The sequence below is a fragment of the Gymnogyps californianus genome, chromosome Z (assembly GCF_018139145.2).
Source record: "Gymnogyps californianus isolate 813 chromosome Z, ASM1813914v2, whole genome shotgun sequence".
NCBI classification, from domain to species: Eukaryota; Metazoa; Chordata; class Aves; order Accipitriformes; family Cathartidae; genus Gymnogyps; species Gymnogyps californianus.
The window spans coordinates 7,051,975-7,295,767 of record NC_059500.1 but is presented as its reverse complement, the minus strand read 5'-3'; the positions used below and the strand labels follow the sequence as shown (position 1 = coordinate 7,295,767).

General features: G+C 39.0%; 2 protein-coding genes across 23 annotated transcripts; both read right to left on the bottom strand.

The window, feature by feature from the left end:
* Window positions 1-1,054: 1,054 nt before the first annotated feature.
* On the bottom strand, window positions 1,055-31,938 carry ACOT12 (acyl-CoA thioesterase 12). The gene is made up of 15 exons (XM_050912804.1): window positions 31,803-31,938; window positions 29,040-29,109; window positions 24,829-24,889; window positions 23,682-23,783; window positions 21,193-21,325; window positions 19,127-19,277; window positions 15,599-15,718; window positions 14,061-14,211; window positions 11,799-11,854; window positions 11,347-11,407; window positions 9,795-9,878; window positions 4,843-4,976; window positions 3,284-3,412; window positions 2,044-2,170; window positions 1,055-1,195 (listed from the first exon to the last, which is right to left on the bottom strand). The coding sequence occupies exons 1-15, from the start codon at window positions 31,936-31,938 to the stop codon at window positions 1,055-1,057; spliced, it is 1,656 nt and encodes a 551-aa protein (XP_050768761.1).
* Window positions 31,939-48,465: 16,527 nt separating this feature from the next.
* On the bottom strand, window positions 48,466-236,958 carry SSBP2 (single stranded DNA binding protein 2). Of its 22 annotated transcripts, none has more exons than XM_050912629.1 (17): window positions 236,900-236,958; window positions 192,134-192,206; window positions 186,441-186,502; window positions 184,682-184,766; window positions 106,442-106,531; window positions 88,558-88,617; window positions 85,095-85,161; window positions 84,840-84,910; window positions 80,857-80,948; window positions 74,577-74,625; window positions 72,517-72,552; window positions 66,045-66,099; window positions 62,830-62,900; window positions 61,455-61,533; window positions 58,498-58,526; window positions 53,190-53,288; window positions 48,466-50,343 (listed from the first exon to the last, which is right to left on the bottom strand). In XM_050912629.1, exons 1-17 carry the CDS (start codon window positions 236,956-236,958, stop codon window positions 50,314-50,316), a joined length of 1,107 nt encoding a protein of 368 aa, XP_050768586.1. In that variant the 3' UTR covers window positions 48,466-50,313. The 22 variants fall into 22 exon arrangements, with proteins under 22 accessions (XP_050768586.1, XP_050768588.1, XP_050768589.1 ...); XM_050912631.1 differs by having other exon boundaries at window positions 80,857-80,924; XM_050912632.1 differs by having other exon boundaries at window positions 48,466-50,332; window positions 80,857-80,924.
* Window positions 236,959-243,793: the final 6,835 nt, after the last annotated feature.

Below are 243,793 nucleotides of genomic sequence, written 5' to 3'. Positions count from 1 at the left end.
ACTGATGAAAGCTTTGATTTGGTTATAGGTTAAATTGAAGATGTGTTTAAGTGGGAACTGGACCAGACCCTAAAGCTCTTGCTCTACCAATTATGAGACTACAGTAAGATAAAAATGGCACTGCTACAGTTCACATGCTTTGATTCCCTTAACACCCCCGCTTTCATGTTACGATCTAACTGCTGATGATGATACTTGTTTTTCTGAACAAGGCTCTTTTGAGAAAAATACGAGCAGAAAACAAAGTAGACACACCACAATAAAACCTCTGAAACCATTCCCCCTTTTCATTTGTGAGGGAGTGGATCCAAGAGTCTTGCTGTTCTGCATTTATGCAACGCTAGAGAACAGTCTTGCATAGAACTTGCCAGCGGTAGGTGACGGCACTTCTGTAAGAGGCCAACAGCCCCCATCATCACTACAAAGCATTCTTTCTGGAACAACATCTGAAGCCATTCCAGAGATACTGTAATAAAATGTACGATGGATTTGTAACCTCAGAAACAATAGTTTATTGGAAGTCACAGATAAACTAGAAGTATTAACAGATAAAGTACAAACATTAGCAAACCCTAACTTACATGGGGTGTAATCAATTTATATACAATGGGTGTGCAAGAATCTGGACAACCAGGTCAGAGCACTGGATAAGCTACTTAGTAGCACCACTTCTCTGCACATTACACAGGGTGGTATTTACTGATTTAAAACTGACTAGATGCCATTACATTCAACATAACATTAAAATAGTGAAACAGTCTCATGAGCTACAGTTCTACTGGGCCAAGTTTTGCCTCCATTCATATAAAATTCATTAATGCAATCAAAAGCAGAATCTGTCCCTTAATCTTTTTAAAATTAAAAATTGAATTTAGAGCCTAAGGCCTAATCTTAATTTGATAGAAAATGCTTGTACTAGATATTCTTAGGCTCAAGCCCAATATTGGCTACATGATCCAAAGTAACTAACCTGTAGAAAAATGATCAACACACATGCGCGAATTTAAACCAGTACTGCTTGATAATCTTTAGAGGTCTATTCAGAAATCCATTTTTAACTTGAGTACTTCCTGCTTTTCAGCTCCAAGAACTTTATACATTCCAAAGCAGTGTCTTCAATGGATTTTGATGAGCCAGTAAGATTTGCAGCTAAGTAAGGCATAACACCTGATGTCACTTGATTGAAGTAACACACCTGTTTAAACAAAAATAAATGAAACAAAAAAGCCTATGGATTGCAATAGTTAGCCATTTTTTGCAGAGCCTAGATGAGTATCAAAGTTTTTATGGGTGCGAATAGAAACACATAGTGCTTCTGAAACTGAAGGCAAATTATTAGCAAAAAGAGCATGCCTTTTCTACAGTACTTTAGTGATCTCAGTGTCCTCACTACTGCCAGGTCCTCAAGCATCTGTAGGTAAATGTACACAGCAGTGCAGCAAGAAACGTTATGTGTAACCTCTTAAATATATGTGCTTTATGAACAAAGCTGTTGCCTGAGAAAAGAATCCCAGCCACCGAGAGCTGCTGAATGTTTTCAGAAATATATTTTCTTAAATGAAAAAGTTATAGCCTTCCCACAGAAAAGAACAAAAGAGGAACGTTGTCATTGGTCCAGAGATGGGATTCAGATTGCCTAATTTCTGACATACGAAAGTTAGAGTTAAGCGTTTAATTTGAACTAATTCCTTGGACTTCCTCTGTAATCAGTGAAGAGAGATGGACACCACCAGAGACCAGTTTAATGCATGCCTTCTAGAAGCGTATTTTAGGACTGAATGAATGACTGTCTGGAGGTGCCTGGCCATCTCCAGTGCTTAGTTTAGTTTTCATTCCTAACATTCGGATTGGCCAAAATTGGGCAAGACAGATTCCACTTTGTGGAATAAACAATGTCTTAATAACCACACTGGACCCTGGGGAAACAGACTCCTTTTTTTGTTGTATTGCTGTTACTGTTCTAGACTGTCAGCTCAAATGAGATTATATACACATGTAATACTACAGGAAAGGAGACAAGGTGAGCTCTGCAGAACTACTCACTGTACAGGAGCTGTTGCTGTCACTGTAGATCTGGAATCCGGCACAAAGGATTTCACTTCTGTGGTATTCTGAAGAAGGCGGCATAGATGTGAGGGTAACTGACTTCACAGCTACTACGTAGGGCTCACTGCAGGGCAAGGGGAAGAATCAAATATTTCTTCAACAAGATGTTGAAAAAGATACATGTAAATGACTACAGAGTATGCACAGCTATACCAAAGATGTCATTTTCATATGAAGACAAACAAGCTCCTGTATGTTTAAAGATATATGTTAAAAGATTCAGCTCTCTTGAATCTCATTAGGGCTTTGTCACAGACTCCAATCAACAAGCCTTCTGTGGAAAGCCACAGAACAATCACCCACATACAACACATTTTTTTTTATTTATCCTGCTCTCCACGACCCACATTTACAGAATCAGGGCCTAGGAGCAACCCTTACTAACAGGCTTTACAGTGTGGCCCCAGCAAAGGTAGACATGATTCAATTCCCATATCCAGGGGGAAAAAAGCAAGCTCAGTACAGAATACTGCCTTTTAGAAGCAATGTTCTGTTAACATGAAGAACTACTGAATATAAGAAAAGAAACTGAGAATAAAGAACTATAAGATACACCAAATGGTCCCATTTATCCATGTTTCATTATGCAAGAACAAAAGGAAATCTAATGAAAAAAAAAATCAATGTATGTTAAACTGATCAAGGGACTTTTTAAACCAAATTCAGCAGCAAAATTTACAGATACAATAAATGCGTCACACTGAGGTTTCAAGAAAGGCCAAGCACTTCCTTCAACAAGAAAATCTCCAGAATTCCATTAAATGGGATTACAAAGTCACTTAAAACAAACAGACAGACAAACTCCCAGTTATGTGCTTCAGCACATTGACAAGCCCTCTGGGACATGTTTTCTTCCAAATTGCTTGTTTGGAATTCCGGCCTATTTTCCCTCATGACAGACCACTCCCAAAGAGTCACTATCAAAGAAGCAATACTGGACTATGCTACACATTTGTGATGCTCTGAACTTACTTCATTGCACCTTCATGTTGCAAAACAAACCTGGTTGTGCAAACTCAGGCATCAACATACTGTGTTTTAAATCAGCTACTAATCTCATTTCTTAAAAAATAAAATACCATCTTTGTCACCTGACGACAGGCCCAGATGAAGGTCAACAGTAATCAAAACTGTGGCTCCAAAGTGCCCACAGTTAAACTTGAAATTGCATACTCACGTTGGCTTACAGGGTTGCCTTTGAGACACCAGAATCACGAAGTCTCTGGGTTTATGGCCAGTCATGGCTGGAGATGTAACATAATATATTTTCTCATCTTCATTCACAGCCTGTAGGACCTCACAAGTTCTGCAAATACATTTAACACACACATGCAGACCTGATGTATGCAATAGTATCTTTTACAAAAAACACAGTACAAACGTATATTCCATCCTAACATTAAGCCTACAATTTTCATGTTCAGGCAGCAAGGAAGAGAGAGAAACGCAGAGTGAAAAATTGAGATTTTCTGCAACACCTCATCTGACACCACCTCTCTGTCCCACAAAATTGTTAAAAAGTGCTGCGAGGTGCTGGAGCCATGTCTTAAAAGCATATCTTTTGCGTACTGTCGATTCCTGTTTGGAATGACATTAGCTTGCACGCCATAATACCTGCTGAATGACCAAACGTCCATCTGACACACCACAGGAAAGACAGTCAGGAAACATCTGTAAAATTTTATTCAAAGTTGTGTTCTACTCCATTCAGACAGGGCCACCTGGGTAGGACACACTCTTTCACTGTCTTGGAAGTACTGATCACTATCTCTGAGTTTTCACTACAAAAAAATGTCAGAATTCTCCTATACACTGGCAGCAATTGATTTATTTAATTTCAGCTTGTACTGCCTCAGCAATAAACACTGCTAAGCCGATATTCCATTTTGACCAGTCAATCAGGCTTCATGGTAGTCATAAGAAAGCTGATATTTTTGGCTGTAGATATGGAAAATCAACATAATATTTCTTCAGATTTCATTTGTTACAAGTCATAAATTCAGCAGAGACTGTAATTTTCAAATATCCCTAAGCTTCCACTTTCACCCTCTGATAAAATCTTTCAGGATACAATGACTAACTGAAAAAAGCTTCTCCTTTAAGGGAATATTCACCAAATCAAATTAGTATCATATCAATTCAATTGTCTCCTCTCATTACTCTACACCATACAAGGTAAATAAAAAAACACCTTTTACAGCAATTCTGAAACCCACTCCAATTCAGATACACTTTATAAGATGTTATTTTTCTTAAAACATGCATTTTGAAGAACCCCATTTCTTGATTTATCACTTTGACTGTACAATGAAGCTGAGCATCAGTGTCCCAAACAACACAAATATGAAGGAGTCCACAGCTTTGCCTTACTTCTTACTGAGAGCATGCACAATATATCCACCTCAAGTTATATGCAACTTACTCAAGTTAAACCTTTTAACATACACATGTCTAGGCACAGAATTATGTTCATTTTAGAAAAGGGTAACCTCTGTCCCAGCTCTCTCTTTTGACAGTCCAGGGCAACTGTATTTTAAAATCAGACTAAAGAGAAATTAAATTTTATTTTTAAGGTAAAAAACCCAATCCATACTTTGACTAATGAATCTTTAATGTCAACTTCTTACAGCAATTTCTTCTTAATTAGGTAGAAAAGTGTCAACATCTCAAAAAATATTTGTATCAGTTAAGGTTAGTTGTCAGTGGATTTGAACACTCTTAAAGGTAAGTTCTTACGAGAAATGTTTGTCCCATTGTTGGCGGAATGTGAAGTCAGACAAAAGGGAGAAAGCTAGATGTGGCGGTATCTTCACTTGCATTTCAACTTTGAGTGACAACACATCACCCTCCTCATGAGTCCATATTTTTATCTGAAAAAAGTGAACAACATATTAAAACCAAAGAATGATTACTATAAATATTTTAACACTTACAAATGTTACACATTTAGGACTCAAGCAGATTTTCTCAGGAGTACCTATGAAACTATATCTGACAGATGAAAGGCAGATGAGTATTCAAGATTAGTTTTACATTAAAATACAGCACAATGTAATATCAAGTACACTGACAGTGTAGTGACATCACACAGTTTTAATTACACCTGGTTAGGGATAGCTGAATTAACTTGCAAGTGGAACTGAATGAGCTAGAGGCCAGTATGACCTCTTTCTCACATTATACATATATAGTCTCTAAATACCCTTCACACTGCAGGTGCCTTGGGAAAAAATGAGTTATTTCAGTGTATTTTTCTTCTGTCAGGACCACGTAGATGTCATCGCTTTCGTAAACAACAGCAGATCCACTTGGGAATGAAGGTGAAACCTCTTCTCAGCCTTGCCATAGAAAGTCTCCTCATAGAAGGCTCAGTTCACTAACCCCAAAAGCTAATGGGGCAACCTGAGGACCTCATGCAATTCTTTTTGTGAATTTGGCATCAGTGGATGGTGGACAGGAGATTGGACTTTTTAAACCTGGGCAGCTCAGTACCAGTCCAGAATTCCAGCATTTTCTTAACCTGGCCCTTGAGCCAGGTCGAGTTACAGAAATATGGCATAAATATGGGAGAGCAAGGAAAGGCAACATACAATTTCTTAGGAAGGAATGGAAGGAACTTTATTAAGGTAGGTTTATGTAAAGTATCTAAAGGTGATGGTTACTTAAAGCTTTTCAGAAATTTGAAACTACAGAGTAGAATCCATTGGATGTGGCACCAGTGAGCAGGAGCAAGCTGGAGTGAGGCCACACTAGATGTGACAAGCATCCCTGCAGTATGTGTGAGACTTTATCAAAATAAGACAAACCAAGCAACTGCCATCCCTGCCATCTGGATTTTGGAACGTATCCAGCAATCCTGCACAACGCAGCTTTGGGGAGCTTATCTAGAGACATCCAAAGCAGACCAGATTTTCACAAAAGCACTTTCTAAGCTTTAAGAGGGATGATTTTGGATGATATACTGCAGTCCAGTAACTTGTCTTTAATTAGTAATTAGTAGAGTTCTACTACTTCAGCTCCCTTTGTCCATGCAAATCAGTCACACATTGGCCTATGCCCCCTTCCCCTAAAATGACTCAACATTTCTCTTTCCAAAGTATCTTTTTTTTTTCTCCCCTATTCTTTACCGTGAAGCAGAGCACCCGGAGTTAACGATATACTAAAAAACTATTTCAAAACATAGTTTTGCCTCTCTTGTCCCACACTTGCAGTATCTTGTCTTGATTATTTTGGGTCTATTTCTAGTCATAGGCCTAAACCCTAACACAGAGAATTCAAAAGGAACAACCTGCACATAACAATGTACACACGATCCTTGCAAAAGAAGGACTTGGCATCATCCAGAAACCCTGTATAATGGAAGAAGATGGGTACAAGAGAGTACTTAGAATTAGTGGACTTTATTCCCAAATTTTAACCTGATGTGCTAAATTGCTTCTCAAATCCTAGAAAGTTTTAACAGATTTTCATTTTTAAGTGATACAAAATCCATAAGCTTCATCATCTCTGTTGCTTTTTTTTGCTATATCAAAAATTAACAATCTTTTGGTTAACGGTGCATTTGTGCAACAACACAGATTTTGTATATTTTCGTATTTTCATGTTTTGGAATAGGAAAAAAACCCTGACATAATCCAGCAAGCATCTTGCTGAAGTAAAGTTTAGTGTAAAACAAAAGGCCTAAGAGCTTTAGCAACCAGCTACAGGATGCATGGATCAATATTGTTCTAAGGCATAGAAGAGAAATCATGTTGTCTTAGGAGTCTTCTAGATTTGAAAATCACAAAACAAAGGAGGAGGTGCAGCTGTTAAAACATCTCTCTGCTAAGTGAACATTGGCAAGGCTAGATTATTACTATAGGCCTACAAGTCTTGTGGCTCTATGTCGAAGAGCTCACAGTGCCACCTTCTACCTTCCAAAACTGCCAATCAACTTGGGGTCCTTCTAGTTCCAGGGAAAACGGAACAAATCCTCTGCATATAGAGAAGCACATGCTGCTTTGCAAAACCTAGTCACTAGAATATTTCACCCCAAAATACTGTTCAGTCTAATGTCTTTGGCAGTCTCCTTTCCCACCGTATGACTGCCTTCAGGCAGAGCACTGATCAGCACTACCACCTGATTCGTACTATTTGTTCTTTCAGCCTCTCCCCAAGACACCGTTTCATGGACACTGAAGAGATCTGTTTGACTGGAGATGCTGCTATGCGTGTCTATCAGAGAAAGCTAAGTAGTTGTTCTGTGTCTACACTGCTGTATACCCTAAGTACAAGGATCAAGACCTTGTGCATGAGCGCAGAGAACATAAGACTGGTATGATGCGCGTGTGCTGGCCTGTAGTGCTTAAGGAAAGATGATGTAATGTTCTGAGCTAGTTACAGTTTCTTAAGGGATACTCCCTTGTGCTCACGTTTGCAAAAGTGACAAAAGTGAGGCTGGCAGAAAGGCTTCCTTGGAGCTGTATCTATACCAGCATTTAGGGACTCTAGCACACATTTAAATTTGAGTGGAGGAGCTGTATAGGTAAAGTCCAAGATAGGTTCCACTCTCACTTTCTTTACCAAAGAGCAAATCTAATCCACCTAGTGCATTAATTTAGAGGTAAGCACACAGTCACATATGGTGACAAGTGCCTAACTCTGCCTACTGCTGACATCCACACTTTGTCAGCAGTCGACCTTGTGCCTGCAAGTAGATGTTAAATAAGAAAGAAGACTTACTAATGGAATAAATTGTACACAACAATTGAAGCGGCCTACAATCACAAGCATGGTTTGCTATCACTGTTCACCGTATACATCCTCCCAGAAAAAAAAGGTCGTGTGCTACCGTGGATCCCTGCCACTTCTTTAAGGAATAACTAATGATTGACAATGCCAGATTATGCAGAAATGTCCAGAACAATGGGAATGGATGGATACTCTCCATCCATTGACAGCATCAGTGTGATTTGCATCCTACATCCTGCCTGAGATTTTGCTGGATTTAAGATACCTACTTCAATTACATGAAAGAACAGCTAGAAAAAGTTACTCAAGATTTTCCACTAGATAAAGTCTAAGTGGCCTACATGCAGATCTTAGTATCAAGACTATTTTAAGATACCCAAAAAGGGGAGAAAGTTCCAGACTCCAGTACTGGAAGGTACCTGGTGGCTTCCTGAGAGAGAGAACTAACATCATGCTGTTTTAAAATGTCATCCAGAATGTGCATGGGTTTTGGTTTTTTGTATGAAGAAATTTCTTCACAACATTTGGTGCTGGTTCTATTACAGGTTTCAAGCATTTATGGTTAAGAAAGAAACTGAGATTGTGGCAGTCTCAGTGGATGCAGAAAGCAAGTTTCACATGGATAATTACACAGTCTTAGAGGCTTGAAAATAAAGCTCAATGTTTCAGTCTGATTGTTTAAGCTTGCTTTTTCTAGCATGAGTGCTCTCTGTCATTTATTTGGCGGAACATTGTTTACTGAAAGTTATTGACCACTGGAACAACCTACACATGGAAGTGGCAGATTTGCCGTCATTGGAATTCCTTATGATTTATATATACTTTTATTCAAGTAGCTTATTGACTAGATGCAAGAACCAGTGAGTGAAGTTTCATAGCCTGTGACATGAAGCAGGTCAGACTAAAAGATTGTAACAGTCTTTTCTTGTCCCAAAACATCTCTGAATCTACATAATCTTAAAGTAATCTGCCAGTCACTAACCATATTTCAGAAACCGAACCATAACAGATATGTCTCGATAGTTTGGAAAACATGCACTGCGACTAGGTTAAAACTGAGTTTTCCCACATAAATTATCTTGCTACTGGTTTTCTTAACAGCAACTTCCTGTCTTAAAACTGGCTTACACAAGATTCCTTACTGATTTTGAGCTTGTAACACTGATTGGTGAACAGAGAGGTGCTTTGCTTTCAGGCTTTTGTAATTTTATAACAGAGAAAGGGCAGAAAGAAAAATACCTGAAGAGAAAAACATGCATAGAAAAAGAGTCAAGTGGTCTTCTGAGAAGATAGAGGCTGAAAAATATGGTATATAAATTGCTGCCACCCGCCGACTGGCAGTGTCCAGTTGGAACTATCACAAGATAATGCCTGCTACTTAGAAACATCTCCCATGCTGCAAAGCTGTTAAAGGCAGTATATTACAGATTGCTGCACACATTTTGCTTGTCACAGTGACATAAGAAGTCCCACAGATCATCAACAGGCCTGCCTAAACAAAGATGTCCAAGTTTGGTGTTTTGCTGAAATCAAACAATTTGGCAAAACCACAGAAGCACATCAGTTGTGGCAAAGAAAACATCTCACAGAAATGAGATATGGGTTTGTTTGCGCTTTTACACTCTGCTGTGTGTTGCTCAACAAGCCCAGCTGACCAGTTGCTGGCAAGCCGGCCCTTCTGGGATCCCAAGTCCTATGTTCACCAGCCATTCAGACCATCTTAGAAGAACTCCATGGCACCTCCAGGTTGCATAGCACTCTGGACAATCAGAAGTTGCTTTGCAACATTTCAGGGAAACTCTGGGAGTTTGGGTTTTCAGCCCTAGCCACAGTAAAACCAAACACTGCCAAGCCAATGTATTTATTTACAAATGTAAAAGGTTGCTTTTCTCTGCCCACCTCTTATGGTGAAACATAACTAAAGTGGCTATGTAGCTATTCCACAATTATGCACTTACATCATCCAGTGTACTGGTTATTTCCCATCCTGGTTTTGCTGCTAGGTGTGTCAGTGCAGCTATATTGCTGTAACTCACATATGCCTGAAACATAAGATACATTTCTGAAAATGAAGGGGTAAAGGTACATTTCACCAAACGTTGCAGAAATGAGATGCTCTTGTTCTATCATTACCCCTCAATCACAAACAAATGTGTATTTTCCTGTAAGTGTTTTCCTTCCAGAAAACACAGTCCAGTAGTTTCTGAATTAAATACCTTCAATAGCTAGATTATGTGCTCACATGGCTGTCGGCAAAACAACCGTAATTAAACAACAACAAAACACTACTTTCGGCTTCTCCAATTATAAAGCAGTGCAGAAAAACTGTGACCACCAGAGAGATAATACAGGTAACCTTTCAGACCACTAAATTGATGGTTTTGTCCATCTTCCTCTCAGGTAATTAAAATCTACTAGAAAATTAACCTTTTCATTGCTATCAAGCTGTGGTCTATCTTGGCAATTGTTTTACGCAGCAGGCTCAGAGCAGAAAAAGTGCAAATATATCCATTATTTATGCTTGACTACAGTGGATGGAGTTCTCATTTAACCACTGTATAAACAGAATACAGCCTTAGAGTCTTTAATGACAGGTTTTAATTTAATATTCAATAAATCTTAAGTAAGCCATTTTTATCATTGTGTGCATATTTATATTTATTGTTTTGCAGAAAAGAAATGCTGCTTTAAACAGTGGAGATGCCACTGTTAACAGCAGATCACTTCCTGCATTATAATTCTCATTTATTTTTTCATGTAATGGAAAAAGATGCAGTAAAATTTCTGGGAGCCACTGAGATCTTAAATGCAATGAAAACTAAGCCACAAAAATTCAACACTGAGACAACATTTAGGGTGTCTATAAATCCAGCTAAATTCAGGTTCATCACTATTCATTTCATGACACAGGCACATTCTATGGGCTAGCATGTCCAAGCCAGAAACACGTACCACTTGATGCATAGTATCTAGGAATGAACATATGTTTTCACCTCTCTTTCCCATAGAAACAAAGTTTACGCTATTTCACTGTTCATCTGTCTGTTGGTATTGCCATGTCTCGCCCCCCCACTGTTAGCATTTACTAAATGGTCTCCTCACATTTTGAGAAAGTCAGTGGCTGGATAAAGGAAAAAAACCCAAACTAATTCCTCTACGGGAGAATTCAGCTTTTTAAAAGCTGGGGACACTGGGATATAAATCTGCAGGAGACCTTACAGCTCGGCTGCTTAAGGGACCACTTGTTAAAAGAGTCTACCTTAAAGACATTTTTTTATGTTTTCTATGAAACTTACTCTTAAATCAATAGTGAAGCATCTACTCTCTTTTCAGAAGAAAAAACCTGTTCATCTTATTACACATTTATCCATTCTTCCATGACTATCATAACACTTAAGTACAAAAGGTCCACTTTGGAAACTGATACAGCCTGTACAACTGTTTTACCCAAAAAGTGTACAAATACACCATTTTATGCAAGTAGACAGTAGGACACGACCTATAGATTACCTGGTTGCTACTCTCCCAGGGATCAGAAGGTTTGTCTTCTTTAGCAGACAGCATGCATTTTCTAAAACAAAATCCAAAAGAAAAATAACAGCATGAATTGGTTCTTTACACTTGCTTCTATATATGTTAGAAACAATCACTTTTATAGGCTGAAGTGTCTTCTAAATACTTTACAGATATTTTATCAATTTTCAGTTGCAAGACAGGTTTGCAGTAACTCCTTTTTCTTGCCAAGAAAGATGGGGAAACAAAAGGACCTAGCGAGCAAAGTATTTTTGAGATGAGTAGCCTCTAATAATTTCAATGCAACTCAGGCAAAATTATTTGGAAAGTTAAGAAACGTAACAGTTACATTTGAGGAGACTTTGACTACTTAACAAATGATCAGTTTTTTAGAGGACACATTAAAAATTAAGTTTCCAAATCAAGTTCTCCTTGTAACCCAACTATACCTGGCGAGTCGAATTCTCCTTCGGGCAATAGCTCCATGGTATCGCCTCATACCATCCTTTATAAAAAGTAAACCAGACAGTAACACATCTGATTATTTTAGGACACCCTCTAAAAAAAGACAACTAAAAACTATTTCTTACAGATGGACAAATGCCAGAGATGTATTACAAATAAATAAAGAATTGTAGTCTGTACACTGAACTTTCCCCAGATTAACCTGAGTCAGTGATTCACTTTTGACTTGACAATATTCCCTTAAGTTTGCAAAAACAATCCAGTAAAGAAGTTGTAACACAGTAGCATACTGCTAGCACTAGGTCCTAAACCAGTGGCAGCTGGGCAGTGCACCACACACATTCTATTCTTTCTAAATGTGCCACCCACCAAATAAACTATTAATCCAATTCATCATCATCAGACATTCAAAGCACAAAGGAAGCATGGAAGAATTCCTATTTTAGCACACGTGGATCTGGGACACAGAGCAAGCACTGTGCAAATGGATGTGATCTGCCCTTCAAGGTGGCAGCTCTTTCCCTTCCCTTGTTATTACTCTGCCAGGGCGGAGTTTTTTCTTGAAGCACAGAAGTGATCCAAGAGCATACACCACACCAAACTGCATTAAAGGTCAATAGGACTTATTATCTTGAAGGATATGCCACTTTGGAAAAACCTTCTTTTTCTCTGCTTTTAAGAGTTGACATGTAGCTTCTGGAATAAGAATTTCCAAATTAGTGCATCTCACCCTTCTTTAAACGAAGGACTACATAATATTTTTTGAAGACATCTCTTGCCTGTTTTGTAGAGCGCTGCCATACCAGCTGTCACTTTCAGTCAAATGACCACTGAAAGTTTAAACTACCTTGAAAACACATGAATCTTCCCAGATTTGTTTGCTTGACTCTGAAGGAATGGGTGTACATGTTCCTATCTTGACGCTTAGCTTGTGGATGCCCTTCCAGGCAGGTGTTTAAGGGAAGCACTGTTTTTCTGACAGAAGCTAAGCTGCTATGGCTTTTTTTTTTTTTTTTTTTTTTTTTAAGAGGAAGAGTCAGTTTTTCCTCTTGGAACAGTCTGTAATGGGCAGTAGTGAACCTTACTGCCTCACCTAGTGCATAAGACACTTTGATTTATTTGTCCAGTTGCCATCCTATAAAATGTAAGTTCACTGATGCTAAATAATCATTTAATTTCTGTCTGTGCTGGCTCTCTAAAAATCTCATAATTGGAGCAGTAAGGTTAATGACAGGTGTCGTGGTTTAACCTCAGCTGGCAACTAAGCACCACACAGCTGCTTGCTCGCCCTCCCCACCCAGTGGGATGGGGGAAGAGAATCGAAAAAAAGTAGAACTTGTGGGTTGAGATAAAGATGGTTTAATAGGACAGAAAGGAAGAAAATAATAATAATGATAATAATAAAAAATGACAATAATAATACTAAAAGAATTAGACTATACAAAACAAGTGATGCGCAATGCAATTGCTCACCACTCGCCGACTGATGCCCAGTCAGCTCCTGAGCCGCGATCCGCCCTCCCGCCCAACTCCCCCAGTTTATATACGGGGCATGACATCATATGGTATGGAATATCCCTTTGGCCAGTTTGGGTCAGCTGTCCTGGCTGTGTCCCCTCCCAACTTCTTGTGCCCCTCCAGCCTTCTTGCTGGCTGGGCACGAGAAGCTGAAAAATCCTTGACTTAGTGTAAACACTACTTAGCAACAACTAAAAACATCAGTGTGTTACCAACATTATTTTCCTACTAAATCCAAAACACAGCACTATACCAGCTACTAGGAAGAAAATTAACTCTGTCCTAGCCGAAACCAGGACAAAGGGTTTACAAAAATAACCATATCTACTGAACTCTTAAGAGTTTCAGTCAGTTTTTTGCTGTCCGGGCAGCTTCTAGTCAGTGAAGATTGCACAAGACAGATACAGACAGGTGCAAAAATCTGCAAAAAGCAGATTCTTCTTCGCTATCCATCAACTAACTACAAAATTTCTAGTGATCACTATTCTCCACTGCACCTCTCAGTTTTGGGTGACTGAAGTTAACAATGACAAATTTCTCACTCAAAGGCAAACATTTCATTTAGAGGTTTTCTCTTCTGCAAGAAGATGCATTTCAGTGCATCGCCCTGTTTAGTCCTTGCTTTCCCAGCAAGGTTATAGTGGCTGGCTGTGTGACATGCAGTGTGCTGGGCTGGACCACATAATCTCATGTATGCATTCATCCTACTCTTGAGAATGAGAGCTGACCTTTGTAGTGGGTTTGATTCTGGGGAAGGTGAGCAGCTCTCCTTTTTCATTTACAGTGTTAAAAATGAGAAATGCGCTGTTAATATGCCGTGCTTGGTCCTTGATCCATTCTTCACAGTTATAAGCCTCAACATGGACACCAACCTCCACACTGAAATAAAAGTTTAAATTAATTATTGAACTACTACAAGTGATGCAGAAGCAACGCTGAGACATACTAAAAAGGGCTGCTGTACACCTTCCTGTGTGCAGGAAGTCTGACTCAAATACCTTCTGTAGCATACAAAATAAATCACTCAGTCTGGACAGACACATTTCAGAAATAAAAGGTGGCATTAGCTAAATAGCATTAATAAAAAGAGTGAAAATTGAGCTAAGCAGCAAAATATGAACACCAGTAAGCACACTCTGAGAACAGACAGCAAAAGTGAACAGGATGACATCGATTTGACATTCAGCAGAAGCATAGTATGAAGGTAATTCATGCCCTGCTAGCATTCTGTGGGGACCAAATACACCTACAGAGAAAACAGTCATAGAACAGCAATGCCAGGATAACATTTGTCCTGTGTACAGAATTTGGAGGAGGAATTACTTTAGCTTCTGCCTTCTTGTAGCTTGTCTTGCTACACCTCTTGCAACTTCTGAACATGTCCTCCTGCTGCAATAGGGCTCCACATAAGCTCTGTCACACCCCTGGCATAACCAGAGGGTCTGTTGGCCCACAGCGCCATTCCTGTAGACAGGGAAACAGCCTAGCAGAGAGGTGCTATCCCTTTGCCAAAGGTCAGAGGACAGTCATTCTCTGCGAGGCAAACACAACAGTAGCCCTAAAACTGCAGAGGAGATAGGACATGCATAGAAAAGAGAAAAAGAGAATAACCATTAGCAGGCAGGAGCTGTGCAAGATTGGTCAACAGCCACACCACTAAATTCCAGGAGCAGGCGTTCAGTCTGCCAAAATCTACGTTTCACGCTTACAGTGATCATATATTTAACTAAAGATAAAATTTCAGCATGGGCTGTAGTCATTTATTCCAAACTGCAACTGGGAAAGCCCCACCTCTGTGTACACCCAAACCAACACTGGGAAGAAATAAACAAAACAAAGCATGAATTTTGCCAGTAACCAGCAATAAATAGAACCCAGATCTGTCAACAGATGCCAAGACAGGAAGATCCTGGCAGCAAGCTGTAGTGTTCTGAGGAATCAAAGATGTGGGACCAACTCATCCCTTGAAAATCCCTGAATTTCAGAGTGATAGTTATGATCTGAGTTTGCAGGATTAGCATTTGGTTACAAATGATCTTTAAACTGAGAGTGAAAGTCAGAGAATAAATTTTTAAAAACTTTCACTGAGAAAAGTAAAAAAAAAAAAGCATATACAGACAGTTATAGATATAGATATATCCCTCAAAGCCCCAGCTGAAAAATAATTCATTCAGTAACGCAAATCCTACTGATAGCTGAAACCTGAAACACGCAATTAGGCTGGTGCTGGAGAAGTCAAGGAAGACAAGCAGTTGAGGAACTTTACCTATTCTGAAATGTATTGTTCACAATTGCATTGAAGACAAGGCGGTCACCCACGATGGATGGTCCCCAGAATTTAAACATATTGACTGATTTCAAGACGGGATATGAACGACAAAGGCGGCTGAAAAAGACAGCAAGAGAGACACAGAGCAAAACATACAGTCGTGTTAAAGAACCTCCTTTGTTAGGTTTGAAGTGGGTAGTGATTAGAGCAACAAGGTTTGCACAACCTAGAAGATCACTATATTACACTAATTTATTCCATAACCCACTGAAATACAGTTAACACGTTCAGCTCCAAGAGCATATAATTAGAGCTTCAAACATAATAATACCACTTATGTCATGCTGTTTCATTTTCAACACACTTTACAAACACCAACTAATTAATTCTCGCTGCTTGATACTACCTTCTTTTGGAGCCAGACCACGAATCCCTTACCTACAGAGTAACCACTTACTTCACAGAGTTTCATTAATTTCTATATTACTGCGTGGGGAGCAGGATATTGCTCAGTACGTAAAAATGCCAGATCATAAAGCCTTTAAACAATTAAAAGAAATCTGAGCAGAAAGGTTGAGCACCAGAAACAGCGTTCAAGCAAAGCAAAGTCAGTCTATCTATTCTTTTTAATATTTGTATTTTTTTTGCTTGTTTGTCAGATGTTTTCTGCCAGTGTTATGCAAAATAAGAATAAAAATCTACTCATATAACTGCCAAATGCATAGTTGTTTTTGGTTTTTTTTTATTTGGTCTGGTTTACTAAATTATGTGCAGTTTGCCACTCGTGCTGAGCTGGGAAACTTATCTTTGCACATACAAAGGGATAGAAAGATGTTGAACTCATCACTTATCAATTCAGAAACACAGAACTGTTGGCTAAATTTCAAAAGCTGAGGGCACAATAGTATATTACAAACACACAGATCTTAGTAATTCTGTTCCCTTTGTCCTTCCAATTGCATAGTGTGTCCGCTCACCTGTCTTTCCTTATTTCAGACCTGATCCTGTACTGTGTTCAATTACATGTAGTCAGGTTCAGCTGGGTTGTCCTATTGGATCTCTTTGAACTGCTTGTGAAATAGGCTGTAGCCACTCTGGTAAAACTTTGCTGGTCTAGTACAGAAGATTGTCTGTGCCAGGTGAGTACCCTTTCCACGAGCGTACTAGCAAAGCTGCTCTTTGGACTAGCACAGTGGACAAACAGATAAACACCTGATCAAACCCAGCTACACTGCTAAAGGAAAAGTTTTGCAATGCTGTATCATCTACACTAGGGAATTCCAACAACTCATCGCTTCTCTGACCTTCACAGATATTCTAGAAAAAAATCTGCAGTACAGATACAGCTTAAGGGTTTGTGGAATTGGGATCTAGTTTGCAAGCTCTCCGGAGTGGGCAAAAATTAGGTTTCTTCAGCAGTTCTAAATGTAGTCAAAGCCCTACTCTGTACTGGGATCTCCATGCATCACATGAACAGGGAACAATATACAATAATGCCATTTATTTTTAGACTTTGAAAAAACATGCTCTGTCCTCATGCATGTGTGCAAAACTCCTCAGTAAGAATCCCATATGCACATCTGAGAATAGATTTTTCATTGTGTAGTGTTTAAACTTGAAAATACAGCTTTGTAGCGTTCCTAGCTTTTAACTCAACTGCACTCTGCAAACTAATGTACCACTATTGTTAAATGCACACAATTAGCTGTAGCTAATTAATTGACTGGTACATCTTTTTAATAGACTAATACATTCAAATGACTTTGTAATTTCATTAAGAATAATTTGCTCTTCTGATTTAAAATGCTAAATGGTGATCTTACTTACAATGTTCCCTACAAAGATGCAAACACAGTATTATTGAAAATAAGAAAGGAACAAAACTGAAATTTGGCCTAAATATTCAATTTTTCCTGGAAAACTATGCCCTGAACGCTTTCACTGCAAGTGTAAGAAATAAGAAAGTACGGATCCAGTTCAAACTAATATTACTAATATTCAAATGGCTTTATTGCTATCTGCAAGATTTTCATTTACTGTCCAGCCAAAAAAGTGCGGGGGGGGGGGGCGCAGGGGGAGAGGGGAGAAGGGAGAAGGGTGAGTAACCTTTAAAATGGCCTTAGAAATTTATTTGTCAAGAGTTAGCCCTCCTCTTCTGTTCCTCCATCAGAGTTTGTGGCCATAGCAACTCTTAACTGGCACCTTCAAAGGTCAAGTCTAATTGTGAGTGGCCTCACAAAAGGTTTGCAGCAAGACTAGCTATTTCTCAAGCATAAACTACAAAATCTCTGTTTTCAACAAGCCTCTGTCACCAGCTATTATTCCTGAAATTTTCAACATGACAAATCGTGTTTGACATTCATTAGCTCAAAGAAAATTTTTTCAGTGCTTGGTTTACTGATGTTTTCCGTCTCGTTTTAAACCTAAATGTGACTCTCACCAGGTAAAATTTATCAAATGAAAACAGGTAAATATTTTGGGTCATATTATGGCAAAAATCTGAAACAAACTCTTTGAAGCCAATGAAGTTACACACTGGGGTAAGGTCAGTGCATTCTAATGTTACTAAAACAAGCTGTTTCTCCAACCGCTACAGAAAATCTATTGTTATCAGTACAACTATTGGCTACAAATCAAAACTATATAAATAATGAATGGGGAAGTCATTTAATTATTGAAGTTAAAAAGCGAAAACATATCTAACATCCCTGCAGTGAATTAGGTCACTTGGTATGCAAGGAGAATTCAAACTGAAACTCAAGAGTTGCTTACAAAGAAGCTTTGTACAGCGTCCAAGAACAAGGAGGGAGAAAAACAATGGTTTGATTTCAGGGGAAGAGAAATTAAATGATTAAGTGTCTAGGCCATACTGACAAGCAATATTAGGCAGTGTCACAAAAATACTTCACACTTACTACCTGAAGATGTCAGAGCCCTTTAAACTGCTAAAAATATTACAACCCATAGGGTGTGGGACTCAGAGAGACTGAAAGGTTAAGTGACTTGCTGAAGATTATGCATCCATTCTGTGTGCCCACCAACAAAACAGAACCTGTTTCTTTTAATTTTTCTTCTCTGACTTATTCTTTCTTCTGGCATAAGGATCTGCAGACTAACATTTAGAAGGCTGTTCATTTTTGGATATCAATTGATACAGCGTCAGTATTGGTTTTATGCTGACTTCAAAACTAACTCTGCTTTTAAAACACTGCACCAACCACAAGGAGGACAGATTTCTATTCCTATGTCCAATGCTGACTTCCTGCAGAGATTCTCAGGAGGGTAACATAACCTCTTTTGCCTTCAGGTCTGCATGTGTACCAGAAGAAGAATAATATTTGACTCCCACAGTGGTGTGGCATGCTGTGGGAACTGTACCACATAAATAGTTCAAAGGCCTCCTGCAATCTGAAGAGGAAGAAAAGTCACAAAGTATTTTTCAGAAAATAAATCCCTGTGAAACCCTTAACATTAAAATCACATCCATTTAGAACCATATGCAAAGACTATGATGTACAAAAGTACCTTGCTGAAATACTTGCCACTGTCTCCATCCAAGCCATGATCTGGCCACCAAAAGTGTTTCCATGATGGTTTGCATGAGGAGGTTGGACAAGCTCAATACTCTGTACATGAGTAAGGTCAGTTGAAACTGCATCTTCCTCTTCAATGATATCTGAAACACAGCAGCAATGTATTAATGAATTATTTCAGCTAGTAACTCTGACAGCCAAGAAGAAAATACCCCCAGTTACTGAAGCGTGCAATTTGCTTCAGGCTCAATGGAAAGAAAAAAAGAAAGACACAGAAGACCTCTGTTCTTTGCAAGGGAAGCAAGAGGCTGAAGATTTGCTCTGTTCTTCCAAGAGATGTAAGAGGTGGGGGATGGTGCACCCCGCAGTCTGTCACAGCACAGTGATCCTTCCCAGCCCTCACTATATCCTTTAAAGAAGCTGTGTCAGAAGCAGTTACTGTGAAACTTGGCTAGCTGTGAATGCAGGCAGCCAACAGGCTCAGCATGTGCTTGTGATTATTCATGGTTGCTATGCCTGACCTCTAACGGATGTTGTCAGAGCAGTTTATCACTTATTCAAATGCCTTTCATAGACTTTGACCACCATGTATGATGGGCACCTGTGCAAATGTGTCTAATTAAGGTTAGAGTATGACATGATTATTTCATAACCTGTTACAAATCTTGTGATTACCAGAGACAATATAGAACACACGAAAAAGAGAAATACGGATCTGAATCAGTAACCACCTTCCATTATCTGAGCATTTCCAACTCCACTTTAAAATGTTTAGCCATACATCCTCACTCTAATCTTTGTTTTTTCAGTTATATTTTGCAAGAACAGATTTAGGCATGAGATGATGTCAGTCATTTTAAAAGTGCATATCTGTGTTAGAAGCTACTTGACCTGAATTGTACTTTTGATTTTTGCCATAATTAACTAACTTTATGATTATGTAAATATGTGGACACATTTGACTAACTTGCACTTTGGACCTAAGTTGTTGCATAAGAGCCACTCAGAAGACAAACTTCACTTTCTGGATATGATTTATACCTATTTTGCTACCTGGCAGCCTTTACTTGCAATATTTTCTTCTTTCTTTCCCCTATTTTGCTTGTTCTGTCTCCTTAAGGAGGTGAATTAGCGCAAATAATGATAAGATCCTTTGAGGAAGTTTCCAGGCAAGGCAGTGGAAACCAAAATCATCGACCTCTGATTTGTCTTTCATGGTATTAAGCTGTCTCCTATGAGACAGTTACCATGAAGACAAATAACTTGTTTGCTTGTAGCAAATAAGACTCTTCAGTTCTACACAGTCTTACTAAATTGTTAAGACTAGAATTTATATTTACAACAGGTTTCATCTTTCCTCAGTAAAACCACATAATTTCTGTTGTTTGTACACAGAGTTACAGCTCAGATTTTCCAAATATGAGCACATTTCTGAACTGTTGTGAGTAATTTCTTTTGCAGAGGAACACAGCAACTTTTGAGCACAGCTGTCTTTAAGAACAGAGATTACTATCAGAAACAAAGATGAACCTGTTTCCCAGCTCAATTTTTCTAATTTGGTCATAAGGAGTTTAAAATTTTTTTTACCTGTTTTGACCTCCATGTAATGAAGTTTCTCCTGCTTATTGGGAATGACCTCACAACATAAACATAGTTCTTAGTGCTTTCTTGCAAAGACAGAGCCATAAACCTGAGTGAATTTTATCCTTCTATCTACATTACAACTAGTGTCATAGGAGTTTATTACTGTATTGCAAAGTTCTGTGTGAACGGTTAGATCTTACACATATAACCTACATGAAGATCTGCATTTCACATCTATTTAATGCATGCTTGGCCTTCAATCTTGCATTTTTAAATCTGGAATCTCTGGAAGACAAAGAAATACCACCCTATTAGAATAACTGTCTTACACACCCTCACAAATCTGGCACATGCTTTTCTACATGATACTGCAACCTCAAGGAGCTCTACTCAGATGTTTTGTCTGCTTTTTTCCTCCCTTCCAGCTGCCCATAATTCATTTGTTCCATCTTCTATGCTGACCACAGTAATCACCTTCCTTATTACTCTCCTGCATTAGGTTCTGAAAGACCTGTTCATAGCCCAGTCGGATTCTTCTTCTCTCAATAGCCAGGGTGTGCTCCAGGTGGTCTTCTGTAGACAGAAGCTTTACAGGTTCTAATTGAATCTATGCAAATGGAAAAAAAAAAAAAAAAGTTATGAATGCCATAATCATAACAAAGTGCACTTTGAACTTAAAATGGCATCAGCATTTTCTACAACCTTTTGCTATCAACTGTCCAAGATGACAAGTTCTATTAATACAAAGAAGTGCAGAGTTAAAGTTCAAGAGATTCTGCATTATCCTTTCAGAATCGTTTGTTAAAACGAAGTGCTTTTAACTTTTAAATACAAACATCCATGAGATCACACACAGTTTAAGACAGTTCTCATTGGAAAGAAAAAAGAAAAAAGAAAAAAGAAAAAAGAAAAAAGAGAAAAGAGAAAAGAGAAAAGAGAGAAAAGAGAGAAAAGAGAGAAAAGAGAGAAAAGAGAGAAAAAAGAGAAGGAAGACAAAAGAAAAGAAGAAAAAAGAAAAGAAAAAAGAAGAGAGGAAAAAAGAAGAGAGGAAAAAAGAGAAAAGATCTTAATATGAAGGTTTGTGTATTGAATTTTCGTATCAGAAAAATAATCCAGTCGTATTGATCAGGGTGTAGTCTATGGGAAAGTGTACCCCAGAGTCCACTCCCACTCACTACACAAATAGCCTGTTTCCCTCTTTCACAATTCGCTCCATACTCACATAGCCTATTCCACCTATCTGAGGACCTATTTTCAAAGAAGCACTGGTTTTCTGAGGTGGAGGAGAAACACATGAACACCCAGCAGTTGGTGCAGCTTCAGATTCTATACATTTATGCCCAAAATGCTACTTGTGCCCAGACACACACCCTTCTCTTGCCAAGATCAGACATTCTTCTCCATTAACTGCAAATTCCCATGTACGTCAATTCAATGACAAACTGAATCTAAACCTGTACTGGCTTAAGCAAATTATTACCTTTAGATAAATACTGCAAAGCTGCCACTGAACAGTCACTTGTGTGATTTGTCTAGCCTCAGAAACCTTAAAATAATGCACAAGCACTGCAACACAGACAAATTCAACATTTTGTGTCCTGCAGTGGTGCTGCTAATGTTTCCCAGCCTTTGAGTCTTCAAACCCTCTTGCAGTTTCCTCGCCTCCTTTCTGGCCCTCCTCAAGAGCTTCCTAGCTTTTTCCAGATGGCCCAGCTGAAAGATTAAGATGGTGAGTGCATACTGTTGCTCTCTGCACAACTTTAGCAACAGTTGTTCAGAAAAGTGGATTTGAAAAAATGTTCTTTCATTTTCCAAGACTTTAATTTGTGATGGAATTTGAACTGAAGTCTCAAACTCCCTCTGGGGCATTCCTGTCTTAAGTCTAATCTTAGTTAATCATCACCAATTTAATCCTGAATTAACCTCCCTGGAAATCTGGGCAAAAGGTAAATGGGTTGATGCCATGGATATGACATCAAACCAATAATAAACAATCCTTACTTTATACTATTTTAGTGCTTTCAGGTTAACCAATTTAGCCATCAACCTTTCAGAGACAAGCTGGGCTTTAGTTTTGGTAAACCTGTTCCGATCTGTTTCTTCTGCAAACTGTAATATCTCACTGCAGAAAAGAAAGCAAAAATGATTGGATATACTAATTGCTCATGGGATGACTGCTGCAGTGGATGTTAAAAAGGCGGATGCACTGTCTTAACACATTAAACAAGACAGGAAATTCAGATATATGATTCTAGTCACTCATGTTCAAGAAAGTAGAATACTACATACAAAGGGAGTTTATTAAGAGGATCTGAGGAATATTTGGCCTTTCTCATATGAAAACTTTAAAAGAACTGTTCCTGTTTGGCACAGCAATGTGAAGGCCAAACAGTACTGTGACTGATTTCTAAATACCTCCGGGGAGCCAGACACTGGGGAGAAGAAACAACATTGGCATGAAAACTAATTAACATAAATGGCAAAGAATTAATTTAGATTGGGAGCTAGCTTAAAAATAATGTCTTCTGTCTGAATAGTGATGTCTGAACAACCTCCTCAAAAGGGGGAGTGAAGGATAAAGAAACCCCACCCCCAACACCCTTGCAGGTTTCAAGATGTTTATAGATCAGTTTCTGAAAAGGAGAGAGACCATGCAGACTCACAGGGATCTCTCTTCCAGTGCTTGCCTCCATCAATATTGCAGCCCTTACAAAGATGCTAGTTCTATTACTAGCAAATGTGCAAGAGAAAGTGGAAACAATAAAAAAAGCCTAACAATTTCAGAGCAGAGATGTGGGGAAAAAAATATCTCCATAATGTCTGGACTTCATGCTGTTTTCCTATTACTGATCAGAATAAACAGGTATGAAGATTTTCCTGTGTTTCACAACCAGAAAAGTTGGGTTATTTCACAGAAACTCAGTCCCAATAACTTCAAGCATAGAAGAAAACAGAAAGAATACCTTTCCAGCACCAACTGGTTTGGCTACATATGTTGCATATGCCACACTCACAATTTTTTCAACGTTAGTCAAAATGTCCTGTACTGTAACCTTGATGCCAACCTACAAGGAAGGAGGTGGTAGAGGAAAGAGACAAAAAAAGTATTTACATCATTGTCAGTTGAGCTGAGACAAAATGGTGCAGTGTTTATCAAATTAATCACGTCCAGTCTTTAAAAGAAAAAAGGTTAAAAACCTGCTCTGCTATCACTGATACATCTCTGAACACGTAAGAACATCACAATATTCTCTGAGCTCTGAAAAGCTTTTTAGTACAACAATTATGTATGTATGTTTAGCCACACCTGTAGGGTAAAATAAAAAATAGGAAAGACACTTAGATTTAATCTTATGGATATCTCCTTCCATTTACTTGTGTGCCATTCGGAGCCCCCATCTGAATCTTTCTAAGATCTATATGAACAAAAAAGTCTGTATAAATGTATAAAACACAATGAAACACTTGAACGTGAAACACTGTATTTGATCCTGTGAGACAGGCCTGCCATGCATCAAAGCTTCTGATTTTTTTCTAATTTTTAGAATCTTTTGGAATACATTCTCTGTGAGATGCATCAGTTTCATTAATATTAATGAGAACTGGACTTGGGCACAATGCAGAGAAAAGTACCCTTAAGGTTCAATTCTGATTTCAAGTAAGTGATTGGGCAATGCATTGCATACTTGTTACAATATGAAGAGTAAGAACATGCATACACCTGAGATAAATATTTTTGCATCAGAGTTTTCAAAAATACTTAGAATTCCACCTGTTCGGTGGATCCTAGCTCTGATCTAAAGACTGCTTAGAGGTCAATAGCTTTGGACTGGACCAACACCACCTATCCCATCCTGTCCATTACATCTGCCAAAGATTTTAAGTCTTGAGGGTCCAGTTTCTGTTTTGACATGGATCATTTTACAGGAAACATGCAATTATAATAGTAATCATGAAACCAGAGTTTCATTAGCTGGTGTTATTGTTTAGATACCTGCACAAAGCTCCTTCTGAAACAAGTAAGACTGGACCCATGTTGCATTTCTCTAGTCCTCCCACCTCTCTTCTATTCTTTAAATATCGTTAGGAATAAGATTGATGATCTCTTACCTCCATGCTGGTTTTGAACGCTCTGTTCACCTTTGCTTTGATGGTAATAATTTGTCCAACCCTGTTAAGATGAATAACATCTTATGGTATGTAATCATGCAGCTTAATAAGGGCTTGAACTTGCCTCTCTAGATATTCCTAATACTAGTGAAGAAAATTGCATTAATCAGTCTGTGTCTTCCATACTGTAGTGAAAATACACTGAAAAAGGTTTAGCACTGTTATTCATCAGTCAGACTTCACTCATGCTCAATAACAATTTTAGTCACTCAGAAAACTGCATAAGCTTAATACTAGCATTCCTTCTCCTTGCTGATGTCTGTATGATGTCAGGTGTGCTCCAGGCCCCATGTCCCCCAAGAAATTTTGGCCTAGATTCTGCTTTTGCTCAAAGGCACATCTTGCTGTGAGTTATACCAAATCACTGAGTATATCTAGCTGCAAAACCACACAAGATATACTTTGTGTGCATTCTCTAGCATACAGATACATGCACATGAGGAAATAATCCCAGGACAAAAAGTGCTTTTTGACATCTTTGAATGATGGGGAAAGAGTTCACCTTCCAAGTTTTGGCCAAGAACAGGGCTGCAGCATGTCCCTTCTGTCCTAACAGCACACCTCTGAACAACTACTCTTTCCCATTTACCTACATAGAACACCTAAACAGAATTACATCTTTTTACCTACGTAGAATCAAATTTAAATGAGAAAATAATTTCTTTCCTTCTGGAATTCCTGAAGTACCTGTCATGTGTTGATAACAAGAGTAACCCTTGTTTTCAAACCCCTAATATCCTAACACAAAGCAATGCTGAAAGGGTGGAAAGAAGGCAGTCTCCCCTAAAGTTGTCTTATTGAGCAGAGCAGTAAAAGGACATGATGTGCATGGTAAGTCAGAACCACAGCCAAAATAACTGGGTATCAGGCCACTGCCTTCAGGGAATTTAGACTGACTTACAACTGCTAAAGATCAGTCCCAGAGCAGGCAAAGTGCCGCTAGCTACATCCGAGACTGCAAAATGTAACTCAGACCACTTGTGAACCTATGAAATAGCATTTACAGCTAAGGATTTGGCACAGCTATGACCCCAGTTTATAAAAAAAAAAATTCTTCATCATTTCTTCCTAATTTAATGAATAAGATTTTGACATTTAAAGGTAAGGCTTTTCTTAAATTGCTTCTCTCAGTGCCAGAACTTCAAATGAATTGTTACCAAACACTACAATGGGGAATAGGAAACCTGCTCCTTCACAGTACCAGACAGGAACAACCAACTACACGGAAACTTTCTCTTTCTTGTTCACATTCAAGAACACAAGTGGAAGCCTTTGAGTAGACAGGGGGGAAAAATGGTTAGAGGAAAGAATTAAGACCATCTGCAGATACACAGCTCTCATTAGCTTTTGAAGAAAGTATTCAGAAGGAGTTTTTCCATCGTTCATTGCAAAGAAGCACAATCATTAACGTAATAGTTCTAAACTGCACAGCTAAGGGAACCACCAGCTCATTTACAAAAAGGATTATGTGTTCAGAACAATAACACAATATTTATGTTTAAGCTTGGAAAAGAAGTTAACATTACGACCTCGTAAAAAAGCTTTAGAAATCTTAGAGACAGAACTCAGTCAAGCACCCTGAAACACCTCTGAAGACTCTGTATCTGTCATAGAACTCCCAAGAGGATTACAGTAACACAGCAATGACAAGTACAAGGTGAAAAAAGACAGAATATATTCATTAGATAAACTCTGTGATTGAACACGACACATGCTGATAGTGAGTGTGAGGCTTTCCTTAAAAGAGGGAGAGTTCAGAGTCTCTACAGATGCTTGCAGAGGACGTCATGGTCCCTGTCAAGAACATCATGATGCCGGATTGTCCATGAGGTCCCAGCAGGGACTGCAGAGGTCTCAATCTCAGGCTTACTGGCAGGGCGCTATTCCTCTGTACAAAGATTGTTTATTTCACCTTTGTCAGTGACACCTCCCTGGTGACCTCTCTTCCTCTGTGCGAGAACATTGCATAAGAGAGGTTGAGAGAGGTAAGTCTGGGTCTGTCCGCCTTTGAGGAAACTGCAGGGTGGGAACAACAGAACAAAGCTGGACATGATCTCACTCAGCCTGAGACGCTAGTCCCGCAGTAAGGTGGGTTTGGACTTCACAGGCACTAGATACCCTGACTGACTGACGTCTCCCCTGGTGCTCCAAGCAGTCTATGCAGCTGGACTCACATTTCATTGTAGAAAAGTGTAGTCCTCTGGGGTCCACAGCCATATCAGAAAATAAAGATGTCAGAACTGAGATGGTCAGACAGTACGATAGGGAAATGTCTTTTCATATACTTTCGGGTGCTGCTTCAAAATGAAATGTTTTACATCATTGTATCATGTATTCTGACTTTGGACAAACTCATTTATTTAAGCCAAGAGAGCTGATCAGCCTGGGTATTTAAATAAATACGTAAGGGCAGAAGTCATAGAACACTACACTTTCACTTGTAACTGGCAGAAAGCTTTTGAAATCTATCAGAATGAGCTGAATATGATTCACATACGGAGCACTAACAAAATTTAAATAAATGTAATTTAAAATCAGATGTTCTTACTTCCACTGAACTGCTGCATATTAAAAGACAAGGAAGAGGGATTTATTTGTTATCATGACATAAAACTGAGTTTTGCAATATATAGATTTGTGGAAATCTCTGTTTCCATGTCAACTGAAAAGAAATATGCACAGAAGAGTTAATCCTTATAGAACATTTGGTAACCTGAGTTGGCTGAATGAAACCTTACAGCAGGTAATTCACTAGAGTGAGATACAAGAGCTCTCTTATTTATGCAAGATGTTTGTATAACCAACAAGATCTGGCAAAATTTAGGAAATTACACAGTGAGCTACAAACAGGATGTTAGGGATGACCTGAGGCTGAAAAATAATTACTGAAACCACTTCACAGTTACTACGCTTGTACCCTATATTTCTGTTAAAAATGAAACATTGGCACCACAAGTGGAAGGAGAACTAGAGACATACTTAGAAACAGATTTGGAAGGAAAAGTATTTTCATTATATTTTAGAAGCTCTGTTCTGCTCTCAGAAACAAGAGAGAAAATTGCTCTGAAGGTACTGAAGTCTGAAATATTATGCCTGAAAGAAAAACATTACCCTGACTTCATTTATACGACTCTCTGATTACAGTTTTCACGGACAGGATTTTTTCCTAAGGACAAAATTAAAACCACAGAACAATTACAGGCAGGACAAACATTTTAAAACTAATTTTGTAAAACAGACCAAGAAATTCTCTTGAGTTTTAGATTCAGTATGACCATGTTCACTTCTTTGTTACTGGTTCTAGTTCTCATCCTAATGGCCACTGCTCTAAAAATACGCTGTTCATAAGGGTGAGCAGATGCTTATTTTACACTTGTGTACTGCAAACAGTTTTAAATTGACATCAGCTGTACATCTGACAGCCAATGTTGCTTGGTTCACAGTCAGGACAACTGCATGTGCATTAGTCTGTGTAACCAGGTCCATCCCATCTAAGCACTCATTAATTTCCAGATTGCAAGGTGTAAAAAACCACAAAAACTACAAAGTAGTGGCTTTATGTAAAGATACGGTTTAGGAATAAATGTGCTATTTCCTCTTCCAGTGTCTTTTATCCCTTGGAAAATCATGAAAAATGCTTAAAAGAAAAATTAAGTCTTGTATTATCTTGTAGATTCAGTCAATATTCGATGATCACACATGCAAAACATTTCTGTTTTGTTAAATGAACACATTTTTTTAAAAGAGCTGAAAGAAAGAGATGGTAAGAAATAAACTGAAAGAGTACTTGCAACAATAAAAAATTCTTACAATAACTGTTATAGGTATGTATTCCTTATTTAACAGAGATAAGTAATGGCCTGCAGCATTCACTTTAACTAGAGCCAAAGATCACTGGGCTATCAGTTTCTCACCTGGCATCTAGGGTGCCAAGTCAAAGTAACTACAGCTTATTTTTGACCTGTGAAATTGATCTGTTTCTAGGTGGGTCAGGCTATCACAGATAGAAAAGAGCAATTTTGAGACTTAACCCTGTGACTCTGGGGAGTTCATTGACCTGCGATCTCAGATTTTATAATGCCTCAGTTTATCTCTGCCAAATAAGAATCTCTAGAATGAAAACATTTGACTGTTGTTAGCTGGTTTTGTACCTGGCAGCCTCTTCAAACTGTATGTCATCCATAGACGCTGTTACGCAAGACACACCAGCATGTTTCTCAGCTTCAAAAAGAGACACATGGACACACAATTACCACATTGCATTTGCAGCAAGCTATTCACCTAGATACTTGTGCATGAGACAGAGACGATACACAGTAGATCCCAGTTCTTCTTGTGATCGCCCTAATGCAAGTCTGCAGGGGACACCTTAGAAAAAAAGAAGCTAAATAAGATTAACATTAGTATTTACCATGAAATAAGGGTAAGGAGATGAGACTAGATGATGATAACAATCCTACTAAGTTTGAAAAGCTCCATTTAAGGTCTTTCTCTAAAAATGAACATTCTGGTAAGAGAGCGCTAACAAGCATACTGCAGGACAAAAAGAGTCACAAAGCATTAACAAGCCTACAGAAATCTCAGCAATATCTCCCTTAAAACAGGATGTCATGAATATCAGGTATGTTAAACCAGTGTGGAAGTTTTATGCCAGTTGAGGATTCTCAGACACAGGAGAAGGATCTACTGGCTTATTAGCACGGTCACAGCAGTGGAAAGCAGGTAAGTTCATGTCCTCAGTGCTGTACTAGAAACGCAGGAATGAAATAAAAACAAATACAAACAAGATTTAAAAAATCAAAACTAAGTATTTACCTATTGTAAAATATTTTTACCAAAATTTGAACTGTGTTCTTCATCTCCCTAGGATGCATTTGGTTATGAAAAATAATGCCCCCTAATTGTATTAACTATGAAAGTTAATGTGGAAAACGTAAACATCTTCTTTATTGTTAATATTTAATAGCCCAATAGTTATCTTTTTACAGCAACTTATTGTGATTTATTATTTATTTGACCATGGCACCTAGAGTTCCAAGTCAGAGGCTGAACCTCCACCACACTAGGAGCTGTATAAACACAGGGAACCCCTGCTCCAAAAAGTTTCCTGAGTGACAGAAGCAAAACAGAGGACTAGCAGGAAACCTAGAAAACAGCACTGCATAACAGGCAGTTCTCACTCCCAAGCAGCCCAATATTTTTAGTGAGCATCGCAAGAAAAAGCTTGGAGGAATTAGAGGATGGTGCACGAGTTACACCAGTATCTGAGGAGTTCCCTTTGAAAATATGATGGTAAAACACACGAAGGCACTTATCAGAAACACAGCAAACTGTGATGAAAGGGAAGAGGTCACTGACGACTAAGACGCTGGAGTTGCCACTGTGACAGGTAATGCAAGGTGATGAGTATGATGGCGATAGTCATAAATAGCCTTCAAAGTGAGGAAGCAGCCAGCCAGGTGGATCACATCTAAAGCAGCAGGATATGAAATGAAGAACATGCAAAGCCCAGGCACTTGCAGCTGCACCAGCTGGCACTAATGTGGGTGAAAGGCAGTAAAGCCAACAAATCCCTGCCTGGCATGTTGAGTTTGCTGTGACACAAGAAGCTAAGCAAGGTAAGGTGTTAAAAATCCTTTGTGTGTGACGGGATTAGCCCTGTGGCATGAATGACTGCTGCTGCCCTAAGCCTAACCAAATAAAAGCAATTATGAAAGTGAGCGCTGGTGGCAGATTTGCAGCTGATGAAGATCATCACAGCTTAACCAAAGTCCAGGGAGCAAGGATGAACCATTGTAGCAGGTGGGGCTCTGCCACTTCAGAGCAGGGACTCGAGTTCAGGGGCTGCTGAGATCAGTTCAGGGTGTCTCCGCAAAGAGTACTGTTAAGGGGTATGTCACTGAAGGGCTGAAATCAAATGACTGCTTCATGCTAGAATACATCTCAAAAAGAATGTGTGATCATATTGGGAAGTTGCTACATGCTAGGTAGTTTCTGGGTTATTGTGTGGGACAAGTTCTCCAGGATCCCAAGTCTTCCTATATAGGAAAAAAGGATTATGTAAAGCTACGCCGAGCGCAGCACACACCTACGCAGCGAGTGCACCACGGTCACCACGTCGCATGGAGACGCCATCCAGACATGAGTTCCCCAAATATACCCGCTATTCTCCGCAAGGCTCATTATGGACTGCTAATGTATGCAGCTGTACTTGGAAATGGAGTTCACTGACAGCAGAGATAGCAGAGCCTTGGGTTTTCTTAGCGCTTTAGATGCAGCTTTCACTTCCAGAAGTTAGCTGAGGAGATTTTAAAAGTTTTTGAAGCTGAGTTACACCAGACACAGAGTGCTCTACACGCTGGTTGGATTTGTGGTTGTTCGTTTTTTCCACACGTGCGCCAACATTCTTGAATTAGTACTTTTCTTTCTTCTAGTATTTCTCTGTTTTCCATCCCTTCTTTCCCACCACTGCTCTCTTTCTTTAATTCTTCTCATCCTAACAGCCCCTGTCGCCCCCTTCTTCGCTCTCCCCTGAGACTTGACGCTCCTCTCCAGCACCACAAGCTTTCTCGCTCCCTTGATGCCTGTTCCTAAGCTGAACCCCCAAATCTCACACACTCCCCCCGGCTGAAACCTTCCCTCAAGCCCCCCTCCACCTCCCCAGGGGCAAAATTCCGCCTCCTCCTCGCCTGCCATCGGCAAATATCGCGACGGGGCTACCGGTTTTCAGGGAAGGGGACGCTGTCCCCACAGCGCCGACGAGTTTAAGGCGCATTTCTGAGGGGAGAGGAAGGCAGCCCCCGGGGCAAACGGCGACGGGGGCGCCTCTCCCCGCCGCCCTGAGGCGACGCTTCCCCGCCCGCCGCCCCCCCCTCTGCCCCGCGGCGCCCGCCAGCCGGCTGCCGCCACTCTACCTGCGAGGCAGGCGGTGGCGTCCATCCACTTGAGGAGCTGCCCGGCGCTCAGCTCCCCGCGGTGGTTGGCGTGGGCCGGGAAGACGGTCTGGCACATGCAGACATCGCCGCCCGCCGCCGCCCCGCGCCGATCCATGGCACCGCGAGCGAGACGGGCAGCGGCGGCCGAGGCTCCCCCCGGGCACGGAGAGGCAGCGGCTGGCTCGGCCCTGCCTCTCCGCTGCCTACCGGGCTGGGGCGGGACCGGCCCGCCCCAACGCCCAGGGCTGAGGTGGAATCGCCTCCTCTGGAGGAGGCCGGGCCGGGGCCGCGCCGCTGCGGGGAGGCGGGAAGGAGCTGCCGGGCTGAGGGGAAGGGGGTGCCGGGCCGCGTACAGGGGCACCGCGGAGCAAACGCGGCCCCCTCAGGGGAGAGGAGAGTGGCAGCGGGGCTGTGGCCCGTTTTTACCGCCCTGCTGCCCGTTTCCATCCCCCGCGGCTCCTGCGCCGGCACCTCCGAGGCCGCCTCATGGCCTGGCGTCAGCCGCCACGATGGCGCGGCCGCCAAGAGCCTGTGCCCGTGCCGCTGGTGGGTTTTGGCGTGTGCATCGCCACCGAAATATTTATAATCTGGCTCAGATTTTTTTTTTTTCTTTTCTTTTTTTGAAGTCTTGCTCTCTCATGTTGTCACCAAGTTGACAGCCCGGCACATGGGCCCAGGGAAGACACATTCCCACCTCCAGACGCTGGTGAGCCCGGTAGGAAGGTACCGCGGCCTGGTGAACCACTGTCACTGCTGGTACGGACATTCTGACACTTACCTCGGTGGCCATGGCCCTGGTCACGTATTCCTGCAGGAGTTAATAACTGGAGACCTCACAGAGGGCTCCTCCTTTTACCTCCTCCTCCTCACATGGCTGGTAAGGTACTGCAGGATATTACTGCTCTTGCAAACTATGAAAATATAAGCACTGCTGAGGAATAGTGGAGCAATTGCTTTTGAATTGGTCAGGAAGGTCAACGTATATTTGACTATTGCCATGGATCCAGCATTATTAGTATTGAAGGCTCAACCACGTGAAGAGGGCAGTTTGGAGATGCGCACCGGCTGGGCTTGTCAGCTGTTAAGGCAGGGCTGGTTGGTGGAGCAGCTACATTGCTTCAACATAGCAGAGTGTGTAACCTGTAAATACTCTTTAAGGAAAGACTGCAAAGCTTATATTTGACTCTGTGCTGTTTCCTCCTCGCCCCCCCCCCCCCCCGCCCCGGTATTGTAAATAGCATGGTTTTCAATAGAGCAGCAAGACTGTTTGTTTTCTGTAGCCTTTCCTTATAGCCTTTCCTCATCTAGCTATGACTTGTTACCTACCATTCCAATGACAGGCTTCCCATGTTTATTAAAAACATACAGAAATGAATTTATACCATGAATGCTTGTTCATTTAAACATTGTTAAAGATCCAGCTTTAACCCATAACAGCTGGGAAAATTTGAATTTTAACCAACCTGCCTCACCAAGATAGAGTTTCTCAGTGCAGTAGGGATTTTCTTCCCACATGGTCTGTTACTATCATTGCACTATAGCAAGATCTCTGTTTCTTTGTCACATACTCTTTTAGCAAGCAACAGGATGGCTGTACCATCACACTAGTTACATTCCAGAGGATACTGGCTCTGAAAATCAGCATGCTGTGCTATTCCCTAGATATATTTCTATTCTGTTGCTTCAGAAAAGAAATTTGTACTGATTTCTCTTTCCTTCTTTGACTGGCTTCTGTGAAGGAAAGAAACACTCTCTTGGAAGTTGCAGTGGCATACCTCAGTCTTGCTACCTGAACAGGGTTTGCAAACAGTATGGAGCCAGTATTTTCTCCTTCCTCATCTGCTCAATCCAGATGACAAAAACTTCTCACACCATGGATCCTGGATCTCAGAAGGAAGAGTCTTTAAACAGAACTAAACATTTTTCTCTTTAAAAAAAAAAAACTTGTGTTTTGCCTGCCTAGGCCAGTAATTTGTAAATTTGTTTTCAGGTCTACCTTGTCATGCTCATTGACCAGGCCTTCTCTAACATAATGCTTATTTGTTGTTCTTTCACAGGTAGCTTTCACCTCTATTCAACATAGTCCCAGTGATCAGGTGTTTGGCCCATAATATATCTGTTGTCTGCTGTGAGATGAGGTGCTACAAAGCTGTTAGTGTAACAGAGAGGTAAATGTAAAATCTAAATTTGCTCACATCTAAAACTTTCTGAAGTATGTGGAGGAGTACATGCTTGGGGCAAGTGGTCAGCAGACCTCTCTCAGGCTGTATGGAGGAGTTTTAGAGAACCAGAAAAGGTAACTTTTCTTGTTTCTGTTGGGGTAAGGGAAAGCTGGTATTTGAAAAGCACACCTCAGAGCTGTACATACCTCTTGATTTCTCAGGGAAGGATGTAATTTGAAATATGTCTGTTGGAAGTAGGAGCTGCCCTTCAAGAACAGGAATGGCCACCCAGGATCCAAATGAGCAATGCACATGGCTTCCACTGCTTTGGACACTTGGCAGACACAGCTGGAGAGTGAGGTGAGGGAACTCACAGCCTAAAATGCCCTTTTCCCAAACAAGCCTCTGCTTTCGTAAGCTGCATTTCTCCTGCCCTCCAGCTACTCTTCTTGGACCCTGTCTGCTGAGGTAACAGACTCTGATGCCAGTCTTCCAGTTGGCTTCAGCGATTCCTTTCTCTGCAGTCCCTTACACCCCTTTAGCTTCTCACATGGTCTCCATTGCACTGTATTTGTCCTGAGAAAATACCTGCAAGGTCAGTCTTGTTCTCCTTTCACAGCTGAAAAATCAGAGAAATTAAGTTACTGGTCTGAGTTCACAGAGGAGATCTGTGCTTTTCAATGGTTTCCCAGTTGAAAAGTACCTTTTGTGGCACAGTAGCCTATACCAGCACCTCTGGCATCACCACCAGATGAAGGTAGCTGGACCAACACTACGTGGCTAAGGCAGCCTCTGGGAAGCTTCTTTGTGAACCATCAGATTTCTCTTTATTGATGCCCACTGTGGTGAGAGGAACAAATGGTCAAAGGCAGATCGAGGGTGCCTTACATCCAAACCCATACATCACTCAGTCACTGACTTTGGTGAAATTGTTCTTTTGAAATGAGAACTGGTGGTGAATTAGAGTGAGCTCAACTTTAAAAGTTTGGTTAACTGACTAAGAAATTGACTTCCTTTCAGAACTGTTGCTTGCTAATGCAGTTTTAAAAAGTTTTTGTCAAGAAATGATTCGCACTTAATGGCTTGAGGCTTCTCCTGCTGAACTGAAATAGTAAAAACAACAACAACAGGTGCAGTACTGTTTTAAATACATTTACAAAGAAAAAACAGAATGGATATTAGGTTATCATCTCCTTGTAACATGCATTTGTAATTGAAGCAACATAACTTAAAAAGCTTTGTGCAGCACAACAGCATCTCTCACGAGTGCTTTGAAGAGCAACACACAGTGCAATGCCTGCAGAAGAATTGTGCCAGAAGAGGTAAGGCATTTTGTTAATAAAAGATGAGCTCAGTATTAGATGCGAATAAATCTTCTGTAAAATAAAGCCATTAGAGCTAGCAAGAAGTACTATTCAATCATACAGCACATAGACAGCTAGCAGCCCACTCAACTAATAGCGTAATTGCTCCAGACCTGCATTTCATCCAAGTTAGAATTTATTCTGAGAAATGGTACAGAACAAGGGGGTAGCAAAGGAGGTCCGATTAAGAACCAAAATTCCACAGAAGCCTGTAATCTAGAATTGGTTTTTGGGTTTCTACCAAAATTCCTTCTATATTTAAACAGATGTATGCACGACTAGAGAGCTTCAGCGTTCCTTGGAAAATAACAGACTAATGTGATAATCGTGACATCATTAACACCTTCACAAAACTTTTCTTACCAATGGAGTCAGCAGCTGTAGGACACGCCTCCACAAAGGATCTTTTTGGTAATGTTTTAAATACAGATGTCATTTACTGCAGTGAATCAGCTACAATATATAGCTGTGCATCTTTGTAGACTGTATATTTCTATATTCTTGAAACAAAAGTATTACTGCCTGAAGTTATAAATGTTCTGGAGATTCCTGTGCTTCTTTCATAACCCTAGTTATTGGTGGAAAAAAGGTTTTTTTTTGACACAGCTTGTGAAAATACAACTACTTCTTGTAAAATGAAACTTTATTCTAAAATGTATCCAAAATTGCAAGACACAAGCACCATTAAACAGATAAATAGACATATATTTATGTACAGAGAGCATCAAAACACAATTGTTAATATAATTCTTATACCATTTTAATGAGTATCCATCAATAAAACTTTACAATTTAAAGAAGACTTTTCAGTTGCAAAACAGTTGTAAAATCATATGTATAAATTATGTTTACTACAATTCCAATAACAGAGGCAAAGTAAAATACAAAAATAATAATCAATACTGCAAATTCAAATACAAAACCCAAAGTAATGCTGCACAGGTACATATGTACACTGGATGAATTCATGCAGCTAGCCAGTGCAACAAATTAACTGCTGAGTTTAACTTATCACAAAATGGAACAACTATGTCAGCAAACAGAAGAAAATATATTTTTGTAATAAATCATAGTGCATTTTGAAGTTAGACTTTATAAAATGATTGTTGAGTGATATACTTCTAAAATTCCCCATGTGATCTGAGATTCCCCAACTCCTCTCCTGCAAAATAAAATACAAATGACAAAAGCTAAAAACCCCACTGTAGTACAGAGTCTGATGTACTGGTACCATCTTGACTTTTTTTATTCTTGGTATCAGACTTGTTTGCAAGTGTCCATGTCCACAGGGACATGCGTTACTCCTTGCTACCAAAAGTAAATCTTTCACACTCCAATGCTATCTCCATAAACTGAATCTCACACGATGCTTAGACTGCACTGGTTTAAAGAGACACAGCTGAGCCTTGAAAAAAGAACTCTTAAATCCCTACGAAGTACAGAGAGAGAGTAAAATGGAGGGTAGAGAGACCTCGTTATTCCTGAAGCTCCTATCCATAATTGCTTTAATTACATAAACACAGAATAACATAAGAGGCTTTTATGGCTTGGATGAAATTTCTGCTAATTTGCTGGGCAAGCGCAAAGCCCATGTTTCTCCACAGGGCTTGCCTTTCACAGTGCAGAAGGCTACAGACTATTTTGGTTGGTGAAAGGAAGCCTCAGGTAACTATACAGAAAAATACTTATGCGGTGAAAATGTATTAGAGATAAAGAAACAAAATCAAAACAGAACCTCTTGAAAACTGTGATTTCTTGTGTAGCTGTGATACTAAAACATGGCTGTTCACCTTTCAGTTCTGTGTTGGTCGGTATATCATGAACATGTAGATAAAACTGAGGTTCATACCTCATTGAGTGTTACTGGTTAAGTGTCAAAATTAGACGAGATACAATTACACAGACTGACACTTTTTTTTCTTAAAATATCAAGTGATAAGCACGCTCAGTGTTTTCACTAGGAAGTTACTGCTAAAATGCTACATTTCTTTGCTGAGAAGACATTAATTTACAGCAGCCTGTAAACTACTGAAGAGTCGCTCCCTGCATCCTTTGTGCTTCCAAAACCCCCCTTCAAGCCATTGCTAACTTTCAAGTTAATGGGAGTTCCGAGCAAAAAAGGGATGCTGAAAAACACCTGTATTGGGTAAACAATGTAGCAATTTATACAGCAGCATTTCTAAATTTTCAACATGCAAGCACGTGTAGCGAAAAGCTAAGAGATGGCATGCACTGCAGTGATATGTCATTGTGCTTATGTCTGGTGAGAATACTATGGCATTTTCACCCGGGAAAACATAAATGTTAGCCCCAGAAGACTCAAATAGCCAGTATTAATGAAGCCATCAGCTACTATGTAGTAAAGAACACCCCAAAAGAGGGAAGAAGTTTTGTCTGCTTGTAGCTTATAGATACTGAAGCTGAAGAGAATTACAAAGGCACAATACAAGCCTATATGTCTTGTAAATTATATATATTCATATATTTTTGCTCATACCACCTCAAGATACTGAATGGTAAAATAATAACTGAAGATACAAATGTTAATTGAAAGTTAAGCACTAAAAATAAATGATTGCTGGAGAAGATAGCTCGTTACTTGCTACATTTCTACCCTTCCTGGAAGGTGAGCTTGTCCACCTTTCCTCCATTGGCTGACAACACCCATCAAGATATTCAAGAACATGGTGATCCACTGAGAAAACTGGAAGAGTGTCAGATGACAGAAAGAACGGCTTTATGCATCTGAAAAGTTGTCGGTAAGTGGCTGCCACAGCAGTCTTTCCCATTGCAACTGTTTCACCTTTGGCCCAGAATTCACTGAGAACCCAGAAACAGTAAGTGGAAATTCATACCCATTTTCATGCAGAGATGAGGCTAAGATAATCCGTGAAGGTAACATCTTAGTTAAGTTCGGCACTCAAAATACTGAACAGCAGAGCAGGGATTGTACTAGCATATCATAAAAAACAATTCTCAATTTTTCTACTCCTAGCTACACAAGATGCACATCATTTTCAACAAATAATGACTCACAACTCGGGCAATAAAGGCAATGTATCAATACCGCTCCTGTTAAAACTCACAAAAAAATTACACCCACTTTTGTGTGATGACGTTATATGGCAACTTTGGAGGCAGCTGCTGCCTCAGGCCCAGCTGTGAGAACGTGGACACTTCATGAAGGTGAAAAGGTGCAAGTTACAACATTTTGCAAACTTCAGCTGTTCCTCAGCTCGCAACAAGAATTGGTACAACTGCTGTTATGATTTCATACCGGCAGTTAATGAAGAAAGATATCAAGTTGACCTAGAATAAGGTAGGTGTGTGGTGCAAGCCTGAGGTGGAACCTGCTATAAACGGGCTTTGCCAATCCGCAGTAATGCTGTCTGCAAAGATCTGGTCTATCTGAAACTGGATACTTTCCTCATCTCCAAACCAGTATGTGAAATCATATAAATTTACCACAAGTTTACTAAAAAAAACCCCCATAAACTGCCATTACTACCTGTATTCTCACAATGCTAAATTAGGAGCTGCTAGATTTATTCCTTAAAGCTCTCAGGAAAGGAATTTTTAGCCATCCCTAGAAAGTATAAACATTAATATCTTAGTTACAACTTCACAGCTGAATTTAAAAGCAGTATATGCTATTGCTGGTGTTGATTCCTCTATGCAATGGTTTCTTCATGTCTTGCTTTCAATGAATGAATCAGTGCAGGCAAAGAGTGAGAGAGCCCACTTAAATAAAGGTGAGGATGTCTAGGCAGGTGTAAACCTTCTAGAAATGTTCAAACAAGTTAGTTCAAGTTACACCTGCTTATAAAAAAGCAAGGAAAGATGAAGAAAATAGCAACTATGGGGCAGAAATCTTGTGTTTGAGATTGAAGGATTCAGAAACTCATCTGGAAGCCACTCAGATTCAGGTTCTTAGGAGCTGCATTATTCTTGCCCACACCAGGCTCAAATAAATACAGTTTTGTGTACAGGGATTTGAAGCTAAATATAAACCCTTGGATTCATTCCACCTAATTGTAGGCCTTTAAAAGCATGCAGCATTCATCAGTGGAGAGGGCAATTAATGCCATAATACAATCTTCCAGAGGCATCTCCTCTTCTGTCCCTCCTCCGACTTACAGAAGAGACCTAGGCTGGTAATTTTTAGGCAGCTAAAATTAGGGTAGGATGAATCAGGCCACCGTGTGGAGCAGAAACAAGTCTGATGTGGTGGTACGGTCTTACCATTACAAAACACAGTCTGTAACAGCCTCGTCTGAGGCTCCAACCCAGACACGCTTTGTGGTCAGTGACCTACACAATCCATGTCTTTGCACCTGCCCGGTCTTGCAACGAACTGTTTAAAGATAAAACAGTGAGGCTTGATTTCATGACCTCGTTCCCCTTGTGCGGTCCTTAGACAAGGCGGCTTCTCCAAACACCGTATTCCCAGAGCTGTACTACACTGGCTGTCAGAGGCACTCTCTGAGGGGAGGCTCTCTCAATATACAAACGCACACAGGGTTGTATTTTGGTACAACAGAACTAACACCACCAAACCTCTCAGCGCGTCAACAGCCGTGGAAAACAGCTGTACATTTCAAAAAGGATTTTGAAAGAAAGGAAGCCTTCAGGGGCAGGTCTGTTTTCTGACACAGTCTAAGGGCTTCAAATAAAGATGCATCCATGGTACAACTCCTTCCAAGGGCTGCAGCTGGGATAGTTACGATCCCCCAAAGCAAGACCCTAAACCATTTGGAAAGGGATCACTGTCAGGCAGCGTATTGGACCTCTCATCAACACAGACTACTGCCATTCTGAAACCATGCCAGAGGCTGCTTTTAAAAGTTACACACAAGGTACAGAGAAGTTTGCAGTTGGAGTGGTTACTCATCCTAACACAACATGCACACACGTCTGCGTATTTATGATGCTGTGGGAATTTTGTATCGCCATGCTTCTGAATTCTTTCAGTACGGCATGGATTGGCTCTTTGTGGTAGCTGTCGATAATGAAGATGAAGCACACACTGAGGAGAAATACAGCTGTTCTGAAACAAACTTTCTGAGATCCCCAATATTATCAATGCTTAAGGTCAGAGGCAGTATCAAGTTTTGCATGTATTTTCTACATTAATATTTATAGTGACAAATTTAATTCTTGCTGGTTTGGAAAACTACTGAGGTTTCCTTTACTTCCAAAGAGTGGAGTTTGAACATTAGGTTCATTTATGATGTTCAAAGTCATTCTTTGTCTAAAATACACCTGCCTAATTGTTTAAATGTGACCTACAAATACTTGGGATTATGGGATTGGGATTGCCCTGTTGTCCTCTGTAAAGCACTGAAGTAATCTGTAGAAACATTTTTTGACCTTAGAAATATAGGGAATTTATCTACAGATTGGCTTGGAAGAGTGAGGAACATTTATTATTTTACATTTATTAACATTTATTTATTAAACAAGTACTCAAAGCCTTACGTGAAGTGGTGAAGGTGCAAAGTCACTAACAAAGACTGCCTTTATTCAAAAGATTGACCTAGTCATTTAAACTATCAATAAAAACAAATAAAAGACAGTACTTAAAATAATCCAAGAAAGAATCTCCTTCAATTTTGCCAGCTTTTTCGCTTTTCCCATCACTGTCTTTCAGTCTAGACAAGACTTGAATTTCTGATATCAGTAACCAGCAAAGAGCACACACACATTTTCAGGTCTTTGTTGTATATCATAAAATACTAATAAAAAGGAATCCAGAGTCCAAGAATTCAGATTATTTTTCTATCTCGATAAACAGACAAAGAATTAAATTCTCCTTAAAACACTGCCTCACATAAAGCCTGTGGTAGCTGGGGACAAGGACACCATACAGAGGCAGTGCTTTACCCCCTGCATACCCTTAGAGACGGATTTCTGTCCTGGCACCAATGCAGCTTTTGGCAAAAAAAAAAAAAAAAATAAAAAAGAGACACCAGAGGAAAAGCTAGCGTGTCTTTGCTCACTTGGTGGAAGGAAGCCTGCAGGCTGGCGGGTCTCTCTGTGACAGTCTGCTGAGGTCCTGTAGGTGCCTTGGCTGGGGGACAGCAAGAGGAGAGGCTTTCCCTCCTGTGCAGTTCCCGGCACAGGGTCGGATCTCTCAGGCTTGCAGGCGCCTGCAGCTGGAAAGCATACGCTGCATACCCGGCACGCAGCCGCGAAATGTGCTAACCTGCAGCTGCCTGTTCTCTGCTAAAATCCAACCCCAAGCTCTCACAACCAGTATGAACTGGGTTGAATTCTCTTACGTCACATTTAATAGTCCTGCAAATGGCTTATATATCTGCTGTTTGAAATAAATTCTGAAACCACTAAGCGTGCTTAACAAAGCTTTAACGATATGTGAACAGCAAGTTTTGATGACAGAACAAGTACTGTTGTAGTATATAACACACAAGGCTGTACAACCAAAAGCCACCTCTTGCTTCAAAACAAGAATTTACAGTAGTAAGCAACAGTGACAAAGTTTCTTACACAAAACCTACAGGAATTTACAGAATATGCATGGACCACTGAGGTTATAATGCCAGCAGTAGACTACACAGTACCTTGTGCAATATGAACAAAGTTGACAATAGTTTACCAATGCTTTAAGTAATTCACATAAATATGGTAACCCACCAGCTATCAAATCCTCCTCCTTTTCCCACCAGAAACAAGTGTTTGCCAGATGTGTGTACAGCAATTTATAAAAAAATTGATTTGTTTTTGTGGTTTTAGGCAAACATGCACAAAATAGATGCACCGCAACATTTTTGCAAGGGGACACTTGCCACAAAAAAAAGTCCTCAAAATTGGTCTCTAAGCATATACAGCATTTTGATTCACACTTCTCAAATAGCCACTACAAGGCTAAAAAAGTTGATTTTATGGATGCTTTCTGTCCTAAAAAAAAAAAAAAAAAAAATAATAAAATTTTACTCGATTCTCAACTAACAGAAAGCTCCAGCTTCCACTTTACTCATGCCACTCTTCCATGTCTGTATTTCAGCCCTAGTTTAGGAACTTGTATTCTCTTCCTTAACCATTTATGTAAATCTAAATCAAATCAAACTAGGAGTTAATCAGAAAAATTAAAATAGACTGGGGAACGGCTTATACCTGCTTTTGAACATCATGTTTATAGACAACACTTCTGCAAACACTGCTTTTCTTTTCCGCTAAACTGTTGGACATGCTCTGCGCTCCTGCTAGAGATGGACTTTGACGTCCGCTGGAAGGGCATCTGCACTTTGTTCTGTGTAGCAGAAGGTGTGGCCCGTGGGTATCGCAGTCCCTGGTCCACAACCTGCCTACATCAAGAAACCCAACCTCTCTGCTGGGGTTTACAGACTCTGCAGGATGCAACTCTGCGATGCAACTCTGCATTAAAAAAAGAGTAGCTACTGAACCCTAGCTACCAGTTTTGCTGCTAAGTATGTTATCAAGTAACATGCTTCTCAAACTCTCCTAGTAAATTATAGCTTTAGTAAATTTCTACTTCAATTAAATATGCTCTATTTGGATTTTATTTTCCTCCAATCTGCATGGCAAATACGAGCTTTTCTTTCAAGCTATTTTATGTCATTGTCAGAAATCATCCCATCTAATGTGCGAGTCTGTGAGATGCTAACTTTCCTAATCTTGAACAGTAAGAGCTGTCAGGATATTGCACTGCCACTCCTTATTTGTTGTTACACTCAGTGTCTCTAATGAAATAAACTCTCTACAGTAGGGCTCTAGTTACAGATGTGAACAACTTTCTGTATGTTTATTGGGCAAATTGTTCTTATTTTTGTGCAAAGATCTGGCATGCTACATTTAACGGGAAAATCCAAACGAGAGAGAAAAACCCACGAAGATTAAATGACAAAAATAAAGCCTACAAATATCCAGTTCATCCAGTTGATAATTTGGCTCCTCAAGGATCGGAGCAGTTGTTCCATAGCAGTAATTCTTCACATCAAAAGCAATTACTGATGATTTCACTCTATAGGGACAAACATAGGTTTGGTCATGGCTATTGTTGTAATTCCCTCCTAATCTGATGAACTGTACACATCTCTGTAAGAGACCAAACTTTGAAATTGTATGGTCTATTTCCTAGTACACCCAGGGTATTGAGAAAATGCATCCCCTTTCAAAATCCCCATGTTTTGTGCTGATTCCCTATGAAAACTAGTGCTAAACTGCCAGAAGTTTCTCTTAGCAAAATTCAGCTCCTCGTCTCAGCTTTGTAAAATCTTAAGGGAGCCCGAGACCCAACTGCAAGAACTGCACAAGTTCTCAAGGGAACAGCGAGGTAGCGTATGAATACCTTGTTTCTGAGTGCACACCTGCTGGATATATTATCCAGTCCTTAATTACCAGACCCTGCGAACAAGCCTGCTTCACCACTCGGTTACTCTTCTGAGAGATACAACCACAGAACCCTGCACAGCTAAGGGGCACCCTGAATCATCCATGAGATATACAGTGAAAACACGGAACAGACAAATAAAATTACTATTTGTGAATTAGGCTTTTACAAAGTCGTACATATCACATGTTAGGCAACCCACTTTTGGGGATGTGGAAGGAGCTTTCAACATAAAGTCCAGCTGTATTATTCATAGCAGCTAGGTAGTAAATCTTGTTTTGATCTGATTTCCCCAAAACCATGTCTTTCAGCAAATATTTATGATGCTGAATACAAATAAATAAATTAAAAAAAAAGGTAATTTGTTTTCTCAATTTCTTTTGCACATTGAAATTAAATAGTGGCTAGAAAGTGACCATTTCAAATTATAACTGAAAATTGCATTTTTATTAAATGTGAAAACAGGTACCCAAGAAAACCTTTATACATTTTTATGGCAAGTTTTCCCATTACATGAGAGGCTTTCTTATACATTTTAAGCTTAAATGAAGAACAGTGACCAAACAGAATTTTGGACTAAAATTGCAAAGCTGTTAGCTATGTCAAGGGAAACTATGGCTGCACAATTGAAAACAAGATGGAAGGACAAGTTCACAAAAATAGCTCATGTAGTAGTGAACAATGCTCTAATAAAATAAGAAACAGAAGAAAGCCAAATCTGTTCTGCATATCAGTACTAGATACATAAACATGCTCCTGCATTCGTAAAATCTTTAAATAATGTCTGTTTAGGGAAGACTTAATTTAGAGCTTCTAGATTGTCCATGCTCAAGCATGGTTTTAGTGTATTAGCAGTCCCACTTTCCTGAAGGATACTACTTGTATTCTTAAATCTGTTTAAAATTAACTAGGTGCAGGCTTAATTTCAAACAAATGTGAATGTGTTTGCAGGATCAGAGTTTTAATGTGCTGAGTAGATGATCCATTTATCTTCTCTAAATTTGTTACTGTAATTTGTTTCCAAGATAACAACACTGGCAGACAATTTGCATGCATGCACTCAAAGCAGTATTTTAGATAAGGACTTTTTTCTTGTTTTTCAGGTTGAAACACCATTTTTGGTAATTTCATCAGACCCTCTGTATTTTGCTCTCTTTACTCAGTTTATATATCTGCCAAATAATGTCACACCTCAGATAAATTATATATTTTACCCAGATCAGGGTGAAATCCTACCAAAAAAAGACCTTATGTGAGTGGTTTCATCAAAGTTTGAGCAGGACAACTGGCATGAGTAGCAGCTTACAGGACTGAGCCAATAATGTCTGGAAAGCAGAGGAAGCTGCACAAACTAAAATTTAAATCTAACTCATTTATCTCTGAGTATACTGAATCTTTATAGTTGTTTCGTATCATTAAGTCCTGAATTAGATCCTTAGTGGGATCAGTTTGAGGAGAAATGAGCTGTCACTGTTGAAAGAGTTTTTTGGGTTTTATTTGAAAGATGTGCTTTGTCAGGATTCCCATCCTTAGGGCCCAACCAAACCCAAGCATGTTTGGGACAGGAGCCATGGTTATATCATCACTTACAGTGAATTAAAGAAAAATAAATTTACCTGTACTGATCTTTTTTTTTTACATCGTTGAGCTCTATTTTACATTCTCCAAATGCAAATGTGTAGGGTCAAATCTTGAAGAATCCAGTCCATATTTAGCAACCACAACAACAAAGCATCAGAGCTGACTAGGAACAGGAGATAACACTTAAAAATAATTAACTGGTCTGAGAAATAGAAACCAGTGTAACATGTATCAGCTGAAAATTCATTTTGACTGCTAAAGGGCAAAAAAGAATAAAATGTTCAACACTGAATATTGTAACAGCTGGTCCCTCATTAAATTACCCATCTAATTCCAAATCATCTTTACATGCAGTATTTCATTTACTAGCCACAGAACAGGGGAAAGTTTAAATGATTTTTAGACAGTTCAAGAAGCTGTCCTTCTGATGCATGAGCTGCTATCCCTAAAGAAGCAAGATTCTATTCACTCCTTCCTAATTTGAATTATTTAAAATAAATAATTAGCCTACGTATTTGTTGTTGCATATTTCCATTGCAAGGGAAAGCAACAGCTGGATGCCTTGGGACATGGGGCATTTAATCCTATATTAAGGGGAACAGGCTGGTAAAGTATGAAAGTTGTTACAGTCTCTGAATACATGACCCATTGGTGGTCTGGGCTCTGCAACCAGAAGGCTTCCAAATAAAAAATGGCAAACGTGGCCTCAGCCACAGGCTGATGGGCGACCCTCTGATCTGGGGACTGTCACTCTGAGATGCCTCCATGTCAAGCTGACGCACATTTATGTCACTGGGCAGCATACGGCGTGTCAAAGACTCAAGGTTATTGCCACGTTTTTCACAGGCATCAAACTCACTCTACAGTGGAGGGAGGGAACACGGAGTGCAACTGCAGTTCTTCCTCATGCTCAGGCAATTAAGAAAATAGTGCAACCCATGCATGCAAATATCCACGTATTTTTTTAATGCACGTCAGGCCACATGCTCTACATGTGATTCATACAGCTTCTTCCTTGCCCTAAACCCTGTTCTTGCCTATACAAGACTTAGACATGGAGATAAAATCTGGGTGACATGGAGATAAAATCTGGGTACGAATACTCCTTTTCACAGGTTTATGCAGCAGGTAAAATACTGGTTTCACTGTGAAATTCACAAGTGACTCCCAATTTCAGCTGATTTCTACAAGGCCAGAATATCTGCCAGAGTTCTCACAGGATGAGAGATCCATTACTCCCTATTTCTGCTACTCTAAGATTTCATCACTTCTCTTTTTAAAAAGCCTTACTTTAACCTTGCCTGAAAGACCCATTTACAGAATCACAATCTATTTATTTCTATATTAAAGAGAGAATCTATCTAAAAACCCAATGTGGAAAAACTATCCTGCACCACTTAAAATTCCTCCCAGAGCTGGACAAGTTCTGACACTATCAATAAGCTGTTACATAAGGACAGATATAAACAGCAGTTATGTTACACACCGGTATCTAGTGCATTAGAAACATAAGTGGGAGTAAAAAGTCAGTGCTTGGAAATAGTCTTTCTTTCCACATTAATACTCCAGATGTGATGAAAATCCTACAAGGATTTATAAGCAAAAGAAAGACAACAAATGAGCAAGCAAAAAGCTCTATGCATATTTAAAAAAAAACCCAAAGGGATACTTATAATTTTGAAGCTGAGTATTTAGCATGATTGTTTTCCAATAGTTCAGCTGCAGAACCTATGTGTGGTTATTATCACCTGATCTTACCAAGGCACATGTAAGTAGCTTTACTCATGTGCGTAACCATAGGGATGTAAGCATTCCCTACAGAAAACAAGATGATTAGGCTTCCTTGTATCTGATTAAAATTCTAACAGTAAGATATGCAGTGAGTATTCAAATACATCTTCCAGATCTACAATTTTGCAAGCTTGTACATCTTTTATTCCACCAGTCTGTGGGGCTACATAGGTATGAGAAGTGCTGGACATACCTAGTAAGTTGCAGCACCAGGGCACAAAATGACAGGCTAGAAGAAGCAGGGCCTGATCCTGTTCACTTTGAAGCCAGGAATGTATTTACCGAGATTAGTGCTGCAGGATCAATGCAACAATGTTTAATGATGTAAGTGTTTCGGAAAAGAAATGGAAAGGGGAAACAAAGATATGCTGGCAGTAAGAAAAATTGTATAGAAGGGAGTTTGCAAGAACTACAGAAGAAAAATTATGTGTCTGAAAGGATGTTATGCTCTTGTATATAAATTAGGATAACAGATTTTGATAATGATATTCAATATGTGTTGGCAGCTCCATTTAAGGGGTTTCTTTGCACTGGTTTAATTTAATGGTCAGACTTTCATCCTTAACAGGTGCCTATAAGCTAAAATATTGCAGATAATGCCAAATTCAGAAAGAAAAAAAAAAATCAAGTCTCTGATTAATACTAAGCCCTGATTCTGCTTAGTTTTGCCACAGCACGAAGCTTCAGCGGCGGCACGTACTCTGTCTTGTAAGAGAGCCCTCAGTGATGCCACCATGGGCAGCTGTCGCGTGGTCACTGGCCACACCGCTTGCCTGCAGGAGCCCCAGCCTGCACTGGGACAGTACAGGGGGTTCCCCTGGAGATACACAACAGACCCCAGAGGCACTCAACGGTTTAAGAGCTCACTTGAGGGCACACTTACCTGGTGCGTGAACGGGCTTTGGCACTTGATGCATAGTCCAGACATATCCATCTATCTTAGTCCAGTAGCAGTGACGTCATCTGACTGAAACTGGGCAGAAAAGAGTCCTAAAGTCCTTCTTAGAAGGCTACTAAGGATAATATAGATGTCAAATGCAGGCTGCAAGGACGCCTGGACTCTGCAGTGCTTATGGGAGAAGCTGGGGCGCACTGGGGACACAGCCACTGAAACCAGTGGTATTAGTGACAACAGTGAAGGGTCTGAGGAAATTAGATCTGATTTTGTGTTTTTATAACTCAAATCAATAGTAGGGGCCTCTAGCATCTTGAGACACCAACAAAGTGTTTTCCAAAGATAAGCAAATGAATGTCACCTCATAATCACTGGGAATAAAGTCCACAAAACCATATAATGACTATCTAGTTTATGTTTACAACTAATCAAAGTAGTTATTATTACTAAAAAGTAATGCTACCAAAATCTTTGATATTTTAACATAATTTTAAGCCTCCAAGAGTGTCATCTTTGAATAGCCCTAATGAGAGTAAGAAGTGTTACATCTTTTTATTTTCATATATTTTATATATATATTATATATATATATATAAAAATTAGTTAGGAGATTGTAGTATTCCTTACACATCCTGTTATGTGCAGCTACCATCACAATGAGCCCATTACATATGCTTCTTTATCACAAGTTCATGAAAAAAATCTCCTTGCAAGACTTCATGGACATACATCTCAGAACTGCTCCACTTCTACATGCAAAGTCCAAGGAGGGGACTTTGCTTTTTGTCTGTGGCATGAATTTTTGTTTAGCCACTTTGTGCCTGCATTGCTGATCACCAACCTTTTGATCACTACACAACTGAAAACTTTTGTTTTCTTGGGGGAGCTGGAAGTCATTAGGAACTAAATATACCATAATCTTGGTTTTAGAGCTTTGCCTGAAGAGACATGGGATTGCTTCCAGAAGCATTTCCTTTAAGACCATATGCCTTTTCTCCATTCTGTCCCCAGCTTTCATGTCTAATAGGCTGACCTCCTTATAAAATGGCCCAGACCTGTGTTCCTCTTCTGTTCATGGCAAAAGGGAAGACCCTCACAAGGCTAGTAGTCAAAAAGTTTACTCCATCATTTTGGCTCAAAAAAAAAAAAGACTGCTTACTGGAAAGTTTTGGGGGAATTAATTCTGGCAGACATGGTGAAAAATACACACCCAAGTAGCAGGGTGACCTGATATTCTGAATGGGCTTGGGAAACACTGTTTATAATTAGGACCATGGATGGTTACAATTCGGTTGAGAATCACTGAAAATGGGAACCATAATAGTAAAATGTTAGAAAAGGTTTCGGTGATAAGGACTCTACTGTATTTTCACTAACTACCACCCCTACGGAAGATCATGCTAAACAGAAAACTCATTTCCAAGGGCAGAAGAAGCCCTGACACTTTATTGCTAGATTCTATAGCAATTGGAGCTCACTTACAGTAATCTTATAGTACTCTATATAAACTGAGAAGCTTGTATCAAATTCAGGCTTCCATTTAAAATAGATATTGCAGATATTAGGCTTCAATTAAAGAAGAAAAATAACCTTCAGTGCTTCTTTTTTTAAAGGCAAAGTATAAAAAAAATCCCCAAACTAGGTGAAAATTATTAAATTTCTCCAAAAAATTAAGATGAGCTTTCTTCTATTTCTTGAGACAGTACAGTTTGTGATTCACAGGGTAACTGGTATCAAACACAAGTTAATGAAAGCTCTTATAAGCAATTTTATTCCTATCCATAATGGCAGGCATTTACAAAATCAGAAGAATTTATCATTTGAGTTCACCTTAAAAAATAACTTATAAAGCAGTGATATAAGCAACATAAAGCAGTTCAGGAGGGGAGAGGGAAAGCAAATTTTAAGAATTAAAATGTAAACGTGAAAAAAAAAAAGATGGAATAAAAGTCCCTACTTCTCATGTCTACTTAAGATGTCATGGGATAATATTTTACAATGTCCTGCGGGTCTATATATGTATGTGTGTATTTCTATATCACACACACATACATATACATTAACCCACACATGTACATACACAGATAATTGTTTGCAGTTCCATCTTGGGCAGTTCTGTTACGCCACTCTTTACAGTTGTCTCAATCATGTTTGGGACCCACTTTCTTGACAAAACGGGGGAGATGGTAGAAAAAAAAGTGGTGGGTCTGATTGTGTCTGAGATCCTTTTGTTAAACTGTACACTGGGATGAATAATTTTCTTCTGCAGTAGCTCTCTGAAGAGGGCCAACTCACTGTGGTCTTCATGGCGAGACTTGTTAACGGATCACACACTCATTGTCATGCTAGGGGAGTACTGAAAAAAGAGGAATCCACATTTTAACAACCATTTCCCCCCCCCCAGGTAACTAAAACCACTTCTGGACCACAGCAATGAGTTCAAATGTCAATAGGCTCTTTGAACTTCCTCCTAAATTTGTACTGTAGCCTGTGGTAAGGCTGTAGTTCAATTCGTGGTATCGTAACTTCTGTTATGCTTCTCTCATTATGCAAAAATAGAGCTACTGCTGATAAAGCCAACTCCTTTGAAGACTGTTTTGGTGTTACCTGGGTGGTGTGATGAACCAATACTTCACTGATGCTTTCCACACCTTTTCCTGGTCAATGTTGGCTACTGGGGGGATTTAGCTAGGCAGGTGACTAGTCTCAAGTAGACCAGCTGCATTCGTGGTTAGCTGAACCACATAAATATTTTGGAGAGCTTTTTATTACTTTATGGGAAGAAAGGAGTAAAGGTATGTATGACTGGGATTAAACTAGGCTTTTGGTCTGTATTATTCTGTATTATTGATTTTAGGAGGCAAGCTGAATCAAGGATCAATGGTCATTCTCCTTTACGTGAACCAAAAATTCAATCACCACATCATATTATTATTGTAACACAAATTGAACTGCAGCCCTTATACAAGCTATAGTTGCCCTCAAGTTAGCAGTACTTCATTACAATAATCAATGGGACACCACAATGCCTAGAAGAAGTGCACATCTATATGCCTGATTTGTTTTTAAATTGAAAATTGTGGACTGCAGAAACACTTAATTTGGCCTAAAATCTTCTAAGTAGGGGAAATGTTCAAATGCAAGAAGTATTAGCATTGTGAAAACTGATATAAGAAACAGAAAGATAAATTTGCCTTTGCAAAAACAGATATGCAATAAAAATCCTGCCAAAGCTAGAGTTTCAAGCTGGCCATTTCCAAGTGTCCAAGCATATCAGAAAAAGCATTTTGGATGGGTCTTCCCTGTCATGTAAACTACACAGAATGTACTACTTGTGTGAAGTCTATTTTCTCCCTTGTCATGTCTCTGATGGTTTCTCTGCTTTAGGGCTTACTCCCATCATGTCCTGCTGAGCGCTCCCACAGTGCGCCAGCAAAGCTAGTAAGAACACGCTTATCTTTAGCCAAAGTCAGAGACCAGCTCAAATGCTTAAAACAAAGCATCTGTTCAAGCGATTTCCTGTATCTGAGCCAAAGTACCTGGGTAATCACTTTGGACAAGGAATTGAAAGATGATCTAAAGATGTCTGTGATTTTTAACTTACTATTAGCCAAACACTGTTACCCACACCGAATGAAAACTCCTGGTGAACTGAACAGCAAATTTGTCTGAGAAAGGACTTCATAATAATGCCTATTCTAAGTAGCCAAGTAACAAAATATGAATCAGAAAGCTAGACAGTTCCCAAGGACTACAATGTGACTCGTGTTAGAGAGGAAACAACACCTAGAAGTAGATCTAGAATGCATGTGGCATGTATAATGCATGCCTTGTAGGCATACATCTCATCTAAAACCTTCAGAAAACTCACAGGCTCTTCCAGGTAGCAAAAACAACATCTAGGAGCACCTAGAATCCAGAAGTGTCTGAGAAAACTGAGTTTCTTTTGAGTACAACTGATGTCCATCTTTTCATGACATTAGTTTGGTGAACTGGCCTGCCTGCTGATCAGATTGCCTGCCCTCAGTACAAGCAACATATGTCAAATTGAGAGTCAAGGATTACCATGACCAAGGATCACATTTAATGGAGGTTCTGTGGTTACTGGTTTTTTGGCAGATATTGAAACATCAGTCTTTTTGGGTTGTACAAACCAATCTTCTCCAATACTCCACACAATCTGAACATGTGCCCTCTTTATGAAGACACCAACAGCTAACATGCAGAAATTCTTCCTTTCCACTAGTTAAAGAAGCAAACCCCAAAAAACCCCACATCGGATTCCCATGAAATTTGTCATGCAATTCGACTGTTTTGTGATCTAACAGAAATTGTTCACTCGTCATAATTTCTGAGCTGAAGTTCACCACTGGCATAGTTAATGAAGTTGCACTCACTTCTGGCAGCAGTGATTTCCAATAAGAACAGAAGTGTTGAAGTCACTCAGCACTTCTGAAAAATCAGGCCACTCCTATTTAGGAACCTAAATGTGGATTTAGAAACCCAGCTTCAGGCACATGAGTATGCAAATACTGTAGTCTTGCTTTATAATGTATTTTACACCACGTTTTGCTGCCTCAAGCATTCTCCATTTTAAAAAAGCATCATTTGTCCCAGAATGAACGCTAGAGGGAACTTTTGCTTTTTCTGGCTCTAATAGCACACTGCATCTTTGCAACATGAGATCCACTGGTGCTCTAATTACACACTTCAATGTGAATCCTGTTCTAAAAGACATTCCCTGCAAAACACATTGTTTAGGAGTCAAAGGTTGGGCAACCACACATTGAAACACTCAGATGTAAGGATCTGTCAGCTACGTGTATTTAGGCTGCTCGGATATTGCCTGACAAATGCCCGTTGTGCATTACTGAATACGTGAGGCGTAATTATTACTGCCTGACAGATCTAACTTTCATTGACAACTGACCTCTTAATCTAGAAAAAGAGTTTCTGCAGTAAATCTACACCTCCCACATTTTCCAGTTTCAGCTCAACTTCTAGCAGTCTTTTGCACAATTTTTTGTCAAATCAATACTATAATTCTGGAAGCTAGTAAAAAACATGTAAGGCATAGTACCGCATTACAAGTACACTACAAAACTGTTTGTTCTTGCTGTTATTTTTCTTTTTTTAAACAAAATGACAGACATAAAGGTTCATAAAGTAAAAAAAAAAAAGCCTGGGTAAAGAAATACTTACGCTCTCACTCTGAAAAGGGTTTAGGAAGTTTCCACCCATCTCACCGTCATCCCTGGGAGTGCCAGGCTGATTACTCATGCTCATATTACTGGGAGAGTTCTGTTAAATAAGATTTTAAAATACAGATTAAGTGTTGAAGATTTCAGTTCACTTCCCAGCTTCACCAAGTGTGCCAAAGGCACACTTTACACGATACTGTAGTGTACTAAGATGCACTGTGCAATGCACTGGGATTTTCAAAGATGAAAAATAAGCCTCTGCAGCGTTCTGCATGATTCAGTCACTAATTTTAGCCTGTAAAGTAATGTTTTCTTCCCTGAAGCAAGAATTATTTACCTGTAATTCTTGTTTTCAGGTTACAGCCAGCATCTTCTCCTACTGAAGTCAGGAAAAGCTATAAATGGCTGCAGCAGGTATACGAGGTAGCTCTGTCACTACATTAAATCATGTGGTCAAATTCAGCGAAGTTCATGAGCATGTGCCTTGACATAAGTGACTTACAAATGTGTACTTAAAGGTAGACATATGGATGGATCTGGTCTACACAGACCTTTGCAAAGGCCTGTGCCTGGGGTTTTTGTTCATAGTGTTCACAGTTTATTGAAATACAGTTTCACAAGTAGTTCACAAGTGTGGTTCGAGTGCTAAACCACTTCACTGAGCACAGCTAATACACAGCGTTTATAGATAAAAGAGTTAACAAGAGTTTTAGACAAAAGACTCCTGAGTAACAGCTGGCCACTGGACTCGGCTCACAAATGCTTTCAGGAGGAGGTGCACTTTTGCTATTTGCTTGCACAGAGCATAATGCAACAGCATTTTAATCTACCTTTTCAGTGTCTAGGTGTAACTGAAATGCTAATAAATAATAACAATATACAGGCTTCTGAAGATAAATTCCTTTTTTTTACAGAAGTGCACAACCACCTCTGCAACATTCAGAAAATGCTTTCAAGATTCAGTTACTTAAAGAAAGGGTGAAACAAGGTAATTGTCACCGAAATCATTCTGAGTCAATAGCTAATACATGATTATTGTAGACACTACAATTAGTTAGGTGTTTTTACAAAGTTGATTTGTGGTACCTCACCATTCCTGGAGCATGGGCAATTCTCCTTCCATCACTGTCGAGACTCCTACTTATAGAGGATTTGTGATGGAAAAGGAGCAGTCAGGGAAAGGGGGGAGTGAAGCCATGAACTTCATTATGAAACATTTACATCTATCACAGTTCTTCCCCTGATTTTTTTTTTAATCCAGAAAAACTGAATGCAATATTGCTGTTGAGATTTTACTTATACAAATGCAAATCTGGTATGTCACAATAAATTGAACACAAACCTAGTGCAGTCAATGGGCAAACTAACAAAATGCAACTCCAAGTAGTGACCTTGATCAAAGTGACCAAATCATAACGGCTGTAAGAATCCTAAGTGAATTTGTCCTCTTTTTCTTATGTTATTCTCAATTATAATCCTGACACAGTATGTCTGTTAGCATAGAGATTTTTTCTTAAGAAAGCCAGGTATTTTGCACTTTGAAAACACCTGCGTGCAATCTTCATTTAGTATAACTAAATCTGCAGTAAGGCAAACTTTGAATGAAAAATCCCTTAAAAAAAGAGAAAGTCCCCTTAATTTCTTGGCACTTTCCTCAGTACTACAAAGGGTATCTATCCTACCCTGGCACTTTAAAGATGTACACTGGAGTGTTCACTGAACAGAAAATGGGATGGGATAGCTATGACTGCTACTTCCCTGTCATACCATATTTTGCATGCTCCTCCTTGTAATCATGAAGTCTCATGTTGACCACGTGTCCATAATTTAAAGACTGCAACACATTCCACTGTTCCACAGATTTACCCCACCGCCCAGGAGAACAAAAAGTGTTGTTCTCAGCTTCACCAAATACCACAACTTAAATCAGTTACTTTTTGCTACTACATTAGCAGACTGGTACACCTGACTGCTGTAGATACTGTCTGCTTTGTAACGTATTTTGTATGGTTAGTGAAAGGCTGCTGTTAAGTTTTCACCATATTCCCCCAAGGGAAGATGACCATTCTCAGTCTGAACGGCCAACTATGTATATGGGTTCAGCCTGGTGTATTTATTTTCAGTTATAGATTAAACATAAAATTAATTACATAAGCAACATGCAAGCGTAACTTTTTTATTAGCAGCTGAAATGCAGCTTACAGAGTTGGGTCAAAACCCCTGCCTTAGCCCTTTTGCTTTCTTCAGTCTAGTTCACTGCTTCTGAAACTGTGATCGCCAGATCTCCAGGAATCACTGGACAACACATCCATCAAAGACAACTAAAAGACTAACTAGTTAACATCAGACAATTAAATCTGCTATTCAGTGAAGTTACTACAGCAAATATTTAGGGATCCATAGCTTAAAAAAGGTTGAAAACTATTGCTTTAGTTCAACCACAGCTACTGTACCTTAAGCAGGAATTAATTCAGGGCAGTCCTGTTGCCCGTGTTATGCAGAAGGTCATACTACACAATCGTATCAGTCCCTTCTGGCCTTAAAATGCATGAATATAAAGTTTAAAACCCACTAAGGCCTTGTCACATTTATTTTATATGATGCTCCTGCACTTTTGTTTGTTCCTGGGGGATTTACCCCTATTTTATCTTGCTCTATGTAGCACAAAGCTTTGAAATTCTGCCATGGCTACAGTACGCTAGCCCCAAAGGTTCAAATTTCTGACATAAACACTTTTATAGCAACTCCCCTGGGCTGCTTTTATGGCCAGTATGGGGTCTAGCATTGTAGTACTAGCTGAGTTTTTCCAAAGCAAGTATGTCTTTGATGCCTGCACAAATTCCATGGGCACTGCAAGAAACACTGGTTATTAATGTTTATTTAATAAGCATAATTTCAGTTAATTTACTTCCCCCATCTCAATCTACTTCATAAAAACTTCATGTTTTGCCATTCAGCCAATTAAATTAAAATCTTCTCTAGAAAATGTAGCTCTGAATTCTGTGAGCTGTACTGATTCTACCAAGACTGGATTAATTTTCTACATCTCCTGGGAACTGATAATCAGTTCCTCTAATATGCATTTTACTCCACTGCAGTCCTGTGCCTGGACTTGAGCATCACACACCCCAAACCGTGTTAACTTCAGCGAACGATCTCCATCACTGGAAATCTACTTGTGAAAAAGCCAACTGCAAGACTCGCCGGTGACGTGTGCAGGGAGGCTGTTGCCTCAGCAAGAACAATCCTGGTAACTGTACAAAACTGGAAGGCAGCCACGTAAGAATCTTGCATGCATCAACCCCAGAAATCTACTGTTCCTTGCAAGCAGAACTTTTCCATTCAAGTTTCAAAAGCATTAGGTACTACTACCTACCTGAAATTACCAATGCTACCCACACGCTTTTACTACTATCAATGAAGGCTGCATACTGGGCAGTGCTACTCAGAAAAAGATATTACAGTGTAACAGGACAACTCTGCTACTTCCGAAGTCAGCAGCATTTTTCTTTTGAAAAAGACATGCATCAGATGTGATTTCTATGAGTCATTTATTAAGGTTAACAAATTGCAAGACTTCCAGGTAAATTTTTGGATCCAAGTTTTCAGAGCTCCTGATACTTGTATTAGCACATATACTGATACTTAATACCAGTGAGTTGAATACAGACTTTTAAAAATAATCCTACGGCAAGCTAATGGAAATGTTTTGGGTTTTTTCCTTAAAAAATGCTGCAGTTTGCAATAAAAATACTGAAGAAAAAATATGGACATTGATTTAAAAAGTGCTGTACGCTTATTATCTCGTTGGAGGCTTTTATTGAATCCATCACTGCACTTCTAAGCACAGCACAACTAAGGCAACATGGTCATTTCAGTCCATCATTTTACTCTTTGCAGAGCCTGAAAATGTTACAGATCTTAAAGTGTACAAAAATATAGGATTGCTATAGACACTGCTCCCTTACAGGACACATATTGCTGAGGTCCTTCTCTCCAGGAAAGAGACACACTAAGCACACTTCACAGGCTACCCCTCTCCCATACCACACCACCAGAAGATCACAAACTGGGGAACCGCACAGGGTCCTCCTCCTCCTCCTCTTTGGATATACAAATATGTATCACTAAGTGAAGAATGATTCCTGCCTTCTGAACACTGGAAGTGTATTCTCAACAAATTCACACTACAAACTTCTGTGTTAACCCATGGGAATTTAGGTGAGCATTTTGTTCCCTACGTGTTGGCATCTCATCATAGCTCCTGAGAAGAGATCTACAGCAAGGTCCCTAGTGTGATCAGAGCACGTGCAGATCAGCTTTAGACAGATCTGAAACGGCAAAGTCTGAACTGGGAGAGATCTAGCAACAGCACCGTGGTACTTGGTGCTGGGACAACCAAAATACACCAGCAGTTGATATGCTCAGAACAAACTTATACTCCTTTCTTGGAAGATTGTTAAGAATTTTGCTACAAATGAATGAGTTGTTACAAAATTTTAACTGAAACAATCTGTCCATCAATTTCTGTATCTACAGATCAAAAGTACAAAAGTGCAGGGAGATTGTTGTAGTGATGTATTTATTAGTTTCAGTCAGTTATATCTGCAGATGCTGAGTACAAAACATAGTGTTTTGCAGGGGACAGATTTATGCCACTTTATCAATACCAAATAAGCTCATTAATTCCTAAATTAATGATGATCACATATGTAGGCGTTTTATTTTTATGGAAAAAGTGACACATTCAAGCACAACATTATTTTCATAGGTGCAAAACCCCTGCAGGTTAAACTCATATTCATTTCCAACTATACAATGGTTGCGATATCAAAATAGTGCTTCTTCTGAGACTACTTCTTAATCTAGCTTTTAGGAACTTATACTAATGATTAAGATATTAACATTGCCTTACAGAGGTGACAAAAGCAATCATGCAGTGCATAAACCTAACATCCTAATGACATTTTCCTAAATTTACATTTAACTAGAATTGATTATTAGAACTATATTCATTTGTCTTAACAGTATGGAAGATTATAACATGATCAATCAGATTATGAACTGGATATAATTAATCACATTCATTAATACAAATTATTATGCAGTAGGGAATAAGTCTACTTATACTCCCTATTGATTATATTGTTTTTAAATTTTCAATTAATACTAATTCTGTCTGCATAGCCTCCAAAGAGTTGACGAGCAGAAAATGTAGATACATAACAAAAAGCTTCATAACAGAGACAAAGAAAATATGTTTAGACTGAAACATTCTAAAAATTCCAAATATTTGAGTAGATACTCACTTTGGAAATACTGTCCATGTCTCCTGAGCCTTAAATTAAAACAGACAATTATTCAGTTAGTTTTGAGCTGAAGTTAATCTAAGAATTTTTTTTCATAGTAAATACATAGTGTAACAGCAATATTTTAAAACATCACCAACCATGCATCATCTCACTTCCTTCCCAATGTCTCTCTTAGTAAAAGTTTACCATCAGTATTGAATAATGTTAGTCCTTTCTCTGTGTACACACCCAGTGCAAAAAGTGAGAAAAGAATGAAGGACACACTTCTGATCTGTATCAGTTATTTGGATGGCATCCTTTCAGGACGAGACAGCCCAGCACAACTCAAGAAACCGTATGTCCAACCTCCCGGTTGTCTTAGCCATGGTAGGGTACAGGCAACACAATTAATTTGAGGTATATCCACCTATGGGAAATGTTGCTTCAGGAAAAACAAAGCAAAATCATGGCTAACTAGTAAAATTTGATATTCCTGGGGGGAAAAAAAGACCACTATTATCACTAAGGTCAGCTGGGAGGGTTTCATCAATGTCTTTGCTCCCAGAAGCAGAAGCCTGCTACTGAAATTGGCTGAAATGACATCAACTTTTGACGCACTAAAAATACTGATGATGACAGTATCTTTCAGAAGAAAGCAGATGATCCTGAGGACCAGAGTAACAGAAACCAAATAAAATTAAACAGAATTAGTGCAAGACTACTGGAAAGAATTTTTTTCACATGCTGTAGCTCTCACTCAGGTAAAGCCAAGAAAAAAGGAAACGTAACTTTAGGATGGATGTATCAAGAAAAGCATTTTTAGCAGCAACAGACAGTAAACAATTCTGGTCATCTATTTTCAGGAAAGACAAATTCTAGAAGAGTACTGAATACAAAACTAGAAGAGTATCAGAGAAAAACAATCAAGAAAATGGAGTTGTGGGAGGAAACTGAAATAGGTTACTATACTTAGCCAGGCAAATTAAGGCTGAGAAGGAATATGATTTCTCTCTATAAATATACCAGATACATAAATGTTATGAAGAGTTATTTTGTCATGGCCCAAAGGATAAATTTTGGTGGAAATCAGGAAAAGATTTCTTTCTAACCATCAGAGCTATGAACAGATATCCAATAGAAGGGTTGTGGTCAAAGAAGCTGAAGAAGTTCAAGATGGACCTTGACCAATTTATCCATCTGATTATGAGACACAGCTGCCTACTGCAGCATGGAAATGAATGCAGCAGATCTCTCCCAGCCCTCCTCTCCTTAAAGAACTCAGGTTCCAGTTTAGATATGAAGTTACCCCTAGAAAGCAGTCATCATTAATTTGACTAAGCACTTCATCACTTTCACTAGAGAAAATAGCTAACCAAATGCTAGGTACACGTAAAATCCTGCCATAACTGTTTCTATTTAATTTTTTCTTTTAGCTAAGAAATAATTCTCAGGCTATAGAAAGTGACAGAAAAAGATGTGATGATCTTTTACACAGTTTTTCATTTATTCGAACGTAATGTTTCCTAGATAAAAAGGTAATTCTATTAGGAGATAGATGCCTACTGCTGAATTTTAATCGTTCAGAACACGTCTGCTAAATGAGGTTTGATGGCTTAGTTTTTTTCTCATCTTGTCATAGCCTCTTTGAATTTCTCCATTCGTCTTACCTGTTTATACTTCCTGTCTCACAACCTCCAACTTTTGGGCTACGAGTGATAGATCTCCACCCACCATGGTAGTATGGACTTAAACAGTATGGAGTTTAGGTTGGTCCATGCCTGTGCTGGGAAGGTGACAGAGCTTTTCTTTGGGGATAGAAGCAAGGGGAACACTGGCAGCTTTGCTTCTGCCTGCCTGACCTGTATCTAGCTTGCTTGGGTTTCTCCCCATAAACACCCCATGCTCAACAGGGTGTTGCTGGTGCCCCTTGTGCGCATTGGGCCAGCTCCCAGATGTAAAAAAGAACCTTGCTGGTGGACCAGGGGGATAGAAAAGGAAAGAGATCTCAAGTCTTTGCAGCCTGAGGTTCCCCCCTGTTGTTGCCTGCATGACTGACTGCCCTTGGTGCAGACAGAAGTGAAGAGTACAACACAAGAACTGTATTCAGAGCTACTGGACTGGTGTTAGGGTATGAGCAGAAATAAAACCAAGGCATTTATTCACCTTGTGGGTATGGAAGAGGAAGGCATAAATGCAATTTATTAGCTGTGGCTTGTTTCTTAAATCTCTTTCAAGTGTCTATCATGCTTCCAGCAGAGAGTAAGAGCAAAGAGTTTGCTAGGACAGTCAGGAGATAAAGCAGTGTGTGTTTTGCAGAGTTGTGCAAGGCTTCTCCCCTAGATACGAGTCCTTCAAAAATCATATTGTCAGAAGTCAAGCAGTACACTGTTCCTCCTGCCTCTGCATGCCCTGACAAGAATTCATGTTCTTTTGGGCGCATTAAAATTGGCACCTGTCTGAAGCTGCTAATGGGGATGGAGTAATAATACTCACACTTAACAGACATATGGCTAAGTGTAGAACAAATGAGGATATCAAAATGTTGGGATAAAACCAGCTTAACACATACATCAAAATATGTAATAACTTACTTCCAGGGAATTAGTAAGAACGTGCATCAGCATGTCACAATGACACCTTCCCAATATTTTCAAAGAGGAAGAGAGGTAAATAAAAATGGTTCTTAAGTCTTCACCTCTACATTACTATGATGGCATGCTTTTAGACTGGTTTTCATTAACTGGATTAAAACCATACTCTCTTATATAAATAAAATACAGTATTTTTCTTGCTGAGGTGTGTGATGCATGCCAACTCAGATGCTTAAAAAGTATCTTCTTATTGATGTATATACAGCTTTTTCAGTTTTTAAAAGATTTTTACATACAGTCTTCCACATAACTCAGAGAACTAGTCATAGAAAATGGCACTAGTCATTGAAAGTTCACAATGTTCGTAATATTTACTATCATTACCTAATGATCCATTCATGTGATGTGAATCCATTCCACCCAGTCCACTCATAGGTCCATCTGACCCTGGCCCCATTGGAAACTATAAAAGGATCAGACATTAAAAACTGGTATTACTGTACAATTTTTTGTAGATAATCTAATAAAAATAAAATATTCCCCAGGAAAAAAACCAGGAAAAATGCACAGTCCCAGCTCTGAGTGTGCAAGTCAAGTGAAAGTCTTTCATGTGAAGACTGAAAAACCATCATTGCTTCTGTTCACTTTTTCCAATGCTACCTTAATGATTTTTGGAAACTCTCACCTCTGTAGGCTGGAATATAACTTAAGAATAATTTATTATTTACTTCAACACTTTCCGTATGACTTTCAAACCTGCTAGTGCTGACCAAGCTCCACTCCCATTGAAGTTACAGGGAACTTTATGATTCTCTTCAATGAGTAAGTGATTAACAGCTTTCAAATCCCACCTTATCCATACTGATAGTTGGACTACTCTGCATTACCTTTGCAGCATGAACAGTTTCTGTCCAATTTCAGATACAAACCTTAAATCTAGTTCTTCAAAAACTTAGACATTAGCATTATAGAAAAATTTCTAAAATTCACTGCATAATGATCTAAATATCTATATTTTTAAGTTCTACTGGCCTTTTTTTCAAAAGGCCCATAATATGGATCATGATTAAATGAACTTTGGTTGTAATCAGAGAAATACAATAAAACTGGAGGTGTAGAGAAAGATCAGAGAGGAAACAAGTTCTACCTAAAAATCCAGATTTTTGTCAGCAGCTATAAAACTGCTGACATTTACGCTAAAATAGTCACAAGTTAACTAGTTCATTAGGCAAATACTTAAATGTTATCAACAGGTTTCATTCTTAACATCCCATTTAGATAAACAGGGAAGTTTGTTTCTTCTCAGAGGCATTAATTCTATCCTTTTTTACAGAATGACAGGGCAACATAATACTGGTCACTTTCAGCAATTTTCTCCTCCCTTTTCAGGGGTAGCTACTTTTTTATAACAAAAGTTTGAATCCTGCAGAAACTAATGCTTCGTGGCAGCTCCTAGGATGCCGTCCTATCACACAGAAGTCTATTGCACCGCAGTGTGACAAACTAAGTCGTCCCCAAGATCCAGATGCAGAAGCTTCTAAGGTCTGTTCCATGTAGAAGAATATGCTCCACTCATTATTTTGCATGTACTGGCATGATTGATTTGGGAAACATTAAAAAGTATGCGCTGGGGGGAAGCAACTGAAGTGTCACCCATAAAAATGGAAAACTTAGTATTAATGATATGTGATGGAAATGTAGTGTTTGGATAAAAAAGGCTGTATAGTTCAGAGAAGTATATAACTAGATTCATATTTACATTAGGTCTGTTGGGTCCAGGTGGTACTGCATTCATTAAAGTGTACATGTTGTCTCCAGAGTTGGTTGAATCTGTAATAAGAGATTATTTTAAGTCCTAATATATACCTTTCAATAAAACTACTCACCTAATACATTTCCTGTCATTTTGTTCATATTATTTCTGTGCCTGAATCACTGATACACAGTGGCAATATAATGGAAGATTTCATTCCTATCTATTGCTACCACACAACAGAGCTATGAAAAGAAATAATTGCAATGGTCCCTAAGTGACTACCTCTAGACTCTAGTTTTATGCATAACTGTTAAAAGGTTTATAAATCACCAAGTAACTGTAACTATTTAATTCCATAAATCCTTTTTCCTTGAGTTCCAAATTACTTCACTCATCTTCAAAACAGGAGTTTCTTTCTTATCAATACTTCCTGTAATTTGTTTTCCATCTATAATAAATGATAAATAGCTTCTCATTATATGGAGTGCAAGTTAGTATAGCACATGAAAATTTTTTATTCTCATCCATGTCAGTCTATTTGATTTTGGATATATCTAACCATTCAGTTGAACACGGTGCAAAGATCCTCACTCTAAGGATAGCTTTAGCTGATGTATCCTCATGGTACAGTGTGGTGCAATGCTTCAAAAAAAATCCTGAGTCCAAAACCAACAAAACCATCTTGGCACAGCATGGTGCTTAAGCTATTAAGTTCTGCCAAGAGTTTCACTTGGCCTTGCTAGATGTTGACACAGCTATATTGCATCTCAGTCCTTTTCCTGCAATCAATGCACATGAATTTTCAGGTGGAGCACCTCCAGAGTTGAAATGCAGGAGTCAACCCAGGTAACTCTTCTGGTTGAACTTAAGAAACCAATGCCTAAGAACCATTAGTAGATAGAAATGATTCATTCTGATCTCCAGCTTATCCCCACTGCTAACACACACAAAGTCTTAACACCTTTCATCAATATTTGTATGAAAGAGAAGGCAAAAAATTAGGCAAAAACCTTTCCCAAGGGAACTTGACAAGAGATAGGCCATGTAATGAAAAGGTTTACTGAGAGGAGAATGACCTAAGGAAAGTCTAAATACATCCCTAAGGGGACAGCATGATTTAAAAAAAAATATTGGCAACTCTGGAAAATCAGTACCTCTATAATATCTGCAAAAAGAAAAAAGAATAGCTTAGTACTCTGTATCTAGATCCTCCAAAAGACCATTCCACCTCTTTGAGCCAGAGTTCTGGGATTAACAACACACACAAAAACCACTGCTGAGCTGTAATTCCTTTTCCAAGACAAGGTGATGGGGGAATTTTGAGTCAGAAGTAGTGAAAGTGAGAAAGCCGAGACCACTGACATGTGTCAGACCTGGGAATGCAGCCTGACCTCCCACAAGAATATATTTGTACGTACAGTAGGAAGTTAAAATCAAGGGTTTTGTCTATTCCTTAATCTTTCTGAGACAGTTTTCTAAGCATTAACTCACCTTGGTGAGTAAATAATTCCATTATATACAGAGCACTATGTATCACTAGAACATTCAAATATGCTGTTTGAGGAAGAGGGGGAACAAAAAGCTTTTAGCCTAAAGTTATCAAAGTAAAATTAGCATATAAAAAGTTATTTTTAACATTCAATGAGGTAGGCAAAAAATTCTTCAACCACTAGATCCTTTTGCAACACACATCCCTGGCTCTCCCCATGTTCTGCTGGCTCATGTAAAAATACAGAGGGGCTGGCTGGGCCACGGGAACCCTTGGAGCTGCTTCGTCTCAGAGGCAAGTAAATATCTTTGCAAAATTCTCAGGTGGCCAATTTCTAAGTGTTTTCATACTTTGGAAAACAGAGCCTCAAAACATCTTTGAGTCTCTTAACTGAAAATGGGAACAACTGTCAGCAGAAGTTTTATTTGAGCTGCACACAGACAGTCTAACATGTGCCATAACTGCAGTGCTGACTATTTTTAAAAGTGCAGGCTGCCCATAAGTTTGTTTTATGTTAAAAGAGACTCTAACTTTTAAATGCCAGCTTGCACTAATTATCTTTTTCACTAACGATACAAACAAGGAGGCCCTACGCTTTATCTTAGGTTGCATTTTTTTAAAGCCCTGGAATTGTATTTAATGAAGATATTATATTGGTGCAAGAAGTTTTGATGGCCAGTGAGGAAACTTCCCTACCCTCTTGTGCTGTAGAGGACAGCAAGAACATCTAGGACATAAGAACTGAGGATGCTGTAACATCACTGAGGTGAACGGGTCCCTCTTAGCTGGTGAAAGTGAGTTACAAAGGCAGATATTGGCCAAAAGGAGTAGCTATTGAATATTTGGTTACACAAGATGTAATTAGTTTCATTTTAGCAGATTTCTGATGATGTCCATGGGGGAGGACAGCATGCTCCACATCCTGCAGTTCCACCTTCATATCAGAATCTTTGCAGAACTTCGATGGAGGGAAACACTTACATCTAGTTGCCCATCTTTAACCCTTGAGAAGGTAGCTAGCCATCCTGAATCCTCCCATCCTCCTCCTTGTTTCCTCAAACCTTGGTAGGAATGTGGCCAATCTTTTGCATGGCCAAAATCTCTATGTGGTCCGAGTTGCAAGATACAGACCATGTTACTTAGGGAAACAATGGGGCAGTTGAAGTTCTGTGAACAGATCGCTGGTAGGACATGACGATGGCTCCCCTGGGGCCTTACTCCTCCACTGCAAGACAGAGGAGAGCAACCCATCCAGCATGACCCTGCCGTCAGTCAGATGACATAGCCGCGGGATGCAGCACATCGCTCAAGAGCCACAGGTTGGTCAGGTCTACCCCACAGGATACTACAGGGAAGTTTCACCAGATGCAGAAATCTCCTGATTTCCAAACTGGTGGAATTGTCCCAAAGAACATTAGCAAAAGCAAATAAGACTGTGTCTTCTTTCATTTTGAACTTGCTATGGCTGAAACAGTGCAAGAAAAGATCAGCTCAAAAGCCAGAGAAATTAATTGCTCCGAACTGCAGAGAAACAATGCTTTGTACCTCTGCAACACAGCAGGGAGAGAAAGAGAGTGAAAGTGCAGGAAAAAAACTGATACAGAAAGTATAAACCCAATACATTATCATTATCTGATTCTTTATCAAAATCAAAGGCTGAAAAATAATTTGTGTACTACCTAAAATCCCTTATAATTATGTTTTACTATTTCTGAGTATATTTCAGTACCTGCAGGACTAGGCATGATAGGTGTTCCTGGTGGCCCTCCACCTCCTGGAGGACCCTAGAGAGAGTAGAAAACGTCAGTTAGCATGAGAGGAAAAAAATACCGCAGTAAAAAATGAACACAGTACAAATGAAAAAAAAAAAGTATCGTGAATGTCATGAGTTACTTTGGTAAAAACATGCACATTTTCTGATAAGCTAGTGAAACAGCTCATCACAGATTAAGACAAGGTAATTGGTCAGCAAGCTCTGGCACAGACTTCTGATGTACGTAGGTATACAGACTCAAGAATATCCATTATATTCTGGTCAATATAGTCAATAACTCTCTGTCAGCTGGAGTCAGACAAGAGAAATACTTGGAGCAGGGCTTAAGACAATTACATTTAATTCCCTCAACCTACTTTTATTACTACTGTTTTTTCAGCTGGCATTTCTGTTTTGTTGTACTCTGTTTACAGTCAATGGCAGAGTAACCAATGTTTGCTAAGCACAAAACAAGGGGGTGTCCTATGGGGACAGAAGAGCCTAATCACCTTAAGAAAGCTTTCTTTTTTAGGCAGACTTGGTATCTTGATACCATAGGCATCTTAATTCTGTCTGTATAATATCCTACAATTTTTTAAAATAACGTCTGTATACAAACCTTCTTCTCAAATTAATGACAAATGGATTTAAAAAGTCAGGAGAATGCTGGGTACGGTCATATCACTTGCCTAGACTGCTAAACCAAAGATTTAGAAAACCAAAAAAACCCCATCAAGGAACATCTATTTTCTTAGTTTCAGGTATTTCTGTGTTACAAATCTGTTTATGACTAAGAATTGCACACAAACTGCTCTGGTTGTTAAACAAGCTTTTTAAGGTTCTTTAAGAATTTCTCCAAGAATTTTACTCTAAACTTCGTAATCGTTTATGTCCTGGTTTAACCCCCGTCAGCAACTCAGCACCACGCAGCCGCTTTCCCCTCCCCCCTCCCAGTGGGGTGGGGAGGAGGGAAAAAAAGAAGTAAAACTTATGAGTTAAGAACAGTTTAATAACTAAAGTAAAATAAAATACAGTACTTAATAATAATAATAATAATGATAATAATAATAATATAACAACTGTAATGAAAAGGAATCGGACATACGTCCATTGGATGATGGACGCCCGAGCAACTCCCCCTGTTTATATACTGGGCATGACATTCTATGGTATGGAATAGCCCTTTGCCTGTCCTGGCTATGGTCAGCTGCCCCGGCTGTGCTCCCTCCCAGCTTCTTGCACACCTGCTTGCTGGCAGAGCATGGGAAACTGGAAAGGCCTTGGCTTAAGATAAGCGCTCCTTAGCAACAACTAAAACATCAGAGTGTTATCAACATTATTCTCACACTAAATGCAAACCACAGCACTGTACCAGCTACTAAGAAGAGAGTTAACTCTGTCCCAGCTGAAACCAGGACAGTTTAGTAAGAACAGAACCGTAACATCTTGCTTCCCATGTTTTCAGATCCAGTAATATTTTTAAGTAACATGAAAAACTACCAACTTCCAGTTTGCTAAAAATGTCTGCGTCAATAAAAGTCAATAAATATGGACTTTCCATAATAAAAAATACACAGATTGCTAGCAACAGATGATTATTTTCATTGCCATATGACTCTTACTGTATTTTTATCTCTTTTGTTATATTTTACAATAGCAGATATACTGTTCCAGACAGTAACTTTTTTTTCAGTTGCACTGAATATAAAGGTTTGGTTGTTCCTGTCTGCTTACAAGGACACTGCTGAGATTTGCTATAATTCACTGAGATATTTTGGAAGGAGGCAGAAAAGTCTTGGATTTAAAACAATAGACACTGTTTCTCAATGACCTACTTAAAATAACATTTCTTACAAAACATTTAGCAATAATATACTAGTGTCGTGGTTTAACCCCAGCCAGCAGCTAAGCACCACGCAGCCGCTCCCTCACTCCCCCTCGCTCCCAGTGGGATGGGGAGGAGAATCGGGAAAGAAGGTAAAACTTGTGGGTTGAGATAAGAACGGTTTAATAAACAAAGTAGAATAGAATATTAACAATAATAATAATAATGAAATATAGTAATAACAATAATAATGATGATGATGAAGATGATGATGATGATGAAAAGGAATGTAACAAAAAAAAGAAGAGGGGGAAAAAAAAGAAGAAAAAAACCCAGTGATGCACAATGCAATTGCTCACCACCCGCTGACCGATGCCCGAGCAGCGATCCGCCCCTCCCGGCCAACTCCCCCCAGTTTATATACTGGGCATGACGTTCCATGGTATGGAATACCCCTTTGGCTAGTTGGGGTCAGCTGCCCCGGCCATGCTCCCTCCCAGCTTCTTGCACACCTGCTTGCTGGCAGAGCATGGGAAACTGAAAAGGCCTTGGCTTCAGATAAGTGCTACTTAGCAACAACTAAACCATCAGCATGTTATCAACATTATTCTCACACTAAATGCAAACCACAGCGCTGTACCAGCTACTAAGAAGAAAATTAACTCTATCCCAGCCAAAACCAGGACAACTAGCAAACATTATTCAGACAATCAAACTCAGTAATGTATCAGCTTTCTGACTGATACCGCTCCTCTGCAGGTTTGTACAAATAAAAGACTTGCAGGGGGAGCATCTCTGTCTGCCAGCTAGTGATCAACACACAGTTAATTGTAGATGAAACAGAAATCTTTTACCCAGAAGCAGCAGCACATCCCTGCAGTCAGTCAACATGTATATACCTCTATGCCCTTATATGTAACCCCACCTACCAGTTCTTTACCTTGTGCTTCCCTTTGCTTGTGAACTAAGCAAGGTCATTGAGTATCTTTTATAAAGTGTGCTAGAACAAAGGCTTCCTCCACCACGAAACCCACAGATCAGGTTATAAAAATCAAGGCATAATCAAAACTTCATTTCATACTGCCAGCAGCCCCATAGCTTTTTTCCCCTCCCAAATTACAATTGAATCAGAAATGAATGTGTTAGGATCAGGCTTGCCAAAACTGTCTGAAAGGCCTATTCAGCCCTCAGCAATGAGAAATTCCCCCATTGCTGCTGTGGAGCCACAGACTCCAAATTCAAAGTGACCTTTGGATCACATATATGACCCTCTAGGCATCACAGGCTATGACTTTTTATCCATGTACTTGTGCACTAAGCTCACTAACTTGATTTTTTTAGGTTTATATATATTTTTCAGCATCACATAAAGAGGTGTAGAAACCACTAACTGGTCATTTATTAGAAAAGTTACTTATCTTCACTACTAACTTTTGCATCTGATTTTAAATTTGCATTTACTCTCCTTGTTTGTATATTTTCTTCTCTTAGAAAGCCTCCTGGTATCAACTATTTTCACTCTGAGAATATATTAGTATGTAATGGAATTATTTCTCAAAAACTCTCTGATAAACTAACCAGATTAAGCTCTCAAAGTGTGTAGTTCCAGATCACAAATCCTTTGGCTAAAAAGCTGCTTTAAGAGCTTTCCAGCCCACACCTTGTCCCCAAACGCTTGCTCTCTTGGAAGCTACGGTCCCCCAGTTTTGCTTATTTAGCTGTTTGTATGGCTGGAGTTCATGCGTTCCTGTTCCAAAATACAGTGAGCCTTTCTGAAGCAAGACTACTCTCTCAGCATCAGACAAGACATGCACTGTGCAAGCATTTATACAGGCAGAAGATTTCAACCCCTGGCCCACCTCAGCTGCTTTACCACTATCCTCTGCTTGCGGCAGCCTCAGCTCTGCTTGGAGCTCCCTCCCTGAGTGTCCCTCCACCTATTTTGGGTCAACTGAAGTGCTTCAGCGAGGACCAGGTTCTTTAAATGCTTCAATCAACTTCAGTTGTTTTGGACAAAGAGGGTCACTCATCCAAGGAACTCCAGTGGCAGACTTGAAGGAGTGGTAACCTTCAGCAGAAGAGTGGGGACAAGGAATCAGGCAGCAAGCTTTCCCACTAGCACAGCTGGAGTTCACAGAGCACATATGATCAAGGCTCAGGAATTTTCAGCAATACGTCAATCTTTCGTGTGTTTCATTCTTGCATCTTTGCGTATCTTTTGATTTCCCTTCAATGTTGCCAGTTAGATGCAACATTCCAGCATCAGTCTCATCATTGTCACTGAAAGAGGTAAAATCACCTCTTTATTCTTACTCTTCCTCCATCTATACCCCGAAATATGGTGATGCCCTCTTTTGTCCAAGTCATTTATCCCGGCTGACCTTTGGCTTGATGTGAGTACACCAACAGGGTCTGCTACTACAACTTGCATTTTACTTAGGTTTGCTTCTTTAAAGTAATTGTCTATAGTATCTCCTTTTCTAGTTTCTCAGGACTTCATACTTTTGAAAAACAAGAATATGAAGTCAAATATTCCCAAAAAATCTTCAAAATCTGCAACAATAACTGATCACTAATGGCTGTGGCAAAACCAATAAAACCTCTTCACAACAAAGAGAAATTTATGAAGTTCTCCATTAAAAGAACTGGTTTCAAGATCAGCAGATTTGGACTGTATCCACTAAACATGTGGCAAAGTGAGTACTACACTTACGGACACTTACGAGAATCATAAACTTCTTCACAGCTAATTGTCTAAACAAAGGACAAAAGAAATTGCTTTTGTCTAAACAAAACAAGCTTATCCTTGAACTCATCCTTGAGCTTTAGCTCTGCAGGATCATCTCTCTTACGAAGACTGAAAGTAAGAGAAACCTATAAGGAGCACAAACAGATGAAAAAACACTAGTATATTGTCCTCGTGGTGAAGGACCTGCTATTTCCACACTGTGAAATAACTTCAAGTTTTATGGTGATTAAAGCCAATGCCCTGCAGTTGTCTAATCTTCAGGGGATAAAACATGAAATATCAAAAAAGGGAGGTCTACTGAAACCTGACCAACTAACAGAAATTTGGAATTCAACATACATATATATATATATATATAAAAAAATATATATATATAAAAAATTCTCCCTCGTTACCCTGTGAGACCAATACTAAGCATGTGATAAAAACAGATGAAACAATATGCCTTAGAAGAGTACATCAGAACTACAAATAATCCAAGTACAACAGTAATAACAACAATAAAGAGCCTAAAAGGATAAACAAAGTTAATCTCTTGGGATAGAGACAAAAACCAGCAGTATATACTCCAACAAAAAACATCCTGTTGATAGGTAAAGTGTATTTGTTAAATTCCAGAGGGTTAGCATTTTGTGTTCTTTTGAATGACAGCTCAATGCTGGGCCTATTACAAAGTTTTAACTATTTCATTCTGAAGTACAGACTAAGAAAAAACAATGATACCAACTAATCCATAATAAATTAAGACAATGTCTGTGAAATGAAGACATAACAGACCATGGAGAAAAAAAGAATTTTCAAGTCTTCAGAAGGTAATTATAAGAATAAAAATTTTCCTTAAAATGTTAGCTATCAGGACCCATTTGTATATCTTTGGGGAGATAAAAGCTTGTTCTAATTCTTCAAATGCTTTTTTTTCTAAAGTTCAGAAACTCATACACAATATTGTGTTACCGAGAAAGCTGGGGTTTTTTTGTCTTTTATTATTGAACACAATATATTGTATTGGTTATTGCCGTGGTTTAACGCCAGCCAGCAACTCAGCACCACGCAGCCGCTTCCCCCTCCCCACTCCCAGTGGGGTGGGGAGGGGGAAAAAAAAAGTAAAACTCGTGGGTTGAGATAAGAACAGTTTAATAACTAAAGTAGAATAAAATACACTACTAAGAATAATAATAATAATTGTAATGAAAAGGAATATAACAACAACAACAACACACCCCCCCTCAAAAAAAAAAAAAAAAAAAAAAAAAAAAGAAATAACACCCCAGAAAAGACAGGTGATGCCCAATGCAATTGCTCACCACCCGCTGACCGATGCCCGAGCAGCGATCCACCCCTCCCAGCCAACTCCCCCCAGTTTATACACTGGGCATGACGTTCCATGGTATGGAATAGCCCTTTGGCTAGTTGGGGTCAGCTGCCCCGGCCATGCTCCCTCCCAGCTCCTTGCACACCTGCTTGCTGGCAGAGCATGGGAAACTGAAAAGGCCTTGGCTTAAGATAAGCGCTACTTAGCAACAACTAAAACATCAGTGTGTTACCAACAGTATTCTCACACTAAATCCAAAACACAGCACTGTACCAGCTACTAAGAAGAAAATTAACTCTATCCCAGCCGAAACCAGGACAGTTATATAAATGTTTGCTGAAATAAAACAGCACTGAGGGTAATTTTGACCAGACTGATAATGATTCTGGTAATGAACATCAACATATGCACCATAGATGGCAGAAAAAAACCGAAGTGCAGATCAGATGTTCAGTTCTCAACCAATACACAAGGGTTCTTCTTAACATCTGGACAGCTACTTCTTTGCCTAAATAAAATGTAACATCTATTCTAATAAGCAAACACACGCAAGTGTACTTACTACATAGTTCCCAGGAGATGCTGAAGAATAAGGTATCTGTAATATCAATAGAAACAAAACAGTAATTTCTTCTGCAGTGAGATGGAGTCCATACGTACATTTATGTACAGCTGTACGTTAACGCCTATTTGTTTAATTTATTTCAAAGACACAGTTAAGGATTATGGAAAAATGCTATTGTTGTCAAAACAAACACCTCTTCTTTTCAATAACTTGTCGTTCTAAGTATGTTCAAGTCCAAAACTAGCAATATAGACACAAACCAAATTTAATACCCAAGATTTCAAATAAAAATATTTCCATTTAAGATTACTGTGCCCTGGTAGCCACTCTAACGAAATTAAAATGAATAACATAATTCACACATTTAAATGTCTGTAGGCTGAGGTCTGATATCTGCTCTCCATTGTTTCATAATAAGTGAGGCATGCATTTTTAATAGCCAGCATCACTTTTTTAATATACCAAGTTACAAGGTCTAGCTCCACTCCAGTTCTTGCATCTACTACAAGAGTCTTCTTATTCCTATTGCAGGAACCACAATAAGGTCTGTAAAGATCTGCAGTCTATAGTAAAAGGTTAAGCTATAAGATTATTAAGGTAATAAGCTTTATAAGGTGTATAAACTTAAGCAGCACATACTTGCATTTAAGTCAACAGGACTTCAGAGTCATCCCAAGCATGGACTGAATTTGTATGTTCTTATATATACTTAATCTTGATTAAAATCTTGACCAGAAAAGGAAAAGCAACTCTCATATCTATCACCCTAGAAAATACTAATTTTATTTCTTTGCATTATTCTTTTTTTTTTTTTAAAGGACAGTGTTCTATTTTCATTTCAAATTCAACTGTGGTATTTGTTACAGAGGATATCTGGAGAAATCCAGTTGCCTGTGAATAATCCAGTTTTCTTTTTTATGATAGCCTTTGCAATTATCCTCTCTAAAGGAGCATGGACCAAGGCTATTATAGGAGGATGGGGTAAGAATTAAGCAACTGTACTGACAAAATACAGAATTATTTTGTAGCATAAGCATCTTACATGATTGTAGACAACTTGTCAGCCAACTCATTTTTACAAATACATCTATTACTGGACTTCTCAATTGATTTAACAGAATGAAAATATTTCAACTATCAGTTGAAAAATATCCTAACATCCATTTTAGTTGAGTACATGCAAAAGAAAACTGAGGAAGAGTTTTAGCTCTTTTTTTTCTCCAACTGTCATCAGTAGAATTAAAAAATCAAAATTGAAAACAACAGAAAGAACCAGGCTAGTCTGTTAAGCCAGACCCATCTTATCCAACAGTAAGTGCCAAAAAGGGACACATTTTTATACTACTGACATATGATCACTGAATGAAAACGAAAACTTTAGCTTTGTGTTTTCTGAAGAAATACCAGACACTGTTGTTCATGTGGGATGCCTCACTGACCTCCTCTTCCTTCAAGCTGCTATTAGACTACCTCATTTTGTAGTTGTTGTAATGAAATTCACTAGTGCACTGCTTTTACAAAAAGCATATAAAAATGGCTAAAGTCTTACAAGCAATTGCTCTATGATTCCATATTCCCTAGTTAAGGGCAGCAAATGTGCTTTTGTTACGTAAAATATGTGAGCACACATTCAGCTGTATCTTAACAAGCTGTGATTTCTGTAGAGCTTGCTGGCCAGATAGTGTTGACCTAACTCATCTTACTTGCACCAAAGGAAGCTAAAATGTATTTTAAATATACACCAGGATAACCTTTGTGTTATGGAAGTGCTGTAACTGATGTAAAGATGTAGAGCTGTTCTGTGAAGTGCTCTAACTGATGTAAAGATGTAGAGCTGTTGTGTGATTATGACCAGAGCTGGATATTTGCAGGTCAATGAGCTCTCTGTTCAGATGTGCTCCTCACTGTGCCTGCTCTGCATCAGGGTTACAGGGAAAAATATAAAGCATGCAGTATTCTATTTGTTGAATGAAATGGAATTTTTTTCCTGGTGTATTAATGAGAAATACTTCCCTAAATATAAGATGATGTCTAATATATTTTAAATATATACTTACAGAATTGGCATTGGTTGGGTTTGGCCAAGGTCTACCACCCCCAGGACCCCTGTAACAGAAGATGAAAGATGAGACACAGAACAATCCTCGTCTTCTGACCAGCTCTGAGGAAGCAAATCAAAATAATCCGTTTCCAGAGTAACGAAGGATGGCTATTTTCAAATTAAAGTGTGTTTATAAACTATAACTACACCAAGTTATAATGCTACAGCAAAATTCTCACCATTGCACTACCATTATAATTTAGTCAGTTTATTAGTTGATTAAGGATAATTTATTTCCTATTACACGCCCTGCCACTCACATTTAAGAGACTTCAGTTCCTGACTCATTCTGGTACTTCTGTACTCTTCAGGACAGGACCTGCCAGAATGGCACCATAAGGAGCCCTTCCCCAGTAGCCACACTGCCAGAGGCTACAGTGGAGATGGCACAGTTTTGCATCGGTCCCAAACACTTGTGAATTTAGGAAGTGCCAGACATTCTCCTTTTATATTCTCAACGGAACAATTTGAAAGACATTGCAAATTTGTGTCTCTTGAAGTGCTTTCCTTCTGTTTATGGAGAATTTAACTCTGTGTTACATAGATGCAATGTTTTAATGTGGCACAGAAGTTATGCAAAGAGTAAAAAACAAGTTCCCTTTAAGTACTCATGAGAAGTGTTTTCCCTTGTACTCTGTTAACCTTTTTTAAAATACCTGGAGGAAGTATCACACATTCCATGAAAATCTACTTACAGTACAGACAAAGGCAGAAAGGTACTAAAATATAAGTGTAATTTCAGTCATACAAACAGTACTCTTGCCTACATAATTAAGTACCTTCCTGAAGAATTGAGGATGCATGCATTTATTGAGTATGGATCTAGAACACTGCAAGTATAGTAAGGTTTCATTAGTGAGAGTGATGCTAGTACCTTATAAATGCTTTGGGAAAAGCTATTTTTTAAAAGAACAATCCACAGAAAATATGTTGCAATAACCTGTATCTGATAAAAACAAGAACAATAACAAATCTAATTTATTAAAAATTGAAAACATGCCATTTTATACATACACTTTAAACATATGTTTAGATGTGTATCTAAAAACAGTTTGCTACTTGACTAAGGCTACATTATCTCCACAGAAGTCACAGAAACATGAAATTTATCATACAGCAGGCAAAGTGGAAATTTCAAACTTTTCAGACATTCTTGTTACACTTGGTGCAAATGGTGTACGCAAGATTAAGTGGCAGTTCCCCAGCAGGAGGGACAAGAGTGTTTCACAGGCAGAAGACCTGTTTGATAAAGCCAACTCGGACGAGAGATCAGAAGGGTACTAAAAGCAGAAGGGAATGGGGACAGGACAAAAAGGAAAAACCTTCCAGAAACAGCACGTTTTTCTCACAACTCTTGCAGTTATTTTAAGTTTCTCACTCTTAGCTGAGCTCAGAAGAATAGTTTGTCGGTTAGGCTTCGTCTTTTAACAGTCCTGAGGGAACTAAGCCATATGGGAGGCAAAATCTCCATGTTTACAGTCATAACATCTCAATAACCATAATTATTCCTGGGAGCATTAAGAACTCCTAGTTATTTATAACTATGATGAAATCACTTTTTGAAGGCCCTGACAACTGAGAGGCAGAGCAGATGACAAAACTTTTGCATTTAAAATGGCATTTTGGCCTCATTAGCTTTAGAAAAGCAACATTAGCCACCACAGCTTACCAGATATGGGAGAGTGATTTAAATATAGAGAAGAAAGCAGGCTTTATTAATGAGTTCAGGAAGTTTTCTATCTATTTTAAAGTCTTGCAGAACTAAAAACTATTAAGTAGATATGTTGCCTGAGGGATTTAATATTGAATCTTATTTTTTTTATTACATTGTTGATGAAACGATAAAGAAATTAGCTCAAACAATCAACTGAAATAAATCAAGTGAAATTGATTTATTTCGACTGATATTATTTTTGGAAGGTTGGAAAACAGCAATGTAGGTGAAGGTCTTTTCTGCCTTATTCATTGGGAGAAGGGGAGGCAAAGCAAGGAAAGGGACTCACAGTACTCATATTCCTCAGGTCAAATATTCAGCAATTTCTCCTCTGCTAACTTTTACAAGGTAAAATATTAGGTGTTCTTTCCCCCCCCCAGTTGTTCTTTTTTCTATATGTACCATATTTGGTTTATTGGATCTTCTTTTTCAGAGAAATCAAGAATATTTGTAATAACACTGGAAGTCTGTTCTCACCCCAAAACTCTGCACTTGTTTGTGTGACATTAAGTAACACAAATATATCTAGTGAAAAGCATCAAATGGAAAATAGCTGTGATGACACTGCAGATTACTCTGAACTACAGAGATGTTAAAACACCAACTCAGATACACGATTGGGTTAAGCCACAGCAACATGGAAATTTAGGCAGGCCTTACGAGGAGACTGGGAAACTCACCTTTCATGTAAAAAGCTGCTGGAATTTGCAAATTTACTGGAAGCCATGGACAGCTCTAAGTATAGACTTAGAAAACACTCTAGCAGATTCTGCTAGAAAGCCATATGGTTTTTGTGGAGCCAAATGTTGTTAGCTTATAAAACACATAAAAAAAAGCTACCTGCAATTTTTTTCAATGCAATGCAAGCAGGTTTTTTGCCCTTTATTGAATGTGTATTTTGGAAGCATCAACAGTCATAAAACATTATTATGAATGTACCAATTCCAAAATAGAGTAATTTATGAAGTATCTATCGCTATGACTAATTACAGCTGCATTTTATCCTTAAAATTAGTCCTACAGCGTTGATCCTAGTACTTGAAAAAATAAAGTCTGAAATGTCAGTTTCCCAAGGGGCAAATACATTCAATCAGGAAACTAAACATGTAGACACAAATTTGTGAGTTGAAGTTAAAAAACAAAATCACATTTTTTTTCTTTTCAGGCATGACTGAGATATTCTTAGCACTTCAGACAGCGCTGCAGGTCACACGGGCCATTAAAAAGTGCCAGTGAAATGTAACACTGCTCCCTGAAATTTGCCATTTTGTTCCAAAGAGGGCATTTTTCCACAAAGAAATAAAATCTTACTAAAAATGGTTTCACCAAGTTTCAACTTAAACCCTTATAGCTAAAATAAAGTTATTTTGTCGAAGAACATAGGGTATGTATCAGCTGTTTCAAACAGTAATCTGATAGGCAATGACAGAGCAAGCAATTATTTAGCAGTACTACATTTGCGGAGTAGTACTGGACTGAAATACTGTCTATGAGCTCTCAAGCTGGTTGTTGCCATTTTTGACAATAAAGAACACTTTTTCATCCAGAAAAATGTAAAATTATATTTGGCAGAAATTCTGCTCTTAACCAAAACAGCTTCCTTTCGTGCCTTCTGAGGAGAAAAAGCTGGATTTTAAATGGCAACTGTTTTTGTAGAGTACACATTTTTATATTTTAACGTTGCCAAAAATCCACAAACATTGAATAGAACACTGAAAAATTTTCATGTAAGAAAAAGATATGGCTATGTAAAGACACATGTATGTTACTACAAGGCAACAGCCTCATCTATAGTTATCCTGTTTCCTAGAAATGTAAGTACACTAAATGACTTACACTGTTATTTCTTAGCACTGTGTGTTAGATAAATTGTAAGGGATAATACAAAGAATGCATTTAACACAGTTGGATCCATCTATTGCCACTGCTTGCAGGTTATCCTTGTATGCACTCTGTCTGATCCTGAATGCTGGAATCGACCAGACAAGAAGTCTTCACTAAGATTTCAGTGTAAGGACAACTTTGACAGCAGTAACTTTACAGTAATAAAAAACCCTGATGTCCTAGAAATACAATTAAAAGAAACCCAGACCATAGTAACTCTGTTTTCCTTTTGATCAGTGTATGTCACTCCATTTGACAGAGGAAAAAAAATACTCAGTTTGATGGTAAAAAAATTATTCATGTAGTCAGGCATGCAATAATGGAGCCCCTTACAACGGTCTGTGATTCAGCACCTAAAACAGGTCAGGATATGCTATAGCATAATATGCCAGTACTGGCAGTTTGGACTCTCTTACGCCTTTGAAGTGCATTGTAATAAGCAAAGGGTCAGTATGAAGTCTTGTTCAAAACCAAGAAAGAGTATTCTGTTCCTGCTTTCAGCTGAGCTGGAGTAAAGATGAGTTTGTAAGAAACGTAAAGGAGTGCAGTATATGCCTGGTAAGACACGGAGACAGCTGTGGTTACCTACTTCATAGTTATTGCTTCACATCTGTTCTTCTCAGAAGATCATATACTCTATCAAAGTTCATGAATTTCCTAAGTAAAGGACAGCAATTCATGGTGTCCCCTTCAAGAGGACATAAAAGTTCAAATGAAAATGTACTTCCCACATCACTGAATTAAAAGAACACAATCTGTGTATGTTTGCTGGCTCAACTCAAGAGGAAATGTGCTTATTAAATGCTGCAATATGGAAATATTAGTATTTCAATCCATAATCACCTTCTCTCTTTCTGGCAGATCAGGAATTCTTTTTGTCATCCAGGAACTTATTTTCTTATTTTCCCTATGTAAACTCTCATTTAGGTGCATAAGTAGCCTCAAAATATCTTACTATCCTGAATTTTAATTCTACAACATTTTATTTTAGAAAGTTCATTTTCCTTTCTTATAATTAAATCTCCTCCTGAGGACAACTTCTGTAGTGCTTATATTATACTCACACTGAATTTCAAATATCTAAAGGTATTTTCTCCATCAATTTTATTTAAAAGAAGAAATGCCTACACTTGGGAAGGTTCCTAGAATTGTCTTGAGTCCAATATATGATGTCTATGATAGAGTAACACCCAACTTTAGATTTTATTTTATTTGCTTCAAAGTATGTCTGGAAATTAGAAGAAATTAAGGATATGGTAGATTAGATAGATAGTTTTTTAACGGTATTATCTATCTCAATTCCTCTTTTACTTTTTCAGGTTGGTAACTCTTCACTTGAAGTGAAAATTATCACCTCTCATTTATGTTTCCTATAAAAATAAGAGTAAAAATGGGGATCTACGCTGTAACGATAACAAGCGCATATAAATCTTGACTGTGTTTTCTGTGCTGATCTGCTGAAAACTCGTTCTTGAAAGACAAAGGTGTAAAAGAAGTAAGAAAAGATGTTCTCTGCTTTAGGTTGTAAAATCATTCTAGTGTCTTGACAGCTGGACCACCCTGCTGCCTTCTGTGACCACTCAGGGACTGCAAAATGCTGGTTATGAAAAAATGTATTAACTTCAGCAGAGGGAGGGCCAAGATAAAAGAATAACTTGATAATCTCTGGTCTGTGTTACACTAGAGGCAACTATAGCAGCCCCTTAAAATTTGTGAATCTCTTAAGAAAGAAATCTAAATAATACAAGGAGCGCCTTACTTTCTTCCAGGCTAGCTTATCATATAAGCAACTCCAAGCAAGCAAAAGATTTATCTAAAGTGCAGAAGGTTCTGCATGTTGGGCCACTTGCTATGCTAAAATCCTCAGCTTAAATCTAGTCTACTCTAGACACGGTAATTTTACATCTGGAATTTTTAGATTCTAAGCCCCACTTAGAAAAGGGGCTTGTCTACAGGTATATAAGGCATAATACACTTCCATGACTAAATCCATGCCTGGAATAAATCAGTATAGCTTAACTGAACTCAGTCTATATCAATTTTTACTAAATGACGATCCAGTCCCAGAAAACCTTACACTCGTATCTGTGATACTCTTCTATCTGTTCAGAGTGGAAATACATGTAGTTATTGAAATAAAAACAGCAACAGAGAGAGAATCATCCACACTTCTTCTTTCAAATATGTCTTTTTTTATAAATAGTTCTAGACAGTGGTTTTATTTTGCTAAAATTAAGTACTTCTTTATTTTGCAGAAAAGAACTATACTTGTACCATTCTTTACAAAATACTTACTCAGTAAAGTAAAAACATAAATGTAAATAATGTCTTTTTTAAAAAAATGCATGCAAGGATGTATCAGTGACTATACTGACAAAATATTCCCGATATTTGAACTTTGACCTGTGAAAGAAACTGAGTATTTGTACAGACTTGTAGGGACAGCAAAGGCGCCTGTAAGAGATTCACGCAGAAGAAGGAAACTGCTGTAGATCCACTTTTTAAAATTGCAGTTATTAGTCACCAAAGCATGTTACTTATCAAAGCATGTTCTCCTTATCTTAGGTATCCCACATGTTACTTCTACAATGAAATAATGATTTTTCTAAATATTATAAGATTTTATTATTGTGCTTACATGTTCATTCCAGGCATCCCCGGGCCACCTAAAGCATTCAGTGGGGGTCTCATTGCACCTCCATAGTTCTGCAATGATAACCAAGGGTCAGACTACCACAAAACAAAAAAACAAAACCAAAGAGGAGGGGGAAAGAAAGGACAGCAGGTTAATGATATCCCTACATAACTGCTGAGTGGATAGGCCAATGTAATTCATTCTTTCAGGAGTTTCCATTGTTGACTTAAAAAAATAATATTGTTAACCCCAAGGAGAAAGAATTACAAAGAATAGAAATACACTAAGAATACTTAAAATGTTAACTGTTTCAGGAGGAATTATTTACACATATAGAGGTCAAGCCAACGGCCAGCAAGGGGCAGGTTTTATAATGTATTCAACTTCTATACCAAGGGAGCTCATTCAAAATCAGAAACCTGGACTTAGATTCTAAGATTTCTACATCATGGAATTTAAACAGAATTATTTTTAATTAGATTTTGTTAGGATATCAATAAATGCTTGTATAAAATTACACCATACGTATCACTTTTATAACATACAGCATAACCATCACATTTCTCTTCTAATCAGTCAATTCTAATAAGTCTATGACAACTAACATGAAAAGTATTTAACATGATAATGAATGTCAAAGCAATGCCAACAAATGAATTGCCCGATGCATATGAAATCTGAGTTTATGCTCTGATATTATGACAAAAGTTTAACTGTACTATTTATACAAAAAACTAAATTATACCTATTTTTATTCAGAGGAATATAAGCATAACAGTCTATCTCACCTCACAATCATAATGCACTCTCTAATCTGTGTTAATCCTGCTACATTTTTCTGATATTTCAAAAGAGTGGATAATAGTAAATTCTCTAAAATGAACAGCTGTGCATTTTGGAAGGGGGACGACGACAAAGGAGTGATTTACTTTAAAAAAATTTAGGTCATTGTTGCAGTCTATTTTCCAATAATAAAACTAATACACTCTATTTCATGTGTAGTATACTACAAACTGCATAAACTATATGACTCGGGCTTATGGGTGTTCTCTATATTGGTCTGATTCACAAAACCATGTAAACCTGAAGTCATGAATACATGGGAGAAATCCAACAGTGATATTCAAAGTCTGGGTCTGGTGCTATTTATACCTTGACTGATAGGACATTTCAGTTATCTAGAACTGATCTAGAACTGATCTATAACTAGGAGAGGAGATTCTGTTGCTGCAAACAAAATCCCCAAACTTAAATTTTTTTCGTTGTTAAGAATCCTGAAAGTGTCCCATTGATAGCTGGTTTGCAAGAATACAACCAGAGGCTGCAAACAGATGTCCTCTTCCAGACCCAACAGTGCCATCTGAAGACAGTATCATCCACAGTTGCTGGTCATCAATCACTACTCATTCCTGCCTTTTTGTGTGCAGCCGGTAGACTGACTGGTGCGCATGCTCAGGCAAAACTCAGCCAGATTAACTCAAACCTCATGTTTAACATAGGTTATCCTAGATGATTTTGCCTGAGCAACTAACTCTTCTGTCAGAACTATAGGGCAGTAACGGGTGGGTCATCAAATCACCTGGGCACAGTAACATCCCCAGTTGGCACTACTGGATCTGGAAGAGAATACAGTCTGACTGTAACAAAACAGCAGTTCTGTATCAGGTTTATTTCATTTTTCCACCTTGATGTGGAGGGTTGAGCCACTCCCTATGTGGTCTGTCTGGTATCTCCCCTCTTTAGTTTAATGCCGGAATCATTTCTGTGGACCGGGGTTAAAGATCTCTATGGAATCCTGCAGGACTGGAATAATCCTAATCAAATATACTTCTAGCTCTAACTACTGCTAATTCTAATCAAATGTACTCCGTCCTAAAATAAGAGTGCTTTCATTACTGTTACCAATATACACGTTCCTTCAGCTGCAGCTATGCTCTCTGCAGAAATTAGTGCCCCAATTTGTTCCTTACAGCTTTTTACTCAAAGTCACCACCACCACTGTTTATCTGGTAGTTGAGTTGTTCGTAAAAGTGCTCCCTAACATCAGGTGGCCAAAATGAGCCAGATTGGCCAAGACTTTTTTCTTAAATATTTAAGATGACATGATTATTTTTGACTAGAAAGTATTAGGGAGCATGTGGGAGGCTCACCAGCAGATATGAAGGACGGGAAGTAGCAGTCACAGACTGGAGGTAGTACCCCATTTATCTAGCATAACTACAGCTTGAAAAAAGCCTGATCCTAATTCTTTGGAACTTTTCACAGATTCAAGCATTTACAATCATCCACTGCTTTTTCCTTCATGTTATTTAGTTTGAAACAGTCTAGAATCATAAAACACAAAACTGAGGTAAATTTTCTGTAAGTTTTCAAGCATATGCATGCTATACTTGCTATACTGGACATAAGCATTTCTGTATCAGCACATTAAGTGTTTCGCAAGTTGACTGCCTGTGCAGCAAGGTAGCAGGGCCTCCCACTATGGGCGCGCCTAAGTCAACTTTACAGCTCTGTAGCAAGAGGATGTTAAAAGTAGGTGTGAAAGATTCATCAAATTTGGTTTTAGAACTGCATTCTAAGAAGATCCTAAATGCCAGATACAAAGATAGATGATGATCCATTTATAGAAAAGATTGATTTGCGAACTTAAATTTTGTGTAGATTAGCTACATTTTCCCCCATTTTAAGAGGGCGTTCAGTACAAAGAAGAAGAACCTTACAAAAAAACTGGATTTTAAGAGAGAGTGAAAATCGAAACATTATCCTTACAAAAACTAGCATGAGATTTGCCTGCTGTGTGACTAATGGTGCTGCATAAAGCATCAGCTCAATCTCATATGGCAGCATTGTAAAGCTTCTCTTTCTACCTCCAAAAGGCAAGTGGTAAATATACTTCAATGCTACAGGAAAAAGTAACAAATGTATTTAATAATGGTTTGTTGGTCACACAGCAGATGTTGTGTAGAACTGCACAACTGGTTTCTACCAAGAAGACCCAAAATGGTAAAGATAGTTATGAACAGATTTGAAAGACAAAGCTATTTCATCTTTTAAAATTCAGTTGCTATTCCAAAGAACAAAGAAGTCACTAGAAAGATTATCTGAAATGGGGAAGTAAAAATGCAAAGTGTGGGCACAACAAGCATGCTGTAAAACAAAATAGTGGCAACATCGGTATGAAACACCACCACCTAAATTCTCTCTCACTGAGAGTGCTGACAAAACACAGAATAACCTTTTGGATTCATATTTCAGGTATGCATCAGAATTAATTTGTTTTCTACCTTACTTTACTGTTGAAATGTAATACTGGCAAATATCCACTCATATTTTCACACTTCTGAAGAGCGAGCCTATGAACAATTATGACCCGGTCAGCACCATGGAGAAGGCTGATTCTTGCAATCCAAGGTTGCTTTGCTCCTCAAAAACAGAGCTAGAGAGATGCTTGTGATTGACAAGGGGGAGAAATGGCAGCATGAACTTCTCATTTTACATTAAAATCTCTCCAGCACTCACCAAAAATCTAGAGCAATAGTGGATGAAAGAAAACTTTACAGAATTTTGGGGTGGTATTTTTGGTACAAAGAGTTTCCCTAAGTTAGAAGTATTTATCTTTTCCTCCTAAATAGCATAATCAGTTAGGTTGGGAGGATGAGGAAATACCTACTCGATCCCTAGTCTCCTTTACAAATGTCAGCCTTTGATTACAACATACACTGGCTGTAGGACAAACATAACTTTTCTGAAATAAGCAAGTTAAGGGATCTCTCTTTCAATTTCAAATCTTAATTAAAATGACTGACACTTTCATTTTAGGCTTTGTACAGCTGCAACTCAGAATTAATTTTTGTAAAGCAGAAAGTTTATTTTAAAATGGGATTAGAAGAACAAGTCCTGGCCATCTTCAAGCTACGGAAAGCCAGAGTAATATAGTATAAGTATAGGGCTATCAATAAAAATGGGTATCTATCTGTGGAAGGTACCTGTGGTCCTAACGGAACCATTCCTCTTGGAGGAGTCATTCTCTGCATTGGCCCACCCATGTTTGGATGCCCTGCAAATAAAATTATGTAACTTAAAAAACTGTGCAATACACCTTCTAAAACAACTTTTACAAATCCTTCCTTTTTAATTAACAAAAAGCTTGAAAAGCTGCAGTAAGCTTTGAAACACAAAAAGAAAGATGCAAGTTTGAGAAGACAGTACTTTTGAATGGTCCAAATAATTATTTCATTCACCTTGCTGCCGTGTTGGGTCCATCCCGCTAGGCAATAATGGCTGACTTCCTGGGACACCTCCGAGTGCCTGCAAGTATAGAAACCATATGTTAAAAGCACATAATGCTTTGATATTTCTGTTAAAGACATAATGCAGATATTTTGTTTTTAATTCCCAGATGTTTCTTCCGAGTCAAGAGTAATGTGGAAGAGTTAACTTTCCTAAATGCTCTAACTAAATGTGCTAAGTGCCTAACCAAACTGAAAGTCCTAAATGTCCTACGACCCTGACTATGGATTTGCATGGAAAACTCCTGGACTTCTGTGGAATTATATATATATAACTTCCAAAATATAATTGCCTAATTTGCTTTTTCCCCCAAAAAACTGTCTTCACTTTAGCTTATTTAACCTCCAAACACTGCCTTTTTCTTGGGTATGTTGCAATTTATCCAAAGCTTATATTGCTACAGTTTTCCCTTTTAACCATTATTTTAACACTTCCTTCCAGAGGTCAGGATGCAGACACTGATATTCTCTGAGAGTGAGCCGTAACTGAGCCAACTACACAGTATTCACAGGGTATGGTTAATTAAGGCTGTGATGTGGGGGACATATTATCTTCCACTCTGCCTTACTCTTGAAGGGCATCAATGACAAGATAAGCTTATTATTCATCTACAGGAGATAACAACAGTCACAAAACTTGCTCCTAAATCTTGCCTTCAAGCATGAAGGTACATTGTGTTGTTACTTCACCTCTGGTCCAAATCAAACGCATTGCTTTTATGTCCCCACATTTTAATCTGCCCTTTGGGTCTACAATAACTGAATTAGGTTTAAGGTTAATTTCTACAGTCTGTTACCTGTAGTTTAGTCAACTAGAAAAATGTTTTTATGAATGGATCTTTGTAACTGATCCACTAGGTGCTATTTAGCATTTCAAAACACCACCACATTTTCAGTAAAAAATGTATCCAGAATGAGTAAATCTATTATTATGAAAGTAATCTACTTGGGCAATACAGGTATTGCTTACTGTGGGAATGGATAAGTTACTCTTGACCTGGAAATACTGTAATACTTTTGGATACATACAAAGGGGAACCTATCTGCAAATATTATACGGTTTGTTTCCACAAGAGGTAGGAAATTAAAAATTAAGATGCACATTATTACCTCAAAGGTAATACAGTCAAACGGTACTGCACTGCAAAATTAATAGAATAAACAAATAATCTGAGATGACATCATTTAAATTAGAGTTTTACATGTACTTCAGTGGCTTGAAGTCTGGACAGTACGTAAGAACAATACATGAAGTGCATGGAGAAGTGTCGAACACTAGCAAAGCAGGAACGGGTCACTTCTGCCAGAGACGGCAGGTGACACGCAAGGACATGGAGGCATTTGCTGCTGTGAGCACACGTGACCGAAGACTTAACGCATGCAGTCATTACACTGCGGATCATTACATGAGGGACTGCGGTTCCTTTCTAACACGTCATACCACTTTTCAAGAAAAATGAGTGTACCTGCACAGCACAATGCACTGCCAACAGCAAACACCCTTGTAGGGCTTGATCTCATAGGACGTGATCGAGTACTGGAGGCAACTTAGGGGCACTTGTGTGGCACTCGGTAGGTACTAACTTTCCTTGCTACAAAGCCTAGATCTAGCTCATATAACCCTTACACAGCACTGGACTGCGCTGTGTACGCATGCCCTGTGTCACCCTTCCTTGCCTAAGAAACACAATCCCTACTGCAAGGCTTTAAAAAATACAGTTATAGTTACAGTGGGAATTTTAACTCTGATTTTTACTGACTTCCATCTAATCAAAATTTCAGCCTTAAAGCTGCACTACAATAGTTTATTAGTTCCACACACTGCCCATCTATACTGTAACTTAAATAATGGCAGTGTTGTCAAAAGCAGTAATTCATGAATGTGGCATAATATAAATGAATTGCAAGAGCTGTAATTCACTGAGATTATGTGATTATGTTACAGCTCTGAACTGAAAATATCACAATGTGCGGACAAACCCTCTTCCAAAACTAAAACTGCAGGTTGGCAGTGCTTTCGCAGCACTCACCACATCCAGTTTCTACCTGCCAGTATTTACAGTGTTCAGAAACATAGAAAGAGAAACAAAGGAATATGTGAAACCCAAACACTGGTGTATCTTTGGCTAAGGTATTACTGAAAGGTGCAAAAATCAGTAAGATTTTGTACTGAGTTACAGTATGTCTGTAGCAAATATTTAACTGAAGAGCTAATGACATTGCACTCATGTTGTCCCTTGATGATCGCTTCAGCAAGATTAATTAAATCACCCATTTGCCTTGTGAGAAAGTAATTATGGTACAGGTAACTTAACCTGTTCCCAGTGTTTGATGTAGAGGAATATCTGAAGAAGTCTTGCCACCTGATATATCTAGCTCACTAAAATTTAAACTTCATACTTTCTGGCAATATTGTGCCAGTGCTAAAGACAAGCTTGTTGACATTGTGTTACACAGATACAAAAAATAGCCAGAACTGAGGCTGAGGCATAAAAGGCTCCTCATCAAGCTGTGCCAAGAAGAAAGGCAGTCCTGGAAGTCTAAGTTGGACCAAAACACCTGCTCCATCTATCTATCAACCTTTCCCAATATTGTGAACGACGCAGTTTTTCTTTCAGAGCTCCACCGATATTTTTCTGTCTGCTTATCTTTAACTTTTCATCTGCTGACAACTGCTTTCCCCTCTATCTGCACTATGGAGAACTTAAAAATACAAATGCTATCTGCTTCCAGAACCGTCTTTTCACAGATGGGCCAATAAAGGTCTCTGCTGACGAACAGCAGCTCATTACTCATTCTTGTTACACAGGCATGCATATCCTTTGCCATCAAAGGATAGCAGATGAAAGAAAATTGGGAATTCAATGCTTTTATAAAGTTCTCAGAGTGTCTATAAGAGCCACAGAGCACTTTATGATATCTGTTTCTCACCAATGATCTCCGTATTTACTACGAAATAAATATACTTCATATATCCAACAAATAAAAGGGAGTAATGCATTTTACGTGGAATTAAGTAAAAAAAATTCTCAGAGCTAACTGCTTGATGTGGTTAGGAAACTTTAGAGAGTGTACCAGTTACAGGGACATTCTGCCTTCATCTCAGAGCAGGCAGTGCTGGCTGGCTGAGGTTAATGCAGCACCACACAAGGCAACTATATCCTCCCTCTGCAAACAGGCTTAACGCACAATGAATTTTGAGGTGTAGACACCAATTAAGCACAGGAAAGTGAACTGGGAGTGGCATGGCCATACCTTATCAAAATAACTAGATAACGGTCAGGCAAAATTGGGTGGAGAGGGACTGAGTGAGTTTTGTAGCCAATGAGCCACTGCTAGCCAAGACAACATTCCCTCTTCCCACCACTGTACCATCACCTTGGACCACAACGGTGCATCAGTGATAATATCTTACCTGATTCGGTATTCTTAAAGGTGGCCTTGGACCTCCAGGGTACCGAGGGGACATGAAAGGCTATGAAAAAAAAAGAAATACTGCTAAATAATTCAACTTAGCTTGTAAATACCAGATTGAGTCACTGGGTGTATGTCTTGTGCCATGCTCACACCTCAAGCATCCAGCTTAAATACTTCCACAGAGCGTTCAGTATATTATTCCACAACATTTAGCAGAACTAAATAAATTTAGAGATTCTTAGTGAATGCATCTATCAAGATATATTATTTAAAACTTTGTTACAGCAATTGTGAATGCAGAATACAAACAACTTAATGCATTAATAGTGAAGAATAATAAACTATTTAGATCATATAATCACACATCTATACTTTCACTGGAGAACGAGGAAAGATAGGAACCCTGGAATAGAAAACAAAAACGTTCTTGGGAGAGTCAAGAGGTAAGTAACAGCATAATAATTCACAAATACTTCCCATTCACTTTTTCCTAATAATACAGTAAAATGCAATACAAGGTTTAACCTGTGAGTTCACAGATTTCAAGTTTATGTCGTAAGTATTTAGAACTTTGGTGGTTCCATTAACCATATTAATACAATGTTGCACTCCTCCCATCCCTCCGTATTTAACTCCATGCTCACACAGTAAATCTCCTCTCTCAAAACCAAATTTATACCCAAATCTGTCGTACCATCTTGCACCTTGTGAGGTTCTACTGGCTCTTGGCTATTACTACACTACTTCATAGCCCACAAACAAGGTCAGTCCCTTATGATAAACAAATGGTAGTACCGGCAAATACATTTAACATCTCTACTTATTCCATCCCAAAGTGTGACAATAATCTAGAAATCTAAAAAGCCAGCCGATTAGTGGCAAGAGTGAGAGCTACAGGAAAAAGGCACAAACATCTGACTAAACAGATGATGAAGAGGATCATTTTGGCAAACAAGCGTACCTATAACTCCAGAAGAAAATGAACAGCTACAAGTATGCTTTGACTGTCAACACAGGGATAAAAGAGACTGATTCTTTATATCGTGAAAGAGGAGCTCAATTCTGTTCTTGACACTGCCACTGGAGAAAAGGCAAAGATAAAGGAAAGGAGTCTGCTGGGACTTCCCAGGGCCAATCTCTGATGACAAATGAGTTGCTGCACGTTTAAATCCACTCTTCGGGGTCTCTTTGAAAAGAAGCAAATATACCTACACAGGCATCATCTAGTCAGCTGTAGCTAAGGACCACTGGCAGGCCACTAAAATTCTATAATCAATCAACATCACTGTTTTACAAATGAATGTCATATTTCAGCTCCATCAGCAGCACTGTGTTATAAACTAAAATGCCAGTGATCATCAATGCTAGTAATGCCTGTACTAATAGTAGCAATACCTAGCAAAAGAATTATTTTACCAATAATTAGTAATGGAATTTTTCCTATGATCTTGCATTAAAAAAAATTTAATGGAACCTTTCACATCTTAGAATCAGATGAAAGCTGAAATAATGTAACCTATATAAACACGCATTCAAAATAGGTACTAGAAAGCAATTTAAAATACAGAGGGTTTAGAAACTGGAGAAGAAAGTTCAATGACAATTGTGAAAAGATTACTTCAATAAAAAAGGCATTTGAACTTATGTGCTATAGAAGAGGGGGGCTTCTTCCTACCCTCTCTCTGATGGTGAGATTCTCTGATAGGAAAGAAAGAAAAAGGTGGTGAAGGCTGTAAACGTGCAGGCCCTTGTAAAGCAGTAAAAGTGCAAGGAAATTAGAATTTCAACAACTTCCATACAGGTCAACCAAGTGCATTGTACGAAGTGCAGCACGCTATAGTGAGTATCTTGGATTTGGCTTACCTTATTCAGCAAATGAAACCTTAACCTTCTTACAGTTGTACAGCTCATAAAAGGGGAATCAGCAGTGTCTCTCAAGTCAACCATTTCTTAATGCAGAATCACACTACTAATATTAGTATGTAATGGTGTGTTATTGGCAGAACATCTGCTCCTTTCAGGCAGGATGGAAACCTGCTTGTCCCCTCTCTTCCCAGTGGGTTCACCTTTCTATGCAGTTTATAAAAATTATAGAATTGAAATGTTATTTAAAAAGCTGAAACAAATACCCATTGCACTAAGGAGAGAAAGAGGCTTACTCATACAAAGTCGCAATTTCACTTTTCAAAATACGACCCACATTGTTTCTAATGCCTGACAATTAGAGTCCGTATTTTTTGGTTTGCTGTGCCTCTGAGGTCAGTAGCTGCTTCAGATTTTTGAGAACGTCTGGCTGTAGGTAGGTCTAAAGTCTACTTAAAAGCCTCACAGAGTAAGTCTAGGATTCTTCTCTGAAATCATACATAAGTCATGATTTTTTTTTTTTTTGAGACATTGTTTCCTAAGCAGGCATCAAAGCAGACTTTAATTTGAGAGCCAGCGCATCTATTCTTAACTGACTTGTTAGTTCATTGCATGGAATAACTATAGGAGCCTCTTTGATACAACTCTGTCTTACAAGAAGGTTTATATACTGTAAATATTTATGTATTCCCCTTAAACATATTTGCGGAAGTGTTTAAACCTTCTCCTATTCTTTAAGCAACTGAACCCAAGTGGAACTGCAATGAATTACTTCATCTAGTAAATTTCAAGTATTTCTTACGGTTATTGATGATCCATGGATTTAAACACTGCACAGTTCTATAGGCAGGAAAATACATAAACAACTGGGAAGCACAACTAACGTTTTGATGAATATAAGTATCAATAAAGGTCCATACAGCATTGCAGAAAATGGTGAGATAGTGATGTTCAAGGACAATTCTAAAAAATTTTATGTTGTTTTGGACCAAGATTTAGTACTTAAATTTACCACAAAAATTCTACCATTAAAAAGAAAAACTTAAATATTCTCATTTTTGTGCCAGTTACTAAACTTCTCCCTCTCCATCACCAATGTCATGTTTGTCCACAAAAAGTTCTACCGAGACGTATTAAGACAACAAAGAAATTGTCAAACATTCAAATGAAAATAAACTAAATATGAACAACTTTTCACTACATGGGGAGCATTTTTTTCAGGTCTCACACACACACATTATTAAGCACCAGGCATTCTGAAAGACACGAACACAAGCAGTAGGCACTTTTGTCACATGTTGTTTCGCTACATCCTTTGTAATTAATAACAGCTGAAATTTAGTCTCTGATCTAGTCTTACTTTATTGTTAAGAGCTGCTGAAATTACCACGGCTTAGGGAGGAACCACTGCGGACTTAACATTTCTTATGCCTGGTAGCTCTCTTTCCTTGACTTCTTGGAAACTTTTTCTTCCTCTTCTCTTAACGATATTGCAGCACATACATCACAAAAAGTAATGGGTTCAAAATATGGGCACTAAATTAAAACCAGTGATCACAGATTTTGAATTGGTTGGTGTAGCACTTGTCTTCTGAAGACAAAAAATAAATTCTTACCATGTTGAAGACTCAGACATTTCTGCCTGCTACCTCAGCCTTGTGTCAATTCAAAATTCAGCATCTTGATAGTTGAAAACTTTTGATCAATCCCCACGTTAAATTCTCAGCAAGACAGACTCCTTATTTGTCTCAAGAGTTCAGAGGGGGGGACTGGATAGGTGCCATATCAATGAATCAAATACTTCCTTGCTTACCCCAGCTAGCAGGGAGGGAGAGGGCTGTCAGCAACACAGAGTACAAGAGCACTTCTACCTAAGGATTACAGACATATGACTCTTCGAAAATAGTCAGAGTAAAAATAGAAAGAAATAATTAAGCTGGAAAAATATGCCAAAAGATAGGTAACGTGATTTAACAATGCAGCAATAACTTCAGTTATTGGGTAGAAAGAAGACAGAGGGGCAAAAGATATTATCTTCTACAGCCCTCTCCGTGCAAAAGGATGTAGGATACTCTTCAAATAATACACCTGGCATTTCAGGGCCAGATCTTACTTAAGATGTTGCAACGCCTGTCTAAGGGAAACCAATCACTTGAAGCTGATCTGACTGAGGAAGAAGGGTATTACCAGAGTGGCTCCATCCCACAGTAATTTCCAGGGGCTCTCAAGGGTTTCCAGTCACTACTGCAGCCTTCATGTCCTTCTAATCTGCAACAGGCACATTACACCAAGTACGAGGAGGTGTAAACAACGTTATTGCGCACTACTCTAAGCTACAATTAACTTCTCAAATGGAGCTCAGGAACTGGCACATACACTAATGTATTAAGAAAAGCAAAAAAAAACCCCAAACCCCAACCAAAAAACTGAACCAGAACAACAATCAACCAAAAAAAAAACCCAAAGAAAAAAGAAACTAACATGAAGAAAACAAAGTAACAGGCAAGAATGTCATATCTAAGCCACAACTGAGATGGAGATGCCACCAGCATTTGAAAACGTGTCATGCAAGTTGCAGCAACAGCAGAAGATTCAGGTAACTGTTCTGGAGAACAGCCAACTAAACACATCTGCAAACACCAGTATATTGTAATTACTGCCTTCAGGTATAAAATTCAGTAATTTAGTATCACAAAAAGCATCTTGAAGGCTGCTGTCATGCAGCTGAGACCAAAGGAATATAAGCAGAAGCTTCTACTAAACTGGGTGAAAAAAAAGCCAGAGAAGAAAAACCTTTTGTGTAGTCACTGCAGAATATATGTATTTATCAACTCAAAGTGAAAAAAAACCCACCTAAAAGGAGAAAAATACTAAAAAAAGAATACTAAAAAAATACTAAGAGAGACTACACAAAATAAAATCAAGATGTGAAATGCTAAATTTAGTAAGCTCCCTGCTCTTTACTTACAGCATCCTATAATGTTGAATTGTTAAAAATACTCAAAAAGAAGTAAAGTTCAAGAACTTGAATGATGGTGCCACAGGTTCTACTATTTTTTGTTATCTTCCTGCTAAAGAAAGAATCCAATTGTGTACAGGGAGAGTAAAGGGTATCTTATAAACTGTGTATTTAATACAATTTTGTGAGTTGTGTGTGCATTTGTGCACATGCAATGTAAAAATCTGGTAAAGTACTATTTTTCTTAATCCCTGGGAACACAAGGGGCAAGCAGATAGTAAGTTTCTCAGTAGGGAAGTCTTTGAAGAAGCAATGTTCAAGCAAAGTAGTCTCACTGCCCACATTTTGGTTCCAGTATTCAGGAAGAATGATTTCACAACAAATAGCCACCAGGAAGCTGATGACATAAAGGCATAGAAGCTGGCACGTTTCTCTGCTAGTTGTGCAATTCTTACTCTGTCTTTTTTTAGTTGTTTGGGCAACTCTAGAATATGGTGTGTTTTAGTTTTCTTGTACCTAACACTGGTGGAATAAAAGAATTTAAAAGATAGTGTTCTACTAAGTATGACAGATTTCAATAAATCTATTCTTCTTTAAATTTACTTCCCTTCCAAAAGCTGGGAATATAATTTACTTGCTTCCACATATGGGGGGGGGAGAGGCTGCATTGACATTTTTATCCTGTTTTTACTCATAACCATTACATTTATTGACCACGTTTTGTCCCACATAAACTGCAAAATTTACAATAATCCATGGTCAAATAACTAATCTTGAATATTACTTACATTTCAATTCCTATTGAGATTGAATTCCTAATGAGATTGAATTTACCGTAAATACCCATATCTGTTCCAATACATACATATTATGTGATACCATATGGCTTGTTATACTGGATAGCACAACCTCATGTAACAAATACACGCACACCAAGAAAACAAATAAATGTAGTTCAAAAAGAATTACTGCAGTTATTGGGCATAACCAACGGAGAAGTTGCACACATCTGCTAACTGTAAAAATACCAAGAGCCAAAATGCTAGCGAACAAAGCTCGGGCTGAGGAGAATAAAATGGAATGAATATTGCTTGAACAGGAGAACCCTGTCTACATGGCACGAAAAAACCCACCTTTCTCAGTCAGGGTAGCTTAAAATAACAACGCTCATCTAGATTCACATTAATATCTTCCCAGCTAGGTGTACTAAAAGGTTTTTTTAGCTCAGGAAAAAAAGCATTTGTCTGGTCAAAGAAGGACAGAAGGCATGGTTTAAAGCACATCACCAATCTGGTTTAAACAACTACATTTAAGGCTGCTGCAGAAAGCAGCTCAGTAGCTCAACCAGTCTCATCCAGCCAAAACACACCCTTCGAGGCTGACTGGCTTGCAGCGGGGTGACTTGCTAAGCACGATGCGTGGAAGCCCCAGAAGGGATGTCCTCGATGCACTGAGCGCTCAAGCCATTGATGATGTCCCCTGCCCAGCTCGGCCCTCCTGCTGTGCCCAAGATGAGCGTTCCTACAGGACATCTCATGAAAGGGAAGGTGTTTTACATTATGTCGGGTACTTCAGCACAGCGTCAGCCGAGCCTGACCAGCCACCAGCAGGTGGGCTCATCTGGACACCTCTGCCTGCCAGGGACCTCTCCTCTGCCCCAGCCTGGGGCAGCACCACCCCGCTGCAGGAGCAGTGACGGACAGTGGGGAGAGAGGAACCTTCTCTAACAACAGCTTCATCCAGACCTGGAAGAGGATGCCCGTGCCACGCTCTTACTGCATTTTACAAGGCTTAGGAAAGCAGAGGAACGGGTTCTGCTTGCACCAGACAGTCTCTGCAGGGCTTCCCAAAACCAGCTCTAAATTCATGGTTTTAGAAGCAAAAAACCCCAAGTGATAACTGTTTTTCAGCATCCTATTTGTTTTTGACCTGCATTATCAAATTTAGAACAATATCCTTAGATTGTATGTCTCAACACCCTGAGAGGCAGATGATGCTCCTAACTGGAGAACATCTCTTAGGGGAATAACTAGAGCACACCACAGATGAAAAAATACAAGGTGAAACACAGTTTTAGCACTCAGTATAGAAAAGGGCTGAAATGGTATTAATTGGTTTGTATAATTCAGTCACCATAATCAGCATAAATTCTAAACACTACTTAACATTAGAAGCTGAAAATGGAACCGCAGACTTAATTTGTACACACAATGACAAATTATTTTAAATTAATTGTGCTGCTACTTGAAGAGCAGGTATTGTAAGAGGGTCCAAGCTGCCAGCATCAAGGCCATAAGCCAGATGGGAATTCTCATAATGATCAAATTTCTTCATGTATTCATTTAAAGTTCTAAATGATAAGAAGTGAAATAAACCAAAAATCTTTGTTCTCTCCTCCATTAAAAAATGAATTCTATTACCAAGTTACATATCCTGTCTCTGAAAAGACAATTCATATTCATCTTTTTTGGTTTTCAAACTCTATTCCTGGTTAAAAGGATTGACATCACTTAATTATTTATACTCCAAATGGTAAGAAATAAGACTGCTTGATATTTTTATTTCATTTTCTTATTATGGTAGCAGTACTGAACAATGACTAAGAAGTAATATTTTAATGTCTCCTTAAGACTCCTAGATTTTATAAAAAGGTTTAGAGGTGCTTTACAACTACCACTGGTGTGTGCGCTTCAATTCTCAATGAAATGGGGTTTTGTACTCTTGAAGAGTACCAGTGGTGAATCATAAAATATGTGTGAATTGAATTTATCCAAGTTAGTTTACAATTCATATACTTTCACTTATTTAGTTTCCACTATGGTTTTTTGTGGACAGCTCCATCAGCAATAACAGTCACCACAGTGTGTAAGACACTCTTCATTAACACATTTTAATTCTAACCAGGACTGAACTAAATTAGCTCTCAAAATGACACTCTTGTGCTGGCACAGACTGCTGATAAGCACAAACTTGCAACTTATCCTCTGCAAAGCTCGGACAGGCTATCATCAATTCTTAACAAAAAATTATTTTCCTATTCAACTGCATTTTACTGTTAATTATACAACCCTTCTTGTCCTCTTTCGCCCCCCAAATGGCTACCACAGTGTTAGAGGTCTTTGTTTTATATTCTGCTAAAGTATTTGAGAGAGGAAATTTGGGTTACGCACTACCTGTCTTGTAATCTACCAGTATAAATCGAACTAGCTGGTTTTATCTACACTATTTCACATAAAATCATGTTAGATTCTCAGCACTGAGACAGGATTTCTCTCTGCGTTGGCCTTTCCTGATGACCAAAACCTGTTTCCATAAGCAAGTTCTTCTCTGTGTTTCAGATGAAGATCCCTGAAAAAAATAATTTCCATATTTATGGTTTTCTAAGAGCAGCCTGACATGCTCCAGCAACCTATAAATAGCAACAGTAAGAGGTTTGATTTAATTTAGAGTATAGAGCAAAATTAAAATTTTTTTTAAAAAAATCGAAAAGCCTTCCACAGACATCTGTCTGTCCACATCTAAAATTCCAAAAGTTACAAGAATAATAGCATTTCAAACAAAATTAATGCTTTATCCCTGGTCAAGAAATACAGGACTCATTCCACCATATGAAAGAATACTGCAATACATACCTTGCACACTCTGCACAGAAAAACGAAGAAACAAAACCTCTTTAAAAAAAAAAACAAAAACCTTTGTCCCTAGCTAAGCATTTCTCTGTGATGCTAAAAGCAGAATCTGCCCACTCACCTGGCTACTTCTGCAGAAATTGAAGAAAGTAAATAATACTCATTTTGATGACAGATGATCTTTAGGAATTGTACTGTTATTACATCTGTCTCACTTTGTGGGAAATACCATTATCTCACTCTCAAGAAGATTTAGCAAGTGGGAGAGAAAGGGGTTAAGTTCTGCACGTGATATTTAATGGAAATTTTTAAAGAAATGCAATTTCAGAAGGGCTATTACCTACACGCATTTCAAACCAGGTTAATAGTTCTTACCTTTATTTTTATTAAATGCACGTACCACAGAAAATAGAGTATTTCAAACCTGACAAGCTAAAACTAAAACATCAAGAAGTATCACCTTTTTTAAAAAAATAAACAAACTGTGCTTTTAGAATTCAGACATCACACACAGATCACTAAGCCTGAGAAAGCATTTCCTTAAATTTAGTAAACCTTCTAGTCACCCCTGATTATGATATACGATTGATTTTTTGGAACAACTTTGACAACGACAAGCTGGAGTCTGTTATTCCTGCTGTTATATTTAATAAATATATTATTTCAAAGCTACATGTATTATCATCATCCAAGGATTTTGGCTTCAAACCCAAGCACTTGTGGCTCACGTAAAAAGCAAGAGTCAGACTATGACAGGAACTGAATTAACCTCAGCAGAAGGAAGCATCATATATAAATGACAACCCTTCCCCTACTCTTTAGTATCACTTCAACGGCAACTATAATGCCAGTTTTGGTGTATGGTCAGTACACTTAAATTTTCGAGGTTTATCTCACAAACAGAGAACTTTCATTTTCAGGATAAGATTATAAAGTTCAGAACAGATCTCCTAGGTAAATGACTTGTGCCCAAGTCCACCTCTTCCCTTTGCACCACCCCACAACTAGCAGCGGGTCTGTGGCTGCTTGAGATGTACACGTGGAAGGGGAGGCAGGGGAAGCATGAGCTCAGAGCTTATTTAGCTACTCAAGCTGAGCAGTTTTAATTTGTTCTAACAGTTACAAGCAGTAAAACCATTACCACAACTGCAGGATAGAATTATCAAAGCCAGCAGATGTCAGACACCTTTATCTTTTTAAAGTTGACTTTATTCCTGGTATTTAGAGAAAACGAACAAAAAAGAGAGGAACAAACACAAACTACTTACAGATCTTTCGAGATGCTAATCCCCTCTCACGCTAGTCTAAAAAGTCAATTTTAAAAATTAAAGTATTTTAAAATACAGCATGATACTGGCATGGACAAAAATGTACAGATTCCAATTCTGCAAAGAATTAGACATACACATGATTTTATGCACTTGAGTATTCCCAGTGGGTGTCAGTCTGCTATACTGCGGTGGACGTGTTTACAAACAATGGAGATTCCAAAAATACAATAAAATTCTTCTTACTAACATTAATTATACAAACCCAGGGGAAAAAAATCCCCTTTAAATCTATTTTCAAAGCTCTTCAAGGCCTACCAAAGCTGCTAGCTTTACTCACAAGCTGTATTTGTAGCTTTGGTGATGTTTCATTCGCTCACAGTAATGTTGTAACAGTCCATGATGCTTTTCAAGCTTCTGGGACTTCACCGTATCTGCTCTGCTCACGGCCCAATTCTTCAACTTTTCACTCCTTCACCTGCAATTACCTTATTTGCTCCACTGGAATTTAGGATCGGTGTGAACATGTAGCAAATCCAGCTAATTTTGCAGTCATTCTCCAGTTCATTTTTAATGGTTTGTACATTTTAGTTTAAAAAAAAAAAAGTACAGGCAATGCTGCCAAAGTGGGGAAAACGTGAGGATCAGCAGTGAAAGGAAAGTGACGAAGCAGGATGCTACCATGCTACCATACCAAAGTATGGCTGTTTGAAGATGGGGGATAAAAACTGGTAATATCCTGGAAAACCAGGAAACTATGTGAGTGTTAGGGGAATACAATAGTTGAAAGAGTTCAAAGGGGTTTAAAAAGAAACAAAACTTTTTGAAATTCATATAGATACACGTTATGGTCATGCAAAGACCAGTCTGAGAGATACCTGCATCTTCTAGCTTTAGTCATGTAATTTAGCAGCTGGAATTAGGAATTCTCATTCCTTGTGCAAACAACAACCCCTCAGTGGACAATTCATAGAAGCAACACAGCCACTCCAAAATGGCTTTAAAGGGACGCTGCAGGATTTCTCTCTCCACATCTTCCTTACTGCTGGATGCTTGTTCAAATAAGCAGTATCTGGGAAGATGTTCTGTGAGTGTGAAGGGGCTGAGGCAGAGGATCACGTACCCAGCACATCCCTGGCCAGTGCAACAGTTTCTGGGACACTAATACACGTGAGCTAGATTAAAGTGAGTGCAAGGACTGAGTGAAACCACAAATGGGCTGGTTTAACCTTAGCTGTTGTGGAATCAGAGGAGATGTAAAGGTGTCATCCGTATTTGTTTGCGAGACTTCGACCAATGACTTTTAAAGAGGAGCAGATATTCTATACTTCCCCTTGGAAAACAGCTCAATCATGATTTTGCTTGTTAGTTTTCTAGGGGGTATATAGCAAAGATTTAACTTTTTAAATCAAATGCTGCATTTATCAAATCCATAATACAAGCTCTATTTTTAAAAAATATATCATACCATGACTTTACTATAAATATTGTAAATATAAATTTAAATAGTGCATTATACAGATATTTTACAGCCTTACACAGAAGCTTACAATTCCATTTTATATATCAATAGTTCACTATTTCTGTTTCAAAAAGCAAGAGGTGTGTGTTGTTATTGATTTTTAATTCACTAACTTACTTTGCTTATTTTCACCATCTAAATGCTATTTAAACTCATTTTTTTATAGCAAATAGTAATGCGAGGCAGGAAGAGAAATGGAAATGTTCTTTCTGCTCACGTCTTACTGCAATGATGCTCTCATAAGGCATTAGGTCAGCTCTACTAAGGCACAACAAGGCTAAAAATAATACATTAGAAAAATATAGATTGAGCTAAAATAAGAATAAACAACTGCCACTAGATGGCATGACAGCCTTACATTACTTTGGTGGGTTGGGTTTGGTCTGTTGGTTTTTTTTCCCTTTATATAAGAGGAATATGTAACATTTGTATTTCAAACATGGTGTCGACACATTCTTCCCATGCCATTTCAAGTATATCTGATGATCACAAATGGGTGAATGAAGCAAACTACTTGACAATTCCTTTAGAATATATATGCACTATGGAAAAAAGGTTTAGTGGTAAGCTCAATTAGAAAAAATTATAACAAATTTGCTGAAAAAAAAGTAATGCATTTAAAAGAAAGAGCACTTTACTTATATGTGAAAAGGTAAAGTCTGTGGCAGATTTTAACTTTCAAAAAAATTACCACATTAAACAAGTGAACTGTCAATTATCAAACAACCTCCTTCCTCTAAATCTCAGTTGGCACTTGACGAGTTCAGCAGTGTCTCTCAGGTGAGTTAAGTACAAACCCAATGTTGTTACCTGCCCAAGTGCCTTTAAAAAGCAGACAGGTTCCTTATACAGATGCAGTCATGGCAAACTTTTGGTCAACCACGTAATAAGAGATAAAGATAACTAAGGTTAATTAAATATGCATTTAAATGTTTCTCATAATTGCAGTGCAAAAGTAAGCAACCAAGGTCAGATATTCAGCAGTGCTAGTTGCCACTAACTTGGAGAAACATGATGAATTCCACTGGATTAGAAACTAGAACTTCTGAGTAACCTGATCTAGTTGAAGATGTCCCTGCTCATTGCAGGGGGGTTGGACTAGATGACTTTTAAAGGTCCCTTCCAACCCAAACCATGGGTCTAACTCTGCATTTAGGTGTGTTAAAATCGGAGAAGTAACTAAAAGGCAAATAAAATCCTGTGAAATCAATACTTTTCATTCTGTTTAAAAATTCAAATTACTTCAATGAACACAAGCTCCAAACTTCCCTCTGGCCTCTGTTTATTTGCTTACTAAAGCTGATATTGTCCACAAAGATCAAATAAATATTTATTTGATATGCAAAAATATAAATGTAACATATCTCAAATCTTTTAGCCGATTTAAAGGTCAGTGAAGAGATGGATGGAAACGGGCCAGCACTTCAATACCTGAAGAGCAGCGGTTTACACCTGAACACAACCCTCATGCTTCACATGGGCACACTGGCGTGTGCCGTGGAACAGAAGCGTATCTGGGCTTCAAAATTTCTGTGACGACATTTCCGAATGCTCATGTTGTTATTTTCTAAATGCATACCATACCATGATGTGCAAGTATAAAACATGATTTTTTTTTCCGATCTCACTGTCCTCAAGAAGAAGGGAGTGAGGCTAATACTGAACACTTTGAAGGACTTGCTCTGCCTCTTTCTAAGAGGGCTTTCACAAGTAATAGTTCTGTACTGCACAGAACCAACCCTGGTGAAAAATGCTGGTTGTCCTCAGGCCAGAAACTGGAAGTAGGATTCAATGTGAAAATCTGAGAGTCTTTGAGTCCTATGACCTAATCCTCTTTGATCACAAGTGGATGAATTTAAGTCACCGTAAATGAGTTTATTAGAACCTTGTGTAAAGCTTTGGCTGTGTCATTATATGCATCCTCTAATGTCTAGACCCAAAGGTAAATAATTATTATAATCTTATTCAGTCCTCCAGTTGCCCTACTATTTCAGTATCAGATAGGACTCCAAAAAGAGAGATGAAGACTAGGTCACGTTGATCTCTGTGGATGGCCATACGAAGAAACTAACAACAGAGTAACTCTGATGCTAAAAAATGGCACAGAAAATGTGCTAAATTACTTTATTTTATTAACATAGGTAGCTAAGTGCCTTCCTCACACCTTAGCTTCATGTACAGGATGTGGTCTAGAGGGGAAAACTGGCAAACTGATGATGTATTTCAAGACTCAGACTGGAGTTAGATGAGCATTTCAGAAACATATACAGCCATCTTACGCTTACGCAATGTAATACAGTTTTATGACTCCTGTTGCCCAAGTAATAAATAACCTTTTAAAAGGATCATCACTTACGACATTCTGTTTTAACAGGTGGAGAAACGTGAAGAAAGAGAATTGAAATGACTTATCGTGGGTTACCCAGGAAAAACGTGGGTAACTTAGGGATGAATTGCCCATTGTTTTTTAGCGTCCAGGCTCACACTCTTGACTCCCAACCATTATCGTTCTCTGAGGCTCCGTATTTAAGAAAGCAACTTATCAGAAGCACTGACCCACCAGACATCACCCTCATTGAACCGCACTTGACCCATTACTTCAGCCTGAGACAAAATCAACCCTAAAACTTGATTGGGTTCTCCCATTGGAGTTTAAGAGTCTTGTATGACAGAACTATTGTCTTCGCTCCTCCTGTAGTCCCACACATTTAGTTTTGCTGCTAATGAACCACAAGCAGATTCAGCTACTGCATAACCCCAATTTATTTCCAGAGTATCACCTATTCCACGTACTGAAAGAAGATGAGGACAAAAAAAAATTTAGCTATGAGATTTAGAGTTGCATTAAAATACGTACACACTGGTAGATGAAATTGAGACACATCGTACCTCCACATAAACCTGTTTTCTTGACTTTTCAAATTTCATTTTTGACACTGTAAACAATTATCTTTTCAACAAAAAGTCATTTAGTTGATGGTAATAGTTGTGCACAACTCTATCACCTTCCTTTCACTGTATCATTGTAAGGTGTTGCATTTTGGACTGTCAGCACTGTAGTGATCATGATCCATCACCTGAATTGAAGTATAAAAATACAAGTACTGAGAAATACAAGGCCAATTTAACTGCTGGCTTCAGAACTCCACCTCTGTGGACCAGGCATAAAATGCCAGAGACCGCTAATTAATATCAGTGCTAGTGGCCTACGTATACATGAAAACCTCATTTTACGAAGAGCAGAGTTTTACCAGATACTGTCTGAGAAACCATACTTCTCCCATATTTATGTACCTCCATGTGCTATACTAGTGTACTACATTATTTTCTTTTATAAAAAATAAAATAAATCTATTTTCTTTTATAAAAAATAAAGGTCACAGAAATAATGCTAGTGTTCAGCAGTGCCAATAAAACTGGAACCCAGGTAACGTTTCTTGGTTCCCAGCACAGTCCCCACCTAGGTTGCCACCTTCCCCTGACCTGTCTGATAAGAAGCAACTGCAGCAGCAAGAGCATCCATTTTGCTTACATCCCAGTCAATGGCTAGTGCCGCACGCCGGAATAGAGTTGCAGTGCAAAACGAAGAGCCAGTACTGACGAGAAATGAAAATACTTTAAATCGTCTAGGAATTCTGACTTAACCATGCAGAGCTGGAAGGTATTGGCTGTCAACAGCTTTAGCTTAGGCCAATCCAAACATTTCTTGAAAGCAACAAAAGGCATCCTTATTATTCCAGGATAACCTTCTAGATAAATTTCAGCTTGCAAAAAGTTTAAATGTTACAATGTTTTTGTAGTGCAAAGTTCTAGTGAATTAAATATAGATATAAGCACCATTCTTCCACTGTTTCTATAATCTTCTGACTCTTAAAAAACAAAACTGTTCACTTTCGTAATCTAGGAGTGAGTTGCAGGCCTAAATTCCAAACTCTCAGTGAAAGAAGACTGGCAGTTCATAGCAAGGCTGAAGTTTGTCAGTATTCAGACCAAGACAGAGGAACATGTTTTCTGTGATTTGGTTTATTCTTGTGATCAGCTGGGATCAGAGGAATTGCAGAAGAGTATACAGAAACTGATTGTCTAGTTAAAGGTGTACTAGAAAGAAAGCACCTATGAAGGAAGTAGGAAGTTTTGATCACGAGTTTCTCTTTCTTGCTTGTCATTTCATCTGCTTTTTATGGCAGCAGATGATGCTCCTCTGTTTTCAAGGTTCACATACATGGCTATGTCTGCCAATACATTTTCTTATCCTTAGATAAATTGACATCGGTAAGATTCAGCTCTGTCTGAAGGTAATACAACCAGATATTAGCTGCTTCTTGACAACATTCACTCCAACACCACAACACGTTGTCATGGACTGTCTGTACATATTTGCTTTATACACACCTTACAGTTTCAGCACACTGTTATGCAACTGACTGGATTTTGGCTTAGCTCCCCTTGCTGGGATTGCTCCCAACCATATCAATGTACCTGCTATTGAACCTGCAGTTGGATTTGCTAACTAGCATGTTATTTCTTTATGTATATTCTTAAGCAGATGACTACAGCACAAACTAATAATCTCTTGAAAAATGTCTGTTCTGTTGACAAGGCCATCCATCTGAGGAAAGCAGATCTCTATCAGCTAAAACTGTAAGGGACTAATCTTGAGTATTGCACGTTGCAGAGAGACACAATGGCACAGACCCAGCAGTTTCAAGGAGAGGTGAAGGGTGATGTCTGGAGGAGTCCAGACCAGACTGTGCAGACCAGCTCTTGGAACCTGCCTTGCAGAAGACTCATTGGCCGTGCTGTTGAGTTGATGATAGCTCTGATTAATGTCACAAACTGTGTTACACTGAAAGTGTATTTTCCTCTGTTCATTTTCAATCTCAGGCCTTGCAAAGAGAGCAGGCTGTTGGTGGGACTTCAAGTAAGACTGAAGTCACACACTGACAGACAAGGAAAGTTTACCCATACTTAACTTTCTATCAAATTGCCCTTCTTACATCTTTAAAGATCTAGAGTGGCTAGAAGTCTTTTCACACTTCTAAAAACAAAACTCCCACACCCTCCTCCTGCAAAATCTTTAAAATAGTTACTCTTTCCTCTATACTTCACATACTTGCCCTATCTGTGCCCCTTCCTGCTCTTAATTGTCCTCAAAGACAATAAAAGAAAAAAACTTTAAACTTTAATTCCTTTTACATTACAACTGGAGTGGGCGGCTAAAATGAGAAAAAGTGAAATATTTATACAAAACAAAAATTAAGATAAAATTGTGTTTAAAAAAATCTACCTAACCAGCTGTTCAAAACAGCAAAAGCAGAAATAAAATAATTAATCAGTTCTGCCAACTCCTGAGGATTTTGTGACTGGCAATAGCAAGATATTTTCTACTTCACTTGCAAATATCTTTTCATTCATGTATTAAAAATCACGCCTCAGTTTTTGAGTTGATGAAGGAAAGAACATACTCATGCCAGGTTCAGGGTTTCTTTACGTAGGTATCAATACTGTAGATAGCAGTTTTTCCCTCTGTGACTGGGAAAAGACCACACAAATAATGTTGTCACTTACATACAGTGTAAATAAAGACTGCTGACATCCTGCCATTTTTGTAGAACCACCATTTGGATAAAAAAAAAAATTAAAACATTTCTTCTTTTTTTCCAGATGAAATATGCTTCTTCTGTCTATGTGTCTCAGGGAAGAAGGAAAAAGACACTGGTCTCTACCTGGATTTCAGCACTTGGTTTTTACACAACAACCTATCACAATGTTCTCCCCACATCACAATCCTAGAAATCTGGGTTGTTTCTTTCACATCATGAGATCAAGTATGTGAAATGGAAATCTCTGTTCTTCCTGAAGAGCTGTTTCAATGCTAGAGATGCTGCTACTTTTTGCTCCTGCTGCACAGCCACAGTAGTTTGCCAGTGTGGAGAAAAACAACCGAGCTTTGGTGAAGAGGAGGTGCAAGCTCGCTCATAGGAGCAGTCCAATCTTGGATTACAACTGTTACGTTGGCCTTGCACTAAAAGCCGCCACTTTTTCCTTCATAGTATTCTGTACTGTTAATGTCCAAAGTGCTAACTGGGTATTTAGTTTCATTTATGACAAAACTTAATAGAAGCAACACACAGTCTAAATCCTTGGCTTGTTTTTTTAGGCATTAGGGCTGAGATCTTCCATGTGCAAGGAGATGCTCAGTGGGACATTCTTAACTGCCTAGGTCTAATTCCCACTGAAACTTCAACATCTTAAAAATCTGGCCTGTGGCTTTACCACAGAGCTAAACATGACCAACAACGTTCTTACTTTAAAGTTTCAATGCAATATATGTATATTACCATAAGAAATTATTTTAAAATTATATTCAAGCATTTTCACTCTCCACTCATAAACTGGCACCATTTCTTATCCTTGAAATTCTGAAATGAGTTGTGCTGTACTATTTCATGAATGAATACTTGTCAGTCAGAGAGATCCCTTCCTTTCCACCTATTCACTTTTGCTAAAAAATAAACTCCCAAGTATTGCACCATTTAGTGAGACATAGTTTAGAACAGGACCTTTTCTACAGACTTGTAAACAGTATTACGGAGGATTTTCTATCCTAAAATTCCTGTAATCGTAATTTTTCTGAATACCTGAAAAAAACCCGGTGGTACAGGACCTACTGGCATGCCATCTCCTGGGGGAATGTTTCCTAGCACTGGGCTGGGAGCTGCTGCAGCACTCTGAAAAGAACAAAGGGAGAATAAACCTTTGTCATTGCATGGTAGGCATTAAACCCCCCAAAAAAAACCCAAACCAAAAAAACCCCCAAAACCTGACCAAAATGCAGAAACTAATTCTCTGGATATGTCATAATGCCATTGTTTCATCTGAAGGTAAATTAAAATTGTATAGTGTTTAGTCTTCATTTATACAAGTATAACGATTTGTTAAAATAACAAACGTATATTGAGGGGAAGGATGCTATAGATTGCATGGATATACAAATATGCATCAATTAGATAAATCTTGACTAGATTTTTAAAATATATTGCATCTGAGCGTGTCTATATATATACAAATGTGAATGTAACTTGCACACTTTTTCTTGTATCATGCGTATAAACATCCTCACACATGCACAAGGATATACATATAGTATAAAGTAATTAATTTATGCATTTTATCAGCAATTTCCAAGCACTTTAAAGATAATTTCAGCAGACTGTAATATTCTTTCAGAACTACATCAAGCTTCAAAACAGGATTCTGTTACAGTACAAAAAGGAATGCTCACGATTCTGCTGGTAATGCTTATGATTTTACCAACCCCAAAAATAACCACCATGACAAATCAGAAGAATTCAGGTTACGTTTTTGGAAGGGAAAAGAAAAAAGGGATTTCTAAGAAGTGAATCAGAGGATGAAATTAGTTACCTTTGCAAATCCCTCAGTTGGAATAAGCAAGTAAAGAACATTGCTTCTGGCAATTTACAAGCAGGAGATCATCACAAAAAGGGAAGCCAAACTGTTATTGTTGTCATGTATTGGAACCTCAATTACTTTTAATTTCTAGCAGTCTTCCTTCCTGCAATATCTTTCTGTAGGGCATAAGGCTGAATCACCTATAAAGGCTTACAACGTTCTGTAAAAGTACTCATGCACACACAATGCATTGAGAGCCACTTGCAGCTTACTAATGACCTGCCAATATCTGCCCTACAGAATATGAATGGCTTATGTTTATTAACTTGTCACTCTATTGTACGCTCACACTTGATATCCAAAAGATGCAGATCCGTAAATTTTATTTCCAGGTGTTTGGCACGCTATCTAGGAAATTAAAGAATAATGCTGGAAAGATTTGAAAACTGGCACAAAGAAGGGCTGACCTTTTTAAACCAAGCAGAAAGGAAATATTCAGTTAATTACCACAGATTTTTCAATGGCTTAAGCTGTGCTTTAGAATCAAATTTCTGAACAACTAGCAGTAGCATATTTAGCTTCTAAGCTGTATGTTCTTTCCAAACAAAAGTCTAGAACATATCATTAAAATACAAAGACTGCAGAAAGTGCTGGCTTCAGAACTGAGTGCAAGACTTTGACCCACTAGAAAACTCCATAATAAAGGGTCTTATTTACGCAAGGATCTGGTCTGCAGGATCAGTGTTAAAATACTATATAATTGCAATTGACAGAAAAAGCCAGTCAGGTGAGTTGGACACAGCAAACACTTTTGAATCATAACACCTTCTCATGAGAGGCTACCACAAACCAACCAAACCAGCCTATAAAGCTGTAGCAAATAAAGACGGTTCTCTGCTAGCCACTGTCATTCTTTAGGCACTGCCTGAAGTTCATGAGACTGGAGTATGATGCTGCTTAGACGCATGCAAAATAATGCGATTCCCTGGAAGATCTCAGGTCCTTCTCTCAGGTCTGTTGCAGTCTCTTGGCCTCCCAGACAGAGGGGGAAATAAGCAAGTGGTATGAATGCAAAGAAATAACTCCTGAGGAAGAAAATAATTTTGTTACCCTTCCTTTCTTTTTATGGCTTCTGTGAATGTCCACTAATTACTTCCAGATTATCTACATTTCCAAAGGAAAACAGAAGAGAAAGTTTTTGGCTTTTTTTTTTAAGAAAAAAAATGACCTGTTTAAACTGAGCATCGGGTAACAATGTCCACTAAAATCATGAATAGCTGCAGACACAGTTTTAGTGAAGTATATTGGATCTTACTTCCATATGTACAGGTTTTCTAGATGAAGAATGACAACACACAGATTGAGAAAATCAATGATGTTAAAAGCCTGAGCATCTTAAAACGTCCAAAATAGCCTGCACTGCAGTCTCTGACTAAGAAGGAGCAGCCCATTAAAGGGGCACTAATAATGATGAACCTTATTACAATATCATCCCTCCTTGCATACTAATTCCTGATTGCCCCTATGCTACCTTAGCTGTGTCCATCTTTACTGGCCGTGTAATATGCACTGTAATATGTCCAATGGAGCTGACGCTACAGAATAAAGCATTTGAACAGACTCTAATAAATCACTGGGCAAACACATCTCAACAGTATGAAGTCAGATAGGCAAAATACTGTTAGGTTGCGAGATCTCAGAAAAAGCTAAGCAACACCTCCTCTGATACATGACCTGTTTTCAGAAGCCTCCCATCCCAGGTTCCCTCACTCCTGCTCATATTATTTAAACTAAACTACACTAGGCATTAATGCATGTCAGAGTGCCTTAATGCACTCAATGGGTCTTAGATGTCCTCCTCAACTGCGGCCTCTACTGAAGCCCCCAGGTTACAAAAGGATGCTTGTAAGAGAATGAGGGAACAATTTCTCAGGATGCGGTGCTCCAATAGGGATATAGGGATCTGCCCCCGCTGAGTTCATGCCGTTTCCCACACTTTGAAAATCACTTCAAAAAAGAAAAATGGTAAAATATACTTAACAGTTTAAAAAAAAAGAGAGGAAAGGATTAAAATTGTATCTGTTAAGATTTATGTTAGCCACTAAACCTCCTAACAAGGCTTTAATAAGACATATACCTAAAGATAACATTTTCATAACTGTCTCAATAGTGGTGGGTTTTTTTTTCTTTTAAATTTTTTTCTCTGTTTTTGAATCTGACTTAGCACTGATACCAGAGGAACCCAGCTTCGTTCCTCGGTGAACCTCAGAGATCAACACGCAACTCTCTAGGACCGGTAAAATGGGCACAGAGCAACTCTCTGTCTAGTGAGCTACAGACATAGTAATGAATGACTGTAAGTCTACCTCACACATGTAACGAAACGCATTACTTTCAGAGGTGCTGCTGATTTCTGTGAAGGGGATATGGCTCCAAAGAAACCACTTCTTAGGAGGAGTGGGTTTTGTACAACTTTGTTGATGAAGAAGATACATAGAAAGGAGCCGGATGAAGCCAACACATGAGACTGGAGAGCTTCTACAGGCTCCTCAGAAAGCCTCTGCTTGAGGACTGAAGTCCCATTCTGGAGAGCTGCCCTGAAGGTGGCCAAAAGATCTGAGCAACGCTATCATCGGATGGATATTGGAGGAATCATTTGTGATGATGAAGGGGGAAGAAAAGCAAGGTCTTGTGGCGGTGATTACACAACAAGTGACCCAGACTGCTTTACTCGATCTTGGTTCTTGTGGTTTCCGAAGAAAAAGGTCTCAACTAGAGGAGAACTAGCTCTTTGCTTCAGGCTAGTTACTCAAAATTAAATTCATTTACTGATGTTGGCTATTTTTTGATTGTGGACCATGATGCTTCAGGGAGGTATTCAATGTGTTGATTTTAATTGGCCTAATTATTTGAGACTTGATTACAGCATGCAGTTTACAGACACTTCTGCAAAACCATCTCTCATCTGTATTTCTGAGTGGGAAGGAGGACAGAACGATGCAAAGTTTGAGCGGCCATAATAGTAGGTCAGTTTTACTGACATTTGAAGTACTGCTTAATAATTTTAAGAATATTGTAGTTATAGGCATTCTGCAATAGTCCAGTCCTAGGTGTTACAGAAACTTCAATTTCTATCTTTTGTTATGTAATGCACTGGGGTTTTTTTCTGTTTTCATGTTTATTTGTTTGGGATTTTCTTCCCTGATGGGCAATGAAGTCCCAAAACCAGAAATAAAGCATTTTCAGTGTTTTAGGTATATTACATTTTCTAGCTTGTTCTATCCAATGAACGTTTTAAGAACTTATACCAGGTACATCAATAAATAAACCTGCAACTGCTGCATTGAAATATTCTTATTTATTCTATCCCGATGAATTATTCAGTTCTTTTTTCACAGTCCCACAGCAAACCATGGCTTCTTTTTGCATGCATTACAAGTTGTTCATCATTTATACTTCCATTAGTTTGACATTTTAAATATTTGCAATTTGCTTTCTCTGCTTTTCATAGAAAGATGAAATAGGAAAATTTAAATGGCCTAATCTTTTTGTACAGTATCTTACCTCCTTAAAAATGGAAAGCTGTATTTGCTTTTGTAGCTAAAATACTGAATTTATGGTATCTCTTTACAATTATTAATTAAAATGGTGTACTTGAATGAAACTTATTGTGGTCATTCTTTGCTCTACCCAAGCTACTCTCGACAATGTAAAAATAGATTATTATATTAAAAAAATTAAAACTAGCCACAGTTTAGGCTGTTTTTTACAAGAAAGAAATCACAAAGTAAATAAAAAATAAAAATAAAATAGGTTAGTTATTCCACTAGCACAGCATCTGAAATACAAAAATCCAGAGAGGAGTCTGCAACGTGTAGGTTATTTTTTGAGGCTATCACAAGAAGTGGTTTATGACAGAAGTTCACAGAAGAATTCCATTTGCAGTCAAAGAATTTTACAAAGAAAGGACTTGACTTTATCTATAAAAATCCTCATCCGGCTCATTCGCTAATCTGGGCATTTAATTTCAGGTATTTTGCTTCGTGTAAGACATCCTTATTTTCATCTAAAGTAAGAAGTTTATCACGTTACTAAATTTTTCCACAAAAAGGAGATTTCTAATTTTTTAGAAGTCTACTTCATGATGAATGATGAAATCTACTTGATGATGGATGAAAGAAGTTTTATCTCACATAGAAGACAGATCTATGGCCACTTTTGGCCACTCAATTCCCTCATCATCCAAGCCTCCTCCATAAACCTCCTCTACATCAGCCCTAAATCTGCTGAGTTAGCTGGACAGTCCTAGTTCCTGCTGAATTACTAGAGGTGGTGGGTACCCACTTCTTCAGCTGCATCAAGCACCAAGCCATTCCCTCCTCCTACCGGCTTATTCGGAGGCAGTGTCCTTGTGTTCTGTCTTCTGTGGCAAAGCTTGAGCGCATTACTAGTGTGTTGTGCTGTGAAGACCACACAAGTAAAACTCCCTGCTGGACTCCAGGCAGAGACAAGGTAGTGCCTCTAGATGACACCGAAACTACTGGCACCAGTGTCCACGATGCGGGCAAGTTTAAACCCTTATCTCAGGATTTAATGATGCTAAAAGTGGCATCAAAGAGGAAGAGTGAGCAAGTGTTTGCTGAGAGCACAGCAATAGTGCCAAGATGAAGAAGGAGCTGCATTAATAACTCTGGTTTGGAAGAAGAGTGGAGCGAGACCTAGGAAGGCACAGGTGCTTGCCAGTGCTGTCAAGTGTGCTAGCTTGAGTCTCTCTCTTGAAAACAAATTATTTCTATAGGGAGAGTCTGAAAAGTTGATTTTCCCTTTTAAAGATGTTCCCTCTCGCTATCTGCACAGTAGATGCAACTGTGCTTTCCCACCCTCCACAATACCTCCCATCATATAGCACACGTGAGTGAGGTGTGCCTGAGAACGCTTCACCGTCACCCCAAGCTGTGACTCTGCCATATACTGCTGGAAGCAACAGCCTGTTGATGCTTCCATAGGTAATCTCCAGGCTGACAGAGCCTCCAAAAGTCAGCCCTTATCCCCTAACATTAGGGTAAAACGGGGTGCTCTCTGGAGGGGCACTGCAACACCTACCTAGAACGTTCACACATTTTTGCTGCACGGCTTGATGCATGGTGAGTGTGATGCACAGTGAATGTAGCAGTAAAGGCAGCCCAGGGTAAACACATGAAAATGAATTAGCAGCATCAGTATGACTATTTAAAAAATTTCATACTGGTAAAATTTTGTAGCACAAATGTGTCTGAGAGCGTTTTGGAAGAACGAACTTCCAACCTGCCTTCATGAGTCCTACAAGCTGAACAGTCTGAGCAGAAAGATCCTATTGCAGAGCTGACTGCAAATTATTGCAACTAGATGTTGTATGCACTATTTTTCTGGGTTCAAGGTCAAGAAAAAACAAAACAACCAAAAATACCCAAGAAACTTTGTGTTTACGCCCAATCTCAGAAGTCCAACGCCTAAGCAGCACTTGCTGAAAGTACTCTATGGTGTAGGAACTCCTACTTCTCGTACTCCTTTTGCTGAGACTCTAATTACTTTAATGATACAACTGAAAGCTTTGTTTTTGCTTATTCCAAAATTTCATATCTGATTTTGAGTGATAATCAGAAAAAACTGCGAACGTACTCTGAACTACTGTAAACAATGATGCCAGACATACTTTAGCTTTCTTTCCTCTTTCTGAATCCTGCTTCAGAGAGAAGTTAGGTCATGAGAATTTTGGCAAGACCTTCAGAAATAATAACACTTAAATCAGTTGCTCTGAAATACAGGTTTTTCATCAAGAGTGATACTTTCATAAGAAATCTACTACAGAGCAATTCCGACAGCTAGCTGTATTATATATGCAGTACCATTTTACATTTCATCTAAACCTTAACATGACTAAGATGCATTCACTCCTCAAGTTCAAGTACTGAAATATAGATACAACTGGCACTTAACGTGATGTTAAGGATCATTTTGATCCTGTAATAAACAAACCAATTATTATTTTATTTTAAAATCACTGAGCTTTCTAACCTAAATGGATTTAGATGTCTTTTTAAAATTATGGTGTCAGTATTAATATAGTGTTTTCATGTATTCATATATGCAACCAAAATATGCAGTAACCAGACAAAAATACTCTGTCATGGAGGATATTAATACAATCAGTTCAATCAAAACCAGAGCAGAAATGTTCAGCACCTCAGGTTAGTTTTGTATACGGTCATATGACATTAAAGCACAGGTAATTTAAACAAACTGAACAGTGAATGTGGAAGGATGGATGTGAAGGACAACACAGGGAAACTACAACCACTGTTGGTACCAAGTTTGAAACACTGATGACAGCAGCATACTGTTGGCAGGAAAAGCAGAAAATGTTTAATTTTTGGTAGCTATCTCCTTGAAACCCATGCTGAAAACCCACACTGATGCTAAGCATAAATAAGACTCTGCTAGTCAGTTGATAGCTCCGAGATGAATGTACAAGGAAGTTCATATGAAAGTCAAACATCTTTCCAAATCAGTATTGCTTAATTCATCACATCCAGCGATGCCAATTAAGAGAACTGTAAATAAAGAGGAACAGATGACATTGGGGCCATCAGGTTTAGCTGTGACCAGTCCCTGCTGCACCAAAAGCGCAATACTAAGAGAAAAATAAACCAAAAGCCAACTGTCTATTTTTGTCACTTTCTCATACCCTCCTTTTTCCAGCAATTTTGTTAAGTTAAGCACAGCATTCTGGTTGCTTTCCCACAAAGGCATGGATATGTATAATGCACCAAAAAGCTAACTACTTATTACCGACTCACTAGTTATTATCTTAAAGAATATCTTCTAATTCACAGTATTTTATGCCTTCTCCAGCTTACTGCAAACAAACAAGAAAGTAACTGAGCAGACACAGACATGCAAAATTGTGTATTATGTTTTATCACATTTTACTGAGTATTTTTGATACAACTATGTTGTCTTCTTTAGGGGAACACTTAAAAAATTGTTGTTTCTCTTTTTTTTCCTGAGGACGAAGGATAAATATTTAGTACTACTTTTTCAAGTTCATGAATTTACGAAATTATGGGAATTAGGGAATTTAAATCTAGTTGGTTTTTTTTTTTTTCTGGAAAGATAAACGATGGATGATTACTATTTCCAATCACATTTACCACATGCTTAATTTCTGGTCATTGATAGCTTCAAAGTGCCAGACATACTGTAGCCAATATTGTAACAAGATCAGCAAATTTCCATTTGTAAACACTTCAACTTGTAACTTACCAAGTACTTCTAAGCCATTAGCTAGTTACAATAACAGTGCTTCATTATTTTTTACCTACCACAAATCAGAGAAAGAAATATTAAGAGGAACTACATTGATTGACCACTAGAAACCTTCTCATTTTCTCCAAGATAGAAAACTACTCACCACTCTGAACAAAAAAATAAATAAAATAAAAAATCTAAATAAGCTGTTATTCCCTTCACAGAGCCTTTGAATGCTCAGCTGTACACAAAAGAACCATAACTCCTAGACTGAGCAGCTGTGGTTTACTTAAAAAGAATTTAAGATCTTGCCCAAAAAGGTAGATTCATCACACTGACAGAAGCAAGGCATTTGAAAGATCTAGTTTAATTCTTGGTGTAGCTCCATTGATACATATTTGTCTAAAATGTTTAATTTCTGTTCTGTAATAGGAAGGCATTCACATGACAGTAGTAGTCTGAGAAGTGTAATTGTAGAAGGATATAATACTAATCTTTGTAACTTCTCAGTTTTCCTCAAATTGCAGCTCCTTACAGTTTGATCTGGACTCTGCCATTGTATTTCCATTCACTCCATCTTATACGTTATTACGAGTGATAAAGAATATATAATGTCATATAATAATAGTTCTATTAATAGCCAAGTTGTATATCTGTTATCAGATGAAAAAAATGACTTTTAATCTTTTTTGGGGGAAAAAAATTTGTTTGCTTAGTTTACTTCAGCAGACCTGTTCACTTGCTGAAGAGCGGACCTGTTGACGAGGACGGTATGCTCCGGGACTCCATCCATTCTTCTTTCCCCAAGAAATAATCCTATCCCTAAAGCCACCTCACTGTAAGCAAAGCTTCCCCATATCTGAAGTAGGATTACAGTTTGTTTTACTGTATCCCAGTGCCCAATCTGGGGTTTTCATTCTACTCAGCTGAGATAGTGAAATTCTATTACAGAACTGAAAACTAGATATTAGGTTGAAAGTATACTGTTAAGGGTAACAGAAATTATTTTTAAGGAAAGCTTTTCTATCAATGAATGAAAGGATTTCAAACTCTTGTCAAAGGACAGTATTTCAGTCCTGTCTCTTAGTGGCTTCTTCTTGGATTATTTAGAACACAATTTCCAGACAAAGATTTCTCTAAAGTATGGTTATAAAGGTTATTTTAAAATGAACCTTTATTATTCACTGGAAGTTACTAAAATCACTGCTATGCATAGGTATCAACAGAATGTTCACTTTAAAAAAAAAGTGCAAAAATAATTTGTGTTTTAAATACAGAAATAAAGTATCATCAAATTTCTGTCCATTCTTTCTCAAAACTGAGCAGAACTATACTTAAATCTGAATAATTGGCTTTTCCTATTTCTTTATGAAGATGCAAAAAATATTTCAAATAATGTTTTCAGACAATTTTCTAGGAAAGTAAGGGCATTCATTTCAGCTTAATTCCAAGCCCTGTGTTATTTAGTAATGTATACCTATGTACAGAATCGAAACACCAAAGACTAGCCAGCTGAGTTATGTTATACTTTTGATAAAATGCAACAGCATTATCGGATTCATCAGTAATAACCATGCCGCTGACAAGTTAAAGGCACTTGAGGACACAAAACACTGTTGTTGCAGCTTGGAGCCGAGTTGCAGTGATACTTCAATGAAATGACTTCTTTCCAGAAGTGACACTTACACCCCTCCTCCAGGTTCCCTGGAGACCAAGACTGCTTCGGTCTGCTAGCTTAACAACCACAAAATACTCAATGTGCTATTTTTTTCCAAGCTGCACCTCCAGATCACATCTTTGTTGAATAACTGATGTCGCAGACCATAGGTTTAACCCACTGCCTTCCTCATCATGAGGAATTTGAATGAAGATGTGCAAAGATGCTTCTCCTAAAAAGGAGTTTTTAGGAGGAACTGAGCAGAGGAAATTGTTTAACTTACACGACTGTGACACATTACATGAATCCGACTGAATTTTTAAATCTGTCTTATCGGATCGAAGCATTGCTTTTACATTTAAAATTGCTGAAATACAAAACTGCATCTATCGTCTTTTCTCAGTATTTTCTCAACAGCTGTTGGGGTCATGGTAATAGGACTGCAAAAAAAGAGAAATATTGCTGCAGAATTTTAATACACACAGTCAAATATGGCTAGCTCCTGAAATAATTATTCCAAATAATTTTAAATGGTGACTGATCATATGGCATCCTCTCCGATCAGGTCAAAGACAGGAACGTAAAGCCAATTTTTAAAAATACAGTGCTTAGTCCACCTATGAGTTTGAATAATACTCAGACGATCACTGTGCTTAAGCCATGACATACTGCACAAAGTGGGCTGATCACTGCTAGTCTCTTCTTTCTGCTCCAAACACACTCCATTTTGTTCTGTTGATGCTCTACAGAAAATTCAGTTGGTTAGGCTAGTATGACAAGACTATCTTATACCCTAACTTCATCTAGTAATTAAGCTGGTTGGCACAGTGTCTTTTAATCATTTCATTAATCTAATTGTTAAACCCATTTTGTTTTCCAAAGATTTTACGATTGCCATAGTATTGTATTCCAGTTCTCATGCCGCTGCACTCCACACAACAGTCAAGTGCTTTCCCACTTGAAGAATGTATAACGAAGAATATATATATTTTAGATATAATATATAAGAGAATAAAAATATATATAATCATAATATATACATGATTAATAACGATAAGATTAAAGTTTCTCTGCATCTCTCTGTCTCTTCCAAGTTATGAAACACAAATGAACAAATATGCTGTGAGTTGAAAGAACAAATTTTGATTATGAAATGCAAAGTAGACTGGTTTGGGGTTATCCTTAGGTCACCTGGGAGTGATTCAGCAATCTTGGCAATATAAGCACACCTTCAGAAAAAAACCAAAAGAAAACTCTGTAATTCCCTCTCTATTCAAAGTCGATTTTTGTCTCCATATGTAGCTGTCTAGAAGAGAAAGCATACACACAAAACCCCAGATTTTATTTCAGAAGGAGCTGAACTGCAGAATTTACTTCATGATGAAACTGCTCCTCTGCTCAAGAAATAGTGTATTTGGTTGTTCTTCTCTGGACCTTCATGTCATGAAATTCCTCTTTAATAACCATTACTAAAATACTAACTACAGATATATCTCTGTCTTTGTCAAGGCTGTGCTGTAAATGTTATCACTCTGTCCTAAAACATGAAAATATGTGACTTCACAATATTGTAATGTTGACAGCACATTTTCATAGACAAAACATATTGAAGCAGCCATTTGGATTTTTTTAACATTAGCTCCATTGTTGATCGAGTTAGTGGTATGTAACACAACACACGTTTTTCGTTACAGTCTCTAGCCTGAATTTCATGACTTTAAAATCAGTGGTACTTCTTGTGCATATGGGTGCTAAAAAATAAATGCTTAATTCCATAACAAGTATGTGTTCATTTTAAGACATCGAGAGACTGTAATTAAAAAAAATGCCACACAATATTAGTATTCTTTTAAAGAGATTTCTCTGTTTTTCTTAAGAGTGAAGCTGTTCCCTAAATGTCCTGAAGTTAATTCCATGAGCAGAAACGTCATCACAAGGCCAACATTTTCAGGAAAATAACAAGCATCAGAAAATTAAAGATACATGCTGGAATATCTCCATTTCCATATAACACTGAAAAAAGCCTTTAGGAATACCCCCCTACCATGCAAGACTAACTAGCCCAGTGAGGCTCATCTCCTCAGGCTCCCTCTACAGCCACCTCAAAGAGAAAGTCACTCAGAGACATCCTCTGGAGGAGTGTATCTTTTCCCATCATCTACAAACGATGTGCAAGGAGACCAGCTTTACCAAGACTGAGGTTCACCTTTGTGAAAACCCTCTCTGTATTCAAGCATTTTTAGTTTAACAACAGAAGCGTTGCATGAAATGTATGGTGCGCAGCATTTGTAACAAAATACGGTCCACTACACAGAACGTTTCAGACATGCCTGCAACTTGGGTTTTCAAGAACAGCTATAATGTTTAATTTTTAATATTCGAGTCTGAGAAAAATATTGCCAATTTGAAGAAAAATACGATAAAAGTTAAAACTCATGGAAAGCTAGCCTGTAAAGTATCTCATTTTTCTCACATTGTCTGAATATCTATCTTTGGATAAATGTAACTTCTTGAGCACAGAGTTAACACCTCTAAGTGTTAAAAGAGAATTAAGTACTGTGCTTATGAAGACCCAACATTTTCATGCTGGTGACTATTTGCTATAAAGTAGTTATCTTGGATAGTCTACCAGTAACAGGAGCCCGACCTGCTACCCCATGGGGTACCAGAATTCAGGAAAGAGGCATCCATCCATACTCAAGGGACAGCAGAGGCAGAGGGCTCAGTCCTCCGATGACCTGCCTGCATAAGGCTTTTCAGATGTTCTTCTAAATGCTTCAGTATCTGAAACACTCTGCCTGTATCTCAAACACTTTCTATCTGGAATGGTGGTCTGATGCACATGTCTGAGACTTTTATCCAAACTTAGAATATGGGTAAAAAAAAAAACAAAACAAGCCACCCCCCCCCCCCAAAAACCCAAACCAAAAAACCTAATAAATTTCATTTGAAACACAGCAGTTCTTCTGCCACCCCACCAAAGAAGCCAGGCAGAACAGCAGTGTCCCTAAAGTTAAACACAAATGGGTTACTGAAGATAAAAAAACCTAAACCCTCCCCTTTCTTTGGGAATTACATACAGTGCCTCATGCGAGAAAACAAAAACTGTGAGTGCCCGGCACACACCCCACAGCTTGCTGAGGACTTGAGCCGGGAACAAACAGCCTTGCCGGGAAAAGCCCCAGCTTCAGCCATGAGTAAACTTGCTGGGTCCCCAAGTCACACTGCAAAGCAGGTAAAACCCAAGCGGTTGTCTCAGGTTGCTTCTCCTCAGGGAACCAATTATTTTACATCCCATGGTGTGAAAATCCATAGCGGTTGACAGTGAGAACTTGAGACTTTTAGGGTTAACTAGCTCCTACAGCTCTTAAACACACCTTTAAAATCTTAATTTTTTGCTTATTTTATTATTATTCATGTTTTTAAGTAGTGCCCACACAGACACTGGTGTGGCCCTTCCTCCATGCTGCCAACAAGCCCTGGGCGTGGGGAGTGGAGCCAAGGCACCTCCTTTCCTGGAGGGATGCTGATTCACGCACACCCTCCACTTATGCAACCAGCTATCCCACCAGGCTGGTCCCATCCTTCCACAGACCGCCGGGTCACCCATATGGCAAATGCCAATATTGATAGTGTATTTTTAAATATATATGTTATGCAGGCAAGAAGAGACAAAATCCAGCTGATTTAAGACTGATTGCCAAAACTTCTGCTTCACCACGTAATTCTTCATTACACCCCATGAAAAAAAAAAATCAGCTAAAACCAGGAATATGGTATGAAAAATTCCCTTCACAAACTGGCAGAATTATAAGCAGCTGGAAACAGTCAGGCACCTGTCATAAAAAAATGGTACTATCCAACCTTGCCTGGAATAAACATTTATACATGCATAGATTGCATACAGACACAGATTGGCTTTAAATGTGAATTATGGGCATCTTCGCTGAAGATGCACACACTACGGGGAAGGAACCTTTATAAAGTAAAGCAGGAATAAAAAACATTATTTATATAAATAAGTCAGGTCACACAACACCAATCCAAAACAAAAGCAAGCACCTTTTCCCAAGCCCCCTAACAAAACCTGTGAGTGCAAACCTAACTGTCACGGTCACCTTCACTTCAGGACAGTGTCCAAGCTGACCTAAAAGACTAGAGATAAATGTTAGTGCTTACCAGTTGCAATAATCCATATTTCACTATACATAAAAAGCTGGCTTCCTCCTCTCAGCTAACACAGACAGGCTTGCAGGAAGGAAAGTACAGATAGATCCAGTTTAGCTCTGCTCACTGAAGAAAATTACCGAAAGTGGAGGACAGCAGCTAGACACCCATGTGCCACCTTAACACCTCCCAGTCCATAATGCTGTTAGAAGTTAGTTTAAGCTCAGGTTAAACCACAGCAGTCGAAGAACTACGTAATATACAGGCTGGTAACAAGAGAAAATAAGAATTAAAAAAACCTGAAGCTGACTCCCCATCCTAAACTAACAGAAAAAAATAAAAAATTAAAAAAATTGAAGCCTTCTCCCCATCCTAAACTACGACAGTCAGAGGCATTTTCCCTCTCCATCCTGACTCCAGCACATCCTTCTATGACACTATTTCTCCTCTCTCTGATAGAGAAAACCCAACAATTTCTCAGTCAGGTTGGTTAATTACAGAGAGCTGGCTGGTCCCAAATGCTGTGCTACCGGGGGATAATATACACTACAAATAGCTGAAGAAAACCAGCACTCTAGCAGTGCCCCCTACTATCAGGTAAATAGCCTATATTATGTCGGGGAAGCTGGCAGTGGCGATACAGACTTTTGATGGGAAATTATACAGCTCTCGCTATCTGCTGATAAGATTCACATCAGTAAGTAGTGGAGAGCTGACATTCTTCTTCCTTCAATCTTGAAGTTTTGACAAAATAAGACCCACTTGTAAAAGACGGCGGCTGAGCTGCCAGATACAGGGTTTACATCCACGCAGTGTTTTGTTAACAGAATGAGGGAAATGCAGCATTTATTGGGATTTCCTCTGAGCGACAGCCAAGGCACAGAACTTTAAAGCTCATCTATCCCATCATTTCTTCTTCTTCGCTTCCACTTCTAAGTCTTCGAATCCCTAGAAAAAACTCTAGGCTTTTCGCTCTCCAGGGACTTCAGCCCGTCTCACAAAACCAACCAAGTTTCTGTGGACAGAGGGTCCCACAGGAGGGATACCCATGTTTAGTACAAAACCTGACAAAACTGAGTTAGTGTCAGGTAATGGTGGATGATTAAGTAGTACTTCATTTAACTGCTTAATCTACCCTAGTAGCCTCAATATGGCAAGAGTTGACAAAAGGAAAAGGACGCAGATTTCTGGGATGGTTATGTCGGTTATTCTGCAAATTACATCAGCAAAGCTTAAACCTGCTAATGTGCATGCCTGATGGCCTTCATGCCCCCAAGTTCATGTGAAATGAACAGCTACCACGTTTAATTTTCCTTGTGAGTACCACTCCCCAACAATGCACTGCTCTGCTGTGCCTTCACTTCATGAAAGTGCTTTGGGAACTCAGACTGTGAATGCTTGTGCGTACGGTGACCTTCCAGTGTCTGTTTTCTAGAAAAGAGTCATTTTCTCATTCCCTGTGATTACTATTCTCATCAACATTTTGCTAATCAAAATTATATGCAATAAGGACTGCTCTCCTTACTTTCTAACCATTCAATTCGCTACCTCTTTAAAACGCGTAACAAGACCACCACCTTCATTCTCAAAACTGCCTATATTACACAGAAAATGCATCACACAGTTCGTAAGCAACAAATACTGTTCTGTTGCAATTGTTTTTTCTTACTTCTGTTGTCCTACTAGCCCCTTCATACCAGCACTGAGGTGTGAATAAGGACATCACCACAAATATTAATGGACACCAAAAACTGTCAGGACAGATGAGCTGGACAAAGAAAACAATATGGGAATCTTCTGATAACTTGGTAAGAAGCAGGTTCAAGAGATACTACATAACAATGTTTCAAGTGCCAGGAATATTTAATTCCTACTTAGGTATATTTCATCTGCTGCCTAATTAAAACGTTACCACTCCAGCCTTGAAATTCAAGAGAAAGGTGCAGAGTTTGCATGGCAGAAGGATAACCAAAAGTTTATTTTTTCTCTTAATGGCCCCAGCTTGGTGTTATTGTCATATGGACTTGTGTTTGTGGCATATTGTATACTAGTGTATACATACCAAGATTCACATTTAGCACAACTATATCAGGTCAGTGAATGTCTAACTACAGCTACACTGAATGAAACAACTTGTAATTTCCAGAGTGAAAAGCAGTTCAAAACACAGTAGTAATTGTGTGAAAAGGTGACAAAAATCTGGGCTTAAATATATAAAATATGAAGCTTGGACAAAATGCTTAACATTTCAGGCTGAGGTAACATTGTCACAATTTTTATCAGCCACAGCAATGAACTTATACGGCCTTGCAATTATTTTTTAAGATCCTCCTTTATGCACAGAACAGTGTGCAATTTTAGCATGACAATGATATATGCGCACTTGGTAAGGCACCGTAAAAAAACAGCTCGCATTACTTGACTCAGTGTAACCATTGTTAAATCCTTCTCATCCTCAACAACCCTCAACTCTACCACTGCCTACTCCTGTGATATTTGTCAAACACTCTAGTTCTGAGCGTATGCGTTATTTTGGGGGAAAACAAGGGTTTTAAAATAAAAAACCCAGCAGTTTTGCCACGATACAGTGCCAAGACAAAATTACAAGAGGCAAGGGCAGGCTGCTCCACGTTTTCAAATTTGAGTTGTGCCATAGTTGGCACATGAAGAGAAAGACGTGTGTGCCTGCAGGAAGACTGGGGGCGCATTCAAAACCCCAAATTTGGGGTACTCTTCGCCAGCACCTGCAGAGCTCCCCTCTGGCTGCAAAGGATGCTGCTCAGACCCGGGTGCAAGGAACTGACAGAGATGCTCCCTGCACCCGCCAGCAGCTGCAGAAACCGCACCTGGAGCCTGGGAGGAGGTTTATTTTGGGTGGCCTTCGGAGGTCAAAGGAGGAGAGTGGAAGATGGCAAGGCAGTCTAGGACTCACAGCGGGGAAGGTAAAGGTAAACGGTCCATTTAGTGCAGTTCTGAGTTACCTCCATCCTTGTAATTAAAGAAAAAGAAAATTGCAATGCAGGACAAAGTTCAAAATACGCCTGCAAATGGTACTTTAAAACTGCTTGTTGGTCTCTAAATTGTCTTGTAACCAACATTTCACTTCAGAGATGAAAATGTTTTGCACAGGCAACCCTCCCCCCTAAAAAACAGCACTTTTTAGGCTGTTGCTTTTGGCTGAGGACGCTGTTACAACAGGAAATAAAAATTATATTACTCAGGAAGGAAGCTAATGAGTTTCCCCTCCCCCAAACGCCATTAGACACTTCCTGAATAAAGGAGAAGCACATTAATATAAAGAACAGTGGTACGTGAGTAACCAGAAGCCGAGCCTGCTGTACGATTAAAGCTACATACAGTTTCTGGATGGAGAAGGAATACCAGGTCAGCTACTCTAATGCACCACCACCGTTACGTTGCCTTATAATGTCTGTGCCAGAGCGCTTTGTCCATTCTGCTTTTAAATGACTCAAAAGCAGAGATGCTTTCATCACTTCCTCTGTGAGAATATGCCAGGCGATAAAACAACTCCTTGTAAGGAGTGTTTTCCATGCACTTACTTACAAGTTACTCTATTCATTGGTTTTATTGTTTTGAATTAGGGCCCCTCAATAAAATCCCAAATATGGGCTTTTATTGTTTGGTTTGTTTTGTAGATTTTGGATGTTCTTTAGACTGAGGGATTTCCCAATCTGGGAAATATTCAAAGCCTGAAAAATAAACAAAATACCAAATGTCAAATTTATGGAGGCTCAGTGACTGACCCTGACGTGTTATTAACATTCACCGTTATTCAGCTTTAAAAAATGCAATAACTTTTTCAGTGAACAGAATGTAAATATTTTTGCATCAGTCTATGTTAAAGAAATTATATTAAGATTTAAGTCAAAATAATCAAGTTTTCCATGTAGTTAATCTGTATAATGTATTTTGGACTGTAGTTACTTTAATTCATTCTTGGCATGTTGTTTTTATTTTAAAATCAAGTTATTGTAAGTAATCTAAGGGGTGATTCTGCAAAAATGTAAGCAAGTACCATCTGAAGTCAATAAAATACAAAAGAGGGAAGTTTTGCACCTGTTTAAAATCTTCACAGGAGCAAACCCTCCCTGTAGAGGAGTACCCTTTCATTAATGGTTTGACCACAAACACATAAAATACGTGAGTTTATAGCTATTCAGCATGAGTTGGGCTTTTTTGACTACCTCAGCATGACCACCAGTGAAAGCTACAGGTATGCTTCCAGGATAAATGCCCATGTGCCATGTGGCATTTCATGTCATCTACAATGACCTCTTGGGTAGGGCCCCCGTACAACAGCACCTTGTCCTTTCTTCTCCTCTTTGTTCTCCAGTATTTTCAAGACAGCATCTGCAAAATCCACTTTTTCTGCTTTGACTTATTCTGTTCTCACTTCTTTTTCTTTTCCCTTCAATAAATGGCTTGTTTCCTTGCCTTCTTTACATTCCTCTGAATTCCTCGATCCACTACTCCTTTTACCTCTTCTGATTTAGTTGCTGAGATTTAATATGATGCTAAAAAAATTAACCAAATTTTTGAGTTTAACTCTTATTGGCAAAAACAACCGGGAATAAAAGTGCCCCTACTGGTACACTGTCTGGGCCATACGCGCAGCAGCACATAGGATCAGAAAAAAAGATAAAGTTAATGAGGAGAGAGCAACTGCTTGCCATAGCTTTTCCCAGTATTTGTATTCTGTAACTACTTCAGTATCTAAACACTGGCTCAGAATTATTTTACATGCCATTTAGTTAGTTTTAATTTCAAACAACATCTAAAATGAAAAAGAAATACTTAAGAGCTTAACTTACATAATTTTAATTTTACACATCCTTTTCCTAGTGTTACAATACATGCATTATTTTATTGTACTTATATTATAAAATAGGGCCATTTCATAATCACACTAAGACATTTTAGAGTGTGTCTCATGCTGGGTTCTTAACATTTCACCAGTAGCTGAGACACTTGGCTTTTCGTCTTCCAAGCAAATTAAGACACGGCAATACGCCAACATGACACAGTGCCTGTTGAGTCTCAAGATTTAATTACAGGATCTTATTTTTCAAAGAAAAATCACATGAGTCCCTACACCATGTTTAAAACAACAAAAATGTGTCATTTTATCCGTATTGATTAAATTCCTTTGCCACTCATTGCAGATAAACACTGTATTAGTGATGCTAATGTACAATTCTTAAAAGGCAAAAAAAAGAAAATCTTCCTTTCCAATTTGTTCACCCATTGAAGAAGTACAGCTATTATTTCCAGCCAAAACTAGCAGCCTTTGGCTACAACAATTCTGAACGTATCTAAACAGTGTTTTGAACAACAAACCAAGTTTAAATTATTGAAGAGAATTCCTCCACGAAGTAGGAGGACAAGCTGGAGTGAGGCCAACACTACTAGTCAGGTTTTGTCCACAGTGACCCTACCTAAGCTCGAGCCCTGCAGACATGCAGAATGCCTTCAGACACTGCGGTGTGGACAGAAACAATCAATAAATCACTCCTCAAATGTTAGTGAACGGTTAAATTTCAGCACTTGTCAATTCCACAGAAAAGCAGAATAACTCTGCAAGGAATTAAAGCTAAATTAACCAAAAATTATAATTTTTTTTCCCAAAACTGATTGATGTTTTTATGTTTGCAACACTCAAAACACTATATACTCTTAACTCTGTGCACGAATATATGTGGTTAAGCGTGTTTTTTCACACTCCTCACAAAGCTTGTCATTAATCACCTGCCAAATATCTAACAGTCTGCAGCTTCTTACATAAAAGAGCCTCTACATCTGTGGTTTCTGATACTGGCATATTGTCCTGGTATCAGCGTAAACTGTAAATACACAGAACATTTTCCCACAATTTTTCTTATCAGTTGTAGCTAAGCAAAACAAAATCTAAACCTCACACAAACCCCAAATTGTTACCCCACTACTCAACAACCATTTTTTCTTCATTTAAAAGCCAATAAGCGTTACATTAAAACATGAACGTACTAAACCATTCATTTTCTCTGGGTTTTTTTTCTGATAACATGTTGCAAACCCAGCAAAAGGGACTAAAGATCATCCCAAGATTAGAAAGGTATTTAAGTAGCACAGGCATTTTAGAACTACTGTATTCTCCAGGGACAGCCCTCCACCCTCTCTGCAGGTGATGGTCTGAGCCTGCTAGCCCCCCTCCAAAACACTGTGCACTTAATTCTCTACTACAGAGAGCTAACATAAACTCTGGGGCCCAAACATAAACTCTGCATCTCTAGATACAGAAAAATTATAAGTCTTTTAAAGATGAGGACCAAAGACAGCAAGAAAACTTTATTCTGATTTTTTTTCCTCCCTGGAAAGAATGGACTTCCTAATAATGAAGTAATGAAGCAGTAATTACTTTCATACCCTTATATTATCATTCATTTCACGTGCCCTGTCATGCTTTTTGTTGAGAAAATTCCTCCAGTATGCTAAAAAAAATCAGAACTGCTTCAAAATCCATTTGAATTCAGTAAGATTTCTCATTTTTGGCCTATTATACTGACACTATCACTTAATATCCATACGAAGAGCAAGTTTCTTTTCACCTGGAGATCTCCAAAGTGCTGGCCACAGAAATCTGTTTATCTTTAAGGTATTCAACATCTTTGAAATTAAGCTGTGAATATTCAAAGAATGCCTCCCACACCAAGCCTAAAGATAGTAATGTTTCATTCCCATTGTATATTTTGAACTCCAGAGCTGGCAGTTTTGGATTTCTGAATTTCTGAGTGCACTGTTTTTACTTCGGAAGATAGAAAAGACTGCACAATGATTTCATCACAGCTCAGAAAATATTTTTAACCCTTACTTAAAATGATGTTCATTTTACCCTTATACTTCTTACTCCATCTCAGGGGGAGACCCACCTTTTCTGTAGTGCTTTAACTGCTTTACAAGGCATAAACAGAGCATTTATGTAGCACTAAATCCCTGTTTCAGATTCATATGATAGAGCAAAAACCTTTTGAACTGAATTTCTAGAACTAAGACATCTAACAGTCCCGAAAAATTGAGTCAAATTGAGCTTAACTACTGCAGTTAAGACTTTAAATAATACAACTGAAACAGAAAATTGTAATATTTAAAACTAATACAGGCTGTTTTTACAGGGTTGTTTTGAAGCTAAATCCATCACAGTACTATAAGGCAGTGGCATGTAATAGTAACGACTATTGCAGCTTTATAGCAATGGCTATTATAACAATGGCTATCCAAGATTTTAAAAAAATCAAAACAACCAAAAACTATCATCAAAGCGAAATTAAAGCCTTTCTTGACATATCTTTTCAAAAACAGTAAACCAAGCTTCCCTGAGAAGTCACCTTGTAATTATATGGTTTCTAACAGCTACAACCTTGTACACCCATTATATATTTAAATAAATAATGGTTTCTTCGGTGTAGTAATAACAATGAGGAGTATCTTAATAGAAATCAGCAGTCTGTACTTGCAAAAAAAAAAAAAAATCTAGATCAAGCAGGATATAACTTCTCTGGGGACCAAGAAGGCCTTGTGTGTAAACTGTCAACTCCTTCCTCTTCCCTCAGTAGCAGGACAGGAAGCGTTAGGGGTGGGACATCACTTACATGTCTTACAAAAAAATGCCAGGGATCACAGATACGACAGAAAAAATATCTATACCATGGACAGAAATAAATTTCTTTTATTCAGCACGGAGGAAAATGAAAGCCCTGTAATTGCCGTATTGCTAGCTGACACAAGAGGAGAGAGCTGGAGTAAATGTAAACATGTATGGCTGGACTTTCTGTACCGCCTGGTAACAAAGGGGAAGAAAAACCCCTTAAGATAAAGTTCTTCGTAAGAAATGCAGCAACTTGAAAAGTCAAAACCTTCCCAGCATTTGAGGGAAGAGAATGCACTTACTGCCATCCACAGTGCTTACGTCTGTGCCAGCTAAATCTCACATAATGGGACTTCAGTCAATTTCATTCAAAATTAAGTTATATTGGAAAAGGAACTTCTTACTCTAAAATTACTTAATTTATGACTTACCAGTCACTTAGTTACTGAGGTCGCAAGTCCTATGCAGACTAAACCGACAACAGAGAACAACCAATCCTCAGTCAAAGTTATTTATTTTCACTGAAGTCAGTGAACAAAATTAGAGCTTAAGAGGTAATTTTAGAAAGGTCCAAGGAGGGACTCTACTTTGTCTTAAAGAAATATTTTCAGTTCAGCAGGTTCGTATCTTGGTGTAACTTTTCTTCTAGTTTTAACAAATGTTAATCTATCATCTGTGACAGACCTCCACAGGCCCCTAAGCAGTAGTTCTTGCCTGTGGTGGTTTCGTAGCAAGTTCAGAGAGATTTCCTTTCACAACAGGCTCCTGGGTTTCAAGAGAGCTTTAAAGATCATATTTGTTTCAAAGACATTTGCTTGAAGTCTTTGTTCGTGGCAAGAATAAAATCGCTGTACCATGTATCTTTACACCATAAAAGGTACTTTCAGTTGGATAGGCTGACACCTACAGCCATTCCTAGCTTTGAGCACCATCAACCCTTAAGGGTTCTCTCTGCAGAATCAGTGAAGACATGAAGGTCTTCATGAGCATTAAAAGACACTGCACATCCCACAGAGGCTTCTCCAGATTTTTGTTCAAGAAACTTGGAAGTAGCCTCATTTGACAGGATTAAGGGATACACTTCAAGGATTATGATGAAAAGATAGAAGGACAAAGCAGGATTTTACCAAAACTTGGCTCTGGTTGATCACCACAACAGATACCCTTTCTCTTCTTCTGGGAGAAGCAGTCAGCTAACGTGCAATTCAACTGAGACCCACAGAAGAATAAACGAACACGTTGCTATTCAGCCTGCTTTAGTGGAGGCAGTCAGCATTTAAGTCATGTTTAATTTTTACTCATTTCCATAAAAGCAAATTAGGATGAAACATGCAAACAGGCAGATAATTCACAGGGCAAAGCATCTCAAGGCAATTGTCACTACCTCAAAAAGAAGGCAGAAAGAACTAGCAAAGAAGAGAATATGGCCAGTGCACAATGACTACCGTAATTGCATGAACCTCTACAACGCTCTTAAGAAGTTGGGTTCTTACTAAGTCTAGTCCAACCCCTTTGCTTACAGCAGGACTGGGTCCAGCCAGATTTTTACTATCTCCAAGAATGGAGGCTCCACAGTCTCTCTGGGGAACCTGTTCTTATGTCTGACTAGCACCACAGTGAAACAGTTTTTTGTGATGTCTCACTGGAATTCCCTGTATTTCAATTCGTGCCCACGTATATTAACTCACCTCAATTAGCAAGATCTTGTATTAATTTGTACTCAATATTCAAGTTACGATAGACATGCATTAAAATGAATTAAGCACTGTACAATGACTCCTGCTAGTTTCAAAAGGTATCTCCAATTCACCACGTGGTATCACTTTAAAAAAAATTAAGTCAAGATACTGTATTCTACATGAATGGCTGTCACCTTACGCAGAAGAGTAAAAGTGTGGTCTATGCTAGTAAAAGAAACGGTACGTAAAGAGTTTCCTTGGGTATATGGTACAATTCAAGTAGAGTTTTGAAAAGAGATGATTTTTCACCAAACTTTGAATAGAAATATATCAAATAGGCCCATGAGTAGGAAGTATGCTTGTTGGTCTCACAAAGACATGCCAGGGCTGGATGTCCAGCTCAGAAGTCTGAATCCAAGCTCAAAACCACCACACCTGTGTTATTACATGGCAGAAGGGAAAAGCATTAAGTAAACCTCTAGAAAATACTATACAAGCTCATAGTCTAAATTTTTCAATGTTTGCAGATATTCTGCATTAACTTACCCCAATGGCAGCAATTCTAATCAGACTGATATAATCACAAAGTGACCAGGGCTAATTAGGTAAAACCAGCTTGGTTTAAGTTAAGCTGTCTGCCACTTCTGACACCTTCTTAGCTGGATGAGTAATGAACGTACCCCAGAAACACCTTATCCACTGCTAAGGTGTGCTTATTGCTACGGATGGAAGCTATTGGCTAATGCTCATTGTGGTATTACTTCAAAAAAAAGAAAAAAAAAGTTCAAGAAAGTTCACTGAAGGAAGGACAATAGCTCGAGGTGAAAAATTAAATAAATAAATACTAAAACATCCATTTAAGAATCCTACTGAGCAAAGTTCCAATTCAACAATGTTATGATGTGTTACAAGGATCTAAACACAGAAGAAAGAAACCAGCTGGTGAATAAAAACATTTTCCAAAAAAGAATTGTGGAGGTATGAAGTTTACATAAGCTTGAAAGTATGACGAAATAGGAAGTTCTTAACCAATTCCAAAGACAGGAAGGTACGAAGAACTCCCTGGAAGTATAAAATAGAAAGGACAAAGAAAAGTATAAGCATGCCCAAGATTATTACATCATAAATACCGTCTTTTCTTCATAATTAAGCTCAATATAGTAGTTTAATTTAAAGACATTTTTAAGCTCTTAACTGAACAGGTATGAGTATGAAGTTATGCAAAGCAAGTCCTAAAACACTGTATTATTTTTAGATTATTTAAAAAATGAGCTTTCAATTAGCACCTACTACCTTTATTCCTCAAAGCCTGCAGAAGTGTGTGAAAGCACATGATTCCCAGATAACTAAGATGAGGGCCTCATCGAATGCTGAAACATTAGCTATAACAAACATCTCACAGCTTAGGTGCTCTGCTAATGGCTGTATGGGAACAAATACAAAAATCAATGACAGAATCTATTAAATCTAAGAGGTACTTTTTTCATTGAACAAGCATTACTAAAAGCATGTCTGCAATTCACATCTTCCACGATAAAATAAAAAAAAAGAAAGAAACTGAAATCACACAACCCTTGACAACATCTGAAGAGCCTTTATAACGCTAAGGAATACCCAAGAAAAAATTAGTTTTTACATGAAAGAATCTTGTACAATGACACTCTGCAGAGTCATTCTTGTATATGTGGTGTACACTTTCTGTAGCTGCAGAAATTACGGATCTGTAACAAACCTAAACTAGATGGAAGTCTTCTTCTGAAATATGGCAAAGCAGCTCTCCACCTCTAAACCGATACATAAAATTACATTCTACTCCCATCAAATGAGGTCACTTGCACCATTATAGTTAATCCATTTTACAGCTATATAAGAAAATACTTAATTTCATCATCTTTCTATACATGTATGGAAATCTCATTAACAACAATGGGAATTTCACATCCACGGGGAGAAATATATTGAGTCGCAAGGATTTAGGAGAATTTCTTGTGTTACCTTTTTTTTTCTTTTTTTTTTTTTTTGCAGTATCTTTGTATGCTCCCTTTGAAAGGATACGGAAACAATTCAGAGGTCTCAGTAGATGAGCACAGATTAAAAATAAATATGGGTCATTAGGATTTTTGAAATTAAAAGCCCAGGCTCACACTGTGCTTTAAGGCAACTGCAGTACTCAAAGCTGCTTGATCTTAGCTGTTGTATCGAAAAGATTCATCAGAGGAGCACAGAACTGGAAAAAGAAAGATTATAAATTTTTTTCCAAGCTAAACGATAATCAATGCAAAAAAAGTGCCAATGCTTAATCAATTCCTCTTAAGATTAGGCCCTTCCAATCTACCTGTCTACTGCAGACAGATTAAATAGAGGCCATAAGGCAGACAATTTTAGGTTTTCTGGGATTTAACCTTCTGATGCAAAATAAGCATCTCCCTTGTATTGGCTGTATTCATAGCTAAAAACAAAGACTATTATGGTGATGATTCTGATCAACAGAATTCCTCATAGAGACACTACATTTCTTAGCACGCATCCTCCAGGATAACTTACAAGACCAACAAACTGTGGTTCTCCAGCACAGGTAGGATTCTTAAAAGAGCTTAAAAGAAAGGCACCGTTTCACATACACAAACTAAGTCTACATGGTTATTTGGTGATCTCAATATTTTTCACAGTATGGTTATTTTATGAAATCATAATACAATTTAAAAACAGATTTTGAGCATTCTGATAAGGCATAATATTTTGAGTATGAGTTTTGTATGAAACGCAAATAATGTTGATTTTTCAATTGCTCTTAAATCAAATTTCTAAGAAATCAAAACATTTCTGCTTCTACTTAGGTATTCACAATAATGATGTACACCTGTAAGGTTACCAGGTGAGTGCAGCCAGAAAGGGTTAACATTTATTTTGGCATTCACATGTGGTTGCACTCTTTTATTAACCAAAACCAAAGACTGACCTAATCACTGCTGAATATAACAGCTTCTGTCTATCATTTCTAGCCTCAAAAATACAAAAGAAAACGTTGTCATGGAAACCAGTCTATCCCAAAGGTATACTGCATTTTGCTAGATCCAAATTATACTAGTATCCATATTTCCCTTAATAGTAGAGACAACTTAAATTCTTCGCCATGTCACACATCACACTGGGCATGGCCACCATTCAACACAACTAAAAACAGCCTAATTTTTTAAACAAATTACTAAGTATTGTTAAGAAATATATTTAAATTATGAGTTTTGCTAATATATGAAGTTAGAAAATCTTCAAGTGAATATGAAGATGAATGGCAAATCACAGAAGAAGATAGAGAACACCAAGTAACTGAAAATCACAAAATGTTTTTTGAGAAGAATCTGAGTGTTCATGCTAGCCTTTGGCTAATTTTCCAGGACTCTCAAATGATACATTATTCCGATTCATTTCTGGACCTAAATGCTGTACATTTACTACAGAGTATTACGCATTTGCTGCACTAAGTTCAAAATCTTTAGATAAAAGAAAACAAAAGCTGAAGAGTTGCTTTGCCCAGTATCACAAAATGAGTCTGTAAGCAAATCTATGAATCTAGCTCAGAAACATATGGTTTGCTTGTCTGATCGTAAGATAAAGATCCTTCCAGATACTGGAATCACAAAAATAATTTGGCCTTCTAATACTATTTCTCTAAAGCCTGAGAAGAACTATCTTCGTATTCATCACAGGATCTACTTGGCAAAGAACTCAGTACTCTTACAGTGTCCTTAGGGTCCTTGAAACACCACTGAAGATGAATGAATTCAAAACAGCAAAAGCTTGCTCAAATCCTGCAGTTTTAAGTCAAAAAGAAAGTTTTTTTTTTTAGTTTAAGAAGCACTGTGCAAAAGTCTGATACTTCAGGTAATGGCGGTGATTACATCAACCCAGAGCAATATAATCAACTATCTGCAAGTGCAGTCTCAGTGGGAGGGTATTACCTGCCAACTGAAATGAAACAGCTACGCCCAAATTCTCATTCTTACTATTTTTCTGCATTAAATGAAAAAGTACCTCTTGGACAGCACATGACATTCTACTTCAGATTTATTCTTGCTCAGGTATCTGACACTACATGCACCACTGCAGCACAGAAAGAAAAAAGTCAGAAAGCATTCTGGACGCAGGTGAATCACGGGTAAGCAGAAAAACAGGCTAATGAAAAGTAATTCCAACTTGACTACTGAATAGATAAAAAGAAGCTTCTCAAAGATTTTAATTACAGACTGTCTCAAGAATATTCATGCATCAATGCATTTACTAAGGACTTGGTGAAACTGGAAAATGTCTGCTTATTTGACTTCCAACTCAAGGAGACACAATCTCAAAAAATATTCCTCTGAAGGACCAGTACTTTCAGCCTCCACAAAGGAGGACAAGAGCTATAAAAAACTTGTTGCAGAACAACCAAGAAGGCAAAATAAGAAGGAGGCATAAGAAGACTCTAAGGTCCCAGTTTCAATTCTTTGCGACTTGCCAATGACCACAGTAGTTAATGACACCAGGAGGTTCAAAAAGTACACTTGGACTCGGTGAACCTCGGCATGGCATGACTCAATGCAAAAACCTTGCACAAAAGCAGCCAAAATCCAAGAGGAAGTTTACAACAGAACTTATTGCTGGTAGAGGAGCACTGGTGACGGGACTGGGGAGCCTTGCAAGTCTCTGAAGTGCTGGGTGGTAAGTAGAGGACTCTGCAGAGCAGTATGTATGTTTGCCTCTGTCTCCTGCTGCATTACTCTTCTTGCCCAACTTCTCCTCTATCATGATTTCCCTACACTCTTAATCTATTTTCCATGTTCTTGCTTTCTGCTTCTTGATCCCTTTGCTGCTTCTCTGCTGGCTGTCCTTCAGGCTACCACATGCACCGCTTCAAGCTGTCTGTAGTCAGCACTCCTTCCCCATTGCCCTCCCAAGGCTGGCTGGAAGAAGTTCCCTCCCATCTCCCACATGCTTATCATTTTCCCTCAGGCTTGCTCCTCACAGGACTCACTATGCAGCTTCCCAGGGGTCATCCAGCTGATGAAGAACCACTGATTTATCTTGAATTTCTATAAATTCTACTGGCAGAAGCATTTCCCCCCCCCCCCAAGTTAAGCTGCAAGTGTATGTGAAGATTAATTAGGAGAGTTTACTGGAGATAAACAAGTAAAGCCTTTAATCACACATAATGGAGTTAAATGTAGAAGGACTATCTGAAGAACCACAACCTGATGCACTGGAAAGGTGTTTACTGGAGGGTCTTCCTCCTGGAGTTTCTGGCAGGAATCCATTAATCATGCCAACACATGCCTGTGTTAGCAACTCTATGAAAAAGACAGCAGTTTATGTTTCTGAAATACCTATTAATCATTGTGAAACATATGGAGAGACAACCCTGGAAATTGATTTTTTTTTTTTATTCAACAGATATATTAATATATTTGAATGTAATTTATTTTGATGATCTGTGCTGCATCTGGAGCTTTTCACAATGGTTCGAACATCTCTGCCAAAAATGATGTAAAGGGGGAAATCAACCTGATGTTCACAGTAGTTGTTTCCATGGTCACACAGAATTTCACCCTTCTTACAAAAATAAAGTTACTAGGTAGTACAATTGTGAAGAAAATCCAAGCTAGGACATGAATATTTCACTCTGCTTCCCCATGAGAGTTTAGGCAATTAGTGCCAAAAGTGATACAGTGGTTTTGCTACATTGCCATCTATTTACCCAGAAACGAATACTCAAAAGATGGTAATGAAGCTGCTGCTAATCTGGGGATTAATTTGAACCCCCATTTCAAACTTTAAAATGCCATATCTGGCTAGCAATTCAAGCCTGTAATTTTTTTAAGTGTATTCCTTTCAAAATCATCTTGAAGTGGCCTAATAGCATCAGGCGGTCTATGATTTTGACAGGCCACCTCTTCTGAACTTCAGTTTCTGGTAACTCAATCTCAAGGTCAACAAAGGCTGGGAATGAGGTGAAGGTGGTGGCTTCCACCATGGGCAATCCAGTCTGAGGAACTGAGCTACGCTGATGAGTGAGAAGAGCACATCATCTTGCACACTGGGGATCTGGATACTCAAAAAACTCCTCTAACTTAGGTGTCAAGCTTAAAACTTGTGTCAGATCACAAGAACTACTCTAAGGCAAGAAAAAATAACAATTTATGGAAGGTGTTCACTAGACTCAGACAGTCTGTACAAAATCTTTTAAAAATAACTGTAATGATCAAAATGAATAACCATAATGGTGGTTTTCTGTTCCACAATTTCCTCCCTTTCTACAGACCTTCAAGAAACCCCAAATGATGTTGTAAATGTAATGGCATACTTTGTGGGCATGGTTTAACTTTTTCTTTAAATAACATTTTAGATGCTCGGTGAGAACATGAACAGAAATGTAATTTTAAATACATTTAAAGATGAAAACCTGACACGGTCCACTGTCAATACCTGACTTTTGTGAGACTACTAAAAATTTTAAACTGTAGGATATCTCATACCCAAGTAACCTACAAATTCTATTTAACAGTTTTGTTTACAATACTTCAAAGGTAACAAAATAAAAGCCTGACTCTTCATACAGTCTGCAATTTCACAAACCTGTCTTGGAACAACTTGAAACTGGAGAAGATTTTACTCGAGACTTCTACTGAGTTTTCCAAAGTCTGTAAAGTTCACTCATGGAAATTTCCATCCTAGGACTTGAGATACACTCACTGATACTACAACTAACAAAACATGATGTTGCTAATCATCAAAACTGGATGTTCTTTGGATTATATTTAAACAAATAATATCTTTTTTTTTTTTCCCCCACAATCCTTCATCTGTTTCTATTTAACAGCTATTAAAATAACTTAGATAACCCACACTTTAAAGTTCTTAGTATTACGGAAAACACTGTTCCAACTCAGGACTTCCCAGTAGTTATAAATTACTATACTTTTTTGTAAAAGGAAGAGATAGATAACCTTGTTTATTTTTTCTGAATTTAGGCAGCCACAATCTGAGGCATGCAAAACCATTAATCACGTATGGAAAATCTATTCCTTTATTAATAACAAGACTTGAACACAATCAGGACGCAGAATTCATTACATGGATTAGAGTCTACAATTTGCCGATATTTAAGCTTCTACATGCACATTACTGCCCTAGCCATAATACGTTCTTGGGGAATACAATATTCTATCAATTTTATATTACTGCCAAAACAAAACCAACGTCATTGTTTGCTCAACAATATTCAATACTCTTGTCTTTGACAACTCTATACCAAGCATTGCAAAGTAACACCTGTACAGAGTCAACACTGTCTAACAGTGACTGAAAAATTGTGCCATTTCCCCATAAATTCAGTGAAAGCAGTGAATAAAACAGAATTAGAGTGAGAAAAGCAGCAAATTATCTGGAGCAAAGGGAGTATTGATGGCAATTAGATACCTTAAGATTCCTCTGACGCTATCCTTACTTTTATTTAAATGGTTGAAACTTCTTGTCTCATATTTATTTTTCTGTCTTCTGCATTTGACACCATCTATATTTTCAACTTTCTTCCTAGCTTGTGTTGCACTTTTTTGTTCCAGGCTAACTGTATTTCCATACCACATGGTGCCTAGTAAACTGGAAGAGTACAGGAAGTCCTTCCACCACTTTGTAGAAGTGGAACAGGAGATTTTCAAGCATCACTGATAAATACTATCTGCCTGCACACAATACCAAGCCATATTTCCTTAAGCTGCTGACAAAACTTCAAAATAGCCAGTATTGTTTAGACTAACACATGGGCAATTCAGTGCCACCTAAACTAAAGCAGAATTAAAGTTGTTCAGCAATTCAGAGAATCACAGAATGATTGAGGTTGGAAGGGACATCTGGAGACTACCCAGTCCAACTCTGGGGCTCACAGCAAGGTCATCTAGAGCAGGCTGCTCAGGTCCACGTCCAGATGGGTTTTGAGTATCTCCATGTATGGCCTCTACATCCCCTCTGGGCAACCTTTTCTACCTTACCACCCTTACAGTGAGGTCTTTTTATGTTTACAAGGAATTTCTTGTATTTCAATTTGTGCTCTTTGCCTCTTGTCCTTTCACTGGGCACCGCTGAGAAGAGTCTGGATCCATGTTCTTTACTCCCATCAGGTGTTTATACACATGCACAAGATCCCCTTAAGCCTTGTCTTCACCAGGCTGAACAGTCCCAGAACTCTCAGCCACTCCTTGTACTGGGATGCTCCAAGTCCTTACCCATCTTTGCAGCCCATTGCCGGACTCACTGCAGTAAGTGCTTTTCTTGTACTGGGGAACTGGACACAGCACCCCAGATATGTCTCACCAGGGCTGAGCAGAGAAGAAGGGTAACCTTCCTCAACCAGCTGGCTACACATCCCTAGTTGCTCTTGGCTGCCTTCACTGCAAGGGCACACTGCTAGCTCATGGTCAGCTTGGTGTCCACCAGGATCCCCAAGTCCTTTTTGCAAAGCTGCCTCCCAGCTGGTTGGTCTCCAGCCTGTACTGGTGCCTGGGGTTATTCCTTTTCAACCATCAGGACTTTGCATTTCCTTTGGTTGATCTTCACAAGGTTCCTGTTGACCCATTGCTCCAGCCTGTCAAAGCTCCCCTGAATGGCAACACAACTTTCTGGTGTATCAACCACTCCTACTGCTTTTATATAACCTACATACTTGCTGAGGGTTCACTCTGTTCCATCATCCACATGATTAATGGAGATTCACACACCACTCCATCACCCTCCCAGAAATGCAGGTGAGGCTGACTGGCCTGTAGTTCCCCGGATCCTCCTTACTGTTCTTCTCAAAGATAGGCGAGGCATTTTCTTTCTTCTAGTCCTGAGGAACCTACCCCGATCACCATGGCCTTTCAAAGATAATCAAGAGTGGCTTGCAATGACATTGGCCAGCTCACTCTGTACTTGTGGGTGCATCCTATCAGGTCACGCAGACTTCTGTATCACTAGTTTATCTAATGTTCCCTAACCTGATCCTCCTCCACCAAGGATGAGTCTTTGTTGCTTCAGACCTTCCCATGGATGTCAGGGGCTTGAGACTCCTGAAGGCAAGTCATACCAGTAAACACCAAGGTGAAGAAGGCATAAGTACCTTGGTCACTTCCACGTTCTTTGCCACCAGAGTCCCTGCCCAATTCAGCAGTGGGCCCACCTTTTCCAGTCTTCCTTTTGCTGCCTATACACCTGTAGAAGCCTTTGCTCGTGCCCTTCATTCCCTAGCTTTCATCTCTGCACTCGAAGTATTTCATTTGAAAACAGCCATATCACATTTGCTCTTTCACAGTTTGGAAGCAACTAAGATTGAACTCCTACTTCACCCTGCACACAGTAGGCATTCATGGTGAATTAATTACCACACTAACTGGTAATTTCCTTAGAAACAAGCTGAGGGAGGGGTATTGATGCAAATACTCCATGCTCTTGCACTACCTCAGAAGCTTTAGAGTGCCTGAAGAGGACAGAGAAAGCAATCGGAAAACTAATCATTATTTATACTGGAGAACAAAGGTAGTAGACATCAGGACTTTCCCTTGGCTCTTAGTCTGCCAGAAGAAGAGGCAGAACATGTATTTAAACTTCTTTTTTCACATCTGTTCTTACCTAGTCACTTTGAGCTTTTTCTAATTCAAAAAGTTAATTATTCTAGTCAATATTCCAAACTATTTTAAGCATTCCTGGTCTTCAGGTGACTCTACCCTAAAGTCCTGTTAGGACTAGGTCATAGCTTATGCTGATTCTGGGCCTCATCGCAAGATACTCCAGGTCACTTAGAGAGGGCTTAGGTGTTTTTACACAGGGCTATGATGCTCCCTACAACCTGGATGTCCCAATGCCTAAGTATGTTATTAATATGTTGTCTCCCATGTCTGGGAAAGAAGGGGGTGGAAGAGGGAGAAAGTACAAGGGACCCATGAAGATAACATAAAGGATGGCAGTCTATTTTCTGTTTCACAGCACGGGCTTTCTGCTCTTTTACTGACTGCTAGCTTATGAATGGCAGGCCATTTTTGACAATTTTTTTTAAACTTGAGCTGAAATTATTTAGACTGCAACCGCTGTGTCTTTTTTTTCTGTCTCCTCTACTTCAACACAACTAAAATATACCAGCAGTACCTTAAAAATTTCTGATCATCTGTGGTTTCCAGTGATCAGGCAGATATGCTTCTTACTGCCCTCATAAAACTCTTTTGCACGCTAAAACCTCCATCCATGAGAAATGTAGCATCTTTAGAATTTTTACATCTTTGTGCTCCAAGGGGAACCATTTTTATCAGTGTCGTACAATCTTACATATTTATTGGCTTGAGGCTTTAGCTATTTGAATCAGAATTCAAATTGTCCAAATGTTCGAAGTGGCTTACTTTCAAAATGTGTAACAGCCAACTGAACTGAACAAGAGACTGAAATATGTGGTAGGACACCTAGACTAACAATAATTGCCAGGTGTAAATAATTCTTAATCACCTTCCTAGCATATTGCTAATGCCAGCATCCAGAAAAGGTTCGTTTTAAAGAATCTGACACAGTAGAAAATGTTGGTGTTGCAGGCTTGTACTGTAAGCTATTTAGGTTTGTAATAAAAGCAACGATTTCTGTGGGACAAGCAGCGCACTGGACTGTACAGAACAGCACTGCAAGAGTGCAAGTTAAAACAGGATAAATTTGGGAAGTATAGGTAAAAGTATACATATGATAAAATGGAAAAGGAGAACCAGTCAAGAGACCAAAAAGAGGGACCAAAAGACACATTTCTTAAATGTAAGCTGCAAAACGTTTTCTTTTCAATCAGTCTCAGGGAAGAAGGCATTTATGAGCCAGCCCAGCAGAGCTGGTAGGCACAAACAGCAAAATATAGGGAAGACATTAAGTTAAATTCATTCACGCTACTCCTAGACGGTTTCTTTTTTTGACTGTGACAGTGGCTAAAAATATTCAAAAGCACCTTATACCGTTAAAATTTCATTATTTTACACAAGTATTGAAATTAAACCTTCTTGTGCCTTCATCCAACAAACAAAAGAACAAGTTTAAAACCAAAATCCAGCATCTAAACCTTTTCTTGTCAGGCGCTTTGTGGGTTTTTTCCACACTGGCAGAGCAACAGCTGTTGCTGAATATTTTTAAACACAAGAGGATTTCTTTTAGTGCTGCTGGACAACATGGCCAGAATTTAAAGTGACAATAAATTAAAGCTCGTTATTGTCATAATAACGGCAGTGTAACATGTTTCAGTGGTACTTAGAGACTGTGTCTTCTGGAGTTAAAATTAATTACACCTGTGCTGTCTATCACCAGTTTATTCCAAAATTACAACCTCTGACGAGGTTCAAAAAAATCCTGAGTTGATCTCATCTGTAAACTCTGTATTTTTAAATGAAAGACATACCTAGAGACAAAACATGATGAAAATAACATAAAGAATCACCTGAAATAATAGAACACATAACAGCAAGTGACATATTTTTCAGCACACAATGTTGTAGCAATTCTCTTCACAACTGCTGTTTTCAAGGGATTAGGTTTATTTCCGTAATAAATGATTACTTAGAAGATTTATAATTCTGTTTCAAGATAAATATGGTAGGAATAGTTCCCTTCAAAAATGACTACAAGATCACATCAACAAACAGGTCCCTGATGATATTTTTAACCACTTAGGGCTTGATGTTCTGATATCCAATATGATTTCATATCAAACTCAGCAAATACCTTTTTTTGATGTGACCTCAGAGTGAACCTAGTCAGCCTGATTTCACCAGCTAGACAGCAGAGCAAGGGAATCAAGCAGGATCTAATACACTTAGCATAGAAGCAGAAATATCTGACCATTGCTCATACAAACAGCATTCAGATGCTGTCGCTTTGGCTCCCTCTAAACTTCCATGGATTTAAATTGGAGGAAAAATTCTCCAGTTTTGCTTTTAGCTAAATGTAATATTTTCACAAATACATATATTTCCAAGGACTCTAAAAAATCCTACTATTCCTAACTGAATAAAACAGCAGTACTTTTACAGGAGTAAAAGAGGAAGTTTCATGGTTACAATCCTACATATCCACAGTGTGCTGATATTTTTGCTAAAATGTGCTACCTAAGCAGATGGACCATCACTGATGTTTTTAAAAACATGAATCTTTAATGAAACCAAGGTATCCCAGTACTTTTGGCACCCTTTGCCAGAGTTCAGATTTCTACAAATAGCTATCTTGAGTTGCTGAAATGTTTTTTTAATAATAGCATCATTTTACATTTTTCACATCAAAAAAAGTTGAACCTAAGAATCATAACCATGTAGAACACAAGTAAGGAACATCATAACTAAAATGGAGTAATTTAGAGAGCTGGAGATCATAAGCAGATGACAGCAGGAAGTACTAATGCAAATATTTGCAGCAATCTTAATTAGGATTTGTCACTTCTGACATAAAATATTACTTTATGAATTGTGTGTACAGATTTTCATTTAATCCAACTGTGATTTATGATGCGTACCTTTACACTTATATAGCCAAAACAAATTCATTTTAAAATTCACAGATAAGATTTGATATACATATAGATAGATGTAACACTATTGTGCATCACTGGGTTTTCCCCCCCCCCTTTTTTTTTTTGTTATATTCCTTTTCATTACTAGTAGTAGTAGTAGTATATTTCATCATTATTATTAATTTTGTATTTTACTTTAGTTATTAAACTGTTCTTATCTCAACGCACGAGTTCTGCCTTCTTTCCCGACTCTCCTCCCCATCCCACCGGGAGCAGCGGGAGGGGGACGGGGAGCGAGGCAGCGGCTGTGTGGTGCTTGGCTTCCGACTGGGGTTAAACCACGACACACCCTCATACACACAGTTCAATATGACATAACGCTTTACTTCTAGTAACACACACACTACACTGAAAACTGGTAATAGCTGGCTGTGAAGTCTTCAGAGGTAGAATTTTACTATCCCAATTGTTTTTAATGCACAAGATAAACTGTAAAAAAGTCAAAGATGAAGGAGTGGTTCAAAGTTAATAAACAATAAGACAGGATTGCTGTCTGAGATACTGATTCCCCAAACAACTTCTTTAGCAAGCTTCTCCAAAGTAAAAAGAATTACAAATTTGTGTGGAAATAAAGAACGATGCCCAACACAAACACCATTTATCCTGCTGCTGAGTGGCTCTCCTGTGCAGGAAATCCTAAGGTGTGGACAGACATCCACTTCAAGAACTATTGCTCTGAACTCTTGCTACTGCCCAGTCAGAGCTTTTCTGACAAGTACATCATGTAAAATCCCCCCAGATCAGGCAGGTTAGCCCAGAATCAGTAGTTTGGTCAGTGTGAGGTAGCCTGAGAGAACAGGAGAGCACCCAGTATACTAAACGTAATTCTCTCAAGGTGTTACATAGAAGGAAATCATCTAAATAAAATTAATTAGGGCCAGGGATGGGGAAAGAATATGCCCTTTCCTTCTCTATATGTCTGCAGTACAAAGTGGAAGTACAACTTAGTCACTTGAATTCAGGAGATAGCTCAGACTTCTCACATAAATCTTCCTCGAAGGATGGATCTTCATGTATTACACAGAAATACTGGTTAATGAGAACTGATATACTGGTTCCTTCCTCAGGACTGCTTTTCTTTATGCTACATGTAGCAACAAAGATAACATTTAATTTGACCTAAGAGTTATAAAAATTATCCTATATCAACGCTGTATCTATTCAGTGATATACCTACACTTATTCATATTTGCTTTATAAGCAGGCCATCTTAGCTTTCCTGTAAACAAAATACAGTAAAATAAAGAAACACAATATCCAGTTGTATCTTCTCCTACGCTAAAATGTTACTGAGTCCAACCTATATTACATGGATTCCTCACTTTTATTTTTTTTTTTTAAGAAAAAAATCATAACTACTTCCCTTTGCTTCCATAAATTCTGTATGGCTTGAAACCAAGTCCCCAGTTTCTTTCAGTTAATTTTCTTCTTATCCTTAAAATCTGTACAATTTTTATTCCAGCAATGCTTGCAGTGCTAGTACTGTTATCGGTAGTGAGAAGAAATATCCCCATTTTAAGATTACTACAGTATCACAAAGTAATTTAGTTTGGAAGAGACCTCTGGAGGTCATCTACTCCAACCTTCTGCTCAAAGCTGGTTCGACTAGAGCAGGAGCTTGTCCAGACAAGCTCTGAGTATCTCAAAAACTGATACCACAACTTCTCTGGGCAACCTGTGCCAGTGTTTTATCACAGTTGTTGTAAAAAAGGTTTTCCTCATATTTATCTGGAATTTTCTATGTTCCAGTCAGACCTTATTTAAGTCAATTCACCTAGTAGAACCGATTTTTCAAATAATTTGCCCATTTAATTTTCACTATTTATACTGCCTGAAAATATACAAAACATATTATCTGTGCATTTCATTTATGCTGTCTTTTCTTTTTTTTTTTTTTTTTTAAGTTAGAGAAGGAAATTAGTTGTTAGAATAGAATCTTAAATTCAGTAAATACACTGTAAGTGTAAGTTGACAGGAAGGCGTATGAACAAAGAGCACAGAGCCATCTGTGTACCGTGAAGAATTTTGGAAGCTTCATATACACTCTTATGGCAAAAAATCGTTGAAATGCAGAAAACTAATTCCCTCTGTTTATTCAATATCATTCAGTATTTAAGGAAGAGCAGCTACTTTCCACTGCTAGACTAAAGACTGCAAAAAGTTGAGTGCTTTTTCTTGTTATCTATTATTTGCTCTGTCCTTTCAAAATAGCCCTATGTCATTTCCAATACTGTAGCTAAAAAGTTGAAAAACCCGACACGAAAACAAAACAAGGAAAAAGCAGTTCAATAGTTCTGCTACACCCCAAATTAAAATCAAAGCATCTGAAAACAGCAAGGGAGCCACCTCAGCGGTTTCAGCAAAAGCAAAGTGTGCTGGAGGCACCGCCACTGCTGACCGGGTACCGGACAGCGCTGTCAGTGCCACCCCGGCACAACAGCCTGTGCTCTTTGCAGCAGGATGCCCTTTCTGAAAATACAGTATTTTCCATGCTCTGTGAATCTCAGTCCCAAATTCAGCCACAGAAGAAGCAGCAGAATTATGTTTAAGGTCATTCTGATTTTTTTCTTTTTGATTCCCCAGCTGCCATTTGAATAAAATATCAAACTTACTGACTAGCAATGGTAGGGGAGGGACAGCTTCAGACTGCAAAGCATAACAAACCCATTCACATATTTCAAGTTTTTCACAAAACTAACAGAAGCCTTCAACTGCACTGATTCCATCTGAGGTATAGTAAGTTGAATTTAAAATCCCACTTCACTGGAAAGAAAAGAGCTAGGTAAAAACATCTATTAAGATTTACAGCTCCAAATTAAATAATTAACAAATATGATTGCTTAAGGAAACTTACTGTTGAACCAAAGTATCTTATTTTCTTTTACAAAACCTAAAGAAATAAAATTACAGATTATTGTACGTGGAGGAAAAACAGATTTGAACTATATAGAAGTTGTACAAGTTAAAAACAAAAACTATCCAGAAAAACCAAGTGCACACAAAAATCTCCAATGGTTATGCTTCCAAGAAGCTTTAATACTCTATAATGATTCCTCTTGTCCTACCATACGTCAATTTTTGCAGCCGTTCCCATACAACTATTGTCAGTGCAGCTGATCTGACACTGGGATCTCAGTAGCCATTACACTTCTCACAATCTGCAAGCATTAAGTGGAATTTTCTTTTTATCATCTTCAAAGGCATGTTTATGGTTTTTTAGTTTTTACATCGTTAAATGAAAGGAACTGATTAAATGGCTCTGACATGAAAATTTATCGTAAAGGAAGAGCTTCAAAACCCTATCTTACTAGATTTGTTTAAGGATTTTATTACATAAGAACAGGACTTTAAGAATTCAGTACAAAATCCTTGCAAATTCTGGCCTCACAAACAAAACTGGAAGTTTTGATGTCAGCCTGGCCAAGGCTTCGTCTCTTGATTTTGTGCTAAAATCTACCTTGAGTGAAAATCTTGTAGGTGGACATTATAAAACAGATTAGAGTTAAGTTCAATACAAACACGTAGACAGATGGACAGATGTCAGAACCTGCAAATGGTAGCATTTTAGTAAGACTAAGAAATAAATTAATTACATATGGCACCTTTATTTTGTTCTTATATGTAAATACTAGGCACAACTGAATTAAAAATAAAATTCACAATAATAAACTTTTTTCTGGCAACAGATCTAAATACGTAGATTATCAATGCCATAGTAATCAGATTCCCCTAGTACATAAAATGAATTACTTTATGAATAAAATAAACAACTCATGCTTTGAAGTACATCATTTACTGAGATACTAAGGAGCCAGTCTGTATTATGGCTAAGACTTTTAAAGGAGGAGGATGTGAGCAATTTTAGAGAAAGAGAAATTTACTTTCTAACAGGGGTTTCACTGCAATCAGCCACCAGACACCTTTCATTATATTTCTGTCTTTGTCACACAGGACAGTGATGCCCCCCTCCCCAAAGCAGACGAGTAGCCCTAAGTCACCATGAGGAATCATTGCTGATTCAGTGAACCTGTAGAGACGAAGCCCAAAGCACTGCCTCTGTTAGAATTATATTCTCTTTTATTCATGATACCTTTCTTTCAGCTTGGGAAAATACTAAATATTTTCTCTACTCATGAAATTTTAAGTTATCACTCAAAAAGTAATTTTGCAAATAACGAAAAAAAAGGAAAAAAAAAAGTTAAATAGCTGTCACAACTCTTCCTACCCAAGCCTGCCTGTGAACTAAGGTGGTCGAGCCCATGTTAGCTCAATCAGAGATGACCTGTGCAAACCCTTTATCGAACACTTGAAAACACAGGGAAATTGAAAGTCAGGAGAGGCAGCACAGAAATGGGAAGTGACATATTATTTCCCACTACAAAAAGCACTGTCTGCGTATGAAGAAATATAAACAGGAAAATCAGCAGAACTTTTGCACTGTGGTTTACAGCGCACATGTGCATAAACACAGTCTGAAGCTTGCCTCTGTGAATACACAGGCTCATACTGCATTTATGGACATCATGTTGTAGTAGGAGTGCACCAATAAAATCTGGCAATTATTTCATGAAGTTGCAAGGTCTCAGTAGCAAAGAGAAGGATCAGAGTGTCACTGGTGAGGAAACAGATAGGATGACCCTCAAAGGGATTAAATTTAACAAGTGTAAACTAGAAGATGAATAGCACATCTACAAATTAATAGAATGTACTTTTTTTAAAAAATCAAAGTTATTAATCTATAGCAAGGTAAATACATAAGAATAAAGAATGATTATGAGATCATGAAAGCAAATATAAATCTAAAATTTTAAGTAATTTTGGTAAGCATAGGAAAACACTGATGTCAATCCAGAAAGGATCAGTGAGATCCCACCCGGGACACTGTGAAAACCCTGACCATTCAGTCTAAATAAAATGAATTTGAGCTGGAAAAGAATTAGAGAAACACTACTATGACAATTGCAACAGTGGGAAAATGTTTGACCATTAAGTGGTGGTGGAGATCTAATCAGGCTTATACGGCCATTTACTAACCATGACTATTTTCATTATGTACCTTAGAAATACTGGCAGAACCAATTTAAGATGGAGCATTTTCAGATGGAGTATATTCTTTTTACTTTGACAACTTTTGAAGCAAAACATCTGTATAAAATTAAACAAAAATTAACATGACAGTCTTCCACATGAAGCCCCTTTTTTGGTTCACCCAGACCATATTACAAAATCTGCAATTAAAATAAAAAGAAATAAAATTATACTAATAGAAAGGTTTGTTCCAGCTCCCATATTTTTGCAGTAAAGTGTAAAATGAGCAATTCTATCTCCTTCTTATCTGCCACTTTCCTAAAATGCTGGAAAAAATGTTAAAGGTGCTCATGCCTGTGTTCACATACTACACTATTTTGTAACAGTCTTGTGCAATATGGTCATAGGCTCTTGTGACCAAAATAACTCCAAATAAATTCCTAGCAAAGAGAACTGTAAATATTGTTGTACTTCTTTTGACTTTGATCAAGCTACACTGAGTTACCCTGGCTGAAAAGCTGCCCCAAAACATTAATGTCAAATCCTGGTTCCAGTAGCACAGAACAGGGAAAAAGAAACAAAAGACTGAGACAACTAAGGTAAGATGTTTTTTGAAAATCAAACCCAAGCACTTTTTCTTGCAAGTTAGTACTCAAATCAGATTATTTCCCTCAATGCTTATGTATAACGCTAATAATGTATGATCTTTAATATTTAAGACCAGTAAAAAATTCCAAGTGCCTTTGGAGGTGGTAATATTCACTTCCCCCATTTTACAGGAACACAAAAGAGATACAGCTAGTTTGGGGAAAAAAGTTCACAGGGCAGAACAATGGCAACACGAGGTGCAGACAGGGAATCCCAGAAGTCCCAGCCCCACATCCAACCCTTTTTATCACATTATCTGTTTCTGAAACCATATGTTGAGTGCACAATGCAAGTATTTTTAGATTAAGAACTGGAAGATGACAATCTCCTGGCTTTATTGTTCAAGCAAGTGTTGTTACAGCTTTGTATTTACATAACACATATAAATCTTCTCCTACTTAATTTTGAACACTCGTGATCTGATAAACATGTATAGTCATGTACATACTTTTCAAATCTACAGCTGTGTATATTCAGTTGATAATGGCACACAACATGTTAATTGCATTAAGGCATTGCAGAAAGGGGTGGGTCATGCGATCTGTCTGCTGCCCTGGCGAGCAGCCCACTAGAGACAAATGTGCAAAAGCTGGCTGATGCCTCCTGAAGTAATATGCAAAGAAATACAAACTGCACGGAGTGATCAAACACACTTGAAACTTCACACTGAAACTACTTGCTTATTGTCATGACCCAGTGTAACTGCAGCAGACCTGTACGTAGGACAGCTTCTTATTTTTAGTCCCAGAAAACCTCTGCTCGGTTGCAAGGACTCGAGAGAACAAGTTGTACTTGAACAAAAGTGGGGGAAAAAAAAGGAAAGGTCAGTCATGTTCAACAATAGACAAGCATTTATCTTGACGTCACATTTCATCCACGATTCTAAGAGATGGCATCTGGTCATTTTAGGGTGATTGCTTGTGGTGCAGGTCAGTGGAAGGTATTTTAGAACAAGAGGTTTTCTACGCATGTAGTAACTGTATATAGAGAAGTGGAAAATTCAATTTCAGAGTGTCCTGGTTTCAGCTAGGACAGAGTTAATTTTCTTCCTAGTAGGTGGTACAGTGCTGTGTTTTGGATTTAGTAGGAGAATAACGTTGATAACACACTGATGTTTTTAGTTGTTGCTAAGTAGTGTTTATACTAAGTCAAGGATTTTTCAGCTTCTCGTGCCCAGCCAGCAAGAAGGCTGGAGGGGCACAAGAAGCTGGGAGGGGACACAGCCAGGACAGCTGACCCAAACTGGCCAACGGAATATTCCATACCATATGACATCATGCCCCATATATAAACTGGGGGAAGTTGGCCGGGAGGCGCGGATCGCGGCTCGGGAACTAACTGGGCATCGGTCAGCAAGTGGTGAGCAATTGCATTGTGCACCACTTGCTTTGTATAGTTTAATTCTTTTAGTATTGCTATTGTCATATTATTATTATCATTGTTTTTCAATCCTTTCTGTCCTATTAAACTGTCTTTATCTCAACTCACGAGGTTTTTTTTCCCGATTCTCTCCCCCATCCCAGGGGTGGGGGGGGAGCGAGTGAGCGGCTGTGTTGTGCTTAGTTGCCGGCTGGGGTTAAACCACGACACAGAGAAAGGGAGTTGCTTAAGAACTGTGAGGTTCCAAAATCCAGAGAATGTCCTTGAATTTCAGTATCAATCAATGATGTTATTTTCTAAAAAAAGATTACAGCTAATGCTGGAAATCCCAGTAACAAATTGATTCTACATTAAACACGAGTATTTTACATATTAACAGAAAATAAACTCTAATTAAATAAATTACTTCTTTCTCAAAGATAAGACACAAAACACAAAATGATGCCTACTTTTGTTCTTCAGGAAAAAAAAATTCTAAAATTACTGTACGATGTGTAAATAATTAGCAACAGCAAAAATCCCTGCCATAAAATCCTGGTGAACTAATGTACTCGAGCTTGTACTAAAGTAAAGTTTGCCATAAATGATCCAAACAACCCTAATCAAGCATGTCTCCTTCACTCACACTGCACCACCTCCCCTCTGTTCTGGAAGAGACTTACTCTTGAAGACACTGTCTGCAGTTACCTTAAATATTACATTGTAATTATGCAAAGGGTCTGTGCCTGAATACTGCCTTAAAGAAGAACAAAAAAAGTCCCTTTCCTGACTAGAAGTCTATTTCTTTTCCATTCAAAGCAAGCTGCAAGTATCAAATATAAAAGAATATTTTTAAATGCAAAAATATCTTAAAATATGAACATTTTCATATGAAAACAAAATGATCAGACACTTTTTTGGACAGTGAAGAAAAATCTGGTGCACTGCTGCATAGGAATAAGTATGTCAAGGAATGACTTTCATTAGAAAATACTATTGTATTTTATCTTTATAAAAGATAAGTTTTAAGAGATATCAACCGTTGGCACAAGCAACTCATCAGTGAAGGGATCAAATGAAAACTTGTATCACAGTAAAACTAGAAACCTTATTTTTCTACAGTGGGCATTAAAAATGAATCTTATGCTAAAATCAGATGGCCGTACTCTGGTATCAGAACTTTTCAACACCTTCTCTTAGTTTAGGGTCTCCACAGAAGAGCATCCTGTTGTGTGTACACAGGCAGACTTGAACTCTGAGCATACTCAAGCCCTCCAATAATTTAATACGCTAAGCCACCACAACTATCAAGCACTGCATGTAGAGTTTCTGGAAAATTAACCTCCTCCTTCACCATTCAAAATCCAATCAATTACTCCCCCAGCCTACAAACATCAAAATTACTCGCATTTTTAAAAGAACTCTGTAACGTCTAATATTCAAAATCTAGCTCACTGTGTAATTATTTCCCATAACAAATGCACTATTTGGAGTAACTGTTTAGAGTCCTTTCTGGAAAACATAATCCCAAACCAAAGCTGGTTCTGTATTAAATACGAATGATGCAAAAAGCACTTGATCTTATCATAAGGGTATGTACAAGAAAGCTGAAAGGAAGAAAATTTGTAAGAGCCATATCAGAAATCTTGTTGTTGAAAGAAGGGAAATGTGCTTCCCACATGTGTGTTACGGACAGTATTAGTGTCAGATATCAAGCTAACATTTGCATTCACACTTGTTATGTTGAAACTCTGGCTTTTTCTTCTCTTGAAGGAGAAAGGAAAAGACAACTCCTGCGAACACATGCTGCTGCCATCGACAGAAACTTCAGAAGTATCTTTTGCTCCACACTCTTCACCATTACTTACTGTAAGCATCGGATGCCAGCCAGGGAACACAGCGGTTTTCAGTATTTTCACGAGAAAGCATTTTCTCAGTTACAATTCTTGAGAAATTTGCTTTGAAAAGGCCTATTAAGAAAGTGAACAGAACTATTTATATTGCTTATCTAATGTAAATCTCTCAGAATATAAACTAACAAGAGTAACTTCTATTCCTTCATTGCAGAAGCTTTGTATCTGATTTCCGTATTTCTCTACATAATTCACAGACAGATGTCACTTGTGTGTGTTATAAAATGTCATACCTTGGACAGGTAGTTGGATGCTATTTAGGTTGGATGCATGGTAGGTTGGACGCTATTTATTAGAAAAGGTCAAAACTAAATTTTTAGGATTTTGAAATTTTAATAGTATTTGATATGGCATGACCATGAAATATTTAATGAAATAAAATCTAATAGCACAGAAAAAAAATCAAAATAAATGACAATGTGTATCTTGAAATCAAAAAGGCATACTCTTCCATCACAATGTTTTTTCAGAATGAAGTATTTCTCCACTTTTAAAAACAATTTCCATAGTAAAAGCAATCTAAAGTAATCTAAATTGACAGTAATGGTGGGGAACGCTAGCATGTAATTAAACAACACTTTCCTTTAAAATTTGCTTCAATAAAACTGTACATTATCATAAACAGGAAGTTTATTCTACTATCAAAGAAGCCCTCATGTTTATTGATTAAGATGCCAATAAAAGAAATATTCTCAAATCAAATATATTATTTGAATCTGATGTTGAAATTCGTATTTATTATTTGATACCATGTTATACATATTTTTTAAGTTATTCAATTATTTTGTACCTCTTTTTAAAATGAAACAGAAGATCATTTTTGTGAGTGAGTGCTCACTGTACTATAAAAAATCTCTGGTAATTCAAACCTACAATAGTGAGAGTTCGAAAACATTACTTTTCAACACAAATAAGTTATAATGATCATAACCCAACAAACTTAACTGTTATAAAACAAGTGGAGTTATACCACATCTTAAAATAAGTCCTGCTTCCACAGCACACAAAGCTAATGTACAACCACTTTTAGATAATATTAACAGAATGCCTGTTGAGTAGATTCAGCTTTTTTGAAAATTTTAAGTTTAATAATGGAAGTACAAACCATATGTGCCTTCCAGTGCATCTGTTAATCTGATGCATTTCAGATGCGTGATATGCATCTGAGGAATACCACGATGGTAAGATACGGAACTACAACCGAGGAGAGATGCAGCTGACCGGAGATAAAGAAATGACAGAAAGTGTAGCCATGACTGAGGGTCAAGCAGCAAGCACGGAGAATAAGGAAAAGGAGAAATAAGTCTTTGTAAGAAGAGAGAAAACAGAAGGAGAGGAGAGAGGAGACCCATCTGGTTAAAATAACATTTTCATCACTTATAACTGAGCAGTGCCATTTCAAGAGCTGGACCAAGACACAGAGAATCCTTCAAAACAGAGACTATAGGACAAAAAGCTGACATCACTGTGATCGTAAAAACCCAGTATTTAGCCAGATGTCAGCCTTTTGCTGCCTACCATTACTGCTGGGGAAATAGAATGCACATGAGATCCTTCTAGAACCTTATCCTACCTCTAAAGGGGACAAAAAACTTGAAAGTAAGCTGAAAGCAGAGGTGAGGTAAGTTGATCATGGCATTGTACTTCTTTTTGGTTTTCTAATGTTAGAAGTTTGCCTCGTCTCTGAAATATCAGATTTAAACATTACTTTCTAATATTTTTATACCAGTCATTCTGGATGCTGCTATTATCCCCCACAATGTCAAACCCCTTCTGACATCTTGCACTCTAACTTTCGCTCTTTAAATGGCAGAGCATCCTGCAGCCTAAACGTACATGGTGAGAATTTTTTTTCTTTTATCAGTTCTGCCTTCATAATTTTTAAATTTTATTCACTATCTCTTCTGTTGTGAATAGCCTTGAAAATCATGTTTTAACTGATAAACATTGATTCTTGCATTGCTCCACTCCTATAAAGCCACAGCCTCTCCCATTTAAATCCACTGATTATAATTTATGATGAACTTCATGCTCGCCCCACCTCTATGCCCACAAATTTATACCCTTTGAACCCAAAGGACTGATTCTCTTTCCTATCGTTAACTACTAAGTAGGTGAAAACGCTCTGGTAACCAAGAATAAATCTTCATTTTAACCACTTAATTTCAATTTTTAGAAAAGTTCAATTCTAGTTATGACACAAATAACAATGTTTCACATAGTTATTACTTCTGCAAGGGAATTAGTCTTTCTATTGGTTCCCTAAACCAAAATACAGGAATAGGACAGTTTTGGAGAAAGCATGAGTTGAGAAAGGAAATAAAACTACCTATGTCATTAGCTCATTTCTTCAGTGACACTTAGTTTCTGTGTCCTTCACCACTCTTGTCATCTTTCTTGCTGTTCATGCAGAAGTATCCTTCTTTTGCGGCTGAGGTGACCATTACTGCACACAGAAGCCACGTGAGGCCATAACACTGTTTTTCATAATGAAGTTATAAAATTTTCCACACTGTCTTCCACCTTGTTTATTATGCAAGTCTTACACAAGCTTATTTTCCTGTGTTACCATAAATAATTTCAAACCGAAAAATATTTTTTGGATAGCGAAGGAGCAAACTTCCTTAAATCCCAGTTTCACAAATACTGTCAGCTGATACCAAAATAAGCCATCAAAAGCCAGCAGCACTCCAAACAACATGAGAAGGTTAAACACAAAACGCTTGCATCAGAAAAGTTGGTTAGTTTGAGCTCTGGATTTATACATCATGTGAACAATTAAGTAGTGTTTTTCATAGATGGTATGTTTTGTCAAACAAACTTTCTTTTTAAATTTGTGTATATATTAATTTATGCAGTAGTTATATTAATATAGATTTGCTTATATAGTAAGAAGGATCACAAATTTTAGTGACAAATGTGCAAATCAAACAGTGGTATGCCCACAATTGGAATACTGCACTCAGCTCTGGAAATACTGGAATTTCCCAAGGACGATTATAAAAAGTGACTGAGCTGCTGAACAACACAAGTTATGAACCGACTACTTATGATACTAAACATCCACCTTATAACAGAGAATGTTTATAATGATTCAGTCTGTGGATATAGGCACTCACATACATGAAAATCTTTGATCATAAAGGGCTTACTAGTCTTACTGGAGCAAAACAAGTTCCAATAGCTGGAGGTTAAAGTTATATTGTTAAAACTGAGGCGTATTCATCACTAAATGCTATTTTCTAGAAGTCAGGATTACTAAACTCTGAAGTCACTCACCAAGAGAGCTCAAGGGCTTACTACTGGCTGGCAGTCGTTAAGGTGAGACCATGGCTTTTTTTAAAGTTATGCTCTTATCCACTTTGAGAAAAAAATTAGCTTGTGTGCACTGGAGCCCGACTTCCTCTGCTTCTTTTCTTCTTTCACCCTAGGGAGAACTGGGTTGCTTGCATTGCCCTCAACTGCTTGCAACACTTGTGACCCTGCACAGTGGCACCAGTCATAATAAAATATCATCCTCAATGCCTTCTGTTGGTTGCCTTTAAGAGTCCAGGAGCAAGTAAGAACAGAAGTTTGGCTTATGCTTTTTGTTCTTCCCTTTTCACTGAAGTAGGAGAGGCTGGATGTGACGAGGTACTGATGACCACTGCTCTGAAGTAACACAGACTCCCCTTTTCAGAAGCTAGCTTTTGACTTGACAGAGAGATGGGTGACACTTCATGGTCTGAGAAAGCCAAGAAGTTAGACTGGCCCCTTTAATCTTCCCTTCTGCTTTCAATTTTACCTTAATCAGTGTTCTGGACCACAATTACTCATTAACACACTGCACAGAGGTCCCCACTGAACTACCTGAAACGGTCCAGACCCTCTTCTTTATTGTTATAGTTTGTTATGACAGTTAAGTATGTTATGGGTTAGTCCTAATTTTTAAATAATGGAGTATTCCTCAGTTTAGCTTTCCTAATCCTCCTAATTATTTTGCAGGCTGTTTTTAATAAACTTAAAGAATTGGTTTAGTTTTCTACTTTTGCCCACATAATCTTGAAAATCCATTCTCACCCTTCCAATTTTCCCTTGAACACCGCTTGCCGAAATTTACATACCTCACTGTTTACCTCACAAAAATATTTCAGATTTCCATGTGTTTTACTTTGAAGAACATTTTACACGTTACTGGTTAAGCATCCCATCTTACCCTTCCTTTCTGTTCAATGGCACACTGACTTCTAAGAAACTGCTGGTGTTCTCTTAAGTAACATCCCGACCATGTCTCTAGTTTTTTTTTCTTTTTAACTTTTAACCTCAGGGTCTCTCTGACTAACTGTCTCATTTTATTGAAATCACTTCCTCTAAAGCTTAGTCTCCTTCAGTGTTGCCTTTTGGGTCTATATCTCCCCCTAGGATGTTGAATTTAATTATACTGCAATTATTATTAAATTGGTGGCTCCGCTATTCCATCTCAAATTAACTTCAGTTCACTATTTAATATTAAATTCAGAATAACGTTGGCTCTCCAACTAACTGTTCTGAAGAAGTTCTTTAACGTGCTAAAAAGCATATCGAAAGTTTTGTGCTAGTCACCCACTTTAATTCTGACTAACTGAAGTCTTGCGTTATTGTAATAATTTAGACAAGATTGCACAGACTCTTCAGCTTTCTCTGTTGGTAAATCAGTATCCTTTTCTTGATTTATGGCTGATTATGCAGCGTATTTGGTTTCTTTCAGTTGGGGATGAAAATCTGAAAACTAGTGGCTTTAAATCCACCAGCCAACAATGCCTGTGTAAAGAAGTAAGTAAAACTTGAATAAAATAAGCATTGCTTGAGCTATACAACTGACTGCCACTCCTCACTTTTCACCTCCACACACAAATGCACACACTTGAAAATATGGCCAAATACCTGTATACTCTGGCAATCTTTGCCTCCAGGGCTAATAAATTTCAGCCTGCCTTAAGGCTTTTTTAATTTGCAATGAGATTCCATGCCTATTATTATTTATCGTTTGTACTTTAATAAAAAAGACTCAGCCAAATCAGAATTTGATTATGAGAGACATTGTATAAACAAAAAGCAAGAGATAATTCTTACCACAAATAATTTACAGTTTAAATAGAGACAAGAGTTCTGAGAAAAGGACAATTATGTCTACCTTACAGATCAGGAACTGAGGCAGAGAAATTAAATTATCTTCATACAGGAGTTCTGCCTCAAAGCTGGGCATTTTCCTCAGTCCTCCCCACTTTACATCTATGTGGATATATATATTTTTAACTACAAGATTATCCTTTCTTTCTGGGTTGGAAGGGAAGGAATAAAAGGAAATCATTGTAAGTCCTCCCTTTGTCTGTTTTTTGTGTGCTGAATGGTGTAATGCTCCACGATAACCTGTCATAAAAAAGGAGTCAAACTGGATTGCCTGTATGTAGAAAGTAAGGTATGTTTACCTCCTCTGTTAAACAAGCGACAATTGTCTGTGGTATTTCATTGTGGTAAAGCCGCGATCCACCCCTCCTGGCCAGCTCCCCCCATTTATATACCAGGCACGACATTCTATGGTATGGAATACCCCTTTATACCCCTAGTTCAGGTCAGCTGCCCCGGCCATGCTCCCTCCCAGCTTCTTGCACACCTGCTTGCTGGCAGAGCATGGGAAACTGAAAAGGCCTTGGCTTAAGATAAGTGCTACTTAGCAACAACTAAAACATCAGCGTGTTATCAACAGTATTCTCACACTAAATCCAAAACACAGCACTGTTCCAGCTACTAAAAAGAAAATTAACTCTATCCCAGCCAAAACAAGGACATCTCCTTTATGGCTTTTAACATTTACTGTTTTGCCATATGAAGAACTTAATGAAACGCTTACACCCAGAGTACTTGGAAAGACCAGTCACAACTTTCACTGCCTTTTTTTACTGTCTGGATTTATTTCTGCATTCTTTGATTAAATAAATGTTAGAAATGCAATCATATTTCGTGTTCTTTATTCTGTATGCTGTCCGACAAACTTATGTTCTGTAATATATGAAATACAGTGACGTTGATACTTAAAGGTCTGATCGTGCATTACAAAGGAAATCAGTCACACACACCAAAGACACTGATTTTGAAACTGGAAACTATTGTGTCACTGGCAATGTCAGGAATGCCTTCACAGAGGACTTTATAAATTTTTTGTATAATCCAGGTATCCCAGAAGGGATGTGAATCAACAGTTATTCAACACAGATGTACCTCCCCATGAACTACTATTGTAAAAGAAACAACAATATGGCTTCTCTGAAGTAGAAGAGTTCTACTTCACTCTTGTAAAACTGGCACTGTTAAACTACACACTGCATTTAATTTATATCTGCATATTTATATAAGCTAATCTATTTGATATCCCCATCTCTTTGCTCTAAAAACACTCATAAATACAAGCTTTTACACATATATGTACACCAGTGCATAGAGATTTTAATCTGTGCCCTATAGTCAGGTTAACTGCTGCCTCATTTAACGCCTAGGAAGTATACTCCAGTCCTATCAACGTAATTGAAATGTTGCTTTACTGCTGCTTTTTTCTGTTGTAGAACAATAATTACAGGAATAAACAGAAGTTTATTTCCCTCTCCAGTGTAGCAAGAGAAAACTTCAGAGTTTTGTTGCTACTCAGGTAGGTCTTGCCTTTGCAGAGAAAAGAGACTTCTAGAAATGGCCACAGAAGTAGGAAAATCTGAGAATGTCTCATCTGAAGTACATTGATAATATGATATTACCTGAGATCTACCATTTAGTTTATTCAATGAACCATACTTTTATATTAGACTGCTGATAATGTCTTTCACTTGACTACTTAGTTCTTAGACATGGCAAGCCTTAAGCATGAGAAGCATCCTACTTGTTGTTTACATCCTCTTATCAATGTGCCCACCTCTAAAGCTTAATAAAAGCACAAAATCTATTGCGTTTTTTTGCTTTGTTCATTAGAAAGAAGTTTTTTGTCCACTCCTTCACAGCTTAGGAAAAAAGAGAATAAAAAGCTCAATTTGCGTCTACTATTTAGTTCATAGCTCTACAACTGAGTGTTTAGAAACTGCACACAACAGTTCTGCTTGGGATTGTCTTGCTGGCCTCAACGTGTCAGGCTTGGCACTACTTACAACAGGATGATTTTCTAAATACCAAGGTCTCTTTGACCTCCAGGACACAGAACTGAGTGCAACAGACTGACTAGTGCAACTGTGCACAGGGAGTCATGAGAAAAGAGAAAATAAAATAAAAATACACGTTCAAGTCTACCTTCCTGAAGAAGGGAAATTGCTTTGCCTGAGATCTTCTGTTCCGTGTGAAATTACCATCAAAGAGGGTACTGAAATTGTCACTTAGATATAGTAATGTTTTTGCAGGCACAACTATCTGCTAGTTGAATCTCTGGGAGAGAATTTACTTTCAGGTTGTATTATGGTTAACTGAAGAGGTTAAAGCTACATTCAAACAATCTTTTTTTTTTAATGATATAAAAATCTGGATTTTTCTATTATTACTGTGTTCCTATTCTACTCAGACAAGGTCCTCCAAATCTGAATAGAGAGGGATAAAAGATTATTTTTTTTTAATGCTGCTGAGTGGAAAATATTTTCTCTTTTGTTTATTCTTTTTTTCCTGTGCGGTACATGAGGATGAATGTCCAGGGTATTAAAATAACTCAAACATTGTTTTAAAAAACAAACATGTACACCCTAGGGGAATAATCCTTCCTGAATTTCTTCCTTAGATCTATCCAGATCCAATTCTGAGAACTCTTTTTCTCCTACAGATGAGAGAGGAAGAGATGCACATGCTCTTGCTTCTTCATGTTTAGGGTTTTCTTTTTTATTTTTCTTTGATCTTTGGACTTGCTTGAGGAGGTGTTTCAACTACAAATTTAAAAAAAATGCTCTTTTCCAACTTCTGCTTTCTAAGTAAGAGGGATTAGTCTTGCTATCGATATCCTTGCTGGAAAGTAAGGACAAATCAAACTAACGTTAAGGTTTTGTGGCACCTCTTCTTAATGTGACACAGAGAAATTTGGGACACACTGAAGTTGTGTTTGAAGGGAGATGATAGAGGTTGATTGGGGGTTTGTTTGCATTCTTGGGAGATAAGGGATCACCTCGCTTCCTCTGCATGGAATTGGTATAAAAGTGGCAGGCAAAGACTCAGAGGAGAAAGAGGAGAAAGAGGAGAAAGACAATTTGTTCCTCTAGAGTAAGACCAATTGAACTGATTTATAATCAGGGCACTTGCAGCTGCAAAGAATGAACTGAAAGAAGACTGCTGAATTTAAATCCAATAAATTTCAGGGAAAAAAATCCTAATACATTTAATAGTAATCTTTGTATTCTATAACAGCATTGTTAATGACACTTACAAGACTTTCTCTGAGAAGCCTGAAAATACTTAACAGTATTAAGGACAGAAAAGTAAAGTGGTTAAATCACAAACAGAAATTAATCTAAAATTCCAAATCAATTTTGCTATCATATTTGAACCACATAATACACAGCAGTGAATTGGTAAGCAAGTTCCTAACACAAACAGCATACTGAGCAACAGCTAAAATTGTTCAAACTCAAGTTATGTTAAGTATGACAATACTCATAAAATCATCTCCACTTGGCTTTGTATCATCCCCTCAACTCTTTCTCCATACCTGTCTAATTCTACCCCTATAATCATACTTTTGTTGGGTTTGTATCTCATTTTCAAAACTATTGTTTGGATTACTAAAAACACTACTGATCACACCTCTACTTCTGAAGATTTGTTATTTGGGAATTCAGTATTTTTTCAAAAAACATACTAATGTAATGGGGTATGTCTTTGACTCCTGATTTATTTTAAACCAACTTGCTGGTACACACATTTTCCATGTACCATCTCTGGTCATAAGACCTTATTCATTCTCCAGCCTAAGAAGCTGCAATATTAAACTCTAAAAATTTCCCTCTCAGGATTACCAGCTTTTTTCCTTTTTTCTCCCGATCTACTACCTATGACATTATCAATTACAAGGCCTGAATATTTGCAAGTAATAGAGCTATGGATATCTGGAAAAATACATATTTTTCTGCATAAACAGAAAACAGTACATACTCTTCTGGTTTAAATATAAAGAGCGATTTTGTTATCTATAATTATGTCCAAAGATTTTGGTCTTGCTATTACTGCCTGACTCTACCCAAACAATCATTATTCTTTACTTAATCAGTTTTTCTCAGTTGTTTATACATCTCTCTAACCTACATCTGACATATTTTAGTATTTAGGGAAAGACTTTGGGGGCAGGGAATAGCTCAGATGTGCAAAATAAATAACTAAAATAGGCTCTTGCCCACACATAGCTACAGAATAGCCTTGAGGTCGCTATAACATTTCTGGCGACTAGATCTGACCTTGCTAGTCCTGTAATTGGTAGATAGCAAGACATCATACATGTGTGTGCAAGTCATCGTACATCTAATAACAAATGCTGGAATTGACGCTGGTATCAAATTTTTCAAATGTAATTCCATCTTTTTTCAGCTTGAGTAGAAAGAGAGGAAAATTACACCTAATAAATTAAACCAGATATGCTTGTTTAAAAAAAAAAAAATTCTTTGTCAATTTATATGTATGAAGGAAAGAGAACAAAAGGAACATTTTTTTAGACTTTTCTATTGTGCCTCGCTCAGTCACTGTGGATGGCGAAACGAGGAGCACTTTGCTGTTTACTCTGCTTTTTGGGACACCATGTCTCTTTGTCTTTCAAGTCCTATCCCTCCCACAGTATCTTGGAGACTTAAAGACTGTCTCTGATGGTAGGGAAGGTTGAGGTGTTTGTATAATGCTTGTCCCCAGGGGACAGAGTGGCAGCAGCTCAGAAGCTGATGTGGAACAGAGCCTACTTCAACTGGAAGTTCTGGGAAAAGAGTTTGTTCAAGCACTGCATGTCAAGTCATCCTCTATAATGTCACGTTAAGGCCAGAATTATTTTTTGCTATGGTAAATATAAAGAGGACTACACTGCCCCGAACAGAACATATTCTTCCTATACGACTGCAAGCGTGACTGTTTCTGAAGAAGCCCAAAATTGATCTTCCCAAGATAAGGCAAAAATAATTACAGTGTCAGATAAATACCATTAGTATTAGTTCTTCAGCTACCGTAACAGCTAGGACTATAAACAGATGGATATAGAGAACCAGGAGGACTCAAGGAAAAAAATGAGACAATATTTACCACCACCTAGGTAGCATACAAACCAAATTAGCAGTACATTTCCCTGATTCTTAATGTAAAAAAAAAAAAAAAAAAAAAATAATCCAAACAAAAACCAGGTCTCACACTAAAGCCAAGTTTTAGGGATTAATCTGAAGAATGGTAATAAGGCAAGTCTGAGGATATTCAGAGAGCTTCTCTTCAACACAAAGCAAAAGCACTGGAGTGCTTGTTTGAAAATCTATGCAGGAATGGCAAAACCAGTATCATGGCAGGTGATGAACTTTTGATTAGTAAGTGGTAAGAAAAGAGTGTGATCTCTGAAAGGAATGGAAAGAAACACATAATTGGCAACCAGCAGCGTGTAGCAAAGAAAGTGAGCCGTAAGTTAGAAAAGGGATCTTTACAGAAGTATTCTGGATGAATACTGGTCTAGCAAACCCAAATTTTTCAAGGCCAGAGAAGAGCACAATTCCATAATCAAGATATTGGTTAAGCACAGAGGCAATAGTTTTAGCTGTACAGAAAGACAAGAACGAGCATATATATGGTAACTGGAAAATACGTGCAGATCTCAAAGTGTATCTGGTTATGATAAGAAGAACTAGGCAAAGAGGATACCAAGTTTACAAGCCTGAGGGCCAAGCAGAAAGTCTATTCTTCCGTGCAGTCGAAGAAGATGGCAGAGAGAAACAGAGGATATGCTTAAGTCCTCATTTCAGTCAAAATGAGCTTGGAAAGGTGCAAGAGAAAAGCCAGGATGTTGATTTGGGGAAAAAAAGTTTTTAAAGACATAAATAGGTAGAGTTATAAAGATAGTAGCTGAGTTTGTGTTTGGAACTGAAGAGAGTGAATATACCAAGAGGAAAAAGGGCAGAAAGCTGGTGAAAAGGAGAAAGAGGTGGCAAAAAGATGAGGAACAGCCACTGTAGGAAACACTGAAAGAATATCTGGCAAGACAGGAGATTAATGAGGTGAGTACATAGCCAAGTAATTAATAGCACTGAAGGCGGGACAGGTTGAATCGAATCAAGATCAGGTCAAGACTTCCACTTGACTTCAACTTAATAGGTGAACTCTGGATTGGAGAAGGTCTCTCATGCCTTCGAAGGAGAAGTACCCCACATGCATGCAGTGAGAGATGACAAGCTGATGACAGCAATGCGGCCCAAGGAAAAGGAACTCAAGATTGCTTTGTGTTCTTAAAGATGAGAGGGACTGAAAAACTTTAGCTAAAACTCATGTGGGAATGGACATTAAGAAGAGAAAGGTAAAGAATTATGCAAAGGATGCAAGAGAAGAGAACTGAAAGACTGGAACAAGCAGAAGGAGAGCTAAAACCCCTTCCTGAATCTGTGACAGAATAAAATTGAAGAAGGGGAGAAAGAAAGGCAAACCAAAGGAGGGGAAAGGTCATACTATATGTTATTATGCTATTATTTTATTATTTTTAAGAAGTCAGTGAGATCATACATGGAGAAGTATGGGAGGGAGAAGCCAAAGTCTTCAGCAGGGATCCAAAAGCAGAGAACAGCCAACTGAGATGGCAAGTATGGGATCTGATTATGTCTGAGTGTAAAGCTGTTCAGTGACAAAGATGGCAGAGCTGAAAAAAAAAAGGAGAGAAATCCGTAGCAAAAGGAAGTTGGGCTGGTCACAGGATTTCCGCTAGAGATACTGTGCTACATGAGAGCAGGACTGGAGGAAGCGGATGTTGGGAGACTGCCAGGGCCAGCAGTTGGTAGGAGACAAAAAAAAGAGGACAGCACAGTTTACCTAAGAGCTCTGTTCAACTATATGGTTAGAGGGGGACAAACCCAGGAGTCAGAATAAACAGAGGTCAGGACCTGCAGTGTTTGCTCCTGCAGGGCAAAATTTGCAGGGGATTTGACAGGCTTAGTCTTGCTCTCAGATGGAAAAGAAAACAAAAGGAAATGATGGGTGAGCATGCAGAAAACTGAAATGTTAATTACCTTAAAATATTAATTATCTCCAGGAAATCTCCCCTTTGATTTGAGGAATCCCAGCTCCCCAATGGCGTAGAGCATATATGTGCAGAACTGGAAGCTTATGAGATATTTCTGCATGCCTCAGCTACTGGTTCCTTGATCTAGAAGTGCTTTTGATCCAATACTAATTATAACAAGTCCTCAACAAGACTAGTGATTTTTCAGTCTTCAGTTTTACATACCAGCATGTCAACATTCAAGCAGTTCCTGCTCACATCAACCACAGAGTTGCAGGCTTAAATACAAGCCTCCTCCTTCAGTGATCGTTAGGAGCAGTAATATAATACAAATTCTGCAACATGTAATTGTTTTCAACACAAGTACTGCTGAAAGATACATCTTGACATTATTTCACCAATTAAATATCGAAATTAGAGACAGCTCCATTTTGAGACGTACAGATTGTAATGCCTGCATTCATCAGATATATTTACATACATATGTTTATACCTCTTGCAAATCTAATTCCAGTTTCACTGTAGTGCAATCCAGCAGTCAATGCTATCTTTGGGGGTGGGGGTGGGGGGGGTGGGGTGGGGTGGGGGGGGTGGAATTACTTTTTCAATAATCACCTGGAAGATCCAAGTTTGGGTGCAGCAATGCTGATTTTTTTTAAGACTATAGAATACCGTTACTCATCCTGTGGAAAAGATTATCTTAGATCTTCATCAGTTGTTCTGGGAGTCTAAACTGCCGTCTTTTCTGAAACCTCCCAGTCTTCAAACAATCGTGGAGCAGACTCTCCAAATCCCCACTATAGTGGTATTAAATTAGCAGATATGCAAATTAACCAAATCCTGACAACTTAGATCCTTATTTACTCCTAATCATCCTGAAATTCCCAATAATTTTGCCATAGTACAGGAAATTGGATTTTGCTGGAGAGCAATGGATTTAAAAATTTTTACGTATTAGACTTCATGTTAGGAGCACTGTTTTAGGACCACATACATATACAGTACAACTTAATAAGCAAACAGGGGTTTTATACTAAACAGCAGATGAAAGCTTCGTTCCAGAACTCAGTACAAAAGTAATGCAGCATCTGAACTACTCAACACAATTCAGCATTTTACTCTGCATCTTAAAAAAAAAAAAAATTACTGTAAAGACATAGCATGTGCTAATTGCATATCTTCAGAAATAAAGGGGAAAAAAAAATACTGGAAGAACTCAACTACAGAAAAAAAATGTCAGCTACTTTACGCAGCAGATATAACTTTCTGGACATAATGGTGAATTGATTAATTTTGTGGTTGCTGTTTAATTCAAAAGCTACCAAGAAGTCCACAGATGAAAACAGGCTATGAAGAATACGGTTGTACTTAATCCACACGTAGCATAGAAATGAGAAGAAAAACATTTTGCACAGTTTGACACTGGATATGGGGCCCATTTCTAAATTTCTTCCATTCCATAACAAAGGTTTAACTTTGGCAGCTGCTGCAATGCAAAAGCCCCTCGACAATATTAAGCTGCAAACTGCTGAGCAACTAGAACAAAGAATATTGACAACACTGTTTAGGTCCCAAAAGAGTACATTTAGAAACCAAGTAACTGGAAACGAGACTTGAACCAATTCTATGGTTCATCAAACATATGCAGTGATATGTTGATTCTAGTGCAGTTACAGGCAATGAATCTGAACGCCTGTCAGGTCAGGATTAAAAATTAAAGCAGAGGTCTTGGTGTGTCAGGAATTGATGTTGTTTTCTGAAACAGTCAGTATGCTAGAAGAGGTTTGGAGGGAAGGTATAACGCACCACAAGCCTTCTCACAAAGAAATATGCAGGGCTGCATCTTTGCCTATAGCAGTTGTGAAACAAAAGGGACTGTTAAAGAAGTTCCAATTGAAAAAACAGAAAAGAAAAAAAAAAGAAAAAAACGGAAAAAAATTAAAAAGCAAAATCACTTAGCAGTGGAGGATTACCAGAACAATGGTGACAGTGGGTTGAAAAAAGGAGGAGAAAAGACTAGCAAGAAAATTTGCATATTTTGTCAAGGCTGATAGCCAGTTTTGAGACAGACATTTGAGAATGCTTGAGAGAGCAATACTTCAGTCTTTTTTTTACCACTTTTATACAAGATACTAAATACCTGTACAGAAAGTGAAAATATAATTTTAAAAACAGAATCAGCAAGCTCAAGGGATTTATTCTGTTCTGCACAGCCATAGGTTCAATTTGAGTAATGTTAGTTGTGCCCGCAAGCTGGTATCATCCAGCTGATACTAGATGGCTTATGAAAAAAATTGTTGGTTACGTCACTCAACAGTATGATGAGACATCTGTCTGCACACAGCAAAGCTGACATGAAAGTATTAACTGACTTACCTTAACACAGTTTCAGAGAAGTCAAGATTAAGATCTCAAACAAAGGTAAATAAATGCAGAGATCTAACACTGCTAAATACGCAAGGAAAACACAGGTTAAAGAAGAATCTGTGCCTTGGCTTATTTATTACGTGCACAAAGAAGAGTGCTCAGAGTGGTGACCTCGTCTTTGTATTCCAAAGCATTATTTAAAATGTCTTTTTCACTGATCTGTAGAGGACATCATTATGTTTCAGTCCTTCACTAGAATGGGGGGGGGGGGGGGGGGGGGGGGGGGGGGGAGCAGGTGCCAAAAGCAACTCATGTAACTTGTGCTAGCTAGTTAAATCAGAATTATCAGCTTCATTCCTGAGCTTTACAAAACACTCTTCTTGCTGGAACACTAGCACTAGTGATTTTCACAGTAACTTTAATACTAAGCAAGTGCGATTTTGTTTTAGTCCATCACTTCCTATTTCTTTTTAAAACAAAATATAAAAGGAAAAATACTGGGGTTTTGTGATTATGGAGCCTTGTTTTGTGTTCTTCCACTATACATTTGAGAGAACATTTCAGTGAAAATTAATCGTTTAAGGTAAAATGGACCTGAAGCAGGACTGCTAAAGTTAAAGTTTGGAACTACTTGTGTACTAACACACATTAAAACTTTTGCTCACTGCATCACTCTTCTCAACATTTTTTAATATGAAAATGTGTTTGCATGCTTGCGTTTATGCATTTTATCATATAATTATTTTTTTCCTTAAGTGATACAACGAAAAGCTAAACCAAGCTAAAGTTAGTAGTTAGTGGAAAACTGCACTAATGGACTGGCATTTCCAAATAATACATGTTCTTTCTCCACGCGTGCAGAGATCAGAAGTTGACAGATCCCAGGTTATTGGAAATGGTCTATTTCATAAGCCTTAAGGTAACAGGTAATTTTTACCACCTCCTGCTGCTTGATCCATGAACGAACACAAAAATGATGGCTCTAGAGACAGGCATTTAACTTATTTCCCAAAAATAAGCAAGATGTCAACGTCACAGTAGTTGTCAAGAGCAGACTAGGAACTACACTGGGCCGCAGTACGCAAGTCTAGCAGCTGAAGAACTGCCCTGGCATGGAGGGGCTCAGGGGTTAAATAACTGGGCCATGTGCTCAGTAATTCACAGAAGGAAAGGAATGGTTAGATAATGAAACATCTCCAGGTCTACATTAATAGGTAATAACCAAAGAAGTAATTTTGTTTCAGAAATGTTTAAATGGTAAATTGCAGAAGTTTTCTCCTTGAGCTTTTTTATCTGTGTGATCTTGCAAGCATTTAAAAAAGCTCTATGTAGAAAGAGATAGAGAAAATTGACCCACAATGAATAATGACAATCCCCCCAGCCCCTCCTCCTTTTCTGTGTCCAGACCTCCTGATGTCAAATTGGCTAACCCCCTCACTAGCGATGCTCCGGAGGGCTCCGTGCTGGTTCCTCATGAGATCCTCACAGCCCCTTTGGAGCACGGAGCTGGTCTATGCGAGTCAGCTCCACATGCACCCTTGGAAGATATTCATAGTGAGATTCTGGCAAAGTTACTCTAAAATATTGTAAACACATAGAAGACTTAAAAATCAGAACATCAAGTTTAGACATTCAACAATTACGCTACTCCATGTTACTCTGGCAATCTGTGCAATACCAATTAACTAGTACGGAAATGCCTTTTTACGGAGCAGCCAAATGCTTACTAGAGTTTTTGAGCCACAGGGCTATCAAGAGCATTAGGTTCAAAACTTCCTTCTCTTTCATACTAAGGAAGCACTCTCAAATGCAAGAAGCACTAAAATTTCAGATAAAATTACAGGGAAAACTTGAGGCGGCTTTAGGATACATCTGCTGTGGCAGGAAAATATCTTTTGAGAAACCCTGGTATTTCTTCTTCTCTAGAAATAAATACGTTTGGAGATTTTCAAGTCAATCACTTTTATTTACTATATGTTGGTGACTTGAAAACAAGACAAATCACAAATGGCACTTCTAGAACGTTGTCCTGTTGCTATTTTTCCTTTGTACCTCACTCAACTTCACCCCAGTCTAATGACCAGTTCTATTAATTACATTAATTTTACAAAGAGTTTAGAATACCAAGTATTGCAGCACAACTCCTAACCATATGTAACGTATCTTCTGAACCAGCACCAGTACAGATTTGCTAAGCCTGTGTATCTACCATGGAAATCACACTTTAGGAAACAACTCCAACAGTATTTTGTCTCTTGGGGCACCTGAATTTCCGCTGAAGTCAACCAGAGGAATCAGATATCACCACCGGGGCCTCAAAAAAGTAAGCACATAATAAAACTAGGATTAGAAATCTGAGGATGAAATAAAGAGAGACTCAAAGATGCAAGAAAAGCGACACAGGAGAACCATAGGTATGCTCTCGTAGCAGAGCCATGCAGTGTGAGCATGGGAACAGATAAAGAAGATCAGCTATGCATTAGGAAGAAAGCACACCCGATGGATGGATGGATGGATGGATGGATGGATGGATGGATAAATCCCACAGAGGGCAAAGAATCCTCAACGTCTGGAAAGCGCCAGGAAGGAAGATACTGAGCCAGGAGCATGCAAGCTGACTATTTATGTCTAGATATGTATATTTCTTGGCAAGACAAAAGGGCTTGCTTTCCAGAACCTACAGAGTCCAAACGTCGAGTGTCCATCCCTGAAGAGACAAACCACAAACCAGAAAAAACCCTGTGCCTCCCACAGTGAAAACAGAAATTTTTAGCATAAGAAGAGCAAAAGGCACCTGGCCTATAAGGCCTGACATCTATGAAAGAGTAGACAGCCATAGGTAACAATCTTTCGGCCAAGGAAAGAGTTAGAGCTCATCCAAAATGAAGTTTAAGGATGGACAGATTCAGTGTCATAGGAAATAAAATGAGCACCCAGCCTGGAGAACTGCACCATGGCTGTGCAACTGCACGTGTTTTAAAATGTTCAAGTAAGATGCGTTATCTGCAACACAAAAATGGATGCATTTTAGTTTTGCGGCTTCAACAGCTCCATGGTTTGCTTATTCAGCAAAACAGTAACACAGAAATTACTATAAAAAAGGCAATTTTCACTGACAGAATTCTTCCTGGAGAAAATGTAATATTCACGTTTACGTAATGGTTGTGTGTAACTGCTTACAACACACGCAGAAACAATAATTCAGTTTCTGCTGTTATCATGGCAATATCTCAACAACTGCAACATTTGCCAGGCTCCATTTAATAAAGTTGGAACACATTTTCTGACTTGGATTCTGGTCACTAATAAATAGGAAATCCAGTATGTAAACGTTTTATGATCTATTTCTTGAAATATTTCCTTTGATCTCAACCTGAAATACTGAAAACTGTGAGTAATCTAAAAAGAGAAGAGAACAGATATTTTAATTACTATGTTTCACTATAACTTTTTTAAACCAGGAAGTTCCTGACAGAACCAGGGTATACTACATCTTTTACATGACCCGTTGACAGAGTTCTTTTGGTTAATCCAGTATTACCCCTGTATCAAAAAAATGCCTATTTGTTAAGAACAAAGATATTACTACAGACACATCTATGAACTGAGCCATAGCTTGAAACAATAAACCCCAAGATTTACAAGGATAAGTATCCTAATGCTTATACATGCACTCAGCCTCTTAAACAGGCAGCCTGATTTATGACAGCTGGAGCACTTCTGGAGTTCATCTCACTTCAATAAAAGCTGCTGCATACTCCAGACATTTTGAAGGGAAAACAGAAAAAAAGAAAAAAAGGGAAAAAAAAACCCCAAACAGACTACCTATATTAGCAAGAACTTGTAGCCAATCTTTAGGCACGCATAGCTGAGATTTAATTCATAGTGTCAAAATCATCAGAGCCCAAATTACTAGCTCTTTCAGCTCCTGCTCTCTTTAAACATATTTTTAAGGCACATAACAAAAACAGAGGTTTTAACCATCATTCAAACATAGGCTCAATGGTAATAACGTTAATAATGTTAACTGGGCCATTTCCAGTTAACGCTATTAACAAATCATCCTCTGCTCTTTCTGCCAGCACTGTTTTTGAACCAGCAGGGGCCTGAGTTACACAAAATCCCACTCCCCGAGAACAGGAGACGGGAACCTCGTTAACATCAATCCCCTGCGGCTCACAAGAACAGAATAGCTGGGGCAGCTGAAGTGTATTGCAATGTGCATACTATCATTCAACTACCTTTTTATTTATTTTTTAAGGTTGACTTATTTTGCACTTTGGGCAGTTGACAAATTAAGGAAAAAGTACAAAATAAACATATCAAGTTGGTAATTTTTTCTCTTCCATTTATTTTGAAGTTTTTAAGTCACAGGCCGCTCAACAGTAAATGCACCATTTGTTAGGGCTGTCTAACCCACAGAAACACAGACTAACCAAACTGTCATTGACCAACGCTTCAAAGACTGCAGTAGAGTCCAGGAGGGTCTTCTGGAAGGACGTGAAGGTTCCAGACAACATAATTTGTGTGCCTACCATAGTAATTAAATACCATATAGATGAACATAGGTATTGAATAAAAAAATACCTTCTAGAAAAACTCAGCTCTGCCACCACATAGCTTGAGAGATGTCTAACTGCTATTGCAGCCTCCTGTTTTAAACCCAAGTTTGTAGTTGTTTAACTTTCCTTTTTCTTCGCAAAAGCGCCAGTTTTTAGCGGCTCTGCAGTTTGGTGCTCAGACTGCAGTTTCTCTCGGTACAGCTCCAGAAACTAGGCACTCCCAGCAGAACTCCACTAGACAAACACCTGTGCTCAGCTTCATAGGAAGGGTAGTGGTGACCACCATTTTCCTCAAACAATTGCTGGGGATGTCAAATCTCTTCTCTTCCTCTAAAAATGGCCTGTAAGCATGGTAAATCACTCGATAACTACATGATCATGCACAGGGTTTTTTTTCTGTGGGACCTTTGCTCCACAGATTCACTGGGCTGCACGTTGCTCCAACTCCATCTTGTAGCACAAGAGGGTGGTAAGGGAGAAGCATAGTGAGTGCAAGGATGATACATACAAATACAGTATTTAGGTCATTGTCCTGGTTTTGGCTGAGATAGAGTTAATTTTCTTCTTAGTAGCTGGTACAGTGCTGTGTTTTCGATTTAGTGTGAGAATACTGTTGATAACAGGCTGATGGTTTAGTTGTTGCTAAGTAGCGCTTATCCTAAGCCAAGGCCTTTTCAGTTTCCCATGCTCTGCCAGCAAGCAGGTGTGCAAGGAGCTGGGAGGGAGCAGAGCCGGGGCAGCTGACCTGAACTAGCCAAAGGGCTATTCCATACCATAGAACGTCATGCCCAGTATATAAATGGGAGGGAGCTGGCCAGGAGGGGCGGATCGCTGCTCGGGCATCGGTCAGCGGGTGGTGAGCAATTGCATTGTGCATCACTTTTTTTCCTTGGGGTTTATTTCTCTCTCTTTTCTTTGTTATATTCCTTTTCATTACAATTGTTGTTGTTATTATATTTCATTATTATTATTGTTAGTATTCTGTTTTACTTTAGTTATTAAACCGTTCTTATCTCAACCCATGAGTCTTACCTTCTTTCCCAATTCTCCTCCCCATCCCACTGGGAGGTGGGAGGAGTGAGGGAGCGGCTGCGTGGTGCTTAGCTGCTGGCTGGAGTTAATCCACAACAGTCGTGTACAGTGATGCCAGCCTCTAATGCTTCCAGTATGCAGAAGCATCATATCAAAGATTACTTTGGCTACAGTGGGTGAGCTACTTCATCCCTTCCTTTCTGCCCCAGCAAAACACATCGGTTCCACCAAAAGGAACAGTGCTGTTCAATCATTTGTTCTTTTGTTCTATCCACCCATCCATCTAGAGGTATCTCTATAAGCCCTCAGAGAGCCATTTGTGCCAAAGGGTACTGGGAAAAAAAGAGTTCAGCCTGAAGCAGACACCTTGGGCAGACAATTCAGCTGGAACTGCTAAAGTTTAAGAAAATATTAAGTAACTAAAAACGGGCTTTTAAAAACAATCTTAAATTACAGATTCCACTTCATAGAATTATTACACATATTGTACGAAAACTGAAAGTTACACTTGTTTGTGTGTTTTAGTGATAATAAAAAAATGTACATTTATTAATTAGAAAGGTTCTAGAACTACCACTACAGGATGAGATGACATCTAGAAACAGGGTAAAACATTAAAAACCTATTAAAGTCCTCTTTTGAAATCACTCTCTTGGATACACCTTCAATACCATTTTCTTGTGCTAATTTGGATTTCAGGAAACTGAATATAAGCAATGTCAACTTTACTGGGGAAATTTCTTTTTTTTGGTACCTAATCATTTTCCATCATTCACTCAGGTCATGTTTTCTAAGCAATCAAGCAGGACAGAAAGATATTTTTAAAAAATAATGAAAGCTTAGTTCCTTGTACAACTTAAGAAACATGATTTAGGGAACAGAAGCTTCAACAAAACCCTCCACATACAGTAGTGCTGCAAAAAGAATTAACAATACCAATTTTGTTCCAGGAAGAAGAAATTCTGCACATTATCAGGAAAGACAGCAGGTATGTAAAGGAGCTCCCTTTTTCCCTGTTAAGAGGAAAAGAAAATAACAATTTTCCCTATGTGTCTCATCTTTGAAAAGGCATGGGGTTAAACCTCAAACTTGATAGAGTAGGAAGCTTTGTATCAAAGTCCAGTCTGAATATTCATGGGGGTACAGAGAATACACCACATTAACTCTCCAAGAATTAATAGTATTCAGCTAGCTCCTGGAAGTAGCCAAACTCCAAGAGACCACCACAGTCGAGCATCAAGAAACGCCACCAACAAAGGGAATACAGAAACACAAGATGCTGACGGATCCACAACTTCCTTCTTAATGCTAGAGGAAAAGGTTTCCCTGCAGACAGTGAGAGGAAGCCGCCTTTCTCTCCAGCATCAAGGAGGATAGAAGATCCCACAAACGCTCGAGGGATGGCCATCGCACAGCGAGAGAAAGAACAGTTGGTAAGGAGGCTGTTTATTTTTAATTTTGTTTATCTTTCAAGGGAGGAGGGCAGTTACTGCAAAATGCTAAATTAAACTATCCAACTAACAGAAAGTAAACTGTTCTAAACAAGTGAAAGCCAAGACAGCAGCTGGATCTGACTCAGGAGTGGTAGGAGCTATACTCTTGTGATCCATCAGTCCCCAATCCAACACATGTCCACTATATAACAACGGGGGGAAAGCAGCTGAAGCAAGAAAAATAAAGCAATTGGCAATGGGAGTCACAAAACACAATGTTACTGTACACAGAATAACATAAAACCATGAAAATAGTGGGAAAATAGACAACAAAATGTTATAAATTAACTGCTAGGATGGAGTAAAAAGCTTTCTGCAGCGATACATAAGAGTTGTCCAGGGAACCCCTCTTCAACAGTTTTGTCCTTATAAACTGAAATTTTGACATTTTCTTCACAACAGAGGAAATTGGAAAAGGGTCGCATTGCACACGAACATTCAGAAAAAAACAGAGTAAATAAATTAATAGCTGGTTTCTATATTGAGAAATAACTCTAAAATTGGACAGTAAACAAGAATGACCCACTGTGTTCATATTGTTACTTATGATCCTGATACTGCAAACATATATGTGAGCTTAATGAGAATATTCACACATAAAATGCTACTCGACCATGAAATTGTTTGCCAGATTAGGGCTGAAGTCCCTGATCCTGCCATCAGATCTGTACGGGCAGATCACAACATCTGGGTAGATCTGTGATAAAGTCAATGAGGTCATGCTCCACAGGGATTCAAGTGTCTGCCTTTACAAATCTCACTGCAAATCTTACTCATGTAAAATTGATTTATGAAGTGTAACATCATATTCCACTATATGCATATACAGCATCTGTATATTTTTCTGCCTCTCTCTTAAAACATAAAAGATATTAAAACTCACCTCATGGATTATATTCCCTTAACTATTTTATAGTTAAGAATTTTGTACATTTCATAGGCTAAAAATTTCAGTTTTGCAATACATTTACAGAAATCAGATGTGAAAGCAGGACTGGAAAATGTTTTGCAGATTCTCTATGGCTCAGAACATAGTATTTATTGTACACCTTATAAAGAGCTTTGTCCTCCTCTTCCTATGTCAAGGCAAACTAGACGGGTCATGCACCTCTTCTGGTGTGAATTATGCAGAGTACTACTTTCTTGGCAGGGTAAATTAGCCTCTGATGGGTTACAGATTGCTGCATTTGAGTTTTGTTATAGGTATCCTCGCTAACTGACACAAATCTAGTTTCTGGATGTTACTGTGACAGCACTATGGAGATGTCCACTTAAGTTAAGGAGGCATCACAATGAAACAGCCTACAATGACAAAGTGTAAAGCAGATTTTCACCTTAAGTCAAGCTTAATTTTGATTCTCCTCAATTATGCCACAATCTCCATTTTTCTCTAGGTACACATGTATGCATGTATGGTTTTTTCTGCAATACTATACACGGAAATGAAATGCTCTATCTATATACATTGAAAGTTTACATATTTCCAGTGGCTAAGTCAACATGTTTAGAACGCAAAGATTTCAAAACAAGAAACAACATTTCAAAACTCCATTTGCAAAACAGATATTCTAATATGGAGAACTGCACAACATTTCTTTAAGTTAAAACATTCTATGTAAGCTCAAGAATCCATGTTAGCACAACTGCTTGTAATATTAAGGCATTAATTTGGTAGAAAATACAAAAAGACTACTATCTGTTCCCTCTGACTCATGTCATATAATATGCATTTCATATTTAGTATAATGTTTGGATGTGACAGTTCTAGTCAGCCATGGATATCCATGTTCCCTCAAGAGGCTTGCCTGCCTTTCCTCCTCATTACTTCATTTTGCACCACCTCTTAGAAGGCATTTGTTGTTCAGCTGTTCTTATTAAGAGGTGCATGTCTCCCACAATTTGTGATCTTCAGGATTCATCTTTCATCATATTAGAGAGCAGATGGAAGTTATAAGTCTTTGGTTTTTCCAGGCATGTGTTAAGCAAGTCTGAAATGAGTCACTTAGACGTATTAACAGAGCAGTTGATCTTATTACAAAATCCATGTTTGGCATATTGTGCAGAAATAAGACTCTCACTTTCACTTTTACTTTTTATGAGGCTAAAGAAGAATACATTTAGGCAAAGTGCCTCAAATCTAGCCAAATACTGGTATCAGAAAAAGAAAAATGCTTTACATCAATGTAACACTGGCTTGCACCGTATTCTTCTGGTGGAGACAAACGTATTGCTACATACAGATGCACACACGGAGGCTCACACCTTTGCGGAGTTCTCAAAATACCCTCTCGTAATTAGCTCAAAGAGAAATCTCACTAGCTAAATTGGAACTGCTAAATGCAAACATTTACCAGAAAGCTACCTAAATCATTTAGCATGATAAACATCAGACGAAATCCTGATATGGAAAATAAAGAATCACAAGAAAGAATACCAAGGCGGAGGAAGAGTGTGCAGAGGAAGTGGGTTGTTGCAAGGCTTTAATCCAACATTTGTTCTCCATTGATCAAATATTTGTTCAGTACTTCATTGATGTAAAGCAGTACACACAATCAGTGCTAATATTAATGTCAGAAGATCTTTAACTCTAAATTCAGAGCATTTGTTAGTCAACTTAATATTCCCAATGTTACTAAGCTACAACTTAACCTTCTTTAACAACTTTCTGGAGCTCTGTAAAAACATACTGCGTACACTATGCAATGAATAAGAATGATCTGTATGTCAACAGTGGTAAATATACTGTTTTTAAATAAAACTACTAAAACAAAAGTTTAGAAACAGGACATTTCACAATACATGTTACTTAAACTCACGGTAGGATGTATTCTCTCATTCTTAAAAGCAAAATAAATTCAAAAGAAGCAAAGTTTCTACAGCTTTCGAGGGAATATCTAAAATCCATAAGGTTTACACTTTTATATATTAAATTGTTAAAGTGCACATCAGGAAATGTGTATATGCATAAGAAGTGCTTCCATTTGTAAAAAAAAAAATCCTCTCTCCACTGAAACCTTAATTTTGAGTTCACTCCAAATTATAAAGTTTAAACCTTAAACTGTAAGACAACTTCCACTGTGGTAGCATAAATAATCCATTACAGCCAACAAAAAAAAGAAAATTAAAATTTGACTCAGCACAGTTCTATTCCAAATACATCAGGGGTACTGCATGAAATTTTACACTAAGATACATCTAACAACATCACTCTGAGAAACCGCTGAAGTTAACAATTGTTCATCAGGATGACCAAGCAGGAAAAAAAATAGCAGTATCGATTTCCATTGAACTGGTCAAAAATTTCCAGTGGAGCCTTCTTCCAGGCAATAACATATGTCATAGCTTTGGAGCAGAAGTGTCTTTAATTACATAAAGAAATCCCTAGACTTCAGAACACAGAGAAGTGAAGCCACGGAGACATCTATTATGGACTAAAGCATCTAGTAATATAACAGTGTGTCTATCAACATTAAAAAAAAAATACTTACAACCAGATTTTATCTGTATAGTTTAAAAACTAAACTACTCTGGAAGGCTGCAAAGCAGCCTGAGCATTCCAACCACTTCCCTTAGTCTTTTGACCTCTACCTCATCCTGTGCACTCCACATCTCCTCTTAAACCACTGACTTCTCCCTTAACTTGTTGAATCTTCACATACTCCCCCTTTTCTCCACGCAAAACAAGGTTTTGTCCCACTTCATAGATTTGGTACGGTTTTACATACAGTGTATATAAATCTCTTTAGTGCTGTGTTCTGAATAAATACTAATTTTTGCACAGAACATTCCCAGAAAGCCTCCCCTCATTAGAAAGGCTGTTATCTCCTATCGTTTTCAATGAAAATGAAGCGTAAAATGGTTCTTAGAAAAGAGGCACTCTTTCAACGTGTCCACTGCCTCTCTCTGGGAACCATGAAAGAGAAGCTAAACTGCCTTCAGGGGAGATGGTGGTTCCTTATACTGTCAGAGGCTTTCACTTGACTCAAACTAATTAACCATTTTACTTCTAAATTCTGAGAAAATTAAATCTCCACTCAAAGGAGAAGTGTTGAAATTTTGGGGAGGAAATGTTGCTTTTTCTCTCTGAAACAAATGGCTTAGTCCTCACATTAAAAGAGAAGCACAGCACAAATCTACCTGTGAAATTATCTCTATAAAGAGAATAAATTATGCGGACTGTAAGAAACAACACATTTCTGTATCAGAGCTTACAATTAACATTTGTGAGACAGAGTAGTTCAAATCTAATCATATTATCCAATAATTTATGGAAAGGAATGATGAAGGAGGATGGTAAGAGCAGAACAAGCACATCTTCGCTCTTCATGGAAATGTGAGAATGAGAATTCTCTTGGGGGGTTTCTTAGCAGGAATCAAAAATAAAGTAAATCTGTATTTTCCTGCAAAAGGGGTCTCTACAATCCAAGGAAAGTACCAATTTCTCAACTTTGAAAATTTCTGAAGAGCAAACAAAAACAGTTTCACAGTCTCGGAGATAACACTGCAACATGTTGAGATACACCTATAAATACGTGGACGAAATCCTGACACAAGTCAATGCAGTTCTGCAGAAAGTGATGCCTACTTTGACTAGGGGCTAGAGCACGCTTTTAGTTAATACCTTCCACACAACTGCATTACAGAACATCTACTAAGCAATAAAATTAAGGATCTGAAGAGACTGAAAAAGTTAAGCTTGCCTGTGTACAATTCTGCCAATACCTTTGTACAAGACTCTCAGACTGTGAACCACGCTGCCCTCTCCAAACCTTTCAATAATGTCCTCCCATGAAGATATTCATGTCATTTGACACTAGTGTTCCTACGCAACTGACAACTGAAGGAAGATAAGAATTCTAAACACTTATCACCTTTTTCAGATTTACAGCTTTTTGGTTGCACATATGAGAAAGCCAAGGACTTATCACCTTGTGAGACACATTAACAGAGTATTCTGCACAAAATATGATTTATTAATTGTTCATTTTACTTTTCTAATAGACCAGTGTAATCTTTAACCATATGGATTTAGTTAATGTGTTCAGATATGAAATTTCAAAGCAAATACCAGACTTCCTTAGTCTCCTTCTACCTTTCATATCTAAGAATATATTTTACTATACATATACCTGAACAGCGGGAAGTGAGACATGACCTCTGCGGAATGAAAAGAGCAGTAAAGAAAGACATTTCATTCATACTTAAAAATTAATGCTATTTATACAAAAAGCAAAGGATATTGTTTTAACAATGACTGTATGGAAGGAGATGCTTTTCATTTCCATATTACTTATGAAAAGAATGCTATGGCCACTTAAAATAAGTTTTTTCTAGTTTTAAGAAATAACCTGTTCTCCAGGTGGACACAGGTAGTATCTGCATAGTAGGAAGAATCACATGTCTAAAGAACATATTCTGAAGGTGAAATTACAGGTACAGTGATGACCAGTAAACATGTAAAGGGTCTTCCACAAGTTTGCAAAACTCATGTAAGGAATTAATAGGTAACTCAAACCAGAGCATTGCTTTTGGTTCAACAGTCCTTGATCATTACTAAGCAAAGCAGGCCAAGCACAAACTACGCAGGGTATCATACATACTCCTCAGTCAAAGGAAATCAGACCTACAAAATTGTGCCTGGGAACCTCCGCTTTTAACGACAGCCCATGGGACCATGGAGAACCTCAAAAACAGAGAAGAAAGCAATGGAGAGAGGTTCTCCTGAGTTTGCAGGAAGGCTACCAAGTCCTCAGATATCTGAAATCTGTTGACCTCATTCACAGACCCATACATTTCATGATCCCATGGCAATACAATTTGGGATTTGTCCCATGAGTGACAGTGAATTCAGCATTTTGTAGATTATCTCCGATTCCCCACCCCCCACCGCCGGTACTTGTCATCTCTTGCGGGGATGATGAGGAGCTTTTGTTTTGATTTTTGTTTTAAGCAGAAGGAGTTAACATGAATTCTCCATGGAAACAGACAGCTGGAAACCAGATCTAAAATTCAATTTTCAGCAGGAAACCTAGGAGGACCTAGAAGCACAAGCTGCCCTAGCTAGGCTACCTGCAGAAGATCACAGTAGCAAGAGCTAGGGAAGGCAAGAAAGTGAACAGCTGAAACAAGTTCTTCCATCCCTGATACACAAAAGGCAGAGAAGGAGGTCCTGTGATAAGACTGCCTGGAAAAAACTGTGACTGCTGTTAAGCATGAACTCAGACCACCTGGGGAATACAACAAGAAAATACGTTTTCAAAAATTATCCTGAAACAGAATAAGCTTCTATGTGTTTAGATCAACAAAAATCTGCACGTAAAAGACAGTTCTGTGTGGGTTTTAGAAATAAAAAAATGTAGTTTAATGAAACTAAAATAAAGCAGTCCTCATTGCAGAATACAGTTTCACTGTGCTATGGGAACATAAGGCTTGAGATTTATGGTCACTTCCAACAAACATTTAATGATGCCTTCAGAGAATATCTTCTCACAGGCCTTTCAGGATAATCTTCAGTCCAAAAAGCATGTAAAAATATTCATAACCCCTCAAATTCTGAGTACTGCTAATGACAAATTAGGGGGTTTGGGGCATTTAGGGCAGGCAAGTGCCACTTAGTTCTGCTGAAGGACGATGGGTCCAGAGGAGAAAGTGGTAATTTTTTTTCCCATAAAATATAGCAATAAATGCAGAGACCCAACTTGTTCTTATGAAGGACTCAAAGAGATTCATCAGCCATCTCAAATGTCCAAACACTATGTCAAATACCTTCTAGAAAAATTTGATTTATATCACTATGACCTTTAAAAGGAATAATCTGGACAGAACTGATTATAGCACAGTCTTTAATATACCCTACAACCGTCATGTAAAGCTAAGCCCACTGCCCTACAGCTCACTATTAAAACATGCTAACAAGTCAGGTGGAAGTGTGATACCAACTTATGAGACTGTACAGTCTCTGGGGCAATGAATGTGTCTTTTTTCTTATCCTGGCATTCTTTTGGGAGCCATAAAAACAAACAAGAGATCCCCACTCATACCAAAAGTGATCTTTCCAAGAGCTGTGGAGAAGACACTAGTAAAACCTTACCTGGAAAATAATCAAGATTTTACTACAGCTACTTGTGAGAATTAATAGATCCCTCTTTGCACCAACACCACATGGAAGAACTTCCATTGTAAGTAGGGTGAGAGAGGCACAAGAACTTCTGGACTGTAAAGAAAGGACTTTTCAGATACCACGCCTCCAAACCCGGGCTCCAAAGATGAATGGCCAGGCCTGAGGAAGAGGAGAATGGTCCCCTGTGGCAGTCAGAAGTTCATTGGTAGGGGTGCTGCTAAAAATCCATTCTTCTCCGAGGAATCACAAGGTTTATGTTTTATTTCCTCTTTTGATCCAGTACATTTTCGGCTTGTAAAGAAGTGGAAAGAAGGCAGGAACAAGATGCACATTGGAACTCGCTTCTCTCAACACAAGATCTCAGTTCAAAATGCAGAGAAACGAGATCTTAACTAGAGAGATGAAGAGATCTCCTTAGGACACCGAAGAAAGAAAAACCCATTCTACAGTGAAGACTAAATTTTGTCTCAGAGCATCCATGTAAATGATTTTTCACAAGACTTCAAAGCACAGAGAAGTTTTCCTCCAGGAAAAGTAATAGGTACCTGGAAAAGAAACTTGGGGGCTTCTCTGCTTCAAATAAGCTACTCCTACCAAAACGCCTGCAATACTAATAGGCTAGGTGAGCAAGCACCAGTTTTCTTTCCTGAGTTACCTGAAATGTAAACAATTTCTAATTGTACATCATTTACATTAAAACTTCAAGGCCAGAACCTATCTCCCTGATCCAACACACGCACTTTCATGACATGTATCTGTCTTTTGAAGCCTAAAATATATTATTTAAATGCAGCTAATGAGTTCAGAACCTTGTTCACTCAGAAGAAAACATTTCCAATTGCAAATCTCAATAGAAAATAAAAATAGAATCCATTTTAGATAGTACGGAGGAGCTGCAAATACTTAACCTCAGGATGAGCATAGAAAATCTTCTTTTAAAAGCCAGAATAGGGCTTTGCTTTTCTATTTATTGGATTTTTACTAAGATGAGCATTGTTAGTAGTGCAAGCAGTTACAGCCTCCACCTTGAGAGTCACTTCATGTTCCTGCTGTCAGACATGAAAGATTCTTCTCCTTTCACTAGCGTGATAAAAATCAGAAGTTGTACTAGTACAATCCGAACACAATGAAACAGTACTTCCAAACCGTTTCTCTGCAGAACAGGGATGCTACTATATAAAGAAACCTGTACACACATATATATCAGAAAATTCAAATAATAGTTACCTAAAAGAATTTGGTTTTACTGTTGTTTTACACAAATAGTCAAGAACAGACTCAGCAGCACACACTGATAGGCACACACAGGTTAAGACTCAGTTTGCTTGATTAGGCCGAGTTGATATTAGAGGATACTCCATAGGCACTCTCTATCAGGACAGCACTACAGACCGAGTCCAAGAAGGATCCTGCTAGTCTTCTCACCCAGGTATACTGCAGACGTACAAAGCCCAGCTGCAGTTATTTAATTGTATTCAATGACAAGCAAAGCACATCCTGAAATCTTATGGCAAAGTAAATAATGAAACAAACCTCATCTCTCAAAAAAGCATTGTCCGAGAAGGGGGGGAGGGAAATCAAATGGCACTATTTTTACAACTGCAGTTAAGATACTGTAAAACTTAAAGTAAACTTAAAACCCCCAAATCTCTCTGTATCTATTCATTTTATGAGTCAATCTGTGTATGTTCCAGACTGACTCACAACTATGTTGACTGAGGCAGCAATATTTCACAAATCATTAAATCATCTGCAAGTGCTTTCCTCCTCCATCAGATATTCTTCACCCTTTCTCTCCCCACAAAAGCAAAGACAGACAAGATACTGGTTTAGCTAATACAGCCTACTTAGTGTTAATGATGACATGGCTGGTGTAACCAGACCACTTGCACCTTCAGCAAGAATGATTTTTCTTAGGTCAAGTATACCTAATAAAAAATTCTGAATTGCTAGTATGAATTAATAAACAAGCCTTCTGTGCTTTTTGTACTTACAACTACAGTTTTCAGATATGACAGTACAGCTACAAATGCTCTATTACTTGACCTGCAACATGACAGCAGGGTTTTGATTTACCAGACCCCTCAGCTTGATGGAGAAGCCAGAATCCAGCAACCAGCTTTCTGATGGTTTTCACCAATGATGGAATTTTGACCCCTCTGGAGTCAATGGCAAAACGCTACATGGGTCAGGAATGCACTTAATAAATGTTCATCTTCCTCTGCTGTGAAATATGCTTGGCCGTATTTTATAACTATTTGTCATGTTCTTTAATATGAGCATACAATACACTCATGAAATATTAAATACATGTAAGATTTCAAAAGTATGCACTTATGATGCAGACTGTCTTACTAAGCAAAAAGCACATGATGCTAAGGAACACCATGAGTCTTGCTAGATATTAGACGAGTTTATCTCAACTGTGACAAAAATAATGCAAAAGCTAGCTTTTCACATCACCTTAAAAGATTAAGAGAGAACGGGTTTTAGAAATACCTGGTGAATTAATTTCTAAAATAAATGAATTTATTTCTAAAATAAACATTTATCCTGTCTTAACACAGATTGATGTGCATACAGAAGCATACCATGATTTTATTTTTCATCAAACATGACTTTATATAGTAACTTAAACATTCAGACAATCACAAATTGTATCACACACAGAACTCCTTTGAGTTTTTTTAATTATGACAATACAGATCATAATGCAGACAGAACTGAGCAATAAGGCCATGTAATATTCCAAGACCTGTAGAAGTTAGAAATGCTAGAATGGTGATGGTAAGACAGTATTTTTTAATCTGACATTATTTTGATTCACCTACTCAAATTTTTAGTATACCTCAAAATTTAGATTCAGTAGTGAACTTACTGATCAATGAAACTCTTATGAGTTTAAAGAATTGTGCACTCCATTCCTTTTTAGATTTCCAAGTACTTTTTCATTAAAAATTTCTTCTCGCTGATCATTTTGTTTCAAAATTATTTCACAACATTTACAAGTTTCAGATTTTTGGCTTCTGTTATACACATTATATTTTGAGAGCACAATGTCCCCCACTGAAGTTAACTGTTGTACTGTGGATTCTAATCTCCACAAATTTAATTCACTAACGTCATTCCCTGTAAAACGATTTCTCCTTCAGTGGGGAATTAAACCTTGCTCTAATAACAAGGATTCAAAACAACAGCTAAATATTGCATTTTTCCAACAATTGCCTATTTAAAACAGAACGGGTAAAAAAGATTGCAGCAATTGTACTTACAAGAGTTACTTCACTTTTAATTTGAGGAATATGCTTTACCAAGTTGATTGATCTTAACACCTCTGTGGGTGGAAAACTTCCTTACAACTTTGTTCCTCTCTCTGACACTTTTTTTCCATTAATTATGACTGGTGATCAATGTAGCCCGGACATGACTGTGCAAAATTGTTCAAGCTCCTTTATCAGTTAGCCTCATAATCTAACCACCAAGAACAGGGTGTTAAAGTGGCACTGGTCTGTAAGTAAAATACGCTGAACAGTTCTAACTGTGTTGATGGTGCACGTACAAGGTAAGTCATTGTTAACTACAAATAAGGCAAGATCACCATTAGCTCACATACTGTAGGACACCAAGCCATTATCAGGTTATGACAACAGAAAATGGAAAATGGTCACTTAGCTGATTCATTTCCATTTTTCCACATTTGTGTTTGTAAGACATTGGACTGTGGCAGTCTAATTTTAATTCTATCTGTAGAAATACTTTTCTGCAGTAACGAGACAGTATTTCTAAGACAGACCTGGAAAACACTCAAGGAAAGAGGTTTCAGAGTTGTATCGTGAGAGACTTATACTCCCTCTTTAGAATACATCAATGGCCCAAAGGAACGATAAACGCAGAGTGGTCAGCCTCCTAAGGATTTAGTCAGTAAAAATGAAATCACCAAATGGAGAGGAGCTGACATAGCTGAAGGAACTCAAATTCCATCCTAACTCTGGAAAGCAGTTCCACATTTCTGGAGAGCTCCATTTACATTATGAGAATGGAGAAAACGGACTGTTGCAATGTTTTGGTCCCTAGTTTCTAGAATTTTTTTTTTTTATTATTATTATTATTATTAGTCCTTGCATGCAAAACACCACTGCGTTTTGAACTAAGTCTTAAGGGCATCAAAACTGGCATAATACTTTTGCCCTTTATTCCTCCCATTCTCTTGGACCAGACGATTTTGCATTTAACTTATTCTATGATGCTTAAGTGTTTATTATGCTGATGAAAAATACCTACTTCAGGATACAAAAATATCTGAAGAACAACCACACTTTAAGTCAGTACGGTCCTGACAGAAGCCAGGGAACCAATTCCATCTACTGAAGAGCCTTTTCTTCAGCACCGACAGAGTATGGATATTTGGACAGGACATATCTCTGCTTCCATTTGCCCTGCGCCTTTGTGATCAGCCTGATGTGTCCATGGCAGGGGGGACAGAAGGACATTCTTCATTCTGCATTAACGTGTGGGACAGCACTTTGATCTCTGAGATGGCTTCCAGGAGTTATCCATATGGTGCTGGGTAACCAAAGAATTAGGAAGTCCTAATTCTAAGGCATCCCCAGAAAACTGAAAGTTGCTTATATATGACCAACACTTGCATTTTTGAGCCACTGTAGTGCAGAAATACTTCTCTATCTCATTTATACATACAATTAATGAAAGCGTGGTAAAGACACACAAAACTTACATAGTCATGAAAGGCTTTTGCTTCACTTGAATGTTCACATGTTTCTCGTCTTTCTGGAGCTGCACAGTAGAGATCCCAAAATACACTGCAAGTTAAGAAGTTACAGAGATGGTAAGAAAATCATTGTAATACTCGTGTAGATTTTATGGTGTACGGACACCACGCATGCATGTTCATATATAGAAACAGACATATCACTTCCTTGCCAAGGGATGAAAACACTTACTTCTATGAAAGAATTTAGCTTTGTAAGACATCTAAGAGGAATCAAATCCTGCTATCTGATTCTCTGAGGCAAGCAGTGCTGTATTCCTGTAATACCACTGTAGTATAGACCAAGAAGCTAGTCTAATATACAAGGTTTAAGGGTATAAAGTGTATTACTGAAGCTCTGCATTTAACCTCATCCCTCTGGCAACTGCTGCAATTAACTTCCACAAAGCACAGGAAGGGACGGATTCATAATAACATGAAAAGGCAAGAAAATGGAGAGAAAGCTGGGAGTTCTTCCAAGGTCCAATACTGTGCTTTAAACAAAAGTTCCCAGAGAAACAGGTGTATGCACAAGAGTAGGAAAAAGATGGGTATGTTCTTGAGTTACAGAGAGTGAAAAGAAATTATGGTACTCCCATCGGTCTTCCCCTCAGCCCCCTTCAAATAGAGTTATACACAAATCAGCTCTAACACAAAGCTTCTGGAATGACATTATGTGTATGCTAGAACAATTAAAAGAATAAAATTTGTTAGAGTTTCATAGTGTTTCTTTATTGTTTTAGACTTAATCCTCTGTAACTTAGTCCAGTACCATAATAAGGAATTGTGGAAAATTAGAGCACTCTGCTGCAGACAATCAAAATTAAGGATAATGCAGACATCAGAGATACAAGGGAAACGTTCTTCTTGCCAGGCTTCCATCACATAGCTAAAAGCTATGCAAGGTCAATGAAGAATATGCCACCTCCCATGCAGCTGTACAAATCACCTGGGTTCAAATCAAGCCACTTTAAAACTTGTAAATTCTTGTACTCCTGACAGCTGGACGTATTCTCTGTAATTTTGCATTCTTTCAAACACAGGCATATTGGATATATTCAAATCATGTGACAACTAATAAATACCATGGCTAAATAGCAGTGACTATGAGCACTCTTTTCTCCTTGGGAATTCTAGATACACAAATGTCTCTCTGCACACCAGTATATATAAGCAAATGGTATCATGCATAAAAAATCACAAGTCAACCCAGTGTCAACCCATCTTCTGAGCTCAGAGAAACTGTGCAAATGCAGACACTGCAGCACCAAGCCCACGCTAACGCTCTCTGCCTCTCAAAGAGGCTGGTAGCTTGGGCTCAGCTAATTACTTTCATATGCTATTCCCGTGACTAGAATGTGGACAGTAGACTGAGGAAGACCACATCTATATGCAGAGTCTCTGTATATACTGTTTTTTTCAAATGCAATTATTTAGGGATAAATCCACAATTTACTGGAAGGTGGTGAAGAAAGAAATGCAGGCCACCTTTTTTCAAAGATGCTTTCTTATCAACACACTATGCAACATTTCTTCTCCTGCATCTAATACCTGTATCTTTTTCTATATCTAATTTTCTGTTCTTTCATTCCTTAACAAGAAAATGGTTCTTGATCCTCATCTTCACATTCCTTTCACAACGTTCACCTGAATTTCTTGCCTCCTGCTGCTGGAACTTGCAATTGACATATTCTAAAAATCAGAGGAAAAGAAAATTGACACTTACCACCACCAGGAATGCAAGAATCCTGGGGGCTCCCCCAGTGTGATGTTTTTTTCCCATCTTATCTAAAACAAAAGAATAAAAACAGAGGTGTGCATCTTTGTGATCGCTGTGACTAGAAAGCATTACATAATTCATGCAGATAGCAAAAAGAGAAAGAAGAAAAGATTTTGTGGTTATGAAAGGCTTTATCATCATCAACCTGGATGGCCATATTACTTAATTTATTACACTTATTAATACAGCTGATACTTAAAATAAGCTTTTCTTATTCTAGGAAAGAATATTTTAGAATTTTTTTTTTTTTTTTTTTTTTTAGACTCTGAATACAATTTCATTAGCAACGTATTTTGTATCACTCCACCACGGAGACGTGCATTATTTTATGGTCAAAAATGTATGACAAAAAAAAAAGTGTTAAAAAGTACCCTTAAAATGATCTAAAAGATTTTCCAATTTGCACTAAGGAAAACACGACACAGAACTAACGTTACTGATTCAGCAGGTGGCAGTCTTCCCTCCACATCCAAAGTGAGCCAGTGTTTTATAATCCTCAAGGAGTGCTTTACTGTTAGAGGTGATGTGGCAAATATAAGCAGCATCAGAGTTATAATCCAGTCTCTTACCACTCAGTGAAAATGTAAAGCTAGTTTGGCTTGGTTTGTCTGTGCTGGTAACCTCTCCTGAACAGCTGTACTGGCTGTGACTTCTTTCCCACCTAGGAAGCCTGGTTTGTTTAACACTGTTTTCGAAGGAAATGCAGTTTAAGAACTCTTACCCTTGACTTCACACTTTTGTTGTTGATCAGCGAACCCATTAGACAACATAACGCATGGTGACAGCGTTCTGTCTCTCTGCAATACTTCCCAAATGTTGTACCTTAACTATAATCACACAACCATTTTATTAATGTCATAGTAATTAGTTTGACCTTAACTACAAAATTAAATATTTTGGACTATAATAAAGCCCGTGTAACTGCTTGAGGAGTTCTGTTGCAAATAACTGGAGGTCCTGCAGAAATCCACACAACACTGTACAGAATAATGTCTCATGTTAAAATTGGGTGGAAACTAGGGCGTTGCATGCACTCCAAATTCCTCCAGTTACAACTACACATAGCATTATTTCCTGTCCAATTGTGTTAAAAAAAATTGTTTAAACACAAACCATATTCTGCTCTAGAGACAGAAGTAATGGCAGACAAAGAGGATTATTTTAATGAAATGCTTAAACAGCTTTAATAGGAAAGGTATTTAAAGATATATATATACACACACATGTAAAAAAGTACATAAAAGCTTACTATAAAAGGTAGATATAGTGTTCATACTGCCAGAGGCACTGGTAAAGCTGGCATTTTCCAAAAGAGACTAAAACTTTGAGTCTCAACTCCAACTTGATTTCCACATCCAATTCTTAAGAAATCTAAACACATACAAGTTCTGTCAATAGCTTGCAGGAGAAGAATATCTAGTTCGTACACCTATAAACATTCTTTGCACTCATACAAAGTAACCTGGGTAATTTTGATATATTATACGAATACAACTATTCAAAAATATTTTTTAAAGGTAACCTTCAGGCATAATCACTTCCATTGGTAAAGGTGGCAGAATGAACCAACTGCATGGTGCTTAACTCCACCACCACCACATAACAGTAGTTAATATATAAAAAGCATCTTTTAAAAAGCTCCTGTTTAAGCGCTGGCAGATAAAAATACTAATAAAAACGAAAAATATAAATAAAAGCCAAAGCTACTACAAAGGCTTTACACACTCTTCAGATGATACACTCCTCTGAGGCATGATTGCTCCTCACATGCACTGGGAATGGCTTGGAAGGACTTGTGTTAATCACCAGGAATACACAGCACTTCTGAGAAGTTTCAAAAGCGACATAACAAAGAGATGCAACGTACAACCAAAACAAACAATGGTTCCTGAAGTTGAAAAATTATTCAGTTAAGAGTAAAAATTATGTCTGTGTAGAAAGCCCTCACTATGTCTAAGCAGTATTCATGCTCTTCAAAGCAGGGCTTGATGAGGAAATTACCCAATTCACAGGTCTTATGCCGGTCCTTTTTAATAGGACATATTTCATCTTGAGGAACTTATTCAGAGAAGGAGCCTGAAGGGAATGTGGAAGTTTGGGGCTTGTTTGAAGGGTTTTTGTTTTGTTTTTTAAAAAATACATACTTCTGTCTCACACGGCAGATGTCAGTCTGTCTGATCACAGAGACTTAAAAAGACTTATAAAGAATTACTAATTTTAGAAAAATGCCCTCATTGTCACCTGTATTGATTAAGCTTATAGCCAGTGATTCATTAATTGGGAAACGTCCACCTTCCTGGTCCAGCCAGGCTAATGGAATTATTCCTCCAAGGCTAGAACCTAACTTCAGGAATAGAAAATACGTGCGATAAGGATCAGCTCTTCAAGGAAAACGTAGCAGTGGGACACCAAAAGAAAGGTTCTGGAGCAGAACAGCTTCTTTTGTTTCAAAAACGTGTGTACCCCATCTGAATAGCTATATTCAACCCTCATAAGCAATGACATGGTTTAGATGAAAGCTAGTTGTGCTAGCCCCTTGTCATTTTGCCAATTGTATGATGAATTAGTATGAAACAGCTGTTGAGTTACTTCAACCTAGTACTTCATGCCATGTCTCCTGAAAGGAAGTAAATTTGCAGACCAAGATACAAGAGTTACAGCCAACAAACTGAAGAGGTCTCTGCTATCAAGAGATGCAGGAAAATGCTAGATGATCTTGAGGTCCTATGTTTTAGAGATGAAGGCAACAAAGCTTTGAAAGCTGTACTCAACAAGGACCACAAAGCACATTTCACCTTGTAACTGAAAGACCAGCACAGGACTTCTAGACCTTACTGACCCATAGAATCATAGAATCACAGAACACCTCAGGTTCGAAGGGACCTCAAAAGATCATCTGGCACAGCCTTTTGTCAAAAGGGAGCCTAGATGAGATTACCTAGAACCCTGTCCAGTTGCGTCTTGAAAACCTCCAGTGATGGGGATTCTACCACGCCCCTGAGGAGGTTGTTCCAGTGAATGATTGTTCTCACTGTAAAAAAAAAAAATTTCTTTCTTGTATCAAGATGAAACCCCTCCCTGTGCAACTTGTACCCATTAGCCCTTGCCTTCTCCATGTGACTCCTTATGAAAGGAGAGCCTCTGTCCTCTTTGTAGCCATCCTTTAAGTACTGGAACAGTGTGATGAGGTCCCCCCAAGCCTTCTCTTCCCCAGGGAGAAAAGACCTAACTCCTTCAGTCTTCCCTCATAGGAAAGACAGCCTCTCCAGCCCTTTGACTTGTGGATCAGTACTAGACACAAAGCATTACAAAAATATAGGAATGTTTAGGACAACCATCTGTAAGTTATCTAGTAGCAGAGTGGATTCCATGATATCCAACTTAAATTTTCCTTTTCTTAATTTTGTTCCATTACTCTTAGCCACGTTCCCCGGTAGATCTTTAAGGAAGGGCTCTTAACCTTTGTCATTTATACATATATAGATACCACTAACTGCTGTATAGCTCAGACAATCTATGTATGCTTACTGCTTTTACGCCCCAACATTCAGTTTTAGAGCTACTCTGAACTATTTCACCTTTAACAAAATCCACCCAAACTATTCTGGCAGGTGCAGACTGCCAGAGCAGAGAGGGCACTGAGCCCAAACAGCCATACTTTTTAAGGAGGGACCAAACCAATACAAATTTCCTCCTACACCACCTGGGTGTCTCCTACACCTGAAGTACTCTCACAACAAGCTCGCCACAACAGGGCAGTTGCTTCTTAACAGCCATGAGCCAGACAAGGACGAAAACACATGGAAAGCTGTAACTTTCATTAGATCATAAATTCGCTAGAACTTTTTTGCACTTCTCTCAACTGATGTTCTCTTGTTTTCATCCCATATGCCAATACTCACTCTCTTAACAAAAACAGCTGACTCACATGGGGTACAGAATCGGGGCAGAGCTATTTGTGGTTTACAGCCCAGGACTGAATGGGCATTACAATGTTAAGACCTGTCTACTACACAATCATCAACTGCTACTTTTTTTCTGCTGCTTTTACCACTTGCCATTTAACTTGTGCATTTTAGTTTATTTTCTCCAAGCCATATTAGTATACAGTTTTCTCAATCTGAACCTGTTCGCCCAAATATAATTTTTTCCAGGTTTCTCCATATCACTGATAACTGCCCTTAGTTCCAACATAAAATCATGCACAAGTACTGTCAACATAATATTTACCCTTCTGCACTGCTAACGAACGAGGTAAACAAACTCACATCTTTGTGTGAAATCTAACAGACACCTCATATCAACTCTATACATTTTGTCCCTGCCCTGTGTTTACCATCTTTTGGCTAGTATCAGTCTTAATTTGAAAAATTTTATATATTCTCATATTACATCCATTCAGACCTAAGAGTTTCTCTATAACCCAAGACTGAACTAGTTTTAAAAGCTACATTTCAAGACACTGTATTGAATGTTTTCTAGAAATCCAAATGTCATGCCAGTTATACTTCTGCCAACTGCTCATTTTGCAAATATATCATAAAAACAAAATGAGCAAAATGAATCTTGTGCAGTGTATTATTTACAAATGACAGCTGTTTTGGGAAAGCCCAGATGATACTCTCCATTATTTTTGCTTCCATTATTTTTTCCATTGCTTTATCAAAGAGAAAAAACAATTGTCAAAAACATACTTTACTCTAAACATAAACTGATACTATCACCATTCTACCTTTTTTCCTGATCTCTGCTACGTGAATTTTCTATAAACACCACAAACAACACTCCCCTCGCTCACCTCCAAAAAGTCATCACCAGCATAGTAATTTTATGAGCTTTTGGAGGAGTACCAGTTGAAGCAGCAAATTTTCCTAGTACAACATCTTGCCTATTTTTCCCTCACTTCTGCTCACTACTCAACTATTATTATCTTAAATATTCTCATCAAAGAAAGATTAAAAACAATAATAAATCCAAAAGACCTCAATATGTTTGGCATACAGGTATTTTTGTATCCCAGAGTAAATGTAAAATGCTAAGGAGACATAATTAACTTCAATCTTCAAGAGATGTATACAAACTCTTTGAAAGACTACAAAAAATAATAACTATTGTGTAAAGGTAAAAATTCCATTAGCAGTTGAAAGTGTTTAAGAAACAGGACCTACAAGAAGTGAAGTGGTTAGAAGTATGGTAAGACTACACAGACAGATCAGCAGTGCTTAAGACGATGAGAACTGCAAGTGTATGACAGTAGGATGTAAAATACATGATCGCTGTGTATTTTGGAAGGGTACACCAATCACAATTGGAGATATCAACAGTAAGTTAGAAGGTCATCAAAAAAGAGTACTGTTGATGCATTCTCTAACATGAATGTTTATTACAGAAAATAGATTAATCTTTCCCCAATGTAGCAGCAAATCACAGAACAAGGATAACAAATCACAGCAAAAATAGTTATGCAAAGGCATGTTAAATGACATGGCAAACTGCCTTCCGCAGAATCAGAAATCCATGCTGATCAATGTAAACAGATATTCAAGGTTGTCACCGCTGTTTATTCTAGACCAACGTATATTTATTTCACTTGCACACACTGGAAAGTTGTGTAAGGAAAAAAGGATGGGGAAACATACCTCTGATAAAAACGTCTGGGCTGATTTCTGTGCTCCTACATGGAGCAGATATTCATATACATACAGTGCTAATCTGAAAAATAAACAAAAAGGACAATGTTTAGTATTGTGCATTTGTTTGCTCCTCTTCTTTAGAAGTAAAGGATTATCAGAAGCTTGAGGTGCACTCTATCGCCTTTCACAAACCGCTATATACTGAACATGTCAAATCTATCACCTATACCAGAATTTTTAAACTAGATATGTAGGTCAATCTGCACAGAGATGTTTAAATAGCAGCTAATTAAGTATTATTAAACCCCCAAATTACTTAATGTCAACATTTTTAATAATATTTGGACAAGTGTCCAGGGAGCTAACAACTGACCTAGTGTTGCTCTATATTTGCCCACTCTATACTGTGCTTACTGTAAACACGATATATTCATATGGCAACACTGATTATTTTTCCAGATCAATTTTCTTTACATGTGGAATGTGTCAAGCTGTTAGCACAGAACAATAACCTGTGTTTATTCAAAGAACATGCAAACTTCGGGCTGCATCAGGAAAAGTAATCCCAGCATCCATCCACAGCACAGAGTACAACCACATCTCTCAAGTGAAGTGCAAACAGATTTTTAGATTCATTCAGACTTGCGCATCTAGGAGCTACAATGACAACAGAGATACAAACGACTGTCACAGCTCCTGAAGGAGCTTCCCAAAAAGTGATCTTCAGCACTCAGGCACACCTCCAACTAAGTTCAAAGAGCTGGAATAAGGATCTCGCTGCAGAAAGAGGACTAACTCCTTCAGTGACTACCCACCACAACTTGGGCTGGGAAGTCCTGTTCAACAGCCCAAGAACAGGGGAGCAGTAACAACAACAGATTTCTCTTGATACAGGCTATGTAGGCTAGATTTGAATTAGAATACCCAAGAAGTAACACTTCCTATTCCTCAGCTGACTCTCCAGAGAGGCTCCCATCTGTCTGCATGTTTCAAGTCTTTCAAAATGAAATCTCATTTAAAAGAATGATTTAATAATAATGCTTGGAAAATGTCTATAAAACATTTCAGTCCGAGAAAAGAAAAGAAAGTCAGGCTGTACATCTTTTAAATTTGCTAGCTGAACTGTTTTTAAGAAGTAAAATGTATTTGCATGCACTTTGTGTTACATCGCTATTCTTATTTGAAACATTTTACTATTCATATTCAAAAAATACTAGTTTAACTAAACAACGTAGAGAGGCAGAGAATATATATTTCCCTATTACTGTTCAAAAGATTACGCAATATTAGATGCAATAACTGTCATCATGGCACTGACAAGAGTAGTAATTATTGCAGTGACCTATTAAGTGTGAAATTTTAAAATCTAGGAGAGGCATTCCATAAAAATTGTTTTCACTAGTTGTTTATATATTGTACATGCAATACACACACTACTTTACTGTCTCTCCAACTTCAACAGCAAAAATGTACTTTTTTCCTCAAATTTAAAAAAAATTAAATTGATATTCAAACATGACTGGTTTTAGTTTGAACCTTAAGAAGGGTTGTGTCCACTTTTTCATTCCAGTATTTTACAAAACAGTTATTTATTAGTTTGTATTGTGCCGTATCAACAAATGCAGAGCTCACTGTGCTAAGCAGAAAACATTTGGTTCTTCTAATGGAGCACAGTACGATTCAGCGCTCAACTGTGGAGCAGCTCAGAGAGGACACAGTGATATGCGTCTGTAAGTACTGCAGAGAGAGAGAGGATCATGTACTCTCTAGCCTCTCATCCCAAAAGCACAACTGCATCTGTCAAAAAAAAAAAAAACCAAACCAGTCACATCTTGTTGACTTAATTCTTCCCAGTTCAACTATCATTCAATTTTTAGGCAATAAATGGTTGTAGACAAAATCTGAGATCTAAGAAAGATGTAAAAGGCAGAGAGGAAGCACTTTCTACAACAGCCAAGATGACTTGAATACCCAGTAACGCTTTAAAGCATCTCATTTGTCTTCCAACATTCCCTTTTTTGTTCTTATCAAAACACGAAGCCTGCAGTCCAGATAAAAGGATTTATGTGATCGTATCCTTTCTACCCCGCAAAGGAAAGCAAAACAGCACAGAACTCAGGCGTTTATTGCAGGCGCACCACCTTCATAAGTCTGCCATCTGTTGAAAGCTTTAGCAAATACTGCACCATGATACCCAAATTGACAGTGCAATACTGTAATATTGAGACAGATTTGTGAGTCTCATCTCAGGACTCCTGGAGTCTACCTGCAAAACATGGCACACGCAGCTGTGCTCCAGCACAAGTCAACATCGCTACCCTGTGCCCATCTTCGCTCGTCCAAAAAACCCAAGATATTTCAACACTGCAAAAAAGACAACCCTAAAACTTTGACTTAAACACACGGAATGTGCTAATTAAGTGTAATTATAACAACATCTCCAACTCTTTGACATGCATTATTACATCGTGGTCTAAACATACTAGCAGTGAAATGAAATGGTGCAACAACTATGTTTATTAAGTGTGGAGGAGAAACATGGCAGATTTCAGGAAAAGAATAAATATTCCAGGTTTTAGGCTTCCAAGTTGATCCACCTGTGGTAAATCAAGAGCATGACAACGCTGGCAAGGGGACTGCCCGGCTCCTGTGACAGGAAAGCCAGGACCACCTTCCATGAACAGATGTGAGACAGAAGGCACAACAGAAAATAACCTGATTGGGTCTTATTAGATCTAAATCACTGGTCCATTCCTAGTTATTATGCTGTCAGGAAGTCTTTACAGAAGTTAACAACGTTATAGCTTCATTCAGAAATAAATGCATTTACCACAGAGATCAAAAGAAAGATACTAATGGTTTACTGCCATTAGTTGTTAGTTGCAGCAAAAGGATCAATGGTAACTGATGCTCTGAGGAAAGGCAGCAAAGAAACCCCCCAAAAATGCAACACTGTGTAACAAGGAGGATTACCAGACATATGAACTTTAACTACAGCATAAGACCAGAATAAGATAAAAATTAGGCTACAGTCCAGGTGTGTAAAATTAACAAATTAATAAACTACTTAACATCTCAGCAGAAGACGAAGAAAATAATAGTGAGATGGTCTTCAACAACAAAGGACTTGGGTTTGAAGCAGCATTTTAAAAGACAGTTTTTACTCATTAAACTGGTGTGAGAAACCGTGTAAAAGCAGCAAGGAGACATATGTTAAATTTTCACATTTGCATACTTGTTGACATCCCACGAGTAATGTGAGGAAAAAATATTTTCAATCGATTTATGACAACGCTGAAGTAATTTCTGTTAAAGACATGCCATAGGCCAGAGTTCCCCCCTCCCCACCAAGACAGATCACACATTCATCTATGGCCTGATGATACAGTCACTCATTTAAAAAAAAGGAAAAAAAAAGTTACTGTCTAGCTCTTACTGCTACAGCGCTCATTTTGCTAAGCTGGTGTGTTTTGCCTGAAGTTTCTGCTCTAATTGGACAAGGCACCGATACATCCTACAAGCACCTACTGAACTCCAAGGAGAAGAATCATTTAAGTGGTTCTAGTCAAGCAGTTATCAGAATATTACCAGGAAATAAACAATAATCACTCTAACTGTGCTGTGGAAATGACCTTCTTACAGGTTAAGGTGGGAAGATGCAATTAGCTTAATGAGAACTTACAACCACAGCCTTGCAGCAGTATGCCCACTGGTGAAAACTAGGTGGTAAACTCCCCCAATTCCAAGTCAAAAGATTAAGACAACACCTAACTTTCCACAAAAGGCAGTGAAAACCTGAAAACACCAGGAAGATGTTCACCTTATCTGGTTTTGGTATCTAACTTAGATGCTCTGAGTCACACTCCCTGCACCGCCCTTGCAAGCTTCATTGACTACATGTACGGTACTTAACCAGCTGTTCAGACGAACATATGGCTACAGAAGAAGGGCCCAAGTTATTATCACCAAGTCTTTCACGAAATAATTTGTCCATAAAAGGTAAAACAATAGTATCTTTGTTTCATTCCATAAGACGACATATACCAAGAACGTTTCTGTCTCTCAAGCTAAGACTGAACTTCAAGCACCGAGTTTGGTTTATCGTTATTTCTAAGGAGACAAAGAACAAAAGGAGAATGGTCACATTTTTCCATGAAGTTCAAAAGCTGGGCTTAGAAGAGTAAGGATTTGCAATAAATTAGCTTCTGCTGCCTCTTGAAAGCTGCCCAGTAAACCTGCCAGAAGCAGGCAACTATTATACATAGCTTCATGCAGTTGAGAAAAAGTGCTGTTGCTTTCATTGTTTTATTAGCCACATGTCATAACTAAAAATATATGTAATTTAACTGAGGGTACAGTGGTGTATAACCATTACCCAGAAAGTTATAAAATCAACGTGATGGAGCAAGAGCCTGCAGCTCCCCAGCTTTGGCAGTGTGTCAAAGCACAGTCCGGGTACTGTACCTTCCTTCTGCAGCACCGACAGTCAGCTTACCACTGTGATAAGCAACTGCTGCCTCTTCACCACAAAATCTACGATGGTGAACGACTGCACATCACAGAAATGTCCCTAGATGCTACCACCTCCTCCGCCAGCAATAGACATTATGCTGTTAACGTCTGATGCTGGATGTGGGGGGGAGGGGGAAAAAAAAAAAAAAATCTATAATGGGAATGTTTCAGATCTGAGCATCACCAAGATAGATCTAGCATTTTTGGATTGTTAAGACTTTATTTTTTAAAATATGGAATGTATTTTAAATAATTTAAAATTTTAAATATTTTAAATATTTTAAAAATGTATGGAAAGTTCTGCATATGACACACCACCAATTTAACTTTTTTAAAAACAGTAATTAAAAAATGCAATGAAAACTAGTAAATCAATATCCATACATAATTTTTAGTTTGTGTGAAGACGAATGAACCAGCTGAGATTTAAAAGATCTTAAATGTTCCTCTCTGTGTTTCAGGAGACTTGCAGTATGCCGAAATCACTATTCTGACCTACACGGAGAAGCAGCTTTTTTTTGTTTCCAAAAATGTATATAGACTTCACTTCAACTCCAGAGACTCCTAGGAATCTCAGTCATTTAATATCCAAAACATAAACCTCATTCTCTGAAATAAGAGAAAGTAGCACTGAATCCATATTTTAAATGTAACACAACAGCTAAAAACATCTCAAATTTGGGGTTTCTTGAACAAATTTTCTTGAATCCATCAATCCAGTACGTTAAAAACTGCTCTGAAGCTCTTGATGGCAAGCTTATTTTGGTAAGTTTCAACTAACAATGGCAAACAATTTTTTTTTTAGAAAGTTTTGTATTTTTAACAGACACGTATGCCAAACCACTCTTTCTCCCCTATTTGATCATACTGACAGTCAATTTTCCCCTCTCTCTCTCTCTCTCCCTCCCCATATATTTATATACTAATATAATTTTTCCCTATATATTTAATTTTTGCTATCTTTTTTCATATCTACGTATGTACAGACATATAATCTTTTCCTATACATCTCATCTGAGATTTAGGTGATTCATCTGCTGTCAATTATCCACGATAAGAGAAGACTGGGAAAAGAGACCACACAGGCCATGCTGGGGGCAGAAGTGCTTTGCTGCACAAAGCCGAACCCAGCAGAGTCAGCAGTGCATACCTCTACTCAGCTTCCCTGAACAGTGCGATGATCAATTTGGATGGAGCATCAAACTCGAGCTATACCCAAGAATTTAGTTATGCTTTTTTGATTTGCTTAGGCAGGTACACTAACAATGGCCTCGACGTTACAGTGATTTATCTGCACACACACCCCCAGCACATCAGCTCTCCCAGGCATGCCGTTTCACCTACACAGCGTTCACATTTTGGTTTGTTTAGCTTGAGCTCAGCAGACTGCTCTTTTCAAGAGCCTCTAATCATGCCAGTCTACTGGGGTTTTTTCCATCTCAAAACATGATCTATGTTAATGTTAGTGCTCTGTATCCCATCAACAACGTGATCAGTTTTCTTAGAAACACCTGGGTATTAAATGACACCCAAACACTGGTCTGAGGAAAGAGTATGTCCCAAAGGAGATACTTGATGTTTGTTCGACTATGTGCACTGCCTTTTCTGAGAGCTCCAATCACAGCCCTACAAACACAGGCAGCATAAAAGTGTATGTATTCAACTTTATTCATATCCATTTATTTCCTCCTCTCTCTGTAGACAGCAGAAAACATTCTCCTTGTATGCAACTAACTATTTGGGGCTTATACCCAGTGCTATAATGAATAGTAGCCTCAGTGCCTTGTATTAGGCTGATGGTAGTTTCCGAATAAGCTGATCCTTCTCCTCGTTTGTTCCAGTTTTACAGATAGGGGAAGCCTTCTCCTATCATGATTCTGGGCAGGTAGACTTACCTCTAGTCTCTCTTCCACTTGATTGCTTGCAAGATGGCCTGAAAATATGCCTCATTAAGTCTGGTCACCCTCCCCTTGATTATGTATACTGCTTCAAGTATTAGAAAAAGTTCTAACCTAGTAAGTGCCCTTTTACTCTAACAGTATCAGAAATAACAGCAGGATTTTTTCATTTTACCCATACACTTGCAACTCTGTCATGGTTTAGCCCCAGTCAGCAGCCAAGCACCACGCAGCCGCTCCCTCACTCCCCCCCGCTGCCCCGCTCCCAGTGGGATGGGGAGGAGAATTGGGAAAGAAGGCAGAACTTGTGGGTTGAGATAAGAACAGTTTAATAACTAAAGTAAAATATAATACTAACAATGGTAATAATGAAATATAATAATAATAGTAATGAAAAGGAACATTAAAAAAAAAAAAAAAAGGAAAAAAAAAGGGAAAAAGCCCCAGTGATGCACAATGCAATTGCTCACCACCCGCTGACCGATGCCCGAGCAGCGATCCATGCCTCTCCTGGCCAACTCCCCCTGTTTATATACTGGGCATGACGTTCCATGGTATGAAATATACCTTTGGCTAGTTGGGGTCAGCTGCCCCGGCCATGCTCCCTCCCAGCTTCTTGCATACCTGCTTGCTGGCAGAGCATGGGAAACTGAAAAATCCTTGGCTTAGGATAAGCGCTACTTAGCAACAACTAAACCATCAGCCTGTTATCAACAGTATTCTCACACTAAATCCAAAACACAGCACTGTTCCAGCTACTAGGAAGAGAGTTAACTCTGTCCCAGCCAAAACCAGGACAAAATCACAAATTCTTTTTGTGTCCTAATTTCACATGCTTTTACTACTTAACCTCCTGTAGACTTCAAGCACTAGTATAACTATTTCCAACAACACGTTAACTTGTGCACCAGTATATAACTAAACATTGAATAGGTATCTGGTATCCACTGATCTTTTGAAAAAGATCAGAGACACATGCTGTGGTCGTGTCTGCAGTCTTTCCCACAAGCACTTAATTGAATGGTTTTACATATTATCATCTGCTAAGGATGTCTTGGTTTGTGCTAAGATGTCACACTGCACAGTGTTCCCCACTTTACTTTCATCTGACTCTGGTAGAATTTCATATTCATTTTTGTCTCAGGTCTCATGTTGTAGACATTACTACAGGTCCAAATTACTGCAAAATTTAAACACTCTTCCGTAGACTCCATCTTGAATGGGATAATTTCCATTGATTTCCAAATACTTCATCAAAAGGTAGATTTTCTTGATGACTTCTAAGGTTTCAAATAAAAATCACCATCCTTTTTGCACCTATGTTTTGCACATATATTCCTCAAAAAGTTTTCCAGTAGAATTTCACAGGCTTCCTAGTCCATGGTTAAGAAAGAAGTAAGGCTTATGCACCTGAAAGTTTGTATTTTTCCAGCTATATTTGCTTGTGTAACAAAATAATATACCTTCCTGAAAACCTAGTTCTCTTGGGCCACTAGAGCTACAGCATTATTCCCACAACATTCCTCTGTGAAAGCTGTTGAACATCTCAAATGCATCAGCAGCTGCAATCCTCAGAAATAAGACTACCTTACTTTCATTTGCAAATGACAGATGCAAATGAAGAGTGAAACATTGACTTTGTATTTTCAGTGTTTACGGAGCTTCCCAGTGCTCTGTGCCTCCAGTTTGCTCAGGTGCCACTTATCTCTGCTTAACAGATTGCATGTTTCTGTAGCCTCTGCTTAACAGATTGCGTGTTTCTGTAGCCTCCTCTCCCACCTTCTTGCCTCCCCCAACCTAATGTCACCACCCTAGAAAGCTAAACCATTTAGATGTATCATTCCTGAAGTCACCTTACAGACAGTTCTTTGCTTTCTATGTGGATTGAAAGACTGCATCCCCTTCCTTCTCCCCTGCGCCTGGGGGCCAGGAAGCAGAGGCTGACTCCAGACTAGCCAAACTGATGCTCATGGAAATCTTTTGTCATCAAGGATGAGTTTGCTGTAGCAGAGGAAGCAAGACAAGCTCTTTGGGTGCTCTGGTGACTTGCAGAGACCATAGGCAGTAAAACACCTTTATCATGTAATTCTCAGGGCTGTCCAACGTGAAGCTGGTCTGCTGCTAATGCAGCCTTTGCCCTTTTTGCTTCTCCTCATGGAGCGCAAGCTATTTACACTGAAATAGCCCAATTCCTTCCCATACAAACAGCAAAGAAAGCTAAGTTCATCCAACCATCCACTGACACTGAGGACCAAAAACATTCTCTTCTCACTACTCTCTTGTTTCTTCTCCCCTTCCCAGCTAAGGGATTAGAAAATTAACCCAAACAAAAAAAAATGAACAGTTTTCTGCTTGATGAGTGAGTTGAATCAGCCTGCCAAGGGCCAAAGCAGGCACACAGGAGCAGCAAGAAGCAGGAGCGCTCATTTTGGCAGTCCTGGACTGCTAACATAGCTCTGCCCACACCGTCAATTCCTCCTGCTGGCTAGAATCTCAAACTTGGCATTTTATGAAAATATATGTATTTTTAAGGTAACCTCTAAGTAGTTTCTTGGGCTTAAACCATATACAGTATTCAACTTACCGTAACTATACAATATGCTAAACGGCAGCTAAAAAAATAGTTACATGACAAAACACATTTTAAAGTGTAAGCTGATACCTTTATAAAAATACATGAGGTTCCACCTCTTCCTGATAATAAAGGTGCTAACCTTGGTCTTCCCTGCTGCTTTCAATGGGATAGTAACGGATTTTTACATGCTATTTTTTTCCCTGGTATATAATTTTCTATAGCTAACGAGTTTAATGCAATACATCCTGCCCTGGCAGTAAGCGGAGCTAGCAGCATGGAGCTATCATAAGGAGAGTCACTGGCAGAGAGCAAAGCACAGACACAGTCCTTAGCAAAATACAAACTTTAAAGCTATACACATGCCACAAGATTACCAGTAGGTGGTACCTAGTTGAGCAGCTACGATATGACATTTCTTTGTAGACTTAAAACACTTGTTACATATGACAGAAGGTTGCTTTAAAATCCTGTATCAGCAGAAACCAAGGCTGACACTGACCCATGACACTGCAAACACTGGGTTTCACTGCTCACCATTTGCCACTTGTCATCCACCGTACTCAAAGGAAAAGTTAATTTGCAAATCTGCCAGTGACTGAAATGTTTTTAAATCATGTATGAAGAAAAAATACATTTGTGTTTTTACACCAACGGAAAAACAGTGACTGGCTTCTAACCAATCCCTTGGTAGCATGCACAGGCTGTTGGGAACATCGCTGCTCTACAACTGGTGCTTCAGCACTGCTTGCCTATGGCACAGGCAGATGACACTTTCTCAAGCTACAACGGCTTGAGAGGCTACCACCTTCAACACTTCATGGTGGTCTTTTAGATAGGAGAGTCCCTCCACCCCACAGTGAGATGTGCTACTGAGTACTGGAGGTGCTGCCAGCCAGCTCCAGTGCGAAGACAGCCAGGTCTCCTTTGATCAGCTTCAGCAGCAACTGGAGCCACGATGGTTTACGTTGCACAGATGTCAGTGAGGGGTTACCACAGCTCTGTTGTAGTAATAGCTCCAAGCAGTGGAGTAATATTATCTTAAAATATTACAGGTGTTCCTAAAGCAACTGCTTACCCTGGAGCAGAAAAAACTTCTGTCTACAGCAGCACCAGGAGAAGGCTGAGAAGAAGGAGGAAGCATGAACGTATACAGCCAGCTCCCCAAGGATAAGTTAGACTCATCTCAGATCAGCACCGACTGGACGTGCAATGTCCATCAGCCCCACAAAGCAACCATCAGGTAACTTAGTTTTCATTCATATGAAGAAAACGTTTTTTCTGAGTATCTGGCTCCTAGAAGGACCCGTGTTTTTGCTAGTAGCTCTCCCAGCTCTTCTCAGGAAGTATAGGTTAGTATAGTTCTCAAGAAGAGTCTTACAAAGGTAAGTATACTTCTCAGGAACTATAGAATCTTGCTTGTTGAAATGTGGAGTGAAGAAGTGGAAGAAGAGGACAATGGCCGGTACCATAGACAGGCTGGAGGTCTCACACTGCTGGTCTGCTTTGTAAGAGTCACAGTTAATGTTGGGTTGTTTCGGTTTTTTTCTTCTTTTATAGCATATCATGGTTAAACCCAGTTGCAGATAATTAGTCAAATAAAGATTGTATCATTCCTTCCCACTCACTGCCTGCTCTAGTTATGTTTTTAAACTCTGTTAAGAACAAACTCCGTACTCGGAGGTTGATAGGATGTTCTAAAGAGCTCCCTTCCAGGATTCACAAACTGGCACATTACCATAGGAATATGTCAGCGTACGTGTCAGTGTACCAACAGGCTGATGCGGCAGCCAACTGGTAACAGAAGCAAATCTAGCCATCTACTTGGAAAGCCATTGAGCTGATCCTGCCCAGCCTTTCAGCACACCCGTATGGCAACCCACAAATAAGAAAGAGCCGAACGATTTGGGTTCAAAGAGCAGCATACAGCTGTGGCGGTTTCTAGCGCACACAAATCTCCTCCTATAAAAGGCTCAAGGTTTTGGAGAGAAGACTTGTAAGTTTAATGGCCGGATTAGATGAAATGCATCTCACACTTACTAGCAAAATGTTTTCTGAATTTCATCACAAGTTTCTTGTTGGAACCAAATAGTCAAAGACTGACTATTACTAATACTCCTGGCTGGCAGATTATCTTAGTGGCAAGCTGAAGTAATAAACATTATCACAAAAGAATAAAACAGTAGACTTCCAGGAGCCACAATCAATCATGAAATGGAGAATTAGTCTCAAGAGGTAAAGGGAGAAAACAAGGATGAAGAGCCAAGCAATAACAAGTCACCTCATGAATCTTATGGGAATCATATGGGATGAGAAAATTGAGGACGAATTTCTCTGAGTAGCTATCTAAAAAGTGATGGCGGGAAGTAATTTGTATGACTGATTATGAAACGATAGAATTTTCTTCTGGAGAGAGGAAGTTCTGAAAGCATCAGAGGAAAGCTACCAGACCTCAGCAGTCAAACAAATGCAGGGAACTGGTGGAAAGAGTTTCTTCAAAAAAATATAACCTGAAGAAAAAAAGTGCAAGACAAACATCAGGTGATTCAGGCTATATTAAAAAAACTCAATGGGAAATATCAATGGAAGACAGACAGGAAATAATAAAAGGTTACTCTGGCTGCATCAAAGATTCCTCACTGATCCAAGAAAAAGGTGCAACAACAAAAAAGAAAGTAAAGGCACACAACAGTATCAAGGAACAAGACACATGAGTTGCAATGAGCAAGGACATCAATAAGGCAGCAAGAATAAAGCCTATACGACCAAAGAACTAGAGTTCCAATATTTAAGGCAAGAAGCATGTAAAGCAAAGAGAAGGTAGGGAAGTCTTAAATCTCGCTGCATTCTTTGTTTCTACCTCCACAAAACAGCAGAAGAAAGCATTACTAATTAAATACAACAGGAATACACACAGCAGCAGGAAACAACAGGTTAAAGAACAGCTTAGTAAGAGCTGTACTACAGGAGAGAGGGCTGGAGCACATTGCCTCAAGAGTGCTAAGAAATGAGCCAAAATATTTTCTGAACTTGGAAGAACTGAAGAAAGCCTGGTACGCATCTTTTGAAAAGACAGTAAGAAAGGTCCCAGGGATTTACACACCACTCAGAAATAATCCTTACCACCACAAAATCTCACTTTTTTGGACCAGACGAGCTATGAACGTGACATTGGCCCCGTTTCTTAAGAAGGGATCACATGAATTCTACTTCACTAAAATCCAAACCCGTTCTCCGATAGAAGGGCCAGCACTGCTAGAAATGGGGAAAGCAGAGCTTGACCTCAGCGTTAATCATCCCGGCCTCTGTCAAGATAGGCATCCAGTGGCAGCCCTGGCTGCACGGTGCCCCACGCGTGGCAGCTGTGAGGCCCCTTCTGGAGCAGCATCGAAAGAGGCTGTGACCAACCTGCTGGTGCCAGGAGGCGTCCATTTGGATGTCAGCATGGAGTCAGCAGTATGTTCATTACTTCTCCAATGCCACTGCTCTGCAAAAGCTGGAGACGCAGGTATGATGGGAAAAAATTAAGCTTCTTCTAAAGCCCATGCCCCTCCTCCCCCAGTTCAGAATGGCTTTCCTGTATTTATTTTGGGGGCTGGGTCATTGCCTTTGAATGCCTTGCGATTCCAGAGCTGCAGATGACACAATGTCAACTCTGACATGAACTTTTATGCAGTTCCTTCATTCCTTCTGAGCCAGTTTCTCTGCAAGAGGTCATGCATGCTGCTTGCCTGCGTAACAGTGCACTGAATGGCGCAGGCTCAAGCAACATCAGACAGCTGAGGCCACCAGGAAAAGCAATTTTCAAGGGTATGCTACTAGTTTAACTTCTCTAAACTTTGGGGTCCAGTAGATGACAACCAAGCATCTGCCTGAACCATAAAGTTTCGCTTGCAAAACTGGCAGCTATGATGCTAGTCCCTGGTAATAATCACCCACTGGCTTTCAGACTGCTACTCATGTTGGGTGAGAAGTTCTGCACAGGGGACTGAGGTGGAAGAACTCAAGGTATTTCTCTAAAAAAGAAAAACAAAACAGCAGCAACCACCCCAACCAAAAGATAGTCTTTATATGTACAGGTATAAGTGTACGTACAGAAATTCTCAGCATACGTAAATTGATCCTGCAAAACTTCATGCACAGTATTCCTCCTGAAATCACTGCAATCTTCACCCACAGGACAACTGCACACAATTTGATATTATCAGACCTACCAACTGCCACATGGCTGCCAGCTCCATACACCTGTCTGCTGAATTCCCACACATCTGGCTAACCCGCTAGAAGGCTTTAAGCATTTGCCTGCTATTCCTCCCCTTGGCTGATAGAGACATGCTGAGTAGACAGCTGGAGGTATTCTCTTGCTGCTCCCCAAACTGGATCACGGCCAAGAAGGATTAGCCAAGACCCCCAGCTTACTCAACACTTCCACTCAGCTACAACTCCAGATAAGCTCAAGCACCCAGCCGCAAGCTACAGTTCATGCGTGACAAGTTTGCTGAGCTTCGAGTCCTCTCTCAAACTGCCCAGGGGATCATCTACTACGCAAATATATGTATTTTACAACTTTACAGATAATTTGCTTAGACTCCAAACTGGAAGTTACTGGAAATATTTTCTTTTGAAATGCAGGTCATAAAAAAAAAAACCAACTAGTTTTAATATCCTCCAACAATTTTTTATAGTGAGAATATTTTCCAAACACAGAGAATTTCATCAACAGAAGGAAGATATTTGAAAACTTGGCTTACAAAGAGTTGCTCCACCAAAAAAAAAAAACAACCCCAAACCCAACCCCCCCCCCCAAAAAAAAAAACCCAGCAACAATAAAATCTTGCAGTTGTGAAGCTATACTACCAAATGTTTGACTAGCAGTCTAGAAAATTTTAATGCTAACTCTCCAAATTGCTTCTACTTGCTGGTCTTTGAAAGGAAGAAACCAGATACTGGACAAAAGGGATGAAAAGTATTTGATTCCATACTGACATCTGATGTTTGGTGGAAAAATTGATACAGTATTGTATTTCCTCATAATTAAAACAGGGAAAATAAGCAAACCACTTCTCATACAATCTCTGGCCAAGCACTTCTTATTTCTAAATCCAAATTTAAAGGACATAAGCATCAAAAAGACTGCTATTCTACCATGTGTGGGACACAATTCAGACTGGCTGTTTTGCTGTTGCCAATTACAAACGCATTTCTGTACAGTACATATTCAATTCAGAAAAGGTTATCTTACATTTGGCTTACACTGGAAAACAGAAAATTATATTTTCTCAGTTTTCTAAGTAGGTATTACTAGAATACTATAATCCATATTGGATTCAGTTTTTAAGTTAACTTCACTGATACTTCATAGGCAGGCAAGTCAGGAAATACAGAATGTAACTCAATGTCATATTGCCAAGATGCAATTGCCGCAGCACAACAGTAAACAGTCAAATGGGAGACCTGAACAGGCCATGGACAAATTTTAAGATGCCAGGAGCTGGCACTGGAAGGAAAAAAAAAAAAAAGGGAGGGGGGAAAAAGGGGGGGGGGGCGGGGGAAGGGGAGGAGGGAAGGGAGAGGGGGGAAGGGAGAGGGGGAGAAAAAGGGAGGGGGGACAAAAAGGGAGGAAAAAACCAAATCCAGATGGGTTCTTTGCAGCCAAACAATTTAAGCTTCCAGAAGTTAGCATCAAGGCTTATGCTTCAATAAGCTGATGCAGCCCAACACTGCACACGTATTAATATAGCTGAATGAGTCCACACCTGACCCCACCTATGGGAGCACAACTCAAATCGCTAATACCCTTGGGGATTACCATCAGTAGCATACCAAGCATAGCAAAGAAGTACTTAAAACTGTCAGCTTGTGACCAAAAGGAAAAAGACAGTGAAGATGTCTTAATGGACTCAAAGGTTTACGATTTAAAAATACTGGTGAGCTCTCTGCAAGAACTTTAGGCATGGAGGCAGTTTTGCTAAGGAGAGTTTCAGAAAACATTTTCCAAAACATGATTAGTGATAAAGCATTTTACCTAAACATCCTCTGTAACAATAGCGGGGGGGGGTGGGGGGGGGGGGTGGGGTGGGGAGGGACGGGACGACAGACGGGACGGGACGGGACGGACGACACCTTCAAAATGAACTCAAAAATGTTTTATTAAATATAAACACTACTTTGTCTATTGCTCAGGTTCAAACTACTACCTGAGCAGCATTTTTAACTTCTTCTCAGTGACATTTTAAAGAATTCTGATCAAACTGCTTGAGAACACAGAGAAGTTGATTAAAAAGTCTTACACAACTTTCACGTGTTTTTCATTTCCTAGTTAAATATGAATACTAATATTCAGCAAATATTTGTATTTAAGAGGCTGTTTACACACTATTTGAAATTGACTCAAGTTATTTGTATGGTATTAAATAGATCTGATCTCAAGCCACAAAGCTACACACACACATATTGCAATAGTTATGCTGCTATTCCATGCTTCGTTTATTACCTTCATCATCCTTTCTTCATTTTCTCAGTTTGTTACCAGGAAAAAAGAAACTGATCTTGAATTACTCTGTAAACTCTTAAGAGCAGATTCCAGTGTAAGAGGCAGTAGTCTGCTCAGCATATGAGAGCTACAAATAGCAGAGAGCAAGAGATCTGCCTTACTGAACCTTATCCTAAACAAGACTCCCACCTGCAGAAGCAAGGGAAAAGACTTACTTTTTTTTATGACTGTGGCTTCTCCAGTCTACCAGCATTATCTCTACTAAGTTGTGAGGAAATGTTAGTACTACCAGGGATGGGAAAGGTGGGAAGGGGGAGGAAGCTTTAAGACTCCTCCAAAGATATCGTACAAGTTGCTTCAAGTATGAAAAAAAGCTAGCGAGATTCTTTTACTCTTTCTACCAAACTACATATTTCTTTTTATCAGATTACATAAATAAATCAATTTATGCTTCCCTGTTCCATGTTTTATACATGGAAAAGAAAGGCAGAATTTTTCTTCACATTCACATCAGAATTTTTCAGACACAACCACTTCAGTTTAACAATGCATAATGATCAAATTATTATGAAACCATAATTTTATGTTACATACAACTTTTAAATGATAAATTAAGATTATGCATCAAACTGTAGTCTCTTTCAGCATGCATATGCTTTTTCCAAATAAATGTTAATTCAAGTTTCTGAACAACTGCAAAAAATGAGTGAAGAAAATCGTATTAAACTTGCAATGAATAGTATTAAAGTGAAAAGACAGAAAACACTCGTGATTCAAGTGAACTCTCCTCTTTCTATATTAACTGTTCCTTTGAAATTAAATGGAGTAAAAAAAAAAATTTCAGTTCTCACTAAAAACAGTTTAAATCATTGGGCTTACAAATCACTCTATTTTCGTGGTAAAATGATAGTCGCATCATGGCTGCAAAACAGACTGTTTGTAAAAATCTTTATTGTTTGGATGAGAAGTTACCACAAGTCACATGAGAGCGTGGCTAACAACAAAACTGCATCTTTTCCACTGTTAAATTTCATGCTTCCATTTCAGCAACACACAGAAGAAACCAACCTCTGCACAAAGTGATCTCCCACCTGACATACAAAAATAGTCCACCTCATTTTCGGTTTGTTATCCTGGGTCCTGTATAAACCACAAATACTTGAGATATTGAACACAGACGACTGACACAAAGATGTCCACTCTGGAAATCTCTGCCCAGTTGACCTCTGGAGTTAGCTGTATGCGCCCTCGGTTTTCTTCCAGTGGTGTAACATACACTTAGGCAAAACAGAGAGCACTGGAAAATGTTTATCTGTAGTGGCTGGGGAACCTCCATCACTGGAGGTTTTCAAGACAAGCTAGCTAAAGCCATGGCTGACCTGATCTACTGTTCGTGATGGACGCATTTCAAGGAAAACTTCTGAACTATGTGACTGCCAGGGGCCCCCTCTAACCAACATTTCTACAATTTTATAAACGGTTTCCAAAGAATGAATTTGCACCGTCTTCCCTCTTACTTCATCATGCACGGGTTGTTCAGTATCCCGCTCCTCCACACCAAAGCCAATCATTCAGAGCTGAGTCCTACCTTCATACATCCCTTCCATCGTACATGAAGTTTCTCTACAGAGCCGTTCCAACAAGAAAAGCCAGCTTAAGAGGAGAGGAGCCAGCAGTGGGACTACCTCAGAGAGGAGGTTCAAATCTCCTCTTCCACTGAACAGCTGCTGGAAACCTCATCCCGAACACACTCTGGAAAAGGGTTTCCCAAAAAGCTGAAAGTGTTGAATATCCTCCAGATCTGTCTCATGCTTAGCAGAGACAGACTAAAACAGAGAAAAGGATGGACTACACCTGAAATGAACAAAAATAATCAGTTACCATTAAAGAAAAAAGGATTGGGAAGGGGTATCACAAAGAGCCACCACTCCCATGACCAGAAGAAAAAGCTTCATGATTTCTCTGTCATATTAATTTAGTATGATGTGAAATGTATCTGCAAAAGTTTCCCTCCTTGAAAGAAAAGGAAAAATTAGAAAGCGATCTCACAAGAAGGTGCACACATACACACAATCTGCATTAAACGCAAGATTTGCATCAGCAGCTGGTTGCATTAAAACCAAAAATAAACAAAACATAACTGCCTGTTTAAATACAGAAATTAATTTTTGTTAGGAATACCATTTTTTACTCTCAACCTGACACAAAATGAGATTTGACTCTAAATCTTGTACTCAAGTTATAATACCCTACTTTATCTCCCAAATTACTGATGCTCAACTTGGTCCTATGTCTATTTAGAAAACATATTAATTAGTTTTTTAAATTTCCTTTTATTAGTATGTTACAAGAAGACAGCTTGTCAGCACAGCACCAGGCATTCACAGCTCTGGATTTCACTGTCACCTCAAAAAGCCAACCCTGCTTCATTCCCTCTTCAGCAGGGTTTTACTAGAGGGTTGGAGTTGAGTCCTGGGATTATATTTAGTATTAAATATAAAGTATTTATAAATCTGTATTAAGTAAATTAAATGTTTAATATACATTTTAACAATGGGTCATTTGTTATGGATTTTAGTGCAGCAGTTAGACAAAACACTGTCTCTAACACCTTCTACTGGTGTGCTTACTGCCATATATAATACACACTCTTCATGCCTGTAACCTATTTAATAACAGACATTAATTATTTATTAGCCCTCTATAAACAATTTATAAATGTACCCTTACTATAAAGCATGACTGGACTGGCCTTTACTTCCACAACAAAAGAGTCCGCAGTATTTTAACTGCTGCATTAAGAAGTAAACCCTACTTATAAAGAACTTAACAGCGATACACATTTTGTGATATAAAAATACAACCAAATAGCATAGCCTATCATTTATCTCAGAATTCAGTAATATGCAGTGGATTTCCCAAAAATTTATGTGAATTGGTTACAATGCCACTGTAAGCGAAACTAGAATCATATTTAGGTACAATAAAAGCAGCTTTTTATAACTCTGTCATGCAACTATTGGATAAATCTCGTTTTTCACCTTGGGCACCTAACTACTCGGTTTTGTGAGCACATGAGGTCCTATCCAGGTGGGCTGCCTTGGTACCCCATCACCAACAAATCAAAGGCAAATTTCAACACCAAATTCCTGGCAGCAGCTTGTCCATATGCTAAATTCTTCTGAAAATCCCACTCCCCAGCTCTGTGACCTGCATGTGCTAGTTCAGGTAGGCAGCTAAAATGGCAGGTTGGTACCCATGTTATTTATAAAACTCACATACATCTTCATTGCCCCACTTTTGTTTTGCTCCACGCTGTTCCAGACATCTTTCCTGCTCCTCTGGGTAACTTGCTGTTGACACAAATAATCTCCAGAGCCAGCAGCTCAGCACCATGGTGCTCCCATGCAGATAACGCTGGATGCTGAAAAGCCTGCATGACCACTCTCCTACTTCTCCGATCATACAGGTTGGGGAGTCCTAGAGGTACTCTTTTTAACGAGATCATCTCAGCCAAGACTGCCTAGGAATTCTTGCCTGCTCAACAGGGAATTAAAATTTTAGGCAAACTGTGTATTTTGCCACTCTAGGTTTTAAATATAGACTTTGGAAATAGTACTGTATGTTAACTGAGTGTCAATCTTCACTTTCAGAGTAGCTGACATTCTATGTTTTTTTAGCATTAAAATCAGTTATTAGTTTTAGTATGTATAAGGCATTCTGTGACTCCTCCTGGCACTGCACTGGCTTGCTTTCACCATAGATGTTGTCCTTCTCACAGAACTGCATTAAATATAAAGCAAATACTTACAGAATAGCAAAATGCAAGAAAAGTTACCTAATTGCAAGACACAAGGAACAACACTTTCCTAAGTTTTCACGTCCTCTGTTTGCACCTCCCTTCCCCAGGATTTTTCTCCAACTCAGTGAGTGAGTAATCAAGCACAGCTTTGTAACAGTGCTTAAACTTGCGGCATTTTTTTGATTAAACTCAGAATTTTCCTTACAGAAGACATCCGTTCTGAACAACACTAGGAGATCTAATGTGACCTAAGCGAACTGGTGGAACTCCAAACCCAAGTATCAGTGGTGCTACACATATCACTTGTGTTGCCCATCTTTGAAAGCACGTTCCATCAGAGAACAACATGTGAGTAAGACCACATGCAAAAAAAAAACCCAACCCAGATATCGGGAAGAATGCAGCATGGCCTCTTAACTCCTTGTTCCCAGCAGTCTGGATTCATTCAGGAAAGAGACATTGCACCAGGGGAAAATAAAACACAAAAACAAAGACTCACAGTGTAAAATTAATTCATGCAGCTCAAAATTACTCATCTATTTTAAGTCAATGAGAAAATATAAATCACAGTCAAGGCTGCTCTTTGTACATGTGAAAAATGCCTGTCGTAAATAATAAAATGTCCTTTTCAGACCTAAATTAATGCCTTCTATGTGCCATCTCACTTAACTCAAAAACACACACAGAAAAAAACAAGTTCTTGCCCATATGAAGTTCACAGGAAGGTTGACAAAGGAACAACTACATAATTTGAATAAAAAAGAAGTCTAAAGTTCATAAATGAAGAGAGATTAATCGTTGCTTTATAAGATATGTGAGGAAAAAGGAAAACAGAGCAAACATAGGAGACAATACCCATGTACATTCACATAAAAGAAAACATAAGGAAAGTACAGACACCGAGAAATAACCACAGGATGACACGCAACATTATGCAGCATTTAAGATCCTTGGGACAAGACAGCCTAAGCTGGCTCGCTGGCTGGAGGTACCAGGTGGGAGTTCGAAGAGCAGATACAGTGGTTACAGCAGCAGGAAAGAACACAGCACCAACGTCGTGACAACACTGGGGTGCAAGGAACTTAACATTCTCTACCGACTTCTGGTCCCCTTCTACTGAGGCAGATGAAGTACTAATACAGCAGACATAGGTATGCAGAGCACACTGGTATGTTCATAGACGATCATACCTGTACAGGTGATGCAATCCTTCTATTGCTTGGTCAACAAGCCAATCCCATGTGGAATTTGGAGTCACTAGAAAGGTCTTTAGCACCCTTCAGGGTGATGAATACAACTTTCCAGCACTCATTTATGCAGCTGTCCAGTCCTTTGAAGATCAGTCCCTGCAGGTATGCAGCACTGACTAGCTTTGAAGATGTCCTTAAACTATAAAACAACAATCGTGTGTGGGGAAAAAGATGCATGCATGGGAATAACAACTGAACAAGCAAACCTGAGATAAAGATCTGTCAAGTCCAAGGTGAAACTCAAGACAACCCCAGCAAGATCAGCATAGTTAAAGGCTGCTCATTATTTTGTAATGTGTTCCCTTCACAGCGCTTCTGACCTAAATAATGTCCTTGCTTTTTAGAAGATGGCTATTCAATGGTTCCTCATTGCTCTCTCTCTCCAAGAGAGCTCAAGCCTTGCTGTGATAATCACAGTAAAAGGCAAAGGGACTGCAACCTAAAATCCAGGGACTCGGCTGTCTTGCGCCCCAGAGAAAATGACAGAGGCCCAAAACCTAAAATGATATGCCCTTGAAAACAGTGTAAGGGACAACAAGATGTAGGTAAGCCTGTAATTGCATCAATCAAGAAACTGCAACAGATGGAGGGATGTACTTGGAAACATGTTAATCTCTACTGTGTCTTCTGGCAGACTATGCAGTCTCTCTTCATCCCTAGAAATGTGGAAATGGGGGAAAAAGAGAGTAGTTGGAGATACGCAAGTCTTGCTAGGATGAAAGTAAAAGAAGTCTGTGGCCCCACGGAGCCTACCTTTATAAAATATTTCTAATGGGAATCCTGCAATTTCCCTAACTCTCCCTGCAGATGCAATAGCCATGGAACAGAAAGATAATTCTTAATAAAAGATTTTTTCCAAGGTAGCTTGTTACCGGCATGAGCCATTAGACTAGATTTAAGCCCCATGAGAGTATTGGGATTTGATAGTGAGCAAAGTCTGACTGGGCCTTTCACCTTCTACTTCTGAGCATTTTACTTTCTACTAGGCCTTTTACCAGACCTTCTTACAATCACAAAAGCCGTTTTTACCAACCAGATCTGTAATGGCCAACAAAGGAAAAAAAGGATCTCCTCACAAAGCCGGTACCACACAACCCCCAACCCCCATCTCCGTACACAGACAGCAAAGACCCTGCTGGTGCACAGAAAGATAATCCTGGCTGTTATCACTGGGATCACACGTTTCTTGTGTTGTAGTTTTGAAGGAGGGGTACAATTTCTCCCACGCTAGCTAACTGGTGCATGGTGCAGCCCAGCTGCTGAGACAGAGTATGAGGGACCACTTTAGCTCTGTGGAAGGCAAATCCCAAAGATGAGCAATTCCTATCCTTATTCCCAAAGATCAATCCAAGGACAGCACACTGTCTGTGGCTTGGGTGGGGGCTGCTGACAGTCAAACACATAGCATACAGCCAGTTCACTTCCAGACTGCATCCCCCAAATCCAAGCGGTCATGCTCCACTTATCCTTACGTCTTGCCCAAGTTCAAGCTATTGAGACCACATTCCCCCAAAAGAGAAGGCAGCGAACTCACAGGCCAGCCCCTGCTTCATGTCCCTTCCAGACCTGCGAGGGACATCAGGGACAAGCTGCTTCACGAGCACTGGGTGTAGGGCCCCTTGTTTTGCAGAAAGGGGGTTTCCGTGTTTTGCATTCACACAAAACACACTCAGGACCTTCTGGTATTTTTGCTGCATTTTGCTCTCCTTTTTATCATTTATGCACTCCTGTGCCAAGTGCTACAAAAGCCAGAGGACCTGCTCCTCATGCCCCGTTCACAAAGCTTTCTCCTCCACTGCTGCAGGTGGCTTGGTGTTTGTACTCTGGCAGACCTGGGGCTTATCCCCAGTCCCGTGTTTGCCTATGCCCTGTTACAGCTTTTAGACAAGCCGGACGTTTTCTTATGACTACCTGAGTATGCTGTTTTGGTCAGCACAACAGCTGCAAGTATTCCTCAGGAAACCAAACCTTATACTTCATTTGTTTAATTTTCAACACAACACTTAAAAATCTAAGTATGCAAAAAAATCATTGTAATCCCTTCATTTCATTGAGAGGACCACTTACTAAAACAGAGAAAACTGTTTTCTCAGTACCTCTCTCTATTTTAGTAATCTTACCTATTGACTTCAAGAAAAATAAGCCATGGCTTGTTCATGAAAATCTCACATCAAATTCAAGAGGCAGGCAACATTTGCTACTCTCTTATGATTTTGATCACACCTCTACAGTGACAATTTCATTAAACCATTGAAATATTAGAGTATTTTCATTTTTCCTGGAAGCAAAATACAAGCAGTAACAATGATTTCTCTTTATATTCATCCTTAGACAACATTACTGAAATAATCATAAGGGAATACAAGAGTAAAGGTTATCCAGAGGCTGAAATTTCTCATCTTTTACCTCAGACCAGAATGATTTTTCCTGTTGTTTGGAAACTTTTAAGGGTTTTTTTCACTCAAAAGTCTATAAAAGAACTTTCTTTAAAACAGTAGAAAAAATAAGAGAGTAGTTACCACTTCTCATTTCAAGATGTGTCAACTCTTACCCCCTTAAAATGTTAGGAAAGTATTTATGTGATTTTTGTTTCAGAAAGTTACTAATCTCTGTTACAGACTTGATATATCTGCATTGTTCAAGTTTGCTGTGTTTAATACATGATGCATCAAATGCCTAGATGACCTATAAAACTTATGTGGATTTGAACATAACATGGATGATAACATGCTGAAGTGGTATCGCCATCCTCAAATCAAGCTAATAACAATAAAAATTTAAAAAAAAAAAAAAAACACACCACCAAACCCAACCAAACAAGAAAATCCTATCATTGAACTCTCAAATTAGCGCTTGTGATTTCAATCTCAAGCATTCAGTACACTACCCTAAACAAAGAACAGGTTCCCTTATGCTTCTATTCCAAGTATTTGTGTGTTAACTCTAAAAACAGCCTTTCAGAGCCAACTGGCAGCTCTTTAGGCTGTTGCTTTTCTCTTTCACATGCATTCTCACACATTTGCAGATAAGAAGGGAAGATTAGCCCCCCAAGGTGCTTTTTACACTTCATTCAAGGTGAACAATCCAAAGAAACTTTCCTATCAGTAGGTACAAACTTTACAACATCAGGACTAAATTTCAAGCCCAGTAAACTGGAACTTAAGATTAACAGGAGACACTTGGTAACGACTGGTTTTACAAAGCACTCCAGTTCCCCAAACTTCAGTTCAGCTTGACCTGCCTGGTACCAGGATGGGTGATTATCTCCCATTTATTCTACATGGGCTAATGGGTTAGGCTGATGCTTGCATGTGACTGTGCATTTTACATAAATACATACACATAGAGGCAAAACTTAATCTACTTACCTATTTAAAATCTGTGCTTTTTTTCCTAGTGACCAAGTTGCTATAGAGCTCTGTTGTGTTGTGCAGGAAAGCACAGCTTCATTCCTGCTCTAGTTACTTCACTCCCCAGGGCTACCATGAATGCAACAGATGAAATCACATGAATGGTGATCTTGTCAGATCTCATAAGCAAAGCAAGAGTTGGCCTGGTCATTATTGGAATAGGAGATTTCAAATATAAGCTTGAAACAAGACTATGAAACTTTTTGTACACTGAGTTGAAGTCAGTGCGGCTTCTCTGTAACATTCCTTTCCTTTCCTTCTAGTATTTCACTGTATTGCTTTTCATGTTCAAGAAGGACCACTGGAAAAACTAGTTGTACAAATACAAAAAATCATGAGTCAGCTGCACAGTTTATTTAGGGTCCCTGCAACTCACACAGCAGTTTAAAAGAAGCTGCACAGGAAATTCAGTCAGCAAAATAAAAAAAAACTTATTAGGACTGGATTTGAAAAGAAAAAAAGTCAAGAAATTCCCAACCAAGATGCCAACAGTGTAATTATATTAGCCTGTTACAAAACAATTAAAAGTAATGAAATTTTGACTGTTCTCACTAAGTGTTAAGAAGGTTAAGATTAGTATTTAGTTAATCTGGCAGTCCCACTGAGAAGCCCCAACACAGACCACACAACATACTTGAGGTGGTAGTGTTGCTCCACAGCTTCTCAGCAGCATCAGTCACCTTGGAGCACAGAGACTGACAGTGCAAAACAACAGCAGCTTACCTAAAATTACATTTTGAAAGGTGAATAGAGACTCTCCATGCAAAAAGGCACAAAAAGCAGTTGATATCTAGGGGTACAACATGGAATCTCCGTCTTTAAAAGGCTCCACAACTTACAGCTTGAAAATAGGTGTAACCTTTTTGGAAACTTGCTATCAAGAAAAAAATCTCTACAGTGCTTAATAAGTATAGACACAAACATTTTTCTAAGTGCTTTGGAAAAAAAACAACCGGTGCACATGTATTAAATTGGATCCTCAAACAGAGATTTATGTCTAAGTAGGGAGTGGTGACTGCCCAATCTCAGGGAGGAGCAGGGGAGTTAGGATTAAACAAATATAAACAAAAAACCCCAAACCAAAACAAAAAACCCACACTACTATTTTAGGTGCCAGATTTAAGGCTTCAGCTTTACAAATGACTACTGGAAGGTTCAAGGACCCTAAAGGAATAGTTGGGTGATGAAGAGCCGCTGTAATGGGTTGCATAGAGGTGCCGTAGACTTGCCAATACATACTTGTATCCAGCTGGTCTCAATTAATAGGATATATCCTGGTGGTTGCTGACAGCCTTCAAGCGGCTCTACCTTATGCCACAGACCAGACTGGCAACCAGAGGACTCAAGACAAAGACTGTATAGATGGCACAAAGTCATGTCCCCACTCTGCAGAATTGTATCAGATAGCTAAATGGATAGGAGTAGAGCAATGTAATATACTGCTATATATAAATAAACATCTTCGAGGGGATAACGAGAAAAAGGTATTATGGACAATTTATACCCAACAGCAAATGCCATTTAATTCTCATTTTAAACTGAGCATGATTTCCACCATCTGCCCCTCTCACCCCACCTCCCCAGTCCTACAGAGACACCGCTGGAGTATTTGCTGCAATCACTATGTTTCACCAAGGCAAATCTATGTATAAGCAGCAAGTTTAACAATAACAATAATATTCTCAAAGAAATTTGGAGGAATCATTTGCCTAAAGAAGATATTAGTCCAGTGACCTAAACAGAATTACTACTCAGACGGATCATTGTTTTCAATACACAGAAACAGCCCTGCCAAAGCAACAAGATAACTTTTCATCTTTAGTCTGAAACTTTGTTAGGAAAAGGGAAAAGAACTGATGATAGTAGTATCTGTGAAATTATGGTGAAACAGGTTAAAGTGATTCTTAAAGGCAAAAGGTCAATATGAAGTATTTTTGATATTTTCTTTCAAAGTAACATTCATGTAAATTTCATGGAAGGGTAAGGTTATTCAGAAACTTGAAAATGTTGTGTATACAAGATGTGGCAGCAAGTTCAATATTCGGAATATTAAAGAACTTCATCAGACCGTAAGCCACGCAATCAATAAACAGCAACATTAGTAATAAGATAGAGGATTCTGCTGCTTAAAAGGTACTTGGAAAAAAGAGGAACAAAGAGAATTTCAGAGAATTTACATTTCGTAGTGCAAGTTCCCATTTTACGATTCTCTGCTCTTTTTAGTTTATTTACTTCTAGGTGTTTTTAAGCAGAATATCAATTATATACATTTTTTAATACTAAACACCACCTCTTAAAATAAAGAGGAAGATTCAGTGAGAACATAGCTACAGCAGCATCAGTCAGAGAACAGAGTAATGAGGCTGACTCAAATACTTCTGACCAGGACTCAAACTTCCCCCCAATTCTGAAGAGTTCAGATTCCTGGGAATAAGTGCAGGCAATTTGGCAAGCATGCTCATGAATATATTAACTGACAAGAACCATTCCCCCCCCCCCCCCCCCGGTTAATATATATCAGGGGAAAACATGTAAAGAGGCTCAAATAGCTAAATATCTCAGGCTAAAAATACCAGGAACTCCCTCAGCTGGAAGTTGTTAGCAGAGTTCTGATAAAAGTAAGGAACCAGGACAGCAGAAATTCTTTCCCTTCCCTGCAGAAAGTAAACTACATTTGGGAGGAAAATATACAAAACATAATAAAAGAGGTGACTCACCCCTATCAACATACAGTACACACTGGAAGGAGGGTGGGGCAGGGGAACAGGGATGCAAACCCAACCGTGAAGTCCTGGTGGGAGGAGAACAGCAATTCCCAGCTCCTTGCACCACCGAAACACACAGTTCCTGCCCCCGGCATCAATCTGAAACGGTTTACCACACACAGTACTCCTGCCCTGAAGGATAACCTGTGGCCCTTGAAGGTCTTCAGAGAAAGGTAAATGACCAAACCGAGTAAATGATTGCTCCTGGAGCCTTCTGTGGAGGTTAACTCTCCCCCTGAAGCGGGATGGTCCTCTAGAAGGCTGCTAACACCTACAGCAGGAACTGAAAGGCTATAGATATTTTAAATGAACCTCTCAGCCAACAAGATTTCCAGACCCGGGCTGTATTCTTTAGTTCTTATTTATTTTTCAAACTTAAGGCGACGTAGTCAAATAAGCAAACCCAGAACTAGATGAGCCAGCTTTGGTTTGGTTTGCAGGTAGACACATGCGCATCACTCAGTTGTTTCATTTTGGTGAGCAGGCAAGGTATTGAAAAGCAAGCACAATCCACTTACATTGAACAGCCTTCCACACTCAGAAGAGTAAAGAAGGCCAGCAGAATGGGCTCATGTCAACTATAGAAGAAACACAGCAACCATGATGTTTCAGGACAACTAAACCAGCAAATAATCTACAACAGTATCACATTACTTCATTTTGGATGGAAAATTCTTAAAATGGTGGAGGGACTGCATAAAGAGAAATGATCTTGCTAAAGTGTATCACACAGTCTTACCATTTTGTAATCACATAATTGAAACTTGTACATCACATTGGCTCATACTACACTAGAGACACTCAAAAAGGTTTGGACTTTTTAGAACCATCTCAAGTAACTCCTTTGCTGCAGCATCCAACAGAATGGTAGTATACTTCTGTACACTAATGTCTCCACTTACTTGGAGAAATAGAAATTCCAAAAAGAAAAAAAATACCGTACGAGTCTGCTGAACTCCAGCAGACACTGTAGTTGAACATCACTTACATGAATGCCCAAGAGATTGCTGAAATTTACTTAATTTTACAAACTGTGTGACATTAAAAACAAAGATAAAAGATAATTCTGCCACTAGGAAATACTCATATCCCAAGCACTTCAGGCAGTGACATTCCTGGACTCTAAATTACAAATACAGAATATTAAGAGGCAGAGCATCTGTGGGCTGGAAAATGACAGTTTACTGAATTTGAAACTTCAAATGTCACGGAAAGAAGCCTTGACTACTATGTAAAGACACCTCAATATCTTCACTGAAGGAATGTCACAGCATAGCTCATGGGTTAAATCACGTCACTGAATATTATAATCTTTTCTACCAATTTATAGAACTCATTTCTTGCTTTTACATGTTGGATGAAAAAACAAACAGAGAGATGCTGGGAAACATCCTATGCTAAACAGTGGGTACAAGGAAGAGTAGATGGGAAGCCTGGTCCAAGGAGTACCTCTGAGTAGCCAGGCACATCATGTATTAGTTTGGAATACATGATGTTCTTATCTTATGATCCGTACAGCCGTAAGGCTGTGGAGCAAAGAGGGCTCAAACACAACCTCGATACTTAAGACAGTTTATATACTGTTTCAAAAAGTGATACATCTGGCCTGTCCTCTTCAAATGTTTACGTTTAGCTAAAATACCTGCTGCTAGCTTAAGAGCACAGGTCCCGCTCCATTCACACTACCCCGTGCCCTGCATCCAGTACATTAATGTCAACTTTCCCAAAGCACAAGTTCTCTAACCATTTGACGTATTTCCACCACACTCAGTACACTATGACATATAACATGCCTTTCAGGAACAACCATAGTAAAGTTGTCCACACGCAAACACATTGTTTTTGCAACGCACATGCCAAGGAATCAGCTAGGAGAGGAGAAAACAGAGCAGCACCACATACTTCATCCTGTTTTTCATGTTTCAGAATTTCCCCAAACCAGGGAATCAGACTGTGAGGTTCTCTCACCAACAGAAGGTGCTGCTCTGGACTCCAGCCACGGTACCCTGTGAGGCCAAATGTGTAAGTACTATCACTCACTAGACCAAATCAATAGAGCTGGAGAGAAAAAAACAAAACAAAACAAAACAAAACACCACAACAAAACAAAAAAGGCAAACAAAAAAGGATAAACCTTTGGGGCACAAAAGCTTCTTCAGGTCACTTGGGCTGCCAAAAAGGAGAAAAAAGTCTATCTTTTTTGGATAAGCCTGTGTCAATTGCGGGGGGCTATCCAGGTCGACACACTGATGGAAGCTTTTTGGAGGAATCAGAAGCTTGTTTTACCAGATAAGCAGCAGGGGAGTTGTACATTCCCAGGCAAAAAAAAAAAAAAAAAAAAATCACATATATAGACAGCTTGTGTTGTTTTCACATGCTTTCGTTCACATTGCTGCAAACAAATACTTTGCTTTAAGAAGTTTGGTTGTTGGGTACTCTTGTCATTGCTCCCAAAGAGAAGTAAATCACAGGTGTTGAATACAAAGTCAGCCTTGGTGAGGTAACTGCAGTTACTACACAACAGTCCATATGCAGGCCATAGGTAGGACACAGTAAATCTCATGGTTCCATACCAAAAGACATGACAAGAGTATAAGGGTGACACTGAATAAGCTCAGAAGTGGATCAAGGGTGCAGTTAGTCTATTAACTCTGAAAATGCCTCTACTAATTTTATTCTGTATTTGAATCAAAATGGTTTGTTCGGGTTTTTTTAATCGCCCTGCTTCTGTGATTCAACATGCAGGTAATGTCCAGTTGCCTGTTGTAAGGACAAAGATATTAACCCTGCCTTCCAAGCTTAAATATAGACATAGACCTATGCATACATACACGCATATACAAACACACACACACACAATATGGAAAATTAGTACATTCAGTTTCAGACTAGGAGAATGCAATGGTCATCTTTCTTCAGTTATGTTAATTCTTTAAATATGCTATTGGACCGGAAAACCAGAAATTCCAAGAAAGTCGCAGGCATGCTAAAAAGTAACTGTCACAGAACTGGCTTTAAGTTTAACTGAAATCCATAACTGAATCACAAAGGTGAAAAGAATATAAAAACATTTCCACTTTGATGCTGCAGAATACACAGCAACTACTTTGCCAAATTACACCATTGGTCTCTTTAATCTAGTTTCTTGTTTCCCTTTACAGCCCCGTTGGAATGCTTCAAAATAAGGTGTTAGAAAGCCTGAGGGATATATGACACTGTCATAGGTTAGGTTTCCTTTCATTTTCCTCGATTAGTTTTCCACTTGTATCCTGAATTAGTGAGAATTTCCAATGTTTGTGCTGAACAGAAGAGCGTGCTCACTTAAGTACACAACCCTTTGCAGAAGCAAAGCTCTTCTCTGTAACAATATACTATACCAGAGAGCCCCTCTAATTATGTTTTGTCTATTGAATGAATACACTGTGCAAAGAGAAATTAAACAGAAACTAATACCAAAACACTTTTGCAAGTTTTATGTGTTTCCTCTCTGCTGCACTTTATCATCCCTAGTCTTGCATTATTAGCAGGAAGTCCCTTTTGTGCTACTGTCTCTTCTGATTTGCCCACACTATCTTTTAACAAACACTCCCGACTTGTCTCAAAGCCTGTGACCATGCCAGAGGACATCCACCTACAGGACTTGAGCATTTCAAGCACTTTAGCTGTGAAAATGAAGATGACTACAAGTGTACCTCTGTAACTTGTGGCTAACTGTGAACCTACACTATGTGTGCAAAGCTGGCTGCTCCAACAAAGTAGGAAACAAAGATTTTTGACTTTGAATGACGTCTTGAGTGTTTTACCAGTTCAGGCCACTAAGGATCAAGGTGGTATTAAAGACAGAGAAACAAGACTAACTGTTGTATCGCTGTGAATCGTCCTATAGTCCCTGACACAGCCTGCAGCTTTGGGCTGATGCTCCTTGTCAAAAGTGTGTGTGCGACAGCCTGGAATATGGAACAGGTACACCCACAATCTGCTGTAGGCATGACTGTACATTTTCAAATGCATTGGTTTGGCTCACAGTCTAAATATTAAAACCACAGAGTCCTTTTTCAACTTTCTGAAGTATTTTATAAGAGCTTTACTAGATAGTAATACGAGTGAAACACTGCTCAATTCAGTCGTGTTGTTTTACAGGAAAAAGGTATAGTTTTATGACAAGAAAACCTTCTCCTCTCTATTATGCCTTTTTTTTTTTTCCTAATGAGTAATCCCACACAGAATTGGAGACTGACAACAGGCAACTCCAAACTTCTTTTTTCTCTAGTTTTGAATAATTAACTACAGACTTACAGGGCTGTTTGGGGAATACTGGGAAAGATTTATAAGTAACTTTCTCAATTACTAGAATTAATACGAATATACCTGCATCCAGTATCCCAGTCTGATTTTGGTTTTAATCATCTATTTTAAGATGTTCTGCGAAATCATTCAAAATAATTTTTTCATTCACTTTTTATAGGTTCCCCAACTACAGCTGGACAAATTATTTGTCTTGCATCTTCAAAGCATAACATACAGCTTTCTTTGTGTTTTGCTGTATTATAGTCTCTCATTTCATTTCTAAAAAGATTTTAAAATATGTATAACTAGGTTTGCAGTTACACATGTCTACAGATATTGGTCTCGTAAGAGGAAACATCTTTCTTTTTATTAAGAATTAGATGTACAGATAGTAAAATTAAAAGTGACATTGAATTTGAGGAGCTGCAGCAGAAGGCAGAAACACCAATGTGTTGTACCTTTCAGATCTGCTTGTCAAGCATATTACATTTACTAGAGGCATAGTTCCGTATTTCTCACACTGCTCTTCATCTTCTGATCAGAAGCTTTATCTTTTCTAGCTTTGTATTTTTTTACTACTGTCCTGTGTGCAAGCTCTAGGTGTCTATTTGTTGACCACGTACTTTTCCTATTCCAAATCAGAAAAGCAACTTTCATCTATATTATTTTACAACATGCATATAAACACACAGGAAAAACAAACTTAATTCCTCAGGCCAGGATACATGCCTTTAAGTTTTTAAAACATCCTCCCCATGTATAATACTCTATAAATATTTTATTAACACTGGCATCATCACAGAAGTCTTTTTGACTTGCAGAAGGGAGCATGTGCCCTACCTGCACGCTGGCAGGAGGCACCAGCAGTTCTGCTATCCACCACCAAAGATGACTGACTGCTGGAACAAGCTACGGAGCAGCAGTTTACCAAAGTTTAGGAAGCACTCACAGAAGATGCAATAAATTCAGACAACTTTTCACTATCTTACTCAAAGGCCTTTGACTTGCAATTCACATTTCAAAGCAGATTAAACAATATACACCAATTTAGGAGGGGCTTAGCAATAAACAATTCAAGGAGCCGACAGTTCAAGAGACTGTCAATGGGAGTCATAACCTTCACTTCTAGGGCAGTTTCAGATTTCACAGGGGAGCTTCATTATTCCCGATACACCTGATAAAATTTCATTAACTCATCCTCACTTCCAACCATATAAATAGCGTCTATCAACTCCCCACCACCACCTCAATTCAAAGGCTGACCTAAAGAGGAGTAATTGGAGCCATCCAAGACTAGCCCCCGTTCTTTGAGGGTTAGTTGGGAGAGAAGAACAGTAAATAAAACATTTAGCATGGAGAAAGCAAAGGGGCTTTGGTTTATCAAATCTTGCTGTCGCAATTACAAGGATCTGATAAAGCACCACAACTTCCGTAGCAGGAGCATCGGGTGGCATCCTTACTTCCAGGTTCATAAATCACGGAATATTTACAACACAATCATACAGCCTGTCAGCCACATGATCCATTTTGTCCTGAGACTGTCAAGAAGAACATATTTATTACGGAATTATAGTTCCATTTCTGCAGTCAAGTATTTTCTTCAGAAAGCACAGCCCTTCCCAGGGAAAGGCCAACATGACAACACAGGTTACCTCAGGTTGCCACTGATTTTGCTGTGATTTTTTTTAACCTATAAAAACAGTTTCCAAGACTAACGCCGCCACTTTTTCATAAGCTTTAAGTTGATTAGCACAGAAAATATAGATAGTGTTTTATCTTCCTCTAACTACCTGCAAAAATACTTAATCCCAACAGTGGAACATTCTTAATAACTTTCCAAACTCATTAGATTAATTTAAAAATGCATCTGCTAGTAACAAGACATTTTCAGTATCAATATGAAAAAAGTATTGCATGCACTGGCATTTACGTATACTGGTAACGTATTACTACTGACAACTTATTGCTTCTGTATTTTTAAAACACTGGCTACTTTCTAGAAAAATTATAGAGGTTTGTTTTTGTTTTAAGGTGAAATCTCTCCCAAAAGTCAGAAGCATTGCAAATAAAATGAAAGTTACTATAAAACACAAGACACTGTGTAATCAGTACCTTCTTATGTTAATTTCTTCTTCATGATTGAAATTCCCTCTTTCAAAGACAGTCTTTTATTTAGGAATGGGAGATAGGAAAGAAACAAAATAGCCAAGCCTAAGTAGCAAACCAGCCCTTCCATTCGCAGTTCAGGCTTGATCAATCCCATCAAGAGTCTGGGGTTAACAACAAGGGTTGTACTTCAACTAGACCCCTACAAACTTAGCAAAAAGTATTGGTTACATCACGGTCAGCTCCCAGTTAAATGCTTCTACCTGAACAACTGAACTTCACACCGAAACCCAAGCCCAAAGGCAGACTGTAAAGCCTAACAAGGATGGGATCAAGCAGCCTGTGAATTCAATGCTAAGAGGCACGGACGAGCTAGGCAACCCTCACAATCCACAACCACAGCTGACAAACTGTACCTGCCATCAGAAGTATGATTTCTGACATTCAGATTTTTACAAACTGGTAATTTCCTGATTGATATTTGCACAGGAAACAAGGGGGGGAAAAAAAGCATGCTCTCAATACACTTAGAAGAAGGAAATCCAACCCATCACTGTTCTCGCATGGGTGGGTCCAGCTTAAAACTAAAACCCAAAATCTCCAATACACTTGCCAAAAGAAAGACTGCAAGCATTTTGAAAAGCCTACAGAAAATAAAAGGGCAACATAAATTATATTCATTTACATTTAACTCTTTTATCACAAATGATGCTGGTTTTCCTAAAAACAAGACGTGGATGTCAAAGCTGCGTGCAAGCTGGGGTCTGGAGGAGCCAAAGGCTTGTACACAAGAGGCTCAGGTTGCTCTGGGCACAGGGAATGGAGATGCAAAGGGAAGAGGAAGAGCAAGGGCTTCAGGGGGCCAGTCGTAAGGAGGCACTTAAGATACAGGTGAGCAGAAATGAGCTGTCCAGCTTCTCTGTCCCACTGTGCAAGCACTCACATGATGAGCATGAGTCAACATTTTGGACTGTTTACACATACTACATTAGTCTGGTATTGGAGAAAACAAAACAAAAACCCCCAAGGAACGGAAAAATCTTAGCATGCCATAGCATGTATAAATTTTTTTTTTTTTTAAAGGAAATTTCATGCAGACACCAGCTTGACTATCAGAAAATATACAGAAAACAATTCCAAAAAAATTATAAACACCTGCAGAATACAAAGATAAGAAAGAGTCAACATTATCTGTGAGGAAAAAGAACTTGTCAGCTCATTTTGGTTTACTTCGAAAGGAGACTGCGCAGTGGGCAAGGAAGAATAGTGGATGGCTTACTAAAAGTTAAGATGTAAGAGTTTTGAATCTTAGCCTATCACATGACATTGAAGTAAGCAAACAGTCTTCATGAAATGAAAAAATGGTGTACAGTCACATGAAAAAAATAATGGAAGAGTCATTATCAGTATGATAATCAGCGATCCGCCCCTCCTGGCCAACTCCCCCCTGTTTATATACCGGGCATGACGTTCCATGGTATGGAATATCCCTTTGGCTAGTTCAGGTCAGCTGCCCTGGCCATGCTCCCTCCCAGCTTCTTGCACACCTGCTTGCTGGCAGAGCATGGGAAACTGAAAAATCCTTGGCTTAAGATAAGCGCTACTTAGCAACAACTAAAACATCAGCGTGTTATCAACAGTATTCTCACACTAAATCCAAAACACAGCACTGTTCCAGCTACTAAGAAGAAAAGTAACTCTATCCCAGCCGAAACCAGGACAATATGTTTCTACAAATGAGAGAACGGTTCAAGAAAGCTCTTGCTATCCTAAGCCAATTCCATTAAAAAACTTCCATTAATAAGTTGTATGCAAAAAACCAAAAGTGTACACGGTAAGCTGGGAAAGATTATAGTAAGCCCTTTTGGGGACACGAACAGAATAGAATCACAGAATCACAGAATGGTTTGGGTTGGAAGGGACCTTAAAGACCATCTAGTTCCAACCTCCCTGCCATGGGCAGGGACACCTTCCACTAGACCAGGTTGCCCAAAGCCCCATCCAACCTGGCCTTGAACACTTCCAGGGATGGGGCATCCACAATCTCTCTGGGCAACCTGTTCCAGTGCCTCACCACCCTCACGGTAAAGAATTTCTTCCTAATAGCTAATCTACATCTACTCTCTTTCAGTTTAAATCCATTATCCCTTGTCCTATCACTACACTCCCCAATAAAGAGTCCCTCCCCATCTTTCCTGTAGGCCCCTTTAAGTACTGGAAGGCTGCTATAAGGTCTCCCTGGAGCCTTCTCTTCTCCAGGCTGAACAACCCCAATTCTCTCAGCCTGTCTTCGTAGGGGAGGTGCTCCAGCCCTGTGATCCTCTTCGTGGCCCTCCTCTGGACTCGCTCCAACAGGTCCGTGTCCTTCTTACGCTGGGGGCCTGAGAGCTGAACACAGCACTCCAGGTGGGGTCTTACAAGAGCGAAGTAGAAGGGGAGAATCACCTCCCTTGACCTGCTGGCCACGCTTCTTGTGATGCAGCCCAGGACACGGTTGGCTTTCTGGGCTGCGAGTGCACATTGCTGGCTCATATTCAATTTTTCATCCACTAATACCCCGAATTCCTTCTCCGCAGGGCTGCTCTCAATCCACTCATCGCCCATCGTATTTGTGCTTGGCAATAAGGAAAGTTAACAAGAGAAAATTCAGTACAGACAAATGTAGAGTACTATGCTCAGGAATAAGAAATCAAATACACAAATATGAAATAGGGAATAATTGGCTAGGCAGCAGTATTGTAAAAAGAACCTGGAGGGCATGTGGACTGCAAAATGGATTATTAAAAAAAAAAAAACAAAAAACCAACCAAAAAACAACAAAACCCAACAACAACAAAAAACAGGCAAGTGTTCTAGGGAGTATTAGCAGCAATGTTTTATATATACAACCCAAGTAGTATATATTATCTCAAAAGAGAGCTAACTATTTCATTCTGCTCAGTTCTATGCTCTGATCTGGACACGCTAATAATAATATGGAGAAAAAACAAAGAGTCCAGAGGCAAGAATCACAGAAGGTTTGAAGGGGAAAAAATGACCCACCACAAAGATTTTCAGTTTATTTTTATATTTTATATTTTTATATTTAATGAAGCAGGAAAGAAAAAAGCTAGGACACTATGGTCTTGACTACTGCCACCTTTCAGTTTCCTAGAAAAGAACATTTTATGTTCTCACCTATTACCTTCCTGGGACTGAAAGAGAGAAATATCCTAAAGCCTAGAGAAGCATGCACAGAGGTCATCAAGATTTCTGAATTAACACGTTTGTTGCTATCTGAGGAAGATCTCCTCTTCGTAGTTGAAACAATAGCTATGTATTACCTGACCACTACCTAAACAATCTGGACTTAGGGGTCTGTGGCTTAACCGAGCAGACACCAGAAAAAGAAACTTCAGCTTTGACTCAGCCTGCACCAGCACTCCTTTCTGGCCTGTTTGTACATCAAAAAAACAGGAACCGAGCGGCCCTAATCCCAAGCAACACAGCTGGAAAGCCTTCAAGTTGTAGCTACTGAATATTCTCTAGCTGTGTTCTTGCTGGTGCCCAAAGAAGCTTCTGCAGTAAACTCTTACAAGTAACCATTTTGAGTAGTTGCTAATCACGTGCACTTGTAGAGTACTACACCAGGCTGTGCAGGATCGTGCCCTTTTCTGCACCCTGAGGGTTCATGGAGCGGTCATCATGGAGAGGCTCTACCCAACTACAATGCCACCCCGAATCATACAACCATGTATTTGTAGTCTCCCTCCCTAAGGAAAGCAGGCTTGCAAGGTCATGCTGTGTGTAAGTATGCAAATGTCCACCCTGGATAACTTTTGAGTTCATTTTCCAATTTCAAGTATATCCAAAAAAGAGACAGCAGTCTGAAAAAAATATTACATTTCTACAAGTTGCTTCAGCTGTTTGCTTTCACAGACACACTGCAGTATGACCTCAAGAAGACAACATGTCCAGGAAATCAGGCTTCACCCATTCTGCAGCTCAGGGGACTGCTTGTTTCCATCCTGCCCTGGACTGAATCACAGTCCGTCCGAGGCAGAAGTTGTGTGCTGCACCAGGAGAGACGGCAGACTCTAGGGCGGAGGGGACCGTGCTGCACATGGGTCCTTCTGAGACCACCCGAAATGGTCTTCCATCTCTGGCTGTGCCACAGGATGGTTCTGTGTCGTAAGCCACTCGGCTGAAACAAACTTTGCACAGGGGATGAATCATTTTCTGTTCCTCATCTTCTGGATGCCTGATGTGATAAAACCGCATCTCATCCTTAGAATCAGTGGCAAAGGAGATGGTGGAAGTTGTACGTACACGAGTGGTATATGTGATGCTCCAAAAAAAATTCAAGGCTACACCGCTCAAATTGGGCACCCAATAATCAGCAAATATTTTTGCCTTTCACCTTTCTGCACCTTATTGCCATTTCTAAAACTGGCAGGCAGGCAGGAGTGGCTTGGTGCATATTTTTAAAAGTTTGTGAAACTCAGACACCGTGGTGCTGGGCACCAAAGAAACAACATACTCTTCCTCTAGGAACAGCTGTATTATGAAACAGCAAGTCAGCCATAAGGCACATACTGCATGACAGCAAAATAGCAAACTATCAAATAGCTACTCATTATGAAAACAATGCTCTATTCTGCACAATAAAAAAAGCCAGAGTTTTTCCAGAGGAAAAAAAAAAAAAATCAGTGAACATGCAAATGAGGACAAAGTAAGAACACCACTTAGTATACATCTGTATTTTCCAAGTTAAGAGAACATTATTGAGAATGCAAGTACAACACCCAGACATTGCACTCAGACACACACACGCTATTCCAGCTGCTTCTGAATGGCAAATCCTATCCTTCCCTCCCAAAGCCCTGACATCTCATCTGACCTACAGGTTTTAGGACTAACACACACCTCTCTGCCATTTCAGTCAACTCAGTATTTCACAGGTGTTTGTAGGTTTTATCTTGAAGATAAGACATTTTACCCCTCGTCTCACAGGTACTTGGTGGCAGCAAAGGAACGGTCATTTTCCAGTACCTGGAGGGACAGTATGTTCCTCCTAACACAACAAAAACCTTCCACTTCCTGACCTGTCTCCTTGAAGGCATTGCTGTCCTGGCTCCGCTCCCTGCTCTGCACCAGGTCTATCTTCCTTGTCTAGATGCACCAGCTCCCACCCAGATCTCTGATCCCAATGCCAGTCGCCTGAGGGAGCAATTCTTTGCCTCCTCTCTCCAGACCGGCCATTTCCACCCTGCTTCCTCCATCTTCCTTCAAGAGCCAACCCCCATTATCTCGACGTCCTGGCATCTCACGGCTGCAGGCTCCAACTACTCATATTTACACTCTCCTTCCCCCCAGCGCCCAGTCCCACTTTTTCTCCCCAAGCCGCTCCTCTGATCCCAGTATCTGCTGTGCTCCCAGCAAAGATGAAATATTCAGTGATTACAGTTAGTAAGCCCTAAGCATATGCAAATGGATCTTTTTGAAAAGGCTTGTATCCTGGCTAAATTCAGATGCTTTGTCATGCAAATGGAAAAAGACACATTCCTGGAATAAAATCCCTCATCCTTTTTCAACTAGATTTCAAGTGTTTCTAAGCAGATGGGTACTATTGGTCTTCCACAGTAAAAGTTGTGAGAACTTTTAAAACATTGGAAAACACAATTTTTCTTTGCCCAGTTTTCAAACTGAGCCAAAACATTTCAACTGAACTTCTACACATGAAGAAATTAAATAAATCAGCACAAGGCTTATATATGCCATTATAAATTTTCCACCCAAACACTGAAAGTTTGGCAAAGTTATGAAAATCTTGTTTGGCTGCTTTAATACTTGTGACATTATCATATGCCTATAATTTAAGCAAAATGAATTATTAATATATAGCAGTTTCTGTTAACTACTGTCTCCTTCAGAAAGATTTAATTATCTTTTAGCCAAGCCCGAATCACGCTCACTGTAGTCAAGAGTGCATCTGCTGTACCCAGTGGGTCTGAGCGGGCTCCAGAAGTCCTTGCTCTTCAGTAGCAGAAGTTTGCTTGGCACTACAGAGCCCACAAAAGCAGGAATCAGACACCTCATAATGTTCAGCATTAAGAAAAAGCACAGGAAAAAAAACTCAAACCTTTTGTGAGCAGACCAATTGCGTAGAGGAAGCAATGCAGAAACTGAAGCATCTTTTTTCCCTTGGTTCTTGCCAGTCCAATAAAATACTTGTATGTGCTTAACTGTATGGAAACAAATATCCCTGCTGTAAGCAGTACACTTAAAAGTTGGGTATGTATTTCAGGGCGCTGCTATACTGAAGTTATGTTTCTATGGTCCACCACACCTATTGTTCCGACTACCAGCACCTGTTAAATCTCCACCGCAAAAGCAGTTATTCTTAGTGGTCTGAATTGCAGCATATACGTTATCCGAAACGCCTTCATATGCTGTCCAAGATACCTGTGCAGTGTAAGAGAGTACCTGAGGCACTGTGATCAACAATAAATATTGATAGTCACTATTTCCAGAATTTTCCCTTCTGCGCTCTTACTTATTAAACATACAAAAAGTGTTATGTTCATAGACTCCCAGAGCAGCACACCTGCAACTTTTACAAGTTAGACCTGATGGATAAAATCAGTGTACAAACGTCAAACCTAAATTTTGTAAAACAGGCTGGATTAAACTACTAATTTTGTTTTCAAAGCGGGGGCGGGGGGGGGGGGGGAATATCAATATATCTTTCACCACCTGAAACTTGAAAAACTAACTCACCGTTTCCCAGGAATGAGCAGCAAATTTATCATTGAAGCCAACTAATTTTAATCTGTACCTTATTTTTATGCAGCTTACAAACATTACAGTGGAAAAAGGTAACCTAACTATGTAAATTCATGCAATGCTGGCTTTCCAAATTTGAAAAAAAAAAAAAAAAAACAAAAACCAAAAAACCACCAACCAAAAAAACCATCTCTAGAAATCCACAAATCCTCAAAAGCCCTCAGAAACCTCTGTTTTCCTAAACAGCAGCAGAATCAAATGACGAAAGCATTGGTGAGTTTTTCTCTATTTACAGAGAACCCTACTGGCATCAACAAGAAAATGACAGCAGTTGTGTAAATTTCGCTCCGCTTTCCCACTTGGGAAGAGAGATCTATCAAGGCAGGCACCCACACCACTGATATAAAGGAGTCATACATCTGAACAGCCAGCCACCCAAAACTGACTTGAGGAGAAACAACAAAGGAGACATCTTCTTTCTTCTTCAAAGCAGCAGCAAAGTGGAAAAGAAAAATGCCCGTCTTCCTCCATGTGGCCAACTGGCCAAGATCAAACTTAGGAGACATTTACAACTTGGGTCATGCAAAAAAATGGAGCAAGAATACCACAATAGCAGCAATGAAGTATTCTCACTTTCTCTACATCCTCTCCCACACCAAGCTGGAAAATCAATCAATAACCGACCCTAATGCTTGCTTCTGTGTTGTTATTTCGATCATGCATCTTTTTATATCAAAGGAAATCACATTCTCTAGTCACCCGGTTAGTTTTTAACCAAAATCTGCATGTCTGCTGAGCCCCAACAAGGTAAGGGCATCTTGGGAAAAAGACTACTTTAGAAGACCACTGAAAGATCAAGACACCTGAACACAAAACACGTAATCCCTTCAGAATTTAGTTTTCCTTATGATGTATGTTCTTTTAAACTATTTTTCTACACATATTTTCTAACTTAAAATATTATTTATATATAGATAGAGAGTTCCATTTGCAAATGCCTATAAAAGTCCTGTTGGGAAAGCTACATAAAATTTGTATAGTCTGGTCCTTCTTTCTCCAAGACTAAAAGTTTACAGAGTTTCACCATTCAATGAAATGTCAGCAGGTCCAAGCTCCTAATCTGAATTAATCCAATTTTAAGGAATAAGGAAAAAAAAAAAAATCAAAAAAGATACATTTGCTGTGAAGAGATAACAAAAGAGGATGTTTAGAACAATTTTAGTCTTTTTTCTTTTACAATGTAGATGAGCCTTATTTGGCCCTGGCACAGCACGAGTGGTGGAAGAGCTACTGTTTAATACAACTTCCCCGTCCTTTATTGCGATAGAGATGGCCTGAACCCAAAATTAAGTGACAGATGTTCCAGAACAGGAGGAAGGGGCACAACAACACTTCTGATTTTTCTCTCTTCATCTTCTTCGCACCTCACAGGTATCATGTGCCTTCAGTTTTAGTGTTTTACCTAGCTGTGCTGTACTGTACCTCTCTGGTATAACATTAGGTATTATTTTTCCCGAATTTATCTATCCACACTTCACATGTGCTGTTAAGCTACATAGTACAGATAATTTACCCCAAAGGTCAGGCAGAAGGGACAAAGAGAGAGACCATAAACCGAACGCCATCTTTGGAACTGAAAATTTGCCAAGGGCTACCATAAATGCCTTGCAAAACTTGTTCATTTTAATAGAAATTACATAACCTCAAAGGACATAAATATTAAAGGCAGCATATAGTGACATACCATGCTAGAAACATATTTGGCACTGGACTGGTCTCTAAAATATATCACATCCCTGATTACAAACAACATCCGAACAACACACATCTTTTCCACACTTGAAATATACTCTTTTCACACTCTAGTCCTGTCACTGGCACATATCCTCATGGGGAAGAAACATGTTCCATGTAATTAGGCTGTCCAAACCCAAGGCAGTGCATTTTTTTTATTTTATTTTATTTCCTTAATTATTACAAGTGTATTTCGGAGATCGGTTACTGGCTACAAATTTCAGATACTTAAAACCTTGAGGAGACACGACAGAGTTAAGTTATATGTTCTGTTCTAAAAACCTTCAAATTAAACATAATTATAATCCCACTCTTCTTGATTAAATAAGTACTTAATGTATCAGTCAAACATATATTTTCTCCGTGGCTTTCAAATTAACACAATCTCATGCAGAAGTCGAAGCTGTATTTTTGTAGAGATAAGTAATTCAACGGCAACTTTTCCGAGCAGAACAAGAACTCATGCATCACCTTGGGAGAAGCATTGCATGGCTGTAAAACAATGTCATAAGAAAAAGAAAAAAAACGTAATCACAGCTTTTTGGTTGTCAGAAAGAAAGCGTATGAAAATGGCAATGATGTGGTCTGATCTACTAAGAAGAAACTTGAAAAGATGTAATACAAAAAAATCTGGAATGTGGACTATAATGCTATTCCACATCATAAGCAAAGTCTTTAGGCTTTTTCTTTTTTTTTTTCATTAAAGGAAAGGACAGCTGGGGGGGGGGGGGGGGGGATGAGAGAGGAAAAGGGTGTTTCCAAATTCCCAGTTGTGTTTAACCGTAAGTAGATGCTACCAAGAAGTTACCGATCCGTCAAGTCCGTGATTTAAGAACAATCCATTTCAGTGTTTTGCATAAAATAATCTATACATGAGGAATTCACATTTCCAGCTGTTAGTTATGATGAGTGGGAGACAAAGTGTATTTAAATCGAACAGCACCATCTAGCTGGCCCCCCATAACTTTACTTAGGAGGGCAGTTGCTACTTGGTAATAGGTCAGTTTGGCAGGCTTGCCCTGAAAATTATTAAGCGTTTTCATACCACATGAAATATTATGTGCTTTATGGCAGCAAGAATTCAGAAGAAAAACCAGCTACAATGAAAGAGGAAGACTGAAAAAACAGTTCAAAGTTTCAGCCCTAGGACCAGAGCAATTGTGTGTGTGGCTTGTATTGGGTAGTTTTGCAAAGCAGAATTAAAAGAACATGATCTTCATCTGATCCAACAAACAGCAGCCCTATAGATTTATCTAGTCCCACAGCGCTATCCTGTTGTGCCCTTCAAGAACTTACCAAGCGTATTGACAAACACCAGCAACTACGTAGCACAAGAAAATGGTTTAATTGTGTAATTTTGCTATACCAAATAAACAACGCTTCCACTAGCCACTTAAGCAATTGTTTTTAAAATTACTCCTACACTGGGAGTAAGAAGTGCCACTAGTTGATTAGATTTTAGTGCCCAAGTTGCGTCTCCCACTCCGTCTCAGCAATTAACATTTCATGTCAGCGCTGCCTCCGTCTTCCTCTACCTTTCCGTTGCAAAGTTACGTGTGAAATTCCCAAACATAACAACACTTTAAATTTCCCCTAGCATCTCCCTCTCCTGTAGCAACAGAGATGCCTGGCCTGCTGCTGTTCCAGGAAGCATGCATGCCAGTCTCTGGAATTAGGAAGTCTCTAAAATACTGTAGCAAAAAAACAAAAAACCACCACCACCAAAAAAACTTTTAGGTGAAGGTTCAAGACAAACTGCCTGAAGGGAAACTCATCAGCCGTGCCCGGAGTATTCAGCCTGGTGTTAAATGCAATTCTGGAGCAATGCGATTTTTGCAGCGGATAGGTGCAAACCTCGTTTCTGGCCGGAGGTCTCCATCCCCGGATCCCCTCAGCAGCCTTACCCCGACCTTCCCCCGGCTGAAGCCACCTCCGATACGCTTCCTCCTCCCCCTCACACGGGCTTTTCCTCCCCCTTCACCACCGCCGCCTCCTCCCCGTGCTAAACCGGCCTCAGTTACGCCAAGAAGCTGCCACTACAGACAACTTAAAGAGACGCCGTCCATTCCAAAAACTCGTTTTCCTCCCCAATTCTTTCCCGCCTGCCCTAACCGCAGCGCAGGGCCCGGGGAAGGAGGCAGCCCCAGCTCTCCCCAGCCCGGCGGGGCTGCTGGCCTCCCCGCCGCATCCCGCCGGGCAGCTGCACGGGGGCCCGGTCCGCGCCGCTTCCCGCGGGCGCCGTCGGTCTCTCCCCGCTCCCAAGAGCCGTGCGTTTACACGGGGAGGGAGAGAAAAATAAAGGAACCTTCGCGCCGTTCTGCTGGAGATTTTATTCCGGGGGGGGGGGGGGGTAAGGGGAAAAAAAAAAGTAGTTTTCGCAGGCTCTTTCGGCACCGGCCGGATTCAGGCCGGGGGCTGCGAGGGAGCCCCGCCGCGCACTGGCACCCCACCCCACCCCACCCACCCCCCAAAAAAACAACCCCAAAACGGAGGGGGTGCCCATCCCGGCAGCACCTTTGTTTGGCGGGGCGGGAGCCGGAGCGCGGCGCCCCCCCCCCCCCCCCGCCGTGCGCCCCGGAGAACAATGCGCCGCGGGGCCGGGGCCGCCGGGCTGCGCGGTCCTGGGGAAAAGTTGCGAGGCGGCGAGTTGGGAAGCGGCGGGAGGCGGCCCCCGCGTCCCCGGCCCCCGCGTCCCCGGCCCCGGGCCGGGGCTCTTTGTTACCCAACTTGTCCCGGCACCTTGCGCCGCCGAGCCCCGCGGAGGGCCCCGGGGACGGGGGTGGGGGGAAGCCCGCCGCTGCTCGCCCGCCCCGCGGAGGACCGGCCGCGGAAGGGAAGGGGGCGTCCGCTGCGGCCCCCTCGCCCGGCCGCCGCTGTCCCGCCGCGGGGACTAACCCACCCCCCCGCCTCCGCGGGCCCTTCCGCCCGAGCAGCGCGGCCGCGGCCGCCTGCCCCCTCACGCCGGCCCGGGCGGCGCCGGGCCCCCTCGGTCCGGCCGGCCTCCCGCCGCGCCCGCGCCCGCCCCGCACCGCCCGCCGGCAGGAAAGTTACTTTGCGCGCAGGGTCGGCGGCCGCGTAAGGCGCGGTCCGCCCGCGCGGCCCGGCGGGCTGTACTCACTTCTCCCTGGCCTGGCTGTCGGACGGGACGCTGCTGTTGCTCTTGCCTTTGCCGTACATGCCTGCAGAGAGCTCCGACTGTCACGCACCTGTCAACCCATCACAGCCTCCCCGGGAACAGCCCCGTCACCATGGAGACGCCGCCACACACACATCCCATTGGCCGGGCGGGCGGGCGGGCACGCCCCCGCGCGGTGATCGACAGGCGGAGACCCGGACGGGCTGCTCCCTCCTCTCCCCCCCCCCCCCTCCCCGCCGCCCCCTCGGCTCCTCCTCCCCCCCCCCCGCTCGCGCTCTCCCTTCCCCGGCGCAAGGGGGAATTAGAAACGGTTCTAGAAGGATTTTAAACAACCGGCTGTTCCGAGCGCCCGCCACCCGCCCGCCGCCGCTGCCGGCGAGGGAGAGCGCGGCGGCGAGCGGCAAACTGCGGACCGGACTCCCTCGGCAGCCGGCGCCTCCAGGCAGCCCAAGGCCTCCCCGCCGCCTGCCCTCCCTCCCCGGCCCTTCACCACCCCCCACCACCCCCCCACACCCCCGCCGCAGCCCGCTCCCCTCAGCCGGCCGCGCAGCGCGCTGCCGCCTCCTGTCCCCCGCGGGCCGGGGGCGCAGCCGGTGCGCGGTCGCCCGCACCACCACTCCCCGAGGGGGGGTGGGGGAGTGGGGGGGGTTTGGGCGGCAGCCGCCCCCTGCCCCGCGGTTTGCTCGGCCTCCCTCTCAGCTCCCCGCCATGGCCTCTCTCCCTCCCCTCTTGGAGCCCTCTCCTCAGCTGCTGCCAGCCCCAAGGCACCTCAGGGTCCGCGCCCTGCTCCCCGCCTTGTGCCTCCTCAGGGGTCGCCTCGCCTCGGCTCCTCAGAGCCACCCGCCTGGCCCGCAGCCCACGGGGACCCCCGAGCCCCCCCACCCCACCCCTGATCGGGCGCCTCCCACAGAGACCTGCCCGTCGCCCCCATTTCCTCAGCGCCGAAGGTCAAACCCTTCCCTCTCGGCAGGGCTAGGAAGGGTCGGGGTGGGCCGAGGGAGCCTTCCCTGTCACGGGAGGGCGAGCCCCGAGAGGAGGGGGCTCCCCGGCGGAGGCATGTCCACGTTCTCATAGCCGAAGGATAACTTGGGCCTCGTGGGCTAGAGCCGAGACCAGCCTGTGGCGATTGGAGGTTGGGAGGAAACATTTCCTGAGCCAAAACAGTGTGTCTTAGAAAAGCTTACCAAAAAAAAAGAAAAAAATCATCTAAAGAAAATTCAAGGAAATGCTTTGATTTTTTTAAAGGTACATTGCAAATAATTGTGTGCTCCAGAGAGATGATAGGAAGGGAGCAACCACTGGGACCATTTATTACTTGCTTTTTTTGAAGTACCGCGGTCTCTGGATTTTTTTGTGCCCTTGCTGCTGAAGTATAATCCCGAATTTTGCAGATGTTGATACCTGCTTATCTTTACAAATGTAAGACTGATCTTGTGAACCTACTCACGTGTGTAACCTGAGGGGGCTTTTCTTGTTTAATGTCAAGCCCTCGGAGCGCTTTTTTTTGGTCAGGCCAGGTTGTAAATACACCCATCTCCCCATTGCGTTGGCAGGCAAAGGTCATGAACAATAAGCGCCACGCAAAATTCGAGGAGGGAAGTTGTACGAGGCATAGACCACCAGCATCTGTTTATCATTGTTGGAGCTGCAGGGAAAAAAAATACCCTCTGGATTTTGAGCTGCCAGAGTGAAGGGAACGGTTGGTGAGGTGAAATTGTTGGGGGGGGATTAGGAGAGAATTAATGAGCAACTGGAACAAATTAGTGACAGAGTAGCAGAGACAAGAGGAAGGAGCCAGAGGCTGAAGAGTCCGAGGTGCTTGTAGCTGCACATAGGCAATTCCCTGTCACGGCGTGGGTTGTGTGGGATGTGTGCTTTTGCAACTTGCTGCAATAATTCATCAGATTAGAGCATACCGCAACAAAAGCCATTTTGTGCCAAAGTTGGTTGTCTGCCTTGGGCTTTCGCCTCGCTATATTTTTTGTGTTAACAGGTCAGTGGGAGAGAGTGGTTGGAGTGGGTCTGGTGAAAGAAGTAAATTAGGCTTTCCATGCAGCCCGCTGGCAGCGGTCACCCTGGCCTCCACATTGTGGCAGGACCGAGGCTCCTGCCTACTTCCAAGTTACGCCAGCGAAACCAGAGGAAGAACGACGAGCAAGGTGGCAACAGCGGGTTGTGCTGCGAGAAGAAAGTAAGTGGGAAATGGCAGGAGAAAACGAGTGAGGAAGGAGCGAAGGGAAGGGTAGGAGAAGCTAACAGAGGAAATGAGGAGGCGAAAATGACCATGGGCGAGAACAAAAAAAAGGAAAGATGTACAAGAACAATGCACGGTGAATTTCGGTGATAAAAGGGGGGAAAGGCTAGGGAGAGAATCTGAGAAGGGCACGTTAATGACGCGTGAACTAAAGGGAGGTATTTTGCCCTCATTCGTAGGGAATAATGCTTACATGTCTTGTACTATGGAGTTCAGGTGGAGGCTAGCCATGTGACTGGTTGCATTCAGTGTGAATACGGGTAGCAGAAAATGGTATAAAGAAAGAAAGGCAGCAAAAGAATCAGGACAGAGAACAAAGAAGGACTTGGGTTGTGGGTAGAATATAAAAAAAATAAGAGTTGCTGAGGGAAGGAAAAGAGGGAACATGGATATCTTTGGGCAAGCACACAAAGGATAGTTGACACTTACTTTGGTACAGGATCATCGTAATCTGGAGTACAATTTTCATCTAAATATTTGCTTGCCCTTGTGGAAGAGCCATTATCATCCCGTCAGATACGTTGACTATCTCCTGTTCAAGGCTTTATGCTGCCACCCACCAGCCATAGTATTAGCACAGCTTTCACATGAAACTGATAACAATGGTGAAATCATTCCTGGGCAAGGCAGTCTTCTTTGCATCTTCTTTTTTTTTTCCCCCTGCGAAATCTCTTGTTTTCTTTGCCTCGATAGTTTTGGTTGATTTGTTTGTGGTTTGAAGGGTGGGGGGTTATTTTGAGAAGATGGCTTTGTCAGTCTTGTGTCAGCCTTGTATGGGCAAAAGTTTTGTTCTGGAGAAGGACAATATTGAGGTGTTTTCTAAAAATGCGATGATGAGATTGCTGTAATATCCTTTGGATATGCATTCCATGACAAGATTTTCACAGCTGAAAATGCTTTGTTCCCGGTTTTCATGTGATTTATTTGCATTCTTGTGATTTCTTTTGGTCTGAAGGACTGCAAATGCCTTGCATGTTCATAGATCAAACTGTGATTTGGGGCAGAGCGGAATGAACTTTGGGAGGGCAGGGATGGATGCTCGGACATGAGCAGGATGGCTCTGTTCCTAATAACAGTGTTAAAACTCATTCTCTTTACAGGTCTGGTTCCCAAGCTACCATTAACATTCAGGTGATGACTTTGTAATTTTGCTTAGAGATCCTTCAGTGGAAAATACAGAAATAGCGCTAATACTTATTTATTATGCATATGAAAAATAGAGCACAAAAAGGACTAAGGTACTCATAGGACTCTGCTGTAGATTTACCAGGCTAATGTTACAACTGCCTTTGCAGGAATGCTGTCATGGTGTATTATCTATCAGCACCACGCAAACAAAACATTATCACGTGGATATAAAAGTTTGCTTAGTAAGCAGGTAAATTAACATGAAAACATCCATAGTCTTATGAAGTTTTATGTGTCATTAATTCTTTCTTAAAGTGTTTATACACATATAATATCTGTGTATCCATGCCCTTGCTCCAGTCATTTTGAGCACAAACACTGCTCTTAGCAGCAGCAGTTGTATCTCATGAAGCCAATACTGTAATTAATGGGATTTGAGGCACAAATACTGAGACAAATTTAAGTTTCTAATGTCAGAAATGAAGATCCAGTCTTTGTTAAAAAAGGGGATGAGGGGTGGCAGTGCTTTAAAGCTTCTCAGTCCGACACTGGAAAGGAATTCACAATGTATTTTTAGAGTGTTATAAAAATCTCTTACATAATGCTGATTAATTCTTAGGTTTTAGGGAAGAGCCCTGGGCTTTGTGTATAAGAGTGTTGACCAGCTAAGCCACTGAAAAGGGCTGGTTTGGGCTGGATTTTTTTTTAACTTCTTGGATACAGAAAGCTGCAATTACTCAATTATTACAGGATTTTGCTTTTGTTTGGGCGTGTATGAATATTTTTCTGGAAACTGCGTCTTGTTCTTGGAAGTCTTTATCATTTCAAAACATATGTTATGTTATATCACCCTGTCTGAGATATAGGATAGCTACAAACTGGGTGGGTTTTTTTTTTCCCTCTGTCTTACTGCAGCTAGTTACGTTATGGATTAACGTTAAGAATGTCTGCAGTGAAACATTACTTGCATGGCTGTGTAAGACTTTCTTAAACAATGTAACTTATATTACAGAATCATGATTTTCCTCATACACTTACAGTAATATATACAATTACTATATAGTTCTGCCCATTCTGTTGATTTTCAAAATCATCAATTAATCTAACTAAAACTGGCAGGTTTCACACAGCTCTTAACAAAGGGCTATTCAGGAAATTAAGTCGGTACATGGTGCTCCCTTATTTTAATTCTAGTTATATATAGTTATCGTTGTGTAGCTGGAAGGATTTTTTTGGACAAGACATCATGGGAAGGAGATGCTTTTGTTTGGTCTTTTTCAACAGATACGTGACCAAGGCAGCCTTGAAGCCTTTCTGAAGAATCCTTCTTCCTTCTGTAGGATGTTTAATCTTTCTGTGGAGTTTCTAACTATGAACCTCGTTCTGCAGACTTTCATTCTTGTGCCATACAGATGAGTAAGAATTGCTCAGGTGAGTGAAATGAGCCCTAAATTATTACTGGAGAATGAAGATAGGAGGAATGCATGGGTCACAAGTGCAAAACAAAAGCTTTATTTGTCCTTCTTTTCCAGTTGGGAGGAAATAAAAGTAATTCTTGCTCAGTGGTAGGGAGGGATGATCCTTATGGGTCCCTTCCAACTTGAGATGCTCTACGAACTCTGTGATTCTAAATCTGAAAATAACCTGTTTGTCACCCAGGTCTCCTGCTGGCAAGGGCTCTCTCTTTCCCTCCATGATACCTTTTATAGGTATTTCTGCGGTGCTCCTGGAAGGAGGCTCCACCACCACAGAGACCCAGTGCTGCTCTGCAGTGTTTGGTTGCCTGAATTCTTTCCTGCTTAAGGACACTTGTCCTGTGAGATGCAGAGCAGCTCGCTGAAGGGAGCTGGGGACATCTTCCAGCACAGAGCTATAGGATAGGGAGAGGCACTACTGTACGCTGAAACCAGCTGGAAGAATTTGCAATCTGCTACAGTTACTTCTGTAACACAGTCTGTCCTTGCTTTCACACTCTCATTCTCCCATGAAACCTACATTATGGCCCTGCTTCCCCCTTGCACTTTCTTTTTCCAGTGAGAACCACGATTTCCTCTTGTCTTCGGAGAGGAAGCAAGGATGCTTTGCAGCCTCATGTTACACAGTTCATCCATGAAGGGGCCAGGGAGAACCTGAATATGTTCAGCTTAGAAATAAAACTTGATAAGAATAAAACTTTGATTAGTTTATTGCTCTCGCTGACGATTATATGGGTGCTCGCACATGTAAGTACTCTGGTTTCCAGTTTGTGTACACGTGCAATTCGGAGTATCAGAGATTATCTGTAAAGGGCACACAGTGACACACAGCCTGAATCTTAGTTCATACGATGGAAAAAACCATGCTTGTGAGTACTGGTTTCCTCCATATTAGCTCTTACAACTTCATTCTCTGGTGTCTTATGTGGTTTCAGATCTCCCTGATGCTATTTCCACCGGAGGGGCTTTCACAACATCTCGCTTGCCAGCTCTCACGCACAGACGCTCACGTGCATGCCTTCTCTGGTGCTGGCTAAGGGTTGAACTTATGTTGCCTCTCATGTAGAAAAGCTCAGATACGGTCTCCCTCTTCTCCCCAGCCATGTATTTTCACTTATAGAACTGGAATTGCTACTTTTTTGTCAAATTTAGTTGATAATTGGGTAATGGGTTAAAATTGTGACTGATGTATACGTAAACACCCGCAGCATGTGGGATCGCCCTCATTTCTTTGGTTAGCATGGCTAAAACTGGTTGCTTTAAGCTATCTGACTGAAGCTGTATGTTACCAGACAACCCAGTCTGTGGGGGAAAAAAAAAAAAAAATTACATAGCCTCAGTTATTAATCATTTGAAGGATAGCTGAAAGTCACCATTGCTGGTTCAGTGATGTGTCACATCAGGAATGTGATTCTTTGTGCTGTATGTGCCAATAACTAGAAGAAAAACAGCTTGAAAACTGGGGATATAGGTGGATGTGAGGATAAATTGGACCCCGATTCTACACAAAGCTCCACATGGGCAGACCTATCTTTGCATGATGTGGGTGCAGGGATTTGTGGGTAAGGACTTTACTGCTAAGGTGCCTTAGCTGCCACTTTTAGCATTTAGTGCTATGCTAAAAAAAAAAACCCAGAAATCACATTAGCAGAATCAAAACTGCTGTTAGCAGAATCAAAATTGCTTTTATTTTCAGGGTCACTACACTCAGCAATATGTTACAGAAAAAGGATGAACCCAGTATAGAGTTGCTGATAATTCCTGAGTTGGTTTGACATATGCAGACTGCTGTCGACTTCAACAGGCTTATTTAACACCTTTGTTTCTTTTGATTTTAGGATTAGTCAAAATGCAATTTGATGAAGCTATACTGATGCAGTTGCATATTGTGGGCTGTAGGCCTGGAGTTGCAGGCCTTGGGTTGCACAGGTGTAGCAGCAGAAAGACTTTGGCTTTAGCCAGCAATTAACCATGATTAGGGCAAATAACCTCTTCAGAACTCTCAAGATTTTTACACTT

Bases quoted from the DNA above. Each gene is read 5' to 3' on its own strand.
- ACOT12 (XM_050912804.1), bottom strand. From the start codon at position 31,938: ATGGATCGGCGCGGGGCGGCGGCGGGCGGCGATGTCTGCATGTGCCAG. The intron at 21,326-23,681 runs GTATTCTTTCTG...CCATTTGCATAG, and splicing joins AACCAGTTGGTGCTGGAAAG to ATTCAATTAGAACCTGTAAA. The intron at 1,196-2,043 runs GTGAGTAGTTCT...TTGTTTAAACAG, and splicing joins ACAGCAACAGCTCCTGTACA to GTGTGTTACTTCAATCAAGT.
- SSBP2 (XM_050912629.1), bottom strand. From the start codon at position 236,958: ATGTACGGCAAAGGCAAGAGCAACAGCAGCGTCCCGTCCGACAGCCAG. The intron at 85,162-88,557 runs GTAAGATATTAT...CTATACTTGCAG, and splicing joins CTTTAAGAATACCGAATCAG to GCACTCGGAGGTGTCCCAGG. The intron at 61,534-62,829 runs GTAAATATGAAT...ATCCTTTTATAG, and splicing joins CTGGACCCAACAGACCTAAT to TTTCCAATGGGGCCAGGGTC.